We start from the raw sequence: 251509 nt of genomic DNA, 5'->3' as shown, positions 1-251509 counted from the left end.
TTCTCCACAGGTCACAGCAGAAAGGCATCTTCGAAGAGTCCAGGCTTATCCCCAGGTGAACCCCCATGAAGTTCAGTTACTGTTTATACATTTTCTCTGGGCAGGTCCCTTAGATATTCAATGTACAAAATGGGGGTTGAAGGGGTCAGAATTTTTTGCACTTTGGTGCTGAGTTTTTCAGAAGAATCAGGGTGTTATTTAAAGTATGGCGAGCAGTATGCTAGGGTGGCTGGTCAGCGGAAATCATCACCTCCGCCTTATCGGCAGAAGGAAACCTGCCATTCTGAGAGATTCCTCGTGGGAAACTGCCTTTACAATGCAGGCAGAGCCACGCTTGCCGTTTCCTCGCAAGCTCAACCATGCATGCCTTAACTTCGCATATACGTGGCTAAGGCCGTGCATGGTCTAGATGCTGGGATGGGTGGGCCCAGGAACAGGAAGGATCCAGAGAAGACATGGTGAGGTAAGTGTGGCTGGGGCTGGGTTTTGGGGAGTCGTTTTGAAGGGTTGGGGGTAGTTTTTTAGGGCTCGGGACTCTGGTTGTTTTTAGGGCACAGTGGGTTTGGGGAAGTGTTTAGGGTTGGGGGGTCAGGTGATGTTTAAGGCTCAGGGGGGTCAGGGTAGTGTTTAGGTCTCGGGGGTCGGGTAGTGTTTAGGGCTCATTGGGGGTCAGTTTAGGGCTTGGGGTCGGGTAGTCTTTAGGGCTCACTGGGGTCGAGTAGTGTTTAGGGCTCACGGGGGTCAGGTAGTGTTTAGGGCTCGAGAGGTCAGGTTAGTGTTTAGGGGTCGCCCTAGCAGTATGCTAGGGCGGCTGGTCAGCGGAAATCATCACCTCCGCCTTATCGGCAGAAGGTCACCTGCCATTCTGAGAGATTCCTCGTGGGAAACTGCCTTTACAATGCAGGCAGAGCCACGCTTGCCGTTTCCTCGCAAGCTCAACCATGCATGCCTTAACTTCGCATATACGTGGCTAAGGCCGTGCATGGTCTAGATGCTGGGATGGGTGGGCCCAGGAACAGGAAGGATCCAGAGAGGACATGGTGAGGTAAGTGTGGCTGGGGCTGGGTTTTGGGGAGTCGTTTTGAAGGGTTGAGGGTAGTTTTTTAGGGCTCGGGACTCTGGTTGTTTTTAGGGCTCAGTGGGTTTGGGGAAGTGTTTAGGGTTGAGGCGTCAGGTGGTGTTTAAGGCTCAGGGGGGTCAGGGTAGTGTTTAGGTCTCGGGGGTCGGGTAGTGTTTAGGGCTTATTGGGGGTCAGTTTAGGGCTTGGGGTCGGGTAGTCTTTAGGGCTCACTGGGGTCGAGTAGTGTTTAGGGCTTACGGGGGTCAGGTAGTGTTTAGGGCTCGAGGGGTCAGGTTAGTGTTTAGGGGTCGGGTAGTGTTTAGGGCTCAGGTCAGGTTAGTGTTTAGGGCTCGGGTCGGGTAGTGTTTAGGGCTCACTGGGGTCGAGCAGTGTTCAGGGCTCACGAAGTCTAGTAGTGTTTAGTGATCACGGGGTCGAGTAGTGTTTAGGGCTCACGGGGGTCAGGTAGTGTTTAGGGCTCTGAGGGGCCGATAATTTTTAGGGCTCAGGGCGGGGGGTTGGGGTGTGATCTTTACCACACGTCACTTTACCACGAAAGTGCGTGGTAAAGGCATGCGTGGTAAAGGAATGCATTGTTCAGACGCATTAGTTGTTGGGACCGTGTAGTAGAGGCACATGTGGTTTAGCCATGCGTGCCTCTGTCATACAACTGATCCCTGTTGGTAAGGGATCCATATACCTTTAATGGAGCCACTGCTGCTGTGGCACCAAAGACATCAGTAAAGCTTTGCCTAGCTGGTGTCATGATAATGCACATTCTCACAAAAGTTTTTGTTTTTCAATAATAAATTCCCAAAGTGGGAGACTTTCCTTGACCCCGACACACAAGGAGTTTTTCCCTTGCACGGAGAAGGGCTTTTAGCCAATGTTCCTGTTTGGGGCCCCCGTGTCTTGCTTGGCGATCCCGGGCAGAGAAATCTAGTGATGGCTGTAGGGCCCTTAATATATAGATGGACGACCTTCACCATGACCCGATGGCCTTCTGTTGAAAGCATTGGCAGGTCAGAGGTTTCCAACAGCGGAACCAGTGAAGGTTACACCATCAGAAACCCAGAGAGTTACCCTACTCTGCCTAGAGCAGGCCAAACACAAATTTGGCAGGTGTAATTCAGATCTCCCTTAAAAAGAGCCTTTCAAAGGGCGTTCACTTCTAAGTGACAGCCCGTGGCAAGGGAAGTTTGGCGAGAGGAGAGCAAGGGGATGGGAAGCTTCCTCCTCCCAACAGGATAGGTATCCTAGGGAAGGGGTGAGCAAACACAAGAGCTGCAGATTTGTGGCTGCTGCCCCAATTCTGCCCATCGAAATCAAGCTCTAACAGCCCCAGCAGAAGATGCCTGGTAATTAGAGGTGGAGATACCGGGGCTGGAGTTAACAATTCCTGCTCATACCTCTGGCAAATCGAATTTTTTAGCCCAAAAATCGAGGAAAATATCCTGGACTTGGAATTACCCAGAGACCATTTGAGGCATGGGGAAAGATGGCTTCAGGCCCAGGACCCCCACCTTTCAGGGCCCCCCCTGGTTAGGCTTTTGTGACAGTCCTAGACTGTATAGAGGTTTTAACTAAGTAGTTTGTTTACTTCCTTTTTTTTTGTAGCCAGTCCAGGCTCCTACCTGAGAGATAAGGACAGTTCAACAAAAATACCAATTATATTCTGGTCAGATTCAGCAAGCGTTTAACATTTCCAAGTGCATAGGTCCAGGCCAATTGCACCACCCTTTGCCTTTATGCCGTATGTACCACGCGTACTGTGCAGTACAGATTGGCATTGTGTGTTATGGCTGTGAATGCATCGTTCTTTTCCTGGCTACTGCCAGACAGGTGCGATCACAGCCTAGAACCACCGGACTATGAACACCAGTCCCACGCAGCGGAGGCAGTGCAGTGAACAAAAGCACCCATCAGCAATGGAGCTGACAGAGAAACCCCACCACTCATTGTGGGTGGAAGGCTTGGACAGACCACTAGTCTTTCTGCTGCAGTCCAGCTGAAGACTGCTTGTGCCGAGGTAGGCCTCAGGGTAAGCCAGGAGTGTGAACCACATGTCAATGTGCGGTACAGAGCAGCATTATATGCTCGCTTCTCGACTGCACCATCCATGTGGAGCCGCTGCTGGGCCACTACAATCACAGCATAGTCCTGACTCTGAATCCCTGTTCCTGGTACAGCAGGGACAGGAGTACACGAAACAAAAATGCACCCTCCATATGTACAGGCCCAGAAGATGAGACACCAGCCCACTGCAGCATATGCAGCTGGTTTGTTCAGTCCACTAGTCTTTCTGCTTCGATGGTGCTGGCCAGCCAGAGGGAAACTGTTTGTTGCACATTGTTTGTTGCAGTCTTGTGCCCAGAGATAGGCTGGCCAAGGAAGAGGGTTGGCAATCATCCCACCATAGTTGACGAGGTCATGACTTAGCTGAAAATGTTGTTGAGAGCATGGGGCTCCAAATGATGTTTGCTCCCAAAATCCTTAATTACCTCGCTGGAATTACCAGGGCCAATTTCATGTTTTCGCAAATTCGGGGGGATTTTCCTTTGACTTTGCGCAGGAAAAAAATGTGTGTGGAAACATTTGGGTTTGGTTTCGTTCCTTGCACTTGGTAAAACTTGTAATCAAGTGATTCAGTCGTCCCCTGAGAGACCTCTCAATCCACCTCGTAATGGGGCATGTAGTAGCTCAACAGAATTCATTGGAGAACCCTTGATTTTAAAGTGTGGTGACCTCCCTTCATAGGACCAGGCCCATATTCTAAACATGCATGCACGGGGTTAAACTGGACATGGGTAGCACTCAGTGGTCGAAGTGGGGGGAAAAAAGTAGGGGAACTGTGGGCGGACAATCAGAGGGTGGGAATAACCCAAGGATTGGATCAGTGGGCGGTGCCAGACGTGTGGCCAGAATGTGCAAACATCCCAATCTTTAGTATTTGTTTGGCATTTCACTGCCCAGTTTAATCAACCAATGGATACATATGATTATTTAAGGTTATAATGAGTTATTGACATTAAAATACGTTCACAAAGTGGGATGTGCTTCTAATCAAAGGATGTCACAAATACGATAAAATGTGGAAGCACAAGCAATTTGTCTCCGAGCCATGGAGTTTGTCATCAGCACTTCTCCCATTTTTCACAACAACAGTTCAAACAAGAATGGAAAAATATCCTAGTTTGCAAATGTTTTCTATATAATTACGGCTCTGCCATATTTGCCTCCTAATGCAAGATCTGCTGCATGATCTGACCATTTAAACTAATAAATTGTTTATAGCTCAAACGTATCAAAAGTTAATACAAAAATGTGACTTGTTTTGCTGCGGAGTGGATGGCTTATTGCAAAGGTTGACTGATCACCTTTCTCACTGCTGCATTTGTATGTTACACTGGTACTAATAAGGTAACATATTTCCAAAGACTGTTAGCATGTGTACACATGTCAAAATAATAACATATCAGAAAATATACTGCATTACACTGCAGCCTTTTTTTAATGCATAATTCAGTCAACACTGCGGCATAATTTTGTCTTCTTTTGCTGCATAATTAATTTCAGTGGCCCCACAGCAAGCAGCACATGTTAAAAGTGCTTGTGAATGAAGCAGAGAGACTGTGAAGTTTGCAAACTTAGTTTGGTGTGCGTGCAAATTCTGCATTGCCAATCCCTGGTGAGTTGCAGCTACTACTTCTGAAACAAGGCGAATGGCGGTACCTACGGGTGAGGCAGACTGGCCTCAAGGGCAGGTCTGGCCTTAGCACTGGTGGTGCCCTGTGCATTAATGTTTGTTATTGCCCCCCAATGACCACCTCTGCTATGGATTCCCTCACTACCACCCTTTAACAGTGCCCCTCAAGTCTCCATAACCACACTCTTTCTCAGATGCATTTAATTTGATTTACAGCGCCACTCATACCAGTGTAGGGTGTCAGAGCACTTAACATCACACACACTACTCAGAGACAATCAATATGTGTGTAAATCACTGTATAGAAAATGTTACATAAGACTAAGGACTACAAGGTGTAGGAGTCACATGACAACCATACTAGTAGGCTGTGTAGTTTAATAGTGATTTGGTCTGGAGAAACACAAACTCAGAATTTAAAACGTAATACCATGGTTGGGGGTTCTCTTTAATAATCAGAATTGATTTCAGTCCAAAAGAAAACTTTTTGCAACATTAGGATAATCAAAGACTGGGGGAAAAAAACATAACGCTCTCGTTTACACCTTGCAGTTTGCATGCAGCTCTTAGATGAAAGTTAATAGCTCACTGTTCTATGTTAGGATTTTAACTTATAAACTGCAAGTAACAAAAGGATCTCTCTGACAAAAGCTGTAGCGCACTGACCTATTTACATTATGTGCACTTTGTGATCTGCATGGTACATGTTCTTTGCAGCAGGCACATTAATCCTCTGAGCTACCTTTCCATGAATCAAAACTTCCACTAGACAAAATGATCTCTCTCTAGGAAGAACATTAAACACCAGAGTCATCATGACATTTTTATTGTTGCCAAAAATTGCTGGAGGCCAGGAAGGAGGCAACAAGTGCTTTTAAAACCTTAATATACTTCAAACATAATGCCTCCACCCAAAGTCAGCAACCGGTGCGGTCACACCAGTTGCACTGCCCTAGAGCTGGCCCTTCTCAAGGGTCCTGTGACCACAGTGACAGAATCACTGTTGTTATAGGCTGTGCTGCTTCATAGGCCTGCCCGCAAGACTGGAGGTGAACTTCAGTATGGATTGTGGTGGACAAACCTTGAAGGTTAACCCACACTTGCCACTGCTAGGGTCCACCTGCTGGTGCTAGGACACCAGGACTTCTAAGGTCTTGCGCAGTCTTCGAAGGTCTAGCATGGGATTGTGCTCTCTCAGGAGAGTGGTCTGGTGGACTGGCTATTAAGGCTGAACCTGGTTCCCCAGTTCCAAATTCAGCAGCTCTGACCATAGTGCCACATCCTATCCCCCACTGAACACCATACTGCCCCACTGAGAAAAACTCACACTGCCTTCAACTACAACCCAATTGCTGCCGGCTATAAACACCTGGATGCGGCTCAATTTACATGACGCACTAGACAAGTGCAATATGCGGCCTACAAAAAAAAAGTAACAACATCCTGGAAAAAGGAAACACTCATAGGGAATGCAAAATTTTGCCAACCATGTGAAATGTAAGCAGGAACAACATGGTTACCTTAACGCTTTTACACTCGCTATTCAGAAATCAGTGAGTGCTTTTGCCTGAAAAATGAAGGACATGACTACAGGGCCATGAATGAACCCATTTCAATGTCCATTGCTGATATCCTTACAAAACGTTAGCAGTATGGTAAAAAAATACACATCCCTGGACGCAGAGCCACAGTACACATTTTGTTTTCCAATCCGCACTTTGCAGTACCTCCAGGATTGGTGAACTAGTTGCAAGCCCAGGGAAAACAAAGACAAGAAAACAAAAATAGCGCTTCACTGGCAAACTCTGTAAGAGTGGCGCTAATGTGTTTGGGTGTGAATAAAATCAATCTGGCCAGTTTGCTACCACTCTGTCTTACTTTATTTAGTTATTTTTCATATTTGTAACCTTTAACTCCAGATGCTGCACTTTGGAATTAAAATACGACATTTCCAGCAAAAAATGTTTTTCTTTTTTTTGATCCATTTCACAGGGGAGCAAATAAAAGAAAGGAGAGGAAAGAGAGTGAGAACCCCATCTTGAAGTCACGGTTTTCTGTAAGAGAAGAACTGCTAGACAGAAAGAGAGGGACGAAGGAAAGGGGGGGTAGCTGAAGCGGCAGAGCAGAAGTGGACACTGTATTTTTCTTCTTTGGGCAAGAAGGAAAAGACAGAGTCCTGTTACTTCTCTGCCGCCCCTCCTCGAACGTCAGGAACGCCGGGCTTTATTTATAGGCGATGGTGATTTCTTGCGTCCTGGGACGCATTTTCAAAATAAAAAAGTTGGGGAACGGAATCCTTGGAATTGAAGAAGTAGGGGCACGCCGTGCCCTGCCGATCCCGCCCACTTCGACCACTGGTAGCACTGTACGGCCACACAAGTGTTAGAAGCGCTATACAAATTTCTCTACTTTGCAAGTCCACATCACCGAACATGCATGCTTATGTATGTTTTTTAAAGACAGCTATTTACAGGCAGGCTTTGTTCTTCAGTATGAGACTGGCGACAGGAGGAATGAACATGTAATCCAGGCACTGCGGAAGACGAGTCTTCCGCGCACTCCAAGATGGCGGCGACGGAGGCCCGTCATGAGGAGGGAAGCGCTCTAGTCGTGCCGGCCGGCGCGGAGCTGACGTCATGCCCTGAGACACCAGAAATGCGGACGGAGGAGGTGAGAGCCCCGGCGTGGGACGGAGGAGAACGCGGAGCAGACCGAGGGAACACCGACGACAACAGGCAGCAGAGAGAGAGCACCGGCGAGGAAGAGGAGAGACAGCGCGGAATTCCAGCAGACACCGCTCTAGTGTCCAGTCGTCCCAGGGAGGATCAGGACGCCGAGACACCCCAAGCTACAGTCCCGGAGGACTGTAGCTTCAGGTCAGTGCCTTTCCTGAATTGCTTGAAGTACTTAACGGGTAGGGGCAAAGCCAGGGGGCCAACAGCAGCGGGGCACTAGCCAGGACCGACCTGTCCCTCACGACTTCCCCACCCTCACAATCGTGGTGATAACAAGAAGCAGGTGGAGGGTTTGTCACAGCCAAGGAAAAGTTCTAATACTGACGGGAGGTTGTTTTTTTTCTGTTTCCTTTGTCTCCCGGGGACGCCACCTTTTCCCAGAGAACCTCTAAGAAGCTGACTTAAAGCAAACCGGAGAGAAACCCGAGGACGGGACCACCGGACCTGGGGCACCGCTTATTCTACTACCTAGAAGACTTTAGTTATTGCATCTCTTTGTTTAAATACGACTGACTCGAGGTTTTGGAGCAGTCTCTGTTCGGACCTTATCTACCTCTTTAATAAACCACGCCCACAATTTAACCCAGTGGCTCCCAGAGTACGTCTTTAACAGCTAGAAGCAAGGGTCAGTTACAGGTCCCAAGAGGGGGTTTGACCACAGTGGTGTCAGAAGTGGGATACTCATCTGAGGCTCGAAGATGACCCAACCCGTGACCCTACAGGACATAATCACCCAATTAGCTGAGGGACAGCGACATTTGCAGTTAGTCCTAGAACAGCAAAACCAAAACGCCCAGAAGGAGAGAGAGTCCTTTCAAAAGGCTATAACCGAACAAGCATCCCTACTAACCAATAATCAACAAGTACAGGACACAGCCATTTTGAGACTCACAGATGTAATAGCCAACACCCGAGTGCATCCACATGTCCCGGGAAGTGTGCTACAAAAGTTCCAAGAAGGAGAGGACCCTGATTATTTCTTTACGAATTTCGAAAGAGTAGCTACCACCGCTGCTTGGCCACCGGAACGGTGGGGACAGTATATAGCACCGCTGTTGTCAGGGGAATTACAAGCCGCCTACCAAGCTGCCAACCCTGCGGGCACCACGCCATACCAGGAAATCAAGAGGGCTATCTTAGAACGACTGGGTTGTGATCACGAGTACTATAGGACTAGGTTTCGCAAAGAAAAGTGGGTAACCGGAGACAACCCTAGAGCGTTGTTCTATCGCATTCAAGATCTGGGAACCCGATGGCTTCAACCCAGTACCGCCTCCATGGAGGATGTGGTGGAGAAGGTGTTCTTAGAACAATATTTGGAAGCTTTACCCCATACTACTAGAGCTTGGGTAAAACAGCACCCGGGGTTGACTCAACAGACAGCCATAGACCTAGCATGTGCTTATCATCGGTCTCCAGACTTTAAAGCCCAACCAGCAAGAGTCCCACCCTTTTCTCTCAAACCTACTCCAAAGCCACCCAGTGAAGGGGACAGGAGACCCTTATCCATGTCAAAACCAGTTCCCAAATCCCTCTGAAGACAACTTCCACCTCCCCAGGGGCCCCAGTGTTTTCGTTGCGCGGAATGGGGGCACATAGCTAGAAATTGCCCTTTAAGCACTGACAGCTCAGAGCCCATGGAGGTTGGGTGGTCCCGAGGAAGAGTGTTAGTGACAGGAAGCCCTAGCCAAAGGTATAAGAAAGCTGTTAGGATAAACGGGAAACCTATAGAGGCATTATTAGATGCAGGGTGTCACCATACTGTCATAGCCAGTGAGATACTTCAAGAACACAAAGGGTGTGAGGGGGAGACGGTGTTAGTGTCCTGTGTACACGGCGATGTTAGGCCTTATCCTTTAGCTGAGATCATACTAGAGATAGACGGTTATCCGCAAGTGCGAAAAGTAGGAATAGTACCAGGATTGCCTGAAAGAGTTTTGTTAGGAACTGATCTTCCCCTCTTTCATGAATATTTAACCCGACTCATGCAGGCAGAGGCAAACTGGCTACAAGAGGCTCCGTTCTGTACTGAACCAATAGCTAGGCCCCAAGAGAGGGAGAAGAAATCCCGTAGTGAGAAAAGAAGAGAAAAGGAACAATACGCCCAGGCCTGCTCTGGTGTATCCTCATGTATGTTTTCTTCCTCAGACAACGACACTACTCCTGCCCGCAGTTTTCGAGCAGACCAGAAAGATGACAGCACCTTGTTACAGGCATGGAAGCAAGTTCAGGAAGTTGACCCCAACAAGGTAGGCCCTTATTTTTTTGTAAAAAAAGGTCTCCTGTATAGAGCCGTTAACGGTCCCGGAGGGAGGTCTGAACAACTGCTCATTCCAGTAGCATTTAGAGAACAGGCGCTACAGCTTGCTCACAACCAAACAGGGGGGGCACACTATGGACAAGAACATACCTTAAAATATCTACTGGATAGGTTTTATTGGCCAGGGGTATATAGGGAGACAGCCCGATATTGCGCCGAGTGCCCCAAATGTCAAATGATTAATCCTTCCAAAGACCGAAAAGTACCCCTGTACCCGTTACCCATCATTGATGTTCCCTTTCAGAGGGTAGGCATGGATTTGGTAGGCCCCTTAATAAAGTCAGCAAGGGGTCACCAGTACATATTAGTCCTGGTGGACTATGCTACTCGGTATCCTGAGGCGATCCCTCTCTCTAGCATGACCACGGTAACCGTAGCTCAGGCAATGATCTCCTTCTTCTCCAGGGTAGGATTCCCATTAGAACTCATAACAGATCAGGGGACCCCTTTCATGGCCAAACTAATGAAAGACATCTGCAAAATCCTAGGGGTACGCCAAATCCGAACTTCGGTGTATCACCCCCAAACCGATGGCTTGGTGGAGCGGTACAATCGAACTATCAAGACCATCTTGAAGAAACTGATTGGGGATACAGGAAAAGATTGGGACCGGAAGTTGCCTCTGGTCCTATTTGCCATTAGAACGCATGAACAAAAGTCCACAGGGTTCAGTCCTTTCGAACTTCTGTTTGGACGTACCCCTCGTACCCTATTAGAGATGGCCGCGGAACAATGGACGGAAGAGGAAGACGAAGGGAAACCCCTGTTAGGCTATATATCTACCTTGAAAGACACCCTAGCCACCCTCTGGGACACGGTTCATCAAAACATGGAGAAAGCCCAGGATAACCAAAAAGCTCAGTATGACAGGACCAGCAAAATGAGAGAGTTGAAAGTCGGGGATAAAGTATTGATTCTATTACCGTCTTCCGAAAAGAAACTGCTGGCCACCTGGCAAGGCCCGTATACCGTAACCCAAAGGGTTACTCCGGTCTCTTACCGAATCGCAGTCCCTCACACAAATGGTCAAGGACAGACATACCACATAAACCTTTTAAAAAAATGGGAGGAGAGAGCGAACAGCAACGGGGATGGGAGTAAGATACGGCCTGTATGCCAAGTGACCCTTAATAAACCCTTGGACGTATGCATGAAACGCGAAGGACTGTCCAGAGAAGAGATACCCCAGTTGGGATCCAGGCTGTCCCACGAACAAAGGGTACAAGTCCACAATCTGCTGACTCACTACACAGGGTTGAGTTCTGGGGAACCTGGACGTACCTCTCTTGTGGCTCACGAAATACTTACCCCAGAGGGAGTAGTGGTGAACCTAAAACCATATAGGATACCACAGGCTAGGAGAGGGGCTGTAGAAGCAGAGGTGGAGTCAATGCTCAAGGCCGACATAATCGAACCGTCTCATAGCCCCTGGCGCTCACCCATTGTGCTCGTACCTAAACCTGACGGAAGCCTCCGTTTCTGCATAGACTTCCGCCAGGTGAATGCCCACTCCAAATTCGACAACTATCCAATGCCCAGGGTAGACGAGTTAGTGGAGAGATTAGGAGAGGCTAGAGTCATGTCCACCATCGACTTAACAAAAGGATACTGGCAAATTCCTTTAACCCAGTCAGCAAAGGAAAAGACAGCGTTTTCCACCCCCTCCGGGCTCTACCAGTTTAAGGTTATGCCGTTCGGGCTGCACGGAGCGCCTGCGACGTTCCAAAGACTCATGGATGTGCTGTTAAAAGCACACCAGGACTATGCTGTTGCCTACCTGGACGACATAGTCGTATACAGTCCCGATTGGGACACACACTTAACTCATCTCAACCAGATCTTTAAAACCTTAAGAGACGCTGGTCTTACCCTGAATCCAAAGAAAACCACCCTTGGGACCCATCAAATCGATTATCTGGGGTATTCCATCAAGAATGGTACGATTCTACCACAACACAATAAACTGGAAGCCATACAGAACATCTCACGCCCCACGACTAAAAGAGATGTTCGGGCCTTTTTAGGGTTAGTGGGGTATTACCGTAGATTTATTCCCCGGTTTTCTGACCTGGCCAGTCCCCTCACGGATCTACTGAGACACACAACTACAAAGATAGAAAGAGACTGGGGACAGAGGCAAGACGACAGTTTTAGTTCCCTAAAAACTGCCCTATGCAGTGCCCCTGTTTTGTCCTGTCCGGACTTTAAGAAATCTTTTGTACTACAAACAGACGCCTCGGATAGAGGGCTAGGGGCTGTCCTATCCCAACCTGATACCCAAGGGCTTCTCCGACCTGTGTTGTTCCTAAGTCGGAAACTGTTCCCTAGAGAAACTAGATATGCCACCATGGAAAAAGAATGCTTAGCCATCAAATGGGCCGTAGAATCCCTACAATACTACCTAGCAGGGAGACGATTCTTTCTGATAACGGATCATGCACCCTTAACTTGGTTGGCCACAAATAAGAATACCAACGCTAAAATACTAAGATGGTTCTTAGCACTACAACCCTTTTCCTTTCAGACTATCCACTTCCCGGGACGTTTGCAAAGTAACGTGGACTTCCTTTCCCGTTGTCCTGTTTCTGAATGGCCCGATCGTCCATCCCCAGGAGAAAGGCAGTGTAATCCAGGCACTGCGGAAGACGAGTCTTCCGCGCACTCCAAGATGGCGGCGACGGAGGCCCGTCCTGAGGAGGGAAGCGCTCTAGTCGTGCCGGCCGGCGCGGAACTGACGTCATGCCCTGAGACACCAGAAATGCGGACGGAGGAGGTGAGAGCCCCGGCGTGGGACGGAGGAGAACGCGGAGCAGACCGAGGGAACACCAACGACAACAGGCAGCAGAGAGAGAGCACCGGCGAGGAAGAGGAGAGACAGCGCGGAATTCCAGCAGACACCGCTCTAGTGTCCAGTCGTCCCAGGGAGGATCAGGACGCCGAGACACCCCAGGCTACAGTCCCGGAGGACTGTAGCTTCAGGTCAGTGCCTTTCCTGAATTGCTTGAAGCGCTTAACGGGTAGGGGCAAAGCCAGGGGGCCAACAGCAGCGGGGCACTAGCCAGGACCGACCTGTCCCTCACGACTTCCCCACCCTCACAATCGTGGTGATAACAAGAAGCAGGTGGAGGGTTTGTCACAGCCAAGGAAAAGTTCTAATACTGACGGGAGGTTGTTTTTTTTCTGTTTCCTTTGTCTCCCGGGGACGCCACCTTTTCCCAGAGAACCTCTAAGAAGCTGACTTAAAGCAAACCGGAGAGAAACCCGAGGACGGGACCACCGGACCTGGGGCACCGCTTATTCTACTACCTAGAAGACTTTAGTTATTGCATCTCTTTGTTTAAATACGACTGACTCGAGGTTTTGGAGCAGTCTCTGTTCGGACCTTATCTACCTCTTTAATAAACCACGCCCACAATTAAACCCAGTGGCTCCCAGAGTACGTCTTTAACAGCTAGAAGCAAGGGTCAGTTACAGGTCCCAAGAGGGGGTTTGACCACAGAACATCAATGGCTGTTTGACATGGAAATTTGGACTCTGTTCCCAGCTTCTCCCTCACACTGTCTGTAACCTTTGGGATAACTCAATACATTTTATTTGTTATAGTTTTGCTTCCACTGAACTAACTAGACGGGCACACCTCAGAACAGTGATATGTAGGTGAAAAGCTCAGGACTGAAGGCAGACTCTGTAATGACTTGGAGGCAGAAGGTCACTCTAACAGCACCATGAAAACTCACTCACTGTCACTCCAACGCCAAGCGCATCTCAAATTGAATTTTGCATGCGCCTATTTAATTTTCATGGCATTTTTTTATTTTGAAGACTTCGCAAGATAACAGCAAGTCCAAATCATAGTCCAGGCAAACTAGTTAGGACCTAGTTACTATAGGAAATATGTTTTTGGGTTTGGTAATAACTTTGGCACTGTTTGACAAAATCTTCACTACTATAACTGGTGGATTTCATTGGTTTTTTTTTTAGTTTAAAATTGCTACGTTTAAACTGACATTTGCACCTAACTATAATATCACTTAACCTTTGTTTTTCTGTGAATATACATATATTTAGATATATACACACCTACATACTAAGTAGGATTTAAATATTTTAAACAAGCAACACTTTATGGCACTAACATTTATTTGGACAAACGAATGTGTCTGACAAAGTGCAGTATTTGTTTATTTTCTGTGTCGCCGCTGGCACATTAACCAGCGCTAAATTTTAGCCGGTGGTCGTCGGCAGGGTCCACCAGCACTCATTTTTGGGGAACCGGAGTTAATTTTCTTCATCGGATATTGATCGCAAAAAAAGAGAGAGAAAAACACACAAATAGGACAGGAGTATGGAAACACGGGCACAAAGGGAGAAAGCAGGGACCGGCAAAAGTGAGAGAGAAAAGGACAGAAGCATAGGCACTGAAAGTAAGTGACGCGGGGAGTGCTACAGCACCTCCAAAATAACCATGCTGAAGTTCAGAAGATGAAAGAGCAATAAATAACCAACCATTCATTTACCCTTTCACTCATCCATCCATCCTTTCACTCAGCCATTCATCCACCCTTTAACTCATCTGTCCATCCATTCACCCTTTCACTCATACAACAGTCCATCCTGTCATCCAGCCACCCATCTATTCTCCCTCATCCATCCATTCTTTCACTTATCTATCCTTACATCCATCTTTTCACTCATCCATTCATCCTTTCACTCATCCATCCATCCACATTTTCACTCCATCTATCAGCCAGACTTTTACTCCATTCATCCACCGGTCAACTCATCCATCCATTTACCCTTTCACTCATCCATCTGCTCACCCTTTCACTCATCCATCTGCCCACTCTTTCATACAGTTATCCATCTACCCTCCCTTTCACTCATCCATCCATTATTTCAGTTATCCATCCTTATATCCATCCTTTCACTTATCCATCCACCCTTTCGCTCCATCCATCCATCCATCCACTCATTCATCCATCTAGCAACCTTTCACTCACCCTCCTTTCATTCACTCATCTATCCATCCTTTCTCTCATCATCCATTCATCCACCCTTTCACTCATCCATCCATTCACACTTTCACTCACTCATCCATCCTTCCTCCCTTTCCCTCATCCATCCTTACATCCACCTTACAGCCATCCTTTCACACATTCATCCATGCATCTATCATCCACCCTTTCAATCACCTATCCACCCGCCTATCCATCCATACATCCACATACCCTCCCACCCTTTCAGGTTAATTAGGAGCCATTGTCTGCCTTTGCAGACAAACATGGCCCATCAAGAATCCCACCCCACTGTAGCTGCTAAAGCTGGGGGTGGAGTGGGGTGTTTGACACCGCCCCTGAGTACAAGACGTTTTTAAATAAAGGCTGTCAATTAATCACTCCATCAGGGAATTGTAAAGCGCACTACTCACCCGGGAGGGTCTCAAGGTGGGGGGGGGGGGGGTGGTAAGCAGCTCCGTTCAGTCGAAGAGCCAGGTCTTGAGTGTCTTCCCGAAGATATTTAGAAAGGGGGCGTGTTAGAAGGTGGTTCTGACACTATGGGCTAGGGTTAAGCCACGCACAAGGGAACTTCAAAATAGAGATAAAAATGAATAATGGTAATGAAGGAAAATTAACTTATCTGCTTGGAGCCGCATTTAAAAGAGGCAGATTGTTGATGGCTCATGCCTTTCATGTGTTGCTATTGTTCTATTCTGGAACCTTGTAATATTGTGATGTAAGCGGCTGCTTGGACTGCATTAAAGGAATAATGCATAATGTCAGCCTCCGTGTCTTTAATGAAATCCAGATTCTCTAGTCATGGTAATATGAGAATCGCAATTTCATCTGTGATGCCTTTAGGGGCTGTAATTGCAATGCATTCAAATGATCAACCAAGGTGATGAGTACTGTCATTCTAAAGTGTGCGTAAACGAGGATTCTTGCTGCTGCGCTTAGGTGAAGACCCCAGACTGCTAGCCCTTAAGATGATATAGAGGTGCATACTTTATGGTCAGTAGGAGATGCTCCGTCACAGTCATGTGTCACCAAGGCAGGTTTATCCCTTTTTAATGCTTGTTGAGGTAATGGGGTGGGTCGCCACTGGGATGGTGCCAGTGCGCAGGGCCCTCGCTCCAGGTTATGTTCAACTATCTGCATTGGAGGCAAGTTGTGCATACATGGGAGTGGTGGTACTAGACCCCCCCCCCCCCCCCCTTGCGGGAGGGGTGAATATGTTTTGCAATGTCACAAAGTAATTCCAACAGCTTATGTATATTTCTAAATTGGTGCATAGTATTGAGTATTGTGTGTGTTTAATAAATGTGCTCTTACTTTTATAAAGCAAAGTACAGACTGGACAATCAATTATTGAGTGTTATTTTTGTGCACCTGCAAATGGCGATTACTAGCCCACACCACCTCCCTTGAGTAAGCCTCAGACTGCTCTGCAACGCTACCCTCTGAGAGTCAGGCACTACAATTGGGTGTTTGGTTCCCAGTGAAGGACAAATGTAGTCATGTTATTTGTGCAGGCCTCACAGATGCCGCCTCATTTTCCAACATTGGTGCCTAGCGGCGGGAAACATAGTACCCCATTCTGGTGCGCATTTATAGCATTTGATAAGTCCAGTTTTGCCACACATTACCTATGCAGCAATGAGCAAATGGAAGAGCGCCAGGCTCTGAGAAGGGTTGAAAGTTTCGGTATGTGAACTAAAGGTATGGGAAAGGAAAGCCCCGCGCCCATATGTGTCATGTGAAGTTATTATGGTTTAAATGTAAACTGTATTGATATGACCGCGCTATGTTGATTATAATGTGCTAGCGGGATGGTGCTTTCCAGGAAATGATTGCATACAAATGTTCTAAGCCATATTGTACACCTTTGAACCCTAACACTACATACACTACACCTGCATGAGGTGGGTGTCTCCTCAAGAGATAGGGACAGCAACTGATACCTACATCACAGGTGGGGGTGTAGGGGGGGATTGACCTTCAAGGGGGACAGGAGAAGTAGGGGTCCCGGGAGATTCCCATGCTTTTTAAGGGCAGGGAGGGTTTCCACAGGAGGGGCCCCAGATATCCTTCCCCCACTGGAAGTTTCTTGCTAATGGCGCAGGCCAAAACCACTGAAAGAGTGGGCAGGTGGTTTCTTTACCCCGGGTAGTAGCGCCCCAGGGGTTCCCATGGTGGGGGACCCCAAGAACCTTTTCCCACGGTTGGAGGAGAGTGTGGTGGAGTTGAGTGTCCGGCAGGTCCCCCAGGTTAACTGATGGGGAGGTGAGCAACCCAGGGGTGGCCCCTGGTAGTGGGTGGCCCCCAAGGAGGGTAGTTCTTGAGTGATGGTGTGTAGTGGTAGCCCCTAGGTACCCTAGGTGGGCTAGGTAACTGACCCAGTGGAGATCTGAGTGGGGGCGATGTGCTCCCTAGTTTCCAGGGAAAGCGTTAGTGGTGGACCCTGAGGTGTTTCGGGTTCGGGTGGCCGGTGACCAGTCCAGTAGGTCCGGTGGGACTTGAACCCAAGGACCAGGAGCTGGTGGAGGGAACCTGAAGTGGTGGCTGGGGCGATGCCTAGCCGGTAACCAGTCAGGTAGGTCCTGTGGGACTTGGACCCAAGGACCAGGAGCATGGGGGTGTTCCCCTAGATCGAGGCAGGAGGTGGACTTCTGCCAGGTAGTACCACCCTGAACACAGGGTGAAGGGACCCTGTGTTTCGTGAAGGGGTGGTGCAGGCCTAGACGGGATCTTTAGGGTCCCTGGCTGAGAGTGGTAGTACTACCCTGAAGGCAGGTGGGGCCTATCTTAAGTGAAGGGACCCTGCTCTTCAGAAGGGGTGGTGCAGGCCATCCAGGGACCCTGTAGGTCCCTGGGCGGTCTCCCAAGGCGCTGCAGGGAGACCAGGGAGAGCCATGAGAGGTGGGCCTGGGTCTAGCTAACTCGGGACCCACAGGCTCTCTAAGGGTACTCCGGAAGGAGAGCGCGCCTCTCGGAGGGAAGGGTACATAGTGCCTGTTCTCGCAGCGGAGAACAAGGAAGGGGTCTAGGTTCCCGGGGTAGTTTCCGTGTGGAGCTACTGATGGGGGGAATGAGCTGTAGGATGTCTGATGAGGCACCCTCAGTGTTCCTCCCTGGCACTGCCAGTGTGGTGGTGAGGCCGGTTTGAGCTCCTATCAGGGAGCCAGGCCAGTGGCCAAAGGGTGCTTTTCTGTGTAGGAAATGCATGAGTGGCTGTGCTTTCCTCAGGGAAGACAGTCATCCCGAAAGGGTGGTGGCAGCAGAAAGACCTCAGTGGCAGCCTGAGGGTGAGGGTCCAGAGAGGTTGCATCTTTGGGGTGCAAGGACCAAACGGAGAGAGGGTACTGGTTGGAACAAACTCTGGAAGGAAGACCAGCTAGTGAGCCAGGGGATGGGATTTAGACCTATCCCAGAAGACCGCATCGGTGCTGAGGCACTGGACCCTTGTCCAGAGAAGTGGTAGGCATAGAGTTGCATGCCCAAGGGCAAAGGTGAGCCTAGTTAGGCTGAGTCCACGTAGACCATGAGTGACCTAGAGGTATCTAACCTAGAGCCCGGAGGGTTCTTAGGGTAGTCTGGGATCCCTGTCATGGGTGGAGATTTCATGGATGGGAGGAGTAGGTGGTCTGAGCGGATAACTGGTCAGTAAGGGGGGTCTGGTCAGAACCCCTTATAACTAGTTATCGCTGACTACGGGAAGTGTACCCATGTAGAGTGGCTACTTCTTCCCTGTAGGAATCAGCTGGGTGCGGCGTGTGTTAGAAGGTGGTTCTGACACTATGGGCCGCCTGGATTTTTCGCTTTTTGAGTACCTAATTGTTGAGCTTTTACTGTGGGGGAGCCTCATAAGTGGGGACTCACCCACAGTGAACTCAGGATGTAAGAGACTGCATGGGGATTTTACTGGTGTTCCCCTGGCTTGACAAAGCCAGTGCGCAGCAGCTGGAGTAAGAGACACCGGGCTGGTTACATGCAGACACATGTGTACATGTGTGTGCACACGTGTACGGGCTGCGCAGGGGAGATTCCTAGCGTGCGCAGTCCAGGAGCAGCTACAGAGTGAATGGTGTGGCAGGACTTATGCAGTATTGGGTGGTGACATGGAATAGGCGTTATACACTGGAAAGAAACATGCCAGGGAAAGTCAGTGTGTCTTACTGTTTTTTTACTTCATTATTCCCCTATGGGAATGTGGAGCCATGGGCTAGATTAACTTCCATTAGGCCTACAGATTCCAGACACGCGCTTAAGTCCACAGTAGAGGATGTGAAAATAAGTATTCTGCAGAGTCCAAAGTCATATTTGTACTGCTTTTGGGTCATCCAGAACTGTCATATTTCTCTGAGCCAGCCATGACCAGACCCAGGCTGAGGGCTGACCTCAGCTGGATGGATTGATAACCTTTCTTCCACAAGCCAGGGCTTTCTCTCCATGGAGAGAAGATGGGTGGGGCTACAGGCTCATCCATTAGCAGCTGTCACTGGGTGCCAGGCACCAGGCTGCACCAAGGAGGGAAGGCAGCGTGGGGGAAGAGGCTTCAGAGACATGTGGCCAGAGACACTGGACGACGCCATTTTTAACAAACCCAGAGGCTGGACAAGAAGGAGGGAGCAGGGGCAGGGAAGTGATGTGTCGCTGTTTGATAGGACCAACAGAGACTTCCTGCCAGCCCCCTACTCAACTTTTAAAAAGTGCTTGCACAGGAAGAGAAGCTCTCTCTGGGGTGTTGTGAGAAGTTGGCCTGGTATATGCTGTTCACTAGTTCTAGTGACCACCTTGTACCATGCCAAGCAACCCTTATGGTGTGGTTGTAAGTCAACCTTTTTGGACTAGCTGCCCTAGTGGTAGCGTAGGCTAAGCAGTCTTTGAGGCTAAACTCGTGATGCGTGTTAAGCAAGCTGTTTTACCAATAGTAACCCCCTTTTATACCAATGAAAGGACACCACACAGATATATATTCAAAATATATATGTATTTATTTCTCAAAGTAACCCCTAGTCTCTTTATGAGCACAGGAGCACAAATCGTCAAACAAGATTATCACAGAATACACAGAAGTTGCACTTTATATGGATAGGCCCTGGTGGCCACTCGAACCATATACTAAAATAGTGGTATAAGTACCACGAACAGAAAAGGGAAAAGGCCTAAGGCCTCTAGAATCGCTGGGCCTACAAGGAGCTAACGTCAGTTAGTGACCAGGAGGTCCACGGGTGGCGTGTGCAGAGCAAATAGTCACACGCGTGCTCCCATAGGGTTTCAATGGGTGCGTAAAAAGTACAAAGTTACTGCAAAAGGAATCTTCCGGATGACCTAGGAACTTAAGATTTGGAACACAGGCACTAGAGATGTATTACTACACATGGGCACCGGAGTACCAGCTTTACCTCACCCACAGGAAGCGGGTGCATAGGCCTCAAAGTGCGTCGGGTTTCTTCTATCTGTTCCGTTGAGCCTGGGACAAAGATGCTGCAGGCGATCGGTCGGGAAGGGATGCAGTGGATCCAAGAGTGGATCGGAGATGTTGAAGACCTGTAAGCAGAGGGGACAGTGTTCACAGTCACTAGCCAGTGACCAGCGTGGCACCAGGTGGGTACCAGGCGATGTCGGGTGCAAACAGGTGATGAGGGGTAGCTTGTCTCCGCAGCCACGTGGTCCCTGAAGGTCGACGACGTCCAGGAGTCGGCTCACGAGCTGTCCCACGCAGGCTCTCGCTGTCGGCGGTGTCGGCGACTTGATCGAAGCAAACAAGCCTTGGCAAAAGCAATTGCAGGAGGATTCGGAAATCAGCTGTTGGTTCTGACCAGCAAGGTCAGAGGGATTGCTCCTTTGGAGGGGAGCAAGGGCCAGTCTGGAGCAACCAGACCAGCGGTGTTTGTCGTAGATTTCGTCGCCAAGATGGCCACTAGCCAGCGGGCCAGCAACCGGTTAGGCGCGTCGAGTGGCAAAATGCAGAAGGGCCCCACGCAGATCGTGGAGATGCTGGAGGGCTCACCTTTGGTGCAGATGCTGCTCGAGGGTTGGGCTTCTCAGGACCCAAAGCACAACTTGGAGGGAGCCTCGGTTGTTGCACTGGTCAGCTTGTCGCAGTCGTTCCAAGATGGCTGGCTCCACGTGTCTCGGTGCCTCCACGGGTCTCCTCTTTTCAGGGACTGTGGATCGGGCGGTGAGAGGTCTGGAGGTCCAGGTCTTGTCAGTCTCTGGGCTCGGGCTCCGGCGGGAGGCGGCGGCAAAGCAGACGGTGATTCGCTGGATGGTGCTTGCGTTAGCAAGGTGGTCACTCCCTGACCACAGGGGAGATTTTCTTCAGTCTTCTGTGCAGCAGAATGTCGAAGTTCCCGTCTTCTTCTTAGTTTCAAGTTGATTCCAGGATGTCTGAAGTCTTAGGACACAGCTCCTACCTTTATTCGGATTCTAGGGGCCGGACTACCTGCTAGGTCCCTCCCTATGGGTGGGACCAGGAAGGGGGGTGGTTACACCCCCAATCCTTTGTCCAGCTCGCCCCAGGCCCGGGACTGGTGTGCCCCAGGACCGGTTTGAACTGGCATATGCACCGAGGCTCCTTGTGAGCCACAGGCATGTCTGGTTTCTTTCAAGCCCTACCTGACCAATACACAAAATCCTGTCTGGGGTGGTGCACGCACCTCCCCTGGCAGGAAACCCTTTGTCCACACCTCCCAAGCTGGAAGGACTCCCAGCAGCAGGAGGGCAGACTTGTGTCTGTGGTGGCAGCATCCATTTTGTGGAGCTGAGGCTATGTCTGATTTTACCCGGGTTTCAGGTACTGTACATGTCGTGTCCCTCTAGAAGGGTGGAATGCTAACCCCGTCGCCAGAATTGGCGAGGGGTTAGTATTCCAATTCGTATGACACCTTACTCGACATGTTTTGATAAAGCCAAACCAAAGATAGCATTTAACCGCGAGGTTCATAATGCACTTAAGAGTATATGGTATGACGATATCTGGAAACAGTAGAAGGAAGTTGTTCCGACCACTGCAGACAGGCTCAGCTCATGCCAGAGCACCATCTCACATGGAACCAAGCACTCTGCCTTCAGGATTGTTAAGGCCTGCCATAGGAGTGACTTATAGGTTACCAGGTGTCCCATTTAAGGTTAGGTATAGGTATACTACACCTAAGTAAGAGGTGATTACACCAACTTACCCCAGCTGAGTGATCAGCCAGTTGTGTCAAATTGTTAGGCCAAGCCTGGGGTGGCATAATACATGCTGCAGCCCTTGGCAGGCCTTGGGTACACCAATGCCCTGGGTACCTAGTGTACACTGGTACAGGGGCTGACAGGGTGATCCAACCAATTGGGTATGTACCTAGGGTACATGGAGTCCATTTTACAGAGAGAGCAGATAGCCTGAGAGCCTGAATGGCAGGATCTCAGGCCAACTAAGTCGAAAAACCAGCTAGACACTAGGCAAAAATTTGGGGGTAACCATAGTCAGATATCCACCTTCCTACACAACCCCCCCCCCAAACGAAGGGAGATAAGGCTGACCTTGACCAGGTAAGCCTATATTGCCCAAGTGGCCATATAAGGAGGAACCAGCACTGGCATGGTTACCCCCTGTCTCATGGTCCACTAAGCAATCCCTCACCCTAAGGGTATCAGAGGGTCTCCACCATAGGGAATCTCTACCTGTGGTGTGTCTTGGCAAAGTAAAAGGCTGGTGTTGAGATGGAGTACTGAAGTGAGTGCCCTCAAAGTGAGGCCTCAGCTTCCTCCAATCATCCTCCACCATGGATGCCTTTCTTTCTTTAACTGAGTTGCACTGTGCTCTCAGGGTCAGCCTCTGGCTACCTAAAGCTGGAGGCTGGGTCCCTTTTGTGGGCTTACTGGAGGGACAGGTCAGGTTTGGGGCCCTAAGGTCCCATGTTTGCCTGTGCCCAACAGAATCCCCCTGGGGGAGGTCCCTAACTACCTGTAAAGGAGATCCCTCAGGAATGTTTTTACCCATCACCTGACTAGGGCTACTAGCCAGGCAATCCTCATTCTTTTGATGGGGGGGTTCTTGTGGACAGGGGCCCTCTGGGGGTCCACTGGCCTCCCTGACCTCTGCAGCCCTGGGCTGACTGAGGCAGGGTAGAGAGAGGCAGGCTACCTGCACCAGACTGGATCCCACCTTGGAAGGGGCCACTGACATCAGAGGCTCTGCCAGGCCAGGCCTGGCTACCTCTGGGGCAGTTCCTTCACAAGGGGTGAGGTCAGATCCCTGAGGAGGCTGACCTTTTCCTAATGTCTGGGGAGAGGGAGACTTTTCTTCCTCCCCACTACTCTCAGTTTGTGTGGAGTGATCCATTGTTTCAGGCTTCACTACACCTATGTCAGTCTGAGTATAGGCTGAGACCATTACAGCCTTGCCAACCTTTTCAGGGGGGCACTCAGTTTGTGTTTGAGCTGTGACTGTCACAGCTCTGCCAGTCCCTACAGGGAAGTCTGTCTGTGCCTGGGCTGTGGCTACCACTGCCCTTCCAACCTTTTCAGGGAGGAAATCTATTTGGACAGGGGTTGTGAATGGCACAACCCCCCTACCCTTTTGTGAAAGGCCTACCATTTTAGAATGGGTGTCTTGTTCAACTCCAGCCCAAGCTGAGAGTTCTAAGTCATTCCCCAGTAAGCAGTCTACAGGCAAGGTTGGGGACACTGCTACCCTTTTAGGGCCAGTGACCCCTCCCCAGCTGAGACATACCTCTGCCATGGGATGACTGTTCTGTTTGCCATCAATGTTAGTCACCTGGTAGGAGAAACCGGGCAAAAGCTGCTCAGAGGGAACTAGCCAATGGGCCACCATTGTGATGCTAGCCCCAGTGTCTCTGTAGGCCTCAGCTTTTGTACCATTGATGTAGGGCTCCTGTCTGTACCTACCCAAAGTGTTGGGACAGGCAGTGAAGTTGGCAAACCCCATGCCACCATCACAGACAAGAGTGGTTGCTGTAGGGGAATTGGCTAAGCCAGGGTCCCCCTGTGTTCCCCAAGTAAACCCACCCAGATTTCTGGGGGCACTCCCACCACCTGGGGGATTACTGCTGACAGTAATAGGTGGTGTGACAGGAGTAATTGGAGGAACAGTTTTGTTTTTAGCCCTTGGGCAACCGCTGTCAGTTTTCCAATGCCCAGGAGTTTTACACTCATGGCAGTAGGGCTTTTTAGCTGTGGTAGAGGAGGGAGCTTGGGACCCACCACCCTGTGTGGAGTTTTGGGGCCCTGAGGAAGGTTTCTCTTTTTCTTTATCCCCACCCTTCTCTTGAGGCTTGGTGGTATCTTTCTTTTGGTCACCACCCTGGTTTTTAGGCCTGATCCTGGTCCTGACCCATTTATCTGCCCTCTTTCCCAATTCTTGGGGAGAGGTCAAATCTGAGTCTACCAGGTGTTGATGGAGAAGCTGGTTTTGACAATTACTTAAAATCTGCTCTCTCATCATCAAATTGTACAATCCTGTATAATCAGACACCTTACTTCCCAGCAACCAACCCTCCAAAGCCTTAGTGGCACATTCCACATATTCAGACCAGTCCTGAGTCTGTGTCTTCTGGGTGTCTCTGAACATTAACCTGTACTGTTCAGTGGTTAAGCCTAACCCATCAACTAGGACACTCTTCAGGACTCTGTAATTTCTGACATCCTCTTCTCTAACAGTGAGGAGTCTATCTCTGCCTCTCCCCTCAAAGGAGAGCCATAAGATTGCTGCCCACTGGTCTTCAGGAACCTGCTGCACTTTGCAGGCTCTCTCAAGAGCAGTCATCCATTTGTGGATGTCATCCCCACTTTTGTAGGGGGGCACAATCTTGGACAGGTTCCTATTGTCAAAGACCCTATCTTTGTCCCTAGGGACATTGCTGCCACCAGTGGGTATAGACCCACTCTCTCTATGCTGCCTAGCCTTGCTCAGTTTTTCTTCCATCAGGGCTACTTCTAGCTCCTGCTTCCTGATCCTCAGCTGGGCTTCCTGCATTCTGGCCTCATGTTCCCTCCTCTGAGGGGTGGTCAGTCTCCTTCTGGAGTGACCTTGAGAGCCTCTAGAGCCATGGGAAGCATTGGAGTCACCTGAGCGATTCCTTTGCCTTCCAAGCCCTGTGTTAAGTCCACTGGGGAGATCCAATGGGGTGAACCCACTGTCAGTCCCCAATAGCCTTAGTTTAGCTGGGCCAAGTATAACACTTGGCACTGGGCTAGTTCTCCCTTCATCCCCACTCACATCTGTATCCCCATCACTTTCTTCCTCTGTGGTAGGCATCCCATCTAAGGGGTGACTATTGGGAAGGGGTACTTCAGTGGCATCTTCAGAAGGGGGGCCTCCTGTTCCTGTCCCTAAGGGGGCTAACTGGGAAGCTTTCTTGAGTGCTCTCTGATTCTCATCATTCTGTAAGAGCTCTCTGAGCTCAGCAGAGTTTGGGTTCTTGGGCTGTTTAAGGCCTCTAAGAGTTGCCAAATGCCTGAGCTCATTCTGATTAAGGGTAGCAAAGCTGGTTGGTGCCCTCTGGGGGTCACTCTCGACAGAGATGGGTACAGTGGACCCCTCTGCCCCGGCCATTGCTCTTAAGTGTGGGTGGATGTGTTGCAATCTACCTACACTTGGGTTTACCTACTAAACCTATCTAGTAGTTGTAGTCAGGGTGTGCTACTCCCTTTGCTCTACAACAACTAAGTTCAGTAGAACTTATGTATATCTAATCTTGTTTTATATGTACCTACAGGTACCTATGTGATCTTTCAATTGGTAACCAAGAGATTACAATGGTAAAACACAGCAAGCTCAAATCCAACCGCTGCTCACCAATGTGAGAAGTTGGCCTGGTATATGCTGTTCACTAGTTCTAGTGACCACCTTGTACCATGCCAAGCAACCCTTATGGTGTGGTTGTAAGTCAACCTTTTTGGACTAGCTGCCCTAGTGGTAGCGTAGGCTAAGCAGTCTTTGAGGCTAAACTCGTGATGCGTGTTAAGCAAGCTGTTTTACCAATAGTAACCCCCTTTTATACCAATGAAAGGACACCACACAGATATATATTCAAAATATATATGTATTTATTTCTCAAAGTAACCCCTAGTCTCTTTATGAGCACAGGAGCACAAATCGTCAAACAAGATTATCACAGAATACACAGAAGTTGCACTTTATATGGATAGGCCCTGGTGGCCACTCGAACCATATACTAAAATAGTGGTATAAGTACCACGAACAGAAAAGGGAAAAGGCCTAAGGCCTCTAGAATCACTGGGCCTACAAGGAGCTAACGTCAGTTAGTGACCAGGAGGTCCACGGGTGGCGTGTGCAGAGCAAATAGTCACACGCGTGCTCCCATAGGGTTTCAATGGGTGCGTAAAAAGTACAAAGTTACTGCAAAAGGAATCTTCCGGATGACCTAGGAACTTAAGATTTGGAACACAGGCACTAGAGATGTATTACTACACATGGGCACCGGAGTACCAGCTTTACCTCACCCACAGGAAGCGGGTGCATAGGCCTCAAAGTGCGTCGGGTTTCTTCTATCTGTTCCGTTGAGCCTGGGACAAAGATGCTGCAGGCGATCGGTCGGGAAGGGATGCAGTGGATCCAAGAGTGGATCGGAGATGTTGAAGACCTGTAAGCAGAGGGGACAGTGTTCACAGTCACTAGCCAGTGACCAGCGTGGCACCAGGTGGGTACCAGGCGATGTCGGGTGCAAACAGGTGATGAGGGGTAGCTTGTCTCCGCAGCCACGTGGTCCCTGAAGGTCGACGACGTCCAGGAGTCGGCTCACAAGCTGTCCCACGCAGGCTCTCGCTGTCGGCGGTGTCGGCGACTTGATCGAAGCAAACAAGCCTTGGCAAAAGCAATTGCAGGAGGATTCGGAAATCAGCTGTTGGTTCTGACCAGCAAGGTCAGAGGGATTGCTCCTTTGGAGGGGAGCAAGGGCCAGTCTGGAGCAACCAGACCAGCGGTGTTTGTCGTAGATTTCGTCGCCAAGATGGCCACTAGCCAGCGGGCCAGCAACCGGTTAGGCGCGTCGAGTGGCAAAATGCAGAAGGGCCCCACGCAGATCGTGGAGATGCTGGAGGGCTCACCTTTGGTGCAGATGCTGCTCGAGGGTTGGGCTTCTCAGGACCCAAAGCACAACTTGGAGGGAGCCTCGGTTGTTGTACTGGTCAGCTTGTCGCAGTCGTTCCAAGATGGCTGGCTCCACGTGTCTCGGTGCCTCCACGGGTCTCCTCTTTTCAGGGACTGTGGATCGGGCGGTGAGAGGTCTGGAGGTCCAGGTCTTGTCAGTCTCTGGGCTCGGGCTCCGGCGGGAGGCGGCGGCAAAGCAGACGGTGATTCGCTGGATGGTGCTTGCGTTAGCAAGGTGGTCACTCCCTGACCACAGGGGAGATTTTCTTCAGTCTTCTGTGCAGCAGAATGTCGAAGTTCCCGTCTTCTTCTTAGTTTCAAGTTGATTCCAGGATGTCTGAAGTCTTAGGACACAGCTCCTACCTTTATTCGGATTCTAGGGGCCGGACTACCTGCTAGGTCCCTCCCTATGGGTGGGACCAGGAAGGGGGGTGGTTACACCCCCAATCCTTTGTCCAGCTCGCCCCAGGCCCGGGACTGGTGTGCCCCAGGACCGGTTTGAACTGGCATATGCACCGAGGCTCCTTGTGAGCCACAGGCATGTCTGGTTTCTTTCAAGCCCTACCTGACCAATACACAAAATCCTGTCTGGGGTGGTGCACGCACCTCCCCTGGCAGGAAACCCTTTGTCCACACCTCCCAAGCTGGAAGGACTCCCAGCAGCAGGAGGGCAGACTTGTGTCTGTGGTGGCAGCATCCATTTTGTGGAGCTGAGGCTATGTCTGATTTTACCCGGGTTTCAGGTACTGTACATGTCGTGTCCCTCTAGAAGGGTGGAATGCTAACCCCGTCGCCAGAATTGGCGAGGGGTTAGTATTCCAATTCGTATGACACCTTACTCGACATGTTTTGATAAAGCCAAACCAAAGATAGCATTTAACCGCGAGGTTCATAATGCACTTAAGAGTATATGGTATGACGATATCTGGAAACAGTAGAAGGAAGTTGTTCCGACCACTGCAGACAGGCTCAGCTCATGCCAGAGCACCATCTCACATGGAACCAAGCACTCTGCCTTCAGGATTGTTAAGGCCTGCCATAGGAGTGACTTATAGGTTACCAGGTGTCCCATTTAAGGTTAGGTATAGGTATACTACACCTAAGTAAGAGGTGATTACACCAACTTACCCCAGCTGAGTGATCAGCCAGTTGTGTCAAATTGTTAGGCCAAGCCTGGGGTGGCATAATACATGCTGCAGCCCTTGGCAGGCCTTGGGTACACCAATGCCCTGGGTACCTAGTGTACACTGGTACAGGGGCTGACAGGGTGATCCAACCAATTGGGTATGTACCTAGGGTACATGGAGTCCATTTTACAGAGAGAGCAGATAGCCTGAGAGCCTGAATGGCAGGATCTCAGGCCAACTAAGTCGAAAAACCAGCTAGACACTAGGCAAAAATTTGGGGGTAACCATAGTCAGATATCCACCTTCCTACAGGTGTGGTCTGCTGAGCCTGAAGGTGCTGGAGCCTGGTGCAATGGGCATTTGGAAGGAGAGACCCTCTGACTGCCCCCAGGACCCTAACAGCACCACAGGAAGAGCCCAGGACCGGTGTGCAGGAGCAGTGGCCTCTGCGCAGGGAGAAGAGAGGCCAAGGAGGAGAGCCAGGCAAAAGGCTGGCGCAGGGAGCCAGTGAAGACAGCTCCCTGCTGAATCCACCCTCTCGGAGACCCCGAGGGCGGAGGAGAGTGTTCCCAGTGGCTGAGATTGGTAAAGAGGAGCATGAAGCGCCCCATAATGCCTCGCCAGGCATTTGGAAATCTGCCGTTTTGGTGCATTGTGGCCCCCAGAGGAGGGGGGGTCACCCTCACTTGTGATAAGGTGCTGGGGGGAGCTGCTGGAGAAGCGCAGTCTTCCCCCCCCCCAGCACGAAGAAAAGTCCCACCCTCAGTGTCATGGGGTCCTAAAGGAAACTACCCCTCAAGGGCTCAGCTAGCATTTAAACACCTTCTAGGCTGGAACTTTTGTTCTACAGCTGAGGGTGTGTGGAGAAGTGCATCATGAAGTGAAGGGCTGAGTTGGGGATGTGTGGAAAAGTGCATCCCCTGGAGGTGAAGTGGTGTAATTGCACTGAAATGCATTTACTAGTGGTTATTTCTTTTTAGGTGGACTGAAGTCACATGTGTAAAGTGAAGTACCTGTGTAAGGTGATGTTAAGCTAAATGGAGTTATGTTGCTGGACCTTCCTGCTAGGGGGTCTGGCTGTATTTACAAAATCCCATGCTTTTACCTGTGATTCCTTTTAAAGTGAAGAGGCGCACTGCAGGAGAAGTGTAGTTGCCAGGAGTACTTCTTTTGAAGGGACTGTAAGTCACATTTGTAAGGAGATGTCATAAGGCAAGTGTGCGTAAACATGGATTCTTGCTGCTGCGCTTAGGTGAAGACCCCAGACTGCTAGCCCTTCAGATATAGAGGTGCATACTTTATGGTCAGTAGGAGATGCTCCGTCACAGTCATGTGTCACCAAGGCAGGTTTACCCCTTTTTAATGCTTGTTGAGGTAATTGGGTAGGTCGCCACTGGGATGGTGCCAGTGCGCAGGGTCCTCGCTCCAGGTTATGTTCAACTATCTGCATTGGGGGCAAGTTGATGTGCATACATGGGAGTGGTGGTGCTAGACCCCACCCCCCCCTGCGGGAGGAGTGAATATGTTTTGCAATGTCACGAAGTAATTCCAACAGCTGATGTATATTTGCAAATTGGTGCATAATATTGAGTATTGTGTGTGTTTAATAAATGTACTCTTACTTTTATAAAGCAAAGTACAGACTGGACAATCAATTATTGAGTGTTATTTTTGTGCACCTGCAAATGGCGGTTATTAGCCCACACCACCTCCCTTAAGTAAGCCTCAGACTGCTCTGCAACGCTACCCTCTGAGAGTCAGGCACTACAATTGGGTGTTTGGTTCCCAGTGAAGGACAAATGTAGTCATGTTATTTGTGCAGGCCTCACAGATGCTGCCTCGTCATGATACCCGCTAATACTAATGATACCCGCTACTGCTAGCAGGAAGAGCCTGCTGCCGCAGGCTCTTCCTGCTAGCAGTACCGACGGATAGAGTGGTGCTCGCCTCCTGAGCGGCTTGCCAGGTTGAGGTGAGGCTTTGTACCCAGAATTAGCGGGTATCATGACATTTGGTTATTTGCAGACCAAAGACCATATTTTGGTTTAATATCCTTTTTTTGAATCAACTGTTCACTATATCGTAGCAGCAGCATCCGTTGTTCTTAGGTCCTGACGAAAGCCTGATTCCAATATGGTTTATATAGGCTGAAACATGTTGACCAGTAATCATCACAACATAGCGGTTCATATCCATACCGCTGGTGCACTGCATTTTTAACCGTGACAGCAGGCATATCTCTATTAAAATTGTTGTTCTATGCCTTCTAGCCAGTTTTAGAATTCACTTGATTTTTCACTTTTCTCACATCATTGTTTAATTTGCGCTGCGACTTCACTCACATTTCTGGCTCATCATAAGTGGGTTTAGGATACCCTATATACTCCAACAAAACATCCCAGAGCTCCTCCCTCACAGTGAGGGGGTCGTAGCCCCCAAAGGAACTAGGAGTTTCCTCTGGGAGGAGAATCCCTATGATGAAGCATGTCACCTCTGGTGAGTGAGGGATTACGTCCTAACAAGGGATCTGCCCGTGGATGATTTCATAAACTCATATGTTTGTTCACATATATTCTTTATATAAGGAGTACTGTTTGATTTATGTATATTATTGATACATGTTTAGACCCCAGGATTTTTTTGTGTTGTACGTGCTCTAAAATTCACAATCGGTTAATTACTACAAATTTACCATTCTCCTGCTGGATCGATGTGGCTCATTTGCAGCACCTATTTTTTGTGTGATGCTTGGATTTTTCACACTCCCTATGATTTTAGCGATGTAACATTGACTGCAGCACCCTCACCCTGAAAATTGTTCCGGGTCCACTGGGCAGCAGTGTCTGGTAATGGACTAAAGAAGCCTGAGGTAAATTCACCACTACTTATACTTGGTACTCCACACCCGATTTTCAATGGCAAAGCCGAGCAGAGCTTTGGGCACCGATGCCGATTCTTTTACAAATTAAGCACTCAATATGTGCAATTTTCTCAAAAAGATTGTGTATTGCGTATGGAACTGAGACTGAATTTCATCATTGTTGTCATGTAGTGCTAGTATTTCACACAAGGCCAGGACAACTTGCACAACTTTTTCATTTTTTGTGTGAATCCTACAGAAGTGTCAGAAATTCCCGTCTCTTTACGTCCACTTTGATTGTATTCGCAGAGGTTTCGCACTTCTCGATGCTGTAGTGGTTAGCTCCGCCCTCAAGACAGTTTTTGATGTGAGAATCCAACATTTTTCAGCTCGCGACAAGAATTTTAGATTCTATTATGGACACGGAGGCGAGGACTATGCTTCTCAATTTCTTTACTACTCAAACAGCAGCCAATGAAAACACAGTAAATATGTAAAAAACACTACCTATCCCATGAGGCTTTGAACCACGCCTCCATTATCCACCAATCAAACGTGTCCTGAATACACAAAATAGCGAGGCACCATCTTGACTACCTCTTTCTTTGCAATAAGCAGTCTCAAGAGTCCAGTAAACATAATAAGCACAAGTTCTCACTCTCAACGGAGAGCAACTCCAAAACGAGTCTCGGACGAGACAACTATCCACCAGGGACGCCAGCTTCCTTGTCACGAGGAAAAGCAGATTCAACTCTGTTTGGAATCCGTTCCTGAAAATAGAAACAAGTTTGAAAACGAGGAACCACCAATATGGTATCAGGGTAGGGCAAAAAATAACATACATCTTATGCATCATAAACAACATGACAGTTGTAAATCTTACCTGTCCTAACGGGTGGGATAATCCTCACCTCCGTGTCCTTAATAGAATCTAAAATTCTTGTTGCGTAAGCTGTAAAATGTTGTATTCTATGGCAGGACTGCAGGCTCAGATTATGAAGAAACATGAGCAATAGGTTTATAATAAAATATTTTAAACATTGAGTTTGAAGGCCAATCTGCAGCTTTTTAAATGTCCTCTAAACGGGGACGCATAATAAAAGCCTTCGAGGCCATAGCACCTCTAGCGGAATGCGCACCATACACAGAAATATCAATATCAGTTTCAGCCATCACCCACCTAACCCAACGTGCCAGAGTGGCCGCTGAGACCAGGCGAAAAGGTTTCTGGATTGCCAAGAGTAACTGACCCAGAGGGTCCGATCTGTGAGCTAAAGTACGTTCTTCATACATTTTTAAGCATTTCAAAACACATACTTTCTCATTATGAGGGAAAGCGGGATACTCAACCGAACGAGACATCGATTTAGTTCTTCTAGAGATGATGAAAGAAACACCCTGGGGAGCGAAAACCCTTCCTGACAAATCTAAAGCATGAAAATCAGACACTCTACGACATGAAATAAGACACAACAACATGGTGAGTCTTGCAGATAATTGATTTAAAAGATTAGTCTTTATTGTCCAACCATGATTCTAACAAGGAAAGAATTTTTGATACATCCCATAATGTAGTGTATCTGGGTCGTGGCAGGCGAGCAACTCTGATGCCTTTCAACAACTTACACACCAGTGGATGCATTCCCACTAGTTTTCCATCAATGTGATTATGTCCGGCCGATAAGGCGGACCTGAAATTATTCACTGACCTATAAGACAGACCTGATTCAGCACATTCAGATTAAAAATGTAGTATTTCCTTCAAATCAGATCCCACGGGATCCACCTGTCGTTGGAGGCACCAACCCATCCATCGCTTCCAGGATGCAGGATATTGCTTGTGGGTGGATGGAGCCCAAGCCTGTTGTATAAACTCGTCAGCCGCTGATGAAAGGCCCTCAATTCGTTCATGTCTCCTGAGAGCATCCAAACCATGAGGGTTAATTGATTCTGAAGGACCAGAGAATGTGGGGAGCCCACTGGGTCCTGGAGCAGCATCGGAAACACTGGCAGTTGGAAAGGCAGGTCCACTGACAACTCCAATAGAGTTGGAAACCACGATTGTGTCTTCCATAACGGAGTGACTAATACTAATGACGTTGCCTGCCGCCAGACCTAAGCTGCTACTCTCGGAATCAACGCGAAAGGCATAATTTCTCTGGGACCCCCAGTGATGCAGAAATGCGTCCGTCTCCAACGCCATCAGATCCGGTCTCCAGCTGTAGAAGCGGGGAAGCTGAGAATTGAGGCAAGATGCAAAGAGGTCTATCAGGCAGGGGCCTCGAATACTCATGATCTCTAGAAACACAGAAGGATGGAGTCTCCAGTCGCTGAAGTCTCTCAGAAACCTGGCGTTCCAATCCGCCACCTGATTGCTCTTGCCGGGAATGTATTCTGCTACAATCCTGATCTTCTGTGCCAGGCAGAAGTGCCAAAATTCCCTTGCAGTATTGGCCAGAAGCCGAGATTTCGTTCCTCCTAGGCGATTTATGTAGCGTACCGCTGACATGTTGTCCATCCGCAGGAGGATGCAACAATTGCAAAGGGGAGATCGATCTGATGGCAAACGATCCGGCTAACAACTCTAGACAGTTGATGTGTAATTTTAACTCTTCTGCGGACCATTGACCGCCAGTGCATAATCTCCGCATCTTGCGACCCAGCCCCATCTACTGGCATCTGACTCGATAATGACGTCTGGAAAGGTTCCGAAGATGGCCTTGCCATTCCAGGCCTCCATATGAGTGAGCCACCATTGCAGCTTGAGACAGAGCGATCAGATGATCGTACGAGAACCTTTTCTGCAGAAAATGGATCTTGAGGCGTTGTAACGCCCTGTAGTGGAGAGGTCCTGGGAAGATAGCCTGAATCGAGGATGCAAGGAGACCCACAATCCTCGCCAGGGACCTCAAAGAGACCATCTGCTTCGACAGAGTCGTTGGTATCTCCCTCTTTATGGATTTGATCTTGGGCGCTAGGAGGAGCAATTAGGCACTCACCGAGTCGATTTGAAAACCTAGGAAGTCTACTTGTTGAGACGGGATAGTCATGGATTTTTTGGTGTTGATCACTAAACCCAACTCTTCTAACAGAGAGATCATCCATTGTAAGTGAGTGCATAGCAGTGTGGGGTCCTGTGCTATGAGAAGCATGTCATCAAGATAAATCATCATGCGGACGCCCATTTCTTGAAGAGGAGTAGTCACTGTTTTCAGCAGTTTGGTAAAAACCCACGGTGCTGAGGAAAGGCCGAAGGGAAGGGACAGATAATGGAACCATTGCTCCTTCCACTGAAATTGGTGATATTTCTGATGGAAGGGGCAAAATGGGGACTGTTAAGTAAGCGTCCTTTAGGTCCAAGCGGACCATCCAATCCTTTTCTAGCAATAAATCTCCTAAAAGATGGATTCCTTCCATCTTGAAGTGTCTGTATACAACAAAAGGATTGAATTCCCTGAGATTGAGCACTAATCTCTGTCCTCCTCCCTTCTTTTTTCACCAGGAAGACGTTGCTGCAAAAACCTTCGGGAATGAAGGGTACAACAGCAATAGCCTGCTTGGCCAAAAGCTCCTGAAGTTCTGAGTCTATAAAAGAATGTTCTCGTAGGGAAAAATGGAGAGGAGTGGGGGGAAGTGCCTGAAAAGGAACATCGACTAACTCTATTTGATACCCCTGAACAGTGTGAATGATCCACGCATCTGAGGTGATCTTTGTCCAACTGTGCAGAGGAATGATAGGAAGGAGAGGTGGAATTACCTGAGGATAGGGCATCATTGTTCCTGTAGCCTCTGTTGATGCCCCTGTTGTACCGGCACTGGCAACCCCTGGATCTGGTGGGGTAAAATCTGGCCTGGTTCCTGGGTGTAACCCCTACGTCTAGGTGCGAAGCCACGCTGGGGACTTGGGTGACTGTAGCGGACGGTCGAGCGTCCCCTGCCACAACCAGCCCTGCCAGAGAGGGGTGGAAAACCCTCTTGAGTGAAGATTGCGACTTATCAAGAGGAGTGAACGTATTAAAAAATGTTGCAAAGTCCTTAACAAATCGTTCTCTAAAAAGCTATCCTTCAGCCAGCGGGCCTGGTTCAGCAGAGGCTAATTCCACAAGTTGAGGGTCGATCCGCAGGAGGACTGACTTGCGTCTCTCGGAGGAGAGGGCACAGTTCGCATTTCCGAGAAGACAGATCGCCCTTTGGGTCCAGCCTGCAAGGACCTCTGGGTGGATTGCGGCCCTAGTCTCCTGCGCCTGAAGCGCGAGCTCCAAAATTTTAGCCAGGGGCCCCGAGAAATCCAAAAGCTTATATTGACCAGTCCGAAGGGCCCGATCTATGCCTTTTTTAGGGTCTTTTTGATACTTTTTCAAAAAGGTCTGCATGGAAGTATCGATCTCGGGTGTCAAGGCAGTTTTATTCGCAAGGTCAGGTCGCGGGCATTCAGATCGTAAGCGGGCCTGGACCTTCTTATCAAAGCTCTTGCGTAGATTAGCTTGCATATACTGCCGGGGCAGGCGCCCAATCATAAGAGCGGGGGTGGACGATGTTGGAGGGTTCAAAGGCGAAAGGGGAAGGTTGAACGGGCGAAAGGGAGTGTTTGCGCTTCTTGGCGTGTTTGCATGGGCGGGATTTGTGAGAGGAATCAGTATCAGTATCAGTGTCAGTCAGAGGGATGGGGGCGGAGGGGGTAGGGACCGGGGAAGGAGCCATAAGGAGCGTGTTGTAGTCATGTTCCTTAGCGGTCCGGAGCTTTAAATAAATGTGCATATGGGGCCATGGAAGGCCCGGGGGTTCGGTGGGGGGAATAAGAGAGGGTTTAGGGGTTCCTGCAGGACGGGTAGGAGTGGTACCTACTAGTTGGTCCAGACGGAGAGATATGGGCAACAAGGCGGAGGAAAGGGCCTTACCCAACATCTTATCTAAGGTCTTTTCAACAAGAGCCTCAACATTGTCCTTGTAATAGAAATCTTCATCCTCTGCAAGACCATATGCAGCATCCTCCTCATAGACCGACATCATGAAAGTAATATATGTAAATATATTGATCTCTGAGTCCCCAGAGGGAAGCCAAATTTTACTACCCCAACTCTCTAATGAGAAAGGGCGTCGCAAGTGAGCAAACCTGGAGCAGTGCGGCACAAGGTACCCAGAAACAGCCTCTACAAAATAGGTCTAGTGGAGGGTAATTAGCCCTGCCTGCCTAAGTAGCAGAGATCTCCAAAAATGGATAATTCCTATTGCAGGATAATAAAGGGTTAAAGATAATCCAAAACGCTACATAGCATGAAGCAAATCCCTATCTGAGGCAGGGGGGCTGGCTCGAGAGGCACTGCTTGCTGCTTTCCCCTGTTTTTCTAGCCCGGGGAGGGCGTCTTCCAGCGTATTGTTGGGAATTCGGTTACGCGTGCACACGTGCGTGTGGGCTCCTGAGACGCACATAGGCAGCCTGACGTGAATCTCGCTCCCAGAAGGCGGCCGACTGAGCCCGGAGCGCGAGACGCGCGTAACCAACGGGCCAGTAACTCCCAGTCGCGAGGTTGGAATCACTAATAAAGGGGAAAAAATAAATGAAAGACGGGCATACGGAGAACAGCGCAACACGCACTGACAGAAACCACAGTACTTGGAACGCGCGCCAATCGCAGTGCGACAGCGCTAAACCAAAAGTGAAGCGAGTAACACCACAGCAATAAATCACATATGCCAACAGTTAATAAGCTTAATAAACCAACAAAGGGCAATAGTATAACCATGTAGTGAATGAGAATAACGAGGCACTTATCTTGACTACGGAGCAGCAAAGAAAGAGGCAGTTAAGATGGTGCCTCGCTATTTTGTGTATTCAGGACACGTTTGATTGGTTGATAATGGAGGTGTGGTTCAAAGCCTCATGGGATATGTAGTGTTTTTGACACATTTACTGTGTTTTCATTGGCTGCTGTTTGAGTAGTAAAGAAATTGAGAAGCATAATCTGAGCCTCCGGTCCTGCCATAGACTCCATTAGCACTCAAAGGTCTGTTGCCTCTATAGCTGCATAGCAGACCTTTGTGCTGCGCGAACGTCTCTGAAAACCGCGCTAGACTTGGGCCCAGGTGTAAGGCGGGAAGGCGCATTCTTATTATAACAAAGTGTCGGTGTCAATGGCAGGTTAGGGAAGCGACTCGGATTACATACGTCGGGTTTAACGACACAGGAATGTGACTCGCCTGTGGGCACAGTGACAGTGGTACAGCCAGTGTGTCCCAGGCCCAAGTGCAAGGAAAGAAAGGGGACCTCAGGATGATGGTTGAATTGTAAAATGCAGACAAATTAGGGGTTGAGGGAGCCCCTTCAGGCCTCTGGGCCCTGGTGCCACTGCACCTGTTGCATCAATGGAAAGCACGCCCCCTAAATCGAGGTGAGAACGGAAGTGACGGAAGGTAGATAACCACCTGCTCCTACCCCACTCCCACGCAGCTCTCCCACCAGCGCCGTCCGCGTCACTGGATCAATATTAGCCCTCCTGCCGCTCCTGGTTTGCCTTGGGCGGGCACCTGACACACCTTTTACAAGGAAACGGGTTGCCTCGGCGGAGACCTGCTTCAGGCTTCTACCCGTGGCCCGGGAGACTTCCCGCCTCCCACACCTGCCTCGCATTGTCTCCTGGTAGTAGGCCAAGTGGGACGAAACCACTCCTGGGGAACATAGCCCGAAACAGAAGCCAAATAGAGAAAGGAATCAGGCGTTCCATTCACTGCTTCGTCACTGACGCTCGGCGTGACCTTCGGCAATCCCCGTTCTTCTCTTGCGAAACACCTCAGTTCACATGACTTCAGAACGGAAAATCCACTTGCTGCCTCGAGCGAGCAATATAGATGTTTATAAGCGCTTTGAACTATGCTAGGGCACTGGGACGAGGTACCCACAGGGTGCTGTGAGGAGAGCAAAGAAAAAGAGCGAGGCACCTGCTGATGCGGGTTCAACGGCTGGTACTTGGGCCATAGCAGCACTTCTAGCGTATATATGTGTGTATGTGTAAGGCTTTATGCGTCCTTGTATAAGGAAAAAAAGAACATAAACTGAAAACGACAATAATGTAGCTTTATAAATATATAGATGTGTTTATGCTTTTTATAGAGGTATGACTGCATAATGTATATATGTATACCATCCATGGCTCCCTTTTCCTCCACACTCTGCCTCATCGGAAACCTTCCATCCACTTCTTACCTTACGGATCATGTCAAAGAATCTATACCTGTTTCAAACACTGGAGTGGATGCGCGAGACCTCGAGAGCACAAACCTAACGCAGCTAACACTAAAAGGAAACTGAAGCACATATCGTTAACCTACTACCTACCTACCTCCAACCTTGGATTCCGGAGCAGCGCTACTCGCCGCAAAGTGCTTCAAAGTCAGGGTTAGTAGGCACTATAAGAATAATAATTACTTGCCATTCAAGTGACAATCAAGCCTGTAGTGTTCTCTAAAAAATATGCATAGTCCTATTGGAAGTACCGCATTTCACCCATGAATCACTGTGTTTGATGCCAACGTAAATTCATGAACGCCAGGATTATATTTCGATGATCCCTTTAACATTCAAAACTGAAGATGAATGCATAGAGAATGTCTACTACAAGCACCAAATGCAAGCATTGGCAAAGCCAATAGGTATGTCTTTGGCAAGTGTGAAAAATAACGTCCCTCTATGCAAGGCAGCTAAGGGATGAAGTGGGCTGACCTAAAGACACATGAACCGGCCAGTGGGTTGGAGAGAGCTGCCCCAAATCCCCTGCATGGAGGTATACTGCTATGACTTATACAAGGTCAGACTTAAAAGAAACCATTCGTTCATTATACATTTTTATCCGTAGATATTTGATAAGTACAACAGTCATATTAAAAACTGACGGCATTACACAAATACATTAGTATTCAATCTCCTTGATCATATTTTGTGTTTAAAAAAAGCGGAATTATGCCTCAGGTGGGAACCAAAGTAATCTAACAGAGGGTAACACGCAGTCTTCAAACTTCTCGCCTACTCTTCTTTCCCATATCATAACCGCCGGACATACACTAAATCCCTAGAGATTGGAGGCCGCAAAAAAGAAACTCACCGTAGATTGGCAAAAACAGTGCTGCCCTATATGTATTTATACCTGCTGACACAGAGACTGGGGACACGTGTTTCCTGCAATCCTGCTACGCCTGTGGAGGAGCAGTATATGTGTATTAATGGCTCCTCTGCGACAGTGGCACAGTGCCAAAGTCCAGAAGGAGAGCATTTTCCTCTCCAGCATTTAGGTCCAAATGCAGCTGGCCATATAAAAAGGTAACCAGCTCTGGCCCTTTTTCTCAATTCCCAGTCTGTCTAAATAAGATTTATTTTCTCAGTTGCTCTTAATCATCAGGAAGGCTGGCTAGGAGCCTGCCCTCATACTTGTGCAACAGTTACCATCTGATTCACCAATTTTAATCTTCCCTAAGTTCTGGTACGACTTGGTGGTTATAGACGCAAGCAGTCCTTAATTTGTGCCGGTGGTAGCACCAACACTCATTTTAGGGGAGCAGGACTTATATTACATCATCAGACTTTGACCCAGAGCAAGAGAGAAGGACAGATAAGGGAGGAAGGGAAAGAGAAGAGAACAGGGAAATAAGGAGAACAAACAGATGAAAAAGAACCAGAATGAGTGAGCTAAAGAGGCAGAAAGTGCAGGGGGGTGAAAGAAAGCGGCATGGGGTGAAATCAAGACTTGCCAGCATTGATGGGCATTCAGCAGCACTGGCTTCTATGAATAACTTCGAGTCCCTGCACTTTTTGTTCTATCTATGAGCACATTCTCTTCATGCACTTACAGTGTGATTCTCTATGAAGCGCTGGATCATCAATCTAGCAGTATGTAGCTGGACTGAGGAGGAGCTATACAAGTACCACTTCATGCATATATACATACATACATGCGTACATACAACATGATGGCATAGGGTTACTTCATCAGAGATGCTTGACTCTAATGGACCTGCCAACTGGGAAGGCACCTGGTGTGAGTGAATGTGCTCAGGAAAGGTTGCGGAAAGTTAACTACTAAAAGCCTAACGTTAGTAAACCTACAGAAGAGAGGCGCAAGTCTCACAGCTGGCTTTGCAGGGAACATGTGTCGTGCGACTGACAGTCCTCCGGCCATTGTTTGACCACTAACAATCCCCCGACGTTTTCGTGTTTTGGAAATATTCTCTGCCAAGTCTGAATCTGGGAATGTATGTGAGGAAGTGAAGGAAAGTGGCGGCGCCTCCCTGTTTACAAAAGAAGCAAGGATCTTTTCTGGGATCGAAATGTTTTAGATGTTTCGATCCCAGAACGGACACCGAACAAAGGAGAGGGGGTGCTGGGTGGCTGGAGGCAGGCCAGACAGCCTTGTTTTCCAAGACAAGGGACTACCACTATTCTATGGCTAATGTCACTTTGGTACATGCAGTCTGAATAGCAGCAACATTGGGGCATAAGGCACTACTCGACTAGGGTTCACAGGCTTGAAAATGGCTACTCTCAGGTGCATAAAAGGGTCATTAGGCAAAGATGTCTGCTCACAATGGGCGCATATGTACTCATATTTGTAGTATGTGTATAGTGCAAAGCTAGTCGAATGGACGAGGAAGACTTTACAGGGTTGAAATCAGATATACAATCAGAGAAATCTGCAAGGCGAGGTGCTTGGTCCAAGGAAAGGTGGACTGTTTACTACATCATGATCTAGTGGTCTTTAAAGAGATGTGTCTACAGCTCTTTCCCAAAGTGAACAATGGAAGGCACTTCTGCTGGGGTTGCCATTTCAGATCCTGGGTTTATGGACGGAGATGGCCTATGCTCTGTTTTCTTTTCTTGTCTGATGGCATCCTGGCTGTGATGTTCAGATAGCCACCGGAGAAGATGAGTGGCTATCTAACGAGGGAGCGCTGGATGTGATGGCTTAGTAGAAGATGCGGCTAGTTTTGAAGATGGTGGGGGAACCAGTGGAGCGCCATCAGGTTAGGTGCGATGTGGTCAGACTTTGTCAGGTCCTGGATGAGGCATGGAGGATGACTTCGTGCAGCTAGTATGTATTTTGGAAGGCAGCTGATGATGGTGTTGCTACCATCCAAATGTGTGAGTGTAAGGGCTTAAATGGCAGTTCTGAAGTCACTTTCCGGGAGGAATGATTGCTCTTTTTTTAGTAGAGCTCGTCCTAAGGTTGTCGGTTTGTTTTGTGAAGTGTTTCTTGAAGGTGAGGTCGAAAATCTGGGTAACCTGGCATTGATTGAAATTTGGGCTTTTAATTGCTCCAGGTTCATGTCATAGAACCAGGTTTGGATTAATTGCTTGCTGTGGTTGGCAAACAGGAGAACTTTGGTTTTGCTTGTGTTAAATTTCAGATAGGTACTGGACATCTAGGTCTGTATAAGGGACAGATAGTGCTTGAGCTGTTAAATGTCTAGAGAGGAGGTGATTTACATGCAGATTTGTGTGTTGTTGGCATATTTTGATATAATCGGTCAGATGATTCCCAAATAGTTCCCTGTAGAGAATGAAGAGGACATGGGAACAGGTGGATCCTTTTGCAAGTTATGGAGAATTTTTGGGATCCGGAGATACCCATGTGACTAAACTGATGTCACTTTGTTAGGCCCAACGAGAACCAGTGGAGAACATCAGCAATGCATCCCATTCAAAACTTAAGGTTGTCAATGTGGATTGGATGGCCAATGGTGTTAATGACAGGGGATAAGTCTGGCAGTACCGGGAGGCAGAGGTCATCTTTATTTGTGGTCAGGATGACATGGTCCATCATTTGCCAAGTAGCTATTTCCATGCTATTGCATGATTGAATGTCAGGTCGGTAGTCATCAATGGGACTTTTGGCAGTGATGGGATCTTTGAGTTGTGCATAGACTGAGATGAGTGAATGGTCAGTAGTTGACAAGGGTATCGGGGTAAAGTTTAGGTACCTTTAGAAGAGGGAGGTCAAGGGCATCTAGGAATATGACCTGAATGAGGGAGGTGGTGACAATGGTGATCTGGGGTGAGAGCGCTTATTATGAGATGGCTTTGATGAAGTACGAAGGTAACACATCATCATAGGAGGTAGAGTTGAGGGTGTGGCAAGGGCTGCAACAGACGGGGGCTTGAAGGATGGCCATTGTGGGATGCAGAGCAATGGGGTGGGTGCAAGGGAATAAGCGGCATTGGTGCTGTCAATATGCTTCCGGTTTATCCCTTTTTTTACACTGTAGACATGGGGGTAGAAGCAATGCTTCATAGTCTCGATTGTCTCGAACAGCATTGTACTTCTTTTGGTGGTTTAAATGATGGCGTTTGTAAGGTACTTGGCTTTGGTTGACTTGATATGTTCTCTGTGTGTGGTTTACAGGGGCTTTGGTTGTGCATGTTCATCAGGGGTTTTACTTTTCTCCAACTTTTTTTCCTATCTGCAGATGAAATGTTTGTTTTAAAACTGTCTTTTGAGTATCTTGCATGGAATTTTTCAGGCTGAACTTTAATGGTTTAGTTGGAGTGTGGGGATTCATGAGGTTCTCCTGAACTGAGTTTTTAAGTCGTTTTGAAGGAGTTTACTTTGGATGCTAGGATGGGGGTAGCAGGTTGAGAGTTGAATTTGTGCTGTAATTTGTTGATGGAAGAGTCATTGAAGGATCTGAAGGTCTTTTGTTCTCTTTTGTGTTGACCTCAGAGTGTTGGTTGAACACTGTGCAAGGTGGTGAGGATGGTGAAATAGTCAGTCTAATCAAGATGGACGGCTGGTTTATATTGAATGGATGGTGATGTCAAGAAGACCAATTTGAGGATGTTATCTTTGGAGACTGTCTCTCTATAACTTGTTTAACATCTACATACTTCCTCTAGATGAACTGGTTCATTCAGTGGGGGCTCATTAGGTCTCACCTGGCGTAAGACTGCGCAGACTTGCGCAGTCTCGCTGGCGAGATTTAACGTTTTGGTTAGATTTCTCTAGTGGGCTTTAAGCCCCGCCCCTCCTTTCCATTGGCTGGCGTCACCGTTTATGCTAAACGGTGGCCAGCCATTGGAAAGTAGCGTCTCGTGACGTACACTTTTCTCTTTTAGAGCCGTCCCCGTTGGACTGGCTGCCCCGACTTACTGCTGGCGTAAAAGGTTTTTTATCTTTATGGGGCCAAACACATGGCCCCATAAAGATAAGAAACCAGTCATGCGAGGCAGTCCAACTGGGACGCTCTAAGAGAGAGTTGTTGTTGGCGTTGCAGCGCGTGCCTGCAGTGTCCGGGACCCAGGGCTCACTCCTCTCGGTCAGGCGCTGCAGCAGTTGAACGCAGGGCAGCAGAAGAGGCTCTCCCGCCGGGTTCCGATGGCGTCTCGGCCTTCGCTTTGCCCGACTTACCTCCGGTCTTGTCGCCGCAGCTGACATGGCAGACACGGAGTCTGCGCTGGAGCCCACACCTTTGCTTTTTTTTTAACAGCATGACCACAAACACTCTTGAAAAGATGGTCTTTTATACCATTTGCGAGAACACCGTTTTGTCCCTTAAACCCGGAGTGGTAACAGGCTCTTTTTCGGGTGATATTCACTCACCAGGAAGACCCACGCAATAAGCGTGAGCGCTGAAATAATTTTACACAGACACAGTATCCTGCCAGAATAAGCGCTAGAACATGACATATTCTCTGCAGCCGGGTACCGCGAGCCTGCTTCGAATTCAGCACTCAATACCTCTTTGTTATCGCCCCCTGCGGAAGCTGAGTGGTGTGGTTTGAAGCGGGGGACCCGATCCCAACCGGGTCGTTTTATGTGCAGGTAACTCGCACAGCTACGCAGCATGCACCTTAACCGAGTAACTTACCTCCCTACAGTACTGGGGCCTGTGGCATGTTAAGATAAACTTCGCAGCTGACGTGAACCTCTTGAGCTATCTGACTAGAATTGAATTGAAACCTGTTGAGTTTGGGCACTCGGCTGTCTGCAGTAGGCGCCTTAAGCACCCTAATAGGCTCTTAAAATAAATCCAAGATGTATTAAACGTAGTGCCCTGAAGACCTGGAAAATTCAATAGTATGCCAAAATCAGGGCTAATCAGTGAATATTTCTGTCAGCCGTTTCACCTCGTGGACTTCCGGCCTTGAGCCACACCGTGCAGCCAAATGTACGGAAAACAATAGGGAATTTAAAGGGGGGGAAGGGCTGGAGGGGGGTGGGGGTCGGGGCGGAGTGCAAGCGTAGCTTTCATTGACTCTCACACAACTCATTTTTATGTTCTCGAAGAAGACCCAGCTCCCCTTCCAAGTGCCAATAAACGTGTTGCCATGTTCCACATTTGTGTTTTTCTTTGTTGTTGCAGCGAGCGCCAGGGTAGATACTGGAGAGGTGAACAGGCGCTGACTCACAAGAGCGTGGCAGGTCCTCGTGAAACACAAGACGGTCACAGCTCCAGGGATCTCCCACCTGGATGTGAACGGCCCAGACAGCCCTGGGGGTTTCATTATATGGCTTTGCATCCCGGCACTTGTCGCCTACATTTGTAACTGGAAATGCAAATCTGTAACTGGGAGCGCGCAGAGTGGTGTGACTGTGAGGTACAAAGCCAGGCCTGACAGAATACCTCACATCAGAATTAGGCCAGCTTGAGGACATCGTCCCTCCTAGCAGTGTGGTCCCTCCTCAAAGCAGGGTGAGCTCCCTCATGGGAACGGTGAAGTCAGGGCTTTAAGTGGGGATGAAAAAACTGGAGTCTCTTAAAGGGGCGTGGTCAATGTAATTAAGGGCGTGGCTTAAAAACACGTAAGCTAAAAATCTGTCTTTAGCACAGTGTGTCGCTCTAATTGTATTTTGCTGTTCCTGTCACTGCGTCCAGATATATGATACAACAAGTCACATCATACCTACAAGTCAGGACTATTGGCTTTGTCATTGGTTGCTAGTTGCATAATTTAAACAAGCATTGAAAATGCAATAGGCCTCGCCTTTTATTAGGGTAAAGCCATTTGCTTTGCTATATAATACCATTAGCAAAGCAAATGGCTTTAACTTAATAAAAGGCAAGGCCTATTGCATTTTCAATGCTTGTTTTTAAGTATGCAGACGACACTCAACTGATTTTTGGCCTTGCCAATCCTGCCAACCATCAAGGTGCAGTCAAGACCTATTTGGCGAATTATCCCTCAATTACCTATTGGTGAATTAGAACCAACTTCATAAAACTAAATCCATGCAAAGCTGAACCTCTTCTCATCTTTACTGATGTTTTAATTATAGATTCCCTAGACTATCTGCAGCCACGGGCTCGATACTCACCTCATTAACCTAAGTACGAAACATGTGTACTTACATTGACGTCAATATATCTCTGAAGACAAAGACTGACCAAATATCTAAAACCTGTTTCTGGCAACTAAATATTTGTTAACACTATTGTTGTTCATTAACAACCATCCCTATGTACCAGCCATCAACAACCTCAATTCAACAGAACCAGGATGACTGTAACTTAGCAGATCCTGAAGCTCTTCTGCACCAACTTCAACTGGTGCAAAATGCTGCTGTCCATCTTCATTTCCACTATGCCAAAGTATTCACTTATTTCCCCTGTACTGAAAAACCTACAGTGGCTGCCAATCAACAGCTTAGTCAGTTTTAAAGCCAAGGAAAATGTCCATAGAGCAAACTACCAAAACCCTCAAGACTTCCTAACAGAGAAGTTAGCATGGAATGCTCTCTTCCAGGCCCCTCGTTGTTTCAATAACATCTACCCACGGTTCCCAGACCATGAATGGCTACCTATGGAGACAAAGCATTCTCTTTAACTGCCTCCAAGGCATGACGCTCTCTGCTTCTACACTTTCCTACAGTTTTTTCATATGTAGGAGGGCAACAATATAATCTTATTCTTTTTCAATGGCCATCCAATTTAGTAGCTGTAATCACTCTTTTTAGGTCTCGGGACCATCCGGTCTGCCGAAGGCAGAACCGGAAGTCGAGAGATTTAATGTTTTGGAGAAGAGGGGCTTGAACCCGCCCCTCTTCTCCCCTGTTCTCCATTGGCTGGCCTCTTCAATGCTGGCCAGCCATTGGAGAAGAGGCTTTGTCACTCCGATCAGGCCCCGTCCTTTTCGGATTCGGGGGCGTGTTTTTTCATACTTTTCTAATTATCTCCTCCAGCCAATGGCAAGAGGAGAGAAAGAAAAATCACGCCCCCGAATCCGAAATCGCCGCTGCCTTTCTCCGAGGCATTTCTGCTTCGCCTCGGAGAAAGGCAGTGGTGTGTGTAGTATCGGGGTAGTGTGCTTGTTTTTGGTATGTTTTAGGCAATTTTAGTTGTTTTTAAACATACTTTATCATGATTTTTTTACCTAGAAAACTTGTTTTCACTTAAAGACTTTCTTGTCTTGTGCCACTATTGAAGACTCCTCCGTGAGGACTACAGTTGACCCGGTCTTTGCAAATCCACATCCGATTTTTGTGTTCTGTCTTGTCTGTTTTTTAATGCATAAATCTGTCGCATAAGATACATTTTTGTAACTAGGCCCTCAATGTGCATTGAACAGATGTGTCCACATAGCAGGTTCTCTGTTCAGAAAAACAATGCCTACAACCTACACTGAAATATACACCCTTCGGTGCCCTAAATGAACGACTGATGTCACCAGGATGCCTCTAGGAGCTCCCAGGGCAGGGAGGATTACACACGCTTATATTTCTGCTTTTCTCATGCCATTCTCCTTCGATGGACCGGAAGTGCTGCCGCACGGTTGAAAACACAAGCGCGCTCCACCACTTCGCCCTTTCTTTGTTTCATTTTGCATAACAGACTTTCAGTGAAAGATCTTCAACCAAATCACCCAGCAGGGCCCGGTATCTCGTAGTTTCTGAGTAAATATTTATTCAGATCTGATAGCTTTTGGATCGCGTCATTACGACACTGACCGCTCGCTGCCAGGCAGACGCAACCTCGCCGAGGAGCACTTCCTGGTGTGAGGGGAGGCCCAAGAGCCGCGCGCAGCAGAGGATGGCAGGCGTGGCACGCACTTACCAGGCGAATGGCGAGGCGTCTTGAAGCTCAGCACCAGAGGTGCGTCACAGAAACGTTACGTAAGAAAACCAAGGCTCACGCTTTAAACAAAGACATCCTAATTCCTGAATCGCTCTTTTTTAACCAACAAACAAAACTGCTCGGGGCATGTTGTGGGTATGGGGTCTGGTGGTGTTGTGGTGTGCCACAAGGCTAGTCTAAAGAAGCATAGGGCCAGATGTATCAAAGGTGTGTGGATGATGGGGGACCAGGGCATCTGTGTGTGGATGATGGGGGACCAGGGCATCTGTGTGTGGCTATTGCAGCAGACTGTTGAAACCTCCTGCTTTTAAAGCCAGACAAGAGATAAACACTGCTTAGTTCATGTGGGCAGTCTTCAGTGTTTAGTAGCCTGTGCAGGCCCCCATTGCCTACCTGTTGTGATAATTGCATTTTAATATCCTTGGCAGAAAGGGCATGATGCTGAGGGTGTGTGGGACCTTTGGAGCTTTCACTGTATGTATGTGGCTCTGTGTATGTGTGTGTGGCTCTGTGTGCCTCTGTGTGTGTGTTTGTGTGTGTGTGGCTCTGTGTGTGTGTGGGTGGCTCTGTGTGTGTGTGTGTGGCTCTGTGGGTGGCTCTATTTGTGTGTGGGTTGCTCTATGTGAGTGGCTCTGTATGTGTGGGTGGCTGTGTGTGGGTGGCTTTGTGTGGGTGGCTCTGTGTGTGGGTGCAAATGCAATAGGTCTCGCATTGGAGAGTGATTAAGCTATTGACATTGTAAATAACAATGCAGTTTCTTATAATGTTTAAAAAAAAAAACATAAACAAGAATAATGTCATGAACAATGCCAACAGCTCTAACTTTAACAATGCCGAGACCATTGCATTGTAAATGCTTGTTTTCCTTTTACAATCGTATATACAAAGTCTTTTGTCTTTACTTTAAAGCAAATCATAAAACGTCGTTCGTTATCTCAAAATCCTTTATTCAATTCACAAACATGCTAGACCCATCCAACGCGTTTCATCCCTTACAGGAACTTCATCAGGGCAATTTTCTGAGGTTTCATTTCATATATGATCTTTATTTCAACCCAGGTCACCTTCCTTCATTGCTGTTGTGTTTACTTGACATGCCACGGGTTCTCGTATTGACATTCGATCGCTCTGTAAACGTTTGTTCAGGATTTAGGTCGGGGAGCAGTGAGAACACTAGGAGTTTGCACATTATCAAAAAAAATAGAGTGGAACATTGGCCTGTGCACTCAAAGGATCACCACTACCACTTGTGTGAAAACCAAAAAACATTCCTATTCCAAGGTTACCAACTGGTTGCATTGATCTAGTTGTTCAATTCCTTCAAATCAGCACCAAGAGGCGTTGGGATACATGTGATTTACAACTCCCACTACCATGCTAACTAATCTGTGACAAAGTGTATAAATGTAACTACTGTCATAACTTTTCGACAATGTCCCAAATCTACAGATTCAGGCGTCAGACTGCCGAAATTGACTGTAGCCTACTGCTTAAACGCTCACATGAACCAACATTTTTCCTATTCTTTTAAAGACAGTTCTGTTATTCCCAAGCTGTTCCAGCCTGTCCCTGTGGCAGGTGCAGAGGTAGGAAATGTAACATTGTCCTAACTTAATTTCCTGGAAGGGACCCCTTCTATGTGTGGTGACAACGGCTGCTATATAGCAACACAGCCACAGCCCCAGGAGTCCCAGCCAAGCCTGTTGAGGGGGATCCCCAGTTGTTGAAGGCAAGGGTACTGGGGGTAGACTGGTCTGATGGTTGATGCTGGTCAGTTCTTTCTCTTTTGATTCTTTAGAAGCATAGCTTCGGCCGTGCGCTGGTGATGATTTTAGAGGGGCAGGGTATGGTCGATGAGGGCAGAACAGGAAGGCAAGATGGCCCTGGTGTGCAAGGACGGCAACAACTGAAATTCAGGGTTTCATAGCTATGGGCAGATGAAGAGGGCAATGAGCTGAAGGCGAAAGTCGAGATGTTTGTAGAGGGCTGAGGGAGAGTGAAGAGCTGAGGGTATGAATAGCAGGGGAATGGGTTGAGATAACTCTCTACCATTTCGCCCTCCAATCTATGCCTGCACAGGACAATAAATTTTAAACAAAGTATCTCACAATGGAAAACTTAGTGCAGTAGACACTAAATTAACTATTATAATAAGAAATACCACAGAGAGACATCGAGAGCTGCCCAAAGCTGCTAACTTACTGAAAGCCATAAAATGTGAGGCATGTTTAAATGGGAGTTCTGTCGCCCTCACCCAATGCAATGGGGCACAAGAGCAATGCAATTCCTATGTTTGATTTATCATGCCAGGCACGGCCACCTTGCGTGGCCCTGAGTGTCTTGATAAATCCCGAGTAATGAAATGCAGCGCAAATTGCTGTGTTGCGTTACTCTGCCCCAGGAAGGCGTTCCATGGGTGGAGCGTGGGTGTTCCCGCCCATCCACCCATGGATTTTGGCACGTGCCCACATTTACCAACACTGGGAAACCTGGGAATGTGTTAATTCTACCCATCCCCAGGAGAGGGCCTAACGAGGAGAAATATCTTTATTTCTCCTCATTACTTCCTCTTTCTATATGTGGTGCAGAATGCCGCTCACACAGACAGAGGAAAATGCCTCTCGGGATGGTTTTCGTGCAGGATGTGTCCCTTGCTGCACAAAAACAATCCTGTTTACAACGCAGGCACTCTTGCACCACGGTGCAAGGGGGCCTGCGTTAACGCGCGGCAGCAGATTGTGCGCCAGTGCTGGGAAATGACAGGAATGTGCCGTATATTGTTAAGTACAGCGCATTCCTGCCCTTTCCATATCACGCAGCAAGATGACTTGCTGCGCTGCGTGATAATTTCATAAATGTGCCCCTGTGCGTTTATCTCTCACAGGTCTTTACCTACCGCACTGCTAACCACTGCGTTCCATAACACGAAAACCACATAAGATGGAAACGCTTCCCACAGGATCAAAAAACACAAGCCAACACACTTCCAACCACACGCCCTACATGGTGTAGGATGCTGCTCATGTAGGAAAGTGCTATTTAATGTTGCAATACAATAGATGGTGGAAGGCCGGCTTGTGGGAAGGCAAAGAAAGATAGAAGGGCTGAATGTAGGAGGAGGAGAGAAATGGACTGATGTGAGAAAAAGGAGGGGGCGTTCTGCTGCAGGGATGGTAAGGAATGAGTAGAACTGAGTGGAGGCAAATAAGAGAGAAAGACTAAAGAGAATAAACAGAGGCAAAAGAGCAAATTGGAGGAAAAAGAGGCATGGATAAATGGAAAAAAGGGAATGAGATGAGAAGAAAACTGGGCCAGTAGTGCTAAAAAGAAGAAGAGAAGGGAGAGGGAGAAGAACTGTTAGGATAAGCTAGGGTTTCTGAAAAAAACTTAATAGCTGGGGTGTCAGATGAGGAAGGGCTGGGACCGAAAGGATGACTGGACAGTGAAAGGCCAGAGGACAGTAGAAACAAGAAGTGCTGATGGGGGCTCGTGGTAAGCCTGGCCTATAGGGCAGTCTGGTAGTGCCAGAAGGGCTGGTCTAATAGCTGTTTGTGAGGCTGTTTATGGTCTGGTGGGACATTTTGTTACTATTGATTTCCTCTCTATTACCACAAACATTGCCTGCAGCAAGCAAAAATGCAAAGTCTCCCATACCATGGAAAACACCCATACAGCGAGTATTTACAAGTTCAACGCTGACAGATATGCAGATGTAACCACTTTGGCTAGGTATCTTGTTCGCTTGTGTGGGTCACTTTTATTTTAGTCCCTGGGTTTATTTTCTGTCCGAGTCCGGCCCTCGGGGTGATAATATTAAGTCCTTGCTTCATAGTGCTGTACACACCAGGCTCTGCTATTACCCACGGTTTAATGATACTCCTTTTGTCAACAGCAGAAGGATGATGGGATGAGTCAGCCATGATGTGAATGAAATGTATGGGCCTCAGGCCAGGCTAATGTTCGAACACAGAGGGTGTTGCAAAAGTTTTCCCTCTCGGTCCGCACCCTTTTCCAAAAGCTTCATGTAATGTTTTAAGAGCACCAAATAAGCTGACTTCACCAAGCACAGACTCATTTATTTCTTTGAAGTAATCAGGATAGTTTAGACTTACTACATTTATTTTGGTTATTTTTAATCCATTTCGTTTGTGCCGGTTACAATGATGTCTCCTACCATGGAGCCTTTTCCTGCATTGTGATACAATTGTAAGCTTGGGCGAAGTGATATCATCCGGGTTAGAGGTCACGTGATAGCATTTCCAGTGATGCCATCAGGAAGGCCACCACATTTGTTGGGTCATGGCTAGAGAAACCGTCAGTAGGGAATAAATGTGCTTTTGGTCACTGAGAGCCCGTACTTTGGTGTATCGGGTGCCAAAAAAGATTCAGACCCCACGCATCATTAGGAACCGGAACAGGAAGTGACCACGCTGCACTCACTGACCCGCCCCCCCTGTCCCTCAGACGCTCCTCTACATCTTTACTCACACTGAACCCTCTTTCACAAGCCTCTCTGCCCCTGCTCTCACTAACCACCCTGTTGCGACGTCACTGCCCTCTGCTCTATCACTCGCCGTAGAACTCTGTCTGTCACCTCTCCTATCTTCGAACTCTTTCTCTCGCTTTTCACTGTACTACCCGACCCGCCTCTCCCTGCCGCCGCTTCTTTCTCTGCTCTCGCGGTGTGTACAGTAACTTTCCCTCGAGTTTTCCTATCTCCCCAGAGTGGGGGCAGTGCCAGGCCGCGGGGAGGGGAGGGGGGCCGACGCTGCCCGCTGAAAGGAAGAGGCGGGGAGGACGCCTGCCCTCCCAGGGCTCCAGCTGACCTCATGCCTCCCTCTCCTTCCAGCAGAAATAATGCAATTAGCAAGAAAAAACCCAAACAAAAGCGTGTCAGCATAGGCCGCCGACACAGAGGGGAGCTCGTGGAGGGGGTGGGGAAGTTTATAGAGGAGATGGAACAGTTTATAAAGGCCCTGAGGCGAATCTGGGGGGCCGCTAATAACAGGGAACGTGCGAGGCTGGGCTCCTTATAAGAGTGCTAGGCTCGCGCTGTAAGAAATTGGGTTATATTAGTGGAGAGGGATTGAAGCCCCTCTCAAATAATAAAACAGTCCTTGTCATGGTGACCCACAAAGGTCACTAAATAAACCTGTGCTTAACCCTCTGGTAGCTTGGCACAAAAGCAAGCAGGCATATGTTGGAGGCAATGTGTAAAGTATTTATTCAGTACTCTGACAATAACAAAGTGAAAACACAACACCAATAAAGTCCCAAACCAATTTAGAAAAATATAGTAAATTGTAATAAATAAAATTACACCTAAACAACAAAATCTAATCAGTACAACCATAAATATGAATTTTTAAAGATTTAAGTAAAAATAGCGTGAAAAAGCACAGAACGCCACTTACGGTTATCTGGTTGAGCTAGACCAGGGTAAAGTAACAAGTTCAGGCCGACTGCGTAGAAGCTCGGATCGAATAAAGGGACCAGGTTCATCTAACTGAGGAGTTACCTTCTTAAGTCTGAGCGAGGAGCTACCTTTCGTGTTGCTGGGGGCTGCAAGAAGTTCGCTGGTGCGAGGAGCAGGTAGGGCATTGCGGACGGTCGGTGTTGTAGCACATAGAGCCGGGCCTCGCTGGACCTTTGCATAGGCGATCGACGCGAGTTGACACTGTCGGCCTGAAGGGCAGGTGTCGCTGAAGCTTCGGGTTGGCAGTCAGCTTGGACGATCACTGTCGGCCTGAAGGGCAGGTCTCGCTGAAGCTTCGGGTTGGCAATCAGCTTGGACGATCACTGTCGGCGTGAAGAGCAGGTCCGCTGGAGCTTCCCATTGACGGTCTTCACGGACGGTCTTTTCTTGGTGCAGGAGGTCCCTTCATGGTCACGAAGAGACCAAAACGTCTGCATTTCCACCTTGATTTCAGAGGGAGTACACTCTAATAACAGCCAAGGGTCCAGGACCGGCAGGACACCTCTTGGTCATCAGAACTCACTCCAGTAGAGGCCAGCAGTAGGGCTCAGGTAGGCCCAATTGGTGCTGGTCAGCTGGGTAGTTGCAGGGAGGTCTCAGAAAGCTTGTTGTTTGCCTGTCAAACAGCAGATCCGCCAACTGACCCTTGAAGTCACTTTCGAGGAGCTTGGGTTCGAGGCAAACAGGTCCAATCTTCCTTCTTTGGAAGCAGGGCAGTCCTTCTTCTGAATCTTCAACAGGTCCAGGAATGTTCTGATGAGATGTTCTGGAGGTGCAACTTTTATCCCCGTGCTAGCCTGGGGGTGGGGGATACGCCATTTGTGTAACCTTCCCCCTTTCTTGGGTTTGGATCCAAGCTGTCTAGGGTAACAAAGGGAACGCAGGCCTAGATGTGAGCTGCATTTGTTAGTGGCTGGGCAGCCCTTAGAAGTCAGGAAGCGGGTGGGCAAGCATTGAGGCTACCCTTTGATGCTCAGAAATGCAATTTACAACCCCAGGACATCCTGGCCCATACTCAAGGCCCCATTTGTCCCCATGTCTGGAAGGAATACACAAAACATCACAGGAGAGCCTTTCACAGTCATAGACCATGGGTTCTGGCATAAAGGCACACTTGTTTTAGGCAGAAAATGCCAGTTTTCTAAAAATTGTATTTTCAGGTTAGTAATTTAAATTCCGACTTTACCATTTAAGAGGATTTAAAAAAACAATTAATTTGAGTGTACACTGCATTTCTCTATCTGGTTCCAAACTGACGTTATTAAGGGGTAATAGGGTAACCCAGAGTTGGTCTGTGAAAAGATAGCTATACAGCAGGGAAGAACACCTTTAGGAGTTTTTCCCTGCCATGACATGTAAAACTTAAGTACAATTTCTAACTTTTTAGCTACTATGCACACAGTCCTATGAGCCCGCAGTGCCTCCCTTAAGGGTAACTTATAAGTATCAAAAAGTATGGTTTAAGCCTTGCAAAAGGATTATTTCGCCAGGTCAAAATAGACTTATACACTGCTACTTAAGTGGGTGGCACAATGAGTGCTGCACCCAACTTTTAGGATTTGATTTACAAGCCCTAGGCACATGTGACACCATGTACTAGAGACTTATAAGTACATTAAATGTACCAATTAGGTGTAGGCCAATAACACCATGTTTTAAGGAGAGAAAACAAGCACTTTACCAAAGGTTAGCAGGGGGGAGGTGTGCAGAGTCCCTATGCAAACAAAAACAAAATCTGTATAAACGGGGTGAAGGTAAAAAGTCTGGGGGAATTCCATGCCAAGGATTTCAGGTCTAACAAAGGATTGTTGTGGGGGCAGAGTCAATATGTTTACAGCGGGCACAGTGGTCTAAAGCAAACTTGGGAAAAGCCAATAGGTCTCGCCCTTTGGGTTTATTCGCTATGCAAATGCTTTTTGGAGATGCTGGGCGATATCGACATAAGAAAAGAAAAAAGACATGATGCTGTGCCTCACACATGGGTGCATAAACCTCATGACACACCTGGCATGTCATTCTGCAGACGCACCACGCTTGATGACATTTGCACCCAGACATCACCCTGCATGCATATGCCTATGGTATGATGAATGCAGCCTTGTTTTTCCTTTTTTTAATTTACCAATTCATGATGGCAGATGCCACTTGGAACAGTAAATAAAACACATGAACTTTACTCTTTGAAAGCACTTTACTGAAAGTAGAGCAGCCCAGCAGCAAATGCCAGCTGCTGCACCCTCCAAAAAGCATAAACGTAAACTATTTTAGTTTTATGGACCGCAAGGAATGGTGAGGTTGGTGGAAGGTGCAGGTAGGGGAGTAAGCAACAGGCAGTGAGGAAGATCCCAATAAATAAAACATTTAAAACAAGCTGGGGTAGAGGAAGAAAAACGAAGCACATGGGAAGAAGTAGGTTTTAAACTGGCAAACAGCACACAAGGGAGAGAGCACGTGGTGAAGGAGGAAACAACATGGAGCACACTGGGGGACGAGTATTAGAGGATTAGCAGCATATGAAGAAGAGAGCAAGAAAACCATATTAACTGTTGTTCAGTGCTAAGAGAAAAAAAGTTGTTCCCGAAATATGGAAGTATACAAGTTATTCAGTCAAAAGGATGGCAAAAAGAATATGCTTCATGGGAGGGTCAAATGATGCACAATGTGAATATCATCTAAAAAATAACGTCAGACAAAAATATCATCAGCAAAATTATTGTAGTGACAAGAATATCGCGGTATGGAATATTGTAGGTAAGAATGTTGTTTTTTAGGTGTTTATTATTGTGTGTTTAATATTGTGTATAGATAGATAGATAGATAGATAGATAGATAGATAGATAGATAGATAGATAGATAGTCCAAAACCAAACTCCACAAGGAAGAAAAGGCACTCGCGGGCACGCATGGAGTCATCAAATCTGTTTAATTGTGCAGACGCGTTTCGGCGTGATTACCTTTCTTAATGCCTTCAATTAAGCAGTTAACATGATGCATTCCTACAGCTTTTTATGCAGGTATCTGAAGCTCGTCCCCTCAGGTAGACTATCTGTGGACAAAAAGAGAGGACTATAGGTCAATCCAGTCGCCATCTTACTTATAGATTCATTATGTTTCAATTCATCCGTGCCTGCATTCAACATAGTAATATAAGCTGTGTGCTGTAACATAAAATCACGCTCCAATGCATATATGACCTATGGTGTGCAAGCACAGCGATATCAGTTCAATAAGTCTATAGCTAAAAATGTACATTAGTCCTCTCACTTATTCTTTCTCTGCATGAGCTGATGAGCTGTCCATTGCCACCTCGGGGACATTGCTCACTGTGTATGGGCGTTAACACTCAATCCTGTGCGTCCATATACATTGCTATCATAGAACAATCCAGATGAAATGCATGCGCCCCTCGCCCATGTCGCAGACGTTGATACCAGAATGTTTGTCCGATGATTTCGCAGGGATCAGTTCAATAACTGCGTTCCTCTTGGATTAATTAATTCACGATCATCTTGGCGACGGATCCTACAATAACACTCCCTGCCGTGGTTCAGGTGACTTCAGTTTTATGCATTTCCCAGTTCCATCATAGCCACCGAACCCTGACTGGGCTGGTGCCAATACGTGAGGATGGGCTCACGATATATTCCAAAACCAAACTCCACAAGGAAGAAAAGGCACTCGCTGGCACACATGGGGTCATCAAATCTGTTTAATTGTGCAGACGCGTTTCGGCGTGATTGCCTTTCTCAATGCCTTCAATTAAGCAGTTTCACATGATGCATTCCCAGAGCTTTTTATGCAGGTATCTGAAGCTCGTCCCCTCAGGTCAGGGGTACTCACAAACTTTCTGTCGGGGGCCAAAATTACAGTGTGGTTAGTGGCCGAGGGCCGCACTGATAGGGGTGGAGTCTGTTGGGGCGGGATCAGTGGGGGGCGGAGCTAGAGTAAAAAAAAAACTTTCAAAACATTAGACAATGCTGTGTTTCACAATCAGATGCAACTACAAAGAGCAACCTGCAGTGCACTGACCCGCTATAAACACCTGGATGTGACTCAATTCTAATTACGCACTTGACAAGAACAATATACTGCTTAAAAAAAATTAACATCCTAGAAAACGCAAACACTCATAGGGAATGCAAGATTAAGTAAAGCATGTGAAATGTAAGCAGTGAGTGCTTTCGCATGAAAAGGTAAGGCCATGAATACAGGGCCCGGAAAGGACCCGTTTCAGTGCCCATTGCACATATCCTTTCAAAACATAGGCGGTATGTCTTAAAAAGACCACATTCGTAAACATACAGACGCTGTATACATTTCGTTTTACCAATTCCAATTCCCATTCAGTACCTCCAGGCAAGGTGCACTTTCCCACACAGGGAAAACAATGTTGTTCAAAGAATTGGAGAAAACAAAAGTATCACTTCACTGGCAAACACTGTAACGTGGCGCTAATGTGTTTAGGTGCAAATAAATCAATCTGGCCACCTTGCAACCACTCTGTCTTGCTTTAATTAGTTATGTATTTTTGACATTTGGAATCTTTTATTCCTCTCCACCCCGAGGCTGCACTGGTGTCAGAAAAAGGACGTTTCCAGCAAAAATGTTTTCTTTTTTGGATCCATTTCACAGGGGAGCAAATAAAGGAAAGGAGGAAAGAGAAGGTAATACCTGTTTCCTGAAGTCTTGGTTTTGCACTAACTGAGGAGCGAGACCGAAAGAGAGGGAAGACTGGCCACCAGGCAACTGCATTATGTAATGGAGGCCACTCCGCAGGCTCATCAGTCGGTGGGTTGCATCACCCTAGACCTCCGTCAGGCCTTTGATTCTCTTTCCTGGGAATTTATGTTCGCAACCCTTCAAAGGTTTGGATTCTTAGACACATACCTTAAATGGGTACGCCTTCTCTATACGGCCCCTACGGCCCAGGCCCGCACGGGTCGCTACATCTCTAATCAATACCCTATTTACAAGGGCACGTGACAGGGTTGTCCGTTATCGCCATTATCATTCGTACTCGCACTAGAAATTTTAGCGATAGCACTCAGAAGGTCGGTAGACCAGCTTGGTATACCGATTGATGGAGTGACACACCTGACCTCCATCTACGCAGATGATATCCTGTTGTACTTACAAGACCTGTCGACTGAAAACGCTCCCTTACCTGACATCCTCGACACCTTTGAGCGCCTCTCGGGTCTGGCCATAAACCCGGAGAAATCTGTGGCCTTCTTCTTCAGGGATAGACCATGCCCAGTTACCCTGCGCTTTGGCGACTCTACCTTGCCAGTGGCACCCACCACCTTTAAATACTTAGGTATCCAAATATATAGAACACAGGCAGATCATATAGAAGGTAACATCACACGAGCCATAACGGGGCTCCGGGCCAGTGTGGCCTTCTGGACCTCCCTACCGCTCTCAGTAATGGGGTGGGTTGCCATCTCTAAGATGGTGATGCTCCCGCGCCTTTTATACTACTTTGTGAACCTACCGGTCATAATCCCACAGTCTACCTTTAATACATTAAACACCTTATTGGTGGATCTTATCTGGGGCAAGGGCCGCAGACGTATCAGCCTGCGGAATCTTCAACTCGAGAGCGGAGGTGGGGGTCTGGGAGTTCCCGACTTCCGTGCCTACTATTATGCTAGCCAGCTCCAGTGGCTATCTTATTGGGCCGCAGGGAGACATTTACAAGAAATCTGGTACTCGTCGGGGGAGTTGGACCTGGGGATGCTACACTCCCTGTTTTTGCCCAAGGTTAAGATCCCCTCGGACATTCCCCTCCTTTTGAATACCGCCTTACAATGCTGGAGGAAGGCATTGACATACACTTCCATGGCGACTCCTTATTCACCGAACATCCCTCTTTTAGGTATGCCCACACCACAGGGTAGGCTAGCGAAGACCAGTATACAGGATTGGATGGATGCCGGATTAGAGGACATTGGAGCGTTCTTTACTGACGGACATTTGATGGACCACAACACCTTAATACAGACCACAGGCGCATCACCACGATTATATTTATTGCACACCACTATATCCCACTACATAAAGAACACATGGGCGCCGCAGCGCAGTGAACCCCAGCAGCACAACCTAGTACATCTTTTATATTCTATGGGGAAGGGGGGACATTTGGTTCATTGGTTATACACAGGAATACGGACGCACGCAGCAATCACGCTTACTTCATTAAGAGAGCAATGGTCCGGGGACTCTAACACGGAGATTACCGATAAGGCTTGGCAGTGCATGCTAGAACACCCTAAAAGAGTTTCCCGCAATGGCAAACTAAAATTCATCCAGACCATGATCTTTCACCGGGCATATCTCACCCCCAAGCGGATCCATCGTATGTTTCCTGATGCCTCACACAATTGCCCCCGCTGCAAAGGGATGAGGCGGACTTTCTCCATATGCTGTGGTCTTGTCCACATCTCCGGAACTACTTGGAGGGGATTCGTCAAGCTCTAGGCGTAACTACACAAACCCTTATATCAGATGACGCCCTGCACTGCCTTATGGGCCTCCGCAAACGCTCCAGAGTCCAAAAAGTACGACTGAGATTCATAGACCTAGCCCTCATTTTAGTGGTCAGAACTCTTACTATGAGGTGGAAGTCCCCCAGATGTCCAGCGTTATCCAGTTGGCAGGCTGATATGATACAATGGGGAAAGGCAGAAGGGGCGGCACTTCGGAGGGAGGAGGAGAAGGGGCTTCGGAAGCAGCCCATTTCAATGGACATTGAGGCAATGCTACACAAGTTTGAATCACTTGACTTATTGCCCCCTCCGGGTACTTAAGTTTGGTAGGCACTTCGAGAGAATAGGTCTATCCCTTAGTAGGCCTTAAGATTGAGACCCATACATTACATTGCATTGCATGATGACCAAGTACCAGTTTGTGCTACCCTGTTGGTACTCCCCTTTGTGGTCCTACTGGACATAGAAAAAGCCGAACGACCAGGAGTGGGAGGGATGGGAGGGTTAGGATGGGAAGGGACATAGTTGAATTTGTTCTTTTTGTTAACTGGAAAAAGTAATAACACCATGCTATTCATTCATTTGCCATTACTGCAGTGGGCAGCTATACGTGAGGTCACAAGACCTTATTAATACCCCCCTTTTTCAGCCTAACGGAGGGAGGGGGAAAAGATGGTAATCTCGTGAAGTATTTATGCTGTATCCATGCTAAGAGAAAAATGACCGCCCCTCTGTAAATTTTCACTACATTGAATCTGTTATGATGGTTTCTAAATAAAGTGTGTTATAAAACTTTTTTTTTTAATTCATCCGTGCCTGCATTCCACATAGTAATATAAGCTGTATGCTGTAATATAAAATCACGCTCCAATGCATATAGGACCTATGGTGCGCAAGCACAGCGATATCAGTTCAATAAGTCTATGGATAAAAATGTGCATTAGTCCTCTCACTTAATCTCGCTCTGTATGAGCTGTCCATTGCCTCCTCCCTGTATTTTCCTCTTTCTATGCGTGCTGCATTCTGCAGCACGCATAGTAAGAGGGAAATGCCTTTAATGATTGTTTTTGTGTAGGAAGGTGTACCTTCCTGCACAAAAACAATCATCCCCTCAGCGCAGGCACCCTTGCAAAATGGTGCAAGGGTTTCTGCGCTGGCGCACGGCTGCTGTTTGTGCGCCGGCTCAGGAGAGAGGGACAGAAATGTGCCATAACTTGTAGAGCCGTGCGTCAGAATATTGCAAGTGAGGCCCTATGTTTAAAAAAAAAAGCATTACCCTTACTTTTTTAAAGTTAATTCTTTTTTAAGTTATTATATTTTTGCATACTTTTGAACAGATATACTTACATATGTACTCTCAGTACTTTGTAGACTGCAATTATGTAGTTTACATTGTATGTAAGCTCAATATTTAATACCACAATGTTTTACAGCAATATGTGTGCATTGCAATAGATTATGACAACTATAATATGTCACAGAAGCGGGCAAACAGAAGAACAACAAGGAAAGGAATTGTATAAGAAGCAATCAAATGAGAGTGACAACAAAACCACAAGAGCAATGGGCAGACTCTAAGCCCACAGACATTTCTTAGTATGGTCCACAAGAGGTCTTTTACAAACAGAAAGATAACAGCGCTGTTTTTAGGACTTCCCTATCTTCTACCAGAGAGGGGTGATAGAGTGATGCCTGTATCAGTGTTAGAAAGTAACAACATGTACTCCAGGATCCCATGAATTTGGGACTAAGTGATAGCAGCAGAAAGGAGGCAGTGTTTTGCGGGCAGAGTCATACATATGATATTCTTCCATTTAATGTGTATATCTGCCATGTAGGGCTTTGAAAAGTCAAAACCCTGCTAAGAAAACCTGGTTTATCACTTAAGTAAACACTTAAGGGACAGGAAGGTGAGTGTCTTTGTTTACTCCAGTAACTGGCATCAAGATGCTAAGATCCAGTTACCTCCCAGTAGAGATGAGACTTGAATAAAAGGAGTACAAAAACACCCGGCAGGTTGCTGCTCTAAACACAAAGCAAGCATAGGGCAGGCCCCCCTGAACATGGTATAATGTTGAGAAATTTTACTGGGACAAAGTCAGCACATACCGGCCTGGATCTTAGATCCGGCTCATTAATAGCTGCTGGATCTGGGACCTGGTCAGATCTCCCTCTTTTACATCATTGGTCTGGATGACGGCTTTCTTGCTGAGCACTGCACTGCAGCAAAGTGACTACTGTCAGCATTGACATGCCGCTGCCTTTGCAGGTGGACATCATCTTTCAGACCTTCATTATTGGTGGATCCAGTGAGAATTGCTTAACAATCACCCTAAGAGTCTCTCTCAGGAGTAATTTGGGGAAATTCATGTATTTGTCTTCAGGCGGAGAGGGTGTCTCAAAATATAGGCTGCTGGATTGATTTGTGTATTATTTTAAAGCCCTACTCCATGAGATACATTTCCCACCATTCTCTGCAAAGTCGTATTTTAGGCCATGGATTTCCATTTATTTTGCGTTTGCTGATGGTCTGTAGCAAATGTGATTGGCTTTCTCCACAGGAACATGTTAGGATTTCCACAGGCCCAAACAACAAATGTGATGTGGCAGATTGGACCCTGAACACAGGTGTCTGTGGGGCTGCAGTATTGTCCTGTGCTCCCCCTCCTCTCCATCTCCCTGAGAAATAGCTTGAACCGCCACTGAGGTGGCTATACGGCATCACGTGGTGGAAGCCTTGTCAGACCTTGAAGGCCTTCTCTGTGTTTATGCAAATTTGAAAAGTTAACTTTTCCAAGATTATGCAATGATCTTTGCTCCCATTTAGTTAGGATGTCTGTGTCAACAGGTCTCGACAGATGCTTTCAGCATTCTCTGTCCAAACCGCCAGAAATTCTCTTTTCATCACCAACAGAGGGAGAGACAGTACTACTGGTTGTATACAGATCTGCATACCTAGGCCCTACATATAGAGACAGGACCTAGCTGATTCAGTCGACTTTGGAATGTCTGCATCAAGCACTATCGAACAGTGACCCACATTAGAACACCTGCATAAGCAGAAAAACCACAGTGGATTATATTGTTTGTTGGAGAAAGAAAGAAGGACTTGATGGCTGCAGAGGAAAGTTATGCTGTCTGCTGGTTGGTCATTGTTACTCAGTTATTTTTGGCTCTTTGTTTTCTCATGAAATCAGCAGAATTATAGTGTTGATGCCATAAATAAAAAACAACAACATTGGGAAATTAAATAGGTCTCACATTGATAATGCTAACCTACTGACTTTGCGAATGCTTGTTTGTAAATCACTGTTTAAAAAAAGTTTAGGAAATGGCTGTAGATGCATCATGAAGCATACATATGCACTAAAGGCTATCCTGGAATGCGTTTTGTCTGAGTAAACCCCTTCCAAGATGGCCGCCAGTGCATCAAGACATACGTGCATGTGTCGGAATGCACCTGTAGCCATCTTGGAATGGGTTTTCATAAATAAAAAAGATTCCAAGATCATGCTTTGTGATTCAGAATCAGTCATCTTGGAATTGGGTTTTCTAAATCAAAATCCATTCAGATATGGCCATCGATTCTTGTTCATGCATCAAACCATAACAACACATGTGCCCTACTGCATCATTGGCCATCTTTGTTTTTAAGTTTACTATACCATTCGAAGTTGACTAACAACCAATTTAAAGTGGCAAATTTAATAACTTGAAAACTGGTCCTGCATTGCAGCAGTGTGCAGCTGCTGGTCCCTCAGAGAAAAAAATGATTTATTTATATTTGTTTAAAAGGAAATTAAAAATAATACTGCGATTAAGGAGTGGTGGGGAGTACCACACGAGTGGTAGAAGAAGAGGGGAGCATGGACATGAGGGACAGGGGCAGAAGTACAGCAATGAAGAACACATAATTCAATGCTAAAAATGAAAAATAAAACATGCAAAACAAGCACACAAGTGAAAGAGTGGAAAAAACACAAGCACTCCCATGGAGTGCTGAAGGAAAAAGAAAAATGCAGTTCCCTGATTGTAGCATTGGGAGGATACATCTCATTCAGACAGAAACCAGGGGAGGGACAAACCTATGGTCCAAGGCAGGGACGAACAGAGGAAGAGGAAGGAAACCCATTGAATAAGAAGCAAGCAAATGAGATTGACAAGAAAGCTAACCAATGAAAATCAATGGGCTGACCAAAGCCTACCCTAGGTATTGGTATTGTGCATAATAGGTTTTCTGACAATACACAGCTATTACTGTCTGTATGCAAGATCTAAAAAAGAGTAAGAATAATGGAGCCTCAGGTCATGCTATAAAATCATAATAATGGTGATAATAAAAGTGAAAATATTAATGGTACTACTTATGATAAAACACTTAATAGGAATATATTAGTGTTAAAGTTAAAAATATTGCTACAGGCGAGGCACCTGGCCAGGAGGTGATTCAAGATCACGCGCACAGGAGATGTGTAGTGACTGAGTAGCTAAACTTGGCACCCAGAGACTGGGCTTCTGGTCCCAGCTTCAGCGCGTGATCAACTCTTATGGAATTTTTAGAAAACCACCTTAAGTATAAATAGTGCAATGCGGAACAATGTGTTAATGCTGATATTGCAAGTTATATATTGTTGCCTTCTCACTGATCCTTATAACTGTACTGGTGCCAGTGAACTAACGTGCTCCAGTGATACGATAAATATGTGGTGTTTCTGGTACACAATGTTCTATTCATAAATAACAAAATACATCAACCCGGCGCAGGGTGGTATGGGTATTCTCTTTTGTGCTGGAGCACTGGATGATGGAGCTAAGACTTCTATCACCTGTAAAGTGGCCAGTTATGATGTTTCTATTTGGAAACTACATGGACGAGAGAAACACGGCCATGTGTTATTGAGTTTGCTTTAGCCTAGGTATGATTTCCAGGGCGCTTGGCTGATGGTATTATCTTTGGGAGAACATTTAACCAGGGCTCCTAGCTTTCATTTAGGGAACATTCCAAAGTCAGCCAGAGCTGCGTGGTGTAGGTCGAAAAATATCGCAGGCAGAATATTGACGAGACCGATCATTGTGACAAGAATGTCGAGGAGCAAAATATTGAAAGGTAAGTTTGTATAGATTTTCTATATGTAACTCCACATCTGGGCTGGGCTTAACACTAGTGGTGCCGGGTGCGACATTGCTTTTTGGAGCCCCCCCAATGACCTCCTCTGCCACGGATTCCCTCACCACCACCACCCTTTAACAGTGCCCCTCAAGTCTCCATAACCACGCTCTCCCACTTGCATTTCTGCTTGCAGCTCTTTGATGACAGGTAATAGCTCACTGTTCCATATCAGGATTTTAACTTAACCCACAGAACTATTTATGCCATATGCATGTTGTGAGTTGCATGGTACATGTGCTGTGCAGCATATACCCTCTGCACTACCTTATGAAGGGTCAAAATTTCCATAAGACAAAACTCCATCTCTCTCCAGCAGCTCCATTAATCACTGGAGTTATCTTGACATTTTTATTGATGCCGGAAAATTGCTAGAAGCAAGGAACGCTCCAGCAGGTGCTTTTCATTTCATAATGTATTTGAGAAAAAATCGCCCCCCCCAAGTCAGCGCCCAGTGTGGAGGCACCGGTCGCACCGCCCTGGAGCCGGCCCTGCTCCTCATATAAATATCTTGGTGATATATAGACCTACAAGGTACATAGGTGTGGAGTTAAGAATCCTTACTTCCCTTTGTGCACGTGCCTCTTCGATATTTTGGCCCTCATTTACGAGATTTTGGCGCATGGCAGTGCCGCAAGGAATCTTGCTGCACTGCCCTGCGTCAAAAGAAAAGAGCAGGAATGCATCGTATCTATGAGATATGGCGCATTCCTGTCCTTTTTCCCTGCGCTGGTGCACAATTGGCTGCCATGCGCCAACGCAGGCACCCGTACACCATTGTGCAAGGGTGCCTGCGTTGTAGGGGTGATTGTTTTTGTGCAGGGAGTGACACCTTCCTGCACAAAAATAATTAAGAGAGATGTTTTCTTCTTTCTATGTGTGCTGCAGAATGAGGCACACATAGAAAGAGGAAAAAACGAGGACAGATAAGGACATTTCTCCTCTTGTGCATCCCTAACGCCACCCCTAGGGTGGCATTAGAATCTGACGCATTCCCAGGTTTATGATTCTTCATAAATCTGGGAATGCTTCAGATTCCAGGGGTGTTGCGTGGGAACACCCACAGCAACACCCATGGAACACCCCTTTCACGCATTGTTCTGCGTGAAAGAGGGACATATTTACAAGGCCATGAAAAGCCACGCAAAGTGGCTTTACATTGCCTTATAAATATGCTGCAGCGCATTGTGCCACTGGAGCATAAAAAACAGTCGTGCTCCGGCGGTGCAAAAGTGCTGCTAGGGGCCTCGCAAATGAGGCCCTTTGTCCCTCAATTTTCATGTAAAGATATTTTGCCTCGTCCATATTCTGCCTTTAATATTCCATAGTAAAATCGAGCTGCACGAAGTCCAATCCTTCTGGGATGGAATTTTGAGCTGGTTTGAATGAGAGCAGAGTATATGTAGCAATGGCTTGAGGTGGGGGGGATTTAGCTGAGAAGATTGGAAAAAGCTGTTTCCCATCAGGTCTCCTGAAGAGCATATTTTCTTGTGGTCCAAGGTTAATTTTCGATTTTAAAAACTACCCAGGGCTCCTTTCATGCCAAACATCAGAGGGGTCCCAGGCTCTTTAACCCCTTCGATGCTGCGCAGATTCCGCCGCTGTGCTGGCGGAATCTTGCGCGGGCGTGGTCATGACGGAATGGTTCCGTCATGAGCACAGCTCAACCGTGGGTCATGACGAAACCATTCCGTCATGAGCACCGAAGGGGTTAACTATTGACACCATTCAGTTGAGCCAGGCCATGTCCTATTGCAACACTGAAGGTGAGAAGACGACCCAATATTCCACGTCAGGGGTACAAGCCAGAATGACCAGGATTCTGATTTGAGGTGCATTAATATTAGATTATTCCCAGATCCCGATATGTGAGGCAGAACGCAGGAAAGCATGAGTGAGTAAACACATGGTAGCTGTTTGCTCCCTTTGAATGACAGAGTTACTGTAGTGCCCAGCTACAGTGACAGGAAGATGTTGAGGCAGTCTCTGCAGTCCCTGCCCCAGGAAGGTCTTAATTTCTAGACAGGTTGGGTGTATTACAGGGATAATACACTCTGTAAGGAACTCTCATATGTCCACAGGGACACCGAACGGAAATGGTTTTATAGTGTTTTGTTTGCAGAGGGTATTCTAAAGGATTTTGAATTGGTCATTTTCTCCAGGCTCCTCAGTGAGGGTGTGCTTAGGTTGACTTAACGGAAAAGGAGAAAACAAGTAAAACAATTTTTTATAAATTTGAACGTCCTTTATTTTATTCTGTGGATATAAACACTCACCCGGTTAATATTCAATGATGTATTTAATATATATTATAAACTTGTCTAAAGTCGAAGGAACCTGGTTTACAGGAGGAGTATTGACAAATTGGATTAAACTAATGTGTTGATGTGCTGATGTTTGGAGAAAACTCTTCATTGCACATGCGTCTTATTACACTGTTGTTTGTGGTGGATCCATCTAAAAGGGTTGCCAAAATGATATTCTTTAGTTAACACTGTACAAGTTACGTGAATCACCAATTAATAAGCCATCGTTTCCTCATGGTTTAATGGATAGACCTTTGCCAATAGCCTCGGAGATGTTGGAAAGTTAAACAAATTAACAGGTTACATGTCACAGTACCCGGGCTTAATGTCACCCGGCCAAAATATTGTATTGATGATACTGACCACTAGCATATCACGAAGATAAGTATGTATTGAGGAATAAAGGCTTACTATTCTTAACTTAACATCTGCTTACCTTGACAACATGATGGTAGTTCGATACTGTGGATCGATAGTTTAGTAGGTTGATGTAAACCATCAGGCCATAAGACACGTTAGGACGGAGAAGATGAGGAACTTAGATGGTACACAGGGCAGTGGAAAAGGCACTCCTCACACTTGGCTTGTTCATTTCCTTCACAGTTGTTGTTTTCTCCCTAGTTAAGGTCCCTTCTGTCCTCTAGTTCCTTACTTTACTCTTTGTAGTTACCTGCTTTGTTGCCCTCTTTTCAGTTTGACTCCTAGTCCAAGCCTCCTCCATCCCAGTGCAGCATTGGCATTTTATATTTGGCTACAGAGCAGGCCTCACGGTATGCTGAATGGTAGTAACAGCAATCCCTCTGCTTGCACTGAGTAAGTCTAGTACTACGATACCCTTATATGTAACTTATTACCTATTGTATCAAAACTTTAGTAGTTTGAGTTCTCCCGCCAGTAGTTGGAGACTTTGACGATTCATAGTATGGTCATGAGACGCTATGCGCCAGGGAATCCAGCCTGGGTTTTCTGAACACCAGCCTGCAGGAGTGTAGCTCTTTCTACTCGCCACCTTCACCCCTTTGTATGAATCTTCATTACCATCCTTGACTCAACCCTGAGGAGGGTTGAGCCGACCTCAATGTGGCGAGATAGAGATTGGTTTCGAAATCTACTTTCTCAAATTGCTGTGTTTGTGACAGATTGTCATACCCCAGAAAATGGAGTCCGATACCAATGCCTTGCAGGCAGTGGCACACGCGGTAAGTTGAATCCAAGAGGTTCTTGAAGTCACTCATCAAAAGCGAGCATTTCTTCTAGAGATATTGACTCAGGTGATCAACCCACCCAGAACATCAAAGGGAGAAGGATTGAATCCCACTGCTCACCGTGAGGTCAACCCCACCCCAAATACAGGAGGGAGTAATTTAGTCATGAGTCATTCATGGACGGTGCCTTATGCACACTCGGTTTTAGCGCACCAGAAAAGATCACCGAAGATCTATATTGTTTCCAGCCTTTTATGGCTCAGTGTAATTTGCACTTTGTAGCAAAAAGTCAGAGGTTTGTAGCTAGTCAAGCAAAGTTGACTCTTATGTTATCCTACTTTAGCAAAGTCCCTTGTCTGGGTAACTCAATTCATTTTAAACCAAAGCCCTTTGGTGTTGAGTTTTGGAATGTTCGTGCAACAGTTTATGGCTATTGTTTGTAATAGACAGAGGCCTCCACTCATATTCAATTCAATTCAATATTACTTTATTGCGGCTATTCCAGCCATAAAAGTACATACAAAGTTTACAGCAATAGAAAGACATACTCCGCTCAAATAAAAAAGGGATAGTATCAAGAGGGTGTTATATACATAGTTATAGATGCCAGGGCTTCAGGAGAGCAGAATAAAAAATACTTTATTGTTGTTACTAATAGTTACAAATGGCAATTTAATACTATAAATCAATATAAATACTTTAAAATATCATTAAGCCATTCCTCGTTGGAAATATCTTCAATTGCCAGTGTGGCCAGTGGGAAGAGCTTGGTCTATTTCACATATAGTAATTACAACAGTAGCATTGCGCTCTATAGTTGCGGCAAAATAAAAAATCGATATTAACCATTTTGTACTTTTAACAAATACTTTCTCTTAATCCACATGGCCAAAAGGAATTTCGAAATTGCAACAACAAAAAGTGGATGGATATCAGATTTAAGAATTCTATAAAATTGGCGGAATTCCCTTATTCCCAAATTTTTGCAGAGTTGTAGAATCCATTTAGACCTAGGCTGTTTGTATGCCGGGCAGAAAAATAATACATGAATCTCTGATTCCTCCTCCCTGCAACATCCAGGACAAAGACTAGGCAGGTCCCCTACCCACTTATTTGTTTTTACCAAAAGTGGAAGGGTTCCATACCTAAATTGGAGGAACAACTTCTTGGCTAGCACTGGCTGAATTGTGTCTAACACCTGCTCAAACTGGTAATCTAACTTCAGATCCAGAAAGGCATAGGTTAGACTATTTGCTCTGGTAGCCCCAATTAGTTTATTTAGCTGGTACTCTTTCAATGATCTTGCCAAACAATTTTTGGAAGTAGTTAGACACGATTCTTCCGGTGCATCCCATAGATACCCCCTTCCCATGTCGCGCAAAGAATCCCTTACAAAAGACAACCAGGGTATACCTCTAACAGCGCCCAGTAAAAGCATTACCACTTTGAGTTCCTCCCTGTAGTGTCTCAGCTCAGGCGTGCTCCATAGTCGACGCCAGTAAAGCAATGAGCGACTCGAAATCAGATCCACCACTGGGCAGATACCCAAGTCCATTCTCAAAGGAACTAGCGGGATACTTACTGGAAGCGCCATGATTTGCCTAATGAACTTATTTTCAGTTAGGGTCAATGCATGCTTTGGGCAATGTCGCCAGAGTTCTGCCCCGTATAATGAAGCCGACCGCGCTAGCACTCTATATATTTCAAGCGGGGGACGTATGATCTTTTGGGTACAACTATTCTGAACTTTCAGTATACCACCTATTGCTTGGGTTAGTTTCAGGTTCGCCCTATCAATTTGGGTACCCCAACCCATTTTGTCGTTTAGGGAAACACCCAGGTATTCAAAGGTCTGAACCCGCTCTAGCGGCATATTGTTAAAATTGGGAACAGGGAAGTTAATATGAGCCGCATTAAAAGCCATATATTTAGTTTTGTTTATGTTGACCACAAGATTCCTTTTTTTGCAGAACTCGCTGAATTCATATAATAGTCGTTGCATCCCCATCGGGGACTTCGAGAGGAGCAGGGTATCGTCCGCAAACATTAATGCGGGAAACTTGCGGGACGACAATTTGGGTGAGTCCAGATCCTTTGCGGCCAAGAGGTCATTAACTAGGCCGCTTAGGAAGAGGGAGAAAAGAGTAGGCGCGAGAACGCAGCCTTGCCTCACCCCCTTACCAACAGGGAACGGGGCTGTCAGTTGACCATTCTTGCCAAATCTAACTCTGGCATATGTGCCCTCGTGGAGGCGTTTGAATTGGAGGCATAAATAGGTTGGAACTCCCTTGTCCAGCAGAATCTTCCACAGCTGGTCACGGTCAACCAGGTCAAACGCAGATTTTAAGTCCACGAAGGTAAGGTATAGACTCCCTTTTTCCAAAATCACATGTTTCCAGTATATTAGCTGCAGTCTAAATAACTGGTCGATTGTTGAGATCTTGGCTCTGCAGCCTGCTTGCAGCGGGGTCAGGACATCCGAATCTTCAATCAAATCCTGCAATCTCGCCAGCAAAACCCTCCCGAAGATTTTTTGGGACACATCTATAAGGCTAATAGGCCTATAGTTCGCTGGTTCAATTGGCGAGCCCTTTTTAAAAATTGGAACAATCTCAGCGCCAGCCCATGTTGTTGGTGCAGGTAGGCCACACAAAATTGCATTAAAAAGTGTTAATAAATATGGGGCCCAAACTACTTGTTCACTTTTATATAAATCCCCGGGAATTCTATCCAGTCCAGGGGCTTTATTTGGCTGGAGTTTCGCGAGGGCAGAGGTAACCTCGCTCATAGTGCATAGGGGAATATCACAGACAAGCTCGGGAATGGAAAGGCAGGGCAATAGCTTCACCGCACTTACATCGTTAAGGGGACTGGAGTAGAGTTCCTTAAAGTGCTGGTGCCATGTATCCTCATCGATGTTGGGATCAATGACAGTCCTACCTTCGGCTTGGCCATGATGGACCAAATTCCAGGAACTTCTACTGTTTTTTAGCTCCAAAGCCATCTTAATGTTTGACCATCTCTCGATTTCCCACTTTGCCTTTGCACTTGCTGTAATTTTTTTAAAAGAAAACCTGGAATCCCGGATATTCTTGCTATCGGCCTCTTTTAGAGAGTTCAACAAAAGTTGTTTTGCCTCTCTACAACTCTTATTAAACCATGATTTTCTATCCCTTAGAATTTTAGGTTTATTATTAATAAAAACATCGCTAGAAAAAAACCCAGAGCCTGAACCATCTCTTGATGGATTCTCCCGGCATTGCTGGCACTATTTGGAATAGGAAAGTGTTGCGCTTCAAGGCTGGCCTGATCTAGGAGGGGTATAATAGTTGCGTACAATTTGGGCAGTGCATCCCTCGAGTGGATAATTTTTGTCCATCTGATTCGCCTCCCTCCATTAACCACCACGAATTTATTTGAGTTAAACATTTCAGGATTTTGATCATGGCACCCCATCTGAAATTTTAATGTTAGAACAAGGGGGTCATGGTCACTCTCAATGCGTATTTCAATACCAAAATTCAGCACACTATGCCAGAGTTCTACGCTGCTCAAGATATAATCAATCACTATTACCCGATCTGGCCTCTTGAAAGTTGGTCGGCCGGGATTATCTCCCGGAAACCGTCCATTACAGGCCCTTAATGAAAAAGTCAGGTTTAGAGAAGTCAACTCTCAAGGTACTCGCGCTTTGCATCGCGCTATGCGCCTCAATACCGCGCTATCTTTTTAAAGCTACCCTTATAACTATTTGTGTTTTTCTTAGTTGTATCTTGCCCTGATTTTAATAGGATTTATTGTAACCCCCTCACCTGCACTCTAATCGGTTCCTTCACCGCTGTTTTGGCGGGTCCGGTCTCTGGGGTGGGATTGGCTTTGGGCGCCATCTTGGAGTGGTGGTCACTTTGGGCGCCATCTTGGAGTGGTGGTCACTTTGGGCGCCATCTTGGAGTGGTGGTCACTCTGGGTGGGTGTTGCTGACGAGCGGTCTAGCGCTCCGGCTGAGTGGAGGGACGCCTATTTAAGGCGACCTGCCCTGTGGACTCCCCTGAGAAGGTACTTGCGCTTTGCATCGCGCTATGCGCCTCAATACCGCGCTATCTTTTTTAAAGCTACCCTTATAACTATTTGTGTTTTTCTTAGTTGTATTTTGCCCTGATTTTATTAGGATTTATTGTAACCCCCTCACCTGCACTCTAATCGGTTCCTTCACCGCTGTTTTGGCGGGTCCGGTCTCTGGGGTGGGATTGGCTTTGGGCGCCATCTTGGAGTGGTGGTCACTTTGGGCACCATCTTGGAGTGGTGGTCACTTTGGGCGCCATCTTGGAGTGGTGGTCACTCTGGGTGGGTGTTGCTGACGAGCGGTCTAGCACTCCGGCTGAGTGGAGGGACGCCTATTTAAGGCGACCTGCCCTGTGGACTCCCCTGAGAAGGTACCCGCGCTTTGCATCGCGCTATGCGCCTCAATACCGCGCTATCTTTTTTAAAGCTACCCTTATAACTATTTGTGTTTTTCTTAGTTGTATTTTGCCCTGATTTTAATAGGATTTATTGTAACCCCCTCACCTGCACTCTAATCGGTTACTTCACCGCTGTTTTGGCGGGTCCGGTCTCTGGGGTGGGATTGGCTTTGGGCGCCATCTTGGAGTGGTGGTCACTTTGGGCGCCATCTTGGAGTGGTGGTCACTTTGGGCGCCATCTTGGAGTGGTGGTCACTCTGGGTGGGTGTTGCTGACGAGCGGTCTAGCGCTCCGGCTGAATGGAGGGACGCCTATTTAAGGCGACCTGCCCTGTGGACTCCCCTGAGAAGGTACTCGCGCTTTGCATCGCGCTATGCGCCTCAATACCGCGCTATCTTTTTTTTAAAGCTACCCTTATAACTATTTGTGTTTTTCTTAGTTGTATTTTGCCCTGATTTTAATAGGATTTATTGTAACCCCCTCACCTGCACTCTAATCGGTTCCTTCACCGCTGTTTTGGCGGGTCCGGTCTCTGGGGTGGGATTGGCTTTGGGCGCCATCTTGGAGTGGTGGTCACTTTGGGCGCCATCTTGGAGTGGTGGTCACTCTGGGTGGGTGTTGCTGACGAGCGGTCTAGCACTCCGGCTGAGTGGAGGGACGCCTATTTAAGGCGACCTGCCCTGTGGACTCCCCTGAGAAGGTACTCGCGCTTTGCATCGCGCTATGCGCCTCAATACCGCGCTATCTTTTTTAAAGCTACCCTTATAACTATTTGTGTTTTTCTTAGTTGTATTTTGCCCTGATTTTAATAGGATTTATTGTAACCCCCTCACCTGCACTCTAATCGGTTACTTCACCGCTGTTTTGGCGGGTCCGGTCTCTGGGGTGGGATTGGCTTTGGGCGCCATCTTGGAGTGGTGGTCACTTTGGGCGCCATCTTGGAGTGGTGGTCACTTTGGGCGCCATCTTGGAGTGGTGGTCACTCTGGGTGGGTGTTGCTGACGAGCGGTCTAGCGCTCCGGCTGAATGGAGGGACGCCTATTTAAGGCGACCTGCCCTGTGGACTCCCCTGAGAAGGTACTCGCGCTTTGCATCGCGCTATGCGCCTCAATACCGCGCTATCTTTTTTTTAAAGCTACCCTTATAACTATTTGTGTTTTTCTTAGTTGTATTTTGCCCTGATTTTAATAGGATTTATTGTAACCCCCTCACCTGCACTCTAATCGGTTCCTTCACCGCTGTTTTGGCGGGTCCGGTCTCTGGGGTGGGATTGGCTTTGGGCGCCATCTTGGAGTGGTGGTCACTTTGGGCGCCATCTTGGAGTGGTGGTCACTCTGGGTGGGTGTTGCTGACGAGCGGTCTAGCACTCCGGCTGAGTGGAGGGACGCCTATTTAAGGCGACCTGCCCTGTGGACTCCCCTGAGAAGGTACTCGCGCTTTGCATCGCGCTATGCGCCTCAATACCGCGCTATCTTTTTTAAAGCTACCCTTATAACTATTTGTGTTTTTCTTAGTTGTATTTTGCCCTGATTTTAATAGGGTTTATTGTAACCCCCTCACCTGCACTCTAATCGGTTACTTCACCGCTGTTTTGGCGGGTCCGGTCTCTGGGGTGGGATTGGCTTTGGGCGCCATCTTGGAGTGGTGGTCACTTTGGGCGCCATCTTGGAGTGGTGGTCACTTTGGGCGCCATCTTGGAGTGGTGGTCACTCTGGGTGGGTGTTGCTGACGAGCGGTCTAGCGCTCCGGCTGAGTGGAGGGACGCCTATTCAAAGCTCCCTCCAACGCGCAGCGGTTACGCGCAGTGGGTGTGCCTTCGCTGTGCCTGAGTCGTGCCAGAGTCCTGCCCGTCTGCGCCCGTCTGCGCCCGTCTGCGCTAGGGAAGCGCGGCTCGCGGCAGAACTCTGGACCTGGCCATCATTTTTTTTTTTTTTTTTTTTTTTAAATTATTTTTATTGCAGGAATTAGTAAATCTTTACATAATTGGCCAGCATTACATCTCAAGCCGGAGCGTTAAAACCCAACCCTCCGATCCCCTCCGGAAGTTGCTTACACAGCCGTTCAGCCCACAACCCTGGGGTCGGGTGGCGAAAGTCCGTGGGGGCTCAGGAGGTTGTCAAGGTCGGCCCGGAGGATTCGTTGTCCTTCATCTGCTTTTCTAAACAACCCTATAACTCCAAAACACCCCCCCACCCTTAAAACCCCCCAATCCCAGAAAAAACCCTCCCCCCCCCCGCCATCAGCGCGCGGCATCTACCGCAACCGGATCTTCTTGGGGACCCATGGGGAAAGCAATAAAGCTGAGCAGTGCAACCGTCTAACGGGACTCAGGGCGCGCCGCTTCCTCTCGTTCAGCATCGCCGGGGGCGCAATACTCCCTAAGGGCCTGTACGAGCATCTCCCACTCCAGCGCTGTCTCCTCGGCCTTCTCGTTACGCTGCCTCCAAGCTAGCTGGTATCTAAGCGTACTCTCCCCCGCCGCCCACTTCAAAAATTCGCTGTGCCACCGGCTCCCTGTCGGGCCGGTCCATGCCTTCCAATTCCTGGTCACCTCCCGTTTAGCAAGGAGCAGCCCCAAATCGATGAATTTACTAGATATTTTATTCTTGGGGGTATGAGGGAACCAATGCAGGAGACCCACCGCCGCATCCAACGAAAGGGATCTCCCCGTCGTTTCCTCCAGGGTCTTCCCCACTTCCTCCCAATAGGCCGACAATCCCGGGCAGGCCCACAGCATGTGGAGAAGGTCCGCCTCCTGGGCCGGGCACCTGGGGCACTCTGCTGAGGCCGCCGCAAAATATCGCCTGATTTTCACCGGGGTCAAATATGCTCTATGGAGCACATAATAGTGGACTAATTGAAAGCGGGCGTGGCGTGTGCCCTTCCAGGCACGCCGCACCAGCTGAGCCCAGGTCGTCTCTGGGATCTCCTTGCCAATGTCCTCCTCCCATCGGTGTCTCAGGGAGGTGAGGGGGGCCAGCCCCTCCTTGAGCAGTCTACCGTAAAGGCATGTGACCGCCCTTACCGTGCCCGCGGACATCATCACATATTGGCACACTGGGGATAGAGGGGGTTCTGCCTGCCCGGACCTCCAGCGCGCCTGGATCGCTCGAACAAAGGCCGAGTGCAGCAAAAAGTCGCCGCGGGGAATCCCGAATCGATCAATGAGCTCCTGGAATGGCAAGAGCGTCCCGTCCTCATAGAGATCACCGATGAGCTGCAGGCCGGCGTCCTCCCAGGTCGCCAGCCGCGACCAATCACCCCCATGGGGCAAAGCCGTTAGCATCCCCAGCGGTATTTCGGGTGCATACGGTGTTCGCTGGTGGCCCCGGGCGTGAGCCCGGTTCCAGCACAGGCGAACAGTCCGCTCCTCCATAGACAAGTCCTGCAAGGCCAATCGTTGCCTCATCACTATGAAGGAGAGAACATGCCTGGCCATACCCGTTCCCCTCCTATCCTCGGGGCCCCGGAACTCCCGAGCGATCTCCTGGGTGAAGGTCTGGAGCTGCGCCGCTAAGTAATATTTTTCGAAGTCCGGCACCGCAAGCCCACCCTCCTCCTTCGGCCTCATCAGGGTCTTGAGGGCCACCCGCCGGCGGCCCGAGCCCCAAAGGAATCCGACTATCATGGACCGTAATAGTCGAAACGTGGTCGGTGGGATCCAGATCGGTAGTGTCCGGAAATAATATAACAGCCGGGGGAGCGCCACCATTTTAAGCAGAGCGATCCGCCCTGCCACCGAGAGCGGCAGCGTGGCCCAAAAGCCCATACTGCCTCGAAGTGCCCGGATGCCCCGGGCAATGTTCCCATCAAGGAGGCCAGAAGGTTCGTGGTAGACATACACCCCTAGATATTTGAAGCAGTCGGGTTCCCATCTAATCTCCCTACTTAAGGCAGGTGCAGGGGTGCCCCTGCGAATCGGGAAAAGACAAGTCTTAGTCCAATTCACTCGAAGGCCCGAGACCTCCCCAAACTCCGTGAGCGCCGTCGCAGCTCCACGTAGGGCAGCGAGCGGGTCTTCTAGGAAGAGCAACAGGTCGTCTGCGTATAGCGAGACGTAGTGCGGGCCTGACAGGGTCCATAGGCCCGCGTAATGGGCTCCCGACCGGAGATGCATCGCAAGAGGCTCCACCGCCAGCGCAAAGAGCAGTGGGGAGAGCGAGCAGCCCTGCCTCGTGCCCCTTTCCACCGGGTAGCGTGAGGAAATCAGCGGTCCCGCCCGAACCCTGGCTGACGCCGAGGCGTACAGCACCCTGGTCCAGCTGACGAAACCCTCCCCGAGGCCGAACCTCCGCAACACAGCGCAGAGGTAGTCCCATTCCAGGCTATCAAAGGCCTTCTCTAAGTCCACTGATAGGACAACCGGGCATGGGGCGTCCACAAGCGGTTCCCCGAGCAAGCGGCACAACCTGCGAATGTTCATGGTCGTGTTACGCCTGGGGATAAAGCCAGCCTGGTCCTCATGCACTAAGGAACTCATGTGCCCAAGCAGCCTCGTGGCCAAGATGCTGCTCAGTATTTTATAATCCACCGTCAGCATCGATAAGGGACGGTAGGAGCCCGGATCGGATGAGTCCCTGCCGGGCTTGAGGAGCGGGACCACCAATGCCTCACACATCGAGCCTGGAAGGCGCCCCAGCCTCCTCGCCTCTCTATATACCACCAACAGCCTAGGGGCTAGGAGATCGGCATAAGCCGCATAGAACTCTACAGGAAGCCCGTCCAGGCCCGGGGTCTTATTTCTCGCCATCTTTTTAATGGCGCTACGGATCTCTCCCAGTTCTATGTCGGCCCCCAAGGTTTTAGCCACCTCCTGCTCCATTGCTGGAATCTCTAGGGGCCGCAAATAATTATCTAGCAGGGCAGGGTCTCGGACTGAGCGACTGCGGTACAAGCGCTCATAGTATTGCCGGTAGCAGCTCAAAATCGCAGGCTGAGTATACACCTGGGTTCCGTCTGCCCTACGCATGGACGTCGTCAGTGAAGTCTGCCGCGCAGGGTTGGCCAGCCACGCTAACAGCGCGCCCGATCTATCCCCCTCCGCGATGGCCCGAACCGTATAGGCTTTATAGTCAAAACAGCGGAGCCGTTCGACCTCTGCTGCCACCGCCTCCCTCGCCTCCGCCGTGCGCGTCTGTAAGTCTGGGTGCCCTGGGCGGCGTAATTCCAACTCGCGGAGTTTCCGATCCGCTGTCTCCAGGTCCGCGAGGATAACTCGCCGCACACCGACCTGTTTAGATATGCAATACCCTCTCACCACCACCTTAAAAGCGTCCCACTCTAGCGCTCTCGTGCTCGCGGTGCCACCGTTGGACGCGAAGTACTCCGAGATCGTGTCACCCAGGTCCGCCTTGAAGACACTGTCCTCAAGGGTCTCGGGACGTAATTTCCAGGTGGGCACCGCCGGCACCCCAGGAAACCAGCGAAGGTCCAACAGGAGGGGGTTATGATCAGAAATGGTTCTGGTCAAATATTCAGACCGGACCGCCGCCGAAACCAATTCGGGCGAACCAAGAAAGCCGTCCAATCGAACGTGCAATTCATGGAGGCTCGAGAAGTAGGAGTAGTCCCTAGTTGTGGGGTGTTGCGCTCTCCAAATGTCCGTTAGGCCCCAGTGAGTCTGCCAGTCCCGACGGTCCCTAGCCAAACGACGAACTGGAGAATCAGGGAGGGGTGGGTGCGAGCGGTCATTATCTACATCCACTACGGAATTGAAATCTCCACCCAGCAGGATGGGCCCGGAGAGGCAGTGGGCCAACGAGCCCGATAACCTGGAAAGGAAGGCAGTCTGGTCGACATTAGGAGCATACACACAGCAAACGTTTAGGTCTCTCCCTCCCAAAGTCCCCGAAATGGCCACATAGCGCCCCTCTGGATCTATCACTGTGTTCGTGACCTGGAAGGGGACCCCAGCTCTAACCCAGATCAGCGCCCCTCTGGCATACGCGGAGTACGAGGTGCAAAAGACCTGCCCCCTCCATCTACGCTGTAGCGCCGCCCCTTCCGCCTTGTTCAGATGGGTTTCCTGCAGCAGCGCCATTTGTATCCCCCTACGCACTAAATAAGCGTGGACCTTGTGACGCCTGGACATTGTATGCAGCCCCCGTACGTTCCAAGTAACACATTTCAGATTGGCAATCTCAGCCATTGTCCCATATCAGTCTCGCAAAGTCTCCCCAGCTGGGTCCCAACCATAAAAGGACATCGATCCTCATAGCACTGATGGCGGCCATTGTCCCCAAACAAAACTGAACAACCCAAATATTAATCAACTCCCCATCCACCCTCCCCAGAACAGGACCCGAATAGCACCATCTAGTTCCCATCCAAACCACACTCCCCAACAACCCACTACACCTTACTAATCCTGCAGTCGCCACCACAGGAAGGCCTTAAGGGCCAGGTGCGGGCCGGACGGAGGCAATGGGCCCTCGTCGCCCGGGCCATCAGGACTAGAACAAGCCCACAACAGTGTCACGAAAAGACCCCCTAGGGGCCAGTCCAGGGCACCCCGCCCATCCTACCCCGGTAGACAACCACCCTTACCATCACCCGCCATCCCCCCGCCGGGCCCCCACCCAAACTGAAGAAGCACACCCAGTTACCCCTGTCCATCCAGTATGTCCTCCACCGATTGTGGTGTGATCTCCGGCGTATGGCCACTGTCCGGTACAGATCCCTCGGAGTCCGTTGAACCCCCCTCGTCACCCGGGATCCCCTCCTCCACCGCGGCATCGTCCCCAGAGCCAGCTAGCGCCGTCAGCACCTCCAGCACTCCCCTCCTCTCCGTCGCTGTCTCCATAGTTGAGGGACCCCCCGATCGGCCTCCGCGACCTCTAGTCCTCCTGGATCTCCGCCTCTGTCCCGGCTCTGCCGTCCGTCTAGGCGAGGAGCCGGATCCACCTTTCCCCGCTCTATAGAGTTCGAGCCAGTGACAAACGTCCTCTGGGGTGTCGAAGAACTGGGTTTTGTCATCGACAATTACGCGGAGTCTCGCCGGGTAGAAGAGCGAGTACTGGATACCCTCACTCCGGAGCTCGCGCTTGATCGCCAGGAAGGAAAACCGTCTGCGTTGGGTTTCATAGGTGTAATCCGGGAAGATGTTCACCTGACTATTCGCCACTTTGAATGGTCCATTGTGTCTGGCGGCATTGAGGATCAGGTCCCTATCCCTGAAGTGCAGCAACCGCGCCACCACCGGCCGCGGGGCACGTCCCTGCTGCGGCGGCCTCGCCGGGACTCTATGGGCACGCTCCAGAGTGTAGAAGGAGGACAAACCCTCCGGGGCCACCGTGTCTCGGAGCCAGGCCTCCAGATATGCCACCATGTCGCCATCCTCGACCTTTTCCGGCAGTCCAACCACACGAATGTTGGTCCTCCTGTTGCGGCCTTCTGCATCCTCCGCTCTCTGCTCGAGGACCGTGATCCGGGATAAAGCCTCCTTCATCTCCGCGGCCAGGGTGCGCTGCGCCGGCTCCAAGGTTTTCACCGAGCCCTCCACTTCCTTGACCCGGTCCGACAGTTTGCCGTGGTCCGCTCTAAGGAGACCCAGGCTCGTCGCCACCTGGGCAATGTCCTGCTGGAGGGCCGAGCGCGTGGTCGCTATCGCCTCCAAAACACGGTCGAATTGCTGCTGCAGAGGTGCACCACCGGCCTCCTCTGGACCTCCGCGTTCCTCCTTGTCCTGGGTCTCCAAGTCCGAGACGACCGGGGCAGTCCCCTTGGCTCCTCTAGGTTTCCCCATGTCGCCGGCCGTTCTCCGCCCAGGTCCCGGAGCAGGCGTCCCCGAGTGTCGGTACCGGCTACGACTCCCTCGGGTGCTAGGCCTCAGGTCAAGTGCCGGAGATCTCCGTCTCCAAGGCCCGTTGGATCATCCCAGCCGCGGCCCGTGCCACCACCTTGTCGTCCGGGGACACCGCGGAGGAGGCGGGGACAATCGTCTCCGGGCCGGGCAGGCCCACACGGCCGACCCAGTGTCACCAGTTCCACCGGGCGACTCGCGGTTCCAAAGGGTTGCGCCTCCCATGGGAGTGGGTCAGCCAGGAGAAAGTAGCCAAGTACAATGCAGGGAGTGGGGCCACCGTCGGGATCTCCAGTTGTCCCAACGTGGGCTCCGCTATTGTGTGGGCATCCGGTCCTCCGAGTGCTATCCCCAGTAGAAGAGACCACTCTGACCAATGTCCAGTTTCAATCCCCACCGGGGGACCACCGAGCTGGGGGCGCCCCGTCGTCAGCGACGATCTTCCAGTCTATCGGATCCAGCCACGGGGACAAAGAAGTTCGGGCGCCATGTTGGGTCACACTCCGCAGTTCCCTTAACTCCGATTTGCACCGGGTCACCGCTCGTGCCGATCACGCTGGGGGCCCCGGCAGGTCTCCGTCGGGCCGATCACCAAAACCTGGGGGTCGGGGTGCCCCGTAGCCGCCGATTTACAGGATAATCACGGGCTCAGTCCCGGAGCCGAGCTCTCAGGCGACCATCGCCATCGGCGTCCAAGCCACGCCCCCCCTGGACCTGGCCATCATGACTATACTTTTGAGAACTAATAGTAGGGCCGATCTACTGGCCCGTCGGGACCGATGTACACGCTGCGAGTTTTCGCCTGTAGTCCCGCTGTGTGGCCCATATCATTGTAGGTGTGGTGCTTGGTCATTGGAACCCACCTCTCTTATACGCTCCTTGGGGCTTGTTATAAAGAGGATAGGTCAACGGGACCTGAGTATCTGGAGCTTAAACGTCAGATCTGTGGTAAAGCACCATCAGGAGGTTTACGACCTTCTTATTGATGGTTCGCGGGATGTGCTTTTTCTGACGGAAACGTGGCTCCAGGACTCTGACTCCTCGATAATTAACCTAGCCTTTCCCCCAGAGTATGCTATTTTCACTTTAAATCGGACGACTAGAGGTGGAGGTATTGCGATGGCCACCAAACGGTGTTATCCCTGCGAGTGGAAAGCCGCTGAACTTTTGGGGTGTGAGGGTGCCCTATTTAAAATAGCGTTTAGTCACCAGTTTACCTTCTCTGGGCTATTAATTTATCGGCCTCCGGGCTGTGACTCTGTTTTTAGGGCTGCTCTTCCTGAGTATATTAGCATAGAGGCACTAGGATGCGCAAATTTTAATGTTGTGGGAGATCTTAATCTCCATTTGGACTGCCCTTCTTTACCCTCTATTAGGAGCTTTCTGTCTGATCTTGAGGCTTTACAGCTTTCGCAGATGATTACTTTCCCCACACATAAAGGTGGTCATATTCTTGACCCGTTCTTCACAAATTTAGAAGGACTCAGAGTTCTTGGTTCCTCCCAGTTGGTCTGGACAGACCACATGCTGGTGAAAACGGCATGCTCTTTGTCTGACTCTCCTTTTCTATCTCAGGATAGACTTGTTCTTAAACGACACTGGAACAAATTAAGACTGGAGGATTTTTACCATCAGCTCGAGAAGGTTCCTTTAGGTCCGCTCACCGAGGTCGATTGTGGATACGACTCCTTCTGTGAGTGGATATCTGGTGCCCTCGATTCTCTGATTCCTATGTGTTGGTCCAAGTGTCACCGGAAGGAGCCGAGCCCTTGGTATGACACTTCCTTGGCATCTCTTAAGAGGGCCTGTAGACAGGCCGAAAGATTATGGAGGAAGTTGTACGACCCAGATCTGAAAATATGTTATCTGGCCAAGGTCAAGATTTATCACAGGGCAGTGTGTCAAACTCGCGCTTCCTTTTATGCTCAACAGTTTCAGAACTCTGCCACTCCATCGAAACTTATTTTTAAAGTATTAAAGGACTTGATGGCAAAGAGAGCAACTGCAGTGGAAATATGCTCGGACTCACATTGTGAGGGTTTGGCCTCTTTCTTCCATGAAAAAGTGCAAGCCATCTATCGCACTTTCCCAACGGGTTCCCTGATGCTAGAGCAGGTTGGTCGCACCTTAGGTGAGGGGGAATGTCTTTCCATCTTACCCCCCTTATCTCTGGAGGTGTTTGACTTTCTCAGCGCCAAAATCAAGTCTGGATCTCCGGCAGACCCGCTGAAACCGGCCCAACTTAAGACCCTGGCACCGGTTTGCCGTACCCCGGTGCTGTCCTTGATCAACCTGTCTCTCTCTTCTGGAGTGGTTCCCGTTAGATGGAAGCAGGCAGTAGTCACGCCAATTCTGAAGAAGGCGACCCTTAACCCCCTTAAACCTGAAAGCTACCGCCCTATCTCCCTTCTCCCTTGAGCCACGAAAATAGCGGAGGCCCATGTGAAGGCCACTCTTACAGACCATCTTGGTAGGCTTAACATTCTCGACCCTACCCAGAACGGGTTCCGTGCGGGTCACAGCACGGAGACGGCCCTTCTCTCGATGGTCGAGCATCTGCGTTCCGTGCTGGATTCCGGTCGGACGGCGGCACTACTGTTATTAGATCTTAGTGCCGCCTTCGACACAGTCTCGCACGGGATTCTGATTCGGCGTCTTGAGGAGGTGGGCGTTTCTGGCTCCGCCTTGCACTGGTTTCGTTCCTTCCTTACGGATAGGTCATTCCAGGTGGCGATCCCGCCCGGTAAGTCGTCATCCTACCCGCTAGACCAGGGAGTCCCACAGGGGTCTTCACTGAGTCCCACCCTTTTCAATCTGTATGTGAGACCGTTGGCTGCGGTCGTCAAGCGGTGGGGCCTGACCATGGTCTCTTACGCAGATGACACGCAGCTGGCGGTCACACTGAGCGGGGACTCAGACCTGGAGGCTCCCAGGTTCTGTGATGGTCTGCGGGAAGTGGCTAACTGGATGAATTCCAACTGTCTCCAGTTAAACACCAAGAAGACGGAGATTATGGTGGTTGGTAAACAGGTGGCTTTGTGGGATGACAAATGGTGGCCTTCGGAGTTGGGTGTGACTCCCCTCCCAGCGGCAGAGATAAAAAACTTGGGGGTGTGGCTTGATCCTTCTCTGAGTTTCATCTGTCATACCAAGAAGGTGGCGGCTTCTTGCTATGGCATCATCAGAGGACTTCGACCCATCCTCAAATTCTTTGATGCACCCACAAGACAGCTGGTGGTCCAAGCATCAGTGCTGTCCAGGCTGGACTATGCCAGCTCCCTACTGGCGGGGATAAACCAGTCAGAATCTCTGTGGCTCCAGCGGGTTCAAAGCGCTGCGGCCCGACTGGTGACAGGTCTGCCTAGGCGATGCTCGGTGTCCAATACTCTGCGCTCTCTCCACTGGCTCCCTGTGCAGCAGAGGATTAGATTTAAGGTTCTCTGCTTTGCATTTAAAATCCTAAAGGGTACTCCCCCACACATCTTGGAGAAATTGCTGATCCCCTATGTCCCCTCTCGCACTCTTAGATCGCTAGGCCAGAACTTAGCAGTGGTCCCGCGTTTTAAGTTGAGCAGAATTGGTGGCCGCTCCTTTCGAGTCCTGGCAGCGAGTTGGTGGAATTCTCTTCCTCCACAAATCCGGGCCATCGATGAGCTCCTTCAGTTTAGACGGGCTATCAAGACCTTTTTATTTGTTTAGCTTATCTGTTGTGTCTCGTCTCCTTTTGTCCGCTTTTAGTGCTGTGTTGTGTTCACCTTCTCAAAGCGCCAGGACGCCCCTTTGCTGGGGCAGCTGTGCGCGGTACAAATAAAAATAACATAACATAACATAACAACTGAAGAACCAGAGGAGTCCAACGCTTTGTCGAATACATGCTAGGAGCCGGTATCGACCAAGTGTCGTCTTCCTCGCTAGTTATAGATTGGATATTGCCCTCGAGGGGTTCGTAATGGCAGTTAAAGTCTCCGCCAATTAAAAAGTTTGTGGTTCCTGCTAATGAATTCAAAAGATTAGAGAGGAGGTCTAGGGTACGGGAAGTCCCACCGTAGTTCACAGGGCAGGAATAGACATTTATAATCGTTAGATGGGGTAATTTGCAATGTGTCAAAATTATGCATGTTATATCGGGAGAATATGTATCCACAAGTTTGATCTGATAGCCTAAATGGGAAGCTACCCATATGCATAGTCCCCCGAAGGTCTCCCTCTTGGTCCCTTTGCGGCCGCCTCACAATACGCCACAAACCCTACCCTATATTGGGGATTTACGGCCCATGTCTCCTGGAATAAACAGATTTCGTGTGAATCAATATAATCCCCCCAATCTGGTTCATCTAATTTGGACACAAGGCCTGCAATATTCCAGGATAGAAGTTTTGGGCCACCTGGGACCAGTTGGATGCTCCGACTAGCATTTCCCTCACCCACAGCTACAGTTAGGATTTCAATTGTTGGTGGAACAAATTCTGTCACTCGCCCTACTGCAGGACAGTCTATTAAGGCTGTTATTGATGGAGCTGCATTCCTTTCTAATTCCCCCACAAGTTTAACTAGGGGGAGCTTTGGCCCATTATCACTCTCTAGTTCCCCTCTTAGGCCAAGAAACTGTTGAAGTCCCCCTCCTGCTGTTTCACATAACTTGGTTTGTTCTACAGGGGTTTCGTCCTGATCAGGATAAGTGGGAGGTAGTCAGTCTACCAGGTCCAAAACACTGAACCTATTACCAAGTTGGATTCCTTGCAAGGGGTCGTTACTTTCCCCTATTGTCCACCCGTTAGACCGGATCGACTTACCAGGGACACCCCTGTGCTGTTCGTGGTAACCATAGTTAGGCATATGGTCAGGCAGGTTATAGAAATAACTCAAATCCCGGGCTTTTATAGCAGATCTTGAAAAGGTGTGAGGGCCTATACAGACGTACTCCACTACCTTCGGGTTTCGAAAATTGATAACAATACAATCACCCGGGGAATTTTTAGCTCTACATCCTACCCAATTCACTCTTCTAACTGATAATATCTGAGAGTGTATTTCTCTGGGGAGAGGCCTATTGGTGTTTAACCAATGAATCGTCTTGTTTTTCAATTGGTCATACAATTCGACAGTGCCAAATTTCAATTCGGGAACTCCAGCTAAAACCACAACATAGGGGGAACAATCAGGGGGTAGATCTAAATGGTAGGGCTGAATATTTGCGTCCTTCCCATTGCGGAAACCCCTGGTGGCTTTATCATCTTTATTAGGGGCGCCCTTGTAGAACTGTCCCCCAAAGACTTCCCACTAGTTGCAGTGAGGTACAGGCCAGCGGCGCTGGGCACGCCTAAATCTACATTTCACCTTTCCAGGAAAAGACAAAGTAGACACGGGACTCCAGGCTCAAAACGGTAACGCCAGCTTTATTTTGCTAACCCGGGTTAGGGCAGTCTCCTGAAATAAAACACGAAACTTGTCTGCAAAGACTGCCACTTCATTCTGTGGCGTACAATCTCTTATACCCATAGCTCCACCCCTCCCGCCTTCGATGTCCGGACACAAGAGTCTTAAAGCAGGATGGAGGGAAACAGAGGGTTTGATGTTGGTTGTATTTCCCAGGTCGTAAAGGGCCCGATTCCGCTGTTCACAGGGAGGGGGTGTTAAGTCCGCACAGGAAGAGTGTTTGATGGTCCTGTTCACAGCTTTTAGCTGTTGTCGAAGGCAGGTGTGTGTACCCAGGAGCAGGGTGTGGGAAACAGTCCAGGGCCATCTTCCCGAGCTGGCTTGGCGGCAGATGGCGTGTAGGGGGGTTCTTGTGTGCACAGCTGTGCCTGTGGTGGGGAGGGCACGGGACTGGCAGGGTTTGGGCATTCAAGGGCAACGTTCGTGCAAACCTTTCTAAATGGCGGCACGATAGCCATGTTAGCGTTTTTCCACAGTCCTTCACCCTCTTGATCACTAGGGGTAATATACCTATTGCCCTGGGTGCTTAAGATCACCTCATCAGCCCTGCTCCCTGTTTCGCTCCTCGACTCACTTGGGTCCCTTACTAGTGCAACCCCATCTGGGTTATTCGGGGCCTCTATGATTAACCCTTTTTCCTTCTCCAAGTCGGCATTGCAGCCACCACTCACTATTTTCCCCTCAATATCTCCCAGTTTTGAGTTCACCTGCCCTTCGAAACCCTCCAGCCTATTCTCAATCACTGTCAATCTTTTCAATAGGGGGTCAAGTGCTGAAATTAGAAGGGTTTCTATTTTTAACCAAAAGGACTGCTCTAGTTGTGGGGGCACGATAGCAGGATCTTCCGTGCTCGTATCAGGTATGGAGGGCAATGTTCCCTTTGTTACTTTAACTGTAGTAATTGCCTCAATAGGCGTTTTCCTAGTATTAATAACTTTAGAGGACACCACCTTCTCACCCCTCAAATGGACACCCCCTCTTTTCCTTTTTGGAGCAGGCCCTTGTACGGGTTCTGGCGAATGGCATGAATCCTCATGTACCTCGGCCAAACACGTAATTAGCGTGCCATTGGAGCTTAGTGGCATATTGGATAGTGGAATAGTAGATGCAAAGTTTCCAATGGGGTTCAATGCAGTATGGGTCTGGGGATTCGGCATAGAAACCAGGGCCGGACTGGCCGTAGCGGGAACCGGGCAATCCCCCGGTGCGCCGCATGGGTGGGGGCCGGTTTTGGGCCCCTGGGGGCCGTTTTTGTTATAGGGCCGTTTTTGCAGCATAGCTGCAAAATCGGCCCTGTAACAAAATCGGCCGAAAACCGGCCCTGGCAAAGAGGTCGGCGGCCCTCCCAACCACCCGCGAGGAGGGGGAGGGGGCGGCCGAGCACTTTGCCAGGGCCGGTTTTGGTTCCCAGTCCGGCCCTGATAGAAACAGGTGACCTCACAGGTGTACGTGCATTTGCCAGGCCCCCCAAGGATGATCGCTTTGCAAGGACAGGGACGATTGAGAGACAGCGCTCAGCAATAGCTATTTTGTGGTTGAGGATCGATGTAGCCCTCGTCAGAAAATTATCGAGTGTTCCCACAACGGATCCAGAGCCCGCTCCTCTCTTCCTCCCACAGAAGGACATTCTAACCCCAATATATATACAATGGGCCTCAGTGCTGATAGAATGACGGCTTATTAATGAACCAACAACACACTGGAACACAAAACTAAGAGGGATGGCCCAGCCCAGTCTCAAACGGGCCCGCAGCGGGTCGCGCGAGGCGCTAAATAGCGTGGTGGGAGGGACAGCAGCAACAATCTCCTCGCACGGGCTCCAGGTGCATGTAGTCCAAGCCCCCAGCAGCAGCAAGCAATATCCGGTGGTTCAGAGCAGGTAACAATGGTTCAACATGTATAAATTGATCGATGCAGAGTTCTCGGTCTCAGTATCAGCACTGACGTTATCGCCCTCTGCGTGCGATCGACAAGCACAATGGCAGGGGGTGCCAACGTCTAATAGTAGCCCTCATATCAGTGCAACACGCTGGCCTGCATATTGGATTTCCAGTGCTTGCCACAAGGTCAGTATGGCGTGTGCAAAATACCCCAAGGTGCCTCCCCGTAGATCACAGCCCCCGGCCGTCGATGGGGAGCACAGCCGCACTCAGTGCAGAATCAGGGGGTGGGGGGTTCCACTCAGGCTCATTCACCACCTCCCTCCTCGTAGGTTCGTTCCACAGGTTCCAGTTAATAGCTCGGTGAGTGGGGAGGGGGAAGGGAGGCGCCCGCAGTTCCAGTTCTCCGCTTCAGCAACACTCGCCTCAGAGCAGTGCCTCCCGCAATCACCTTCCACAGCGCTAGCCAGAGACGCGGTCGGCCACAACCGCCATCGCCATTTGTGATTCGCGGCCTTCCTCAGTGTGCAGCAAACAGGCAAACAGGCAAACGATCTGCCGCTGAAGGCGCCTCCCGCTTCCTCTCCGAACCAGAATAGTGTCCGGAGCTCCGCCGCCAGTGCCCCTCGCAAGTGTCGTATTCACGGCAGGGGCCGCGGAGATAATCGGGCTCGCCTCACTTCACCCGCGACTCCGCAAACTCTTCTTACTCCCTTTCAGTCGTCTTCCTGTGCTGATATCTGCTGCTGTGTGAGTGTCTCCTGCTCAGCTGCTTCCCAGTTTCAGTTCCCTAAACTGCTCTTATTCCATTGTGATTCCTAATCGCTCTCCCAAATGCTTCTCCAAACAAATACTATTGTTTGTAAAAGACAGAGGCCTCCACTCATATTACTTTCCTCTCCTTTTGACAGGACCAGGAGGGATCTGGCTTCCTATGTTGGCCCTTTCCAGATTTTAACTGCAGAGATTGTCAAATCTAGAAAATATCCAGAAAATATCGCAAAACCAGCTCCGATGTTGACATTACTGGCCACTCTCTCCGAAACATTCAGAACATGTTGGGAGATAGGTGCCAGAAACAATGTCTCCGATGGGCATGGTTATACATCTATGATAATTTGTAACAGGTGGGTACAGTAGTATTACAGTTACACTGTAGGTTTTACCACTGCTGCTACCAATAATTACAAGAAGTGCTTGTAATGCTCCACGGATGAAAAAATACTGTTAACCAGATTGATGGATATTTTTTCCATGTGTGGCATTACACAGAGTGTTACAATGAACCTCGTAGTTACTGTTCAGGTGCATGAAACCTCAGATGACAAGTACCTGCTTCTTCAGTTGGGGCTAGACCAAGGTAATGGGGCTTTGCCAGGCTCCTACCCAGGCGTTCCTGCCCTGGATCTGCCCTGCATCTCCTCCCTTGAGCCGTGTACTTGGTGGGAACAAAGGGGGCCCACAGCATGGCGGTCCCAGCAGATAGGTGCAGGCTAGATGGGGGTGGTGGAGCAGGTAAAACAAATTTTGTATACCTTCTCTATTTTGCATGAAAACACTAATTACCTAATCATTCTAATAAATAACACCTTGTATCTTAATAAACACGTATTACACGCCAGACTAAATGCTAACCGCATCGCAAATAACCCTAATGAATAACTGTGGTATGCATATTGACAGTAGATTGTGATGATATAGAAAATTGCATGATTTATGTTGCTTTTGTAATGTTTTGCGTTCCTGATGGGGCGAAATGGTGAGCATTATTGCTTTAAATGTTGCTATAAGGTAGGAAAATACTAATATAGAAAGGGATTAGAGAGGGTTTAACATTAGAATCTTTATTTCCCCATATTAATTATTCTTTTATGTTTGTTTCGCTTAAATTGGCATTCGGGCCTACTAGGCCGCAATATCCAAAATGGAGTTTGGAAGTGGCCACCGTCGTGTGAGCGCGATGTCTAATGCGCAGACTCGGATGGCTCTGAAGATCTCGAGGCGTCCCCCGATCAGGTCACAGTGTTCCTTGTCAAGGATAGGAACGTGGAGGACTGCCAAAGCTCAACTAGTGTGACTGACAGAGAAACAAAGGATACCTGTCCCTAGCGGACTGAACACGGATACTTTGGACACTTTCACATGAGAACTGCCCAAACCAGGACATGACATCTTTTAGTTTCATGAGAATTAAGGAGCTATGGGAATCGTACTCGAACTTACAAAATTTGACGGTTTAACCAATCACCGACAGTCTCAACTCGACAAATGTAGCATGTTATCCAGAATTTATTATAAAAAGGGGTTAGTAAAGAAGGGAGTAGACTAGTGCGTTCCAGAAGGGTGACCTGAACTTGCGTGATCGATTGGCTTGCACGATTATCTGGTCCTTTGGATATCTTTGGGACTGAGTTGTGCCGAGCGAAATAACTTTTCAGACTTATTTGGAGGTAATCCTGTATGCGATTGGGATGATTCTCACCCGAAGGGATTTGATTTAAGCAGAAATAACAGGGTTGGAAAAAGGGTCCCCGATATCAAGAATTAGGTAAATATGATTGTCATGCTAAATTGTGCTGAATAATCAAATTTGAACACTGTGTGAACCGAAATGCTGAATATGCAACTTAAAGCAAATTGATTAGATAAACTGAACATTGATTAACAGAAAATGAGTTTGTTATTCTTTGAAGGTTATTAATTAAGGATTCTAAAACTTTAAATGTGTTTTAGCTGGTTCTGAATCACCATCAACCAGTCCAACTAATTGGTCCATCGACCAAGTGGTGGTGTGCCTTGATGTTAAAGTTAGGATTCTAGTCCCGTTACACCCGTCAAGGGAATGTTTCGACTGGCAATCTGATATTCCCCTCCGGAGACGCTCATTTAAATACCTGGGGATCTGGGTCACCCTCCTTCCGGAACTCTGCTGGGCCCTCAACGTGGCTCCCGTAATCAACAAGACCAGGTCAGATATGCTCAGGTGGCAGTCACTCCCATTGAATCCGCTGGGGAGGGTCGCCCTCTATAAGATGATGATCCTCCCCAAGTTTCTGTACATGCTACAAAACACTCCGTGCCCCTTTCCGCGCCCGTGGTTCCGGGAACTGGATAAGATGGTGATTAAATTTCTCTGGGGCGGCGGCAGGCCCCGGCTGGCCCTAGACCGCTGCAGAGTCCCCTCCTATGACGGAGGCCTGAGCATGACTAACCTATATCTATACTACTTGGCCACCCAGCTACTGGTGATTCATGACTGGTTCTCGAGTGGATGGGACGATCCGGCTTATCGACTCGAAGTGCAATGTCTTGGGTTCTCCTCTATCCAGAACATGCTCTATGGGGCAACGGTCCCCCTGTCGCTCCCCGGTGTCGTGCGGGCCCCCTTTTTCTGGCATGGCGCGCAGCTTTGAGGCACACCCATAGGTCGGGGACGAAAACACAGCTCACACCGCTTTGGCACGGGACATGGCTGCGGGAGGTGGCGGGACTTGCGGGATTTCGGCAGTGGGATCTTCTAGGGATCTCCAGCCTGGGCGATATATGGCGGGGGAGCCACATGTGTTCCTTCCAGGAGCTTCAGACCCGCTTCTCGCTACAGCCTTCCCAATTTTATAGATACCTTCAGCTGCGCCATGCGGTCCGGGCCCACTTCCCTCTAGACTCCAGATTGCCTTCTCATAGCCCGCCTGAGGCTCAGGTGATGTTGGGGTGTCTAGGGAAGGGGGGAATATCCCGCATTTATAAATCCCTGATTAACAATACCCCGGTAGACTGGAGCGGCTTAAAACAGCGATGGGAGGTCTGGGTGGGACCCCTAGATGACGCGGACTGGAGGGACGCCCTTATGGCACCTCGATCGCTTACCACCTCCGCTAGGCTGCGGCTCATCCAACTCTATTACCTCCACACCGCTTATCTGACTCCGGAACGCCTATATCGTGCTGGCCTCCGCGTGGACGCCTCCTGTGCTCGCTGTGGGGTGGCTCCGGCGGATTTCTTCCATATGGTGTGGTCTTGTTCCCGCCTGGAGGGCTACTGGGCAGCAATTGAAGCCGATCTAGCGGAGGTCCTGGGATGGGAGGTCCCCCACGAGCCTAAAATGGCTCTGCTGGGCATCACGGACGGGCTGGATGGGTCCCGTAATGACAAGTACTTTCTCACTACTGCCCTAATGGTAGCTAAGAGGGATATAGCTGCCGTGTGGTCACAGCCAGATCCGCCCAGAAGGACTACCTGGAGTAGAGGGGTGGATTGGTGTGCGGCTCAGGAGCGGTCGTTGTACGCTGCCCGGGGCTGCCCCAAAAAATTCCGCAAAATATGGGGGAAATGGCTGGGGGGCCTGTTTTGAAGGGTGGGGGCGCAGAGGGCGGGGACGGGGGGTGGGGGAGGAGGGGGGGGTTTACATTTGTTTGTCAATGCTTCCCTGATTGAAGTTCCTGATGCCATGTTCAACGCACTGTTGTATATCATTCTTGATATTGTCCTTTATGCCGAAAATAAAAATTTGTTTATCAAAAAAAAGTTAGGATTCTATAGGTGCAGATGTATACTATGTACATATTGTAAATACTTCTTTCTATAGGTAATAAGGTACCCCCCACATGTCCAGCGTTTCTCTTCCTCCTGTGTGCAGACTCGGAGTGAGACATATGAATGTTGGTGTTATGGGCCCCACCAATGGATGCGTGCGTGAATAAGTAAGAGTGATGACGGGTCTGTGACGCAGGGAGGATATGTAAATTTGCCCTTTCGCGCTGGAGCAGAGGTATAAGCAATGGCAATTTCTATTGGGAGTTTGAATTCTGGGGGGAGCGTGGGCGATTCCAGACAGCCTATGTAATCCGGGGTCCGTGGGTACAGCGGCAGGGCAATGAGGCGACCACCTTTTAAGATGGCCAGACTGGGCATCTTTCATACACTTTTTCCTGCCTAGAGCCCTGTAGCTGTTCTACATATGGATCCGCGACTCCAAGAGAGTAATTGGCTTAAATGCTTACTCCAAGCACGGGCAGTGGCACTAGGCAATCAGGGAATTTGAGGGGGGGAGTACCTCTGAAAATCTAGGGTCAACTTTCTCTAGCCCTTCACGGGTACGTCATAGCACTGCCCTGGGGAGGTGGGCAGATGGTTGCACCAGGGAACCAAGTTAGGGCCCAGTTGCCCTGGCCCATCTTCCCAAGGGTGGCAGAAAGACCCCTCTTTAGGGTTCCCTCTGGCATACTGTTCTGTTTTTAGGGACTCGACTGCTTCTTGGCCCGGGCTCCCTTGGTGATGGGGATTTGATGAATGGGCCCTGTGGGAAATCCATCAGGGGCCCCAGCAAGTTCTGGTGGGGGCCATACGTCGATGTGTAAACACTGGAATGTATGTTATATGTTGGAGGTTATGTATTTCAGATATTGTCATGAATGAACACAGCACACATTTTGTTCCGCCAGTTGTTCACAACCTAAGAATGTGAGTGGGATGTGGCTGTGAGTGAGGAGGGCAGATTCCACCAGCCGGAGCCCCACCTCTCCCCGGCTGCACTGTCGCTTTAAGCCAAGGGGAGGAGGGCGCCGAGGAAGAGGAGGAGAGAGCTGGCCGGAGCCTGGGTGTGTGAGCCGCAGCCCCAGCTTCCTGCCTGGGGGGAGAGGACTGGAGCAGCTGGCCGAAGATAATCCCTTCACTGCCGGGTCCTGGGATTACAGACCCCTGGAGCGGGGGTCTGTAGGAGGGTCATTCGGCGGGAGGGGCTCCAGAGGAGGAGGCTCTGGACCCCGGATTTGTCTCACTTGGCTCCGCGCCCCCTGTGAGGAGTTAAGAAGTTGGGGAACCTGCGGTGCCCGGCGTTGTTCGTCATCCGAGGAAGCGGAGAACAGCTCAGAAGTGTTAGAGACGAGGACCTTCCGTTACTTTACATGTTGAACCCATGAGGGCAAAGCCTGGAGGGCAGCCATCCCACTTCCTTGAAAGTATGCGCCCCTCATGAGGGAGCGCAGCCCGCCGGTCTCGTGTTTACGCCCCTTAATGCCCTCTGCGGCTGGAGGCGGATCTGACAGGCTCTGCTTTTTTTGTGCGTTTGTTTTTGCGTATTCCTTTGGCACCACGTCCATTTTTTTATTGGCGGTATTCCTGTTTTTTTCTGGACTTGTCCGCGCCTCGGGGACATCTTTAGCAGAAGAATGGGGATGGCGGCCGGGAAGGACTATGACCATCTTTTCAAGCTGCTGATAATTGGCGATTCCGGTGAGCCAAACCTAGTTAGACCTTTAATTCCGCACTTTATTTCTGTCCTCTTTCCGCTCCGCACTTCTCAGCTCACTTTCCCTTTCGTTTTACTCTAGCTCCTCGCTGTTTTATTTTTTCCCTTTTCCTGAATGTTATTTCATTTGTCTAGTTGAGAAATCTGTGTTATTTAAGCTCCCCGTCACCTGAAGGTCTCTTGTGAACTCTGTGTCCTGCGATTAAAAGCTAAAGGTCTTGCAGCGTGCTTATGACGAGGGAAGGCTCGGTGGGTATGGCACAGTCACGTGGTGGCAGTAGTTCTAAGCAGAGCAGTCCATTTCCCAGGTCCACATGCACGTCTAAGCTGCCCATTTCAGTTTTGGTTGCCTCAAAGTCTGATAGGTGTAGTTTATTGGGACTGCAAATCCCAGAATGCAAAGCAAACATGTAGCCTGAATGCGAACTCGCGCTTGGACTTGAAAGCAATGGTTGAGTAGGAGACAGGTTGGAGGCGATTTAGGGTCTCTGGCTAAAAACTTGCCCCGAGAGGTAATGACAGAGAGGATTTACCCAAGGCAAGTTGGAGTTCTAAAGAGAAGGTACCCAGGGCAGACAGACTGGAGCCAGTAAAATGTTGGAGGCCTCCTGTAGGTGATTTTGGTCATCCTCCACCAAACTTTTTGCAAGCATCTGCCCACACATATTCGCATTTGGGGTATCGCAACATGGACTTTTTCCAAGGCTGAAAGTATACGGTCATGGAAGCAATTACAAGTATCACAAAATGAACACTCTAAAATAATTACATTGGTGTTTACTCAGTGGTTGTCCCTGGCACAGCAAACCATGACATTGCAGTTCAATTTCTGCGGTGTATAGATATGGAGAGGTGATGTACTACTTACTACTCTTGTTTAAAAAACTTATCTATCCATCCAGGGGAAACTTGCTCATAAAAAGGGGTGGTATATCTTTTGAAAACATAAATCGCGATAGAAAATCCAATACCAGGACCTGAATGAAAATGAAGTCCGCCAATAATCGAGTGCAGATATCTCGATGAGGATGGAGTTGAGACCGGTGTTCCGCATTGGGATGCATTTTCAGAGTTTTACTGTTTGTGCTGACCTGTGTGCGTTTGAAGGGGCGTGCCTCCTCGTCAGCTGGGGTTGGTCGGTGCTCGTGGCTACGAATGACGTTCCGAGCATTTTGCGGAGTCTTTCTGAATCGCGGCATCCGGCCACCATATTGGAATGACCTGTTGGTCAATAAATCGTATTAAAGGTCATTAAATCTAGGTACGATTCTTGGTACGAGGGTACTGTAGCGATTTCTCTTTTGTGGTAAAACTATAATTATGTAAAGTAAATGGGACCGATGGAATGCTGTTAGGAATGAAGTACAGGCCACATGGGATTAGGGCTGTTTTTGGAAATGTGAAAAATAAAGAAGTGGGAGCCATGATGAATTTAGGTATCTCTGGTCCTGAAGCGTACTTCAAGGATTCCCGTAGATAGTTTAGTCGTTCACGTTCCCAAATGACCTTAACGCAACAGCACATTTTACATGATAATATGTAATATAGTCAGGGCTACTGGAATTATGCGGGATTGAAGGATCAAATTATGCGGCAGGGTTGACTAAATTATGTGGCAAGAAACTGCCTTCCGCTGTGTGACAACACGTGTCACTGCGTTATGGTAACTTTTGAACCATTTGAGCTAGAAATATTCTTTTTCGTAAAAATCTAAATTTTTTGTTAACATTTGCAAATTGTGCAGAAAATGATAGATTATGCTGCAAATGCAGCAAATCCGTAATTATGCTAAAAACGCTGTCTGCACAAGTGCATAACTCCAGTGGTCCTGAATATAGAAATAATACAGTTACAACTATCAAGTTGTAGGGCCTCTTACTTCAGATTCAGAAATATTGGGAAATACATTTTTCAGAAATGATATGCTGTGAAATTCCTATTTAAATGAACAATTGCTATTCAATAGCGCAATACAATTTCAGAACATCGGAATGCTAATGTTCCTCTTAATCATTATAATCGGATAACTGGCCTGCATGGAGTCCTGTAAAGGAATATGTTGATATTGTGCCGAACGTTTTTATAGACGAATAGGTAAATATGTTCCATTTCGATTAGCAAGAAATAGGTTTGTACAAATTCAGTCACACCAGTAGGTACAGTTTAGACCCTCTTGGGTACGCAAGGGGTGGAACCACCCAGAGGTGGTTATCCCTCAGACATTTATGGGTAACCCTGGAACTAGTCCTTTTCTGTGGGTCTGGGGGCAGCCAGGGATGACTGCCTACCACCGGTATCTCAGGGTCTTCAAGGCTATTACACTCTACTTAAATGGCCATGATGCCCCGTTTGCATTACCCATCGACAGTCCAGGGTACAGACGGGCAACTAGGCCTATTCAAGGGGATGGTAGGAGGTTTGGAACTCGTAGTCTAGTGGGAGTGATGGCGCTGAAACTGTTTGAAAGAGAAGAAATGTAGTGACCTTGGAATGAAAAATGCCAACATCTGGCACTTTCTAGTCCCAAGACAGAACCCGAAACAGTTTATGAGGCACTTATGTGGCGAGGTGTTTTAACTGGGTAAGCAGCAGGTGTCTATGGGCCATGTCCTCCTATGGCCTGTAGGTCTCCATAAACCTCTGGACCTCAGTTGTTTGCTAAGAGCAGGGTTCTCTGTCATTGTAGATTCCAGGCAGAATGCTGGGAGCAGGATTAATGCTGTCATCGGGCCCTGTGAGGGGACTGGGGGTTAAGAGCCCATATCTCGTAAGGACTGGTGGCATGTAGACTCGTTTTTTGTGTTGGGGTGCCCACTAAATGCCACAGAGAGATTTTCCAAACTGCTCCTGGATCGAGGCGCAGAGCCTCTTCCAAGAAGACACCCCAAGGCCCTAGGATCAAGTGAGGGATGCATTGGTGACCTGCTTTGTCTGGAAACATGCAAAAAGAACTATTGATGGACAGAATGCAGAACAATGTCATACATTCACCCCAGTACAGAGATCTGGGCCTAAATCCATCGTTTTTTGCTCACCATGCCATTCCAGTTTGGATCCAGTCATATTCAAATCAGTCTTGACCCTGTGCCCAATGGGAACAGTCCAGCCCGAACTGCCAGGCCCTCCCTGGACTAGAAACTGGATTCAAGCTAGCCTGGCTGAAGAAGGGTGACATACCCTGAAACCGGTCCCAGGATGCTTGTGTCCGGTCCAGGGAGGACCTGGCCTGGCAGTTTGGTCTGGACTGTTCCCGTGGGGCACAGGGTCAAGACTGATTTGCATATGGCTGGGTCCAAACTGGGGTGGTGTAGTGGGCAAAAGAACAATGGATTTAACCAAGATCTTTTGACTGGGGGAGAATGTTTGCATTGTCAGCATTCCGTCCATCATTAGTTTGCTGTAACTCTTGTCTGGGAACATGGCAGCATGCGTTCCAACCAAGTCGTATGGGTCAAAGTGCGATACAAGCTTATAAACCTGAGGTAGCCCTCGGAGCTCCTATGTCTAAAGATGTTTGTCACATGAGGTCTGCTGGGTGACTACAGAGATAATCTGGGGCAGATTTACAAGCTCCTTGCTCCGCCGGTGCGTCACGTTGCGTGACGCTCCGGCGGCACAACCTCCTGAATGATAGTTACAAGCACAGGTAAAGCCACCGTATGTGACTTTACCTGTGCTTGTAAATATCGCCCCTTTTCACGCAACACTATGCATGATAGGGGCGTGACATGGGTGTTGTTATTTGGGAACACACACAGTACCCATTTCCACTAATGCATTTCCAGATTTACAAGCAATCGCAAATCCAAGGTGCAACGAAGAGAAATGTTTTCATTTCTCCGCATTTTTTATCCTCTTGTGATGCATGCTGCATTCTACAGCACACATTGGAAGATAAAATCACCTCAAATGATTTTTTTTGTGTAGGAAGGTGCCCATCCCTTCACAAAAAGTCTCCCCACGACGCATGCATCCATGCAAGTGTGCCTGCGTCGGTGCTTGATGTGCACCAGCACAGCGGGGAAGCATATTGTTGTATATATGCCGCATCCCTGTGCTTCGAAACTAACGCAGCATGGCGCAGCAAAATGACTTGCGGCACCACACTGCGTTAGTTCCTTGTAAATCTGCCCCTCTGTTTTTTGTCATGCTCTTCCATTCAGGTCACCCACACACAGACCAATGTCAACCAGGTCTCGCCTTTGTTCTCTGTGACTGGCCTCAGCAGTCCAACTCCAGTCTTCTCAGCAGGGCTCAGCTGCAAGGTTTGTCCTGGTGGCAGCCGTGAGGGGTGGCGAAGTGAGCTAAAGAATGATGATGGATTAAACCCAGATGAGTTGACTGGGGGTGAGTGCTTGCAATGTCCAACACTCCGTCCATCATTCCCTTTGGTTTAGCCTTGAGGGGACCAGCACACAGTCTTGTTCCTGCTCAGACATCGCACACCCCGCTGATCATCTTCCAGATCCCAGACTAATAATGGGAACTAGTTATGGGCAAAAGGGGGCGGGCAGTTTTAATCCAGGGGAGCCACTAAAAATGAAAAGGTCTGTTCAAAATCCTTAAGTGGAACCGGCACAGGTAGGACACACCTTATTCATGGACTTGTTCTCCCTGGACGGATGCGGGCGGTCACAGAACAATGCATTGCAGGGGCGATGCTGCTGAACTCCGAGTAGAGTGTGCACAGAAGGCCACAGTGATGTGTGGACATCCCAAGTAGGATAAAGCTGCGTCTGGGCAGAGACTGGGACAAAGCTGGCAAGTATTCAAACCGGTTATGGTCCATCTTGTGCCGTCTTGCAGAGCGGTGGCCTGGCACGGTGGTAGGGCTGTCTGCTCATTGGCTGTACCCTTATGCATAGTGGGGAGGCCTACATGTATAGACACCACCGCGCCACACAGCCCCAGATCACTTCCAGGGTAGACGTCATGCATACAGAGCATGGCCCACACATGTATATGCACAAGACACACGCAGGTAGCATACAGCGTACGCCCACATCTACCGCTAGCGTAGGGTATGTGTAAAGGCTGTGAATATACGGTAGACCACGTCACAAACCCACTGGAGCCCAACTTCACAAAGAATTTGCACGTCCACGAAGGAACGGGCCACATAGGTAAAATATCCGATGGTAGCCAACGCACACATTCGTTAGTCCCTCGGTTCTGTGGCTCTGTAAAGTCTTAGTGTGGCAATGCTGGACCCAGGCATGACTGAGTATGTGGAGATATTGTAAATAAATCAAGGCCTTAACCCTAAGAATGTCTCGGGCTTGGTAGTGTACTACCCTAGCTGACAACCAGTTTTTGAGTGCGTTCTACTAGTGGTAGCAAAGTTTAAAGTGAGGTGATAGTTTACTGTGTGATTGTGTATCACTTGCTACCCCCATATACGGCGTTGATGCGCCTACTCACACAGGTAGCGCGCTTTTGTGTGTAATGACCCTGGGGGGTGTGGGTTATCCTGTTATGTGAGGCCTCCTGTGGCCTTGTGATGAGTGAGGGTAAGTAAGAGACACGCGCATTAGAATTGTAGACAGGACTAAAATATAGAAGCAGTTACCAAACACTAGCCCAGCCATGGTGCAGAGGGATGTTGGGTGGGTGCACAGGAAATAAGCATTGGCAAATCCATTACATTTGGCCTTGGAAAACTGTGCTATGGTTAATCTTTTGTTTTATTGTTGGTATATGCCACTAAAAGAAATAAAAACTAAATGTGACTTGAATAAAAAAAAAAAATTAAATTCATTAAACATTTACTGATGTGGCCATTTTACTAGTGTTAATTGTAAATTATAAGCCTTTCTGTTGTGCTGTGCGTTTTTTTTATATTATTGTTATTTGGCAATGAAAAATAAATCACCACATAACCAAGGGGCCGATTGTTATGATGGTGGGACGGCCACCTACAGCCCGTCGGTGGCGGTCCCGCCGCCATCGGGATTATCTTATTGGCCTGTCATATTACCCAGGTTGGCGGATAGTTGGCGGTCGGAAAGACTGACCACCGCGCTTCCAACGGGCTCCTTGAGCCTGCCGGTGCGCTGGAGGGGAATCCTATCTCTACAACGGTGGCAGTGCCTACCAGGCACTGCCGTAGGCATTATGTTGTCCCTTTCCACCTGCCTTTTTAAGGCGGGTAACAGACTTTGGGGGCCCGTAGCCGGCCCCCATTCCCACCTGATCCTAAGCTGTGTGTTTTGGGTGGCACCTATGGTGTCCACTACATATCCCTGCACCATGTGACGGGCACCGCATGGTGTCTGCCACGTAGTGCTGGGATATGTCAGGTATCCCCTTTTTGCATTGCGGTGTGTGCTGCAGCCAGCAGCACCCGCCGCAATGCAAAGGATAGGCATTGCCACCGCCGTGGTGGCGATCGCATTGTAATGCCTTTGTCGGTACTGCCGACAGCGTGTCTGGCTGATCCATTTCCAGTAGGGTGCATCCGCCCGCCATCCTAATCAGCCCCCATGTACTGAAACCGAAAGTAGCTCCAATGTTCCTTAACCGCTTTCTACTTTTAAAAACGAGGTGGAAAATAAATCGCCATCTCAACAGGTACCCAAGGTGGAGGCAATATAAATTGGGGGGGGGGGGGGGTGGTTGGAGAAAATGAACTATTTTAGGTGTAGGTGAACAATGTGCTGAGGCTTTGTGCAGTCAATGCGTAAAGTGAACTGCCTAATGCTGTATGTTATGGTGGGCGGGCGGGCGCAAGACGTGAGTGACAGTATAACCGACCAATGGATGAAGCTCTCTGACCAAATTCCTCTCAAGTATGTATATTGTGTTTGAATTTTTTTGAAAATACAATAGTCTGCCTGTCTCAAAGGCCACACCTAACAAGCATTTGCAATGCAATAGGTCTCGCATTACAGAAGGTTTGAGCTATTGGTGTTGCATTATTATTGGCATTTTAAATGACAATGCCTTTTATTTATCTGTTTTAAAAACAACACAAATAAAATGCATTGTCATTTTACAATGCCAAGAGCTCACACTCTCGTAAATGCGAGGCCTATTGCATTGCAAATGTTTGTTTTTATTTCCCAGAGACCATTGATTTTCCTAGTTTACATAAGGAGACATCTTGAATTTCCTCCCGCTTCCTGTATCGGTAGTGAATGACATTTCAGAGGAAAAAAAGATAATGTGGTGACATGAGTCTTCCCTTGCTTTCATTCTTTCGGCTAGGACACCAGCATGGCCTAGATTTGGTAGTTCTCGTGTTGTTCAGCCTGAGATTAGTTCTTTGTATTATGTGGCTGTGAACATGAACAGTGTGGTAAACCTGTTTACAGTGTGTGATTTTTCGTATTTTTTTGCAGTGTGTTTTTTCATCATAAAAAAGGAAAGAAAGAAGTCTTTAATTGCTTTGCTGACTGTAAACTCTAGTATCAATATATTGAGCGATTGAACCGCGTCACAGTGAAGCTTGAAACAGTGTTGGCCAGCCGGTGTTTCACAGCTCGAGCTGATACTTTTCCAAGGTCGGACAGGATTGGCTCCCACAGTGTCTGAATTCCGTAGCTTTTTCCAGGGAGGATGACGCCATGCCTAGTGAAATCTGTGTACTCCTATAGTGTCTCAAGGCTTCCGTTTTTTTTCTAATTTACTATTGTGGAGGGAGGAGGCTATCTGGGTGTCAAAGTGTGGGTGTTTATTTGTTGTATTGAAGGAGACTTTGGAGATGTTCGGAATAGCGGCAGGTGAAACAATTTGTTGAAGCATGATATCTGTGGAAAAATGTAGGTTTAGAGTGAATTTGGCATTTTTCCTGAATGTATTTACTTGTGCAATATTATTTTAGAACTTTGAGGGGTTTACAGAATTACACCCCCTGACCCCCACCCCACCGGGAGAGCTGACAAATCTACACAAACTGAAATTTTGTGGGTTTTCAAACCTGCAGTGCATTGCAAAACAAGCATTGGAGTGGAGAAGTGTGGCTCACTGGTTAGAGTAGGCAGACCTGGAAGCAGAGGTCAGCCTGGGACCAGGGTTCAATTCCCGGCTCGGCTGGGTCTTGAGTCCATAAATTGTCCATGGACTCGCTAATTCTCGCGCCAGTGCATACTTGATTCATGGGTTCACACTCTGCGACTCTGGGCAATAGCTTGCTTAATCTCCACAATGGCCCCTCGCGGCGGGATGCCTGGCTTTCACCTTGTGATATCTCACAGGGGAATACCAGGACGGGTTCCCTAAGCAAGCGCTTAGAGACCGGTTGGTGATTTGCGCTATATAAATATCTGCACATTTACATTTACATTGGCATAGCCAATAGGTCTCGCTTTTGGGACCTTATAAGTGTTTAGCCATGCAACACTTGATGTTGTTGCACCAAGGATATTGTGCTGGATAACTAAACTCTTCTAAGGTCCCAAAGGCGAGACCTATTGGCTATGCCAATGATTGTTTACATTTCTTCTGGCAACCCTGCATGATTCACTGAGGTGTCTGCTGCTTGTATTCTTGCATAGAACGGTAAAAATCAGTTTGATATAATTAAGATGTAAATAGGAGGGCTGCATCCTATTTCCATAAACCAGCAAATCGCTGCTTCGAGTCTCGGCTAAGCATTTTATCTGGTCGAGCTTCATATGTTCAGTACCATGAAGATGGGTAATATATTTGTCAAGTGTCTCACGAACACATTGGATGTCCCAGTAAGGCATCTGCATCAACGAGTTTTGTTCCAGCTAGGCAATGCATCATTAAATAAATAAACTTTCCCATCTATGGTTGGGTGTCTACAAAGTAAGAATGATGGTCATTTATTTGGCCTGCCCTAAACGGTTGGACTGAAAGCTGTGGAATCGTGAGACCTGATTTCTGCCCCTGCGTCCTCTCTCGAACCGGCACCACACATGTCAAAATTGGAAGCACATATTCTCAAAACGAGAGTATAGCGCTATACAGGGCACTCTGTGCCTCGGAGGACTGAGCGCTTTACAAATACCCACCTCGGGCACTCCCGGTTTTACAATTGTTAAGCACTGCATGCTATGGGAAATATCCTGTTTCTCTGGTGATGCTAAGTGGTTTGAGGGAGGGAGTTGTGGGGGCAGGTTGGAGTTAGAGAGAAGAGGGAGATAAGAGATTGTAGGGAAAGGAGATGAACCGAAGAGATCAAGAGTGTGGACAATGCAGAGACAATGAAAGGATGGAGGGGAAAAAGATGCTAGATGAGAGAGTGTCAGATATGGGAGAAGTGGCGGGGGAGGAGGGGCCAATGCACAGGAGACAGCAGATGGACAAGAGACACCTGGTCAGAGTGGGAGAAACAAAGAAAACAATACAGGGGGTGCAGGAGAGAGAGCAGAAGGAGAAGTAACAAGTGGGATAGACCGAGAGAGGTGGCAATGCAGAGGGATGGAGAGAAGAGGCCGACAGAGCAGAATCCAAAGTGAAAGGGATAGAGAAGGTGCGAAGACACTGCGGAGAGCGGTGGACAGGGTGAGAGAGGGGCCAAAGGACAGGGGGGAGGGCAAAGCCACAGAGGTATCAAGGCAGAGCACAATATGGGGAGAGTGGGAAGAAATTGACAGAGAATAAGGCAGAAGAAAGAGGGAGCAACTCAGGTGAAATATGCGAGACACACGAAAGCGCCAGAGCAGGCTAAATAAGAGGCAGGAAGAGACAAAGGCGGCGAGAGATGGGTGGACATCGGTACGAGAAGCGAGAGATGAATATACGGAACTAGCAGGAAGGACAGGCAGAAGAGAGGACGCGAAGGAGGGAAACAAAGATGGAGAGAGCACGGACACTATGGCCGTAGCAAAACTGTAATGCATGTTAGGGGTGGAAGGCTGGAGGCAAACCTAGAGTTACAGATCTGTCTTATTACGCACATTTATAGGGGCAATGATCATCAGCCATTTTGCTAACCTCCTTCAGAACTTGATGGTAGGTCTGCCCTAAAGGGAGGGAGTCTAGGAGGTTGAGCGAACGCCCATGGAAAGAGGTGGGGTCTCAGGGAGAAGGGAAGTCGCACAAATTGGTTGTTTTGTAAAGCAGCGACCACTGCGTTCCACCCTTACCTCGTGTTCTGTGCGTGAAACCTCTTCTGGTATGCTGACGTCGTGTATCACGGTTTAAAAGAGACCAGTTCTTTTTCGGATGAAGTTATGAAGCACACTTTTATAACAGTGATTTTTGCCCAGGTCCTCAAGAAGTGGGAGCAAAAAGTGGACGCGAGTGGTACGCGCGCGGGATGGGAAAAGTTAAAGTAGGCTGCGCGCGCGAAAGTGATCGCGGCTGTACATAGTGCAAAGCTGCCGGCTGCGCGCGTGCACGCAAGCGCTGGGCTAGCCAGCAGCACTTTGAAAACTCACCTTCTTAATGTCTCTCCGAGCAGCGCATGCGCGCTGACTCAGCGAGACCTAAAAAGGCAGTCCATGGCACAGTACCCATTTTGCAGGAAAAAAATTCCACTAGAGCTAGTAAAGTGTTACTGTAAATACTTGGGGCTTTCATTAGCATTGCCCTTACAAGTCATAAATGCTGTGTGTGATTTGGTAGTCAAAAATCAATTAATTACATTTAATCACAGGTGGTGATTGTAGCATAGGTAGCATGATGTAGTCGGGGCAAGTCTGGAATGCCTACGTTCCAGTTGCAACGGAAGTGTTGGATTTTGAGGTTTCGTTGAGGCGATCTACTGCAAGCCTGCTGGTTTTGCCCTATGACGTGGAACCTTGACTTGCATCCCTCAGTGGGGCACCATGGACCCCATATTGCTATAAGCTCCTCTTGATTCCGCATGTGCACCATAGACTAAAAGACCTGTGTGACGGAAGTGTTATTTGTAATAAGTTTGTTAGGTGACGGTGCTGTTGCCAATTCACCTGTTTACTATGCGTGAAATGAGGGGCGTCCATCTGGATCGCAGGTTCAACTGCTGCTACTGAGCCAGTTCTGGCCTGGCCTGGCCTTAGTGAAATGTTGACATTGGAACAAAGTCAGCAGCACCCACATTTTCCCTGCGCTGTGTGTAGAGCAACCAGTAGCGGCTGCTCCCAGGAAGCAGCAGTGGGGTGGGGAGAGGGAGAGGGGAAGGAGAAATAAAATCACTTACTGGTCCGGTCGCCGCCTCTCCTCCGTCCTCCTCCTGTCTTCTTCTCTGCAAGCAGGAAGCACCCGGACTCCCAGGCCCCCCTAGCCAATCACAACGCTGGTCTGAGCGCTGTAGTTCGGTGTTCAGCCAGGGAATGGGAGCCTGGGCTTGTTGTCCTGAGTGGAGAACATGCAAAGTGTGCATAAAATGTTTGACCTGCCTGAGAGGGCTGGCCAAACATTCATGTGCACTTACATAGTGCCCACCACTCCACCCCCACCCCCCTGCTCTGAGAGCAGATCCGCCTCTTTCCCCTCCCCACCCCCCACCCCCCCTTCGCCGCCAAGACGCTGCAGCAGGAACAAATAAAATGATAATACTGTTGAGTTATCATCATTATATTTATTTTTTCACCGCAAAAAGCTGTGTGGCGACACTCCTCTGCCTTAGCGGTGGACCAGCCACAGGGAGCAACAACTGACAGGAGGCGAGGTGTGTCTCTTACTTTCTGTTCCAGCCGCGCCCAATGCAAATGCCTCAGTTAAAGGGCCATCAGCATTCCTTTCAATCACGTTTTGTTCTGTCTGGGGTCTAGCTGGAGCTTGATGCCAATCCCATGGAAAAATCCAGGATGCTCAACTTGTCCCTTCTCAAGAGCTTGTGCTAAACTAGGATTTGGAGGCAGGTTTTTGAGTTTTCCAAGCTTTGGATGTATGAGAGATAACGATGGCACATGTACCTATCTGCATCAGTACAACTAATCACCATTAATATACAACTTACTAAGAAGTCTTTATTACTACTTTTTAATTTTATTTTTAGCAGCCTTAAAGTAACAGAAAACTGAATAAAGCTGCACTTATGCCTGCAGCTATTTGATGCTACATTAAGATTGTTACTTGTGGCATGCAGGTCACAGGTAGTTGGATGTCTGCATTATAAGCAGCATCCCTCCGAGGTGTCCATGAAATAGAAATCTGTGACCAGTTTTTTTCCACGTTCTGCTCTACGGCAGGCACATAAACCCTCTATGCTAATATTTAATGATGAGTCAAACCTGTGACTAGACTGTCCACAGACTTCTCTAGCAAGCGCCGCACTAACCACCTGAGTTACTTTGCTGTTCATATTTCCTGGAGATTGCTGGGTATGCAAATATCTCTCTACCCTAACACCTAAGGCATTTGAAACGGCAGTCTCTTGTCAGTAATTAGCAAACTAGAACCGCTTCAGTATCACATTTGTTCTTGGGGCTGATTTTTTTTAAAAAAAATAAAATGTAAGTTGACTGTCAGACTCCGCCCTTTTTCTTCTGCCACCCTTTGCCCCCACTCATTTAAGGAATCTCGGATATTTTTTTCCCCCCGTTTCCTGTCCAGCCTGTTCATCAGGCCGACCTGGTTCCCGAGCTGGATAACGTGTCAATATCGGGTCATATTTCATTTCGCAGGAAGAATATGTCGGTCTGTGCAGAACTCCTCAGGCCGCCCTGAAACGGCAGCCATGCCTCCAGTGCGGTGAGCTCACGGGCTCACCTTGTGCTGCCTGGGGCTTTATTTACAGCGCACACAGCCCCATTACTAATCAAACAGGCGCGTGGAAACACCGCGTTAAATGGTTTTAACCTTTCACCCTGCATGAGGTAATGCATGTTCAAGGGTACGGCGGAAGAGGGCGTGTGCTGACATCATCGCGTTATTTATTTATATTTTTGAAGGCGGAGGCTCTTTGCTTCAGTAGTCATGAGTTGACTGACGAGTTCTAAACTGTTTTTGGAGTGTTTTCTTGTTTTTGTAAAGTTATGTTTCAAAGGACCAAAAGTAACACATTTTAATGATTTTGTAAGGTGTGTGGTTTGTTTTTTTTGTATATATTTTTTGCAGGCACTAATATCAAAATAACGACTAGGCCAGTAAAATGCTGGCCAGGTGGCCACCCCTGATGCAGCCACCCTGGTGTTTACGAGCACCGGCCAGACATGTGTAGCTCCTTCTGCCTTGAAGAGCTTGTCTGCATAATCTGCAATAAACACACCCATGTCCATAATTTACTATAAAAGACCATTTATTTGGACATGGTTGCAAACTATTAATTTGAACTTTAATTGACATTTAAACAATACCATCAAAACTTTATAAATGCGACACTCGCATACCTCCCGTAACCACTCACACCAACTTTAATCCCGTAGCCCTCATGCCTTGTTTCAATCTTCCCTCTTCCACACACTGAGCTCCTTCCAGATATCCAGACTTACATTTTTCCTATCAAACACCCTCCGCTGAAACATTTCCTACTCAATGAAATCCCGCACACAGTCTTTTGTCACCAGTGCCCCCCCCCCCCCCAGGGGGATGGCTACGCCCATAGGTGACAACACAAACCCCCAAGATACCGGCAACCAGAAAAACCCTGGAGGGCGTTTTACTGCCCCCTGCTGCCATGCTTGGTCAACAGTAATTACCCCTGCACCATATGCGCTCATGCCATAGCCGCTCACCACATTCCTCCGCTCCATCATGTAATATGCATTTCCCATTCTCGAAAGGTGCTCCCCATCGTCTCAAAAAAGACACTGCTCCTCCTCCTTTATGCTTTCGTGCCAGATCATCGTAATGTCCCATACCATGCAAAGACCCTCCTGGTCCTGTTGAGTTTCCTCCTAGATTCATCCATTGCTGCATATTTCAAAGTCCCCTCCGCCAAACTCTGCGTAGCACAAATTCCGTCCAGACTAGACATGTCCTAGAAAAATTGGCTTTGATGGCCTCCAAATCTCTCTGCATATGTTGTATCAGTGTCAAACCTGATACCTGGACCAGATCGTTTTTGCCCAAATGACTCTGGAGCATATCTGGGCAACCCCTCTGCGGAACCAGCCTTGTCAACCATGGCAACAAGTAACCCCAATGCATCCCCCATTTACCCCACCATAGCACCTCGTGCCAGCTGCTGTGCAGTCCCAGGTTCCCGCTGTATACTTGCTGGTCCGCGTACTTCGCTGCCCAGTGCACAAAGGAATGTCTCGTAATCCATGTCACCATCTTGGGCCCTGGATCACTCAGACACCCTGCATTTAGAAGAAAAGTCAATTTGTGGTTGCAACACCCCGAAATCCCCTACCCATCCCTGCAGGAAAAATTCCCCTCACTTCCTTACATAGCTTTCGTGGCACCTCAGTTTTCACCCGCTAATCTGACGGATCTGTCCCCAATTGCTCCACTGCCCCTCAATCTGAAAGAATGTGTCCCAAAAATCACCAGGTCCTTCCCCAGCCTGCGCAGAGCCATATGCAGGACCATCAACAACTGAAAGTCCATCACCCTGCTGCCCTCCTCATGGCAAAAAAAGCCCTCTGTTGCTGCCCAGGCCAAGCTAGAAAACCATGCCATTCCCGCACTGGGCAAGCCTCCAAACTATTCTCTTCACACAACCATACCCACTTCCCTCTACCCTGCTGACCTGTCTTAGAACGCCGCAGCTAAATGTCCAGGCGCACTTCTTAATGCAGCACCCGACTCCCGTGCAGACCCCAAAAGCTCAAATACCTGAAAAGCCCCAAAACACATCCAAATCATACAGAGTCGGAAAACGGACATCTCTAAAAGATCATAACATGCAGGCAACACTTGTAGCAGTTCTTGAAGCAATTGAAAGACAATTGCATCCCACAACGCCACCCCCCTAATACCTCCTCCCTGTCAGGGTCAAAACCCCAATACATCTTGCCATAGAATGAAGCCCTCGCCAGCTTGCCTCGCAGTAGTCGTGGGCGAAAAACCTTCATCAATGCAGAACAAAACCAATTGCAACACTCTCCCTTCCGCTGCTGATTGCTCCCGTGCCAAAGCCTCCAGCGAACCACCCTCAATTGACCCAAACTCGCTCCAAGCCAGCTGGTAGCTCCTTCTGGTAGACTCAGCCAACTGTCCCTCTAACAGACACACTAGTCTCACTCCCCCAAAGCCCAAATGTTGGCAGGCAACGGTGTCTCGTTCATCCCCGCTCCTGGCGCCAGTCAGCGAAAATGATGCCACTGTTAACAAGATGACTCTATGTCATTCTGAATATCAGGAACATGCTTAGCTCTGAAAACAATATTCAAACGTAAACACCACAGCATGAATCTCTGCAGCAAACGCAGCACACTCAAATCACGTGCCTTTTGTCGGTTTACCAAGTACATCACTATCATGTTGTCCACATTAAACAACACCGTCCTGTTAGCCAGCTCCCCTCCCCACAATGAAAATGACTACAGAAAAAAAACTCAAGATAGGCTATGCTACGTCCTTGTTTCAACCAGTGTGCCAGCCAATATTCTGCGCACCATCTTTCTCCCCAAAACAAACCAAAACCTTGAGCACCCGATGCATCTGAAAAAAATCTGCACTTGCCAGACTGCATTCTCGTCCAAGAAACTCATAGATACGCCCTTGAATTCGTCCAAGAAGGCCTTCCTTACACAAAGGTCAGCCCTGACAGCCAACGAGATCCACACCCTATGATAAGGCAACACCATCCGGGACATGGCCATGCCCAGACACCCGCAGAAAGTCCAACCTGCCCTGACTGCTCTACAGGCAAAATTCAAGAAAACAAACAAACTTTGCATGAGCCTCAACTAAATGTTTCGTTCACTGATCACTTCAGACAGGAAACCCTGTATCTCCACCACCTTCGGGTGATGGATCAACCGAAACTCCTCTGCTGCTTTTTTAGGTACCACCTCCGGGGAAGAAACAATCAAGTCCGTGAGGGGCCACTCAAAATATCGGCCCGCTCTTCTCCCTTCTGACATCTCTATTCCCAGTTTGGCATCCACCACCACAGGAAGTACTTTGCCGAACTGCAAATTGTCTGTCTAACTTTGCCTCCTAGGTCTCTGGTAACCCACCCAGAAGCCTTCCATGAAACCCCATTCCAGTTGCAAATCTGCCTCTGTCCAGATAAGCAGCTAGCCACAGTATCATGGTGTCCGACATAATGGGCCTAGGTGTACCTTTGGGCCCAGGCTGTCACTGTTCCCTTTGCCCCCTGGATGCCTTCCATTGTTCCGCAGGGCTGGCCAGAGTGAAACACTATGTGATGAGATGTATCCTCCCACACTTGGAATATTCATGCTTGAATTTGCATGGGTGATAAGAGCAGAACCCTTTATTAAAATTCCAACATGCCCAAACATTGGGTCCAGTTGGCTTTGGTGGTTAACCCGCTTGGAGCAGGGCTGAAAAGGCCGATAAGCGATGGGTAGGCCGCTTGCCGTGAGCGTATATACTGTGGATTGCGCAGACATCTGCTGCATTCACAGTTCGGATTTCACCTCCGGATTCAGGTTCCCCCCTCACCCGGAACTCATCGTAGCTATGCCACACATCTATCAAAATGCATTTGGGCCTTTCTGATGACGTCCATATATTTAAACAAGGCCATCGCCCAGTCAGGGTGCCATTCACAGTAGATGCTGGCATATATCAAGAATGCGGACGTCCAATTCTACAAATTGATTGGCACCCTGGGCCTCCTAGTCAACTCCCACTCCACTTTATATCTCTCCTTAGCTTGTATATCCCTCTGCAATAGCTTGAAATACGTCAACATATTCATGCTTTCTAATCGTGTTCTTAGTCTTATCTGAAAGATGTGACCCAAAAGGCATCGGCAACCCCAGGTACGGCAGTCTCTTCTTATGCTCGTTCTCTTCATTGGCACCCCCCCCCTTTTTCATCTGCAGCCTTGCCATTGCTGAACTGCTTGGGCGTACCTTTCCCCTTCAAGGTGCTCTTAACCGTCCCCACCTCTTTGTTAATGATACCAACACCCACCAACTTGCAAGACTTACCCCAAACCTTTTGTTTCCCCGTGCCCCACACCGACCACCAATACCTGAAGGCAAGAGGTCAATGTCCCTCTTCTTCCTACAACGTCCGCCGCCTGTCTTCGCCCTGTCCATGGTGCTACCCTTGTCCGCACTTGCTGGTCTTGTTTTGCTTTTAAGGCACAAGCAGTTGGTGTTAGAGCGGCCACGGTGGACCTCCCCACTTCCACAAGCCAATGTTCAGGGGCCGTCATGCGCCCCCCTCGACCTCGCCACCTGTCTGCCAGCCTCGTCTGCCGGCTTTGCTACAACTCCCCCCACCAGGCTGCATCAACCTGTGGGGTCCTTCACACCACAGGGCCCGAGCCGCACAAGCTCACTGCCTGCCCATGGCATGGTCCTTCCCCTCTGGCACCCAGAGCCAAAGCCCCTCCTCCCTCCCAGTATTTGTGGCCTCACAAAACGCAAAACTCCTTGCCTGAGGCAACAACCCACTCCTCCCACAGTGCCTGTAAGTAGAGCAGCCTCCCTGTCCCTACACATGCGCTCCTATTTATCCTCCGTCTCCTGGAGGATTCAGCGCCTTTCCCTAATCTGGGCCTCAATATCTACCCCATGCCACCTGCTGCCATGGCCCCAGTACATTTTACACCCTGATGCCTCAGTGCTGTCCAGCCTCCCACTTTCCTCCCCCTTCCTGAGAATTCCCTGGTTGCCTGCTTGTATCTTTAAGTTGGGCCCTTTAAGCCAGCCACTGATCTGTATGGATCCCCCGGAGCCGGCCTGGCTGACAAATCTAGGGGCCCTTCCTACCCTGGAGGGCCAGAAGCACTTCCAAGCAATGCTGATGCCTCATGCCTAGGTGGTGGTGTTTAGCCCCGCACTCTTGGAATACTCAGACTCTTCCAGCTCATCCGAGGGGGGGCCTGTAACCTGGCCTGGAGGCTGTGCTGCCACTCAGCCTTCTCTTGGGCACCAGTGGACAGCTGCGACCTGCTCCTGCCTGCTCCTCCGCCCCCCCATTCCACGGTGAAACACAGGCTGCTACGGCTGCCGCAACCCCACCCGACGTGGAGCGTGTCGGATGCTGAAGTCCCACTCACACCTGGTCCAAGACAACAGGCCTGAGCAAGTCTGCCCTGCCCGCTGCACACAAAGTCTGCAGCGCTGTCCTTACTTCGTCGGCGTTAGTTGCTGCCATGCCACTGGCAAGCCCAAAGTTTCCTCGGCCAAACCTCACCAATATCCCAGCATTAACCCCTTTATGCACAAAATGAACCCCTTATTAAAAACCTTCCCGGTGGTGCTATGAGTTAGGAAGAGGTTGGACACGCACTTCCTGACTCTTTTATACCTCCCTAAGCTAGCCCGCCCTTTCCCTGAGCCCTGCCTATCCTACCTATATTCTGTTACTGGTATGAAGTACCCCTGGTGAAGACTAGCCTGTGACTGTCACTTCTCCCCGGGAGCCATTATTGTATGTATGGCCTCCGGTATTGGAAAGCAAGGATGCTGCTGAAAGCGTTGCTCTTTGGAAGATCTCTACAACCTACCTCTGCCATATGCCATTTGCAATTTGTGCCTTGGTGGGTATTGTAATATAGATTTATTGCCAAAAGAGCATATTGCACCTCTCCCCAGTATCCGTATTGTTTGCACAGGACAGATAAATCAGGCCTTTGCAAAGCTGATACATCTGGCCTTTGCAAGCTGTAGTTATAGTTTTTAGGTCTCGGCTGCGAAGGCTGCGCTTGCGCAGTCTCGCTCCGAGATTTAATGACTTTGAGTGACTTTGAGAAGAGGGGCTTGCACCCGCCCCTCTTCTCTCCTGTTCTCCATTGGCTGGCCTCTTAAATGCTGGCCAGCCACTGGAGAAGAGGTCCAGTCACTACGTTGAAGCCCCGTCCTTTTCGGATCGGGGGGCGTGTTTTTTCGTTGCTTTTCGCAGGGCGTGTTTTTCTCTCCTCCAGCCAATGGCAAGAGGAGAGAAAGAAAAACACGCCCCCCAATCCGAACATGACGCTGCGTTTCTCCGAGGCATTTCTGCTTGAACTTGCCTCGGAGAAAGACGGTGTTCATGGCGTATCAGGCTCTCCAGCCCCCCCTGAGGTCGTGTTGGCAAAAGTTAAAAGTAGTGGCCTATTGAGAGGGGTGACATAGGTGGATATGCCGGAACAGTGACCCGCTTTCTCCGCGGGCACCTTTGGCTCATGTCCTCAGCGCTGATGCGCATTGAAGGAGAGGGAGGGCATCAATGCGTTAGTTGCCTAAAGACACTTTGTGACCAAGTGCTCTATTTTTCTACTTCTGTTATCCGCTTCGATTTTATCAACCTGATGAAATAGTAGTCGGTGACATGCACTTTCAGCCCATGCCGTCTGCCGAATGGAACAGGCAGCCTCGACCGTGAGTCCAATGGGCGGGACAGCCAGGGTCCTTTGCCCGGCTGCTGCTCTGGTCTCCTCCCCCTGTTTCTCTGGGTGGCGCTGTTCAATCTCCTCCCCCTGGCGCTCGCTCCCTCTCCTCGGGCTCCTGTCCGGGTGGGGGCCGGTCACAGTTGGGCAGCAGACCTCGCGGAGGATCTTCGGTCGGGGGCGCTGGCGGTTCCGGCCAGGGAGACGGAGTCAGTGGCGCTGCTGCTCCGGACCCGGAAACACAAAGAGGCAACGGTGGCAGCAAGGGGTTGGCGCTGGAGGAGCCAGCCCCCAGCAGCACGAAGAGGAGGGGGGCGCCGGCTACAACAGCGAGGATGAGTACGAGACGGCCCGAGTGGAGGCTATGGACCCGGCCACCGAGGATCAGGTGAGGCTCAGGGGTTATTGTAGGTGGACGTGTCATCGTTTACCCCCTTACATGTACTGGTCTGTGTGGTCCTGGATAGCCTTCACAGGGGATCAGTCACCGTGGAGCAAGTGAGGCTCGGGGGTTATTGGAGGTGGACGGGTCATTGTGTATGTCCCGTTACATGGACTGGTCTGTGTGGTATTGGATAGCCTACACAACTGATCTGTGACCTTGGAGCAGGTGAGGCTCGGGGTATTATAGGTGGACGTGTCGGCTTGCCCCCTTACATGTAATGGTCTGTGTGGTATTGGATAGCCTACACGGGGAGTCCGTCACCGTGGAGCTGATGAGGCTCGTTGAGGGGTGGGGAGGGGGGGTTCGCTGGGGGGCAGGGGTATCATAGGTGGATATGTCATGTCTCCTTACACGTAGTGGTCTGTGTGGTACTGGATAACCTTCACAAGTGATCCGTTACCGTGGAGCAGGTGAGGGTTAGGAGTTAATATAGGTGGACCATGACTTATCATTGTTTGTCCCCTTACGTGTACTGGCCTGTGTTGTACTGGATGGCCTTCACAAGGGAACCTGTCACAGTGGAGCAGGTGAGGTTCGGGAGTCTCTGGTGTTGGTATCTGTGGCTTTGTGTGTGTGGCTCTGCATGTGTGTGGGAGGCTCTATGTGTGTGCGTATGTGTGTGCCTCTGTGTGTGGGGCTGTGTGTGGGTGGCTTTTTTTGTAGGTGGCTCTATGCGTGGGTGGCTCTGTCTGTGTGTGAGTAACTCTGTGTGTGTAGGTGGCTCTGTGTGGGTGTCTCTATTTGTGTGTGGGTTGCTCTATGTGAATAGCTCTGTTTAGGTGGCTCTGTGTGTGTGGGTGGATGTGTGTGTGTGTGGGTGGCTTTGTGTGTGTGGCTCTGTGTGTGGGTGCAAATGCAATAGGTCTCGCATTTGAGAGAGATTAAGCTATTGACATTGTAAATAACAATGCCGTTTCTTTAAATGTTTTAAAAACAAAAACATAAAACAAAAATGTCATGAGCAATGCCAATAGCTCTAACTTTAACAATGCCGAGACCATTGCATTGTAAATGCTTGTTTTTAGGTCTCGCTTAGCGAACGCAGCGCTGCTGCTTCGCTTGGTGAGACTCTATTGTTGCCGCTTCCTGTGCCGAAGGGAGACATGAGATGTGCACTTCGTACGCGTGCACATCTCCTGTCCCCGGAGGCTGGCAGCGCGTGCATCGCGCGCTTTCAGTTTCCCTCCCCCCTTCGGCTCCACGGAGCCAGCTTGTTTAAGTATTACATGCACTTCTTGATGGCAGAAACAGCGAAATTGTACTATCTCCCCCCTTCCCTGCCTTCTGCCACCTCCTGGGCACCCACCTGGTCCGGAGTCATTGCCTAAGTCCTGTAACCATTGTTGTGATGTGTGTTACCCGAAGGTCACGGCTCCAGTTTGCAGACGGGGCACTCAGCCTTAGCATCTTTGTGATAATACCTTCTAAAAAGTACATCATGTTGGGTAATAATTAATTCATGTTATCAGCGCCTCCAGACAAAACAAAGCCTAAAGTGTACACTGTGAGTGTACTAAATATTAACAGAGCCTGTCAGTCACGGGTGGCATTACATGAACGGGAGAACTGTAAGTATATTACATAGTCCTCCAGGTCTGCGCGTGATTACGTCAAATCCTGATTTTCAGTTTGCATTCAGGGATTTGTAGTTATGATTATTACATTAAAGAAGACACTCGTGCTGGACTGGATGCTTATACATGGAAACTGAAAACAAGAGCACTTTTTACGGCTACTTTTACGCTGGTGGTCCGTTTCTTTCCGGTATATTCCTGTATTGGGAGGGAGGGGCAGGGAGGCAGAGGGGGGAGTGGTGAGGCACTGGGTGTTATGCACTGCTGGGAAGAAGCAGGCGACGAGCTTGGAGTTCCAGTAACTAACAAGTGGCAGGAATCCGGAGAGCTCCCACGCCTGAACCCTGCCTCATCACAACTGCTCCCCCGAACCTTGCGCGTTCCATTCAGCTAACCTGTGCGGACCTATGTGTACCTCTTTATTGCCCCTTTAGGTGGAAGGAAATACTCTCTGCTCCCCAGACTTATCTACCATAGAGTATAAATGACTACAGTAAACTTATTTTTGTACATTGTTTTGAGCAATCGTCTACAATGAGTTTCTCACTCACTACAATACATTCTTCTTACAGTGTAGGGACAGGTACTATTTCCTATTGAAAGTAGACGAATCAGACATTCAAAAGCAAGAGCTGTCACAGTAAACAGAATCTCTTTTCATTCACATTATTTTTCTAAGGAAACCTGTCAGGCACGTTTTAACTGCGGCGAGAGAGTACTTGAGGTACAATGATGTAGCGGTAATACCAGAGATGACTGCTTTGGAACTGGGTTCGAATCCGGCACCAGCTCAACATCCTGTGATTCTGGGCGAATCACGTGTTCTCCCTGTGCCTTAAAAAACAAGCATTTTCAATGCAAAAGGTCTCGTATTTACAGAAGTTTGAGCTATTGACATTGCAAATAACAAATCCTTTATTTTTGTTTTCGTTTTTAAAATATTAAAAAAAAAAAAGGCATTGTCATTTACAATGTCAATAGCTTAAATGCGAGACCTATTGCATTGCAAATGCTTGTTTGGTTTTTTGGGGGGTTTCATTTTTATAGTTTTTAAAAAAATTTTTTACTGCAAGCACATCTCTCAGAAATAAACGAGCATTGGCAAAACCAGTAAGTCTGGCATTGGCAGGTAGGTGGGATGGTTATTTTCTTCTTTCTTGCAAGGAAGTGCCATAAAAAGAAGGAAAAGAAAACATGTACACCCAAAACTCGACAGCTTCCATCTTTTTCTATAAAAAAGGCTTTCAATTGTGTAACACATTTTATTATCTTTGAAATTGACCAGAATCAATCACCAGCGAACCCATTAAAGTAAAAGCAGGTATAATGTTACAATGTCACTTAAACTTTAAAAACTAGTCCGAAAATAATTCAACATCTAACTGGGCGTGCAAACAGTAGGCAAAATAATTAGACGTTTTTTAAAGTCAATATAAAAATAACTAAAACAAAGAAGCACACGTGAAACTAGGTTCATCACTGAAAAGAAAGGAGCTATTTTTAGTTGGATGTGAGCAATGTGCACATGCTATGTGCAGTCACTCTCTGGGCGCTAATGGGGGGGGGGGGGAAGTGGGATGAACCATTGACCCATACTGCATGCTACAGTGGATGGGAGCAACATGTGAATGAAAATTTAACAGACCAGTAGCTGCCGCTTGCTGACCAAAAGCCCCTCTTTATGATATCATACAATATTGGGGGGGGGGGGGGGGGGTTAGCTTTCTCACCAGATTATCTCAAAGACCAGCCCTAAAAAAATTAAGAAACCGTGCTGCTCCTTAATGCGGCGGCCACCATTTTTCATAAATTATAAAGTAAGACATACCCTTTATGATGGAGCAGTACAGCCACTTCTTTGCAGTCTGGTGCAATTAGAACAAGCTCAGAACCTCTTTCTAGTTTTAATGCACTTGGCTTGGAATGCCTGGAACCTGAACATCTCGTTTAAATACACAGTGATGACTTAAAAATAAAGAGTAATACTAGTCTAAACTAATCATTAAAAAGTTTCAAAGAAACAAATCAACATTCCACAGCAAAAATAATATCCTACTTATATCAGATGTTTTATGAACAGTCCTATTTTCCATTTTCAAATACTTTGACCCTTAACGGGATCACAACACACCATTTAGATAGCATTTCTCAAAATATTTAACCAAAATCACTAAAATGATTGTTGTGTCCACAAAGCTATCACATTTAAATAGCATTTTTTCACAATTAACATTACCTATGTAACATTCCCCTACCTGTTCTCCATAGTGAGAAAGTGGCCACCTCATTTGCTGTAAAACAGTTCATGAGAAAGGTCCCCTGCCCTGGTGCCTTAGGGTGTCCTTGAACTTAAGAAGGGCCAGTCTCTTAGTAGTAAGACACCTAAGCACTCTTTGAGCTGAGCCAACGAGTATCAATCTCCATAGAGACAATTAATCTGCAAGATCTTCATTAAGGCTTCACCTTTTTAATTCAAAACTATCTGGTATGCCAGTTCCTCTTCATGTAGACCTTGGTATATTGGTGGGCCAATTTTAGCTTCTTTGCCACATGTGTGAATTTCACACGGATGTCATCGCGTGTGTCGAGCGGCTCTGCTTCCTCTTGGCCGCCCGAGTGTTACACCACATGAGTGTGCCAATTTCACACTATTCAGAATAGGTTTGGAATGTTTATATGAGAAATGTTAACATTTTGAAAAGTGCTATTTTAATGTGATATCTTTGTTGGCACACTACAATAATTTTTTGGCGTTTTATGTTTTCTTTTAAATATTTTGAAAAATGCTTTTTAAATGTGATACGACTGTTTTCTTTTTGCTGGTATACAAGATTATTTTTGGTGTTTTGTGAGGGTCAAAGTATTTTTGAAACGGCTGGTTTATGAACAATATGATGTTGAATACTATTTTTTTTCTGTGGAATGTTGATTGGTTGCTCTGAAATTTTTAAATGATCTTTTTGAAGCAATTGAGCTGTGACATGGTGAAAAATGTCCATGTCATATCTATTGTGGTATGTTAATTAATCCATGGTGAATTAGGGTATTTTTCCTTTTTTTTTTAAATATATAATTAAAAAATAAAGAAGCATTGACAAAGCAATATGTCTCGCCTATGTGAGATCTATTGACTTTAGTGGAGTGGCCTGGCGTGGAGTGGCCTGGCGTGGATGTATGATGCGACATCGCAAACGTTTACATCGCATCCCTTTACATCGGGGTCTTCACATCGCATGCACATGTACAACGCAATCTTTCACCACGCAAACCAGTACGCATTCAAAGACATGCAAAACACATTTACAACGCACACAAACACCCCGCATGGTTTAACATCGCGTTTTTCCCCCAAATAACCCCCTACATAACACACACTCGCCTAAAGCCTAAAAAAGTACCCTACACTTCCCTAAGCCCTAACCCCTAATACACTACGCTAAACACACTGCCCTAAACCCTAACCACTACACTGTCCGCACAATGTCCAGACACTGCTCTAAACCCTAATGTCCAGACACTGCCCTAAATCCTAATCTCCACACACTGCCCTAAACTTTAAGCCCCCTTACCTTTTTCTCCTTGCGTCGACCCGGTGCTCCTCCGCCTCTTCCCCGGTGCTTGTCTGTGCCGCCCGCCTTGCGTCCCTTACACCACATACGATCTAAAAGCGTATGCGTTGTGAATGCACATGCGATGTAATGGTGCGCGGCATAATGGTCTGCGTCCTAACGTCGCTTGCGTTGTAACGCTTGCGACGTAAATGCATGCGACCTAACGCATGCGTTGCAAAGGATGTAACCCCCTGGCGTGGACTGGCATGGAAAGTTGCCCGAGGTGGCACTGAATTGCCATATAGCGCCTCAAAGTCTTGTGCTATATAAATGCAATTATAATACAATATGTTACCAATTATATAGATCTGTGTAAACATCTGATGCCTGTGATCTGATGCAGGAGGTTGTTAGTATATACATTGTTTCTGTGAGAACAGGTTTGTTTACAAGTAAATGTGTTTTAGATCGGCATGGGCTAGTGATCAAGGAAGCAACATATAGCGTACTGGGTGGGTGGCAGTGTTGTAGAGCTACACATTGGTTTGGGGAGATTGTAGGGGAAATAGTAATACGAAGAAAAGAGATGGGAGGGGAAAAAATAGTATCTCAATCACCGTGTGAGCAGCGGACGGACGTTAATTAGGATGGCTCCATCTGTGCTTGGTCCATACTCCACAGAAAGAAAAGGAAGTGACTCCCAGCGTGTGCTGGTCAATTAGGATGCAGTAAAGAAGAGAGACAATGATTCCAACAAATGGTAAGCAATGGGAAGGCTTCAAGCCCCTTACAGTAAACACTTCCGTTTGCCACATATTCCACTTGCAGCCAAGACCTAAAAAGAATGAAGTCTGGAAAGGAAAAGCATTGGCTAAGTCAGGTATTGGCCTAAAGGCCTCTGCTCTGAAGTGCAGTTTTTTTAGGCACATGTTGACGTATGAGCAAGCAAAATGCCACCACTCGCAGCGCAAGTGTGAAGTAGGCAGGCCCGTTGCCCCACACTATATATGGTGTGGTGGATGGGAGGAAACTAAATGGCAGATGACCAGACCAACCGAAGAAGAGGAGTGAGCCAAAGCCCATTTATGTGTGAATTTGTATGATTTTTTTCTATTACAACAGGCTGGGGAGACGGCTAAAGATGCCTGTAGGCCAACATAAAGGGACCTATGACTTGTGCTTAAGTTATCATTCCTGCCTTCAAACAGAAGTCGTGTGGGAGCTGAAGACGTGTTATCAGTAGTCGCTGCCTGTCACAGTGGCGCTGGTGCTCTCCACCTAAAACCATCCCTTGGCCTGAATTTGCGGTGAAAATTGGCAGCTTCTCTATGCAGCTCGCAGCTCCTTACCTACAGCACTGTGCATTAAAAAGGCCTCTGGGTTAGAATGTGGAGAGTGGTAAGAAAACTGGAAGTCAAAGACTGTCTAGAAGAGATGGTTGGCTACATTGGAAAGAGATCCCCTAGACACTAGAAGAAATCCATTTAAGAAAATATCAGGAAACTACCTTGAAATGTACAGTTTCTCGGATAGACTTCAGACAATTAGGAGAGCAGACAAACGTGGCTATATTGCATGTAACAGTCTCCGTATCTTTAGATGCTTATTGGGTAGAATTCATGTAAATTGATTAAAATGAATGTTTTGAAGAAAAAAACATGCGCTGGTCTACGGGTGACAAATCTCTTGGAGGGAGGTTGAGGGGTGCCTTTATGTGGCATGTCTCGCTTCTGAAGGCCAGGTTTAGTAAAACCCCCTTTTAATTGACTCCTGTGTTTTTATGTGGCATTCATGTGAAAGGGGGGGGGGGGGTCCAAGGTCTGGATTAAAAAGATAGAAATGTATGGATTCAGGGCTGAAAAGGTTTATCTAAAAATCTGTGTGGATATTTCTTACAGCTGGCCTTCATCCTGATATTTGCACGGAGGGTACTATGGCCTTCACTTAGGCCTCCCACCATTAATAGTCTGCCTCAGATACATCCACATGTACATTTTAGCTAGACCAGTACGTGACACCCTCTAGGGCTATTTGGACTAGATACTTGCCCCCTAACTGATGTGGCAAGGCAGCACTGTGGCGGGTGCTACAGAGCACCGTACCCGAGTTCTCTTGGCTCGGCCGTACTTTGTAAGTAGCCACCATACAGTTTTTACCAATCGCAAACTCCTGTTATTACTGGCCTCAAGGTCAGGTGATGGGTCTGTAGCACTACGACACTGATATACAGGAGGTATATTGGAGTTGGCTATGACTACTCTGTAGTTGAAGTTCAATGTTCACTTAAAATATAAATGGGCTTTTTAGTGAGGCTGACCGCTTTGGTCTGGGACCTTCGATTTTAATCGAAAGATCACATGCACTATTCAATTGCTGTGGAATCACTATTTTTCATTCTCCCATACTGCAAGCTGCAGCGATCCATGTTATGTTGAGTTTTATGTTAAAAATATTTATAGAGCTCACATACACCATACGTTTTCTTGGTGCTAGATGTAGGGGGTAGCCTGCTGCTCGTTGGATCATTCATATGGCTGGGAGAACAAGCACGTTTTTAAGAGTCTCCTGAATTGAGAGCAACTTGAAGATCTGATGTTAGAGGGGAGAGAGTTCCAGGAGTGACGGGCCAGGACCGCAAATCTAAATCCACCTAAACTCTTCCGTCTTAGAGGTAGAAATAGCCAGGGGGTTCAGATTGCACGACCTCAGGTTCCCGGTGGGGAAATACTTCTGGGTGAGGGTAGAAACAAAATCCGGGCTTGTGCCGTGAAGGGATTTAAAGATGAGGCATCCAAATTAAATGCATGGCATTGTGTTACTGGGAGCCAATGTGGCTTCCTCATTAGAGGGGTGGCACAGTGCATTCTCAGCTGATGATAAATCAGTCTTGCTGCCTGATTTTGCACCAGCTTCAATCCATCGGATGAATATCACTCCACCCTCCTTGCCAACAAGGCATTCTTTGAAATGGGCCTGGATGTAGCGCCAGTATATATGATTGAAGAAAAAGTTTGCCTGTGTTCTTGGCACTTTTTGCGAGTCAACGGTCATTAGCAATTCCACACTAGTTGACGCTTGACCTAGAATGCCAGGCCAGTTGAACCTCAAGTTTAGATGGCGGGTCAACTGTTGGACTTGTTTTGTGTCTTGGGCAATCTGAAGGTCTGTGGTTGACAGCATCCAGTGGTATACATCCCTCAAGCGGCTGACCATGCCTGTAGCATTGTGATGAGAAGGATCCTTCTCCCATCTTTTTCAATATGTAGTTAATTGTTAGAACTCCAACATAATGTTTGATTGACATCTCAAGGAACAGATGGGACTTCTGTCTAATTCAACATAATTATTGTTTTTGAAGGATGATGTGTTGGTTCCCTCCACCTTTCTGTGTCAGTTTCCTTACAAATTCACTGCATCCAACATGGTCCTAGTTTAGCGGGGGGGGGGGGGGGTAGGGTAATTGACTACAGCGTACCGTAATCCGGCAGCTAGTAAGGTAAGCGGAAAGGTACATGGATCGATTACGAAGTAATCGAATTTTGAATGTGTTTATCATTGCGATTTGGCACAGTCTCACATTGGCGCCACAAGGGATGGGGCCCGAAAGTGAGGGTTTTGTACTTCTGATCATGATAGTACAGGAATGGTTCGAGACCCAGCAGAAATTGATTAAACCTATAAAAGTAATCATGCCCCCGACAGGCTATGATCACTTATCTTTAGTGTCCAGCTACAAACAGCCTTAACTGTGTGTTGCGACTGCTAATGAGGTAAGTACAGGGCTGTGGCATATCATGTACAGCTATACTGTGCAATTGACTTTACGCTATATCGTTGATGTAGGAATGCAGTTCATACCAACCTTTTCTATTTCATAATTTCTCGTGTATGGAGTAAATGGTACAACCCTGTTATTGCTGTGTCTATCACAGGAATACAATTCTTTTTAGTGTCTGGCTACTGACTGCTTTGAGAGAGAGATAATGTGACAGCTATACAATGCAAACCAGATGCATTGGCTTTATAAATGCTTGTTGTATCCTGTTATGTCATTTGCCAAACTCTTGATTAACCGCCGAGCGGACTGCCTGAAAGAAATGAGATCCCAGTGTGCCACGCCACTTCCAACAAGCATTGGCAATGCCAGTAGGTCTGACTTGAAAGGAATGTTTCATGGTAATGTGAAGCATTACAAGAAGATAGCATGGGAATGGATATGTACTTTTATGGAAGCCAAGAACTGTAGAATAGTATTGGTAAAGGTTGTGAGGTGAAAGTAACCATGTCAAGCCAGACTTAAAAATCAATGTAGGTTAATGATGTCCTCCTCCTATCTGTGCTTCTGCCGGAGAACAGTGCCATACATTATATAGTTATCTAAGACGCTTGAATAGTATTTCAGTGTCCTTTGTGTGCACCTGAAAGTTCAGGACCAGGCAGCTGGATAAATAAACCAAATGCTAACCGATTTGTGGAAGGTAAGCACTTTTTCTGTGAAAGCACAAAAATTCTTCCCAATCAAAACATGCACTTCTGCCTCCCTGAATGTGGGTGGAGCCAACCCCTCTCATGGTGATTCACACATAATTATCTGGCGGCAGCTGTGCTGTCAAGCCAAACTTTAACAAGCATTTGCAATGCAATAGGTCTTGCAGTTGCTAGAGTTTGAGCTATTGGCATTGTAAATGGCAATGCATTTTATTTATGTTTTGAATACCTGCAAGCGGTGCGTAAACACGCACTTTGTACTTATAGCCATTGCTTACGAGAAGTAAGGCTGGCAGCGAAAGAGGTGCAGTTACTGCCAGGCAATGACTATGCACCGCTTGCAGGTTTTTCAAAACACATACATAAAAGGCATTGTCATTTACAAAGCCAAAAACATCACGCAAATACGAGACCTATTGCATTGCAAATGCTCCAAGGTCCTTGTGCTGACTTCCAAATATACACAAAATCCCATAAAATGGCCCTACAATGTAAAAAAACGTCATTCCTGTTGTGAACTGCAAATGCAAACGACCCCTGGCATCCTGCAGGTGATGAAGGTTCTTTACTACGTTAACTGCTTCTTCTTACAGCAGCATAGTTTGCTATCACTGACGTCTAAATTTTGTGTGCATAATTTCTGAGCGAGTGTCTTCCTTATCAGCAGGAATAGGGCCAAATTAGACAAAACAAATGTATCATCCCAGTTCATTCGTGGTCTCAAGAAAAGAGCAGGACAGACTGATTCGTGCTTGCAGTGGTAAGCACCCAGCACCCCAATACATATGTTTGATGTCCCAAGTAGAACATTTTCGTTCAACAAATCTGACCCATTTGGCTTGTTGCCCTTATCTGCAGCGAAATATATATATTTTTTAAAGTGCAGCGTTATATTGTGCGTTACGGAAAAACAAAAACCCAGTTTACTCTGGACCATTAATAAATCGTATGTGCGCCAAAAGGAGCTCAGTTTATGAATTGTTGTGTCATACATTCACTCACACCAGTGTAACTCTTGTTCATTTATTTTCCTAAACCACAGACCAATATATGTATAGAAAGCTGCAACTACGATGAAGTGTAGAAAAGAAAATTTCACCATGGGTTACTCCTTGATGAGTGCATAGGAGTAGTTCTGTGGGTGTTGCGCTATAGGATGCAAGGTTAGAGGGTAAAAAGGGGCTGGAAAAGACTGGTGTGGAATAAAAGTGGAATGGCAGGGTAGGTGCGAAGAGAGGTTGTGGCTTGAGGAAGATGCGTTGTTTAGGTATGCGCACAAGTTGTTTGAGTATGCGCAGTGTGCAGAAGGAGGAAGGAGGCTGGCATAATGTGTGAGAAGGGCTGTCAGTGCCAGTTATGTTCAGGGAGGTGGGTGGGCAATGGCTTGTGATGCATTTGCGGAGGTTGGAGCTCGCAGTGTGGGTGTGATAGTAGAGGAGGCGCCGGCGGGCTATGCTGTGGCTTGGGGGCAGGTATTGTTAGCAATATGTGAAGCGCTGTGGTTAGTAGGGGCGGTTTGTAGATGTGTGAGCGATTTAAGTGTTTTGTGTAAGGAGGTGAAAAAGGAAGATGGCTTGCAGTTTCCGTGTGAGAATGCCGGTCACGCCATGGAAAGACGCCCCTAGAGGAGTCCTCTGGGAAGCCGTGAGAGTTTTGAGTAGGTAAACAGCCACTCCCCCTACAGTCCCCATCGAAGTGTGCAGCCAGTACCTGCTGGTGTTGTACCTTTCCACTGTCCATCCTACGCAGCACCCTCTCAGCAGCTCCTTTACAGCGCCCCCTGGATCGCCAACCATATTACCAGCACGGCTGCAGCAATTCTCCCTTAACGCTAACGTACACATTATGCCTGATTCACGTAACATAATTATATTGAGAGGGGTGGTCCCCTGGCCTCCCGTGGAGTGCTTTGCTGGAACAGAAGTAATGTTTTGGGCAAGATGCAGATGTATACCTGCATTAACCACTCAGCAGCGCTTGTTCAAAAGTCCACTTTTAAGACTCAAGCATGGCGCTTCCAGGCAGGAATACTATTTGTTATGGGTAGAAGGAAAAAAGGTGGTGACTGTTCTAATATGTCATTACTTTTTTAACAGCGTGGAGGATTGTTCATCCACTACCTTTTCGACCATTAGAGTCCCAAAGTGTCCAAGGATGTTCTCAAAAAGCTAGGATACATCGAAGTACGCTCCCGCTGTTACCTCGCACAAGCACACTCCTCTTCGGCGTTATGCTACTCCGCATGGTTTTATCTTTTGGGGAGGGGGCGTGAACCACTGCCCCTCCCCAAAAACACACAGTCCACCATGGCACCCTGCATACTTTCAAAGTGCACGAATGGGCGACCACTAGTCTGAATGGCGCAGTCATTAATGACGTCCCCCACCAGCAAACCTTGAAAAAGTGGTTTACCCTCACTGTCCCATCCCGCTGCACCGGCCAACATACGCCATCCCTTAGCGCCCTGAAGCCCCTTCTGTGGCGCTTCACAACATTGCAGAACAGATCACTAGTTCAGCCGGACAGAAGAAAAACCTTACCGCAGATGAAGCGGCTTACCTCAAGACCTTCCCCAAGGTTTGTAGGGCCATTTTGCAACTTAACCCGGGCTTTGAGCTGGGAGAGAGTCCGGGACGGTCCCTACTGAAGCTGCTGTGATAGCGGACCATGATGGGGAGAAGGAGCAGGGAGGGGCGTAGTGGGAGGGAAGGGATGGGAACACTGGGTAAAGCACCATTGTCACAACAAATGCTCATATATGTAAATAAAGCGCTATTTCCGACATTGACAAAGAGATGCGAGACTGAAACCCACATGTGCGCGTTGTGCCTCACAGAATGCTGGAAACGCCAAGAGCAAAATTGACGACCGTGCACATCTCCTGTCCGCGCTGGCACAGCTAGCAGGAGACAGGCAGGGACTGGCAATGTGCACGCGTGAAAACACAAGGAACCCACGGGTCCAAGAAAGCAGTCAAGAAAAATAGTGTGAGCCAAAATTACCAACAACAAACAGGACAAAGATGGGAATATCCCTTTTTAAAGGACCACTCTCCTCACACACCCAAGGGTGTCATGCTTCATCATAGGGGTGCCTCCTCGTGTCGGGACCTAGTCGCGGCACGGGCTACAACCTCCTCTCTACGAGGAGGGAGCTCAGGGATGTTTTATTTTGTGGCACATGGGTTATCCTAAAAACCCTATGTGAGCGTGGGGTGTGAACAGAAATATGGTGCAGTGCTGAATGAGTGAGTGAGTAAAACTGCCTACAGGGTAAGCAATAAACTCTATTGGGCTAGCCTGTGACAGGATTAAAAAGCTGTAAATGACCTTCATTAGCTAGATCAACATGTTTCAGCCGCAATGATCTATTCACGTATCTCGGCTTTCATCAGGATCTATATAGTGCAGCTACTGCCAAACAAAGAAGTGCAAAAAAGTGTAAAAATAACCTCAATGTATTTATACTGAACCAGATGGTTGTGTGCTCCATTCTGGTCCGCCAATTGAGCCCAATTGGTGAGGGAAAAATTGCCACAACTGTCCGGTGCTAATATTAGCAAGTGGTACAGACGCTGCTCAGATGGAGCGGTTATCCTCGTGGCGGCTGTCCGACCTGCACATCTCCTTTCCCCCTTCGGCCAAGAAACCAATAACAACAGATCTCGCCAAGGCGAGACCTAAAAAGGGACTGATAGCTGGAGCAATGCGCCTTGTTGATCAAGTTGAAGTGTGGGTCCGTGTGGCACCTTGTCTTGGATCAGTTTGGCTGTTGCGTGTATTTTTATTTATTTTTTTAAACACGTTTTATTGATTTTCATTGATTTCGCCATCACGGTAATCAAGACGAGAACAAAGCAGTTATGGCGTACAATAACCTTGTCTCTGGCCCAGTGCCCTCCCAACCTCCTTCCCCACCCACTTTTAAACCTCCAAGTTTATATGCGAAACAACGGTTTCAGCCCTTGGATATCCGAATATCTCAGTCTATGGCCACCGCTGGCCGTGGTCCGGGGTAAGAATAATACCCCTGTAATTGCCCCATGACCTCTAAACTTTAGAGTGCTTTTGGGAGCAACCCAGGCTACGTACATGGGGTCTCCCTGCTCATTCACCAGTCTCGACCCTCTCGCCAGGAGTCCACAGAGGATGGATTCTTATCTTTCCATCTATGAGCAGTGTCTCTTTTGGCTACAGTCGGGCCCAATCACAGATCAGTTTTTGGCCGTGTTGATTCAGATCTAATTCAGCTGTGATGTGCAAGAGAGTTAGTTTTGGATCAAAGAGGATGGCTGTCTCCAGGACCATGCTTAAGCAAGCGATCGCTTGCCTACAGAATGGTTCCAATCTCTTGACCCACCATGTGGTATGTCTAAAGTCTCCCTCCCGGGCAGTGCAGCAGAGACGGGCCGGGCGGCGATCGCCCCCATCTTCCAGAGTCTGCTCCTCGGAAGATATGTTTGGTGTCGATAATGCAACTGAATTAAGCAGAATTGAGTCACGATTGATGTATCTCAGGAAGGCCAGAGACTCGGCCCAGTCCTCATCCTTCAGGTCGCCAGGGCCCTGCTCTCATGCTTGTCAGGGACCCCTGGAAATGTTGGGTGTTTGGTAGACAAGAGTTTTGTAAATCTGTCCCACTGCCAGGTCGCCAAGTAGTAGTTTGTCTACCAGGGGGTTCTCTTCCAGGAGGTCATCCAGATTTCATAATGTAGGGGTTCCGAGCAAGGCGGAGCTGGAGGCAGCAATAAATCTGCCTGCAGTGGAGATAGGATTCTGTTTGTAACATTTGATAGGATTTGAGGGCCGTGACCGCCATTAAGTCTCCCAGAACGGACATACCAATCAGGTCCCACTTGTGAAAGCCTTCTAGTGTCGCCACGTGTCATCAGGGCGCTCTCCCAAAGGGGTGTCTGTTCTGTCAGTCTGGTCTCCCATCCCCAGTGCTTAAGGGTCATTTTCTAGAATCTGAGGACTGCCCTCGTCGTTGGAGGGAGCAGTGTCCGCATTTTACCTCATTTTAACAAGTGATGGATAGGCGTTTCCGGAAGCGCCCATTTCTCCGTGGCATAGGCAGGATCGTTTTGTGTGTCATACCACCGCTCATTGACAACTAGTAAGTGGAAGGTCACATAATACGCCTCGACTACATACTACATAAGTGGATTTGAAAGATTTTGCAAGAGCTGTGCGTGAAGTGCCATGGTTCCACAGAAAGCTGCGAAGTTTGGAATGAAAAGTGCGGAACAAGGATCGAGGTAGTCCTAGGGAACACTTTGCATTAATAGAGAAAACGTGGGAGGGACATCATCTTTAAGATGGCAGTTGGGCCCATGAGGGATATTGGAAGTGCAGACCATGTCCAGATCTCTTTAATGTTGTGAACCCATGCCATGTGCTCTTGTAATGTTATGCTCATCTCCAGGTAATGGAAGCCCTATGACTGTAGGGAGGTCGGAGGTCCTGATGGTGACTGGGAGTCGGTAAAAAGTGCTGTGTATTTTAAGTCTACTTTGTACATCATAATTAAGGCTCCCTGTTGTTTTTACTGATTTTTACAGACAGAAAACAATGTGTTTTCTGTCTGCATTTATTTTTTAAGGTGGATAAATACAGAAAGTGGTGTTTTTTTAAGTGAACCTTTATGCTGTCTTTCGTGAATTATAGCTCAACAGCTGGAAAGCATGGTAAATGAAAAAACAGGCCGAAATTTATTTAAATAGCTGCATATGTCAGCATAAATGTGTGGTATAATGCTAATATTAATCAGTGGATGTATTTTTATGTAATATTTGGCACCTTACACAGCTAAAACACTACAGACTTCAAAGTATGGAGTGCGCGTTGATCAGTTAAATATGGAAATGTACAGTTTTGCAACTTCATTGTTTTGCAACACACAAAAATATGGATAAATGCAGATAAAATGGCCAAACAATAAATATGGATAAATGCAGACAGAAATGAAAAAAAAAAAAAAAAAAATACCATAAAACTGGGAGCCTTAATCCTAATGATGATATATTGTTAGGTAGTAGTTAGGTTTCAGAAATGCAAGGATTCTTTAGTCATTCTGAGGACACACACTCGGAGTTTGAGATTTTGGACAGTGTAAATGAAGAAAGTAAGCTGCAGAGTTGATACTGGAAGCGTTACTTAAGGCGTTCACTGGAAAAATGTACTTTGGCATTTGTGCACCGACAAAGCGTGTAGCCCGCTATATACCTGTTTTTTGTGTTACTCTCCTTTGCGTCATTTGTCTGTGAATCATGCGATTATTCTTGTTGTGTATTCTTACCTGGTGTAGATATTGGGGTTTTGACCTTCCTTCCACTCCTTTGTAAAGCGCTCTGATAACCTTCGGGTTCTTGCTCGCGCTATATAAAACTTTATAAATAAATAAAGGGCTTCACTATCAATGGTCTGTTTTCGGGCGGGCAGCCGGAGAGTCCAGTATGGCAGTCTCGAGTGTGCTAAACAGAGCCGTTCAGGGAAAAGGGCTTGTCGCAGTGTACTTGACTGGATTTAAGGTGCTGTGGAGCTAAGCTGCAACACGGCCCTCTGGGAATACGGAAACATAAAAGTAAGTAGTAGAATGCTAGATTTAATCAATTTTAGCAAATGGCGATTGCTCGGAGATGCATTTCAGTGAAGCCTTTTTGGCTCCCTGTGCAACTTTAGACCGGGTGCAACCATTTCCAAATCCTACTGAGTACTGCTTCAAATGGTTCAGTCCAGCCCGAAATGGCGCTCCATGTCCCCTCCGATTGAAGGTACAAGCAAACCCTGGCCATATTCAGCCACTGTGGTCTTCATCAGCGAGGCGCAGCTTCCGTACTATGAGGGCTTTAAGTGGGATGAAAGAAGTGTGTGTGGGGAGGGGGGGGGGGGGTGTCTTTAAAATCAGCGTGGCCTGTGTAATAGCGGGCGTGACTTGAACACGTAAACTACATTCCTATGATTGTCATACTGTAACAAGTAATTTGGTGCCTCGCCAAGCTTTTTGTTCCTTCACTCAATTATGCAGCGCAACAGATATATACACCTAAAACCAGCCAGGGCTATTGGCTTTGTCAGTGGTTGTTAGCTGCTTAAGATAAATGAGTAACAACAGTTTTGTTGTAAATAATTAATATTAAAAATTCTTCACTTCTAAAAATGTGGAACTGTGAATTAAACATTACTGGGGACTGTGCAGGCGCGCAACGCCCATTGGGCTCAAAGGGCTTCAGTCTACCCCCCCCCCCCCACCCCCACCCCCAACCCCCTTCTGTCGTGTCAGACGGGCTGAGACAGCTTCCCGGGTACACCACAGACAGCTTTTGAGCTTCTCCCAGACACTAAGGAATACTTAACAGGTCTTTTAAAAGACTACGTGTTAACGAGGCTTTGTTTTTTTTTTCACCCCTTCATCTCCACTCTGCCTATTGCTGGAAGAATTCGCTCCCCAAAGCACCCCCCAAAATTTTTGTAGCCCCCCCCCCCCCCCCTCAATTTGGCTCTAGTTGCGTATCTGGGACTGTGTAAGTGGTAGTGGTGTTCAGTGTACGTCCGCCCTTTTTCTCTCCACGTCTCCCCCTCTGCATATCTTGCATCTCATCTTTCTTCTTCAACATCCTCTTTTCATTCTTTCCTGATTGCGCTTTCTCGCATCTCCTTCACCTCACCACCCCCAAACGCACAATGCGCCCACTCACCGAAACTTACTGCTTTTGCCTTGTCAATATGTTGACCACTGTATATCTCCTTCACAAACCTGTACACGATCACAATTGCAACTGGAATGTTTGACCATTGCTCTGTATGGTCTGCAGAGAGGCCAAGGATTGGATGATCATATTGAACCATACTGAACACCTTTTTGTTCCTCTCTGCCTTCAGCCTCGACTCCAGAGTCCTCCATCGTGGCCTGTTTAGAAATACATGGAGGCTACTCAGTTCAAAGTATGCAATGTAAGAATAATGGGTTACACGAAAAAAAAATACAAAAACACAACATCCTGGCTATGGCTAAAACTGTTGGGAATTAACATTTCGTATAAAATATGGGAAATTCAAGCCGAAACTAACGCTCTGACATGGGTTTCCTTGGCTTTTTTTTCCATTCATTGTTCAGAAATCAAGCCGTGTTTTGCTGGTAAAGTTAAGGATACAAAACCGAGCACAGTCAGGGCCCATTTCAGTGTCCATGTTTAATTACTCCCAGATCTGAGACCCAGCGAGGCTGCCCGGCGCGCAACGCCCAGTGGGCGGAAAGGGCTTCAGCGACCCCCCCCCCCCCCCCCCTCCTCCTCCTCGTGCGTGTCAGCCGGGCTGAGACAGCTTCCTGGGCGCACACAGCCGCACCCGAGTACTTCACAGGTCTTTAAAGGACTATTTGCTTGTTACTGAGGCTTTGTGGTTTTTTCACCCCTTCCAAGAGCCCCTGCATCTCTATGCTGCCTATTGCTAGAAGAATTACCCCCCCCCAAAAAAAAAAAATTGGCTCTAGTTGCCCCTCTGGGCTCAGCCCACTTAACGCCCAGGCACTATGGCACAATGAACTACGGGGCCCACATCTCGGTCACACTTAAGGAGTCACTTAGAAAAACAAAAAAAGCCAAGGCTGGAATGCTTGAAACGATCTCAGCTCATAATCTGGGCTGCGTTCCGGTCCTTTGTTTTTGTTCAATCAGTGTGACGCATTTAAAAAACAAAAAGCATGGCATGCATACAGGGTATATATTACCAGTGGTTCAGATTCATTCAAGCATTTCATTCCATCGCTTTGGGTCCTGCCCCAGCCGGGGTTAGAGCCAGTCTGAAGGTTCCGGCAGCCGAAGGGCAGAAGGTTCATGATACCCGGTGAGTTTTTAGTGGTTGTGGTTAAAATGGGTCCGAATGATGGGCAGTGGACTCTACTGACCCGGAAGCACACCGTAGAGGGAGGAAGGACTTTGTCCATGAGACCTGTTGACTGCCACTTCAGCTTCAGTGAAGCTACCTCGAACGAGAAGCCTCGGGTCCTTCGGCTGCCTGAAAGAAACTTTGCCTTTTTTGAGTTCCATTTCAGACTCCCGCCATGGTGCTCCTTTGGCACCCACCCATCTTTGAGGAGGAGAATTTAACCTGTTAACTAAACCTGCGAACAGAGCTTCGTGAGTCACTGCATACACAGTGGCGTAGCTAGACCTACTGCAACCCTGGGCGGACACTGTTTGCTGCCCGGTGTAGGAAAAGGATGGACTGACCGACAACTTTGTTCTGGGGGAGTAGGGTGGTGGTAGTCGTCAGACACGGCTTGCTCACCTTCGCCCCGATTGAGGGTCTGAGACATTGATGGGTTTGGATAACATGGCTCAGTGGTTTGAGGACCTTCTGCTAAGGTGTGTTACCCGAAGGTCATCGGTTTAAATGCCAACAGTGTCAACTTATCAGCTGTCAGAGGTTGATAAAGTGAATCTTATTAAATTGTTTATTAAGCACACCTTTTTTATTTGCATTAATTCAGTTGCGTTAGCAAGAACGACTTAAAATGTGTGAAAACAACTGGTCATAAAGTTATTGGGAACAATTTGGGTTGGTGGGTAGGCCTTGTTTGGTCCTGGTTGTAGGTTCAGCTGCACTGTTTAATGATGGCGTCGGTCAGCCCTGCAGTAAGGCTACCTCCAGCATCTATGACTTGAAGTTTCTTATCAGGCACCTTGCACAACGCTGGCAGTCTGAATCTGCTCTGCTTCCAAGATGCCACAGGGCTTGGCATGCTTTCTCTGCAGTACACTCCACCAGACTGCGACGCTGCAAGTCAAAATTGAAGAAACAGAATTTTGTTTGTAACTACATAATGATGAAACGTGTATAGTCTGTGGTGGTGGCGTGCACAGAGTACGTACTGGAGTATTGACAACTCGCTGGATAGGCTTTCCGGTCTGGGGCCTTGCATCCCTGGTCTGCAGTGTTGCTATGGTAACGAGGGAGCTTGGGTACCCGGAGCAGGGTTGCTGCTCCCTCTTTACTGGGAGCAGAGTTTGGGGCAACTCTCTGAATAAGTGGTTGTTTTGGATGAGTTTTCAGGGGAAGTGCAAATGGTGAAGGTGGAATAATGTATCTTGTGGCTGGAAAGGAAGAGAACAATTAAAGGTGCATACAGGAGTTTATGATGGTGTAACTCTTTTTAATAATAAAGATATATAGGAATTCCCTGTTTATAGAACATCTACCCATTCTCAACAGTGTATCCTATTTCCCTGCTGTTTACAACCAACCTCCCAAGAACCTCCTAGGCTGCCGCGTGTGTTTGAGGGCGACAAGCGCGTGGTGCGACTTTGGGAGGTATGTTTGGCTTCATGCCCTATAAAGGTAAGCAGAGACGGAAATAAGTTTGGGAGATCAAAGTGAATAAACCCATTAGTGCAGTTACGTCTCCACAGCGTACTTTCCTGTTTTCTACCCCTCACCCCCCTCGTTTGACACGGTCTCAAGAGCCTCTGTTGTTTTAAGTAGAGGTAGGGCTTTGCTATACGCTTTATTGGAAATTGGGTGTGTGATGTGTATCACGTTTGAATTGAAAGCGCCGGTAATTTCCTGAAGAATGTTCGTTGTCTATCCCTCTTAGAGGCTGTAACATGTCCTTCACATCTCCTCTGAAGAGAGTCGGACCAGCAGTTCAGAGTTGTTTGCTACCCTTCAAGTCTCAACAACAGCCAACCGATTCCATTTTTTTTAGTCTTTCTTTTCAACATTTCCTCCCCATAATCCATTCCTCTTTCTTGTATGGTACCACCCCGCGGCCTTTTCAACTTCATTTCTGTAAGAGTGAACTGGCTCCCTTTATTTATTTTTTTACACTTTTGTACATTTTTTGGGGGGGGGTGGGGGGGGGGGTCAAAGTGAAAAATTGTGTGGGTTTTTTTTTTTTTTTTTAATCGCATTATGCAGAAGAAAGATTCACATAGTGGGTCGATTTAAGGCTTATCTCTGTCCTTGAGCCACCCAGTGTTTCACGTGGCCCTGTGCTCACCCATGCAGCTGGGAGCTCTTATCCTTGCTTTCGGTCACGTGAGTGGGCCCCCTTTGGGCAGTCTCTGCCGGCGAGTTTCCTCTTTAAGGCTTCACTTGAACACTGGCGGCGGTGACTCACGCTCTGCGTGTTTGGTTACACATTTAGTGGAACCAGCGCCTGCCAGGGACACCAGCTCTGTTTCCTATTTTTTTTCAAATACCTTATCTCAGATGACCCAACCATCCAGTCATTTAGCTCCACTTGGAGGCTATCTGTTTCGATCTCTGCTGCCACACCTCTTATTTATCGTTTGTAAATGTTTGAGCCTGGAAATTGCCAGCAGTCTGCTCCAGGCTTATGTTGACTGTATCCACACACACACTTTCGACTCGTACAGCGAGTGACCAACCACAGGTCGGACAAGAGACAAGGAACCAAGAGCAGTAAGGAAGCCAAAGGGCAGAAGACTCTGCATATCCATGTTCCCTCGATCTAATGCTGTGATCGTCAACTATGGAGAACAAGCATTTGCAATGCAATAGGTCTCGCATTTGCGAGAGTTTGAGCTGTTGGCGTTCTAAATGATATTGTTTTTTACTTTTTGTTTTTTGTTTGGTTTGGAGTGGATGTATGTTGTTTGTAGTGGAATTATGTGGTTTGAATTGGAATTGTTAGTTGTGAAATTGTGTGGGGTGAAATTGTGTAGTGTGTTCATGTAGTGGAATTATGTGGGATGGTGAATAGATAGGGGTGAGAGCTGTATAAAATAGGCAAAGTAAGATTGAGAGGGATAGGTGGTTTGTGTATGAAGTGGTGAATAAAGACTAGATAGAGTAGTAGAAACAGTGTGTGTGAGTGAGAGAGACTGAAGGGGAGAAAAGGTTATAGACGCATAAAGAGGTTGCGTTTGTGTATGCACAAGACACCGAAAGAAGTGGAGCAGAGTGTGTGTTTGCAATTTGGATTTTTTTGAAAAATTATGGTAAATAAACTGTTTTGAAAGACGTGCAGTGAACCAATAGGAGAAATGTTGGTTGAGTGTATGCTTGTGCAATGGAATTATGTGGATAGTAATTATGTGGTATTAAGTGTAGTGGACTGATGTGGTCTGTTGTGAAGTGTCATGTATTGAGTGTAATTATGTGGCATGATGTGGAATTCTATGGTGTGGATTGGATGTATGTGGAGTTATGTATTGAGTGGAATTTTGTGGAATGGAATTGTGTGGTGTTGAATTGTGTGGCATTGAGTGAAATTATGTTGAGAAGTATTATGTGGCCTGGTGTAGAGTGTATTTATGTGGAGTGTTGCTGTGTGGCTTGGAGTACATTTATGTGGATTGTGATCATGTGCTGTGGAGTGTAATTATATTATGTGGTGTGTGATGTGTGTAAATATGGGGCACATTGCTGAGTTGAATTTTGTTGAGTGTGATTGTGTTTTGGAGCAGAGTGTATATATGTGGAGTGTAATTATGAGACTTGAAGTGTAATTATTTATCCATGTATAATATGAAGTGTAACGATGTACGTGCCATGACTCCTTGAGGAAAAATGGGTTCTACATCACCCCCATGTGCAGCAGCATAATGTTGTCTTGTGTTAAAAAGCTAGCCTTATTCTTCGGGTGGAGCCAGGGGTTCAGTATCCCTCTACTGCTGCGCGCACACATACTAATTGAGCGCTGCGCTTTGTGTATTATTAACAAATACGGTACACAAACTAAAGCAGGTTTTGTCTCTTTAAATAACATCAACTTAGTAACGCAGTCTAGAATTTTTGTACAAAATAAAGTGTTCAACATTTTGGACACAAGTAAATCATATGTATTTTTTTAGCATTTATGTTTCGTACTGCAAGACAGATTGTGATGTATGTGGTGCGTCTCGTGGTAACCCTCGAGACGTAGATCGATGACATATATTTGTGATACCATTAATTCATATACCTACTTGTAGGCAAAGGCATATTCCCAAATTGAAATGATTAAACATTCCCATATACTCCAGCTAGCCAATGAAAGCCAGTAGGGCTAGAAATGAGTAGCATGCGTTTAAGAAGTCGATGTGTTTGGGAAAGAATCCATTCTAAACAAGCATTTGCAATGCAATAGGTCTTGCAACTGCGAGTTTTGGAGCTATTGGTATTGTAAATGACAATGCCTTTAATTTATTCACAATCATCAGGCATCCACAAGCATCAGTCATCAGAAATCCACAAGCATCAGGCATCCACAAGCATCAGGCATAAGACATCCAAAAGCATCAGACATCAGTCATGAGACATCAGGCATCAGATATCCACAGGCATCAGACATCCACAAGCATCAAACATCAGGCATCAGACATCCACAAGCATCCGGTATCTGGCATCGGACATCAGGCATCCACAAGCATCTTGCATCCACAAGCATCTTGCATCCACAAGCATCAGGCATCCACAGGCATCCACAGGCGTCAGGCATCCACAGGCGTCAGGCATCCACAGGCGTCAGGCATCCACAGGCGTCAGGCATCCACAGGCGTCAGGCATCCACAGGCGTCAGGCATCCACAGGCGTCATGCATCAGGAATCAAACCTCAGACATCATGCATCAGACATCATGCATCAGACATCATGCATCAGACATCATGCATCAGACATCATGCATCAGACATCATGCATCAGACATCATGCATCAGACATCATGCATCAGACATCATGCATCAGACATCATGCATCAGACATCATGCATCAGACATCATGCATCAGACATCATGCATCAGACATCATGCATCAGGCATCATGCATCATGCATCAGGCATCAAACCTCCACAAGCGTCAGACATCATCATGCATCAGACATCAGGAATCAAACCTCCACAAGCGTCAGACATCATCATGCATCAGACATCAGGAATCAAACATCCACAAGCGTCAGACATCATCATGCATCAGACATCAGGAATCTAACATCCACAAGCGTCAGACATCATCATGCATCAGACATCAGGAATCAAACATCCACAAGCGTCAGACATCATCATGCATCAGACATCAGGAATCAAACATCCACAAGCGTCAGACATCATCATGCATCAGACATCAGGAATCAAACATCCACAAGCGTCAGACATCATCATGCATCAGACATCAGGAATCAAACATCCACAAGCGTCAGACATCATCATGCATCAGACATCAGGAATCAAACATCCACAAGCGTCAGACATCATCATGCATCAGACATCAGGAATCAAACATCCACAAGCGTCAGACATCATCATGCATCAGACATCAGGAATCAAACCTCCACAAGCGTCAGACATCATCATGCATCAGACATCAGGAATCAAACATCCACAAGCGTCAGACATCATCATGCATCAGACATCAGGAATCAAACATCCACAAGCGTCAGACATCATCATGCATCAGACATCAGGAATCAAACATCCACAAGCGTCAGACATCATCATGCATCAGACATCAGGAATCAAACATCCACAAGCGTCAGACATCATCATGCATCAGACATCAGGAATCAAACATCCACAAGCGTCAGACATCATCATGCATCAGACATCAGGAATCAAACATCCACAAGCATCAGACATCATCATGCATCAGACATCAGGAATCCAACATCCACAAGCATCAGACATCATCATGCATCAGACATCAGGAATCCAACATCCACAAGCATCAGACATCATCATGCATCAGACATCTGGAATCAAACATCCACAAGCGTCAGACATCATCATGCATCAGACATCTGGAATCAAACATCCACAAGCGTCAGACATCATCATGCATCAGACATCAGGAATCAAACATCCACAAGCGTCAGACATCATCATGCATCAGACATCAGGAATCAAACATCCACAAGCGTCAGACATCATCATGCATCAGACATCAGGAATCAAACATCCACAAGCGTCAGACATCATCATGCATCAGACATCAGGAATCAAACATCCACAAGCGTCAGACATCATCATGCATCAGACATCAGGAATCAAACATCCACAAGCGTCAGACATCATCATGCATCAGACATCAGGAATCCAACATCCACAAGCATCAGACATCATCATGCATCAGACATCAGGAATCCAACATCCACAAGCATCAGACATCATCATGCATCAGACATCAGGAATCCAACATCCACAAGCATCAGACATCATCATGCATCAGACATCAGGAATCCAACATCCACAAGCATCAGACATCATCATGCATCAGACATCAGGAATCCAACATCCACAAGCATCAGACATCATCATGCATCAGACATCAGGAATCCAACATCCACAAGCATCAGACATCATCATGCATCAGACATCAGGAATCCAACATCCACAAGCATCAGACATCGTCATGCATCAGACATCAGGAATCAAACCTCCACAAGCATCAGACATCGTCATGCATCAGACATCAGGAATCAAACCTCCACAAGCATCAGACATCGTCATGCATCAGACATCAGGAATCAAACCTCCACAAGCATCAGACATCGTCATGCATCAGACATCAGGAATCAAACCTCCACAAGCATCAGACATCGTCATGCATCAGACATCAGGAATCAAACCTCCACAAGCATCAGACATCATCATGCATCAGACATCAGGAATCAAACCTCCACAAGCATCAGACATCATCATGCATCAGACATCAGGAATCAAACCTCCACAAGCATCAGACATCATCATGCATCAGACATCAGGAATCAAACCTCCACAAGCATCAGACATCATCATGCATCAGACATCAGGAATCAAACCTCCACAAGCATCAGACATCATCATGCATCAGACATCAGGAATCAAACCTCCACAAGCATCAGACATCATCATGCATCAGACATCAGGAATCAAACCTCCACAAGCATCAGACATCATCATGCATCAGACATCAGGAATCAAACCTCCACAAGCATCAGACATCATCATGCATCAGACATCAGGAATCAAACCTCCACAAGCATCAGACATCATCATGCATCAGACATCAGGAATCAAACCTCCACAAGCATCAGACATCATCCTGCATCAGACATCAGGAATCAAACATCCACAAGCATCAGACATCATCCTGCATCAGACATCAGGAATCAAACATCCACAAGCATCAGACCTCATCATGCATCAGACATCAGGAATCAAACATCCACAAGCATCAGACATCATCATGCATCAGACATCAGGAATCAAACATCCACAAGCATCAGACATCATCATGCATCAGACATCAGGAATCAAACATCCACAAGCATCAGACATCATCATGCATCAGACATCAGGAATCAAACATCCACAAGCATCAGACATCATCATGCATCAGACATCTGGAATCAAACATCCACAAGCATCAGACATCATCATGCATCAGACATCTGGAATCAAACATCCACAAGCATCAGACATCATCATGCATCAGACATCAGGAATCAAACATCCACAAGCATCAGACATCATCATGCATCAGACATCAGGAATCAAACATCCACAAGCATCAGACATCATCATGCATCAGACATCAGGAATCAAACATCCACAAGCATCAGACATCCACAAGCATCAGACATCATGCATCAGTTATAAAGGTCTGAAAGATACTTCATATCGACACACTTATGCTTACTGAAGATTCACTGTGTGTTGTGTGAGACCTGGTAGAAAATGAACTGAAGAATACACCTGTAACTGGGCCAAGGCTAATATTCAATCTATTGTGTACTGTCAGTAAGTTAAGGCAGAGTGGAACATTTAATTCACATCTTTGGTAGTCTGCCACAACTGGCCAGGAACAATTCAAAGAGAGAGGAGGTGAAGCCGACGGGAACTCAACGCCCAGCTTCTGCAGCAGACCTAAACTTTTTAATCCATGCCGGGAGATAGCGAGCTGCCCGCCCAGGGTCGAAGTTTGTTAAGAGGTGGAGCCAGGGGTACGCTTTGTGAGTTCTTTCGAGCCTTCAGTAAGTGATGCAATTGATTAATTCAATGGTTTTCACTGCTTGACCTCAGAAGGATAAAAGTCAGAGTCATCAGAGCTGGTAACAGAGATTTGAGGAGTCACATTGGTATAACGTAGGAGTGGGAAGTAAGCACGCACCACCTCTCTTGGTGCACGCCTTCCCCAAGCGCTTTTAAAATGTTTGAGCTCGGCTGGCATGCGGTAGAGAGATTTCTTGCCAGCCTATCACGTCCGACAAGCCGTCAGGGCTGGGGCAAGCAGCCATGAGTCAGGCTTTCCTGAATGGCAGGAGTGTATCTGGGCCTTCATGCTGTGGAGAGTGGTTAATGGTGACACCAGACACTGGGCTTGAATGCACGTAGCTGAGAGAATGAGGGGGTTGCGATACAGGGGTGGAGTGTTACACACAACTCAAGAACGCCCCTGATGCCCACAAGTTTATATGACGTGTCAGGGAAAATCTGACTCTAGGCTCAACCAAAAACACTGTATGCATACTCCCTACTTGGAGCAACACTACTGCATTACATTGTAAAAGGTAAAAGTTTAGCTTAAACTAGTGAGTGCCAATACATAGCGCACAGTAACGTCACACAGACTTATACTAATCACATACTACTATAACAGTACGCATAACTTCACCATCCCTAATGTGTTGTGTTACAACACGCTACTCGACTACAATATTACATCAAGAAATGTATGTCGATAGGACGCACACGCTCCCTCACGGACGTCACACGAAGAGAACTTTAATATAAGCATGGTAATTGAAATAGTATAGATGCACACCCCTCAGTAATCTACCGGCATTGGGCAGCTCCAACAGTGTTCAACGTATAAAAGTAAACTAGTCGTAGAACCCGGGCAGCAGTCGTTCCTCACGTTAAGGGCACAGCACCATGCCCCCTTTAGCAGCTACACCGCTGACTTGAATGTTTAAAGGTGCGCATATTGTCGCGTACGGGTCAGCCATGGAAAAGGCATTGCAAACAAACTAAACGCAGATGTCTGCAGGCCATCCCATCTGCTATTAGCTGCAACCGCCTCAAAGCAAACCCCCCAAAAAGGGCTAGGCTCAAAGTCGGCTCAGCAGTTCCGATAAACAAAAGAGCATAAAAAACAAGTACAATAGAAAACATAAATCAATACCCTTAGCGTGCGTGGTGCTGGTGAACTTTGAAGCTGTTAATCATGGCTAGGGTCTTGAGGGGCTCGATGAGGAGGCTGAACAATGCGGCCCCACCACAGAACAAGAAACACTAATCAGAGCAGGGACTCTGCTCTGTACGTTCACGGCAAGACACTGAGCCTTAGGAGAAAGGAAGCCCTTGTGTGTTTCTTACCAGGGGTGTACTTGAGCACCATGGACTGTGTGCGGGGGGAGGCAGCCCAAGGCGGCCGTTGGTAGCTAGATGCTGCTGGGCAAGGCCGGGAGGGACGCCAGCCCTGCTCCCGATGTGTGCTCAGCAGCAGTGCCCTCAGAGAGACGGTATGGAGGGCAAAGGATACCTCTGTTGGTGAAGGGAGACATGGGAGCAGCGATGGCACCGGAGCAGCCCTAGCGCCAAGCCTCCATCTCGTCCCCATAATAACAGCAAACTCAAATCAGACGTGCACATTCCCAGCGTCTCGTGAGTGATGTGCACGTGCTGAATGTAAAAAAACAGCGATCTGGGAGGGGTGGTGGGGCGGCAAACACGCACAGGGAGACAAGCGCAATATAAATTACATAAACAGCGTCCTGCGAGGGGTGTGCCCGCGCTGGCACAGTCATACTTTATATGGTCACACTTGGTCACTGCCCGCAGCTGGTAGCCTCTCCTGCAGTCTGGAGCGCCCGCCGCACTGATAATTAAAATGTTACCTGCGGGCTTGGGGCCTCCTGAAGTGTCCACCATGGTTCAAGTTGAATTGAATCGCGAACGTCCCTTCTTTTGTGTTTACATTCGTTGGATTGATTAATGCTGCTAAAGCAGTGACACCGTAAGTATCCATGCCTTGTGTATGGTGTGTGTAGTTTATGGTTTACCTGTGTGTCTGGGTCAGAGCCTTGCCAGGGGTAGTAAGCAGTATACAAATGCAATTACAACTATGCACACGTATGTGTGTGTGGAGCGAGAGAGATATCTATCTATCTCTGTCTATCCGCCTGTCTGTCGGTCCTGTGTGCCTGTCGTCTGGGCGGCCGCCTCTGGAAGAGTCGGCTGTAGGGTCGGTGGATGCGCCTTTCTCTTTCTTGGTTGGTTGGTCTATTTCCATACATAAGTATCTATCTATGCAGCTAGTTTGTCCATAAAATAGATGTCTGTATGTTTATAAGGCTGCATGAACACATTGTTTAGGTATATGTTATATACATAGTTGTTTCCGTTTAGCGCCTCCCTGGCTTGGGGCCGTTTTGTGCGGTGTGCTGCTCTGTGAGGCGCTGTCTGTGTCGACGGGAGTGTGGGGAGAGGCCATGTGGGTACGAACGTGCGTGAGGCACAATGGCTGTGTGCGTATAATAAACGTGTGTATTTGTAACAGAGCGGGTCTGTCGTCTTTGCATGTTTCTTTCTTTTCACACGCTGTGTGTGTCGGTGGGCAGCGCACATTACATGTTTTTCAACAACTAGTACATGGACCAGAAGCGGAGGGGCTCTGGTCAGTGTTGGGGTCAGAGGCGTGTGGATTAAGGAGGGGGCGGGAGATGGGGGTGGGGGCACCCCATCCACTGCTGAGCAGAGCCCAATCACAGCGAGATACAGGTAGTGCGCTGCACTTTGAGAATCTGGTGGTGTGAAAGGGGGAGGGGGTTCTGTCTGTACGTTATTCACCTGTGTACAGAAAGAGAAAAGTCTGGCTTAAACAGAACCAATGCATCACCGCTGCTATGTGTCACAAAGACTTGCATCTCCTCTGCAGTCCTCGGAACTCACTGATGCTGGGAACAAAGAGATTGCAATCTTTACTGCTGATCTTTACTGCCGTGCGGCCCGCGAAAGTGAAAGCAGACGAGTGCTTTCAGGCCTCCAAATGGTGCGCGCGCCCGGCCGGCGCACATGCACTGTATTTGGAGGCCTGAAAGCACTCGTTTGCACTTCCAGATCCCCCATTTACAAAAGCTCTCGCGAGAGCAGCGCTAAAGCACTGTCTCAGGCGAGACCTAAAAAACTGCAGGGATGACTTATTTTTTACTAGACAGCCAGCTATTAGAGAGGTGCACTAAGGAGGACGGTAGGGCTGGGCCCGAGGTAGTCCCGTCTAGCATCTTGAATTGAAAGGCGAATTGTACAAGGGACGAGTTGGGCACATTGCACTGTCCCTTTGAAATATGTGTGCCTGCCAAGCGTCAGTCCGAGCTACTGAACGGCGGTTAAGGGGGAGTCAGTCATGTAACTGGCATATGGCAGTAAAAGGAAGCTGGGGCTGAGAACTTAACAGTAAGACGTTAATGGTGGATCAAAAAAGTGGGTTGGCTTGGGGCAAGGGCAGACGGATGCGAGGAAGACTGTCTATTGTATATACACAATCATGTACTCAGTTAGGTAGGCAACATTGCCACACCAGCGACTAAGGCTGTTCCACAACAGCGCTTATGCCCCCATGTATACCCTTAAGCACTCTCTAGGGCCCATTCGGCCCAGCGCAGGCAAAAAAAAGCTTTTTACTTTGCTTGCCGAGAGCGACTGCCCTCTTCAAGGCTTTAAGTGGGCCGGGTCTCACCGGTGCTGAGCACCGTCAGTTTTTTAAAGGGGGCCTTGAAATGGGTCTCTGCCTGTGCCTGGGCACAAAACAGAGCCCGATAATCTGTTTTTTTTTCCCCGACTGCAGTGACCGCAGGCACATAGATGTGCATGTGCTCACTGCTCACTGCTCACTAGTGAGGAAGTTGCAGCATGAGGTCCAGTCGTGGCTCTCATGACTCGGGGTGGGGGGGGGGGGGGATTGTGTGGTGGTTTGCGCAGGAGGGGATTTAAAACAAAAAAAAGTACCTTACCGGGTCCCACGCCGCCTCCGCTGCTGGCCGTGTCCCGTGCCCGCATTTTCCTGCTGCTTTCCAGGAACAGGAAGCAGGAATCCTCCCTCCCCTCCCCTAAGCTAATCACAACACTGCAATGGCAGCGTTGTGATTGGTGTGGACAGCCCCCAGCCGGGCGCCTGTAGTGAGATCAGGGTGAGCATGACTGATTTGGTCGGCCCCAGAGGGCCGACCAAACAGTCAAGGCCCATTGCATTGGGCAAGCCACTCCTCCCCGACCCGCCGTCCCCCAACCACACATACCATTCTGCTTTCTCGCAGCGCGTAAAGCAGAACCATACAATGGTATTTAAAATACCATTTTATGTTTCTGCTTCTTGCACTGCGAGATAGCAGTGGGGCGACGCTCCTCCGCCCTAATGGAGGAGCCGCCCCTGCATCCAGGTGAGCGGCGTTGGGGAAGAAAAATCCTTTAAAGGGTCATTTTCTCTCTGGATTTCCCTTCTCTTTTTGAAACTCAGGAGCAGCAACACTGTTGTGGCGTCACCAGGGCTTTAAGTGGACGCTTTTTCAATATTATATAGAACACCCCATAGTTACTGCTTATTTATCTTATGCAACTAGCAACCATTGACAAAGCCAATAGTCCTGACTTGTTGTAGGCATGATGTTACTTGTTGTCTTGTATATCTAGATGAAATGACAGAAACAGCAAAATACAAGTTGGGCGGCACACTAGGCTAAGCACATATTTTTAGCTTCTGTGTTTTAAGCCACGCCCTTATTTACATTGGCCACGCCCCTTCGAGAGACACGCCCCCAGTGTTTTCATCCCACTTAAAGCCCTGACCCTCTTGTATATAACCCTGTATATAACTCAGTGTTGCATGGCCTGTTCTGCCTCTACAGAGCAATGCCTATGCCCTGAATAAATCAAGTACTGCGACTGTCCATGTACACCGCATAGCTCCAGAGTCCCTATCTGTAATGTATCATCCCTTATTTTTTATAAAGTATTATTATGCGCGTACATGACGCTAGGGAATCGGAGCGCTCTACAGTACACAGAAGGTGACAACCATTACAAATGGTGATTAAGGAGAACGTATCGGGTGATGACTGATTCAAGTTGGTCATATCAAAGGAAATCTAAGGGAGGGAAGGCAGCAGATTAATCACCAGGAGGGGGCATCCCACTGCCCTTTAAACAATAAACAAGCAATCGGTTTGCATTGTAATATTTGTAGTGCTATTTTTGTGTTGATGTTTGATATTGGCTGGTGTCGGAAGTCTTAAGAGTGCAGTGGGTAGCTCTTTAGGCAGATGTACGCACGCTGTGACGCTGTAGTTCGGGGGCGACTCTTGAGATGTAAGAGGGTTCCTTGAAGAATCCTAACCCAGACTAGGAAACTGCCTGCAGCCTGGACATGCTGTTCCATAAAGTTGGCAGAGGGTGTGGGGAACGAGGAACTTCAGCACAGCAGGCAGACTGTGAGGAAGTGACCGAGCCGGGGAGGTTTGGAGGGTGGGACCAGGCGGCATGGCGAGCTGAACCATGCGCAGCTGTCGGTCTGAGTGAGCAATTAAAACAAGTTGAATACAACGAGCCGCCATTATTCAAGTGACAGCGCCTCTCCCTTGCTCAGCTGTGTCCTGTGCTACCCTCCACAAAGCAGCACCGAGCAGTGAAACGTAGAGGACTCCCCTGCCGCACTAGTTCAGAACGGGGGAGCACAGACCATCGACTAAAAGTGCCGGAGCAAGCAAAGCTCTGGCTTCCCAGGGGTCTGGAAGGCGGCAAAGTAGTGACTGGTGCAAATAAAGTAGTGTTGGTGCGCATGAAGGAGGCCCTTCAACAGCCTGCCTGTTTCAGTCCTTCCAATTCACATCCAGTTCACACACACGCCATAACCACAGGATCCTCTCTACTGTGCTGCGTCTTGCACAACTGCATCTGTCACGCCTTCTACATCCTATTGCTGGCTAATCTCACCCGGGAACATAGGCTGGCTATGCTTCACATCCAGGGTGGTGCGCTGCAAATAAAATCAAATGGGGGCCGCCATTGTTGATGCCGGCGTCCCGCGTGCTGTGTGCGGTAGGATGAAAGTTAGCAAAAGGCATTGTCAAAGTGAAAGCGCGCCTGACGCGCTGCAAATAAAAACTAAATAACTAAGAAAACAATAGTTAGGGTGAGCTGCGCGGCCTGTCCCCCGAGTGATGGTGTGGCCCCATTGTGAAAGTGTGCTGCAAATACCCCAAAAGAATGCGGCCGCCATTGCTAAAGCTGGCCTCCCACCTGTGCTCTTTAGATTAATTAAGCAAGGAGTTCTCCCGAAGGGCTAATGCAAGCTATATAGTAAGGACACAGTCAAAGGTCCAATCCTGATAGGTTGCAAAAGAAGACAGGGAGGTACTAAGGAGGGACTAATAAGCTGATTAACAAATCAAAACACAACATTTACACAGGGCAGTCACAGCAGCCAATTGAAAAAATAAGCAGATAGTGGGCGGAGCTTCAAGTCCATACCTGAATACAGCATGCGTCGCAGCGCATCTGCTACCCAGGCTCGACCTAAAAAAAAATCCAAAGTCTGAAAGCAAGCAAGATCTGATTGGTCATGTCCTTGGATCCTTGCACCCAATAGCTGTGTTATAATTGGATATGTTTTTCCTTAGAAAACTCATTAAATACTTTGGTGACTGGTCTGGCACGGTTAGCCTCAAGCATTTGCTAACAGATCCTTATAAAACTGACCTTCCCCTTACACCTGAGCTCTTATCTCGTGCCTCATCACTCATTCAAATGTTCCTCCAATTAAGGCTTTCGTCTTGGAGGAAGTCTCAAGCGAATTAACTGGTTTTCCTTGGTCCACATGCAGATTGTAAACTGGACCCAGTGCGTGGGTGTGCCCTACAGTCCCACACCATTGAATTTCACCCTGCCATTGTGAACCTGAGCAACAAATACATCCAGGAAACTTCATCTGAGGTTGCCTTGAAAAAGGTACACCAATGTTGCTGCTTAAACGATCACCACCATTCCCAGATCCCAACATCCCTACAAATTGCATATGGGATCAAATGTCCCCTGATGTGCATTATAAGGATATTTCAAGTCGCAGACTAGTTCCGGGACCATATATATCACAAATGAAGCTGAAGGTCATGTTCCTTTGTATGATAATGGAACACCAAGGTGATGTGCAGGATCCTTTTAATGTACAGGAGAGAGAGCATATTTGTTTCCTTATAATATGTGGTCACACGATTACTCTCCCAGCAAACGTCTTAATTGCTTGGTGTCTTGCTCCTTCATATGAAAGCGATTGTCTGGCTTCAGACGTGATGGATAAAAGTAGAATCTGTAATGTGAAATCAAACCCACAAAAAAGCAGGTAACTGGTTGATCAAGCATATTAGAATAACTTTAAGGTAAATCTGATTAAAAAAATAAAAGGGTTGTAGCTCAGAATGAGTAGAAAAGTGCAGAGATATTCTTTCTATTACTGAACCTGTTGTCATAAAGCAGTTCCTTCTTATGATCACTGTTCTTTTTAAAAGAATAGTTCAAAAGAATGAAAAGCCAAATCTCATTTCTTGTTTAAACTGCAGCTGTAATTATGCCCTGTGACCTGCCTTTCACGTTGGTGGCTGACTATGGCTCCAGCATTAAATCGCTACTGAACTGTAATACTGCTATTACAGTTGAGCAGCTGCTTCATTATCTTATTACAGATGCCTTGCAAGGTCACAACTTAAATGTAATAAGGAAATCGGAGATTAGTCGTGTACTGGGATTGCAGGCTCCCATGTATAATAAAACAATCGCTAACTTCTCCTCAGCTGCTGTGACCGTGGACTAGGCAGGAGTTGAGCAACTTTGACCAGGCCTCCATTGTTGCGTTTGTCAGGTTATATGTGTTTGTGCAAAGCTTTCAGTGCAGTTGCAATCTATAGTGGGTGGCAATCGAGGAGCACCTGGCTTTGAGCTATGCCCCGCGCCCACATGACACCTAAATGGCCTGGTGAATATGGTTTAGAAGGTGCACACTGACCTGCCTGACCTTGTTTACCATCGGGTTTATCTAATAGGCTATAAAGAGTTGCACCAAGCCCTTTCCACTCAAACCTGGGTCCGTATTGCAATAAGTGCCCTGGGGGCGCTGCGGGCGTTTGCGTGCCCCGGGGCATTTTGGTATTAAAGAAGGGGGCGCAGACACTTGTGCGTCCCCTTCAGTAATACCTTTGGGGCTGGCGCACTTAAAGCGCGAACACTACCTTCAGGGGGGCGTTCCCTCATTTGCATAGGGGTGTGCCCTTTCCTTCTGCGCATTATGCCATATTACAGACGTGGGCGCAGAGGCAAAGAAGCTCCCAGGGGGGTGCACTCACAGTGCACCATCTTCTAGGTGGTGCACGGTGAGTGCGCCCCCTGAGAGTAGCCCTCTGGAGGGGAGAAAGAGGGGCCTATAGACCTCCCCCCAGACATCCCCTTGCAGGCGGGTGCAGTCAGTGACTGCACCCACCTTTAAGAGTATCTCTAATCCCCTTTAAAACTGCTGGCGGGTGGGCGCCTGCACTGTGCAAATATGTAGCGGCTGCCTGCAGCCACTCCATCTTTTCACATGAATGCGCTGTCCTGGGAAGAGAGTTCCAGGCTGCCCTGAGGGCAGAGCATACATCATAATAGGGCGTGTTGTCATTGTTTGCGTCCGGCGCACCTTTTAAAAGGTGAGCCTGCACAAACAATGACCATGCGTAATAAGGCCCTAGGTCTCCTTGGCTTTTGTTGTCTTCTGCAGATTCTCACGGCCTTGTTTGCTTCATCTGTATAATATCAGTATGCTGTTCTACACTATCCCCTTTTATGGTTCCCTTCAATCCGGGAATTCTGCCTGAAGTGGCAACACTGATACTGTACTGAATCTGCGGGTTGTAATTGGATCCCCGTTGGTCATCTAACTATTGAGTAGTCATTAGTGTCTGGATGGCGACTAGCTGGTTTTCACTGAGCTTGACTGAACAGCGGTGCCCTCCCCCTAGCCTTTCTTCTCTTCACTCGCTCTTGTCCGGCTTTATTTAGAGATAATCTTTCAGTTCTACGAACTTGGTGCCCCCTTTTCTTTTCAAGATAAGAATATCTGCCTTCATAGTATCTGCCATCAGCAGGGCCGGACAGGCCGTAGCGGGTACTGGGCGTTTTCACGCTGGGACAGCAGGGTGAGGGACGTTTTTTGAGCGGTGGGGAGCTGTTTTGTTACTAGGGGCTGGTTTTGTAGCATTGTTGCAATATCGGCCTCCTGTAACAAAAGTGGCAGTAGTGCTAAAGCGGCTGGCGGTGCTTCTCACTAGCACCCCCACCCCCCACGGGGCCGGTCCAACTGTTGCCAGGGCTTGTTTGTGTTCCCAGTCCGGCCCTGGCCATCAGCTCCAGACCAGACTGTTGCGCAGTGCCTTCACGTGTGTGTACTTAGAAATACACATAGGATATATGTAGATGTGCAGAGTGTAATATGGTATTTATTGCCACTGTTGAGGTGGGGGGTATCACTTTTGAGAGATGAAGCCTTGAGTGGGTCATGGTTCAATAGTGGTAATAAATACCCTATTACTCTGCAAATGGACATATGGTTTGTCAGTCACTTTTCACAAGTGTTGTGGTTAAGAAAAAGTTGTTTCACCAAAACCAGGAAGCAAGCTGCTACATTTGTGCAATAAATCAAGATGTATTCAAGATTTTTTGTGGTTGGTAGGTGATTTGTTTCATTGTGTAAAGTCACTATAACAGTGACTTATCTCAGTTTTGTTGTACTGTGGTTAATAACGTGACCTTTGCACAATACGAATACATATCAAATTGTGCATTTATTTATGCAGTTGCTCTAAATTGTTTTTGTGCTTACTTCACCTCACGAGTTACAGCCGCTCCCACTTTCAACAATGGAAATAGCATAATAGAATCTGCACTCCTGCACATTTGGTTTATTCAATAGCATTTTTTCATGTGTATTTAAAAAATATATTTAATCAAAACCAGAATTTAAGCGGTTAAATTTGTACATTAAGTCAAAAATCGGAGTAAAGAGGCCCCTGACTATATGAGTTGTTTCCACGTGTGAAGTATTTGTAACATGGAATCTGTGAGGGAGTAAACTGTGTCAGCTGTGCTAGTGTGGTATTAAACTGGAATGTGACCTTCGCTCTGTAGTTATAAACAAGCGAATGTGCGATTATTAGCCCAGTTGCTCTACATGGCTTGTTTTTCACCGCCATGCCACATTTATAGATTTTATTTATTTACTGTGTTTCAGCAACAGCAAGCCGCCCCTCCTTCTGTACAAAACACCTCAGTTCTCCCTCAAAGAACAGCAGAATGCACTGCTGCTTTGGTAATTTATGTTCCAGGTTTTTGTCGGTGATCACTGAATTTGTCTTGACCGAGACTTGTGGGGGAACTGCGTCAGTGGGCTTGTCGGTCCCTTGAAGCAGGGGTTTGAGACGCCAGGGAAAGGCTCATTGAAGCCCTTCCATGAGTATATGGGTTTGAAGAGCGGCCATTGAGTATGCGATAGTTTTGCTTTGGTTCTGTCAGGTGTGTTTAATAGTGCAGGATGGTCTTTAGGTGGGTAACCTCTGAAATGCGGGGGGGGCTCCCGCCTTCCATGTGGCGTTTGACATTTGTTCAGACATTAAAGTTTGCTTTTGGGGGGGTGGTTTGCCATCATTCTGTATTAGGGTGAAAGTTGCAACGAAGATGTTTGTTCTTGGTGAAATGTAGTTTGCAGGTGGTAGTAAATGCTGGGGGCTTTGCTAATTAATACTGAATTGGGATTCGGGTAGGAAGTCGCGGAGCTCTGGGGGGGCTCAGCGATTAATTGGTTTTAGGGAACTAGGGTATTTAAGACTGTCTAATTTATTGCTTAAGAATGAGTGAACTCAATTGCTGACGTGTGTATTTTTCACGACATCTGCCTATTCCTTGGGGCACACAGTTAATTTCAACAGTCTCTTGCTAGTCGGATATTCATTTAAGGGAGATGCGTGTTTTAGCGGCGTTTCCAACAATGTAAGTGAAGAAAAGAACAGCGCCCTGAATAAGGCTACGATTCTCGTGTCAATATGGACGCACGCATCATGGCACTGTTCTTGCAGAGGCCGCCCCCGAATGGGGCTTATTGAGCCGGCGTTACAACGACCGCTGATGACCCGAAAAATCTAGTTTTGGTGCTGCAGGGCACCCAAAGACAATGGAGGGGGCTCGCCCCCCCCCCCCCCCCCCCAAGATATGGTGCACCAAAAAGGGAACAAGGAATACCTGGCCAATGGGGGGTGGGTAATTTTTTGAACCCTCAGCCGGGCAAACTGCCGCCGACCAGGAGGGACAGCGCGGGGAGTTATAAGGGCACCGCTCCCCCAGCACAGCTCACTTCTTTCACCTCGTGGAGCTGGGGAGCTTTGCGTATGGGGACTTTTCAAGACTCACCCACACCTAACCAACAGCATTGTCGCAGTGTTAGATGGCAGGTGAGGCAGATGAGAGGGTGTACATTTGTTGGTTATGGAGGCACACTGGCGGGGCGGTGTGTATAAGGAGGGCCACTCCCATGGGGATGCCTTACGGCAGGGTGAGAAGGCCGGAAAAGGGGGTAGCAAACAGACGGCACTCGCAGCCCAGACCCGCCAGATGGCAGGGCACAAAAGGGACAAACAAGGTAGCAAGTTGGGGCTTGACTCCGTGGAGAGGTTACCCCCACACGCAATCGACGTGAAAACCAATAGAACAATTTATGACCCCAAAACCGGGAAGAAATGATTTAGAACTACAAAAGGAGCAAAGTAACAAACTGTCATAGGATGATTTATGAGCCTGTAAGATGAGCAAAATGATTTATAGCAGTAATTTATGACAGTCCGTGACGATTTATGGCCAGGGTCGTAGAGTATGACCAGGGCACTGTACTGTAAGAGCTATTTGTATACATGTCATGCAAATACACCTGCGGCCAACATCGACCACAATATAACAATGCGTGTTGGCAACTTCATTGTATGTACGTAGGTAATGGTTTGCATGGAAGTTGGACTGGGCACAGTGCGGGGGTTATCCAAGCTTGTCTCTTGGCATACAGCTCTTGGCCGGTCTCCTCCAGGGGGATTCCTTCTCCATGGGATATTTTGCAGGGTGCAATCACTTCTCCATGTTTGAACTCTGACTCACACAGAACATATTGGATCACACAGACTTCAGAGAGACCCCCCCCCCCCCCCCCCCCCCCCTCTGCCTGGTCAATCCCTCTCCAACACCAGCCACAAAAGCAATCCGGCCCTGCCCACACAGCAAGCAAACCAGTTTCCCTTTGCTAATGGTACGTGCAAAAACACTTCCTGGAAACGCAAAGTAACATTGTTCTAGGAAAAACCGGAATGGTAACTAGAATAATTGTTTGTATGATGCTGATCTACAAGAAAGGCTGACCCTAATTCAGCCCTTCTGATTGGCTTGGGATCCAGCTAAAGAAGGATGCTTATGTCTGTATTGCTAACATGGGCTTTGTAGTATATGCATTTTATTTTATTCTGCAGTGGGCGAGCGGGGAATCTGATCAAATTCTCAAAATTCACTTCTACCTACCACAAAAGATAACCAGCATTGGCATAGCCAATAGGTCTCGCTTTTGGGACCTTTTAAGTATTTAGTTATGCAGCACAATATCCTTGGTGCAACAACAAACTGTTGCATGGCTAAACTCTTATAAGGTCCCAAAGGCGAGACCTACGTAGAAAATAATAGTTATTGGTTTGACATTTTCATCTGTAATTTTTGGCCCTGGTGGCAAATTTGCAAAAGTAGCATACAGTTATATTTGTCAGACCTTTCTGGTTGCAGGGAATTATAGTGTTTGTCGGTTGAGCAAAAAACCCAAGCATTGGTAAATGCATTAGGTTTCGCCTATCTGATTAATAATAAGCTTTTTTGTTGTTGTAAGTTGTAGCTTGGTGAGTAGTTGTGCAATACAAGTTACTGAAACTCTGTTAAAGTGTAATGACTTGTTTATTGAGAAAGGCAATATAGTGTGCTGGACACAAGTGGCACAAGGCGTAAATCAATGCACGTCTCCAAAGACGCTACATCTTCAGTAAGCTCCCTGAAATAACTTTTTTAGATAGCTTTCGGAGCAGAAGCGGTTACCAGTGTCTTCTTTCATGCTGCTAAGCAACTGCACATTTCCAATAGAAACCTCTAGTGCGAATCTGGAATTGCTCCTAAAGCAATAGGGAAGCGGGTAGTTTTCCTGCAGTTTGGTGCAGAAACCACCACTGCTGTTGCTTTGAATCTGCATGAATGAAAGGGACTGTATGAAGGCATGCACACAGGAAAAGCCAACGCTCATGTGAGTCGCATGCTGTATACAAGTTTATACGTGAGCAAGAAAGAGGTGGAGTTCCTGCACACAGTTGGTGAAGCGCGTTGACTACTGTGGCCAGTTTAGCTTGTTTCTTTGTACATTACAGTAAAGTGCGCTATAAATCGCTGCCCAGGAGCTATGTTTGGATGGCTGCTAGGATTGTTACTCTGAATGACATCTGCTGCTAGGGCAGGGAGGTGGAGAACATGGAGACTGCAGCATTGGCACATTGGCAGAGAGAGACTGTCAGAGAGTAGAGGAGAGTATAGAGGCAAAGTCAGGGAAGGAGGGGGGCAGACAAATGGAAGAGGAAGGATAAAGATGGGGTGCACAGAAGGCAGAGAGAGGGGGGGGGGTACAGATAGGAAAGGATAGGGCAGGTAAAGGAGAAATGATGGGGGTAGAGTGAGTGAAGACAGCAAGAGATCAACAATAGACCTAGGTACAGAAAGAGAGTGGGGTAGAAGGAACCTATGGGGAAGGGGCACGGAAAGCTACATGGGAACCTGAATGCTCTGAATGACAACAAAAAGCAAAAGGGAGGGGAGGGTGACTGGTGGTGCGAATGGAGTTAGGAAAAGGAAAGGGCGAGAGAAAAACGCTAAGCTTAAGAGATGAGCTCGAAGGAAAAGAAAGGCTAGGGAAGGATTGTTGAAAAGAAGTATGATGACATCCAAGGGAATCATACCATGCGTTCAGGGGGGTGAATGAATGGGGCCCCGTGTGCCTGCAGAGTCCCGCGTGGACTCGCCTGCAATGTCTTTCCCGTTGCCTGCGCCAAATGATACATTGAACCAACCGACAGTAAATCATCTTCTAACACAAGCAGCCCATATTGCAATGCAGCCTTTTTTCCACAAAGAAATATCAGTAGCAGTAACTTGTACAAACAAGCTACATGAGGGAGGAGCGTGGGGGGCACAAAGAACGGATAGCAGGAGGAGGGTGGTAAACAGACTGGACAGCGGGAGGAGGGCGTAGGGTTGGCAAAAAAGAATGGTCAACGTGAGGAGAGTGGAGGGTTGGCAAAACAGAACAGACAGTGGGCAGAGGGTGAATGGTTGGCAAAATAGAACGGACAGCGGGAGGGTAAGAGCAAGAACCTGCAAACTCACGCACTTAAGTGTGCATCACAAAAGTATAACTAGGGGGGGTGGCAGGCACTCACCAGACAGACGCAACGAGCGGTTAAGGATAAATGAAAGCACCAGGTCTGTTGCAGCTGGAATCGAGTGGGACACTGGCAACAAGGACCGGAGGGCTAATAAATTAAACTGGAGTTGGTGCGCCTGCGAATTGGGGAAAGTAGCACGTAACATATGAGCCGTGCCAGATAATTAATTAGTTACGTGTGCTCCGAGGCGGGGGGGGGGGGGGTGGGGGGGGCTGAAGTGAGGAGCAATGTCCCCAAGTGTAGTGTTTTCGCATCACGAGAAGAAAGCATTTGTTGCACCACTCCTCGTATTGCCAGTGTCACTGATCGCTTGTTAGCTTTTCATTTTGCTGTAGACCGCTCTGGTCACATGGAGTCTGTCTGCGTCGCCCTGAGGTGCCATCTACGTGTATATTTTATAGCTGACAGTACCTTACTTACACTAGTGTTTCTTGTAGGCAAATACTGTATTCCTAAAAATCAGAACTGTGTAAGCGAAGTGCCCTGATAATGAAGCATAATGATAGCATTGGGAGGGAAATGTTTCCCTTCTAATTAAGCAGCACAACTGAGGTGCTGGTCTTTAGTCACTGAGCTGCAGTTCGGGGGCATGTGACTGCTGAGCTCGAGCCCTCTGTCCCCGTTGGCCCTGCCCTCTTTGTTACCTCGTCGCTCCGCTCAGAAGCACGGCTTACCTTTAACGTTCACACATCGGGTGCACTGCAGCCATAGGTGATGACACCCGTGGACCCATCTGCTTCAGGTGCGGGTGGCGAGCTATGTCACTCGAAGGCAGAACACAAGGCTATGGGAAAGGTAACAAATCACAGAAGGATGAATGATGTGATCTAAGTGTTAACAATCAAATACTGAAGTCCATGAATAATCCAGTTCCAATGCAAGTGTCTTTTTTTTTTTCTTTTTTCCAATGACTGAGTCCAGTCCTTTATTAATATATGATGTTTGTTATATATTCATCTTTCTTTTCATTCAGAAGATTTCTTCAAATGGATATATCAAAAAATGAATCATAAAATGCACAATGCACACTCCACAGCCTACGCGTTTCGTCCCTCACGGGACATCATCAGGGCTGTAAAAAAAAAAGAAAAAAATATATAATAAAACTTTTTTTTTCTCTGTAATGCTTAGTCTGAATCATTTACATTATTCCATATATCCAATGTTCCCAATCTATCTTTAACAACATAAATAGTGAAAATGCCAATATTTAAAACCATGAAGCCTGCCTATATACCATTCTAAAAAAGGGTATAAAATATTTGAATCCCCATCCTGCCTGTTTAACAATCTAATAATCAAATCACTTTTCAACACATTATCAAAAAGTTGGGACCAACTGTCACATTTGATAATTCTATTTTACTGATATTCTTTCAATCTTCAAAACCCAAGCCCTTCTAAATCTGAGTTCTCTAGTTAGTTTCTCTGTCCATTATCTGGAAATCTACAATTGTAATAGGTTAGAGTCGGAATACCTCAATTTGTCGTATTTTTCATGAATTGTAACACTCAAGGATACTTATTTGTAGTGTAACTCACCCCAAGTAATGCTAAAAAAGTCCTAATCTTCCTCCATGAACAATCCTGTTTTTCTTATTTGACCAAACCGAACATCTGTATCTGTAAAAAACCAAGATATAGGGACAATTACCAAAACACCCTATGTAATGCCCCTCCTTTTAATCGCCTTTCTAAGAGAACATCCTCTCACCTTTCTTTTACGATTCAAAAATTATCACTGATTAGTCTTTCATCAATAAACCTTCTAGTGTGTTCAGGTTTTCAATAATCAATCCTGAATATGAAGAGATCCCTGAAAAGTACTAGAAAACAGACCATTAGGTCCTCCTTCATCCACTCTAGTGCTATATTATTAAGTTCACCAAGATTCACTCCCCTCTATAAAGAATTTAATATCATCTGCGGCGTCCCACAGGGTTCCTCCCTCAGCCCGACGCTGTTCAATATCTGCATGGCTCCACTCGCCCACGTCGCACGACAACACAGCCTCAACATCATCTCCTACGCCGACGACACCCAGCTGATCATATCCCTCACCGAAGACCCCAACACCGCCAAAGCCAACCTCCACAGAGGAATGAAGGCTGTCGCCGACTGGATGAAGGACAGCAGACTGAGGCTGAATTCAGACAAGACGGAGGATCTCATCCTCGGACCCACCCCATCAGCCTGGGACGACTCCTGGTGGCCCGCAGCGTTAGGCACACCCCCGGAACCCACCGACTATGCACGCAACCTGGGGGTCATCCTCGACTCCTCCCTCTCCATGACGAAGCAATTTAACGCCTTCTCCGCGTCCTGCTTCAACATCCTCCGAATGCTCCGCAGGATTTTCAAGTGGATCCCTCCCGACACGAGAAAAACCGTCACCCAGGCCCTCCTCACCAACAGCCTCAACTACGGAAACTCCCTCTACTCGGGAACAACAGCCAAGCTCCAGAGACGACTACAACGAATCCAGAACGCCTCGGCACGACTGATCCTCGACGTCCCCCGACGCAGCCACATCGCACCCCACCTGAGAGGCCTGCACTGGCTCCCAGTCAACAAGAGGATCACCTTCAAGCTCTTCGTTCACGCACACAAGGCGCTACACAACACCGGACCAACATACCTCAACAACCGACTCAGCTTCCACACCCCCACCCGCAACCTCCGCTCTGCCACCCTCGCCCTCGCCACAGTTCCTCGCATCCGGAAAACCACCGCTGGAGGCAGATCCTTCTCCTACCTCGCCACCAAGACCTGGAACGATCTCCCTGGCAACCTACGACAGACCCAGGACCTGCTGGCCTCCAGAAGACTTCTCAAGACCTGGCTCTTCGATCAGTAGCAGCCCCCCCAGCGCCTTGAGACCCTCTCTGGTATGTAGCGCGCTTTACAAATGCATGATTGATTGATTGATTGAATATTTTATGTATCGAAATGTAATCTCAAGAGTATCCAAATTTCTAAGTGACGTTTATATTTCACAAACCGCACCATCTATATAAAAGGAGATAGAAATAGCGAAAATCCCTGTTTTATATTTAATGCTTTAAACAAAAACTGCTTTAATCCACCATCCATTATGCGCAAACCGCATCTCGCCTATTCATGGCTGAACTCGTCGTTCCGAACACCTTCCATGGACAACCTGGTACGATAAATCCCACCTGTTCATATCCTTTACCTTCATTACTAATAATATTGTCTCTCGAGAATGGTGTACCAAAAATAACCCAAATATACACCTCTTTCTATGAAGAGCCCCCGGTTCCGCGTTTTTTCAAACAATTATCACTACTGATCATATCCATACCCCTCTTTAATCCTTCTATAAAGAGTCCCCGATGCCCCGTTTGATCAAACAATCAAATATCACGCAACCCATCCAATTTTTAGCATTTGTCCATTACTTCTAAGATTAAACATAATCCAAAATAATCAAAAAAATATATAATCCAAGTGCACCAATTGTATATTTTTTTTTACTGCTCTTCAAATACGTCCCCCGCTTCCTGACATTCTTAGACCAACCAAGTCATCAATGGCACATTGCACACCTTAAGTTCTTTATTCTAGAAAATAGTGTAATTCAGTATAGCTGTTAAGTCCCATTGTGACTGTTCTACAACGACTTATCCAACTTGCTTCCTGTTTTCTAATCATCAGCTCCCAGTCACCTCCTGTACTCCTTGGGACAATTTTCTGTATGCCATGAAACTTGAACTCTTTCAAAACACTGTGTTTCTCCATTATATGCTGATAAATCGGTGATTTAAGGTCTTGGTTCGTTATTGCCCGTTTATGCTCTTGAATTCTAATTTTCAAATTTCTTTTAGTGCTACCAATATAGATTTTACTGCATGCACATTTGAATTACATAAATGACACCTGTGCGATTGCAATTGATAAATTCATTGATTTGGTAGCATTTGTCTGTATTGTACTGGAACTCCTTGATCTTATTTGCGCCCAAGTTACAAATACTACAAGACCCACAAATAAAAAACCTTTCGGTGGCTGAGGTAACAAATTCATATTAATTCTTTCTGTGGGCTCTATGTAGTTCCTCAATATCATGCTACCTATCGTGGGACTTCTCCTGTAAATTATTCCTGGTTTATCACCAATCACATTAACTAAACCCGGAACTCCTTTTAACAAAGGCCAATTTTTTCTTAAACTTCTGAAAATCCTATCTTTTTGAGTACTAAATGTGGTTACAAAGGCCAATCGTTGGCTGGACTGCGACCTATCCTTCGACACCAATGTAGTTTCTCTCTTAATGGACATAACTTTAGATTTAGCTTTGTCCAGGTTTTTTCTAGCATAGCCTCTGTTTAATAATCTGTAATTCAGATTGTCCAATTCTTCTCTAAACCCAATATCTGAAAGAAACACGTTAGTTAGATTCCTCACCTTAGAATATCCCCAGACGTCAGGCTGGATCCGGAAAGATTTTTCGTCAGCAATACCCCTTGCGCGTCGCTAGGCGTCATCTGCGGCTCTGCGTCCGTAGTCGGCGTCGTGCGCCGGAATGACGTCGTCTGAGTACTTGGACGCCGCCGTCGCGCGCTGACGTCAGTTCTTCTTTTTTCTGTGCCAGACAGCGCTGATCCGGGAAGAGCTTACCCCTTAGTCATTTTTTGACTAAACTTTTTGGTCTACTGTCGACTCGACTCTGGTGCCGGTAGGATGCCTAGGTTTAAAGCCTGTGACTCCTGTCACCGATTGATTCCGGTGACGGATCACCATCACCGGTGCCTTTACTGTTTGGGGGCTGACCACGATGCGGAATCATGTATCGACTGTCAGGCCTTGACCTCGAAGGCTAGGCGGGAGCGGTCCCGTAAGCTTCTCGAGCTTCGACACTCTGCTCCGTGCCGTTCAAGGTCCTGGTCCAGGAGGAGGTCGAAGGACCGGTCGCGGAGCCACAGCCACCATCACAGTTCGTCGGGCTCGAAGTCTTCGGGTAAGTCGAAGCACTCCAAGAGGAGACGCCGCTCTTCGGACTCCCCTCCGTCCCCATACCCGCCGGTCCCTGGGACTGACGCGACTCCAGCGGAGATCAGTGCCTTCCTCTCGGCCATGAGGGTCCTGGCTCCGCCGTCGACACCTGCCGGCGCGCCTTCGAGCCCCGCGGGCTTGACTGGGCGACCTCGCAAGCCGGCGGCTCCGGCGCCGTCGACTACTTTGGTCCCGACGCCGCAGGTCCCCGAGGGATCCAGGCCTGGATCTCTGCCGGCGCTGGTCGACCTCACGAAGGCGCCGACACCGGTTCCACCTCCGGCGCAGTCTCCGGACGACGCCGTTCCCCGGTACGGGCAAGGCACCGGTACGGCGCCGTCCGATGCCGCATCCGGCGCCGATGGATGAACATTTCATCTACCGCCCGGCTCCGATCATTCCCCCTGTTTATCAGGAATCGGATGACGGGGGGACTGGGAGGGGTCTGAAGACCCTATGGGCAGGCAGGCCCATTTATTACAGGACTGGGCAGACGAACTGGGGGATGCCAGTGGTCTGGACACCTCCCCGGACACTGGTTTCATCTCTCCTCCGACTGTGGCCTCGGAGGAAGGTGCAGCTTTTTCAGTGGTGCTGCGCAAGGCGGCCGACGCCCTTGGGCTGGAGTTGCCTGCTGTGGCCGTGAGGACTAACCTCCTCACTGAAGTGCTTCAACCGTCAGCAAGCTCCTCGGAGCCTCTGCTGCAGTTCAATGAGGCACTAGTGGACGTTCTGCAGGGCACCTGGTCCAAGCCCTCCACAGTACCGCCTGTGGATCGGAACGTGGCCCGGCGCCACCGCCCCGCTCCGGACGACCCCAGTTTTCTGTCCCAACACCCCACGCCCGAGAGTCTGGTTATCCAGGCCTCTACTTCCCAATCCTCCTTCCCTTCCGCTCCTCCGGATCGGGAATCCAAGAGGCTGGAACAGTTCGGAAAGAAGCTGTTCTCTTACCTTAGTTTGGGCCTGCGGTCTTTGAATACCGCTTGCCTCTTGGACAGTTATTCCCACTCTCTGGGATACGGTGGAGGACGTGCTGCTCCTGTGTCCGGAGGAGGCCCGGACACGGCTTGCCCAGGCTCTTGCCGACGGGCGAGATGCAGCACAACATGCTATACGATGTGGACTAGACATTACGAACTCGCTGGGTAGGGCGATGTCAACCACGGTGGCGCTCCGTCGCCACGCCTGGCTGCGGTTCACGTCTTTCTCGGGGGATGTCCAAAGTACCCTCATGGATATGCTCTTCGATGGCGCTCGCATTTTTGGCGAGAAGGCGGATAGTGCGCTGGCGCGCTTCAAGGACTCCCGGGCTACAGCCAAGTCCTTGGGCCTCTCGGCCCCGCGTCCGCAAACTTCCACCCATTTCGTGGCCAAGGAAGGGGCGCCCCCTCACATCTGCCTAGCCACCGGCCGCAGACTCAACCTGCACGTGGACGTGGATTCTGCCAAGGCGGTACCGGGGGACAACGTGCCGGTCAGTCCACATCCAACCCGGCAGCATCCGCCTCAAAGCCCTCCTAATCCGAGCTTTCGGGCCTATTCCACGCCAGTGGGTGGCAGAGTTCGCCATCACCTGCTCCACTGGCGTTCCATCACTTCGGACAGGTGGGTGCTGCAAATCGTCCGAAGGGGCTACTCCCTACCCTTCGAGACGACCCCTCCAACCATGCCACCGCAGTACCACCGTATGTCGGGGGATCACTTTAATCTTCTGCGGGAGGAAGCTGCGGCCCTCTTGGCCAAAGGGGCCGTCGAGCACGTTCCTGGTCCAGAAGTAGGTTGTGGTTGTTATTCCCACTACTTTCTGGTTCCCAAGAAGGGCAAAGGGGGCCTATGCCCTATCTTGGACCTCAGGAGCGTCAACGCCTTCCTCCGGAAGGAGAGGTTCAAGATGCTCACCTTAGCTCAGGTTCTGGCTGCCCTAGACCCTGGAGACTGGATGGTAGCGTTGGACTTGCAGGACGCTTATTTCCACATCTCCGTCCTGCTGGCCCACCGGCGTTACCTGCGGTTCACGGTGCGTCAGGAGCATTTTCAGTTCACCGTGCTCCTCTTCGGCTTCACTAGTTCCCCTCTGGTGTTCACTAAAGTGATGGCGTTGGTCGCAGCTCATCTGCGCAGATTAGGGGTTCCAGTCTTCCCCTATCTCGACAACTGGCTGTTGAAGGCGGGTTTGCCCCAGCAAGTAGTCTTCCACCTCCAGACTACGGCCGACCTCCTGCATTTGCTGGGGTTCTCCGTCAATGTGCCGAAGTCGCATCTGAGTCCCTCCCAGAAGCTCCTCTTCATCGGAGCGGTTCTGGACTCGGCGCAGTTCCGGGCCTATCCGCCGAAACAGCGGGTCCGGGATATTCAGGCTCTGATGCCCATTTTTCAGCCTCTAGCCCGGGTTTCGGTCAGGTTGGTGCTGCGGCTTCTGGGTCTGATGGCCTCCTGCATCCTATTAGTGCATTAGGCCAGGTGGCGAATGCGGGCTCTGCAGTGGGACCTCAAGTTTCAGTGGGCTCGGCATCGGGGCAACCTGTCCGACCATGTCTTGATCTCGGAGGGCACTGCGAAGCAGTTGCAGTGGTCGCGATTGGGTCAGCGGCAGATCCCTCTCCCTACCCCAACCGGAGCACGTAGTGGTGACGGATGCGTCCCTCCTGGGTTGGGGGAGCCACATGGGGGTGGCGGAGATCAGAGGACTCTGGTCTCTGGTGGAGTCTCGGCTCCATATCAACCTTTTGGAGCTGAGAGCGATCCGACTTGCATTGAAGGCATTCCTTCCCGTTGTCCGGGGAAGGGTGGTGCAGGTGTTCACGGACAACACCACCGCCATGTGGTATTGCAACAAACAGGGCGGGGTGGGTCGTGGACACTTTGTCAGGAGGCTCTGCGCCTCTGGACATGGCTGGAACATCAGGGCATCACCCTGGTGGTTTAACATCTGGCGGGCTCTCTGACCGCCAGAGCAGACCAACTCAGCCGCCGGTGCATGATGGATCACGAGTGGCGTCTCAACTCGGACGTGACGCAAGGCCTCTTTCAGCAGTGGGGAGAGCCTTGGTTAGATCTATTCGCCACCGAAGAGAACACGCAATGTCAGCAGTTCTGCGCGTTGGAGTTTCCAAGGCTGCACTCGCTCGGGGACGCTTTTCGTCGCGAGTGGAGTTGCAGTCTGTTGTACGCCTTTCCGCCTATACCACTTCTGCCCAGTGCTGAAGATCAGGCGTGACCGGGCCCAAGTCAACTTGGTGGCTCCGGATTGGGCACGAAAGTACTGGTATCCCGAGCTACTCAGTCTGTCAATCGATCCCCCGATACGACTGCCTCTTCAGGAGGATCTTCTGTCGCAGCAGCAGGGGATGGTCGTCCACCCGAACCTGTCCAGTCTCCACCTTCATGCGTGGAGATTGAGCGACGACAGTTGATGCCATTTGACTTGCCTCCTGAAGTCTGCGATGGGATTCTGGCAGCCAGGCGTCCCTCCACTAAAACGGTATACGCCTGTAGGTGTAACAAATTTGTGGCGTGGTGCACAGCAAAGGCTGTGGATCCCCTTTCCTCCCCTCTTTCTGGGGTTCTCCTCTTCCTTCTTTCTTTGGCCCAGCAGGGCTCTACTCTGGGCACTATTAAAGGTTATCTTTCTGCTATCTCTGCCTTCCTTCGGCTTCCTGATCAGCCTTCTCTCGTCAAATTCCCTGTTTCTCGATTCCTTAAGGGCATTACTCACATGTTTCCTCCTGTCCCTTTCGTAATGCCTCAGTGGGATTTGAGTCTTGTTTTGACATATCTGATGTGCGCTCCCTTAGAGCCACTTCATAATTGTCCTCTTCGTCTCTTGACGCTTAAGACTGCTTTCCTGATAGCCATCACCTCTGCTAGAAGGGTGAGTGAGCTCCAGGCTCTCTCTTCTAAGCCTCCTTTCCTTTCTATTCATCCGGACAAGGTTGTGCTCCACACTCGCCCTTCCTTCCTTCCTAAGGTTGTGACTGCCTTTCACATCGGGCAGTCTGTTACGCTGCCCACCTTCTTTCGGCCTCCGCATCCCTCGAAAGAGGAAGAGCGACTCCACCGTCTGGACCCAAAACATGCGCTCTCCTATCTGGACCGCACAAAACAGTTCCGGGTGGATGACCAACTCTTCGTTGGCTACGTGGGCGCTAAAAAGGGGCAGGCGGTGCACACGCGGACCATCTCTCGGTGGGTTGTTTTGTGCATCAAAGCATGTTACTCCTTAGCTAAAAAGGAACCTCCTGTTGGGCTGAGGGCCCATTCCACTCTGGCCACGGCGGCGATGACTGCCCTGGGTCGGGGAGTCCCCTTGCAGGACATTTGTCAGGCAGCAACGTGGGCCTCGCTGCACACGTTTGCCAAGCATTATTGCCTGGACAGCCAAGTCCGGAGAGACTGCTTCTTTGGCCGTTCTGTTCTCCAGGACTTTCTGGTGTGATCTTGGTTCGCAGACCCATCACTGGGGTTGGTATTGCTGGGGTATCTATTCTAAGGTGAGGAATGTAACTAACGTGTTTCTTTCAGATGAACAAGTTACTTACCTTCGGTAACGATGTATCTGTAAGAAACATTAGTTAGATTCCTCACCGACCCACCCATCCTCCCCATTCTGCGAACCGACATCTAGGGTTAAGGTTATCCTTTTCAGGGCCCTAGACTTTTTTGGCACCAGTTTCGGTCTCTTGCATGGCTCTGCGTTCCTGGCGCGGAAAGCTATGTACAAGAACTGATGTCAGCGTGCGAGGGCGGGCTCTAAGTACTCTGTCATTCCAGTGCACGACGCAGACGACTGACGCGGAGCCGCAGACGACGCCTAGCGACGCGCAAGGGGTATTGCTGACAAAATCTTTCCGGATCCAGCCTGACGCCTGGGGATATTCTAAGGTGAGGAATCTAACTAACTAATGTTTCTTACAGATACATTGTTACCGAAGGTAAGTAACTTGTTCATCCGTACTGCAGTTCCTGCGTATTCTTACCATTTGTCCAAATGGTATTCCATTAATTACAGATGTCGGATGTGCACTATCAGCTCTTAATATCTAGTTAGTGGCCGTACTCTTCCTGAATGACCTACTCTAGAGTCCTCCTCCACAAACAATTCTACATCCAAGAACTCTATTCTTTCACTATGGTGGTTCATTGTAAAGGTAACGTTAAAGTCATTTCTGTTCAGATATTCAAAATATTCCATCAGCTCTATCTTAGTCCCCTCCATAACAACAGAATGTAGTCTATAAAACGACCCCAAAATAGGATAAGATCCATCCATTTAGCTGCCTCCCGGCTCCAGGCATGCTCCCTCTCGAACCAACCCATAAACAGGTTGGTGTAAGAAGGAGCAAACCTGGAGCCCATCGCTGTCTCCTCCTCCCCCACCCCCCCCCCTGTCCTCCCCCTTTATCTGATGGAACCATTCATCTTGGAACAGGAAGAAAAAAAAATTCAGAATAATGAAACTCACTTTAACAAGCATTTTAGATTGATCATGCAAACTTGCGCTACGGCTGCCTAGAAAATGGTTCAGGGCTTCTTCCCCCTTCTCATTCTGTATACAAGTATATAGACCAACCACATCTAGTTTAACTCGGCACATGCCTGGTTCCCACTTAACATCCTGTAGTTTAATTAACACATCCATCGTGTCTCTTATATAGGCAGGTAGATTGACCACCAACGGTTTTAAAAAGAGATCCACGAATTCTGATAGATGTTCTATCACACTACCAATGCTGGAAACTATGGGTCTACCTGGGGGATTCAATCTTGATTCATGCACTTTCGGTAAAGTATAGATGAATGGGTATGTGGGATTTGTGACTCTCAGATACTTAACTTCCGCCTCATCCAACAATCCCAATTCTTTCCATGAAAATAAACATTCTGAGATTTGTCGTATTGCTTCCTTGGTGGGATTTGATCCTAATTTTACGTAGCAGTTCCTGTCACTCAATTGCCTCTTGATTTCCTGACAGTAATCCTCTCTATTTTGTACCACTATATTCCCACCCTTATCCACTTCTCGAAAGGTAACCATCGTGAAGCCTACATTGCTATCAGAGAACTTGAAATGCGTTTCTTGACCACAAAGTGCGTGTGCGAAGACTGCCCAAAAATCTACGTAATGGGATTCTGTATTTGAAAAGCTTTACTGCGTGTACATATTGTGGATATAACCATGCAAAATACAGGCCACATCCATAAAAGGAGAAGCCACTTTCCTCTATTATTTTGATAAGATTAAATGTAAAATAAACGTTTTACATGAGCAGTGCTCTCCCTCGTTTAGTATCACACTAGTTATTATTAGAAGTCGGTGTATAGACGCTAATCACCAGACAGGGTGATGCCACATGGCGGTATGGTGTCGCGTATCAGTGTCCCAAAGGCTCACTATGCTTAGAAGTCCCAGTCCTGGCTCCCCGAGCGGACGTGTGCTCCGAAGCGGGGGGCTGAAGCGAGGAGAGGCTGCCCGAGCGGACGTGTGCTGGTGGGGGTGGGGTGGGGTGGGGGGGCAGAAGTGAGGGGAGGCTCCCCGAGCGGAAGTGTGCAATGAGGCGGGGGGACTGAAGCAAGGAGAGGCTGCCGGAGCAGCCATTACATGCATGCAAGCCACAATAAAAACAAGCAAGACGTGCGGCCGCGACCGGGAGTTGTGTGTGCGCACGGCCGAAAGTAAAAGTGATCCGCAGCAGAAGTGAGTGATCGCACTCCAGGTGGCACCTTGGGCGCTGAAAGCTGGCGGCTGCACGCGTGCGTAACCGCAAGCGCTAGGCCAGCAAAAGCGTGTGGTGGCACTTTGAAAACCCCACTTACTAAATGTCTCACAGTACAGCGCATGCGCTGGCTCAGGCGAGACCTAAAAAGGTCCACAACTAGGAACAGTCTGTGTGATTCTCCCTAGCAAACGAGGTCTAGTGAGAACGACACAAGCAGCTCAGTTTGTGGACACTTTGTGTGATTCGCCCTTAATTTATTATTGCCAAGAAAAAAGCTAACTGTTCTTAAATCATGAAATCCAAATTTGGCTGCGTCATTGCGATATGATTTATATTTTATTTTATTGTTGGCAGGAGGCATGCATTCCCTTGTTCTCTCTGGGATGCCTCCCGCCAGCAATTTAAGAAATAAAATAAAAGCACTATTATGCGGTCAGAGCTGGCTCAGTCATAGCGCTTTGTTTTTAAAGCTTTCAGCTGTGCAACATGGCGAAAAGCATTGAAAAAGCCCAATAGCCTGCACAGGGGATTCGTGTTGGGTTTGCTAATGCTTGTTTTCCTGGGCTGCTGTGACCGTTATAAAACACATCTGACACTAGCTAAACTTTTTTGATTGACGATGAAAATGACTATTATACGAAGGACTTGCTTCTCTTTTTTTTTGTAAATGTCCAGGGCGAATTATGATATGAAATTCGCTTACCAGGGCAGATAATCTGTCCTAGAAAAAATTGGGATTTGATAGCCTTTAAAAATGCTTTAAAACTAGGTTACAGATACTAGCCTTTTTTCTGTAAATAGGAAAACAACCGGAAAATGGTTGTATCCTGAAGCAGCAGCATTGTTATTTTTTCCTGGAACCTGTTGAGTTTTTTTCTTCCTCCGTGTTCCAGTAAACGAGATGGGTATTTCCATAGATAGCTCTGCGGCTGAGTTCCTGCTTCGGTGATCTGTGCCCTGCAGGCCACAGATTTAAATCCCAGCCTGGTTAAATAAATGTTAGTCATTCCAAGGTTAACATAAGGACAACTGATTAGCTGGCAGTTATTTGTTATAGGTTGTTAAAGCACAGCTCTGGCACGCGTTCCCGGTAAAAACGTTAATTTTTATAATGTCACTATCGTTCTAATTGTCTTTGTGAAATGTGCATATTTTGAGTAAATATTTTTTAAAACTAGCATTTCCCAAAAACTTTATGCATATGAGCAGGATGACGTGTTTTTTTATTTTCTTTAAAAGTTAAAATCCTCATTTGTGTGATTTGCTTTTCCTATTGCCATAGTTGACTTAATTTGCCATTTTATCTGTTTGTTTTGGAGAAAGGGCTAGATTCTGCTCTTGGGCGAGGTCTGGGAGGCTCTAACCCAGCGGAGTTAGTGGTATGTATTCAGCTGTGCGGAATTCTATAACGTTCCAGATAAATGAGCTCTCTTAAGGGGTTTGGAGCCCCTGAAATAAGTTTGGTAGACGTGCGCGTGGAACTGCATAATATTGGCGCCAGGTTGCACGTGTGAAGGTGACCGCACAGTGCATCCTCGTTTCCCGGATGGGCTTCTACGTCTGCGTGAGAGTCTTCATCTGAGCTGCCCGCTCCCCGCCTGTACACAACTCCGTATTAACCAATGATTGAAGCGAGAAAGTGGGAGGTGGGCGGAGGGCGGATTCTATTACAGGACCGGAGGCTTCGGATTATGCTTTCTCCTTCTTTACTGTATCAACTCACAGCAGCCAATAAACATACAATTAGTAAAACAACTACGTTGTCCATGTGACTTTGCGTCAGCCACGCCTCCTTAGCCCTCCATAAGAGCCCTGGTCACTGTCCCAGCCTCCTCTTTCTTTGCTGCTCACAGCACGAGCTAAGTACCCCTCGATTTCATTATTTTTATGTGAGACGATTTTGTCGTAATACTGCTTCAGCGCGCTGCGCTTTGCCAGAGTCAGTGCTTACTTGTGATGGTAGATAGCGAGGTTGATCACACGCGATTCAGCGTTGGTGGAGGGGCGCTCTGCGCCGCGAGCTGGGGATCGTCGATATTACTTCCCCGATATCAATGGCATCGCTAAGAAGCGCGAGCTTCTCATACTTGTACCGCGCCGCTGGGCGGCATTAAATCGGACCGTTAAGGCCCAGCGCGCTCAGCGCGGTGTCGAGGGCTTCCCTCATCGCCCGAGGACACGTAGAGCCGGATGGTTACCGGCCGACGTGTGCAGCTCACGCGAAGCCCATTTGGGCTAGTTTTCAGTAGGATTTGGGCTCGCGTTGGGCTGCACACGCCGAGCTCGGCTCCCGGGGGGTTTTGGGAGCGCATTTTCGCTCCGTACTTGTGACGCCTGACTGGCTGAAAGAGAAGTCGCCCTAGGAGTGAGCACACACTCCAGAAATCGTTTAAAATTGGCTCTGACGCCTGAAAAGGCTGCAAGAATATAAATACAGCATCTGCTGAGGGGGCTAGGTACAAGATTGTTGGTGTGCACCTGGGCTGGCCCCCCCCATTACTCCTCCAGGACTATATCATTATTGGCTCCTCTGCCACTGGTGGATTGGTTCAGTTCCTACACCTTGCAAGCATGAATGAGTGGGCACGGTACGAGGAGGATGAGGAGGATGTCTATTATGAGGGACAGCAGGAGACTGTCCTTGAGGACAATATAGTAGAGGCTCTGGACGCTTCGGTCCAATCCTCTGTCAACAGGGCACTGGAGACTACAGTTCCTTCGACTGTACATCAAGCATTGGCGGCTGCTTTAAAACCGATTACCAAGCAGCTGGAAAGTTTTGCTAAACGCCATGGTTTTACCAAAGAGAAGCACGGGGGACGCTCGAGCACAGAGCAGGCAAAAGTGCGCCGCTGGCCACATGCCACGACCCTGGATACTCTTCCTCCACCCGCGGGTGGCGACCACGCGTATTCGGCTGGCGGAAAGGCCAAGAGTAAGCAGAGAGTCTATGCGGACACTGACTCCACCACCACTGCTACTGATACCGATACCAATACCACGGACGAAGAGTCCCCCCCTAAGAAGAGGGCTAAGAAGGTGGTTCCGGCTCCTTCGGAGACGGCGTCCACTACTCCTTTCACTTTCAACCCTAGCGAGATAGTGCACCCGAGGTCTACTGACTGGACTCCAGCGCCGGAGGTGATCGACTACCTACATGAGAATATTCGAAAAGGGTTTGACAAGGAGGTCAGGAATAGACTTCGGTCGGAATGCCCTCGACCGGATCTTCCGGATAAGGTAGCAGAGACACCGGAGATAGACGTAAGCTTGCTCACGTTTTTGAAAAAGTTCGCAAGAGACCCCAAAAAGGGGATAGACAGGGCCTGGCGAGGGTGTCAGGATAAGCTGCTTGACGTCGTGGGTCCCCTCGCGAAGATTTTAGAGATGGCTTTGGTGGCCAAAGAGTCGGCAGCTCCAGTGGATCCGGATATCTTAGCCGGGTGGGCACAGCGAGCAATCTGCTTGCTGGGTAATGCCAACTGTGCCATATCAACAGAAAGGCGCAAGTCCCTGCTCATGCGCATGGACACTAATCTCACTGATTTAGCCGCGGCTGAGCCAGGCCCGCTGGCGGAGGGCAATTTGTTCGGGGACCGTTTCGTGAAGGACGTGTCAAAGTATGTAGGGACTTTCACGTCGCTGGACAAGGCTCAATCGGGGATAAAGAAGGTGTTTACCCAGAGCCTTTTCAATAGGGCCGGACGAGGTAGGGGACGCTCGTCAGGCCGCTTCGCCAACCAAGGTCCCCCAAGAGGTGATTTCGGACGAGGAAGAGGTGACTGGGATTCTACCAGAGGGGGTACCTTCTACCCCACCCGCCGCCGCTTCAACAAGCGCAGATTCCAAAGTGGCGGGAACAGAGCTGGCTTCCACGCACAGAATTCCTCAGGTGAGTGTAACAGATTTGTCTCTTCTGCCATTGGGGGGTCGCACTCAGTATTATCTACACAATTGGCGCACTCTGACCCAGGATGCGTGGGTGCTTCAGACGGTTCAGGGATTCCATCTGGAATTTTACGAGCCTCCCTGTCAGGACACATGGCCCAGGCCTCTCCATTTTTCCCAACACGAATGCAATTTTATAGACGAAGAAATAGAGGCCTTGCTGCAAAAGCGCGCAATAGCTTTGTGCGATCACAAACCTCACGGCTTTTGCAGCAACGTTTTTCTGGTCCAGAAAAAGGGAGGTGGATACAGACTAGTCTTGAACTTGAGGGATTTCAACCATTTTCTAGTATACAAACACTTCAAGATGGAAGGGATACACCTTCTGGCAGATCTCTTGAAACCGGGAGATTGGCTGGTCAGGCTGGATCTAAAAGATGCTTACCTGTCCATCCCTATTTTTCCTCCGCACCGCCGTTTCCTACAATTTCAGTGGAAAGGTCGGTGGTTCGAGTATTTGGCCCTTCCTTTCGGGCTTTCCTCGGCTCCCTGGTGCTTCACCAAGGTGATGAAGCCGGTGGTCGCGCATTTGAGAGAACAGGGGATTCGCATGATCATTTACCTGGACGATATCCTGATCATGGCTCACAGCCCGACTCTAGTTTTGCAACACTTGCAAATGGCAATGGCTCTCTTACAGAGTCTAGGATTTGTAATAAATCAGACCAAATCTGCTCTAACCCCGTCCACCAGCACCGAATTCCTGGGGTTTGTGATAGACTCCAAGAAGGCGCAGTTGCACCTTCCCAAAGCAAAACTCAAGGATCTCAGGAAAGAGATAGTAGCCATGTTAGACAGGCGGATGGTGTCCCTCAGGACCATAGCCAGAATAGTGGGCTTATTGGCATCCTCCATACAAGCAATATTTCCAGGACCACTGCATTACAGGGCATTGCAGAGACTAAAAATTCAGCACCTTCAGAAGGGTCTAGCTTATTCGGACCTGGTACCGATCTCTCAGGAGGTTCGAGACGAGATGCAATGGTGGCTGGGGCACGTGGAAGCGTGGAACGGCAGGGCCATCTTCGGCTCCTTGCCGGAAGTAGTCATCGAGTCCGACGCCAGTCGTTGGGGCTGGGGAGCGCGTTGTGGCGACATTTCCACAGGCGGAAGATGGTCTCCCCAGGAGTTAGAATTACACATCAATTGTCTGGAGCTCCTAGCGGGCTCCTTTGCAATTCGGACGCTGTCGCCCAAACAGACGGCTTGCTGCATTCTGTTACGAATGGACAACGTGTCGGCCGTGAGATACATAAACAAGCTGGGGGGAACGAGATCGCCCCTGTTAGTGGAGATTGCCAAGGACTTCTGGCACTACTGCCTGCGTCACCAAATAACAGTAATAGCGGAATACATTCCAGGGCAGTCCAACCTCATAGCGGATTGGAACTCCAGATATCTGAGGGATTACAGCGACTGGAAGCTGATGCCGAGCATGTTTCACTGGCTACAGAGGCTTTGGGGCCCGTGTCAAACGGACCTGTTTGCCTCCAGATTGAATCGACAGATTCCCCACTTTTTCAGCTGGAGACCGGATCCAGTGGCGACAGCCACGGACGCGTTCCTCCAGGATTGGTCGGGAGCAGTGAATTATGCCTTCCCGCCGTTCCTCCTCATTCCGAGAGTAACCTCTCATGTTCTCAGGCAGAAAGCGGAGGTGATCTTAGTGACACCATGGTGGAAATCGCAACCATGGTTCCCGATACTGCTGGAAATGAGCTGCGATCTTCCCAGGAGACTCCCTTGGGCGGAGTCTCTCCTCCTGGGACCTCACGGGGAGCAGCATCCTCTGATCACATCGGAGAGGTTGTCGCTGATGGCATGGAGAATTTCCGGCAACAGTGGGAAATGCCGGGAATTTCGGAAGCAGCTTCAGGCTTCATCAGGCAAGCGTGGGCCCCTTCCACCAGGAAGCGATACTCATCAGCCTGGACAAGCTGGATGGGTTGGTGCGTGGAACGGAGTCTGGATCCCGTGGGGACCGGACTATCCGATATTGTGAATTTTCTTTCGGAAAAGGCGGCGAGTGGCCTTGCCTACCGCTCTGTAAATAATTTCCGATCGGCCATTTCGGCGGGGCACGCGCCGGTGGATGGAAAGCCGGTGGGCATGCATCCTATGGTATGCAAGCTTCTTAAGGGTATTCGGATGGCAAATCCTCCCAAGCCCAAATACTCGGGCTTATGGGATGTGTCCTTGGTCATTTCTTTGTTCAACAGTTGGCCAGTGAATAGTCAGTTGTCAAGAAAACAGCTTTTCGCAAAATTGGCGATGCTGTTGTGCCTCTCGGCCTGTAGGCGCTCATCGGATGTGCGAGCATTGGATATTACAGGTAGAGTATTTACCCCGGAGGGGGTTTCCTTTACTATCACGGGTCGTACTAAAACACTGTCTAGACACATTGAGTATAATGCTTTTCCGAGTAATGAAAAATTATGTGTGGTCCAATGCTTGAAAACCTATGAGGAATGTACCCGACCTTTGAGGTCTGAGGGTTCTACGCAGCTCTTGCTTGCAATACAAAAACCTTTTAAACCGGTGACGGCTGCAACTATAGCCAGATGGCTACGTTATGTTATGAAGGAAGCAGGTGTTGATGTTCAAATGTTTGGCGCACATTCTGTGCGAGGTGCAATGGCGTCGAAGTCATTTATGCTGGGTTCTAGTATTCAGGACATTATGCATTGTGCGGATTGGTCTTCAGAGTCAACATTCAAACAGTTTTATTATAAGCCGGTGGGAGATATAACATCTGTGGTATTTAATAAGCGTTAAACTAGCATAATCCGAAGCCTCCGGTCCTGTAATAGAATCAAAAATTAGCTAGCATTCGCGCCAAGAATTTTCAATTCTATTAAGGACACGGAGGCGAGGATTATCCCACCCGGCTATGCACAATATGATTGTTCATGTTTACCCACCCGTTGTCCTTAATAGAATTGAAAATTCTTGGCGCGAATGCTAGCTAATTTTTGATTCCAGTCTCAAGGCTACTTCTCCTCATGACGTAGCATGCACCCTGCGTTAGTACTGCTAAATAGCAAACTCCACTGGAACAGCCTGGGCGCCTCGTAGAGACTGCTGGGAGCCCCACTCATGCCTCACAAGAGCAGTAGAACTTAAATATGGTAAATATCCGCCCTTGCCAGCTCTGGCTAATGCGGACAAGAGGGAATGGACAATGTTGTGAAAAATAACGACGCTGAAGGGGCGTTTACCAGTACTGAGGGAGAGTTGTTAGGAGGTTGACAATTTAGCGCTCTTTAAACTAATTGTCCCATTATTTACTTAATGCCTTCTTCCCCTCCTGGGGTATAGGCAGGGCCACTGGAATTATTTGGCAGGAGAGGGCCAAATTATGTGGCATGGTTGAGTGAAGTATTCAGAAAGAAAAGGCAAATTATGTGAGGCATAACTCCAGGTGTAACTCATCTTGCAGTCAGCCTCCAGGCCAGGGCCGGCTTTAGCGCTGGTGGCGCCCTGTGCCACAATGTTTGTTGGCGCCCCCCACGGGCGCCCCCCACAGACTCCTTCACTACTACCCTTTAACAGTGTCCCCTCAAGTCTCCATAAGCGCACTCTCTGATGTATTTAATAGCGCCACCTATACCAGTGTAGGGTATCGGAGCACTTTACGTCACATACACTACACACAATCCATCATAGGTGTGTAAATCAATGTATAGGAAATGTTACAGAATACAGAGGACTACAAGGTGTAGCAGTTGAATCTCATCCATTTTGGTAGACGTTATAGTTGAACAATGCCTGGTCTAGAGAAGCACAAACTCAGAATTTAAAACAACCCCTTGGTTGGGGGTTACATTTAATAAGTTTTTTTTTGTTTACCAAAATGAACCGTTTTTGAAACCTTAGAATAATGAAAGACGGGGGGGGAAACCTCATAATGCTCTAATGTATACCTTGCAGTTTGCATACAGCTCTTTGCTGACAGTTATTAGCTCATTGTTCCATGTTAGGATTTTAACATCTACACAGCTAGTAACAAAAGGATCTCTCTGACAAAATCACTGACCTATTTAAACTATAGGCACTTTGTGATGTGCTTGGTACACATTCTTTGCAGCAGGGATATTAACGCTCTGTGCTACTATAAAATGAGTTAAAACTTCCACTTGACAAAACTCCTTCTCTCTTTGGCAATAACAGGAATCACTGAGTCGTCTTGACATTTTTGTGTATGAAAATTGCGGAGGCCAGCAATGCAGCAGCAGGTGGTTTTGAAACCAGAAAATACTTTCCAACATGGCACCCCCTCGAAGAGTCAGCACCCTGTGCAGTGGCACTGGTCACCCCGTCCTAGAGCCAGCCCTGCTCGAGGCCTCTTTGCCCGGTGTTTATTGGCCTTCGGCATTTCTTTATATGTTGAGTGTTCCATGTGAGGGGTTGACTGTTTTTTTTTGATGCGGGGTTGCGGAGGGTGTGACCTATCCAGCCCCAGTGTTTTTTCATGATATCTTCATGAGCAGGGAGTTGGAAAGTCTGCTGCCATAGGTAGTTTTTTGCTGCTGGTGTTTGATCCAATGATTTAGAGGATTTTCCTCAGACAGGTGTTGATGAAGCTCTAGACTTTGCTAGTGGTGGTCACTGTTGTCCTCCAAATTTATTTTCTATAAGGAAGGACCAATTTTATGTTGGTGTTAAAAAGCCTGACCTTGTTTTGCAATGTTGGGGCTTTGGCGTTTCAGATCTTCTTTGACTGAATAAAGTCAATCCTTGGTTTGCCGATTCTTGACATTGGCGTTTGTGCCGCCCTGCTTCTCTGTGACTCTGCCCAGGTAGGTGAAGGTCTCAACCTCTTCCAGTGCTTCGCCTGCAAGATTGACTGCAGTTGTGCTAACCGGGTTTGCCTTCAGGATCTTGGTTTTTCCCCTGTGGGTGTTGACGCCAAGTTGTGCTGATTTGGCTGCCACTTTGTCGGTCTTCTCTAGCATCTGCATATGTGTATGCAAGCGTAGGACCAGGTCGTCTGCAGAGTTCAGGTTGTGTAGCTGCGTCCAAGGTGCCCAATGGATCCCATTTCTTCTCCTTGCTGTGATTGTCTTCATGATCCAGTTTATGGCCAACAGGACGAGAAAATGCCAGAGCAAACAACCCTCGCGGACTCTGGTTCTCATTTCAAAGTCTTCTGTAAGTTGACCTCCATTGACTATCTTGCAGAATTGTCCCATGCTGCTGTTTGTTTTTTTCCCGTTTCTTTTAGTGTCACCTAAGTGCTCCTCCCTTCTCTGCCATGCTGTCTTCCTTGTGAGTGTCCTCCCCTCCCTTCTTGTTGCTCCCTCACTTCCTGCTAACTTGACCAGCTCCTCCCTTGGCCCCTTCTTCAAGTGTGGTATGGTTTTATTAATTTGAGGTTTTTTTTGTGTTTTTTTTTTAAAGAGTGACAGGTAGCAAATTGATGCCAGCCCTTCCGCTTTATGAATAAAAGCTTTCACACTAATATAATTTTTTTGTACCATGCTTTCTCCAATCTAAAAAAAAAAAAAGCTCTGCATCAAGCGCATTCGTTTGCGTATTTTGTGGCGTATGCCTAAAAAATGATCTAGCCACTTCATTGTTCCTTTTGTTTATTTTTGGCCTATGCTGTACAGTGCTGGCATTTCTGCCGATTCTGCACAGCTTCCAGCTTCCTTCAGGGGCTTCTACGTGTTGTCTATCATGGCGCATGGACATAGTGCAGCTTCCTGTCTGCTGCCAGTGCCCTTTAACTGGCTGAAGATTCCTACTGGTGGTACTTTTTTTTTTTTTTTTCCCTTTTGAACATGCACCCCCTGACCACCTCCCATTGTTCCACCCCCCCTGCTGTCCAGTTGTTTGTTCCCTGCACCTTCGTAGTGTTAGTTTCTCACCTTCGCTCCCTCCGTACCTCCCACATCAGGTCATGTGACCAAGGCTGTTGTACAGCCAAAACACGCCATAGTTAGACATTGCCATTTTGCATTTAATAAACCTTTACCGTGTTGGAGTGCCAACCCGTGCTTTATCAGTGGAGTTTGGTGGATTTATAACCATTGTAAGCGGGGACGCCAGAATAGGGCACCAACGACGATTGGGCTGCGCCCCAGCAACCGCTAGTGCTTTCGTGATATATATATTCTGTATGGCACTGAAGTTAAAAAAACAAGATGAATGACGTTCTATATTGAAGTGACTACTTGTAGTTGTTCTTGCACCGATAATGGGGGTGAGTAGGGTTAATGTTGCGCATACTTTAAGTGATTAAGCTATATTACAAGGGTGTGGATTATTGCTGAACGTTTTTCACTAATGCATAGTGTAGTTCCTACAAATTATGGTTACATTGATGTTTCTCTGTGTGTATCTTACTGCTGGTATACAGATTCGTTATCTTTTTTTAAATGTCCTTCTATGAAGCATACAATGCAAAATCTAAGAAACATGGCTGCCTTCAAGGAACGAGATGCCCAGGAGTCCTCTTTAGGTTACGGGAGAAAAGACGGTCTCCAACGGAATTTGAGGTGGGCCCTGTAAGCTCCCTGCGAGCCGCGGGAGGTGTAGGGTAATGCATTTCAAGGGATTCGCACAGGATCTCCCATTTGCGGTGGAGGAAATCTGACACAAGTGGGGTGTGCGGTACATGGGTAATTTCAGGATACAATTGCTCTGCTGCCACAATGTGGCTTGAAACATCTCACCTTCTTTACTGTCCACCACAAGAGCTCAAGCCCTAGAGCCCTGCACACTCCCATCCCAGGACCACACACCACCTCCGCACACCATCTTCTGTCAAGTGGCTTCCCTATCGGGGCAAGAAAATGCTCCTGCAGTAGATAGAGTGCAGCAAGATACTGCCTGAGCTCTGGACCTAGAGTGGCACCGTATACGCCTGCCCCTTGTCTAACCCACACACTTGATAAAAACACTTCGTTATTTGTGTTGACTCGTTATTATGAGCACTGTTATTGCGTTTGGTGTTGTGCTGAGGTCAGGCTGTGTTTTATCTAACCACTCCAGAAGGCTCGCCTGGACCCGCCCATCTCCCTCTGCCTTTTCACTTCACTGTCCCTGAAGGGCCAGCTGGGGGATCCTCTCCTTCAGTCATTCACGCGTCAGGGCGGGAAGCACTTAACAAACTTCCCCAGAAGCACTTAGACCCTTTAATAGACTGTTCAGATTAATTTTAAAAGACTAAACACAGTTTCAGCATGACATCACACTCCGTTCTCACGTTCCTACACGTCGTGTATAATGAAACGATTGATCTGACACATGGTGTTAGTTTCCAAATGAAATATATTCAGTTAAATAACTGAGTGCATGGTCACCAAAATGTGTTGGTTTGTTTACAGATCCAGTTTTTTGTTTGTGTTTTTTTTTCTGCTTCTGCGCAATAGTCCATCCTTCTCAATCATTCGGCAAATGGCTGTGCAGTCTGAGCGCCAGTATCTTGTAGTGTCTCTCTTGGCTGTCATCATGCCTCTTGCTGTTAGTGTGCAGGCGTGCGTAAAACCCCTTTGTGTCGTCCTTGATTACAACAATTGCTATTTTTGGAGTGAACGTTGATTGGAATCCCAGATTTATTCCCCCCCAAGTGTGTTGTGTGTGCGTGACCAAAATGTATTAATAGGGTAGTCCCAAATGTAATATTTCCCCTTTACTACTGAGGGTCGTGGCTTCCATTCATTTTCGAAAGCCTTTTGGGGTGGAATGAATTAGATGAAATTATTTAAATTGAATGAAGTGAAGGCGCAAAGAAATAATGGCTAGCGATTCTGCTGCTATTTTAGCTTCCGTCCACTCTTCATTGTCCAGCCTTTGCACATCTCCCTCACGTTTGGTTCGCAGGTCGGCTAACAGGTTCAGGATTTTTAAATTCTAGTGACCTGTAGACCTACTAGAAAATCCCCTTTCTTTCTAGTTACTCCACTGTGACTTTTGGTTGCAGTGGGCCGAGCTCTGGTGTAATTGCTGGTCTAGTAATGTGAGTCTCTGGAGCCTTCCTTGGCTATAGGTATCACAAGAACTGGTATTCGTGTGTATGTTGCTCATAGCATTTTTTTATGGGTTCCTTTACCATAGATCACCCAGCCTTGTGATTCCAGTCATGTCCTATGCCTTGAAACGAATTCGTTTTTTAACTTAGCTAACCAGTTCCTGTGCCATTGTGTGATTTCATGGGTGGGTTTCAACTTCCATTGGATCCATTCCATTCCATTGCATGTCGTCAGGAATGTATTGGGGTCCTAGGAACCCTGGGTAGTGCCTCTGACGAGGCCATTCTGTATAACCAGTCCACTAAGCACAGACTTTCTAGCATGCTGAATTTCACCTCTGTCCACAAATATCCTGTCATTGATGGGATCATTTAAGTTGCTCAGTAGCATCTCTGAATTCCTGCTACTCCAGGCCCCACCCATCGTAGGGTGGCTTTTTTTGATTGTAGAAGGAGGCTCTTGGTTCATCACCGTCCCAGAGGCAGCCAATGAGAAGCCCATTTCCCTAGAGAGGATGGTGAACATTTTTTCAGATTGCCCAACACAGCTCTGTATGTAGCCACCTCAAGGCTGCAGACGCATCTTCGAGTGTAGATCTGTGATCATGTAGCGCCTAGAAGGCATGCAGATTGGTTTGAGTGACGTGAATCTACTGGTCATGAGCAGAAGTGGACTGCAGCTGGGCTTTGTCCTGATTTTTGCTCCACAGAGCGTGCACATTTGGAGCAGATGCCTGAATTGTACGTTTGATGTGTCTGCGTTTGCGCTGGGGTTTGTGTATCTGTGTAAACGCTGAGCATGCCTTAACTCGGAGTTCAACAAAGAGAGATACAATGATGAGAGACATAGGGCACGGTCCGTCTCCACCTCCAGGGGGCATACTCGTGTACTGGCGCACATTTGATCAGACAGCCCGTCTCCGCCTTGTGTGGAGTCTAAGAGTGCAGGTGCAGCCTCAGATGCAAGGTTCCACCGTGCTGTTTGTTTGCATCAGCGGTGCGAAGGTTAATGCTTGCAATTTCCTTTATTCTTTTAAGGTTGAGTTTTACAGCCACAATACACTTTAAGTAGTTTCAAAAGAAGTACCATGACCAATACCTTGCTCTGTTTCTATGTAGTTATTTGCACTTATATCTGTTTCAGTATAAGAGCTGCAGGCTTTCCCTGCTTTATCCAATCTGCAGCATGCTGATGGCTTCAAAACAAAATCCATTTGTCTGGGGGCTACATTTTAAATGTATAGATCTCAAGATGTTAACAGCAACATTAAAAGTACAGCATGCTGGCTTACAAATGTGTACCAGGAGCATGGAGCATGCCGGTGTGCAGTGGCGTAGCTTGGTCAGTAAGAATTGGGGGGGGGGGGGGGGTTACGTTTCAGATTTGTCAACAATCACGCTGGCATATCTTGTTAAAATAAAATGAGATGTAGGACACGGGGGGGGGGGGGGAGGCTTAAGATGCAGTGGAAGGCGAGAGGAGGAGTGCTGATAGTTATGGGTACTTAAAACAGTTTTCAAACTAACCTGGTTTTAAGGGTAGGGAGAGAGGGAGTGCTTGTATTTTGAGAGGGAGAGTACCGGCACTTCTCACAAACAAGCAGGTACTCTGGTATAGAGTACCTGCACTTCTATTTTTCCATTTCAAGCACAGCCTATACCCAACTAATTACTACAGAATATATTTGGGGCGGGGAGGGTGACACCCCAAACACCCCCCTGAAGCTACGCTCTGCAGGTGTAATGCATGCAGTTTCTCTGAAATATGTAAAGTATCAGAAACCTCAACCCAGATGGGCAGTATTGATTATGTGGCATGGTCCTAACCTGTGTAAATCGGCATTTATAGGTTCCCTGGAGTTCGAGAATAAGGCCAACAACTGCCCATGACAACAAGGGTGGGAAGCCATTAGCATCTGTAGTAATAGTGTGCACCAGCCACGCATCTACAGGTTCAATATTAAAGCCCCAAGCGGTTGTTGGCCCTCGAATTGTTGCTTGATCATTTCTTCTGCTCATGCCTAATTCTAGACGGGTGGGGTTCTTTTTATTCTTTCTTTTTTTCGAAAGACTACTTTGTAAAATGTTAAAGTCCTTATTTATTACTAACATAATGGTTTTACAGGTGGAGTTAGTGTTCTTTTCTTTCAGAATTTCATTATCAAGAAAAACTCAGCGTATGGTAAACTTACATTGAAAACAAGCATTTGAAATGCAATACGTCTCGCATTTACGAGAGTTATAAATAGAAGGCATTTTCATTTACAATGCCAATAGCTCTGTGTTGTTTTTAAAACGGATAAATAAAAGGGATGGTCATTTACAATGCCAATAGCTTAAACTCTCACAAATGCGAGACCTATTGCATTGCAAATGCGTTCATGCAATAAAAATGAAAATAAAAGCGTTAGTAGAGAGCGTGTCCTGCCTGCAACAGCAGGCAGGACAAATCTATTTGATAAAATAGTGCTTGGAGGTTGTAATTAAAGTCTGCTGAGAAACAACACACGTAACTGGGTGCCGCCATAGGAGGTTACAAAATGAAATAAGGCGGTGCTAAGGAGAGACTACAAAGTCTTTTGACCAATAAACCGCCACAGTTTACAGTCCACAATGACACAAGCCAATAAAAAATATGGGTGGGGAGTGGGCGGAGCTTCAAATCCCTACCTGAATACAGCATGCCTCGCAGAGTAGCGCATGCGCTGCCCAGGCTCGACCTAAAAACAGCATACATATTTCCATAGAAAACGTTCCAAAAAGGTAAACTTGTATACGTTTTCCTGACTGGTTGGCTGCAGTGCAGAGAAAAACTTCACTTAGGTCATTTAAAATTTTGAATATTTGCAAATTGTGAAGAGTGAAATATCTGAAAGTTTGTAACACATTGACAGTAAAAACAAAATCTTAATACCCCCTCCCTTCCATGGTGTGGGGTAATTGTTCTTAGCATTTAGCACCGTTTTAGGATTTCGACTCTGATCTGAACTCGTATGCTGGAAAGTCTATCTTGGCCTTTCTTTTCATTGTATGTTTGCTGCAGTCCTTTAATGCTTGGTCCGTAGATTGTCTTTTGTTGTGTGTCGAAGTACTTCAGTGTCTTTTGCTGTGTGTCATAGACCTTCAGTGTCTTTTGCTGTGTGTCGAAGATCTTCAGTGTCTTTTGCTGTGTGTCGAAGATCTTCAGTGTCTTTTGCTGTGTGTCATAGATCTTCAGTGTCTTTTGCTGTGTGTCGAAGATCTTCAGTGTCTTTTGCTGTGTGTCGAAGATCTTCAGTGTCTTTTGCTGTGTGTCGTAGAGCTTCAGTGTCTTTTGCTGTGTGCCGAAGATCTTCGGCGCACGTCCAGTGCGTTGTGTTCTGTTTTGCCCTGTTTAAGACCTTGTTTCTTTTCTCACTCCCTAGGTGTCGGGAAGAGTAGTCTGTTGCTTCGGTTTGCAGATAACACTTTCTCTGGTAAGTGCACAGTCGTCACTTCCTCCTCACTAATTACTCACTTCTTCGCCTGATTATTTTGGATGTTGTACAAAAATAAAAAAGCCGTCGGTGGCATAAAATGTGGAAACTGTGGGCGGCTAATGCTTGGCGAACAGCCTACATACCTCAGTTTCCTCACTTGACAAAATGCAGTGACTTCAAAAGCGGCCTCTTTCCAGCACTAAGAACTATTTAAAGCTTAACCAAAGCCAGTAATTTGCACTTTGGCAAGCTAGTGCGGTCAACCATTTTTTAGTTTTTCTTTACAATTATCTCCCCCCCCCCCCCCCCCCCCCCAAAATGCTGCCTTCTAAACCACCTGTCTATAAACTTGCAATACACATTTTAAATTTAAACAAGAACTGTTTCTTACAATTTCAGTTGAACAGCATATGTGTTTTCCTCTAAATTAGTCAATTTTAAAAAATACAAAATTTAGATTTTTATTGTTGCAAAGAAAAGGTACTATTGACTTTGAATTACTAAAATCCTAGTTTAACACGCAAGGATAACAAAAAAAATATGTACGGGAGAAGAATAGAAACAGAAAAGCATTGGCAAAATATTGGCTCACCTTCACTGGCACTGAAGTGCAATTCTTTTTAGACCGATATGAACATGTAATTGGGAAAAATGCTCGCAGTGCGTGAGAGCTAATGCTGGAAGTGGGCTGACCCCTGTTCAGTTTACTGTGGTGGGGGAGGAAACAACATGTAAATCACAGTTGGAGCAGACCAATAAATAAATAGGCTGACCCAAAACTCACCTGTTTGTTTTTATTTATTTATGATTTTGTTTAATTACATTAAGTTGGTGAGAAGTCCACAGCTGTGTCTAAGCCTGACCTAAAAATAAATATATATATTTTATCGGATACATGGTAGAGTTGAAGTAGGAAGGTTATAACAGAATGGTTATATACCAGATATTGCATCTTTCCAGCATTACCTGGGGGGATCGTGGGAATGTTACAGCTGCAGTGTCTAATGTTGGGTGTACACATGCCTCTTTATAAACAGGCTGTGCCATAGAGCATCCCTCCAGCCACAGTGCTTATTAAGGGATGAGACCGCTTTCCATTTCTAACATTAGAGTCTGTCCTCTACCTGATGATTCTGTGGAAGTCGTACTCATCCTTAATACAGTGTCCACTTCTCCGGAACACACAAGATGGATGCCAGTCAAGGACTCAAGCGGGGTCCATTTTGATAACTGGATGATGCAACACTTTAGTCGGTGTATCGCCACATTTCATAAGCAGTTAAGAGCCGTGGTTCCCAAATATTTTAGACCCATGACCCACTTTTTTGAAACGACAAACTTTCAAGACCCACCCACCTTTTAATGAACATAAGATATGTGGGGGGCGCGATTTAAAACATTTTTTATTAATGGAACTACAGCATTGTGTGGTAGCACATAATCATTTACAGATAGCCCATTTCCCACTGAAATGGCCACTAACTTTGCACAGACATTCAGTTTTACTGATAGAACTATATAGCAGTCCAGTGATAATGTTCGGAAATGGGTTTCCGTGAATATTTATTATTTGTGCATCAAACAGTAAAGTGTCTTGTTTTGATCCTATTAAAACTCTGCTTCCACAACACTTCAACATTAAAAAAAATGTGCTTCATTTTTGCTTTCCGAAGTATTGAATGCATACAGTTGACTTACCGGAATTTGCATTTTGTAGTGTGTTGCAAAAAACGAAATCCTACAGCCGTTCTTTTCACGTTCTCTATACTCCAAGAAGATTGTCACATAATTCACTTTAAAAACTCCTCTAACTTTGCAGTTGGAGAAAGAAAAGTAAACACCAATCCCTTGTTAAGAATAAGCAGCAATTTGCCAGAAGATGATGCTTGACATTTAACCTCTGTCTTAGATGCATTATCAGGTGTGACAAGATAAACACAGAATTTAAAAGCATCTTTATTTATTGCTCGGACTTTCCAAACCCATCAAAAATCAACTCGCGACCCACAGTTTGGGAAACCCTGTTTTAGAGACCCTGGCCTAGTCCACATTTGTATGGAGTATGTGTGGAGGGAGGTGAATGTAAGCAGAGGGTAATCACTTTGGCATCCTTCCTGCTTTGCTTCCACTGGGTGAAATAATGCAACCAGCAACAGATCCAATACAGTGCAGAAAAGCCCCTTTAACGAGCTAGGACTGCGCATTACAACATAAAGGAAGCACTTGGCTCTGTTGCCTTATAATCTGAGCAAACTGAAAATAAATCAAATCTGAACATGCCCTCTACCTACAAGTGACCCTCCATTTGTGTCTAGCAGCCCCTCACCCTCCTCTGTTCCACCCCGGTCCAATTTCACCGAAGACCCAACAACTCTTCTTTCTTGTGACCTGTGCAAAATAATTCCTACTCTAGCAGTTTTATACACCTTCTTCATCTGGCCACCCCTTTCCTGTACTTATAGATCCACTGCCTTTCCCAATACCTACTAATAAATTGCCAATTTGCTGGACTTTACCTGTCCTATTTTCAGGACCCATAGACAGTCTCCTTGCTGATATTCATAGCCCTTCTAGGCATACTCTTCTTTCAGCTTGCTGGGTCCCTGTGCCCCCAAGATTCTGTCTCTGCACAGTGATCAGGCCAATCCTTCTATACTCTCCCTACCATTGAATCTACCTTAAAATCTTCAAGTGACCATCTCCACATGGGGAAACGCTGTAAACAGACGATTGCCTTGAAAATCAACTATCCACCAGCTTGCAAATAGTCATAGAAATGGTTGAAAGTTGGTACCCAGACCATCGATTGGAATTGAAATAACACAAACGAAGTGTATGCTGAAGACCATAAACCCATCTCATTATCCCTGAGTGACGTGCCTGCCGGCACCCTTACTGCTTAAAGTAGAGAAACACACTCTCCTTCTATTTTCATGAAGTAACTGGGCCTACCTTCCACCCAGCTTAAAGGATGGCATTAGAATATTCATTACTTTATTTACTATTATTTATTTTGATTTTTGAACCCCCCCCCCTCTTTCCATACCCTGCTGCACCTCACTTCATCACATTTGTCTCCTACACCGGATGCCTATAACCCCCAGTTTTAATTCTCCTATAGTGTCTTTAAATCAACCCAACCAGAAGCATTGGCTAATGCATTATCCCCCCTCACTCTATAACCCTTCCACGGGACCCTGCAGTGCAACTGCTGCCCCCTTCTCTTATTCACTGTTCTATAGCCAACGTGCACCGTATTAACCCTAACACCTAAGTACTCGCCACACGAGTCCTCCCCATTTGCTGTCTTACCCCCTTGGATCCTTTAGTAGCCACATGCCCATACAGAAACCAACTGTCTTAAGATATCTTCTTCTGGCAAAAATATCCTCAGCGACCTTTAGGTGCAACAAAGTAAGGAAAAGGAGAACCCCTGTGAACTCCTCGGAACCCACTAAGGGCACTGTCGTGTAGTCCTATATTACCTATATAGGATCTGTGCGTTTGGATAACATAAACTGTGGGATTGGTGGCAGACTGATTCAGAGCACCCCCCACTGGATACGTTAGCCTGTCTGTATCAGCTAGCTCACAGTGCCACTAGAAACTCCTCTTAGGGGGTAGATAATAGTTCTTGGCAACCTCAGAACATGACAACCCTGATCCCTCCGAATAGTGGAAACAATATACTACCTTTCGCTCCGTCACTTCGTTTGTCTCCGAGAGATGCACAGAATAAACAGGCTAGGCTTTTTCAATAAGGATTTATTGAACAGTTGTTATTCTAGTGTAGAATAGATGATCTGCAACAACTATTCGACAGTAGCAGAGAGATATGATTAGAAGCACAAAAAATGCAAATGGGTGGTATAGTTCTACCATCTTGCAATAATCATGAATACATACAAGTATATAAAATACATGATAAAAGGTGCGTACTCCTATGATGCCTCCCTAAGTAGATGTACCTAAATGTACCTAGCGTCTGTGTAGGTGTTATGCCAAGAATCCCTCTAGGATCTAGTCAACCCCATTACCTGAGAATGAGAAAATATGGGACCCTGTCCTGGTCTCGAGTTGGACACCCTGTGAGGGATGTTAGACCACTGCGAGCTGGAGTTGTCTGCATGCAGGAACCTCAGCGTCTCTGGTCAGTGTGTCAGCCGGGAAGTCTCGGTCTCCTCTCTTTCTAAGCACATGATGTATATAAACCCATAGGTCTCCCCAGGGGTCCTACCTTGCTGTGTTACTGTGTTGGCCTAAAGGATGACGTCGGGCCTGAACTTTATACAGCGATATTATACAGGAGATGTTCGTCCTGCTGTGCTTCCAATAAGCCTCATGCATAATATATGAGATTCGAACTAGGGGCAAACCCGCGTTCTGAATGCAGTGTCATTTCTAGGTAACATGTCAGTTCCTCTGAACCGTTATGTATGTAATGTAGGGAACAATATAGGTGAAAGCTTGCAATGTTACCTGGGCCTATATAGGGAACCTATATGGACTATAACAGCCCCCCTGGCCTTTACGGGTATCCCTTCTCTACCTCCCTGTTTGTTGACCTCCTGGCCACGTCTATCCATCTGATATTTCTCCTACCCTCCAGCAGTGAGTCCGCTTATGCCCGACCCCTTTAATACCGATGCATTTTGTTTGAAAAAAGGTACTAGTGCTTTGTACTGTAACTAAGCGTACTAGTCCCATTGCACAAGATACTACTCTTTTCCTCAACCAAGGTACTACATTTTCAGTGCTATGAGAGATGACAAATTACAGCTATTCTCCATTCCGCCAAATAGAGCAACTTCTGGACACCTCTTTGTCTAGTCTTGGATCACAACACAGATTGTGCCTATACACCAGTGTGTTATCTATTGCTAACCTCCTGCTCTCACTACTACATGACCAAAGAAACCTCCATGAGGGGCATCTCTTCTATATTTGCTGCTCTCACGTCACTGAAACATTGCAGGGCCCACTTTTCTCTTGAAAATTGATAAGCTGCCGCTTTACCGCACCCCAACAAACCAACATTGCTGCTTGTCCCCCTTCCTCTTCAGGATTGGGGGCTCCTCCGGTGATACTAATCCGGTATCATCCAGAAAATCCAGCACGTACATGTATTTTTCTTAGTGTGTTTAATGGTGTTTTTTGTGATTATTTTTAGTCATGTTCTCGCTATCTCTCTAGATGTTTCATTCTGAGGATAATTTTGTAGCATTTCTTCATGACTCTGCTTGGCTGGCGCGCCAAATCCGCATCCAAGGCAAGCCTGCCAGGGACTTTCTGGGACCAGCGCCAAGATGGCCTCCTGCATTCCGCAACCTCTCGTCATTGGCACTGGTAGACATGTATTGCTTTGACCTGTGTCGAGCTTTGTAGAGTGACTCTTTTCAACCGGGGTTAAATACCAATATTAGGTTACGTGGGACTTTTCGTGTTTCGGCTCCTTCACCCCAGCCGCTCTTCCCCCGCCATTGCACAATATTGGAGTGACCTCATTTACTCAAGTACCCGGATGACCGTCCTGAGCCCTAGCACTGCAACTCATTGCTAGATGTGCTGCAAAGCACACACATAGGGAACTGTTCACTAGATTAGGCGTCAATCGCTTCAATCACTTTTGCATTTGTTATCTGCTTTTGGAATGGTACCAATCCAAATCTGTCTGAAATGCTGCCCCTGATCATGTCCTATTTTGACCAACCTCCATTACTCAAAAACAGAGGCGTGTTACCTTTATGTATAAAATGAACTCCATTTGTACAATCACAAAATAGACATTTTGCCTACTTGTGTATTATCAGCCATTCACTGATCATTTTTCTCCAACATGCTCCTCTGGCTGCTGCACTGTCTCCTCCGGCTCATCTACCCTTTGGGATGCTAATCGCAAATTTCCTATTCTGTTGACTGTCTAAGCCAGTTTTTGGACTTCAGTATTTTTGTTCATTGATCTTTCTTGTCCTGTGCGTCACAAATTGATGGAAAATTTGTCAGGCAGAAGTAGCGTCCATTGCTTTTCACATGGCCTCCCTGGTCAAATCGCTTCAAATGTCTATCTTTTTTCTGGATAAAGAATATCAGACGGTGCTGCTTACGCCTTTCCTAATCGTAGTTCTTATAGGATGCACTGCGATGCAAGAATATGGAGGTTAAATAGAAGAATCCTCGCTGCCTCACCTGTTCACAAGATGCTCACAGCACAGACTTCATATGTCACTTATTGCTCATTGCTCTGGTGGCTAGGTCATTGATTGGCTAGAATGGTTATTGTGTACCCAGACTAATGTTTGGATATCCTGATTTGGATAGACGTCGCCTCCCAATCGCATTCTTCTATACCTAGGGTAGGAAAGCAACTACTGCAAATGATTCAAAAGAACTGGAGGAACAATTGAGTCTACGTACAGCTGCTGAGAAAAGCTGACCAGTGGTAATGGAGATATCTATATCTCTCGCTATAGACATCAATTAAAGCTAAGCTAGTGGGCTGTGTCCAAACTAAACTAACTCAATAGTGCCAGTTCATTTCTGAGGTTGGTTTCTTAGGAAGACATATTAAAAAGAATCAGTGAGAAACTCTGTAGTCTTCTCAATCACCAGCTGTATGAGGACCTAGCCATGGTACCGTTTGGGTAAAATTCAAGCTATTAATACACCACCCCCAGGAAAGAGGATCATATCCTTACAGCCTGTGCTGTATCATCTGAGATTCCCATTGGAGAGCAGGCTGACTGTGCCACAGGACCGGCCATGATCTCCTTCTTATTATCAATTGACTCATGAGACTTGTTCCCGAGAGCAGACTTTCGTGCACAGCCCGACTCCTGTCCACCCATAGTGTTTGATGTATGAACTTTAAATTAGGCACTATTTTTTCATTGGCTAATGACATTTTTTTTTAATTTAGTAATTTTTGTTTATTCCTGACGCATGCCACTTCAGAGCCATTTCTGCACACTCACTGGTGGAGTCTGCCTCTAAATTCGTTCAATCCAAGAACTGCGGGTGGAGGGCATGGTTCCTTTAGTTCCTATGGGGCTAACACTGAAGACTCCAAGTCTTGGCCACATCAGCTAGATATTGAGGAACTGTCTCTGAGATTGCAGGGGGAAGGGTTGGTTCCTTTCAGTCACTGATATGTTTAAAACTTTTTGTTTTTTTAATGTGAGGTTTTTAGGTCTTTTTCTCTAACTTGAGGGAGTTAAGTTGATATCATAAGGATTGATCACCTTCGCTTTAAAGGCTAGGGACTAAAACTGTCAGGTTTTATTCATCTGTGATCGCTGTGGCAGAGGTGGGTTACAATCCCGCTCCTCAAATTCCTCGAAGGTGGGTAGCTGCAGTGCAGATTTTCCACACAGACGGCCTTTCCTTTGGAAGGACTTGTGCAAGGTACAGAGGGGCAGATCTATATCGGAGATGCGCCACTTTTACGCCGCCGTTGCGTCACTTTTGTGACGCAGCGGCGGTGTAAACCCTGCGCCACGTTGCGCCATATTTACATCGTGACGCATCTATGGAGATGCGTCACGGTGTAAAGCCCTGCGCCACGTAAAACCTGCGTCAGGTTTCACGTGGGCGTGTCGACAGAGGGGGGGCGTTCCGTCGCAGGAACGCCCCTGAAAAGTGACTCCGTCAAATCTATAAGATTTGACTGAGTCACTTTCCCAACGCTGATGCGCCAAAACCCTGCGCCTGCTTGAAGCAGGCGTAAGGCTTGACGCACCATGATAGGGATAGGGTAGGTTGGAACAGTGCTGGAGTTGCGTCGCGCTTGCGACGCAACTGAAGCACTGCGCCAACCTTACGCCATCGGATGCGTCGCGCATCTGTTTATTCCTGCGCCATGATGCGCCGCATTGTAAATGCGGTGCATCATGTGTGGCGCAAGGGTAAACTTGCGTGACGCATCATTCCTGGCGCATCCTTGCTGATTTGCAGGGATGCGCCAGGCAACCTAAATCTGCCCCAGAGTACCTTAAGCTGGATCCTTAGGGATACTTGTTGCAGTGAAGAAAATGTTTATGATGAAGTCACAGTGAAGTATCCTGAAACAGTAATGTCAGTTAGCATCAAAGATAATGAAACTTCTGTAACTAATTCCTTTACGGGGAAAATTCATTTTCACCACTCGTCCCTTGCGACTCTTTTTTGAAATCCTATTAAAGTGTATCCTTGATTTAGAAACCTTGCTTTTTGACACCCTTACTCCTTTTATGTCCGATTACGTTTAACAAAAAGCCTTTCCTTGTTTTTTTGAGCTAAACATAAAATGAGCTGCAACTATTTTTCTTTTTAGTGCTTTCTGTGTAATAGTCAGTCTTCATAGCGGTTATTTAACATTAATATTCACAATAGCCTAGTACTCCTCCTCTAAGGCATGCAGTTGGGGACAACCAGGTGAAATGCAGGCTGTGTCAGCCTGTCGGGTACACACCGGTGTCTGTGGAGGGCGTGGGTCTAGAGGTGGAAGTACTTAAATATTAGTTCTCCCGGAAAGGTTGAGACAGTGAGGGGTTTGGGATTTCGGATTCGTCCCTCAAATCTCCCACATTTGAGACATGAATACGCTTATACAGAGGGGAAAAAGAACAAACACCCACATACAGGAATCAAAAAGTACTAATGGCTCCTGTACAAGGGAATACCTGACCACCACAACAACTGCATACATCGGAAGAACCAATCATTAAAACAAAGACCCGAATCCTCTAAAAGCACTGCACGTTGAATGAGAAACACCCCAAAAAACCACCCATTCAGACAGGAGACCACAAAAACTTGTACACACCGGATGACACATGCATATGCCATGAAGAAACAATTGTGAAGCAGACACAAACACCTGTTCAGAAATGTAAAAACATGAACAAAAATATCCATATTCTATTCAACCCTGAAAAAGACACACCTGCAAATACATGGACAGACACTCCATGTGGGGACGCAGTCTCCTATAAGCAGTTGCAAATATGTGGCGTGTGTGGTGATGTCTCAGCAGTGGCAGCACGGCAGCCATGTTTTGTGGGTGCTCCTGTGTAGATTGTGAAATGGAAATTGTGTATTGAGGTGGCAATTTGCAGTTGGAAGGCATCTGCTTGGGTGAGCTGGTGGAATGACCGCCTTCTGACTTATCCTTAAATTGAGGTCCACACTTTGTGGTTGGGCAGTAACATTGGCTAAGATACCCATGAGAAGCGCACGTGAGTGTTACAAATCTATTGTCAGTTTAGGTGACCATTACTGTGGTAACAGCCAGAAACTCCTGTCCCAGATGACAAGCCATCGCAACAGTGAGGGGTTATTGCTTGACTGAGTCAAAACTATGAGTGGTCACTGGGCTGCTGTGTGACCACCTTCCACCTCCAACGAAGGCTGGACTCAAACGGTGGCTGTTGGACGATTCCTTTGAGACTTAAGACCCAGGCGTTGGGAGAACACCAGGGAGAATACTGAAATTTTGCGATCAAGGCACCGATTATCACTGCCTGCGTTCCTTTCGCAATCATCAGTGATCCGTTTGCATGCAGTGCAAGGATTGGTAGGGGACAAGGACGGACGCAGAAGCATTGTAAGGAATTTCCCATACTGGAGAATGATTGGTCAGCGGGTAAGGAAAGCCTCTAGGTGCCAAATCACTTCCCTCCATGACATCCAGTAGGCACTGCAAACGGCAAAGTCGTATATCTAGTTCATCAAAATGAAAGGACCGGACAAGTGTCCATTCAAAGAGTCGTTTATTTATTCCCTAGTATTTTCTGGTTTAGAATACTTATTGCTTTTGTATTGTAAGTCCCCTGAATATCTGTATTGTTATTACACGTGATGCATTTCATACACTGTCCCTTTAGTGTTACTTTACCTCATTGTATGACTTAGTGATTTTCACGTAAAGCGCTCAAATGCTGTCGAGCATGTTCGCAATATGTAAAATTGCATAAATGAAAAAGTAAATAAACAAAATGGCTGATCTGGGAGAGAAATTTCAAAGAATGGAAACCAGTTCGACTGACCTATGGATGCCCCCACCAACTAGATTCTGGGTAACCCAAATGCACACATTTCAGGATCTCAATGGATTTGCAAATCCTGTCCATATTTGTAAACAATCAAGAATGAGTTATTTCCAGTAAAATGGAATTATTCGTTTGAGAACTGAAGCCCAATTAATTCCTGAGCTGAGTAACTTGTACTTCTAAAACTGGGAAAAGTTGAGTGAGCATTGGATTGTGACGAGTATGCAGTACCGTGGATGAAAGTTGTATGTAACTCCAGATGTAAACTGTGTTATGGGGCAGAGGAAGTTGAACTCAAAAAACCAACAGACTGAGCCAATTGCACGGAATTTAATGTTATTGAGCAATGATATTGTAATTGTATTGTAATTGCATTTATGTAGCGCTTACTATCCAAAGCGCTTTTTTAGCGAGTAGCACGCTACTCCGGAACCCAAAAAGGGTTAGTGGTGACTTAGTATAGGAAGATATTAAATTAATTTGAGCAGTGGACATGAGTTTGCTATTTGGATTGAGAAGGATAGTGGAGGGATAGAAGAAGAAAGGGTTTGCATTTATCAAGTGCTTGCTACCCCTGATGATGTGTTGAATCGCTTTTCAGCGGGTAGCACGCTACTCCACAACCCAAAAAGGATTAGTGGGGAATTAGTATAGTGAAATACGAAATTAATTTGAGCGGTGGACATGTTAGGCTGTTGTTGGATTGAAAAGGGTAAAGGAGGGCTAGAAGAGGGAAGGGTTTTAAATATAGGCATGTCTACAACCCACATTCTACCATTGGCAAGACAACTCCATGCATTTAATAGTCTGGGGTGACTTTAGTAGAGGGCAATTAAATCTACTTTAAAACAAGTTTGGGTCCGAACAGTACTGAATCACTGGAACCCCTTAGAGACAGTTAGTTAGTTGAAGGGTGATCACCATGATTCCTTCCTTATTGAAAGTAGTGTTCTTGAGAAAGGCGAGACTGCTTATTGGGAAAGGCCGTAGGTTTTGGCTCTAAAAGGCCGAGGTGTTAACTTTGCCAGTACTTTTCGACAATGGCACACTTGCATCAAGAAGCATGCGCACATAGCTGGCAATACAGAAGTGGGGTTTTCTGATTAAAAAAGAAAAAAAACAAATTCCACGGTGGTTGCTAGTGTTCACACGTGTCACCAGGGAGTTGTGCATGTCATGACACATGCTTGCATCATGATGCATCATGACCAATTTAGATTTAGAAACCTAACACGTGTAAGGGGTGTAGAATTTTATGAAATATCTACTTGCCCAAGGGACATGATGCTTCAGAAATCCACATGCCCTGCACAAAAATCCACTTGTCCCTTTTGGTGCGATGCAGTGAGGTGGTAAATTATGGAAGCCTCTCATGTTTTATCAGGGTTTGTATTCTAGCAAGGCTCTGATTTGCCCACATTTCCGTAAATCTATGTACAAGGTCTAGAAGTAGGTGTAAAGTTGTTAGTTGAAAGTATTTTGTGGCAAGGTCGGGAGTATATCTTTTTCTAGGATGGGGGAAAAAAGGGTTGTAGAAAAAGTTAATTTTCAATTTTTCAGCAAACGTTTACATAGAATAAATATGACCTGGCATGTGTATTTGTAAAGCGCTTTTTCACCCTAGGGGCTCTTTGTACTGAAATAACAGATGTTTTTGTTATCCAACTCAATGATGCTCATTTTATCGACCTCAAAAGGATGAAAGTCTGAGTGGACTCGCCACGAATGGAATGTATGACCATGTATATCTGCTAATCCGAAAACTAAATTCACCAAAGTTTGATAGGGGTTTCTAGACATACTTTTGTAAATTCCTGAAAGTTGTAAATCTGCACCAATGCAGGGATATACCTACAGGTACACTTGTGTGTCTTACGTTAAAAAGTGTCCACTATCTTGCTTTCACGGTTCTCCTTTTTTTAAAAAAATATATAAAAATTGTCATACATTAAACACATTGTAATATAACATACCTCAGAAAATATGGTATCTAAAGTTGCAAAACAGCTTAGCAAAAAGCTTTTTTCAATTTTTTCTTTTTTTGTATGTATTTAATTTTGCAGGTAAAAAAGCACCAATCCTCCTTTCAGGATAAATTTTAACAAACATTTGCAATGCAATAGGTCTCACATTTTAGAAACTTAGACCTATTGGTATTATATATATTATAATGACAATGCCTTTTATTATTGCAGATTTTTTAAACACATAAACAAAAGGCATTGTCATTTCAATGCCAATAGCTAAAAATCTTGCAATTGTGAGACCTATTGCATTGCAAATGCTTGTTAGAGTTGGAAAAAAGTTATCATCTTCTAAAGTACATTACAAATAGCATTTTGCAGTCGCAAACTCCAAATCTGAGTGTTTGCATCCTTAAAAATGCTTTGAATATCTTGAGCTTGGAGAGGTGGGATTTTTTTTAAGTTTCTCCTGTTAATAAAAGGATATAAAACTAAATTGGAATTATGCCTGATTGCTACCAGGGCTCTTTAACAAAAAAAGTCAGAGCCTCAAAGAAGAAAATATTCTTCGAAATTTCCAGATATCCATTGTCAGGAGTGAGAAACTGTTCTCGCTATTTTATCATTTATATAGCATGCAATCTGCCATTGTTATTGTATTGCAACACACGTGGTAACCCGTGGATGAATTTCCATTCAGTTCTGAGATGATCACATCAAGTATTTCATTGCTATTGCATTCTGGGACCTGCAGGTTTAAGTTTCATTATCAACACAAACTCACATGTTCGGATTGTAAACACAAAATAAGACTGGAGATGACAGCATTGCACCACTTTTCATCTTGGGCAACTAACAGTTGGTAAACATAAGTCAAGCAAACGTTCTACATAAACCCACTGCAAAGAAATAAACGTCATATAAGGGTAAAAAAAAAGATGTTGCATACATACGAGTGTTCGCCTACACAAAGCTTAAGTGTGCCCCTGGGCGGTGTTGGTGTTATAAGGAGGCGGCCAATGAGACTGAGTTAGAGCTGCACTGCATACGACAAATGCCAGAGCTTGAGATGCTACGAGCTAGTCCTGTTTCTTTAGACAGCTGCTCTGTGATTAGCCCAGTTGCACATGGCTTCAACCCACTACTGTAACAGCACCATTACTTCAGAGCACGTGTGCTGGATAAAATGCGCTAGACCAGGTACCCAGGACTGCATACATGCAGACCAGGCGCCTTAGCTCTTCAAACTAAACAGATTCTTTCACTCTCCAAGCCAGAGGCAGCATGGAAAGACATCTTGTCTGTGAAACACCCCATGCAGGCCCCCTTACACTACTTCGTGCTCTTATCCCAGTGTACATAACCTGTGCTTACTGACACCGACTTGCTAGCCGTTCGCAAAGGCATCCCCTAGCACGTTGTGCCTGCAGGAAGAGAAACGCAATAAAGAAAATAGTTCTTACAGACTTAAGAACACCTACCATGTAACAACTGAAGTAAAAGGGCCAGTCGCCATGTGTGGATACTTGGGGTACCTTCCGGGGTGCCGGATGGCTATCCTCCAGCACCCTCGATCGAGATGTGCAACAACACCACCATCGTGCAAATTTACTAAACACGGACGTGTTTTTCTATATTATCTTACCAAAACGTCTCTACAAGTTTCTAAGCCGGACAAAAAGTCCACATTACCCATTTACCCTCAATATTTGCAAAGAGTGAACTAGAACCAGACAACCGAACAAACAACAAAAAGGTGTCGCAAACCAGCAACCCTACCAGAATCCTTTGTCTCGTTCTCCAGGCGGTCTCTTTACTGCAAGGATCGTCCAAGTCTATCAGGGCCCTGGTCAGGACTGGCGCCACTTGCGGGGGTCTTCTCAGATGCAGTGAAGGTCAGGTGGTGGCTACGAAGACGAGGGTCTCTTTTGCGTAGGTATACCGCACCACCGTCCGTTCAAACGTCCTCGTTTGGACCTCTCTACCGGGCAGCCGTGTCACTGATGGGTCCCCACGCTGGGCGTCAATTGTGGATTTGGGGGTCTCCTCAGAAGACCACCCAAAGGTGCAGGGTCACCCTTCGTCCACGGGTCTGGAATACAAACTGAGATCAACACTGGACCACGGAGAGAAAAGATATTTATGATAGTCTTATGAGAGAGAGCGCATCGGCAACAGACACCCATAGCTGTCTGAGAAGGCAATCTGCCAAGATCCTTAGTCCCGTATCTTTTCTACCCTTCACCCCCACCCTAGGCGTGCAAATAGAACAAAGAAATCATGATTATACGAACAGTGGCTATCTGATAAATCGGCAGATGGCAGCCGTTGAGCCCCCTCAGGGTGCAGCGTGCAGGGTAGAGACAGTACCGCAGGGGGTACTCCCTGCTGAACCGGTCTCGCATGGGTCCGACAACTTGTGGCGAACAGGGGCACGAAACAAGGGCGTTGGTGTACGTGCAGGAATGTGACAAACAAGCCATAGGGTCCCTGGGCGTTTGTGATACCAGTAAGCGAAGAGAAACAAAGTGGAGGGTGACAAAACAAAATGGCGGAGCGAATGGCAAGATAAGAACACATTTTTCCACACATGGGAGGTTGCAAATGAAGACAAGGCCGTACTAAGGAGGGACTAACAAGCCTCTTTACAAATCAGAAACCAGCATTTATGAAGGACAATGACAAAAGTCAATGAAAAATATGTGCGGAGAGTGGATGGGTTTCTATTCCCTACTCCACTACAGTGGGTCTAGCAGGGAATGCGCACGGACTCTAGGCTCGACCTAAAAAATTGTGAAAATGTGCACATGAAGCACAAAAAAGAAAGAAAGCAGCCTGGCAACACTTTGTAGCTGCTTGGTCCTCGTAAAAAAATTCTAATGAAAAGAAACTCTAAAAAATGTAAACCTGGGGAGTGGAGCAGGGAGCATCAAGGAGCAGGGAAGGGTGAGAAGTGGGAAAAAAAGAGAGCCAGGAAATACGTGCACTCCTATGAAGTGCTTGAAGATAAAATGAAAAAGAATCTCCTCCAGCATACAGTAGAAGGCTAACTACCACTCATCCAATCAGAACACCGCAAATACGAAATGCGCTTGATTAGCAAGAACAAGAATAGAGATGAAAGCATAAAATTGAGAGCAGACTGCTGACAAATACAACAGATGAGTTCAATCATGAGGAAGGGGCTGACCCAAAGCACACACTAAATATATGTTATGTATTTGAAATCATAGGTTTTACGACTGAAAGCTAAAGTGGTTGGTAGCCAAGACCTAGAAAGGAGCTTTGGTTGGATGACTAGCAGCCTCATTTCCCTTCTGTAGGGGCCAGGAAATTGCTGCAATTGATTTAAATGATGGAGTTGGTCGACGTGCCTTCGGCATGGGAATACTCTGGGTCGGACTGGCTTACAGGGTAGTCAGGAAGGTCTGACAGGCCAATGCGTGCAGGGCCGCCGTAGCTGGCACCGGGAGTTTCCCTGGTGGACCGCCAGGGTGGGGGCTGGTTATGGGCTCCTGGGGGGGGGGGGGCTTTTTTTGTTACCAGGGGCCGGCAATATTGGCCCCCGTAACAAAATCGTCCGAAAGAGGCCCAAGAAAACCGTTTGGCTGCACCCACCGCCCGAACACTTTGCTAGGGCCGGTTTCGGTTCCCAGTCCGGCCCTGAATGCGTGGGTTGTTTGTTAGCTGTTTGTCAGGCTGTTTTGTGCTCTGTTGGGCAGGTTTTTACTGTCAATTTTCTGGATATTAAAACAAACATTGCCTGCAGCGTGCTCAATTCCATGTAGTCTTACAATTCTTGTAAAACACATACAGCGTGCTTTTGCAAGTTCAAAGCTGCCACAGTTTGCTAACATGGGCCATTTTTAGGTCGAGCCTAGAGCAGCGCATGCGCTGCTTGCTCGACTTTTAGTAGGGGGGTATCTGCCTTTCTTATCTCATTAAGCCTTCAAGCCGTCATGGCTCATTAAGTGCTTTCGGGCGCAGCGCGCATGCACACAACTCCCTCCGCCTCTCCCGCTGCAGCCCCCATCTATGCATTCCGCGCAGCCAATGCTTGTTACCCAGAGTTACCAATTCATCTTTGCTCTAACTTTTGAATTCTACATGACCTCACTCATTTTGGTGCGTTATATCTCTTCAGCTCTATCTTTTATACTCTCTTTGGTTTGGAGACTTCTTACCTGGTTGTTGTTTTGGCGACCTAACGCGGCTGTGCCACATTGGTCTCCCCGAAGGAAGCCTGACTGCTTTCTTTTTAGCATTTCTTTGTTTATTTTTTCCAGCTTATATTCCTAATAAATGGAACGTAAACCACAATAAAAACCGCGTAAACCACAATAAAAAGCGGCACATTTTACAGCGATCACTCATGTTGCAATGTCTCGGCAGCTGAATTACTCACATACAGATCCACGGTACATTTCTGATTTCCACTTAATGTTTATTACGAGTCAGTTTCACCCGGTAAGATGCTCGTGTGGTCTTGAGTCTGGCAGAAGGACGCTAACATATAATCCCTAATCGACTAAATCAGCTCTCAATGTTTCTCCAGACCTTGTTTTAATCAAGTGTACATTCTCGGCTTCAGGCCAATCATCTCCATAGGCCACGCCTCCTCAATTAATGGGGGAAGGGAGGGGGCTCCTTTCCTTAACTTGCATAGGGCCCTGCTGCTTGAGACTGGCTAACAAGGGTGAGTTGAGCATTTCTCACAGAAACCAGGCCACTCAGCCACAGCTCACATTAAGAATGCAGCCTTTCCCCCCATGGCTTAAGAAACCACTATTGGCAAAGCCAATTGGTATAATCTTTGGGACCTATTGGCTTTGGAAATGGTTTTAGCAATGTGTTACTATATATACGTTGAATATATTCCATATGTAAACAGTTTGAATCTATTAAAATGTTAAACTCTCTTAGGTTTAATGCAATTTTGTATTGTAATCGGCTTTATTAAGTACTAGCAAAACAAAGAGCCCTCGGCTCTGAAAGGCTAAGGTATTGGGTTTACCAGTGCTTGGATGGTACAATGAGCTGAGCGGCATGTTGATGTCTGGGTGAGATCTGGTTGTAGGAGGTTGTTCATGATGGGGCATGAGAGCTCTGGAGCCGAGGCTGATGGCAGTGAGAGTCAGCGGACCGTAACAGGCTTCAGATTATATGCTCATTCAATCCCTGGCCTCTCTCCGGTTCACTTATAGTGATGGTCACGTATGTACCATTTGTAGTTACCAATTTGAATTATTTACAATGAAGCCTTTGTTGTCACGTGTTTATATGAAACTGCTCACAACCACTCCCAAAAGAACAAGCATTGGCATAGCCAATAGGTCTCGCTTTTGGGACCTTACACGTGTTTAGCCATGCAACAGTTGATGTTGTTGCACCAAGGATATTGTGCTGCAATTCTAAATACTTATAAGGTCCCAAAAGCTAGACCTTTTGGCTATGCCAATTCTTGTTTTTTTAGCTATCTGGTTCACTAATGGGGGACACTTTAATTTGGGGTCCATGCCCATTGCCCTTTTTCTGTCCCAGTCCGACCCTGTTATTCCAAAAAGGCGGGACAATAGGCTTTTGAGAAGGGCCAGCGTACATGCCCTAGACTGTCAGAAAGAAGTAGTGTACGAAGTTCCTTGGTGCAATAAAAATCTTGAGTAGTGGGAGGAAAGGAATTCCTCCTTTCTGAACTAGTGCCCCCACACACCCAGCAAGCTAGGTGTCATGCTTCATCATATGGGCCTGCTCCTCGTCGGGTCGGCGCTGCAATACCCGATGGGCACCCATAAAGAGGCTCTTTATCGGAGATCTTTTGTTCCTTGCCATTAGGTGCGGTGGGTGCGAGGGCCCTAGTGTGTTTAGATGTAGTAGTGAGTAGGATGGTTAAAAACAGGTCAGGGGTCCTATGGAACCAACTTTATTCTAGCAGGGTCCCTGCCTGATTAAACAAGCATTTGCAATGCAATAGGTGTAGCAGTTACACGAGTTGAAGCTATTGCATTGTACATGACCATGTCTTTTATTTGTTTTAAAACGAAAACAAATATAAAAGGCATTATTTTCAATGTCAATAGCTCAAACTTGTCTAAATGCGAGACCTATTGCATTGCAAATGCTTGTTTTCTATATCCCGTGATCAGTTGTTTTACAGCATATGCAAAACATTCAAATCTCCTGATTTTTCCACAGTGGGTAATGTTTTAAATTCTTTGAGACTCACTCTACCTAATGTATGTTTTAATAAGGCAAATTTTCTTTGAGGAGTGCATTCTTTCCCCTCCAATACATCAACAAAGGCCAGGAACGTGGGTAGCCATAGTTCTCACTAAAGTGGAAGATCAACTTCATTTTGTAACAAGCATTTGCAATGCAATAGGTCTCGCATTTACGCAAGTTTAAGCTATTGGCATTGTAAATAACAATGCCTTTTATTTATGTTTTAAAAACAAAACTAAAAGGCATTGTCATTTGCAATGTCAATAGCTCAAACTCACATAAATGCTAGACCTATTGCATTGCAAATGCTTGTTTATCCTTGCTTTAGTAAATGGAATATTCCACTAAGTCATGCACTAACAAGAATCCGTGACAAAGCCGGTAGGTTTGGCACACTTTCTGAGTCCGGAAACGTAAAAAAGTCTGCTGCAGTGATTTAAAAAAAAAGAGAGTTTTTTTCTAGCAATTAATATGGGAGTTAAAGAACTTAGCCTTGGCATTTTTAATGTACCTTGGAGATGTAAAATAGCCCTTCATGTATTATAATCAAGCGCCATGTGTGTTCTCGGGCGACATATTGCAAGTGCTTGAGAAGGGTGTTTGTAACACTCTCCAAGGGAATCTGGCAGCGTGCACGAGGCTTACGAAGCTATGCATAAGGCACGCCAAGCTGTGCATGAGGCACGCCAGGCTGTGCTTAGCCCCGCAAGGGCAGTTTCAATAAATGAAAGGGAGTTGATGATAATAAAATACGGCGTTTAACATTAAAACAGTTAGCGTGGGTTCTCTGCTTAACAGCTCCATCCTGCGCCAGTATGACCAGGCACCCTAATTAGCTAGCACTGAGCTCCGCTTTGAAGTGAAGGAGCGATTGTTGGTGTCAGGGGAGTGTGGGGAGCTGGAGAGGGAGGAGGGGGGGGGCTGGGTGCAGACGTCCTGGAGCTGCCAAAGGAACCTCGCGCTACAACTGTCGCTAGCTGCCGTCATATAATGGCATTTGTTAATTAGCATTTCCATCTCCCTGCTTTATTATAAGCATAAGTAGGAAGTAATGTAATACCCCGGATGGCTCCGCACGTGGAATGCCTCTCTCTTGATTGGAATGAAAGGCCCGCTGCACTTTCTATTAGAGGCGCACATGGATTTACTGGCGGCACAGGGATCTCTGGGGTATGAAGGCACCGAGATCAGACCTCAACAGGGGACGTGTGCTGGTAGAACAAGGCAGAAACAAATGCATCAGATGAATGTGCAGGTGAAAGTTGAAACAAGACTGAGGCGCAAAAGTGAAAGCAGGCTGGCTGGCGAGTGGTGTGCGATGTGCGCGCACCATGACGAGAGAGGAAAGCCATATGGCGCCTCTGCTCGTCATTGTGCGCGTAACCAGAATACTGTACTCAGCTGTTACTCGTGCCGGTGCCTGCATGTGAGTAGAATTGCCTGGTGACTGACACGCTGGTCCCAGGCTGCTTACGCCCAACCTCTCTGCCTCCCGGAGAATCTGTTTTTAATTAACGCGAACGCGTCTCGCGTTCGCGATAATTGGAAACAGATGCCGCTCTGCGCGTAACCGCAAGCCCTAGGCCGTGGGTGGATACATTTGCTGGGAAAGGAGGGACATGCAGCCGCCTTTACCCAATTGCGAGCTGTCCTTTAAGGAAGACGCACGCAAACACCAATAGAAATATTGGTGGAAAAAATGCTGAAAAGTCCTGGTCCTGGTCAGCTGCAAGCGCTCGTTTTTCTATTGCTGCGCATGCGTGCTGCTATAGGCTCTACCTAAAAATTAACAGTTACGTGCAGGTGTATTTTTGGTAACTTTTGACCCCTTTGAGCTAGAAACAAATTTTTTTGGGGGGGAATCTGCTGATTATTCAGCAGATGATAGATTTTGAGGCAAATGCAGCAAATCTATAATTATGTGATCGATGCTGCGGCCACACAATTGCATAATTCCAGTGGGCCTGCTCCTACCTAATGAAGAGAGCCATTAAAGTGAATTTACCCATGCTGTGGTGGCTGGAAAACAAATGTGAATTACAGTTTAACAGAACAGTAGGTGAAGCTTGCTGACCCTAACACCCTGTAAATCTGCATATTATGCATTTTTGGGAAAAACAATAGTCCAGTGAGACATTTAAAACTGTCTCAAAGGACAGAACTGCAAATCTTGGCAGTGGTGCATACATCTGTCCCAGTCTCTAGGCTGTCTGCCAACAAGCCTTTACCAACTGATCCATCTTTAAGTGCATAAATACCATGAAGTGACTGGAGCAGGACAATATTTCTAAATTTTGTGAGCTAAATTGTGGAATGAGCTCATTATGCAGCAAAGAAAAGAACATCCTGTCTTTTTACATAAAAAAATAAAGAACGAAATTAAAACGCTTGAAATGTCGCTCTCTTCATTAGTGTTTAACAAATGTGTGTGTGATGTTGAGCCATGCTTGGTTAACACATTTCTGGCTTTAGAGATTTGCAACTAGCTATGAAGCCTGAAAACAGCGATTTGTAAAAGGAAAGCCCAGGACTGGAGAAAACATCTTCTCGTCACATTGATCCCAGTGACAACACGTGTGAACCCCAAGTTTCACTGTAGGGGTTAGAGCGAGTACGGTGACCAATGCCCGGTTGCTACAATCTAAGAGGCAGGGGAGGATAGATTACTTTTCTGTGAATGAGGGGTTCCTTTCGAGAGGGATGGGGCCTCCCAAGCGCTTGTATGATCGGGAAGCTTATTTAGCGAAGGCATAAGCTGATGAATGAGTTCGCGGGTAAGGAGGGCAGGTGTCGATCAGCAGACCCATGGTCCTGGGTCTGCCAGAAAGCCAGTCCTAAATATATATGATCTGTTTCTCAACATTCATATCCTGGATCGAATCAGGGTGTGGTAGGGTCAGAACGGCTTAGATTTCATTCTAGTTTGACAGCGAACTATTGTGTCCTAATGGTTTAAAAAGGTAAAATCTACCCCCATTGGTTCAACATTTTTGGAAGCGATGTTAAAGGCACAATATTTATGTTGGACATATTTTCGACAACGATTTTCTGAAGTTCAACCCAGGCTGTTGTCTTTACTGAGTGGGTTTCAACATAACGTTGCAGTGGATGAATCCAGCCCCTGTGGGAGAAAGGAGGTTTCTCTTCCTTGGCAGCTTGTAATTGGAGGGTTCCTTTTCGATGGTCCTCCCTGAACCCATTTTAAAAGGAGTAATGCTCACCATGTCCATGTGAAGATGTTCCATGGCATTCCAGAGCTTAAATCACTGAACTCTGGTAATTGTTATCTGTTTCTTCGTATTCGGCTTGCTTAGCCATTCTACAGCTACCCCATAGTACGATTCACTTGAGGATATAATGCCTGCCATTTTGTGTTGAACCAAATGCCTTTCCTTGCATGATGACTCGGGGTCAGCAACAACTTGTGTGACCAGTCCCTTTTGCACTTCTCATTTTGTTATCCGGGGTTTTGGACCCACAGTTGTAACTCTTGCTCATCAACATGATGATCTGCTCGGGCCACTCTAAGAATTTGGTTTATGTTGTGTCTGATTATTGCAATCAGATCTCTACAAGCCTCCAAAACCACTCCCTGACTAAACCCTAAAGAGTTCAGAGCCATCCTGCTGGTTTCTTATTTGGTCCAAGACGTTAAAACCAAATCCAGCGACCCTGAAGTCTGGAACAATCTGACCCTGCGTTGAGGATAGTAGAAAATGTGTTACATTTAGGAAAAAATAAAAAATGATCACTGTCCTAAATAGTGGAATTCTGTTCATCTTTCAGTTTTTTTTCTCTGCTTGATTTGTAGGTTGAACACTGCTATCCTAAGTGGTTTTAGCACGGTCCAGTGAGTAAAAATTGGATGACGCCTTCCATGGTTCCTGTTAGAAGAAAGATCTAATCTCAAAACTTGTCCTCGGATCTTTCATCTCCATTTATGAAACAGATGTTCCGTTCTTCTACTGAACTCGATCATTTGTATCTCCCTCCCTCAATATCCATCATTTATTTCCTCTCCAGTTGTGTGAGGCTTCTCCTGAGATGCTACATCGCTCTTTCCCCAAAACAAAATAAATCGTAAGAATCTTTTTTGATTGGCTTTCTGTGAATACAGTGATGTTTGTATCCCTTCCAGAGAGGCAGGATTGTCTCCTGCTTTTTTTGTGATCTGTTGCAAGAATAGTGAACAAATTTACTGAGTTGGAGAAGCACCTCTCCTGAAAGATGCTAGATTGAGATCCAATTCAAGCTTGTCTCTCCTCTTCCAACACTTACAGACATGGTCTCTTTGGATGATTCTTTTGGTCAGAAGTAGTGGTTTATCAGTAGTTGTAGCATTGATAGTCCACAAGGTTTTGGTGGTGCCCAACGTATAGCATCTTTCGCCTTTAGCATCCCTAGTTTTCCAAGGTAGTTTTGGAAGCTAAAAAGAGGTTGAACAGGCTTATCTTGATGAGGGTCTATCTGGCAATGTCTTGGCCAAGGCAGTTGGTGGACTCCATGTGGTCTTTGACAGAGGTCTTTTCACTTGGTAAATGACTGCCATTGTGGATCATCTGCTTTGGAAGCGGTTGTAGGGCTCGTTACTTTCGGAATGTTCTCTTGGTTGCCATATTTGCGAGAGTGCCTGTGGATCAGAGTGGGGATTGCTGGAAAACCGGCTGCACCCTTTTATCACTGGCTGGGACCATGTGGGAGTTGTGGGCTACAATACTTTTGAGTGCGGCCCCAAGCAACATGTGGCCTAAATGCAGGGCACTCAGTGGCAGTACTGTTTCTCTGATTGGTCATTTTTAACACACATTAATAAGGTCTGGGAAGATTTCCCCTCATTAGCACCAGTACGTGAATACAACAATCGGCAGCTGGAAGGTACTCAGTTGCCCTTTGCGAAAGTTCTGCTACTTTGTGGCACCATTTGTGGTGCCTTTGAGTAACATTTTGATATGTTTCAGCTTGAGTCAATTTTCGGATGCTGAAATCTTGAAATTGTGCTACAGATGTGGATTATGTGGCAAATGCGGTAAATCTGTAACTGTACAAACAAGCATTGGCATAGCCAATAGGTCTCGCCTTTGGGACCTTATAAGTGTTTAGCCATGCAACAGTTGCATAACTAAATACTTATAAGGTCCCAAAAGCGAGACCTATTGGCTAAGCCAAGCGGCCGTAAGGCCGCGAAAGTGAAAGGGATCGCGATCCAACATCAAAGCGGACGTGCGGCAGCGAAACAAAGTAATCGCGGTCAAGCGGGGCGCCCGCGCACCCGTGCACATGCACTGTAGCTCTAGGCTGGCCTGGTAGCACTTTTTGGAGCCCTCTCAATAAGTCTCGCCAGACCAGCGCATGCGCTGGGTCAGGCGAGACCTAAAAACACTCTGACCCCAGAATCTCATAATGCCAGCGGCTCTGGTTATAGGTGATGGCAACCTCACGGGAGAGGTGGATGCATAAAGAGGAGTATCTTGTGGAGTCCTGTGGAGTGCATACATTTGATAATCTGAAGTGCATGTATAGGCATCCTACATCGTTGTGTACATTACAGGGCACGTAATGTGTAGGTTGTATGCTCTACAGGGGGCTTCTAGTTAGTTCTGTTAAGGGCAGTTTAGTCTATTACAATTTGCTTTTTCTAGGAAATGCAAAAACAGTTGATGGACAGAATGCAGAACAATGTCATTCATTCACCCCAGTACAGAGATCTGGGCCTAAATCCATCGTTTTTTTGCTCACCATGCCGTTTCAGTTTGAACCCAGCCATATGCAAATCAGTCTTGACCCTGTGCCTCATGGGAACAGTCCAGCCCGAACTGCCAAGCCAGGTCCTCCCTGGACTGGAAACAAGCATCCTAGGACCGGTTTCGGGGTTTCACCCCTCTTCAGCCAGGATAGCTTGATTCCACTGATGAGGGTTATGAACCCGAAACCGGTCACCAGGATGCTTGTTTCCGGTCCAGGGAAGACATGGCTTGGCAGTTCGGGCTGGACTGTTCCCATGAGGCACAGGGTCAGACTGATTTGCATATGGCCATGTCTGAACTGGGGTGGTGGAGTGAGCTAAAGAATGATGATGGATTAAACCCAGATCAGTTGACTGGGGGTGAGTGTTTGATTTGCTCAAGCGCTCCGTCCATCATCCCCTTTGGTATCGTTTTCTAGGAAATGTGCAGGTAATAAAAAGCACCTGGGACGTATAGGTTTTTACAGTAATGGAATGCATATTTTGTCCGGTGCAGCGATGAACAGATTGCATATTGTATAATGATGCATGTGTTGCATACTGTGCAGCCAGCAAACCAGTTATTTATTGGGAAGTATATTGTATGAGCTGTACAAGCAATACATATGCCAGTTTACCTCCACATGATCGATAGCTTAATTTGTGCACTTTGCATAGGCGCTATATTTATTGTTCAGGGCTGATGAACTGTGCAGGAATATACTGTGTGGACCATATATTGGTTATGTATTACAGGGAAATTGCCTTTTTAGATGATTCACAGGTTTGGACTGATGAACAGTTGTTGCCTGCTGTGCGATCGGTGCTGTTTTGTGGCTGTGTTGTTTTTGTTGAGGAGTCTAGTTTGTCTTGCAGGATGTGACCAGATGTCTGCCTCTCTGTGGGTTGCCCTCTGAATGCCGTGCGAGGCGGCGGGTGATTGACGGGACAGTGGGCAGATGGCGTACTTCCGTGCAGGACGTGAAACAAGCGTCGGATTGTACCACTCGAGGCATGTGGTCAGGGGGACGGCTCAGCCGCCCTTCGTCAGTGACCTCTTGCTGCCCCCTTGACTGCAGCCCGAGCATTCCCTGGGGCTTAATACAGGGCTTATTCTAACGTTTGTTTTGTGGCGCTCACACTGGGGACCGAATAACTGCTGTTAGAGTGTGTCTTGTGGGTTGTGCCCAGACCCAGCGGCTTTGGAGCACTGTAGAGCAGGCTCAGGTCCAGCTTCTAAGACCCCTGCTCTCTAAACCCTCATGGGAAGCTGAGCGGGGGTTCAGGCCCCATGTTCATTATTTTCTTGGCCCCATGTTCATTCTTTTCTTGGCCCCTCGTGCTTCCACATTGCAGTGGTGGTTTTGTTGAGGGAGGAGAAGGGGGGGGCGCAAAGTGGTTCACATTAAGAGCAGGCAACTATCAACATATTTTGGATGCTCTGTTTTACAGAGAACCAACACTTGCAGGGCTTTTAAGTGGGCCGGGTCTAACCGGTGCTCCGAACCGGCGGTTATATAAAACTGCTGCTGAGACGGGCCCCTATCGGGCTCTCCATTTTTGCCTTCACCCTCAGGATGAAAAAAAATCTTAACTCCTCAGCACTACCACCCTTCTCTGCCTTTAATGTAACTTCAAAGAGACTCGTTATGGTACTTTCACAGTCCCACCATATCAGAACTGATGTATTTTCAATATGCTATAATACGAAGCCATGGTTGTTGCTTATTCATGTTATAATAGTACTGGCTTGTAAGTGTAATGTTACTTGCTGTATTATATATCTGGATGTAATGACAGACGTAGCAAAATACCAGTCGGGTGGCACTCTAAACTAGCATAGCTTTTTAGCTAGGTACTTTTAAGCCACGCCCTTAATTACATCAGCCACTCCCCTTTGAGACCCCCCAGTTTTTTAATCCCACTTAAAGCCCTGCTCCCTTGGGTCCCCGTGTGGTGCAGCAGCTGGCTTCCCACATGGCTGTCCGGACCAAGGCATCAGACACTGGCAGAAGTCAGAGCCACACTGTCATAACAAGCATTTGCAATGCAATAGGTCTCGCGTTTGCGATAGTTTGAGCTATTGGCGTTGTAAATAACGATGTCTTTTACCCATGTATTTTTGTTTGAAGTGTAGTGGATGTATGTGGTGCGGAGTGGAATGATGTGGGTTGAATTTGAATTTTTCGTTGTGGAATTGTGTGGTGTGGAATTGTGTGGTGTGTGTAGTGTATTTGTGTAGTGGAATTATGTGGCATTTATGAATAGATAGGGGTGAGAGCTACACAGTATATATAGAAAGATAGAAAGGGATAGGTAGTTTGTGCATGGAGTGGTGAATAAACTCCAGACAGAGGAGCAGACAGAGGAGCAGAAAGAGTATGTGATAAAGAAGGGGAGAGCAGACCATAGACACATAACGAGGGATCTTCTGTATACACAGTAGAGGTGTAGGAGAGTGTAGGTTTGAGGGACTGAAATCATGAAAAAGCACAGAAAGACTCTGCTTGAAGACCTGAAGTGAACCATACGAGAGAGGCAGTAAGGCTGCGTGAGCGTACGAGACAGAGAGGAATGAGTCGGAGGGGAAGCCGTCGGGGTTGAGAGAGAGCCGAGTGGTGGAGTAGTGCACAGCGGGAGTAGGTATAGGAAGGTAGTATGTGTGAGCATGCAGTATAGAGAGAAGACAGGGAGTGTGAGGTAGGTAGAGGCTCGCAGTGGAATTGCAAGATGAGAGGATGGAATTAACCATCGGTCTCGCATTTGTTTGAGTTAAAGCTATTGATATTGTAAATTGCTATGTTTTTTACCTGTGTGTTATGGAGTGTATGTATGTGGTGTGTAGTGAATTATGTGGGTTGGATTCGATTAGTTGTGTAGAATGGAATTGTGTGGTGGGGAGTGAATTTGTGTAGTGGAATTATGTGGCATGCTGTGCAAATGTGTATAGTAATTATGTGGGAATTGAGTTGTGGAAATATGTGGAGTGGGATTGTGTGTTATGGAGTGTGATTATGTAGAGTGGTATTTTGGGGTGTTGAGTGGTATGTACTTTAGTTTAATTACGTGGTGTGCTGTTGAAGTTTGTGGCACAATGTGGAATTGTAGGGTGTGGATTGTATGTGGTGTGTTGTGCAATTGTTTTGTTTAGTTGTATTATGTGGTTTGTTGAATTATGTGGTGTGGATTGGAAGTGTGTGGAGTTGATTGGTGTTGTAAATGCAAATGTCTTTTACCTATTTGTTATGGAGTGTAGCGGATGTATGTGGTGTGTAGTGGAATTATGTTATAGAATTGTTGTGGAATTGTGCGGCGTGGAATTGTGCGGTATGAAGTGGATTTGTGTAGTGGTATGTGGCATGGTGTGCAGTTTAATTATGTGGATAGTAATTATTGTGTATTGGATGTATGCTCAGTGGGATTGTGTTATGGGGTATAATTATGTGGAATGTTTTGTGTTGGTCGGTGTTATGTAGTAGACTTTAAACATGTGGTGTTTTGTAGAATTTTGTGGTATGATGTGTGATTATGTGGTATGTATTGGATGTATGTGGGGTCTTATGTAATTGTGTTGAATAGAATAATGTGGTTTGTTGAATTGTGTGGTGGCATGGAACTGTGTGGTATGGAGTGAAAATATGCTGATGAAATTATGTGGCATGGTGCAGAGTTTTTATGTGGATTTTTGTTATGTGGTATAGTTTGCCTTTATGTGGTGTGTAATTATGTGGTAGTGAGTTGTGTTATGTGGAGTTGAATTTTTGTAGTGCTGAGTGGTATTATGTGGAGTTTAACTATCCCGGGGGTGTTGATTTGTGTGTTGGCGTATCTCAGTGGAATCGAGTAGCAGGGCGGCCTCACCAGTGAAATGGTATTTACAAAAGCACTGCAGCTTGCGGTGAGGCTCTGCCTCTTGAAGACACATTTAAACTTCTGCTCTAAATATGAGGTAATACCCAGTATGATGCTTACAGGACCACAATAGGACGTACAGTATTACGAATAATTAGGGTACTCTACACATGGATTGAGAGGAATTTGCTCAAATAACTTTAATTACTAGTTTTCTATAGGACCAGTAACATTTTTGTTGCTGCAAGTGCCATATTCTAAGTCAGCAGAAGCTTGTGTTGGAGCAGTACTCCAATTAACCCAAACTTGCCTGCATTTTTCAAGAACACTACATGAGGGTTCTTTGTTATAGCTGGTCTAGATGTATTTCTTGTCTCCACTTACGCCTGGGCAACATACACAAGAACTCAGAGAGATACCTGGTGGCTGAGGGTACAAGCAGTTGTAGGCAGACTTAGGGTGCACTACATTATGCAAAAAGGCAAACCCGCATTCTGAACTGAATTATTTGAACACAGATGTGATTATCCAGGATAAGTGAAGCGTTTAACATGCATTTGCTCCAAATATCTTTATAAGCAGTTTCTGCTCTGTGATAGGCCAACCAAATTCTAAATCGGAGGTATTGTGCTCTCTAGCCACGCCTTGACTCTGGTGTAGTGACCCAACCCCTTGTGACACTGCTCCTAAATGCACTTTCGTGTCCTAAATAACATTTCCCAGACGTTTCTATGTTCGGTGCCGGTTGTGCTGTTTGTTGCATAGTGCCGGTCATGCTGTGAGACCAGACGTTGTTAGTAATTGTGATGGAGGACACAGTCTTTTGTTATGAGCATTGATGTTTGTGCGTTGTCATGCACTGTGGTATTGGTGTTTTATATACAGGGTTGACTGTAGTGTGATGCAGTTTGCTTGTATTGAATGATGTACGGTGTGATTTGTAGTCTATAGTGAACAATGTTTTTTTAATTATATGATGCAAAGTACAATGAAATGCCTGTTTGTGTTGTGAAGTGCATTGGTAGCTGTGGTGTCTGCTGGTTAGTGCTGTGTGTGATGGACCGTGTTGTGTGAGTGCTATTTGATATACAAGGTTAGTAATGAGTGTGATTCATAGAGCAGTTTGTTGTAGGGTGCCCAGTGTAGTTTTTACTTTTTATTCTGTGATTGGCAGCATTTTGGGATTGGCTGTACTGCGGGATGCACAGTGCTGTTCGCGCGTTGTGATGAGAAGTGTTGCTTGTTCTGTCCGATGCTGACGCTGCTAGTGATGAATAATGTGGTGCATGATTTGTGCCAGTGCATTAGCGAGAACAAGAATTTGAAATGCAATAGGTATCGCATTTGCTTATGAGAAGCAAGGCTGGCAGTAAAAGAGGCGCAGTTACTGCCAGCCTTGCTTCCCATAATCCACGACTACGGTGCGTGTTTGCGCACCCCTTGCAGGTTTTAAAAATTCATAAATAAAAGGCGTTGTCATTTACAATGCCAATAGCTCAAACTCTCGCAAAGGCAAGACCTACTGCATTGTATATGCTTTTTGAGCTCCGAAACGGAGTAGGCAGCAGTCATAAGAACGCAGGGACCGTGATGTCAGGCTGTGCGTTTCAAAAGCAGGAGGGAAGAGGAGGCAACTGCAGACAAAACAGACCTCGGTTTTGAATGCACAGCAAATGTGGCAAGATAAGAGCAAGATCTACAGCTCTTTACAACAGAGCTCTGTAAACCAAGAGCACCGCTCTCCACTGCTCAAGCCTAAAGAAAGAAATGATGCTCACAAGCTCTGACTAACAACACATGTAATAGGAGCAGTCCTGGTAAATGGGCAGAGCTTTTAAAGCCTATATCCTAAATACAGCATGTTTCCCAGAGACGGCGCAAGCGCTTCCTAGGCGAGACCTAAAAATGAGGTATCAAATGAGTGTAGCAGAGATACACGAAGGAAGCGTGGTCAAGGGCTTTCGACAGGCAAGACACCACACGACTTCCGCCTGAGAGTCCTATCCAGGTACGTAGGGATTAAGTAACTGAAATCTTATTAGGAAATGTGCGGAAATGGTCCAAGTAAAAGTAACACTTTATAGATCTAGGATGGCCTTTCCGTGCACTATACATGCACAACTGCAGCTTTTAGACCAAAGGCCACAATGAGACATTGTGTCTTTGCATAGCAGCTACGCGGTAGTTTGTGTTGATTGCCCCCTTTACATTAAAATATGTGTAGGGGGCTTTCTTAAAGTATCTTCGTGGATCAAAGATGGCACTTACATGCAGGCACTGTGAATGCTGGTCACAGACAAGGAAGTGGACAAAGCTCCTTGTGCTCCGTGGCTGGCATCTTGGCACATATAGGCCCAATGTGCGTCAGCAGGTGAGACCTGGTGTGGTGCCCTGCAGGAGACTGGCATGCAGAGGCTCAGCTCCCGCCCATGCACAGGCACACGTTTCCTGCCTCATGGGCCTTGGGGCAAAAAGTTCAGTTTTCATTTAGCATTTTAGTCAAACTACATATTAATAATGCAACATAAGAAAGATTGCCAATATAAAACGGTATAAGTGCATCCTAGAAGTATACACACAGCTCAATGTATACAGCCTATCTTATATAAGTAGGTGAATTCCTATTTTTTCTAATCCTAGTCATAAGGCTGCAAAGCGATCACTTGTTATGCAGAGAAGCCGACATTTTTAAATGAACACTGACAAATGCAGTAAGTTTGGATATTTAAGGTTTTAGGCTTGTGTGTTTTCACGTGTCTAATTTTGGAGAACTAAGAAACACATAGAATTTACTCACTGTAGAAAACAGGACACACAATTCTGGAGCATTGTGCTGTATTTGCAGTGATGCAGTGTTGATGATGGAATGATCTGCAGTTCTGGTATTGCGGGACTTCTAATGTAGTTTGTATGTGTAATGTTGTACTTGTGTGTGATAGTGCCGAGGAGTAGTTCTCTTTGTAGTGCTGCGACTTAAGGTTGACGGTGTAGTTGTGATGGGGTTGCAGAGTTGTAGTTAGTTATTCGTTTATTGTGTTGTTGTAGCTGTACCTCTGTTTTTAGCTGTGCAGTTGTAAAGTTGTAGGGTTGATTCAGAAGTGCAGTTGTGGACTACTAAAGATGTGATGTAATTTATCTGTAACTTGCTAGTTGTGTGGTGAAGTTATGCCTTTAGGGTTGCACTGCTTCAGGGTAGCAATTATGCGGGTGTAGTGCCATTCTAGTTGTTTAGTTATTGCACTGCCATAGTGTAGTTGCAGAGCTGTAGTCGAAAAGATATACTTTTGCACCAGGTATTCAGCTGTAATGCTGCGGCATTGGTGTATTGTGTCACTGGAGGGTTGAAAAGGTGTTGCATTGCTGCAATTGCAGCGTACAAGACTTTTTAGTGATGTAGTTGTACAGATCTACAGTTATGGCTTTGTGGTACAAGTACAACATAGAGCGTGTGCTGTTAATGTGCTGCCGCAGAAATACGGAGTTGAAAAAGGCATTTTCAGTAGATTATACACACACAAAGCGCACAATCCAACTGACAAACAAGTGGGAAAAAAACGATGCTGCATCGTTCATGCACAGCCCGGCTGTGTAGCCGAAATGTAGCTTGGAGGAGGTGGGCGAGCAGCCAAACAGACATGGATTCGAATTTATGACATCTGATTAGCCAGTATACTCACTAAAAGTACGTTCTCAAGCACAACACAGACGCAGAAAGAGACAGGGTCCCCACTCGTGAAGTGTTATCCATGTTGGAACCAGGAAGGATGTATGCGCCTAGAGCATAGGGAAGGTGAAGTGAGGTGGGATAAGCCTTTTCTTAGGATGAGAACCCTCACTCACCTAAGGGTGACATGCTTCATCATATGGTTCCCTCCTCACAACAGGGCCGCAAGGTCCCTGATGTCGGCTTCAACTCTTCTGGTCTAGAAGTTTAAGTGAGCATTCATTTGATAGGGGGCAGTATGGTCTCTCTCTCTTAATGGGCCTCTACCTTTGATTCTCCTTGTGTCTTATGATCTGATTAGCCACAACAGCCAATGGCTCCAGTGCAGAAGTAGGAGTTGTGTGTGATTAGCTTTGGTGCAGTGATGTATTGAAAACTAAGGTACAGTTCGGGTGGCTGCTGTCTGTTTTATGCACCAAACACTGCTTGCTAGAGCCACCTTGAACGCACCCACCGTGGAACATAGAATAAATCCGGTTCCATTACAGATAAGTGTGCACATTTTAGGGAGCCAGTCAAGTTATTTTTAGAGTTGTAGAGCTGAAGCGTCCGGCATGCTGATCCCTCATTAAGAACAAGAGCCCTGTGCTGTAAACGGACACTTTCAAAGCCCCAACCCTCGCCTCCTGACCACTCCCAGGAGCGCACATAATCGTAAACAGCCTTATTGAACTCTCCCGCTGTGGAGGCTGTAAAAAACAATCCTTTGAGCGCACATAAGCGTGTGGTAGTTGTAAAGCATGAAGTTTGAGAACGTGTCCTACCTCCAACAGCAGCTAGGAGAAACTCATTTAAGAAAATGGGGATCACAGACTGTAAGAAGGCCAGTCCTGATGGCAGGTAACAGAAGACAGGGCGGTACCAAGGAGGGACGAATAAGCCTAATAACAAATCAAAAGCCAACATTTACATAGGACAAACACAGCAGCCAATTAAAAATATGGTCAGAGAGTGGGTGGAGCTTCAAGTCCATACCTCAGTACAGCCCACGCTCCATTGCTCAGCAGCCCGCACTCCTGTATAACATGTCTAAATAAACATTGACAAAGCCAATAGACCTCACAAAGATAAAACCTATTGGCTTTGCCAATGCTTGTTTTGAGTACTAGCCCATGTGAGCTTAGATGAGATGGCGCTTTGATGACTCTGACAGGATTGTAACTGCTTAGTGCCACGTACACCCGATCTGATTCGAGTATTGTGGCATTTTGGAAAGACGCAGCCTGGCATAAGTGTGGGAAATGTGGCATTTTTTACTTTAAGCCTGCGCTAGAGGGGGCGATGTAATGTTTTTCTATCGTTTTATTTATTTATAGAGCGTACAATCACCCTAAGTTATCATGGCACCAGGAAGCAAAGTAGGAAACCTGACACAATAAACAAGCACTGCCAAAGATAATAAGTGTGGCTTTGGCAAGCTTCCACAATGGTGAATTCTTTGTATTGCAAGCAATTCCACAAAATAATAAAAATTATTGAACAGTGCACACTTGCATAAATGTGGTTGCCATATGCGTGCAATACAAATTAAAAAATATGAACCATTGCATACAATTTTCATAGAACAGTACAGATGCTTCCAGCAGGTTATTATACTTAAAAGCGATACCCACTACATTTCTGAATCACAGGCAGTTGTGTGTTAATGGCACGCGGAGTCTACATTATTGGCTTTGAGTTACTGTAACCTTAAGACCTAATTTAAGCCCACAGCAACTCCTAATAAAGGCTAAAGATTGTAAAGGAATAAAAAACATTGGCAAACTAAACATTTTGTCCTGCAGTCCTGTCCTCGAAGTGCACTTCTTTTTAGGCGGATCTGCACATGTGATCAGGGAAAAAAGCGAGTGACTTGCAATGCAAGAGAGCCAGTCCCTGAAGTGGGCTGGACCAAATGCCGCATGCTTTATGCTGTGGCGGGTGGAAGCAAAATGTGAATGACAGCTGAACAGGCCAATGGATGAAGAAGACTGACCCAAAGCCCTTCTATGTATATATGTATGTTGTATGTATTTTTTAAATTAATTGCTTTAAGTATATATTTAGCTGTTAAGACATCTAAAGCTATCACTGAGCACCACCGAAAAGAGTAAGTGGAAACAAAGCAAAAGGACAAAAAATTAACAATACAGCTAGGTCATCAGTGCCTGGTGATATTGTTGGTGGTGTTCCGTGAGACGCAGAGCGATATCAGTTAGGCTAGCCCATAGCTTAGGATGGAGTGTACAGAAGGCTGTGTCTCCGCAAGGCATCTGCTTAAACGTGGAGTCTAAAGCTGCGCCTGCGAGCTGGAACAAACCAAAAGCATGAATTGAGCACTAGCAATTGCAAACCTGGACAAGAAGACCAGGAGTAGGTACATTGCATCAAACACAAGTTGTTAAAATGAAGCCGGTGCAGGTACCGTTTAGCTTCCGACACATGGTAAGGCTGACAAAGGCTGCATGCCAACCTCACTGCCATATTCCGAAGGGACTGAAAACGCTGAATCATGGATGCAGGCTGAGGTAGAGGGGGTTCCTGTAGTCCAAGCTTAAAAGACCCTTGCTCTGATCATCTCTACCTTTAGCTGAACCAGGAGGGTAAGACTGGGTCTTTCATGGAAGATGGTTGGAGGGCGTGAAACAAGGCTGTTATTCCACCGGGCATTTCCCCAATGGGCTGGAGCCCTTGGAGGCTGGGTTTAAAGGCCGAGGGCCGCTCCTGGTGCCTCTGTCACTTACCACAGCTCCCAGAGGTTAATTGCAGCAGGCACAGGGAGGCTTAAAGAGGGGGTGAAACCAGGGGTAGGCAGAGAGAAGGCGATCAGGGAGAGAAGGAGAGAGAGAAAGAGAGCGAATGGATGGAGGGAAAAGAAATTTTGTGCCCTAAGGGGGAGGAAGTGGGGCTGATTTGAGCCTTTTTTGCATGGCTGCTTTTGTTCCCCAGTCTGTCTCTGGTAAGTAGCTAGTGGGCCAAACCTTCTAATTCTGGGCCTCAAAGGAGAGGTCGTTATCAGAAATAATGCCCTGATTCTTCACCCGCCGCACAGGAGATGCCATTGGACCAAGACCATCAGGCCATAGTTCAGTGCTCCATTATTTTCTAATATTTATTGGGAAAAACAAAAGGAACATTCACTGGCATCATATGTGCCTGTGTACACTAAAAATATAGTTATTGAAGGCCTGGCAACAATCGCCATCGCTATAAAGCAAGGACATTCAGGGACATCTAGGGTTGAATGTTTACAGCAGGGGACTCCAACCTTTTCTGTAATAAGAGCCTTTGATGTTTAATGAAAATCATCCCGCTCTACTAATATTAGTGTTGTAAAAGTGACCTCATCAGACAAGATTACATTAGTGGCCAACCCATGCAGGATTACCAGCAGTGCACCAGGAACGGTTGCCAGCCGTGATCTAAAAAGGCTTTTTCAATTTGGATTTATCACTGAGATATCAGCTTTCAATGTTTTTGGGAAATCCATTTTTGTACGAACATCAGTTTATGATTTAATCTCAAATGCGCATTTTTCTATTATGGGATTTATTTATTAAATCAAGCAAAAGCGTCTCATTTAGTAGAATGGGCTGCACACGGGAGAGCTACTTTCAGGTAGCTCATGAGCTTCTCGTTGGATGAAGCCTGGTTTGCAGAGAGGGCCGAGGCCACATTATGTACAGTAGTGAAAGAGTAGTAAGTGAGCTTACGTCTGGAAACACTACTACTATAGTGGATAGGAAAAATCAGACGCAGTCCACTCTGACTTCATCTCTTTAACTAAATCTGGGTCTATAATGCATGTTTTTTGGGAGAAGTGTACTGAGAAACTCCTTTCGTGAGTATTGGCCTCTTCCCACATCGAACAGTGTTAATAAATAGCAAATTACACTCCGAGCACCGCCTTATGTACATGCAGATGTTCACATTGTAATAAGCCATTTATTACCACTGGCCATTGAGGCTTATTATCTGTAAAAAGTTATTGTAATATGCAATCTGTGGATCTGTCAACAGTGCGTTTCTGGTCCCTTCCTGTGTACTGTGGTAATCTGGCATTTGACCTTTGCATTGCAGTAGTAATGCGTGAATGTGTGTTTTTATAATAGTGTCTCTAATAGCATGAATTATAGGGCCCTATTTGTGTTCTTTCACATGATATAAATAGATGTATATTCACTGAAAAAATAAAGGTTATCCATAATTTTCACACCGCATGCAGTGCCCATAATCTCACCCTTGATGTGGCAGATGAAATTAAAAATATTGTTAATGTTACAGATGAGATTATATGCTACTTGCCGAAAAAGTGCTTCAACGCCTCGTCAGGGGTAGTAAACGCCATATAAATAAAAATACAATATACCTCCCAAACTTAAACGCCATGAAAGAGACCATTATTGAAAGTACTATTAATTTTTTTAAATTTATTTTTTAAATATGTGGTGTTATTTAATTACATTGTGCTTTTAGGAGATATATGTATATGTGTGTAGTAAGAAAATTTACTTATAGGTCCCTAGTATTTGGTACCAGGATTACCCAGGGCCTGTGAGTTAATGTGTCTCTCGTGGACATACAACCTATTTTTATAAATTGGTGTTGGATCTTTATTGTGTTACGTTTTCTTCTTATTTAATTGTTTTGGAACTTTTAAATACTTTACACTTGTTCCTTTGATAAAGCCTCAGAGCTCTGAGCCCCAGCTACCTAGGACTAAGCTAAGGTTTTACAAACTAACCATTTTTTCACTTTAACCTTTGGTTTTTCCAGTGATTTTGGGGCCAAATGTACAAACAAATTTTCTCATTGACACAAAATGGGTAAAACCCTTTGATACTTCTGGCCCTAAGTGTTTTGATCATATACCACATCCAATAGCTTTCCAACCAAGCGCAGGTAGTCAGTTCTCATTATACATGGCTGAAGGCCATGCACAGACGGTCTAACCTGAAGGGCCTGGCAACCAAGGTTGGCCAACCCCCGCTGGACAAAGCCATGTCCATGCGCAGGAGGGTGTAGCCAAAGGGTCTGGCCATCCACCTTCTGCAAACTCCTGCATATGGCAACCCTGCTGCACATGGCCACATGTTGCCAACCCAATCTGTGGAGTGTGTGTGTTTATTTCCTTATAACTTTTTTAGGGTTCGCAGACCCTATTGTATGGTTTGGGAATCCGCAGCAAACTATATGACTATGGACTGTATACCCGCAGCAAACTGCATGGACATATGTTGGACCTCCCTTGGTGTCTATGGACATGGTTTAGGATTTGAGGAGCCCAAGAAAAGGCCAGCATATTTCCGTGAGGCTTGGCTGGGGGTTCGCGGTCCCTGCCATGAAGCTGGCACCAGGTTTGTCACCCCTAGCCAGGATTGTCGCATCACAGGAGGGCGGGTGGAGCGTCTGGGTTCAATAAGCCCAAACCAAAATCCGCATTTACAAAAAGTTATTCATGGGGTGGCTTCTTTTGGGTCCCCACATGGGCCTTGAGGTTCATGCTGTTCACACCCTAACCCCTTATGTGCCCTTTCATGTTATTTTCCGAAGACTCTGGGAATGAATTCCCATAGCTGTAATGTCAGCCACAACATTTTTCATGAATTTGATACCAGCAAATCAGAGAGCTTCAGTTTAGTGGACCCAACTTTGGGTTCACAGACTAAAAGAAATGAAGGGAGAGAAGGCTCCCAAGTCCAGTCAGATTTAAGCATCTCTTTTGGGTCTGCATAGGTCCATGAACCAGGGTTCTCATAACGCTGAAAATTAACGGTCTAGGTAGCGCTATAATTTAAATCTTTAAAGCCCACTTTTTTTAAAGCAAATTTCCCAAACTACTGAATGCATTTAAGGCAAACCAATATAAGGATCTTCCTTGATTTAAGTATTACCTTTATGCCAAGTTTGGTGTAATTCCTTTCGGCCATTTTTTTCTGCCTCAGAGAGCAAAGATTTGTGAGGTAATGAAAATGTGAACTGACACTTTTTTGACTGCCCTACCCCTTACTAAGCTTGCCATGCCGCACCCAAATTAGATCACCACTTTTTACGTTTTTTTAATGTTTCTGCAGATTTGTTGAATGGCACCAAAGCTTTTAAGAAAACAAAAATCCATTTTCAAAGAAAATTCTGATCGAACTATAACTACACAGGCACTGTGCCACCTTCATAGTAAATATAGTGAATTTGTGGTATATTGGTTTCAACACTTTCGTGTATGTTTGAAAAAACTCAGATATAAGAGTTTCTTCCTTTTGTGTATCTGCATTTTTGCTTGGTGGTGATGTGGTTTTGTTATGGAGTCTGATAGGAGCACAGGTGATTGGCATTTGATATGTCATGTGTTTAGTAAACGTTGTTGGAATTTCGAATGGAGTAACTTGTTCAGGGACTTTCCTTTTCCTTATTTTATAGGACAAACTTAATTTTATCACAGAATGTTACACTCCTCTACAGAACCAACTCTTCATCTCCTTATCTAAATATAAATTATTTAGATGTTATTAAACTTTAAAAAAAACAAAAAAGCATTTTCTAGTTGTTTTAAAAGAAACATTTCAAGAATATTTGTTTAATAGGCTAAACACATTTTTATGTTTAAGACAAAATACACAAAAGAACATGAACTACCAGTGTTTTAGAACTGCATAACGGCCAAAACATCTGAATTACCAATCTTCAGGCCTGTAGGTGAGGCTACATTGTCTTGGAATTTTGACATTAGTTTGATGTTTTTGCGGTAGTGCAAAAAAAATGGCAATTAATGTATTTTGCGTCTTATACAACCCTTGCCTCTCTTTGACCAGAGCATGTTAAAATCTCATACAGAGTGGCTTTGGCCGTCTGCGTTATTTTTAGTGGTGTGTGGTCAAAGTTGCAGAAGGTACCAACAAATTGAGTATAATTCATTTAGAAACTAGAATAAAAGTGTAACAGTAAAAACAAACTATATTTAGCACCCACCTATGTGAAAATATTAACCTCCTCACTTTTTTTTATAGCACTTCAGTTTACAAAAAAATTACTTTTAGCCATGCATCAGAGCAGCCACGCTGCTCTACAAAATGGCTGAAAAACATTGGCAAAGCCAATAGATCTAACATAGGCGAGACCTATTGACTTTGCCAATGCTTGTTTATACGGGCAGCAGCACAGACTGTCACCCTGAAACTTGCAGATGTCTTATGTATGGCATTTTCCATAACCGTGAGAACTGCCTCCTAACTCTTCCCAGAGGAGACATTTTGAAACAGATAATCAGTGAAAGAATGGCTGTGAAAGAAAATGTCTTAAAATTACTTCATTACTACGGGGTCCCTCCGTGTTTGAGGGCACATTAAAGCCTTTCCATGGTTTTTTAATGCCTCTCCCAAGTCTCTGGGCATTAACTGAATACCATAAGCAGACAGTGCCGAACTTGCATCAGATTCTGTCACGATATACACCCAAAAATCTTGCTAAATGCTTTGTCAAAATCCAACATCAGACATTGGGAGGGAGGGGGGCAAGCCAACACAGTGACCCAATTTTGTGTGAAAAAGGCCGCTTTATTGAAGACAGGTGCATATCACAAAGTCCAAACTAGGCCAATGCCTTACAAACTAAAACCTCACTATACATAAAATAGCTGATCCTCCATTTTCCCTACCCCCACCCCTACAATCCCCACATAAAATCCCCCACCCTGCCGATAACGTAACATTACATAACATTCCATAACAATCCCATTCCACAATATTGCAGTTCCAAACTCCTGCCATCTAATAAAAACCTACCACGTATCTGTCCTTCTGCAACTGTAACTACCTCACCTCTATTCTAAACTTATCCTACCTGCTTAACCTTTCCCTGGCCCTGCCAACAAAACTCCCAACATTTTACTAAAAACTTCTGCCAATCTGGCCAACTTTTTAACAACCCCGCCACCCAGGAAAAAGCGGGAGCATAGGCGGTGATGCCGCCTCCCCTGTTTTCTACCCCCCCGCCGTAGTAGGAAAGCTCCCCCACTGACTCTAGGCATTCGCCTCCTATCCTGCACTAACTAATACTCTTAATACACTCTCTTAATACTCTTCATACCCTACCTTACCCTGCAGTAGATGCAAGTCCATAACTTAACCGGACAAATGTACTCCCCTGCCACTAAACAATTCTGCCATGACCAACTTAATTGCACTAAGCGCCAACCTGGAAAAACCCAACTCTCTGCATTACCCCACCCCCACTCTGTATTTAAGTTTTTTCCTGGCCCTGCTCACCGCCCTAGGAATGAGCTCCCCTCTCCACCCTATGCGGGATAAGCTCCGTCCAAATGACAACGCACCCAGGCCACTGCGGCTTCCACAGGGCCAGGTCTTGCTTCCCTATTCTCGTAAGGACCAAAACCCTCCTCTCTAACCATGTCATGTTCCCCCAAGTGTATCAGCAAAATGTCAGGGCACCTACCAGCCACCAACATACCATTCCTTAAACGCAAAAGTTCCTTCCACAGCATGCCCCCCTCCCTTTCCCCACAACCTTAAATACATCTTTATTAACATCCCAATTTCTTCAAAAATACTGGGCCCGCACCTGGGCCCACTTCACGAAAGAACGTCCCACTATCCATATGGTCATTTCCCTGATGAGGGGGCCCCCCAACCGAACCTGAAATAGAAAACTGCGTAAACAGAGGAAAACGCATAACCGTGCGCAATCCCTCTTGGAAAGCCATGAGCACATCCCTGGTAACAGTCCGAAACCCATCCCTTCAACCCCCTCTGTTGTCCCCCCACCCACCCCCTGTTCCTGGCATCCAGACGCTGCCCCTGATGTAAAAGTCTGTCCTGTCAGTGCCCTACCCCTTCTTCTGCAAAAATCCTCCCTATTCCTACCCCGCAAGCAAATTTAAGGTGTCCCACCGACACCTGCATCTCATGAATTGTGCCTTTCTCTCTGGCCATCCTTGTCTCAAGCAGCCCCAGCACCTGCTGTTGTTTAACCATCCGCCACCAAGCCGCCCTCAAGTGGGCATCCAGCTCCAAGCCCCCAAAAAAGAAAAGACGTACTGGGCCCCATCATTGTATCCCGTGCCAACGCGTTCCAAGTTCCCTCATGATCTCTATGAAGCTGTCCAGTGCTGCCTGGCACTCTGTGGAGTCTGAGGTGCCGACAAAAAAATAAGTCATCCAGATAGTGTTTGCCAACTGGTGACCCGCACGCCTGTAAAACAACCCCTGGAGGAGCGTACCAAAATCTTCAAATGCGCCAAACATAGAGCAGCTCATTGGCAATGCTTTGCCCACGTCCCATTCCATTGAAATGAATGCACAAGAAGTCCCAAACCTCCTGGTGTACTAATAGCAATCAGAAAGCCGACCATTTGTCGCATTATGCTCTTTCCGCTGCTGCACCCGTGGTCACTTACCAGTGACATGGCCACATCAATCGACTTGTGCTCATTCCGCTGTTGCGCCCGTGGTCACTTACCAGTGACATGGCCACGTCAACCGACTTATGCTCAGTCCGTCGTTGCGCCCGTGGTCACTAACCAGTGACATGGCCACGTCAACCTACTTATGCTCTTCCCGCTGTTGCGCCCGTGGTCACATAAAAGTGACATGGTCACGTCAACCGATTAAGACACCGTATCCTCTGTGTCGTCCATAAACTCATGAACCGCATTACTGCCCGGCTGTAAAAATGCTGAATTTACCTGAATTCCCCTTGTTGTGTCGCATGAACTGCCAACTATAAAGACCACCAAATTATCCCATGGCCCCCTGCAAGTGGGCCTGCCATGCGAGCTTCAAGCACTTCCTTATCCCATTTGCCGTGCACCATCTCCGGGTGCTCCCTTACTGCCTGTACATTGTCCTCTCCTCGCCTACCCCTGGGACCCTTGTAACCTAAACGAAAACCGTCCGTAAACCCGTCCCGTCGCATTTTCGCAGCCTTCTGGTTGCTCTAACGTGGCAAGGCTGCCACAAATCCGTCCACCCTAACTGGTGTATGAGCCCTTCGGCGCAGCCCCTCTAGCCCCCCGACCCCCCCCCCCGCCCTCTTGAAATGCTGCTGCTGCTGTCCCCCTCCTTGGTGCTCCTGCTGGCCTCCCGACTGCGGCCTCACCCCCCCCACCCTACAGCAATTAACCACGGCATGTCTGCCTCCACATTTCGAGCAGTCGTGCCTGAATCTACAAAATTCCCTGAAGCACGTTCCCTTATTGAAATCCCAGCAGGCCCCCCCAGAGTCCGTCTGCCCCCAGCCCGTACTGGGGGCAGACGGACTCTGCCCCCAGAGGGGTGATAAACGAGCGGTAGCCCACTGGCTGTAAAAATCATCTTCCCTGCCCTAGAGGACCCCATCGTGTGCTGCCACAGATCCGTATCTAACTCCCCCCATTTAGCTTCTGTGTCCCATGCCATATGAGCCCTAAACTCCTTGTCGTATTGGGCCCAAGCGTATCCCTCCCCTGTGACTTGCGCCTTTCTAATGACGTCCATATACTTAAAGAGGGCCACACACCGCTCCGGGTATTTTTCGCAATACACGCTGGCATATGAGAAAAGCTGACGTCCATTTTTTGACAGTGAGGGGCACCCTGGGTCGCTTTGCCAACTCATATTCCTCCTCCTTTGACCCTTCCTTTGCACGCACCTCCCTGTGCAGTAGCTTGAGCATTTCCACATACTCCCCTTTCCATATGCGCTCTTTCGTGGCCAACATCAAATGCGCTCCCAATTGTTTTGTGACCCCCATATATGGCAACTTCCTGATTTTCAATTCCTTGTTCTCTAGTTTCACGTCCGACTCTACCATCCCTGATGCCCCTGCGATGCCCTCCACTTTTGACTTGGCATCGTCCCCCACACTTACCGCCATCTTGCCTGAGTCGTCTGCCCACACCCACATCCGACACGTATCTACCTCTGATTAACCTTTCTCCTTCCTCCCCCACCCCTTCCCCACCCTCCGATCCCCACCAACACCATCACAGGTATCACCCTTCCGTCCCTTGTTTTACCTCGGTCCAAGGAGTGTGCCCGTCTTGCTGCAGTCCGCCTTGTCACAGGAACCGTCGCGTCCGCCAACAGACCTTATTCGCCCCCCACACCGCCCTCCTCGCTTTCCCTCAATTCACCCTCCTCGAGACTATCCTCCTCATTGCCCAAATCAAAGGTCTCCCACTGCCCCCAACTCCTGTCTGGTGGAGGCGCCAACTGCACCTTACCTTGACCCACAACTGTATCGCAATACGTGTTCCTGTGTGCACGGTGTCCCATTGAGGGCAATCAGGTGTTTGAGCCAGCGAGACCGTCCTGGGCCAACGTGCACCGGCTGCGACGGGCTCCCACGCCAGTATTGGGCATGCCGCGCGAGGCTCTACCCTCCCTTCACCTTGGTGCCTATGAGCCGCTCCCAGCTCTGCTAAGTCTGGCTCCCGCCGCTGTCCCACCGCCTGCAACAAAAAGGTATGGTCCGGTGTGCTGGGCCTAATCTCCCTATCCCCCCTGCCCAAATCCTCTTCCTACCTACTCCCCGTGTACTAACCGCCCAATGGCGCCCTACACTGCTAAGATCACTGGCTACTCCCCCAACCCTGTCCCCCTCGTCGTCGTCGCCGCTCCATTAAAGTCCCCCCAGGTTCCCCAACCTGCCCAGCCCTGCCGCCGTCGAGCTGAAACCCAAACCTCCCCCAGATCCCCCTCCCACACCTGACACTTCGCCCCCCTGCCTAGCCCCCAGACCCAGGGAGCCACCGTGCACCATGTAGGCATCAATCTGCTCCCTCCTTGATCAGCCCCGTACCGCTTCATGCTGTGAGGTGAAGATGTCCCCCCCCCCCCCCCAACTCCAGCTCCTCCGGGATATAATCCTCCTCCCTCTCCAAAGACCAGTGTCCCTGCCCCCTTGCCCCTCCAGCCGCTCCAGAAAAAACCCCCACCTCTCCCAAACCCAAGCCTCCCTCCAGCACATCCTGCCTGAACCCAACCGGTGCCTGCATCAAGCTCCGCCTCCAAACCTCCCCGTACCCCCCTGCACGCAGCCCCAAAAGCCTCCCCTGCCCTCCTCCCGTCAGCAGGCAATCCTCCAGATGGGCAGCCATGCCGGTTTGCCCCCGCGTCTGCTTCCCCCCCCTCCCCGAGTGCCACAACTGGGCCTTTGCCCTGTACCCCTTTGTCCCCCTCCCTGCTCCATTCACAGCGGCCTCTGGGGCCGCCCTGAGAACCACACGGACCGCTCCTCAGGTGGGCCGCCCTCATTTCCTTCTGATGGAGCCTCCAAGGAGACAAGGGGCTCCGGCGCCTCAGTCACAAGCGGGGCCGCTCTCCTAGTGTATGAGCGGCCCCGAACCTGTCCCTCACCAACCGGTGAGGCGCACGACGCACACCACTGGCGAGCCCCACCCACAGACTCTCCCACCGCAGGCTCAACGCCTTCTAGAGGCTGTGGCTCCTTGACTACACCCCGGGCCGCACGCACACTTCTTTTGCGGCCCGGGTCACTCACCTTTCCACGCTTTGCCCTCCTGGGGGACGAGCAGGCCGCGACGGCGGCCGCCACCCCAGCGGACGCGCGCCTCACTGGGCGTGCGGTTACCGGCCCAAGCAGATCAAGCCGGCCGGCCTCACGGAGCAGCCGGACCGCCTCCACCACTTTGTGATCCTCCCTCGTCATCATGCTCTACGAACGCCCTAAGCCAAGTATCCTAAACACGATGTCACATCCCTCACGAAAGGCTGAATCCTCACGAAAAAGGCTAAATGCTCAAAAATATAAAAAATAAAAACGAAATCCTATTACACTCCCAGCCACAAAGTCACCAAAACCTAAAATGGCGGCTGGGAGGGGGGGGAGCCAGCCCCTTATAGCCATTTTGGTTATAAAAATGAGATTGGGCTACGTTTGGGCTATTCCCCACGTAGCCCAAACAACTTTACAAAAATGGCCGCTGTCGTCCTGCCCCTCCCAAACTGCCCGGGGGGCAGACCTCCCGGGGCTCGGCTGCCCCCCAAACCCCGCAGGAGCAGACTTATGACAACAAAACGGAATTCCTCTTCCATTCACCCAACAAGAAAATACACAGGAACGTCATTTAGTTTAATTTCCCGCACAAAAGTTGCTTCAGTTCCAAAATTCGACTTGGCTAAATCGTTAGACTTTTTTCTAGTCAAGAACCGAAACTGGGAGTCTCCTAAACCGCACTAAATTTACACCAGTCATCAAAGACGACCTTCATACTGCAGTCCTATCCCTGGTACTCTTGTAAATGAGGTACGGAAATGAACCCGTAACCCAGCGTCCCAAACAACTTATGACACCCTTAAGAGCAGTGGTACCTACAGCAATCAGCTTAACTGGGAAAAGTCAACAGCATGACCCCACATCACTCCCTGCTCTCCTCTCTCCATGGAAAGCAAGGTGTGCCTTCGATAGCACGCCTAACATAACAAGGGTGTCCCTAAAAGCTCATCCTCTAATGGCTCTTGGAAACACAAGCAGAGGAAATCTTAGGTTAGCAATTCCCCATTTGAAGGGAAAAAACCTATCCCAGAACCTCCTCAAGAAGCACTACTAATACCTTGATTGCCATACCTACCCAAACAAGACTGGCGCCATGATTGCCCTTTTTCGTGCGCTTACTGAACGTCTACTTCCTGATCAAACACCTGGGCGTTACTGTCCCTTGATTGGCTTGGCTTTCCTCCCTCTTTTGTACTGACTGAAACATTTGTAATTTTTTTTATTTCTCTCATTCTTTCCTCATGATCTCTGCACTGAATTCTAATTTTTCCCTCCTATTCAGTCTCATTTTGTGCTCCACCTCAGGCTTCCCTCTTCTATACCAGTGGATTGTGTCAGACTTTAGGGCTAGCTTCGCCTGTTCTCTTTTTCAATATGTATATTTTTCCCATGGCTGTTATTACTTCAATATTGACACTAGTGACCATAACCTTCTGTAGGAGTCTTCACCAAGCTACCTTTTAAAACATGACTGCTCCTAATAACGTGCATCAGTTTTTGACGTGTTCTGCAAGAACACCGTCTGAATACAGTACAGATGCATGCAACAAGCCCGTGCGGGCCTCGACATAGCTCCTCGCCTGCTTTCAGTGGCTACAACGATTTAATGGGTTCTGCAATTAGTAATTATTGCATTATTTAGGCGGTTCTTGTTTTTCTAATTAGATCATTTTTATTTTATCACATGCAAGACTGACACTCTCTTGCCGCCTAATAAAAGGCTGGCCTCCATGTAAATAAATGGGTGATATTTTCAGCACTCGTTATTGGCTGTTGCTTTGCATTAGGAAAGACCACTAAAAATAAATTTGCCTTTTGAATTTAATAAATTGTATTTTCAGGTTATTTTCCTGATAAATGAAGTAAATCATGGTATTTCCTAGTATTGTGGTTTCTCGGGCTGCCGGGGAGTGGTAGAGGTATTTTCTGGAGGATGCAAGAACATTTGATGCCCCCTTGACGTCAACTGTCTGTAGTGCATTTGTTCTTGAGGATGATCCAATCTCTCTCTCTGCAGGGAGCTACATCACGACCATTGGAGTTGACTTTAAGATACGGACGCTGGTGATCAACGGGGAGAGAGTTAAGCTGCAAATCTGGGACACGGCAGGACAGGAGCGTTTCAGAACCATCACCTCCACGTGAGTGCAAAAGTGGAGATGTTTATTACAATCACTGGCACACCATTCTTCAGTTATCTATTTGGATCTTTTTCAATAAAATAATTATGATATTTAAAAAAAAAAAAAACCTCCAGGAATATTATCCAGTAAATCAAATACCACTACACTTTGCAGTATGAATGTAATTTATTTATTCTAGTTTTGGAGCCATTGAAGTGTTCATAACTGATTTGTCTTTTCCTGTGACCTCTCCCTGTGTCCCTCTTGCATACCCTTTGCTTAGATTGGAACTCGTCCAAGTCCCAATGGCTGATAAGCCTTTCTTTTGGTCATCCAGGGCAGTGGTTCTTAACCCTCTCATGTCTGTGTGGACTCCACTTAATCATTAGTGGAACCCAATGACTCCCACTGAATCATTATTGGAATCCAGAGACCCGCACTGATAATTACTGGAAGCCGGGTACCCCGTCCTCTGCATTTTTGATAATTTGGACTGCAAAGCAATACATAAAAAACAAACAAGCGTTCATCAAATTTTAGTGAGATGGTTGTAGCTTTTGTAAATTCAATTGAGGCCGCTCATGGTCAATACTATATTTTGTTTGATGCACTTGCACTGCTCTCCCATGAGTCAATCTGAGTATACTAACTCACGTTTTAGCTTCCAATTTCAAATTCCTTCCAATTTACAGAATATTTTTTAAATGTCATTTCTACATTTTGCTCCTTTATAAATGTATTAATAATATTATTTAATTTTCTAAGCAGTCATGGACCGCCTGAGTAGGCTTTGCGGCCCCCAAGGGCCCCTTACCACCGGTTAAAAAACACTAGTCCTAAGTATTAAACACAAGGCCGCAGTTTTCTGCCTGGCATCTCGCTCAACTATTGACCTGCATTGTTCATCATGGAAGTGTAATTTACACCTAAAATGTCAGGAATGGCTGTGTTCACACTTTCAAGTTGTAGTCATGGAACTGTAAGGCTTCCTCTCCAAACAGGATATTGGATATAAATGCTGTGCAGGACCTCTTAGGGCTGTAGAGTTTCAGGAGTACTCTGCTTGTCAATATACTTATGATAAAAGGTCTGAGGGGTTGGGTGTAGAAGAGGATTGATCTACCATTATTATATGCATTGTTTTGCTGTACTGCATGCTGCTGCAGTCTTAACATTTATTTGCTCTGTAGCTAATAGAGGTTACTATTACCAGTCTCTGTTGTGCGCTGTTATTTCTGATGCAGACGGATGAACCAGGTACCTGCAGATCACACGCATTTCAGGCGGCTACTTCTTAACTCAAGGACCCATGTTACCTGGCACCACCCTGACCAGAATACAACATACAGGCCCCTTGTGGGACCGAAGAGGTTCAGAGCTATTGCTTCTGTGTCAACACAAAGCAGAATTAAAGGAGTGGTGGTCTGGATACGTTGAAAAAATAACCTTATGAGTGCGGCAGGTGAATCTGGTTTGGGTGGATAAGAAAGATGGGGCAGGCATGGTCCTGTGCAGGGAGGAGTGGTCCCCAAATTTACAGATCTAATGATGCTTCTAATTCCAGAAGTACAGCATCCCTTGCTCCAATCCCTATTGTCCCAGTACTGTGATTCACATACCCTTCTCTGTCATTGCACTGTAGCCGTGAGTGAAAGCGGCCCCTGCTATTCCAGTACTGGGTCCTAAAATAGTTTTGCCATGTTACTGGAATTCCTCATGCGCCCCACTTGTTGCATTGCTCCTTGCTGTTGTTTGATCCTCTGCGGTTTACACACAGCTCTGCCACATTTCAGACTTAAGTGAGCATATGTGGAAGACTTTTGCAGTACTCCACTGACAAAAGAATCAACCATCTATGGTCCGAGAGGTATCCCTACGCTGCAATGTATTTATGATTCCAACCTCTCGTGTCCTAAACTGAATCCCTCCCCCATAAGAGACCAACATTTCAGACTTGCAGCATCACCTGCTAAAGTATTTTTGTTCGCTGTTGTGCGATTTCACACTCTGACGAGTGCACATGCGTACCTTGAGAGTAAAGCTGGGAGTGGCCATGTTAGGTAGTCCTGCAGGCCGATTGGCTGCATGTGTTCGCATAGAGCTGTCAGATAACAACATGCTGCAAAATGAGAGCCGGAGCCCTTCTGCTGTTGACACTTGCTCCAGTTGATTGCGGGATCCACATCGTTGCAGGCTTTGTGTGTGTGTTTAGCTTGTCTGGCAGTTTGGGATGGTCTGTTCCTATGAGGAGCAGGGTCCGTACTGATTTGCATAAACAGTGCCTTTGTCTAGTGTTGCACAGGGGACGAAAAACGATTGTTTGGAATGTTACCGAGTGATTGACAGTGGTTAGACTATTAGGAAGCTTTCCTCCCATCAACTTTTTGTGTGATTGATGTAGCTCTCTAAGTGGCCAAGGCTGTGACTGGACGTGGGTTCCTTGCTCACTGTGCCATAGGATCTAAGATATACCTTTCTGATGAAGTCTAAAAAGGCCCTACCCGGTCTGGCATTGCTTGCGTTCCCTTCTGGCAGTTCAGGGTGGTCTGTTTCCTGGAGGCTCAGGGTCAGTACTGAGGTGCATAATGCGGGCTGTGGTCTAGAATGGCACAGTGAGCGAAAAACGATAGGCAGGAATGTTACCCTGAGCGATTGCCTGTGGTTAGATTATTTGAAGACATTTCTCCCATCCTCTTTTGTGTGAATGTCTGCTTTTTGTCAGGATACAGTTCTAATTGCCAGCCCGATTCCACTGCAGATGTGATAACAATAAGGTATATGTTTTCTCTCTGCCCCATGCACAATGATAATCGTCTACCACCTGTCACTTCCATTCACTTAACCAATGGGGGGACATTTTTCTGTTGGTTCTGGAACACCCTAATTGACATTTCCCCCGGTAACCCGGAACATTCACTTCCCATGTGCAGGCACTACCATGGAGTTGTTTCTGCCTTTGGCTGCACACAGGCTCACTTTACCTGTGCGCTAATGTGACTTCCTTGCCACCTCCTACTGGTCCACCGTCTGGTACAGCTACTGCCTGCATCCAGCCTTCAAAGAACCCAACAGCCTATATTTGAAGCTGCGGTCCTATGCAGACACTGCGAAGGGACCATTGAAGCTGTGGTCCTATGCAGATAGTGCGACGGGACCATTGGAGCTGCGGTCCCATGCAGATACTGCGAATGGACCACTTGTAGGCCACCAAGTGCTTTGGAGCGATACCCCCATCACCTATGGCACCACCAACAGAGGTTTGACGAGCAGCCACCGCGTACCATGTTGGGAAGCATGCTTCATCTCCAGCCCTGCTAGCTGGATGGGAGTCTCGCACATCACAACAGTGAGTCAAGTGTCATGTTGGTGCGTACGCCATCTACAAGGATCAATCATGAAATGGGCGCGCGAGACAGAGCACCAAGTTGAACCAATACTCACTGTCTTCATCAACATGTGGTGACACCGTTCATCATAAGGAATGGTTCCTGTTCCTTGAGTGCAAATCCTCATCCACACACGGTGCACAGCGGCTGAAAGGGGCAGTGGGTTCAAGGAAAGAAAAATGTAACACCCACAGCAGGAAGACAGAATGTAACAAATGAAGGCGCAGCTGCACAGGCACGCGTGGCCCTCACTCGCTTCAAGTTTATGGTGCTGCAGCATTGTCTACCTCCAGCTCATGCTTCTACAATGGGACCTGCAAGATTCACATTTTTGGCTGATTGCTGCTTGAAGGCAGGGAAATTGCAGTATTTAACGGAATAGTATGTGCGATGAGAGTCCACAGGTGTAGGTTATTATAGCACACTTGCCAAGAATCACAAAAGGCATAGACTTTGAAGGTGCCACTATGGCTCTCACTACCCATTTTCAGCACTGACCCAACCTTAAATCATTTAAGTCTACCAGCGCATATCGGGCCAGACAAAGCTAATGAGCCCATTCCATGCGTGGCAGCTCTACCTATCCTCGTACGAATGTTCCATCGTTCACAGGGGGAACTAAGAGCACAGATTATAAATGTCTGATATTCCCGTCACCTGAGAAGATGCATTGTCCGCTACCCACAAACGCTTCCTTCGCACACATTAAAAACATAGTACTTCTACCACTTTGTAGCCATGCGCTATCACCAAGTACTAAAATAAAATGGAGCCTTCATGCAATAGAGTTACAATTGCTTCACTGATGTAATAGTAATTGACCACTAACCCGAAAAGGGGGAATAGAAATTAAAAGGGCTAGATGGGAATGGATATTCAGTAAAGTTGCTTAAGAGTGCCTGAAGGGATTGGCTTTCCGTAATGCTTGGATGACTGCAAATAGTATCTTTCCAGTTGCTTTACAATTCGCCACTGGTTATTTATCGATGTTTTCTGATTTTGTTTCTGTCATTCCTTGATGACTACATATAATATATTCACTGGTTTCACAACACTTCTTCCTGTGTTTGGGCTTGGTGCTTCACAGTGAACTCCATGGACCATATAATGCAATGTGCCCCACACGCACATGCCTGCTTTGTGTGCCTGGGGCAAGTTGGTATTACAGAAGGGGCTGCAGACATTTCTGCGGCCTATTCTGTAATACTGATCGCACTGGCACTCACGTATCTGGACCCATGCAAATGAGGGAATCACTTTGCCCCTGTACCCTATTACGGAGAGGGAAATAAAGCAAAGGGGCCCTTAGGACAGTGTGCCCCCTGAGAGTAGCCCTCTAGAAGAGGCAGTATGGTGCTATAGACTCCTTCGACATCAGCCTGCAGGTATGGTGCAGTCACTCACTGCACCTGCCTGCAGGGGGATCAATGTTCCCTTTTTAAAGTGCTGGCGACTGCTTCCTGCACTGTGAAATAATGAAGCAGCTTGAAAGCAGCCGCTCAAACAATCAATCAACACTTTATTTCGCATTTAAAATCAAATGCAGAAAAACAACAGATACGAAATAACAAACATTTCAAAAAATTAACATCAAAGACATACATTCTTAAAAAGAAAGAAGAAAAACATTTCCATAAAAACCTGTTAGCAGCATGATTCATCTAAATAATTCATTTATATTGTTTCACCCTGAGATCTAATCTTCCTGAGTTTGTTATACGTGGCTTAAAATGTAATCATATGTTTGCTAAACTGCAGGTTTTTAAGCTGACCGCTCCATATTTCACTGAATGCGCTGCCCCAGGGTAGGCAGCTGCAAATTTGTAGCTGCTTTGGAGGCAGAGCATCGATTTGTAATATCTTTGTTTTCACCTGGCGCACCTGCTTAGAGAGACAGTGTCACTCCGGGGAGATTTTAAATAGTATATCCAGTTGTTGACACCACAGTGCTCCTAGATGACTCGCTATGTTACTCACTGGTTGCCTAATATCTCTTCTGTGGATTTTTCTTCATTCACTGTAGGGTGTCTCCATGTAAATTATGCACTGGTATCTAAATACTTCTAAAGACCTTAAGTATCTGCATTAATAACTACGTATTTTCTCACAATCTATGCTTATGTGCAGCGGCAACGCTGGACCATGTTTTAGGACGTGTCTTCAAACCTTGTATACCCCACCCAATAACTCAGCCATCAAACTACAACTGACATCCTTTTAAACTGGACTCTGAAAGGGCTTCCAAGAACCCAATGCAAATTGGAGCACTTTGCAACAGGGTTTTTGGGCATAAAACACCATATAAATGCTGTGGTGCAGTATAATTAAAATGTGCTGCACTAATGCGTGTGCCAACTCCAGGGGCTTTCATATAGACTGCTGCCGATGCTCAGAACTCAACCAGCAATGCTGTACATGTGGGACAAGAAACCACTTGGAGAAGGATGCCTGTCTAGGCTGTCAGAAGCCACGAGGAGTTCATATGACAGCAATGCAGATGCAGCATGGTCTGTGAAGATTAACAAAATAAGAAGAATGAAACCGTCAAGAGGGTGGAATGATCCAGGTGAAACCCCCTCCATCACCACAAAAATGCAGATCGTTTTGGCCTCAGAACTTCCACAAGTGAGGCTGCTCCTAAGCCCTTCAAAAATAGTTACTTCTGCTGATGTCCACTAGAGGCACAATATTGCTGTGGCCCACCTTCGACTTACAACTACTAATTATCTATACATTTGCATGTCAAGCCCTACTTCCTTAGTATTTAAAGATCATTTTAGAAATCTTTCCTAATTTGGCGATGGGTCCCAGAGAACAATCCCACTCACAGTATTGGACATTCCTGACAAAATCGCATTATCTAAATCATTTACGATGGAAGACTAGCGTCATTGAAAACATTTGGTTAATACCTTCCCTGAAATGCACATGTACAAAACAAATTGTAGAAATACTGTCATTTGACAGTGGTGTACAGTTATCAAAAAATGCTGAGAGGATCTATAGTCCTATATAGAATGTATAGACCGCTGGTGCCCCATTTCCATCAACCTTGTTTTTTTATCGTCTCTGATGGTAGTAAGAGGACTGTTTAGTGCATGGACTGGAAACCAGCTGGGCCTCTGACCAAGACAAATTCATTCAGTGAATCTAAACACAAGCAGCAAATAAGGCGTTCTATTAATGCATTGGGCAAGAATTGTCATTTGCAGTAGATCTCCAGTTTCCTGGAATGGAAAAGTCAAGCCCTTGCTTTTGAGGAATTTAATGCGAGATGTTTTGAGCTCCTAATTAAAATGTCTCGTTTCAGAGGGCAGCTGACAGAGGTCCTAGTCCAGGTGCCACAGAGGTTGAAAGTGATGTTCTCAAAGTTTGCAGGAGGCCATGGCTCCACAGGGGAGCGTGACTTGTTGCTGGGCGACCCAAGATGAGCATATTCATCCCTAGATTGTTGAGGAGGGGATCACAGAGGAGTTAGACTACGCTGGCCGACTGAAGGACTCCGTGATGGGTAGAAGTGGTGCTTTGATCTCCAACAAGGAGACCAATTTTGGGGCTTTATTTAAAAAATGGCAGAGAATCACAGAGCTGCTCCTTGTTGACTATGTGCTCTGGTGGCTGTTGGATACATGAATTCCAAGATTATTTTGAACAGTTCCTTCAAAGGACTAATGGCTGCCCCGAAGCAAGTAGAGTAGGACCTAGTTTTTACTTTCCTGTTGAAAGCCCTTTACAGTTTTGCCTGTAGGAGGCAGCATGGTTTGTCTGCAGAGTTGGCTCCGTTTCCCCCGGTGCTGTTCCATTAAATAGTTTAGAATCTTTAAGTGTATCGGGTCCTTGGTGCATCGTTTAGCCGTCCTAGTCCTTTAGGTGGGGCGTCCTACCTTCAGCGACATAAGTGATTGCAATGGCTATGATCCACAACATTTTGCATTAGTTTGGATTTGATTATGATTGGGATCAGGAGGGGTACTAGAAGGAAAGGATGGAGGTTGATGTAGTAAGTGAGGGATAAACGTGGGTGTAATCAAATGTTTTTTTTTTTTTTTTTAATCAAATGCGGGATTTGGGGGGGGGGGAATGGGTGCTGAGGGGAGGTCTTTGAGGAGGAGATGGGGGAAAGTGGCTGAGGTCCTAAATCAGGAAAGCTTATTAGGAGGAGGGTGTTGTAAGAAGGAAGTAGGGGTGTAGGTACAGAATGACTAGAAGGTGATGTGGATGGTGAGGTGAGCGTGCAGTGGCTGTCCTGTGGTGTGAGGGTGAAGGAGAGCAGTGGATAGCAGTACAAGGAATTGAGTGAGCTGGGCATGAACTGCAACTGGAACTTTGGAGCCGTCTGGGGCAAGAGTAGGAGGGAGGAGAGGAGTACGCGTAACCCGAGAATAGAGGAAAAGTGTAGGAGCAGAAGGTGGAAGAGGGGTGACAAAGGGAAGGGTGGGGGAATGGGAGTGAAGAGCATAACGTAGCAGATGAGTCATTATGCAAAATGTGATGGGAGGGGTGTATAAATAGAGCTGTCTGGAAAAATGTTGGTAAAGCGTGAGCGCATGCAGATGACTTATGCTTCACCGTGTAAGGCCCGCCCAGATGTCACGAAGAGCCATACTAGAACAAATTCTAAACATACACTCAGACGGTCCTTTGGTTTGATCAGCAGCCTGTATGTCCCCGCTTTCCCGCCCCCAGATGTTTCCTGTACAGTGCAGCCTTGTCTCCCACTCCGAGTTGTGAGAAGCGGACATAATTTGCTAGAAAGGCAAAAGCTGTATACAAGAAACAACCACCCAAGAAAACTCCTAGCTGCAGAGCAGCTGGTGGTGCAGGATTATCAAGATAGGGTAAGTCAATTCCCCGTAGACAGTCACATGAACGTTGCGTGGCCACTGCTCCTCAGTGGAGCCTTCTGCAGGTCTCCTTACAAGTGGTGCTTATCAATGGTAACCTGTTCTCAGCAGATCCATCCATGTTATGACGTCAGCTGGGGCTGTAATAAATATGGATGCCAGCTTTCCAGGCCAGAGTTTTAAGTTTGTTTTGTCGGACAGCGGTTCCACGGTTCATTGGCAGAAGGTCTAAATGGGGACATCGGGACATAAGCCGCACCCAGTGGTGAAACACAGGGCAGTGCCAGGCAGTCATTGAGGCAGGAACAAACCCAAGCATACTGGGGCTAAAATCATCTGTACACAGTATAGCTCACTACATTAGGTGGTCGACTGCTTAAAAACAAAGGTCATGGGGGTGTACCAACAAGGGTAGCTTTAGTTTAATAAGCAGTTGCAGGTAGGATGGCTGTTCACAATTTTGTCCTCCTTTGCCATAAAATTGAGGATGTTAAAAAGCATAGTGTGTGAAAGTATTTAAAAGCAGGCGTACGAACTAGGATGAAACATAAATCTGTGGTGAAAAAAAAAAAAATATATATATATATATATATATATATATATATATATATATTCACTGAAAAAACCATAGGTTTCACACACGTTATAGTTATTAGCATTTAAAAAACCTTGCAAAATTCACTGAAAAAACCATAGGTTTCACACATGTTATAGTTAGCTGTACATTTTACTGATAAAAAACCAATGAAATTCCCCCGTTATAGTTACTGTAGGCAACTATAACTCACGTGACCGCAATCCTCTGCTGATGCTAATACTGTATTTAGACACTTATTTGCCCATGTCTTCTTCCATTAAATTTTAGCTATACATATATTACAAATATTTTTTTTTCAAAGACACATATGTCATCAGCAGAGGATTACGGTCGCGTGAGTTATAGTTGCCTACAGTAACTATAACGGGGGAATTTCATTGGTTTTTTATCAGTAAAATGTACAGCTAACTATAACATGTGTGAAACCTATGGTTTTTTCAGTGAATTTGTACGGTTTTTTAAATGCTAAGTTACTTTGCGCCATTCGTGGCGTGCGCGCCCACTTAACGCAGTTCGTTCCGTGCGCGCACGGTGCGCACCGTGCGCACATGGAGGACATATTATGCGCTTCCTTGTGATAGGTAATCTGTTGAAATTTTTTGGGGAAATGCTGTGCACTTATATGCCATGCACAAATGGTGGCCATCGGCCACCATTTGCACACGGGGTGGAGAGAGTGTGGATTTTTTTTTTTTTACATTTTTTACCGTACGGTAAGCGTAATCGGCGAAATTTTCAAAAATAAAAAATTACCGTTTTTTGCCTTGGGGGATCTTTGAAGACTCAACTAACATGGTTATGTGCATGGGCGCTGTCTAAACAGCCCCTTTATATGTTTTTGGCATTTGTTTATCAGCTCCCTCCTCAGAGTGCGAGAGAGAAAATGGCGGCCGCCGCTTCCTGGTTTCGACCGATTCGAATGTTTACTAAGATCTAAGGGCCAATCAGAATCGCGCACGCCACCGTACGCGTACGGTAAGCGCACCGTAAGCGCACCGTAAGCTGGCTCAGATATATATATTGATTTAAAGGCTATTTTCTCAGAATCTACTGAACAGATTTACACCAAACCTACAAAAGGCACTTCCTTGACCTGAGGACTACCTCTCTGCCAAATTTCAAGTAATTCTGTTCAGCCGTTCGGGCTGTAGCTGTGTCTAAAGGTCCTATGGAAAAATGCATGGGAAAAACGCGTTTTGGGACCCCCCTTTTATCTCAGCCCCCGCTTGACGAATCCCCCCGAGACTTTCAGGGTAGGAGCGGAGCGTAGCGCCCCACCTATTTTGAAAAATTTGCTTGGATTCGTCGACCGGCGCAAAAGTTATTCAAAATAGAATGTTGCGGATTTCCTATGGAAACGTGGTCCTAACTATAACTACCTACTGGCGACTGCCAGTAGGTAATATATATATATATATATATATATATATATATATATATATATATATATATATATATATATATATATATATATATATATATATATATATATATATATATATATATATATATATATATATATATATATTTAAAAAAAAATGATATACATTATTCTTATTTTATAGAAAGTGAAACCTTACTTTGAATGGGGCATGTTGGTGCTATTCAAGAAAACCAATTCTGTTTAACGTAGTCTTATTAACTGTTGTATATTAATCCTCTGTATGCCAATGTGTGATAACATGTATTTTCTAATGAATATGTATGACTGTTAAGTGGCCAGCACTGAAATAAATGATTTACTACTACACCCTCTGTTAACCCTTACATGCTTTTGGTTGTGTTTATGTAGACATTTTTCTTTTTCCTCAGATGTTTTGCTGAGTCTCTTTTAGTGGCCTTAGGGCTCTGTAATTACAGTGTGAAAGTGTGCGCACCCTTCATACACACGTTGGGAAGTGGTGCCTAGCTGATGTTTTTAAACCTGCCTCAAGGGTATGCACCTGCACCCATGATGTTTTTAAACGTGTCAATTCTGCCATTGCAGGCCTGTGTGTGCGCGCATTGCACTTGTACTCAGGTTGGCCTTTCTAAACCACTGGCCCATCCCCTAGGGTAAGTCTTTAGGCATGAAGCAAGTGGTAGGTGAAAGGCAGGGCAGGTGCACATGTGTGTTCCCTACCCTGGCAGTGAAGAATACCCAGGTGTATTTTCACTGCCTAGGAGGTTTGCTCTTCCCATTGGTTAACATGGGGGAATGATTGAAGTTACTTCAAGCTGCAATAGTGGCTTACAATGGAGCAGCCAAGCTTTCAGGAAGAGCCTCAAGACCTGGCTCTTCAGTTAGGACGGAGCTGCTCATACTCACCCCTGCCCCACCTCCACCAGCACCTTGAAACCCTGACCGATGAGTAGTGCCCTTCACAAATCCCTGATTGATTGATAGGGGTAAAGTAGGAGCGTGCATATTACTGATGTCATTTTAACATTGTTAGGGCTAGTACAGCTAGTTATATTTCCAAATGTGATTTATGCCCAGTAATACATAATGTTCATGTTGTGTTAATTAATGTGTGTTGAATACAAACTTTATTTACATACACCACATTAAGTCTCTTATGTGACGCTCGGTGTATTTATGTGTGAGAGTTCTGTGCCAATGCTTTACACATTGCCTCGGTCATAAGCCTTACTGCTCAGTGCTAAGCTACCCAAGGGTGAGCTCAGGTTATACAGTGGGTGTAGTCACCCGACCTTGATTTATTTGCATGTTTGTACCGCGCTGGAATCGACTCCCTAAGGAGCATCTCCGCGCCCTTTAGCACCATCAATAAACAAAGAACAATTACCAGCCGTGTACATTTATAACATTGAAATAGTATCTTAATCTTGGAAGTGGAAAGTTTTTAATTGTTTCCTAGAAGGAAGATGTTCTCTGTGCAGTCTGATAGCTATGGGGAGACTGTTCCACAGCATAGGACCTGCCACAGATAAAGCTCTGGGGACACATAGCAAAGCCCGTTCGCCAGATCTAAGGGAGCGTATGGGAACATATGGAATGAACTTGTTGGCCAAGTAGGCCGGGCCTCTCCCCGTCAGGCATTTATGTATGATGCAGCATATTTTAAACTTCACCCTCTGTTTCACAGGTAACCAGTGAAGTTTAATCAACAAAGGTTTGGAGGGTGTTCGTGGGGATGCGTTTAGTACCAGGCGGGCAGCAGTGTTCTGAACCACCTGCAATCTTGAGATGACTCCTTCGTTCGCCGATGATAACAGGCCGTTACAATAATCTAGTCTGCTCAGCACTAACGCTTGCACCAAGGTCTTTCTTGTGGCGTCTGGGAGTAAAGGAAACACCTTCCGAAGCAGCCCAATGATGTGAAAGCATGAGCCCACCACTTGGTTACCATGTTGTTTTAAGGAAAGCTCCTGGTCCAACCTAACACCCAAGTCTTTCACTACCGATTTAGGCTCAGGGACTGGCCCAAGATCTTGAGGCCACCAGTCCGGGGTCCACAGGAGTTTAGCCTCGCCAAATAGCATCACCTCCGTTTTAGCAACATTGCATTGCAAATAATTGGACGCCATCCAATGTGCCACTGCTTTCATTCCCTGGGCAAACGAGTTCCTAATCTCTGTAGTGAGTGTTTTATATGGAAAGAGGAGTTGGGTATCATCCGCGTAAGACACCGGGATGAACCCATGGGATCTCATGATGTTGGCCAAGGGGGCCACATAGATGTTGAAAAGCGTAGGGCTCAAGCAGGAGCCCTGTGGGACCCCTTTAGAGATCCTCAGCTCCTCTGCCCGAAATGTACCCAAGATGACACTTTGGGTACGATCTGTTAGGAAACTCCTCAGCCAGGCCAGCGCCTTGTCTCCCAGGCCAATATTAGCTAGCCTGGAAGTCAGGATGTTGTGCGACACGGTGTCAAACGCCGCAGACAGATCAAACGGCACCAGTATAACGGAATAACCCTTGTCCTGGAGCATATGTAGATAGTCTGCGACAGACAGCAAGGTGGTCTCGGTGCTGTGTCTAGGCCTAAACCCTGACTGGGAAGAGTCCAGTCCCCCTGCTTTTTCGATGTAAGTCGACAGGTGGCGGTTTACAAACTTCTCGATTAATTTGCCCAAAAAGGGAAGAAGAGAGATCGGTCTTAGATTGGACAGTTCTGTCCAGGGGATGGCATTGTTTTTCCTTAGAGGTCATACCAGCGCCCGTTTCCAGGCTAGGGGAACCTCCCCTGTACTCAGGGACAGATTAACTAATTGCAGAATTCTCAGGCCCAAATCATTAGCCAATATAGGCATGATACGTGCAGGGATGGTATCCAAAGGGCAACCACTCTTTATTTGCATAATTAAGGAAGTTACCTCCTCTATAGATATAGGAGGAAATTCAGTGAGGCACAGGGTGGAGCGGGAATGGGCTCCAGCAGTCAGTGGAGGGATGTTATCTATTAGGGCAGTATTGTTAGAATGCATTATTTTATCATAGATCCCATCTATCTTCTTTGTAAAGAATAGTGAGATCTCGTCACAAAGTTCTTGGGATGCTAGTTCTGCCGTTTCACATGCTGCTGGCTTAGTGAAAGTTTGTAAAATTTGATATAACATTTTCGAGTTTTCACCAGCTGCAGATAGTTGTGTAGCAATATAGTTTTTACGTGCAGCACGAATGGCCTTGTGATATGTTTTAAGAGCGATCCTATGATGTTCCTTATCTTCAGTCCTCCGCGATGATCTCCATCTCTTTTCTAGTTTCCTAGTCTTTGACTTAAGGGATCTTAATTCATCAGAAAACCAGACCTCTTGCTTATGTGCTACACGGGGTTTAAACACTCTTAAAGGAATGGTAGCGTTTATGGCCTTAGCGACCGCTTCCTCAAACATATTTAATTCGATTTGTAATATCATCTGTCGGGCTATTAGTTATAAATTCCTTATATTTTTCCCTAAAATTCTCCGAAGTGAGTTTATGCCAAGGTCTCCTTGTGCTGGCTAGTGCAATCTGTCCAGCCCGAGGCTTATGATTAGCAAATGTGTGAAATTTAAGAATGAAGTGGTCCGTCCAGTCCACTTGAGTAGGAGGCATACATTTAATCAAGGGCGAATTAGACATGACTAAATCCAAAGTATGGCCGGCTTGATTAGTCGGGCCATGATTGTACTTTTTTTAGTCCCAATAAGTCTAAGTCCGCAAGTAAGGTATTTGCCTCCGGACAATTACCCAGCTCACTGTGGACATTAAAGTCCCCTACAAGAAGAAAATCAGATTTCTCTTGTACATGAGGGGCTAAAGCCTCAATAAGAAGAACAGAAAAATTCTCACATGGGCCAGGGGGGCGGTACACCACAGCACCCTTCCTGTTTTCCTTAGATGCTGGATTAATTTTAAAAATCATTAATTCTATCTGAGGTGTGCAAAGTTCCTCAATGATAGTAACATTCATTTCTTGTTTATATACAATAGCTACCCCCCCCCCCTGTTTTATTAGGGCGATCCAACCTGGATATTTTATATCCTATCGGTATACCCAAGGTTATGGCCGGGACTGAGTGAGGTTTGAGCCGTGTTTCAGTCAGAAAGCATAAATCTGGTTCCTCAGATGATATGAGGTCCCATACCTCCATGGAGTGTTTGGCTAATGAACAAATGTTACACAACAGGTTCTTACTCCCCAATGGTAGATTACCTATAGGATTGTGTGTCAATGTTATATGTTGTACTTGTCCCGCCAATTCCGGGGGGCGCTCCAAGTATTGTCCAGCTGCAGTGGGATTATGACATCCCCGACAGGCAAACGGGCCCTCTAGGTTGGTTCCCACCTCATATGTGCATACCCTAGGAACATGTGTGCCAATCTCTAATAATACCTGTGAGGTATATGTTATCCTGCTGCTGGGAGACCAGCCCCTCGCCCCGATATGTCGCAGACTGGCGCAGACGGGCTGGTCTTTGGCTCGTCTTAGGCGCAGGAGTAGGCGCCACACTGCGCGCAAACGCGTGCTAGAGGCGACGAGTGGCTAAATAGCCCTCAAGTGTGGAGAAGCTAGAGCGCTAACCGCTCGCCTTCTTGTGTGGGCCTGTCACTGCCCCGCCCTCCGCACCCGTGATTGGCTACTGGGTCGGACCGGGCGTGCAGGCACAGTTCAAAACTCTAGAACGATACTAGAGCAACTAACCCCTCAATGAGTGCGAGAATGCAATAATTTGACAGCGTGACACTAAATTTATAACATCATGTAGCCAACTAAAATTACAAGAAGGTGACACAATATTTTTAAAAGAAAGTTTCAACTCAACAGAGTTCGAAGTTAAAAAGAAGCACACAGCAATGAACTTTGATCGATAATGGCGCCCAGCGGGGTCGGGAGATGCTGCCACCGTCGTCCCTACTGATGGGAGTGGTAGATTCTGCCAGGCTAGGGCCTCGCCTTAGCCAACCAAAACGTGCCAGTTCCAACACTGACCCACTGCTTTTGTTTTTTTCTTTTATTATCTATTCATTTCCTATTTTACTGTCGGCCTCTTCTTGTCCTGTTACTTCTCCTCACATACTCTATGCTACCCTCTCTAACTTCGTTTTCTTTTTATTGTCCCATGCACAGGTATTACCGCAACACACATGGGGTCATCATTGTTTACGACGTCACAAATCCAGCCTCCTTCGTCAATGTCCAGCGGTGGCTGCATGAGATCACCCAAAACTGCGACTCTGTTTGCAAGATCCTTGGTAAGTTGGTGTGTTAGCCAGCCATGCAGCCTCCTATATGTGCACATACCAAACTATGATTTTTTTTCCCGGGGATACCCGATGTCCTGAGGCTTTCTCTCAATATGTGTGCATCTTTCAAAGGCCCTACCCTGAGTGGACACCTATGCATCTACCTACCTCCGCATTCATCAGCCATGTAGTCGTCTCGCTGTATGCTTTTTTCAGCGACACTATTGATTTCTATGAAGGCATGCTGTTTTTTTGGAGGGTGAATATTTTTGAAAAGAGTGTAACACCCTACTAATAAAAGTGAGTTTACAGGTTGGAATATCTGCCGTGTGACTTGTCCCTGGGCATTTCTTGGTGGCCTGCGCTCTGCAGGTTCCCTGGCCTTGGTCATCTTCCTTAAAGCGCTCTTCTCCAGCAGCATTTTCTCTGTGCACATACCAGTCATGGAATCTCTTCCATCGGCATGCATTTGGTGAGCATCCTCCGCCCAGAGCACGCTTCTGCTGGGTACTTCCTATGATGGCATACCAACCTGAGACTCTGACCACATGCCAGCCTGGCTCCCTCCTACCCTTGAAACCTCCTCTTGGGCTGTGACCCACCTACCAGCCTAGTCTCCCTACACTTGTTTGCCCTGCAGCGCCTCTATGCTTGTATGTCCCTGTGTCGTCCTCAAGTGCACACACTCCCTGCTGCATCCTCTGTGTGGAAAGCGGAGATATTCTAGTTTGCTGAATCCATTAACAGCACAGAGTACCACCAGGGTAACATTGCAATCGTAGAGGGATCACGGTTGATGTTTCAACTTTTTGCCATAGTTTAGCTGGGTCTTCCTCAGGACAGTTTTTTTTGTTTTTCAGCAGGATTTAACCAGCATTCTAACAAGGACAATACTGGTTAAGCATGATACTGACGGCTTTGCTTCATTGGCTGCCAATATATGCAAAATGTAGATACACGTTCACAGAATATTTTTAGTGATGCACGATGGTGATTTTTGCCTACACTGGCATGGAACTTTTGATTTGAGCATTGCAGGAGGGATGCACTGATGAAGCAAGGGTCAGACACTTGTGCATCTGTTGGTAAATATTTTTTTTCATTTTGAACTTTTCCTCCTACTCTTATTGAGTAAAGACTAATGACAATGCAGGAGATCTTTGTAGTACAGATAGGATTTACAAAGTCCACCTCTGTCCGTGATGTCCTACACTCCACAGTCGCCGCCCTTCATTTCTCACGCTTTCCTGTTTTTTGTTTCTCCACAGTGGGCAACAAGAATGAGGACCCATCTCGAAAGCAGGTGGAAAGCGCAGATGCTAAACGCTTTAGCGACCAGATGGGGGTGCGGTTATTTGAGACAAGTGCCAAGGAGAACACCAATGTGGAGGAGGTGAGGATGGGGGACAGTCTCTTGTATGTAGAACACCAACTTTGAGAACTGAAGCTTTCTTTATAGTTCTAGAACACTCGACCTGAAGGAGGTGGGTGCATGTTGTATTCTAGAACACTAAGGTGGTAAGAGTGACCGCTCACCGTCTAGAACACCAACGTTGAGTGATGGGTGAGGGGGCACTACTGGTTCAAGAACTTCATAATGAAAAATATGATGGAAGCATTTGATGAAACATGGAGGAGGTGGGAGAGCACCTAGTACTACCAAAGAGGTGGCATGCGGCTATATAGCATTTGGCCCTCAGTTGAGGGAGGCACTTTACTGTCTAGAATACCAGTGTATGGGGATGAGGTTGGGGGGGCGTAAATTATCCAAACTCTGGTCCATTAACTCTTTACCTAGCTACAAAGTACAATATCGCACTGGGAAAAGAATAGTTGCATGAAGGAAAAAGAATTAACAGGAAGGTGGCTATCACCAGCTGAGAACCCTTTGTGATTGAAGCATTACTGTTCTTTAGTCACAGAAAAACATTCATGTGCTTGGCATCTTATGAGAAACTTTCAAAACTTAGGTTATTGCCTGCTTCCTCAGACCACCTTGCCCAACAGAGCTGGATTTACACATACTCATGTATTATACCTCGTTTACGCATACCTGTCCTCGAAGATCTGGCAGAAAGGAAAATGGTGTCAACAGCAGAGATCTGATACCTCATAGGTTTATAGTGACTTAGCCCATATGGTGCTCTGGGCGTCAGTTTCTGGATGGGCTGCCTGCTGTGACTGAGTCTGCCCTGAACATGCCCAGTTTAAGATAAACTTCAGAAAGCTCTTTGGGCACTAGTGGGAGAGAAAAGCAAAGATGTCCTTGAAAGCACGAGTTTGTGTTTGTTATTTAATTTAATTATTTCAGATTTTAGGAAGAGCAATGTGTCGTGGCACAGAAAATCCCAAAAATGTATCCTTCAAATTCTAGCTCTCTCGGAAATCACATCAAGTACCATGCTGTAGATTGGTAACAAGGATGATAATAAAAGAAATTGACAGATGAAAAGAGGGTACTTTTATTAACCCCTTCAGTGCCACGCCCTTTCCCCGCCCTGTGCCGGCCGTTACATTAGCGGGCGGGGTTTATGACGAGCTGGACTCGTCATGGGCACAGCGCAACCGCGGCCCATGACGAGTCCAGCTCGTCATGGGCACTGAAGAGGTTAAATAAGTTTCCCCAGTGTTAACTGCAGCCCTAGATTAGAACCTTGAAGAAGACGAGTGTCTATATATGTACAGTTGAATGGTATTGGTTCCTGGGCAATCCGCATTTCACTCATCTTAGTAAGGAGGCTCCATTGAAATCTGCCACCCCAATTCCTGCAACGTCTTGTATTTGGGTCACAGTGCAACATGCCTACCTGAAATTCACTTTGAGTGAGGAAAGTCGCTGCTAGGCACTGTTTGGAGGATACAAGCAGTGGAGGCAACTTTTTGAAAGGTTAATGTTGGGCACCATATTAAAGAATACCACACCGCTCCCACGAGGATATCCACCGGGAAGAAAATCGTTCTGCGGGAACGATGGGCATTGCAGTAAGGAAGCTCCTTCCATAGTTGGTGGGACACAGCGGTAAGAGGACGCTCAGACTAGTGGTTCTTGACAGTCACCGCTCTGAACGTAATTTTATTTAATTCACTTTATTAATTTATATATATCTTTCTTAAAGAATCATTTTTTACAGATTTTTATTTTTTTCACATAAAAGCACATATTTAATTGCGATAGCTTTTTGGGAACTGTAACATATTCAACAATAGATAGCATGTATGTTTGCAATGCAGTATATAGAATAAACAGTTGTTCATGAAGTCTGACTCGGGTCCTGTGTACATAGTTAAACAGTAAAACCCCATGTTTTTCCTTGGTGTACTCAAACCTGTTATTAGATATCCGTGCCTCCAGATTTTGCAGAACTTCTTACGACAACTATACCCTGATTATAAAACCCTCTCCATGCCCATGCACCAGACCATGCTACAACTCCATTCTTCAGGGGTTGGTGATCTGGGGCTACCCAATATGTATGCTGCATTTATTTTTGCTGCTACTAGTTCCAGATTGGCAGATTGCTTTTGATGTCTATTTACAACTTGATCGCTTCTTCCGAAGCACTACCATGGGCAGCCCCAGTCGTAGCATTCTTCCCAGTACCTGTTAGTGGGTAAACAATATTGCTGTCACCGAGGGAGCAGTGTACTGCAGTCTTATTCATACTATCTGCCTTATATTTCAGATGTTTAATGCCATCACCTTCATGGTCCTGAAAGCCAAAATGGACAATCTGGCCCGTCTGAACCAGCCTAACGAGGTGGTGAAGATCAACAAGCCCAAAAAGAAGCCGCCGGTGAAGAAGTGTTGCTGAGCCCCAGCAGGACAAGGAAACCTGCCAGAGACTGTGCCAGCGAGAGACTGAGCTCTCAAGATTCTGATGAGGCGCGACTGTAACTTCCGTTCTGCTTTGTGGACCTATCAGAAGGATCGATTACAAATGATGGCATCGTTTATGGAGCAAAGAACATGGGGTTCAATCCGTTTCCGTGCTCCGCAGGGTGAAGACAATGGGGCAGTAGACACATCACTGTGGGGGCTCTTATCAGAAACCTTAGCCCCACTTTTTTGCTCGACGGAAACCCTAGCCCCTAACCTCTTGCTTGCCACATGGAAAGACTTTTTAGGCCAGGATTATGATGGTGGTAATGGACCATAGACTGGGATCTCCGGAACCCCCGCTGCATGAATGGTCCTGGCAAAAATCTTGCTTATCCGGAAGAATGTACTGGAAACAATATAATTTGCACAAGGCTCATCCACTGCAATGGAGGCCTCAGACCAGATCGGTAGAGTGTCCCCTCTACTATCTTAGAATTGTCCAGTGACTGACCGCATCACTGTCATGCCAGTTAACTGTTTTTCGATAGTATTTTCCGTGTATTTTGGGAGAGAGTCTTGGTTTTGTTAAAGATAAAAGCCCAGTCTGACACTAAACGGGGCTCCAGAGTCTAGTTGAGGCAAGGCCTACTTAATTTCAACAATACCTGTCACATACCCGCCACCATTCCTACGGCTCTTCAGTCAGGTAGCTACGGAAACATGTTTTGCTTCTATATGTGGGTATTGACCTCTGTATGCATATCTTGTGCATGGTTGCTCGTTTATTTCCAACCCTATAATTTTGAGCGTGTATAACATTCCCTACAATTATCTGTGTGGCTTGCGTTCAACCGTGTCCATGGCATACCAAGCCATTGTATGGATATGTGGCTTACTTCATGGTTATTGCTTATTATGTATACATCTTGCCCTTTGGTTACCTGTGGTCATGTTGCTTGCTGGCACCAGGGCTGTTGGTATGGATTGCTCTGTGGTTACTTGTAAGTGACTCTCTCTCCCTCACTAGTTCTCTGTCTATTATTTGACCTGTGGTTATTCCTATGGATGGTTTGCCACATAGCTACCTGTGCACCCTGCTTGTCTCGTGGCTACCTGTGTAATGCTTGCTATTTAGTTACTTGTGTCTGGTTTGCCTTCAGGCTACCTGTGTATTTCATGCCTTTTGATTACCTTTGTGTGGACTGCCTGGTGGTTACCTCTCTGTGAGCTATTGCCTGGGTACCTGCGCTCATGGATTCTGATATGGCTTAACCCTTGGTTATCTGGATGCATAATGTGCCTGGTGGTTACTTCTGTAACTTGCTTCCTGGCTACCTGTGTGTATGGTTTGTCCTGTGGCTTCCTTTTCGTATGGCTTGCCACTTTGTTCCCTGTAAGATCATCTTACCCACCAACCTCTCATCTCAGTATCCCGTATTGTGGTCACTCCTGCAGGGTGGTGTTGGCGGCTCTGTGTGGTTCAGCTTCCTCGGCCTGCCACTCACATACCACCAATAGCTCGCCCTCTTGCTTAAGCAGGGTTCTGGCCCACATCGGTGCACCTGGAGCCACCTCTTTCCTTACTCAGGCCAGCAACCTTGGTCCTCATCAGTGGGCCACCGGCTAGCCTCATGGCAGAGGCCTCACAGTGGAAATGACGCCACCTAATACCTCTGACCTCTCACTTGTCCCGTGTCTCTTTTCTGTGTTACATTACACCTGGTTCCTAGAGAACCCAAGCTGTTAATCTGGACCAAACACCTTATCTTAGAATTGGGCTTTTTGGGTCAATATTTGTTTTCATTTTTAATTTTAAATGTATGAATTCAGCTCTTGTTGAACATCAACTTCACAATGAGGCCATCTCACTAAAATCTGCTAAAACTCACCTTTTGTTTTTCCACTCCGAGGAATTATCATTTCAGTTGGTTCGCCATTCAATAAAGAACCATATATATGAGATTTTGTGATTTATTGGTGGAAACCTGAAATTTTTCCTCATAAGACACTAAGAGGCAAGTATTTTGGCATTGTTGAGTGTTTAAGTTACCGAAATAACTAACAATACTTTTGTTTTCAGCAAAACTAAATGAATCTATAACCTCTGCACAAACCGCACAGGCGTTCGGTGGGCTGTGAAGAAAGCTGGACGCAAATACCAAAGCTAAATTTGTTTGCACCATGTGCTGTAGATACAGATGCTGTGCTCTCGTGCCCTCTTTCTGTAAAGACTTTTCTTTGGGATTTGAGTGCATGTTCAATGACTCTTGATCGTGTTGACAAACTCACAATGCACAAGGACAAAGTGTACACATCCGGGTTAACTGTTGCAATATTCCGTTTGGAGATGTTTTTCTGAGTACAAAGGCTGGTCTCCAAACAATGGAATACCGAGAAAGCAGTAGCAGGCAGCCATCTTGAGGAGCAGTTACCAGAATGTTTTTTGGTGCCTCCTCTGCTTTCTGACCTGAGGACCATGTCACACGAGATGGACTCTTGGAGGAGACGGTGGTGGAAGTTATCCTGTCTTCTAACGCCCGTTGCCGTTGGGCAGACGGCCATGGGGTTAGTGATTTTTATTTACCGGGGATCGCATTGAGATTCCTTTGATTTTAAAAGACCCTTCAACCCCTCATGAAAAGCCTCTAGTCGCTCTGGTGTAGCAAGCTTGGCATGGACCCTAAGGAAAACAAGGAAAACTGCCCCCCACCCCTTTGAGGGAAGCAAAAATGTCAATTGAGGTTCCGTGGGCCCTTTACACCAGTCAGACACCGTCCCCTTGTGAAATGCACCACCAATGATAGCTACGCCTCCGCTCATAACTTAAATTGGAAAAATGACATGTATTGTATACAGCGCTTACAACAGCCAAGCCTCTAGCTCTGGAAGCCATTACCCTGATTCTGCTCTGGCCTTCCTTGTCCTTCAGAGGCGGTGGCACACTGTGACATGCTGTATTTCCCATTCTACGCTTGTCTGCCCCTGAAAACGGCTGAGACAGGCTCCGAGGGCAGGACCACTGTCTATTGTTTGAGGTAGGAGTGAGATGATGGGAGATTTGATGAGCGAAACAGAAGAGGAGGCTAGGCATAGGCAAAGGGGGAGCAGCGGGGAACGGAGGCCATGAAAGGTGGGCAAAGATCAGCCTAGCTTTCATCACGGAGCATGCAGTGACTAACAGTGACCCAAGTCCTGTTACAGGACACCGTGCGCATCTCTTACAAGTAAAGGGAGCAGAGGCTTTACAACCCTGTGTGCCAGTCTACCAACCACACTCTTCCTGGAGGTTGCAGAGATCTTGGAACGCAAGGTTTGAAAAATGGACCCAGAGCACCGAGGAGACAAATGAGCAGGACAGCAGAACAAACATTCCTGAACCATACGTGCAGGGCAGTGACAGCAAGCTTCCCTAAATCCTAGGTCCTCAACAAGTAGCACTAGGTGAAGGACAGGCAGAGCAAACATCCCTAAACTGCAGGTGCGCTGTAAGCAGGACAAGTGTCCCCAAAACACAGGGACAGGACAGACAGAGCAAACTTCACCAGATCATACCTCTAGGAGAGGTAGAGCTATCATCCTTAAATAGGTGCACAACGGTAAGAGCAAACTTCCCTAGATCATACGTGTAGGAGAGGTAGAGCTAGCATCCTCAAATAGGTGCACAACGGAAAGAGCAAACTTCCCTAGATCATACCTCTAGGAGAGGTAGAGCTAGCATCCTTAAATAATAGGTGCATGACTGGAAGAGCAAACTTCCCTAGAGCGTACGTGTAGGAGAGGTAGAACTAGCATCCTTAAATAATAGGTGCATGACGGTAAGAGCAAACATATCTAGATCATACACGTAGGAGAGGTAGAGCTAACATCCTTAAATAATAGGTGCACATGGGAAGAGCAAAATTTTCTAGATCGTATGTGTAGGAGAGGAAGAGCTAGCACCCTTAAATAGGTGCACAAGGGTAAGAGCAAACTTCCCTAGTTCATACCTGGAGGAGAGGTAGAGCTAGCATCCTTAAATAAGGAGCAAACTTACCTAAATCATGTGTGTAAGGGAGGTAGTGCTATCATTCTTAAATAGGTGCATGACGGCAAGAGCAAACTTATCTACATCATACACGTAGGAGAGGTAGAGCTAACATCCTTAAATAATAGGTGCACACAGGAAAGGCAAACTTCCCTAGATCATACGTGTAGGAGAGGTAGAGCTAGCATACTTAAATAATAGGTGCACATGGGAAGAGCAAAATTTTCTAGATCGTACGTGTAGGAGAGGAACAGCTAGCACCCTTAAATAGGTGCACATGGGTAAGAGCAAACTTTCCTAGATCATACGTGTAGGAGAGGTAGAGCTAACATCCTTAAATAATAGGTGCACCACGGTAAGAGCAAACTTCCCTAGAGCATACGTGTAGGAGAGGTAGAGCTAGCATCCTTAAATAATAGGTGCACACGGGAAGAGCAAACTTTTCTAGATCGTACGTGTAGGAGAGGAAGAGCTAGCACCCTTAAATAGGTGCACAAGGGTAAGAGCAAACTTCCCTAGTTCATACCTGGAGGAGAGGTAGAGCTAGCATCCTTAAATAAGGAGCAAACTTACCTAAATCATGTGTGTAAGGGAGGTAGTGCTATCATTCTTAAATAGGTGCA

General features: G+C 47.1%; 1 protein-coding gene and 1 long non-coding RNA gene across 2 annotated transcripts; one reads left to right on the top strand and one right to left on the bottom strand.

Annotated features, from left to right (window-relative positions):
• Positions 1 to 31362: 31362 nt before the first annotated feature.
• LOC146811402 (uncharacterized) lies at positions 31363 to 71559 on the bottom strand. The gene is made up of 3 exons (XR_014966734.1): positions 71437 to 71559; positions 55410 to 55501; positions 31363 to 31696 (listed from the first exon to the last, which is right to left on the bottom strand). It is a non-coding gene; the product is annotated as an uncharacterized LOC146811402 (long non-coding RNA).
• Positions 71560 to 92747: 21188 nt separating this feature from the next.
• LOC146811401 (ras-related protein Rab-35-like) lies at positions 92748 to 248822 on the top strand. The gene is made up of 6 exons (XM_085618515.1): positions 92748 to 93432; positions 181369 to 181419; positions 227435 to 227558; positions 242927 to 243051; positions 244311 to 244435; positions 246726 to 248822. Exons 1-6 carry the CDS (start codon positions 93369 to 93371, stop codon positions 246852 to 246854), a joined length of 618 nt encoding a protein of 205 aa, XP_085474641.1. The 5' UTR covers positions 92748 to 93368; the 3' UTR covers positions 246855 to 248822.
• The last annotated feature ends 2687 nt before the right edge of the window (positions 248823 to 251509 follow it).

This window comes from Triturus cristatus, chromosome 7, assembly GCF_964204655.1.
Source record: "Triturus cristatus chromosome 7, aTriCri1.1, whole genome shotgun sequence".
NCBI classification, from domain to species: Eukaryota; Metazoa; Chordata; class Amphibia; order Caudata; family Salamandridae; genus Triturus; species Triturus cristatus.
Note: the sequence above shows the minus strand (reverse complement) of the source record. Positions and strands in the feature narration are given on the sequence as shown.

Excerpts from the sequence above, each read along its gene's own strand:
- LOC146811401 (XM_085618515.1), top strand. The coding sequence starts at position 93,369 with ATGGGGATGGCGGCCGGGAAGGACTATGACCATCTTTTCAAGCTGCTG. Across the intron at positions 93,433-181,368 it reads GCTGATAATTGGCGATTCCG|GTGTCGGGAAGAGTAGTCTG; the intron begins GTGAGCCAAACC and ends CTCACTCCCTAG. Across the intron at positions 227,559-242,926 it reads TTCAGAACCATCACCTCCAC|GTATTACCGCAACACACATG; the intron begins GTGAGTGCAAAA and ends TCCCATGCACAG.